The sequence below is a fragment of the Strigops habroptila genome, chromosome 4 (genome assembly GCF_004027225.2).
Source record: "Strigops habroptila isolate Jane chromosome 4, bStrHab1.2.pri, whole genome shotgun sequence".
NCBI classification, from domain to species: Eukaryota; Metazoa; Chordata; class Aves; order Psittaciformes; family Psittacidae; genus Strigops; species Strigops habroptila.
Window position 1 is genome coordinate 47,870,783 of NC_046358.1, and position 205,200 is coordinate 48,075,982.

Genomic DNA, 205,200 nt, shown 5'->3' on the forward strand with positions numbered 1-205,200 from the left:
CCTTGGCCTTTCAGCTCCAGTATGGTGAACTGTTTAATGCATCTGAAGCCTTTATTTAGCCTTTCAGCACGTGGAGAAGTCAGGTGTGTCAGGAAGAAATCTATTCCATGTGTTTTGGGAGGAAACATCCTAAGATGCTCCCAGAGGTGGACGACTTGGGTCAGTACTAAGGAGCAGGGCTGAGAGAGCAACAGGCTCAGCCCTTGGAAGTCATCCGGGATGGCCAAGTCACTTGTGACACAGAAAAGTGAACCCAAGGAGGGGGTTAAGGAAGAGCTATGACTGCACAGAGGTATGCTGCAGGCTCATGAGCTAATGCATTCATGACTGGGCTGTAAGGGAGCTCGTGCTTTGTTTAGGTGATTTAGCAGACACCAGCAGGCTTGCTGTGTAAAAAAAAATCAATTTCCAACTGGTTGGACACACTGAGATTTCCTTGCTGACCTTTTCAGAACGCATTTGCAAAACCTGGTTTTACTGTTCCGATAGCAGTTGTTTAAAGAAAAAAAGTCTGCCTTATTACTGTCTCCAGATAACTAATTAAATCAGTGTCACTTTCTGGTTTCTGTATATAAATGCAATAAACCCCATCCGTTTTGCACATCCTGCCTCACCTCGTCCTCACCCCTCAGTCCTTACCAGGGAACTGCAGATTGAACTTGCTCTCTGTGAAAACCTTTGTTTGCAGAAGAACTTAGAAAACCTTTATTCTCTGATACGCTTTGGAAGCGCAGAGAGGTTTCCTAGAGCAGGCTTCATTTTAAGGCGTATTTTTATACAGGAAATGAGCCTTTTTCCAATCCTTCATCCCCTCCTCCTGCCTTTGCGTGCCAGGACAGAGCAGCCGCTTTCCACACCTCTGCTCAGGGCCCTGTGTGCAGCACTGCTTCCCAACAGGCCCCTGCAGGGGTGTGCAGCTACACGTACCCACCAGAGCGGGCTCTGCTGGTGCTCCGCATATGCTTCCTGTGAGCTCTGCTTCTGCCTCTGTCCTCGTGTGAGCAAGGATGGAGGCGACTGGGTTGTGCTGGAAAATGTTTCCGATTCTCCAATATGCTTCCTTCGAAAAGAAACCAAGTGAAGTTGGCTGTGAAGCAGATGTCCGAGATGCGGTGGGTAGGGTGCTGGTGGTTGCTGATGCAAATGGAAGGGGATATCGGTTGCCTTTGTGCATTAATCTTTTTTCCTGTATGTGTTTTCTTTTTATCTGAATTGCACCACTATGGAATTATTTGCAGAATGGTACTCCATATATATGTGGGATTTAAAAACAAAACCATAATTGATGCTGTGCAGGATGTCACTCAATTGGTTTTATTTTGCTTTATTTTCTATATATTTTCTGGTATCCTGTACATTGCAGTGGGTGTGAAGATAGTATTTTAATATTTGTACAAAGTTTAATTTAATTGTTCTATGTATATAACTGCATTTCTAAATTAAAAAAAAATCTTTTGAAGTGAAGCTGTAATCTCTTGTGTATTTCTTTTAACCACTTTGGCCTTGTAGACTGGAAATGTGGCAGATCATCAGTGAATATGTTGCAGTAGTGCAGTGTCTTCCCTGTGAAGATCGGGATGAAGCTAAGCTGGGGATGCTCACATAGCTTGTGGAATCGCAGAATCACAGAATGGTTTGGATTCGAAGGGACCTTAAAGCTCATCCAGTTCCAACTCCGCCCCTGCTACAGGCAAGGAGCAGGTTGCTCAAAGCCCCGTCCAGCCCGGCCTTGAACACTGCCAGAGATGGGGCAGCCACAGCTTCTCTGGGCAACCTGTGCCAGCGCCTCACCACCCTCACGGTGAAGAACTTCCTAATATCTAATCTAAATCTCCCTTCTCTCAGTTTAAAGCCATTCCCCTTGTCCTATCCCTATACACCCTTGTAAAAAGTCCCTCTCCAGCTTCCCTGTAGGCCCCCTTCAGGTACTGGAAGCTGCTCTCAGGTCTCCCTGGAGCCTTCTCCAGGCTGAACAACCCCGCTCTCTCAGCCTGTCTTCACAGGAGAGGTGCTCCAGCCCTCTGACTATCTTTGTGGCCCTTACCTGGACTTATTTCCACAGCTCCACGTCCCTCTTGTGCTGGGGCCCCAGAGCTGAGTAGAGCACTGCAGGTGAGCTGCAGGGTTGGTGCAGCCTTACAAAAGCATCATCTGTTTCCAAAAATACCCTCTGCTCTCGGAAGCAAAGGTCACCTATGGTGTGCCTGCATAAGGAATTGGGCCAGGCTGGTGCATGGGCCATTCTGGGAGGGCTGTGATCACTCGAGTGCCACTTGGAGCTGCTGCCTTGGCTTGGCAGTTTTTAGTGGATTTTAGCAGTTGTTTTTTGCAGGTGCTTCTCAGCCTGCCTCAGAAGTCTCCTGACCTAACGTGCAGACTTCCTGCATGTAACTGGGCAAGGTGCATGTTTGCCTTTACTCTCTACTATAACACAGCATGCATGCACAGCAATTCACTAATGTGGTGTGGAAAGCCTCCTCTGAGTGTTCTGTCCCTTCGTCTGCTCCCCCAAATAAAACAGTCTGTGCATCGAGTTACGCAAGAGTGAGCAGCAATGATCAGTCAGTGATGGAGAGGAAGGACATGGCAGTTATTGGGCACTCCTATGTCAGAGATGGGAAATGTGTTCCTGTTGGGACTGTACATGAGGAAAGGCAGCAGGGATAAAGCAAAAGGGGCTGAACGTGTTGGGAGACACGGGCTGGATGAAAGCCATGGGTGGCCTCAAAGAGGGAGTGAGGTTGGATCTGGATTTAATGTAAGGAGAGAAGATGCATTTTGGGGACCATTTGAAGCAACTGCTCCCTGGTTTTCTTACAGTCCCCTGGGCTTGGATCCCATGTTGACGGCTGTGGCAGCGATAGCTGATGGCTGCTGCGGTGTCTCCACCCGATGGTGGGGCCCTTGGGAACAGTAAGTCAGGGGAGACTGGCCAAGTCATTAACAATGGGAAAGGGGAGGCGAAAAAGGTTTGAAGACATGGTGTATGGTATGGCACGAGACGACTTTGGAGAGGAAGAAGGGGTGAACATAATAAACATCTAATTTATTGTGGAGACGAGATAAGGAGTACAATATACGTAGGAAGAGGATGATATTTTTAGAGGGAAGACAGCTTTTACTGATGTAATACTAATCCAAAGCGGGCAGCAGGACAGCACAGGAGACACTGGAGAGATCTTTCAAATCCATGGGGGTAGACACCGTGGGTCAGGGTGAAGTGGTGAGGCTCGATGTGGGCTCTGCGCTTCCCTCTTCTGGGTAGTCGAGTTGTGCTGTGCTGGGATGCTGCAGGAACAGAAACTGCCAAGGAGCAGGCACCCGTTGTTCTGTTAGTGCCGTAATCAGCCCTTTTTATTATTGTTATTAGAGTCTGCTTTGCTTCAAAGACCTAAGGTAACATTGCCCTTTGAGGCAAGCGTGCTAATGAGCACTCCTTTCTTTTAAGGAGATCTGTTAGTACTGTAACTGGAAAGGGAAGGAGAGTGGAGATCCTTTCGGCCAACTTGTTCAAAGCAAAGTCCTTAAAGATGTTATGAGATTTTTGTACACTCATACGTATGATTCTCATCCTCTCTGGAGGAAAGGGCAAGTTAAGAGAAAGGAAGGGGTGACATCTACCTTCCTCCTATTCCCATTTATTCCTTGGTTTATTCCCACATAGCAAGCTGATCCTGCTATAGTTTTGTTGCTGCAAAACTGAAGCTCTGTGGTCTGTGCAGACAGTTGGCACGTGAGAAGTCGGTGGATTCCAGGAATTACTTTTATGACTGTTTTTCACGGTAATAATTTACTGCTTTCCTGCCGCAGCAGTTCTGGAGCTGGGAATGTGCCCTTCTTGTTGTTCTGCTGCTCTTGTCTAGTAGATACATTGGAAATTTGTCACCTCTGGTTTGTGCTGGTGGTGAGAAATAAGTGTGGGAGCCAGGCCCGAGGGAAGCCAGCCTGAGGTGGGTGGTCTGGGAAATCCTCCTGAACAGAAGGGCAGAAAGGCCGGGGCAGCAGCAACACCAGAAGAGCAGCTTCGCCACAAAGACAGTGACCCCGCCACAAAGCTGCTTTGAGAAAGGGGATAGATGGGCTCCTGCCCTCACCAGGCATCCTGCCAGCCGGAGCGCTGCACTGCCCGGCTCCTGAACAGGATGTTCTGTACGAGTGGATTTCCCAGCCCTGTTACAACCACGTGCTTTAACTCTTTCACAGGACCCAGCACATCTGGAGCCTTTCCTCACCACCCCTGGCTGCTGCATGCTGCATCGTCACCACTGGAAAGCTTTGTGGTGGGTTTGCATTATCACATCATCCCTTGATCTTGCTGTAGCTTTGCCTCTGCTGGAATCCTGCCCTGCCTCTAACCTGTTTTTAATTAGGGTGTCACCAAATGCAGGTTTCTCCCCCCCGAAAGCAGAAGAATGCTGGCAGGCTACGTGCCAACAAGCCCCATGCTTTGCAAAGCAAGTGTTTGCACAGCCCTCCTCACCTGCCCGGGCCATGCAAAGGGTCCCTTGCGAGTGCTGTCGCTAGGGAGGAGAGCAGGGTCTGGCCAGGCCAGGCCGCCAGCCCCCAGTACTCATCGACTGCAGTACTTGGCAAAGCTCCAGTGGTCTTTCCATGCACCAGCCCGGCATCCTGGCATGCAGGGGAGGGATGGAGAAGCACACACAATGGGCTTTCTGATTCTGTTCTCTTTTGCAGCAGGATGATGTTTAGCAGCAAACTCCTCACCTTAACTCTCAGTGCGACCTCGGCATAAAGTGGTTGTCCTTTGGCAGCTCTACCATCTGGCCTGTGCTGAGCTCATGGTGCGCCTATGGGATGCAGCTCAAGATTTTCGTGCTACATCCATGAAAAAAGCCCAGATTTTGGGGCAAGAGGGCACAGAGTGGTGTCACATGCTGGCGTTCAGGACACTTGTCTCCATGTCTGCTTCTCCATGCATGCCACCTACATCTCCTTGTAGCTGTTTGATGGGGTGGCATTTGAGACCACACTGTGTTTGGCAGCTCTGCCTGGCAAGCAGGGTTTGCCATCGAGGCCCGTGGATCACAAATGAGGCCAGGGGACGCACTTCACAGGGCAGACACGCTCTCCCTGTCCCCAAAACTTACCAGACCACAGCGCCCAGCAGCCTTGGAGCAGCCTGCAGCAGGGGCAATCGGGCACTACAGGGCTGACACTCTCAGGGAAGGAGCCATAGGGTGCTGCAGCATACTCTGCATGGCCAAGAGCAGCAAGGAGGCTCTGGCAGCAGGTAGGTGTCCATCCCTTTGCCACTGCAGCCTGACAAGGTGTGCGGGCTCCTGCCACCTCCCCATGGTTCAGAGGCAGCTGGGGTAGGAGAAGGACAGGTTGGAGAGCTGGCGGTGGCGATGCACATCCCTCCTTACAGGTCAATGGCAGCTGGGGATGCTGCTTGCAAGGCTGGGGCTGGGCTGGGCAGAGCTGCAGCTGGCACACAGCTGGATTTGCTTCTGCACTAGCTGTGCCAAGGGAGGGAGGCCCTCCGTTAAGAAGGGCTAACGCGCTACCCGTATTTACAAAATACAGAATGTTCTTCTTTAAACCCAAGCTTAAACTCTCCTCACGTTGAGGAGACCAGGGGCCAGGTTTGGGAGTAGCAGAATTTTCCTGCAGAGGAAAACTCAGGTGGCAAAAAGCCCTCATGGACAAGCCTCATGGGAGCCAGGAGCAAAAGGGCAACAGTGCTGGGTTTCCCACCTTGTGCTCCCGTCCCTGGGTGCTGCAGGGCAGAATGGGGCTCCCTGCAGCTGAGCCAGGGCAGCAGTCCTGCAGAAATTCCTTTCCATGAGCCGCCTCTGCAGGACGGCAGAGATTTCCCTGTAACTGCTGCTTCCAAGAGATTTATGATCCTGGGTTCAGCTCTGCAGACAAAGTTGTTACCATTCTACAGTCTGTGTTTCCTCTTATACATGTAACCTGGCTCCAATAACTGTTTCCTATGGGAAGCTTTAAACTAGTTGATTTGTTACTGAAACCATTCAGCATTTCTCTGGTGCTTCTCTGGTGCTTTTTTGACAGCCTTACGAATAACTGGGAATTTATCTTTGTGGCATGTCAGTGGGTGGGAAGGCCCACGCTGTCCCTGTTGATGGGGAGGGGAAAAAGCAAAGCACAGAAGATTGAAGTAACCTTCCCCAGGTTATACCAGAGGCTACAAAAACAAGTGCTCTTAATGACATCTTCAGCACATCTTCTCCCAGACCTCTGTTTTAACTGCGAGCTCCTGTTTCTTCTGCATATGGTGATCCTGTCATCACCCAGAGGAACGGCCCCTTTATTCCAGCGCAGGCTGTGCCCAAAGGGAATGAGTGAAATGGTAATTCAGAGATATTGATTCTCAGCATCGTGGAAGTGTAGTGCCAAGGGCAACACCTGCTACCTAATCACTCTCTTCTTGTTCTGCCTTGTGGCTAATGAGTTTGAGATAAATCAGTCAGGGCCATGCCCTGGGGAATCAACCAGAGGCCCTGCTGTTCCCTGTCTAAGACAGATCGGTGGGGACTCTGGAAGAGTCATGCAAGAAGTTTAGCTTTATTCTTTGCTGCATTTCGGCAGCAAAATTAGGGATTTCACAACAAGGTGGTAAAAATGCAACTGAATGGAGGATGGAAGGGGACACGTGCTGCTGAAATGCCTCCAAGGCACTGGACGAAAGTTTTCTTGCTTACTGGTGCAATAGGGAACAAAGTGTGTTGCTGTTCTGGTTGGTTTATCCGTTGTTGGGCTGGTCCTGGTCCCTGTGAGTTGAGAACCAAGCCATTATAGTGATCAAGTTGGAAAGGGGCAGGTAAATGCAACTGCCGGGACACTTAAGCCACAACAGCCTCTCAAGATGACAAAATCTGAGATGGTGGTGGCTTTGCTTTCAGACACCAAGTGCTGCACTGAGGCTGTGCATGGCATGGCAGTAGTGCCATCACCACCCGGGCACCCTGAGGATTCCATGCTCCTCTCCATGGGCTCTAACCTGGCACTTCCATCTGTAGATGGTCACAAGCCATCCTAAACCTGGCTTGGGCCGGAAACTCCTTGGCAGAAGACTAGGTGGTGCAATATGGGTGTTTTTCTTGCTTTGTCAGACAAAAGCCTGCTGATTCCTTCAGTGCGAGGGTGTGGAATTTGTGTGTGGGACCTAATGGCCACCTAATGGGAAACAAATCTCTGTGGCTGCTCAGAGTCATCATCTGCTTCCTGCAGTTAGCAGAGCTCGCTGCTTGCTTTGCCAGAGCAACGGGCAGTCATTTTCTTACATGCAAGGAAACAAATCTTCCAGAGATAGTGTCCTTCTGGGCAGTTGTTGCAGCTTCCGCTGAAATTTCCAAAACCCACAAAATATTTTTTTTTTATATATATTTTTTTTAATGTCCAAAATTTTTTTCTTATTTTATTGGGTTCCATAACTGGGGGAAAAAAAAAAAAAAAAGAAAAAAAAAGAAAAAAGGTTATTTAAAACTTTCATGTGTCTCCTCTTTAGTCTGGTGAGGGAGCAGGGGGATATTAATGCTTGAGGAGGATTCCCTCCCACCGCTGCTTTGCAAAGAAATCTTGCCTTGTTTTAAGAATTTCCTTTCTGCCTGTCTCCATAGAAAATATTAGGGATATGGGCTGGTATTCATTAGAAGCTCCCAACAGAGTAAAATCAATGAAACTTTAACAAAGCAGCTGTGAGCCAGAATGTCATTTAGCTGTTGAAGTTAAAAGCACGTATAACAAAAATGAGCGTAACCATTTTGCGAGGGTCTTTATTCCCCCTTTCAGAAGCTTGCGCGACATTATATTGAGTCTGATGCTTCACAGTCAGCAGGTCTTGCCTTGCATCTATGTAGCTGCCTATCTACTGGAGCATGAAGCCCAGATCATGAAGCATTCGCTATTACATAGCCATGGCTACTTTTACCTTTGCAATCAGGGGCACCTGACAGCTTAACCAGAAAGTCACCCCTTTTTTCCTTGAATGTGAACATAATTAGGTACACCAGAAAAGCTTAAAAATTGTCTTTTCTTTAAATAGGGAGTGAATTTTCAAAAGTCTGGATTTATTTTCTTTTTTTTTCTTCATTTTTTCTGGCTTTGGACAAGAACCCAAACCCAAAATAGGACCAAATGAAGTTGTCAGGTGCAGTTGTGAGGAACGCTTCAAGTTCCTGTGATCAAAGAGTGACCAGCATGTTACACACCAAGTGCAGAGCCCAGCAGTATTTTCCCTGGGTGACTATTCTCCCCCATGAAGCTGCCAGCCAGAGCCAGTGCCTTATGCCCATGCCTCCATCTCAGTCGGACAGCAGAGCTGGGGTCACAGAGAGCTTTTATCACTAGACAGGGGGTCCATTTTCCTTCCTCCCTCAGCAGTGCAGCCCAGAGCAGCAGAGGTTGATCAGCCCAGCCTTGTCACACAAATTCAGGCCTGCCCCCTGGTCTGCCACCAACAGATGGGAAGGAGGGGTGGGAGGCGCCCCAGGGGAGCAGCCACATGTTCAAGCATGATGATATTTCTCATTTTAATCAGCTGTATTGCAGTCAAGTCTAAGGCACAGGAAGACAAAGGAAAGGTCACACAAGAGCGATGAAATGATCAGAGGCTGGAAGGACTTACAAGAAAAGATTAAAAGGTATAAACGTGTATTTCAGGGACAGCTGAGGAAGGTTGGTGTTACCATCCAAAGGGAACAGTCCCCAGGGAGAAAGTCTTCAGCCTACTTCAAGGGCTTGTAACTCAATGTGACAGGAGGAATTTTAAAAGGCAAATATGGGTTAAACAGAAAAAAACCCCGTTGCTCATGATGTCATTTGTTAAAAGTGATTTCCCACAGGGAACAGTGGAAGCCCAGGCTCCCAACCTGCCTTTATGCCGGGAGGGGACGTACTTTCCTGTGCCTTAGGAAAGGCAGGAGGTGGTGGCGAGGAGACAAGGCAAGTACTGAGTGATGGGCTGGCCTGCCAGTATCTTTGTCTTCCAGCTTTCTGCCTGCCCAAAATAGTGGCCTGTGCCTGTTGCTTATCCTACGTGCCATCTGATGCTTAAATTTGGCAATAATAACAAAAGAAAACTCTTCTGCCAGTGTGTGTGCTGTGAATTAGCAGTGGGGATTATTAGAGGGCTGTATAGCAGAATCAGATCCCTGGAAAAGCTGATGCGCCTTTATTTAATGCACTGTGCAGCTCAGGGGCTGCATGAGAGATGCGCTGGCTGTTTCAGAGCTGCAGAAATGCTGCCAAATAGAAGAGATGTGCATAGTCATGTCTTTTGCTGCTGGCAGACACATGGTCAGGACACTGTGGTGGCTAAACGCCTGATTCTAGAGCAATAGGTGCAATATGTGCTTCTGAATGGCCGGGGAGGGGGAAGAACAAATAGAGAATGTGCCAATTTCCTACAGCATTTAATCTTTCTAAAACAATTTAAAATGTGGTTTAAACAGTAGGCTTTCTCGCCATTGTGTTCATGAGCAAAGCCCAAAAACTATCTGAACAAAGAATTTATTTTCACCAAAAGGGACATACTCAGGTCAATGCCGACAAAGCAGCAGAGTCACTCGTCTGAGTGCAGAATTTGGTAAGGCAGCTGCGCTGCTGACATTTCCTTATGGTAGATGGTACCAATTCCTGTGCCAAGCGAGCAGGCGTTTTGGAGCAGGAACTGCAGAAGAAGCAAAGCTAATGCAAACAGATAATGATGCACTGGCAGGAGCCAGACACCGGTGCTCCTGGCCTTATTCTCTGCAGTGTCCTGACAGCCCCAGGGTGCCTGGCTGCACTTGTTTTCTAAGCTGATGCAGGAAAGTTCTGCTCCTCTCTGGCTCTGCAAGGAGAAACCACGCTGCAGCAGGCCCAGCACACAGCGCTGGCAGTGCAGGTGCTGCTGGTGAAAGATCTGGGAATGGAGCTGCAAGGCAGCAGTGGGCAAGTGGGCAAGTGGGCAAGTCAGGCAGCAGCTCTGCCATTGCCTCGTGATGGTCCTTGCGCTCAAACTTCCAGCCAGAGGAACTCTCTGAGGCTGAAAGTTTAATGAAGTTCTGGCATCAGGTAAGCAGGATGGCAGACAATCAACCAAAAGCACCAGACACAGATAGATGAGTGGTCAGGAATCAGGCTGAGATACCAAGCTGCTCCATGGGAACCAAGTGCATGGCTAGAAACTTACTGTCAAATCTAACTTACCATGTTAGAAGACTGCTAAAGGAGGCAAAGGTTTGGTAATGCTGACCAGCTCCATGGGCTGCTTGTGCTTCTCTGGCCCCACCTGGATGACAACCGTCCCCTCGAAGGCCTCCTGAGGTGGCTGAGAAGGGGAGACAATGCTGGAGACATCTGTGACCTTGAGTTACTGCTGCAGCCTTACCTGCACAGCAGCTTACTGATGTCAGGGCTCTGAGGTTAAACTTGGTACGAGCTGACCCTCAACCCCTAGTATAGGACTTTTAAGTCAGCACAGAGTAGCACCATTCAGCCAAAGCTGCATGCTGCATGTCTAAGAGATGCATGGGAAATCTTCCCCTGAGCTTTCCAGCCATTGCAGGCTGGGGACTGTCCCACCTCAACCTCTATATTTGCTGGTGTAAATCACTTAATGCCTCCAGATGAGAGCGCTTTGTGCTGGTGGAGAGCTTCTTGCAGAAAGAGCCCACGTCTGAGGATAGTACGAGCCAAAATCTGCTGAATCTTATCTTTCATTTAAACAACCTTTCCAGCATTTGTGGCAGCAAGGGAAATATTCAGACAATGAAATGTTGTCTTCTTGAGGGCTTGCCTGGCTAGCTAAGGGCTAAGGGAAGGGTGAATTCCAGTGTCCTCCCTAATTATTCTAGCTCTGTGCTGTTACGCCTGTCACATAGATCACCATAGATCACAGGATGGCTTAAAGCTCAAGGACCTGATGTCACATGGTGGCATGGTGCCCAGCAGGGAAAGAGCACTTCAGAGGTAAATTCTCTGGTGTGGATATGGTGAGATGTGGATATCTGACAGCAGAACCCTGTCAAGGAAGAGCAGTGATAGTTTTGGTTAAAAAAACAAAACAGTTGATATTACAGTAGCCCTGAAAGTTGAATTGGTGAGACTGAAGGAGAGAGAATAGCAAGGGAGAGAAGCTGGGAGCGGAAACCTCCTGAATCCAGTCTAACACTGAATTGGCTGTAGCACCAAATCATATATATAGAAAGACTGTGTATTCCCATATCTTTACATGATATGGAAAGAAAGACCTCTGTATTGGTATGAGTACTTTCAAAGAGTTCTAATGCTTAAACATACCTTTTCAAAGAAACTATACCGGCAGAAAAATTCTGTGCAAGTTAGGCATAATTCCTGGATGGTTAAACAGTTGGTGACATTACAGCTTGGTTTCCAGCAGTATTTATCAGCAGATTGGATGTCATACAGATGTCCTATATATATGTAAGCTTCATTCTTTCTACTCTGTGTTTTTACCAGTGTAACATGCCAAATAGTTTAAACAGTCTCTTGTGATTACAGCTTAATGACAGTTCCCTGGGTTGTGCAACTATGTGGTATATTGTTTTAATGTTGTTTTTGCCTAGTATAACAGTTGCCTTAAGATAAGAAATAAACCCACTGGTGATGGGACATGTACAATCCTCCCCAGACTTGAAAAGCATGGGAGAGGTAGGTGATACGAACATGACAAGACACTTACAGCATCGATAACACTCCAGCTTTCCACAAGGGTTTGACCTCTACTTAAGAGATATCACAGATCAATATATACTGCTCTTCATGAGCTGTGTGGCAGCCATATGCCTGTTGGAGTATTATGGTGCTGTAAGGAAACAGAGGTAATTCTTAAATCTTTCTTTACTGTCAATTAAGTACATCATCACTCAGCCCATAAATATCACGCCCTCTGTTGCCACATCCCAGAATAAGTTTCACCTGTTTCTGCAATGCCAGTGTATTTGTTGAGTTATTTTCAGATTGTGATCCACTTTAGCTCAAGTCTTTATAGATGGTGCTACTTCCTGAATAGGCATTTCTGATTTTGTACTGGTGGAGATTTCCTAAGCATAGCCTGCCCTTGTTCTTGCAGAATTGCGTCTTGTTGTTGAATCATTCCTTTGGTTTCTGAGACTCATTCTGATTTTTTATTCTTGCCTTCAGAGTGTTTGAAACTCTTCCCAGGCTGATTCATCTGCATATTTTAACATTGCATGCTCTAATCTGCTTAACAAATTATTAATGCAGATGTTGAATGGTCCTGTACTAAGAAGAGGTCCCTGATTTCCCAGAGGAACTGTCCCCAAGTTTGCCGAGGAGCTAATTTGAATGCAAACTCTGAAAAAGTTGTGCTTACAGCTTACAATGGATTTTACCTTGGCATTTTCCTATTTGCTTAAGAAAAATAGACTAAAATCTTTATTATAGTCAGGTTTAACACATCTCTATTTTCCCCCCTTGCCCACTAGCTTAGTTATTCCAATAAGGAGTATTGGATTCATTTGAAACAGCTTGTTCTTGATTGCCTGCCTTGTTGGCATGAGCAGCTTACCAGTTTACTGAATGAAAGTGCTCATAAATTGATGATTTAATCTTTTGTTCCACTGACTTTCTGACCTTTGAAGTTAAGCCTGCTAATTGAAAAATCACTGCACTGCCAGGATGTTAGGCATTGGGGATGGTGCTAGAGATTCCTCAGGGATGGTTCCTTAGTTACTTCAGGGAGTTTCTTAAGGATTAAAATGCTGGCTGCTTGAGAACACATGAACTTCATCCTATTCTTCCCCTCCTATGACCTATGTTCTTCATGCTCTTTTTAAGATGAATACTAAGTCTCAATTAAGCAAAAGGTGAAGATGACACGACGTGCTCCGTGTCTGCAATCTGCTGTCTGCTGAAAATAAAATCTGTTGCCAATGTTAGTCCCTGGGTCTATGTAAACAAAGAAGATGGATTCTCAAAACAAAGCTGTGGTATCTGAGCTGCTTGGAAATGTAGCGGCAGACCATAGCTGTGAGTGCAGTGTTTGCATTTGGGGGTACATATAATATCGAGGTAAATCAGAAAGGGGCTTGGGATCTCTCAGGAAAGGTCCAGCTGTGGAAGAACACAGATATTCTGCCTCCGAAGGTTAATAAATAACTTTGACCCACTAAAATGTTTTTGTATCGGTCTAGAGCTTGATCTCAGCGTTGTAACATTTCCTCACCAGTTCACATTCAGCATCTACAACTGAATACACTGAGCTGGTGCAAACTTGTTCTGATGATTCAAATATTAACCCAACAAGAAAAAAAAAAAAATCTTTTCCACTTTTTTTCTTTTTTTTCCCCAGGCAGGGCTGAATGTATGTGACAAAGTTATTTCTGAATGTCTGTTACTGTACTATTTCTAGGTAAATTTCCATTTTCTTTCTCCAAATGCTTTGGAGTAAAGCAATTGGTGCTCTAATATTAAATTCTTTGTTTATTTTTTGCCATCTCCTTGAGACTTCTGCAAAGTAGCTCGTGGGCCTTCACTGCTCCTACCTCTAGGAGAGCTACACTTAGTCTAGCAGTAACAGAAACATGTTAGTTCCCAGAGCCTCCGAAAAAAGGGCAGAGAATGCATAGGTAAATAAGTTTACTAGAAAGGTAGAGGAGCTTAACATGGAAAACCACAGTGAAAGTAATAAGTATATTCACCAGCAGCAAGGGAGGATGCTAGCTACATTTCTGTTTCCATTCACAGAACTGCTGCAGAAGTGGGCAAGTGCTGAGCCTTTGGCTATATGGCTTATACAAGCAGCTTACCATGGATCTGATGGGCAATGGTTTTTGCAGAGGGTCTTCAGCAAGAGAGGCAGGTAGAGTCTCTGAATTGGAGCCTCTCTTTATTCCTCTCTCTCGCTCCTCCTTTTTATTCCTGTTCCCTCCTCCTTCCTGGTTTAAAACTGTCCATAGGGCAAACCCATATAAATTTCCTGTATCCACAGCATCCTCCAGCAAGTTATGCCAGAGGTCTACTACCAGTGGGTGAAGTAGCACCTCCTTTTGCACGTTTTGAACTTGGACTTCATTAGTTTCATTTGATGACATCTAATTTTTGTATTTGGAAGAGATAGTGAAGAGTTAATCCCTATCAACTATTTTCCACAAGCAGTACCGAATAGTAATGGTGGCTGGCTGGGAATTTATGCCAGCTTTCATTTAGTCTTCTGCTGCCTCATGCCCTTTTCGCTTCCAAATAGTGGCTGTATTTACCTAGTTACCTTGATGAACTAACTAGAGGAATTTCAGCCTGCTAGTGTGGTTTTCAGCAGCCCAGAGTTATAAGGAAGGTAGGAGTGTGGACACTAGCCAGCAGCAAGAATGTTAGCAAGTCTAGGTGGTCTTCAAACAGCCCTGAGGCAAAGGCAGAAATATTCCTTCCCATTAACATAAAGCTTGGAGAAACTGGGTAGGAAACAGATGTGCCTGCTCATGACCTACCTAAGTGGGAAGCCAATGTGAGTAAAAGAGTGTGTGACCTTTATGTTGGTAACACCCTTGGGTAAGACAGGAACCTTTTAAAGAGAGATTATTGTCTCCTGGACCCCCTCCTGACTTGCTTCTCTTCTCCCAGTGGTCTGAAAATGAGATGCAGGGAGATTACTGCCTTGCAGTAACAAGGTCAAAGCTTTTTATGCTGCAGTTTTGCACTGCTAAAATCATAGAATCATAGAGCACTTTGGGTTGGAAGGGACCTTCTAAGTCCAACCCCCTGCAATGAGCAGGGACACCTTCAGTTATACCAGGTTGCTCAGAACCACATCAGTCCTGGCCCTGAATGTCTCCAGGGATCGCGCATCCACCACCTGGGCAACCTGTGCCAGTGTTTCACCACCCCCACTGTACAGAATTTCTTCCTCACATCCAGTCTGAATCTCTGCTCTTTTAGTTTAGAACATTACAAACAGCTCTTCCTTAGTGAGGCGTTCCTGTCCCTTCCTCTCCTCTTTGTCCAGTGCTAACCCTTGTTTTTATCCCACTACAAGCCGGTTTTCAGGGCTTTAAACTAGTAGAAATCTGCTTGCTACCTTTTCCAGGGCTAGTTTTTGCAGGTTTAGCATTGTGAACCAGCTCACTGCAGTCAGAAGAGTCCCAGTGTTGGCAGAACAGGACCGCCTGTTCCCATGGCACCTGTTAGAGCATTGTAACTCATTATGAAATTAGCAGTGTTAAATGTTAGACAGCACATGAATGCATTTTCCTCGGCAGGTAAAGGTTATGATCCACAGGGATAATCACATGTGTTACCTTTCATTGCTTAGAGTTCTCCCTCTACCGCAGATTCTCCCATGCGTGCATCATCCTTGCTGAATGAAAGCTCGCATCTTTGTGACCCAATAGAAAAGCAGCCGGTTTGCTCTTGCTAAACCTTTAGCTACACTGTAGCGTTTCTCATCATTGCCTGCACATAGCAGAAATAACTCTCCCAGTTCAGGTACTGCCTATACTGCTCCAGTTTGAGGAGTGTGTGTGGGGGCAGCCGTATAAAGCTATGAAGTCAGTGGCATCGTGTGTGGTATTTTTCCAGGGAAAATGTCAGTGACTAAGCATGAAAAAAAGAAATTCATCCCCATGGAGCTGAGTAATAACAGACACTGGAGGTAACAAAAATGGCATTTCACAGCCCTCAAGGGGAATAGGTACGGCTTAGGACTCCAGGCAGCATGGGAATCCAGGAGACAAGTCAGGGAAATGCTACCAAATGGGTAATACTGTCCTCAGGTCAACCTGACGCAGCTATAATTGCCAGCTAACTCTTTGTGTGAAGCCAACTGACCCAGCAGTGCACAAATCCGGCTATGACGGTCACAGAGCCATAACCTCTGTCTGTGTTAGAAAAGCAGTGGGAGGATCTTCAACTTCCAGATGTCCTGTGCATTTCAAATGCCTCTTGGGATAATCTGTTGCCTTTACTGCCAAGCTGTGAAAAGTTCTGCAGTTATTTTAAACAGAAACAAAGCTCAGCTCTCTACCTTGTCATTACACACTTGATTCCAAATGAGGATGCAAATAGATCAGGTGCTCCTTGTGTATTTTTCTTCCCTCATTCTTTGTCCATCATGGCCAAGAGAGACACGCCTGTTCCTGCAAGACCTTGCCCACTCCTGTGCTGGCCTGGCACACAAGTGCGCCACATTTTTTAGACCATTATGTGCTATAAAAATGAAAGAGCCTGAAGGCTGTGTTTAACCTGTCACGTCAGCTTTAATGTGAGCCCTATGCTAAGCCACACTGAAGATCAGGTTGGTTTGTCTTTTCAGTGCCTTCTTAAAATGGTTTCCACATGACAGCCTTCCAGTACCTAAAGGGGGACTACAAGAAAGCTGGAGAGGGACTTTCTTTTTACAAGGGCATAGTGACTGGACAAGGAGGAATGGCCTTATGCTGGGACATTTAAATTAGATATTAGGAAGAAGTTCTTTACCATGGTGAGACACTGGCAGAGGGTGGCCAGAGCAGCTGTGGCTGCCCCATCCCTGGCAGTGTTCAAGGGCAGGTTGGACGGGGCTGGGAGCAACCTGCCCTACTGGAAGGTGTCCCTGCCCGTGGCAGGTGGGATGGAACTGGATCATCCTTAATATCCCTTCCAACCCAAACCATTCCATAAGTGTATGACGTGACACGCTGTGCTTTTCACGCTCCGGACCAGCATTAGCGTCGCTGTTGGCTGTCCTCCCACACACGCAGCTTTAGCGTACCACCGCCGGTTACCTCACCCAGGCCGGGTGGGCTGAAAACCAGGCCACCAGCGGCCTCGGCAAGGCCCGGTTGCGCGGTACGAGCCGCCAGCGACCGCCCCCCGGCCGGTACCCCCTCCCTGACCTAGATTCCCCAGGGACGGGGCGTGGCCGCCGCCTCCGCCAATCGCCGCGCCGCGCCAGCGTCACGTGGGGCGGCGGTGACGCGCGGGGCCGCTTCCATTTTGCCTCGCAGCGGCGGGGCGGTGCGACAGTGAGTAGTTGGACGTCGGGGAGGAAGGACAGAGCTGCCCGCCAGCTGCGCGCCGACCGCCCCGCTCGGCCCGGCCCACACCGAGACCCGCAGCCCAGGTTCGTGACAGCGCGGGCGGGCTCCCCGCGAGGCGCTGCGGCGTCGGGGAGCAGCGTCGGTGGCGCAGGGAGTTCCGGCTGTGCAGGCGGTTTTCTCGTCGCTCTGTTCCAGTGTGGTGCTGTTCGCGGAGCGGGCGCCGTGGCGTTGCCGTTGGGTGCGGCCCGGGCCGCCATTTTGTGGCGGAGCAATGGCGTTCTGTTGTCTTCTGTTGCTCGGTGGGAGGGGGCAGCGCGCATGCGCGGGCGGGGGGCTGCTACCGCGGCGGGCGTCGGTTTGTTGTGGGCGGGGCTGCTGGCGGGACGTCGGGCTCCCATTGGCGCAGGCTAAGGCGGGGTCCACTTGGCTGCTTGCTATTGGTCTGGAGTGGGGGCGAGGCCGGGCCGCTGGCGTGCTGCGGGCTCGGCGGGAGGGCGGCTGCTGAGTCACCGGGCAGGGCCGCGGCGCTGACGGGCGCCGTGTCTCCCGCAGCGAGCTCTGCGCACACAGCCATGAGCGGCTGCCGCGTCTTCATCGGGAGGCTGAACCCGGCTGCCAGGGAGAAAGACGTGGAGAGGTTCTTCAAAGGATACGGCCGCATCCGGGACATCGATCTGAAGAGGGGGTTTGGGTTTGTGGTGAGTGCGCTCCTTTGCGGGGCTCGGCGGTCCCCGTCCGCTGGTCGGCACTCGAATCTCATGCACGCGTGATGTGCACGAAGCTACTTTTAAACATAATGCTATTAAAGTGCTCAGCTAAGTATGCTGTGTGGCAAACATGCATTTCTTAATTTCTTGGAGATGTAATTTTTTTACTTTCGTGGTTTTGCTGTGGTGGTTTTGCAGGAATTTGAGGATCCGAGGGATGCAGATGATGCTGTCTATGAACTGGATGGAAAAGAGCTTTGTAGTGAGAGGTAAGGTACCTTATTTCATGGATATATAAGCATCTAAAATAAGAAGTGGATCAATTTTAACTTGTGTTGTGTTATTAATACTGCTTAACGTAATTTTTTGGGTTTTTTTGTGGGTTTTTTTTCCTAATAACATATTACTAAAGGAGTATGTAAGAAGAAAAATGTAAAAAATTTATGGTTTTTTGTTTCTTTTTTCCCCTCAGGGTTACAATTGAGCATGCAAGAGCACGCTCTAGGGGTAGAGGCAGAGGGAGGTACTCTGACCGTTTTAGTAGCCGCCGTCCACGCAGTGACAGGAGGTATGTATAGCTTTGAACGTGCGTAGTTTAAAAAAGAATACTGTAGGCTCATCTGATCTGAGAAATTGAGCTCGAATGGGATATCAAAAGGTATTTGCCTTCTTAGTCAATCGTTTGGTATGACAGCAGGATAGTGAGGATTACAAAACTTCTCAGATATGCTTGTCATCTTATGCTCCCTCCACAGAGTACTTAATGCTTGTTTTAGATTACTTGGGGCACTGAGAGTTGAGTTGTAGAAATGGTGATATGCTGATGCTGGTTATTGTAATGACTAATAAAAGCCGTAACTGTTTATTTCCAAACAGAAATGCTCCACCTGTAAGAACAGAAAATCGCCTCATAGTAGAAAATTTGTCTTCCCGAGTCAGCTGGCAGGTTTGTTGAAACACGATTAACTATTTTGACTTCATTTAATGGGTATGTAATGTAATAATTTTGTAAAATAATTAATTAAAATTAAATCTAATTGATTAAAACCGTTTATGTAATTAATGTAATTTTAATTAATGCAATTTACATGTTTTGAATTTTAACTAGTTAATTTTAATTTATAATAATAAATGTATATGTTTGAGGATATATATTTATTTTTTCTTGTTTATTTAAATCCATTTTAACCACATATTAAACCCTTTATTTGCCAGCCTATCTGTGTCGTTGGCCTTATGACGAGGAGTGCCTGTGGGTTATCCTAATCGTTCTGTCTTGGTCACTCTTGGTTGGGCCTGGTTGACTTTCCAGTCAGCTCCTACAATGTCACATGGCCACCTCTAGATCTGTGTTTGCCGGTCTAGACGTAATCGATGCACTCCTTAAAGTGCCACATTGCAGCGATCCCAGAGCGTTTACGAGATCTGATTCCTAAGTTGAGAGCTGTTCTTCCTGTAACGCTTCCGAATAAAGAGGTCCTGGTCGAAAAGAGTTGAAAGATACGAAATTAGGTGGTCGTTGGAATCCTGATCGCAGTAAAGTGGTCCTTGGTAACATCAAGCATAGCGAATGTCTGGATCCATCAGTAGTCTCCTAATAAGGGAGGGCAGTGCGATTAATGGCTTCCATCGACTGGGTAGTGTTCGTCAAGTGGGTGGCGAAGAGCCAGTCGGGCATAAATCATGACGGTATCTCCGGTCGCTTAATGCAGTTTGCTGCTTGGCTAGCCTAGGGAATTGTTAATAAAGGTAAAGTAAACTATATTTTTAATGACATATGGGGCACAAAATAATTGGTGTTACATAAATGTAATTCTGTATGCCTATAAGACTTGTAATGTAAATGGAGGCTGAAATAGTTCAAAAATATATGGGTATTTCACACTCAATCCATTAAATATACAAATGTACTTGATTTCTCTCTCTCTCTCTTTCTCTCTCTCTTTCTTATTTAATCTATATAGTCTCTGTAGACTAATGTTTTCCTTAATGTTAAGACAATTTATTAGCATTTTGCTTAAAGCAATATGCTGCTTTCATTTATTTCGTGCCCTGATTGAGATAATTCAATTTTGGTAGAATACAAGTATGGCAATTGCCATGTTTGTAATTTATCTAACATCTTCTCTTCCAGTAGTCATAAGTTTTCTTTTGGGTTTATCTGGTTTTGTATAGATAAGTATTAATGTCACTTCTTTGCATAACGTAACTGGTCTTGTGTTAGGATCTCAAAGACTTCATGAGACAAGCTGGGGAAGTAACCTTTGCAGATGCACACAGACCTAAGTTAAATGAAGGGTAAGACGCTAACATCACCTCTTGGAAGCTGTAGAGTACTGTTTTATCATATTTGGAGAGGGAAGCTGGCTACTTTCAGTGCTCAGCAGCTGTTCATGGCTTAATTTAGCTACCCTTTGAAAATGCATTCTCTTGTATTTTGGGAGGGGAATTCTTCAATTCTTGTTTGAGTTATAACAAGGAATGACTACACTGAGTAGTGAGGGGTTTTTTTGAGTTGTTGTTTATATTTCCCAGAGTATGTTTTGCTCTGTCACCAAAAATACCACTTGTAATAGTGAGCTCTGTGCTTTGTTTTGGCTTTTTTTCCTGTAGGGTGGTTGAATTTGCCTCTTACAGTGATTTAAAGAATGCTATTGAAAAGCTTTCTGGTAAAGAAATTAATGGAAGGAAAATCAAACTAATTGAAGGCAGCAAAAGGCACAGGTACGGATTTCTATCCTCTCAAATAACGCTTAAATATTAATTGAGAAAGCTTTGAAGTCAGTGACTAGGCAACTGAACTGGAGACCAGTGATTTGCCTGGTTATTGTCGTGGTCCGTCATATTTCATTGCTAACACCAGTGCACTTTTGTTTCCTCAGTAGGTCCAGAAGCAGGTCACGGTCTCGTAGCAGAAGCTCATCCAGGTCTCGTAGCCGTTCCCGTTCCCGCAGCCGCAAGTCTTACAGCAGGTCAAGGAGTAGGAGCCGTAGCAAGTCTCGATCAGTTAGTAGATCTCCAGTGCCAGAGAAAAGCCAGAAACGTGGTTCTTCCAGTAGATCTAAATCCCCGTCATCTGAGGATCGGCAGAGGTCTAGATCGAGATCCAGATCTGTTGACAGTGGCAACTGAGCTCATAGTTCAGTTATGGGGGCCCTTTTTTAAACCATACTTGCTAAAAGCTGTGGTAAGTATGTGACTTTCTGCGGGGAAGGGTTTGGATGGGGAGGGGGGAGGAATGGGAGAACTTTGTAGATGTGGACCACGGTGGGAAGGGTTATTGACTAATTGTATTAAATGTTTTTTGATAACCCTTTTCTTGCTCACATTTTTTGTGAATGTCTGAAGTGTATAGTTTGTGTATATTGGCAGAGCTCTTTATAACTAAAGCAGACAACTTAAATTTTTTGTACTCCAAAAAAAGTCATCTGAACATTTAATTCCCAGTATATTCAACTGTGAAGAGCAACTCAGAACATTAGTTTAATATTTCAAATTAAACTAATAGCTTTAGGCATCTAAGAGCTCTACATGTGCTGTACATAAAGCTTTATTTCAGAGAGTATTTTTTTGTGCTTTTGGACCATTGTCTCAGCTATAGATCAGCAGATTGAGTGCTGGTCAGTACTGGTAATAAAACTTTATTTTAAAAGCTTTTCATTTAATATGACTTGCACTACACTTAAGAAAATGCCCATTTCACTGCCCTGTGGTAATAATATTCTATAAAGCACCCTAATTCTTGATACTTAAGAAGTAAATAGCTCAAATAAAATATAAAGAAACACGCCTCTGCTTCTAGTGTGTTCTTAAGTGTTAATAAAGTGTTTGAGACGGTGCCTCATGTTGGACAGTGTTAAAATACTTCTCAAAGATGGGTCTGCAGCGAAGTGATGGCTGACTGAGTGTTTTGGCCATGGGGAAGAGCTAACTTGCTTTTAAATACATTGTGCCATGTCCTTAGACGTGTCTATACTGAAATAAGAACCTTGGGAATAAGGAGAATCCTACTGTCATAGTAGCAAAAAGTGGAATGGACAAGTCATTGAGGTTTTAATGACTTTGGATAATAAGCGTGGAATGTTAAAGACAGGTGTAGTCAGCATACTTCACTGGTGTGTTTGTGCACATGTGTATGAGGGAACAGCGAGGTGGGGGTAAAGCATTTTCATAGGTGTTAGTCCTCGTTCCGGAGGAAGAGGAGGGGTTTTGGAGTTGGTGGGTGGGAGCACTGCAGCAGTGGTATCCTGGAGCTCTGCGGTTTAGTGTTTATGCCTTGCAAGGAGCAGCAACTCTGCAGTCCCTGTGCTTCTTAAGCCCTCACCCAAATGACAAGAAAGAGCTTTAGAATTTAATTTGAAAAAATAGTGTGTTTTCTCATGAAGTGCTTTGCAAAGCTACTCTAGTAATCTATGGAAAGCTTTAAAAAGGTCTTTGGAGCCTAGGCTGGGCTTTGGATTAGGTCCTAGGAAATGCAGGGTGGTTCAGCTCAGAGCGAGGTCTGGCCTTGTGGGATGTTAGTCACTTGGTGTCTGCCTTTTCTCCGCACTGTTGCAGAGTTCTTGTGTTCCAGGCTCATGAGGGCGAAGGAGCTTTGCCTTGTGAATCTGTCAAAGCAGTGCCGTATCAAACTGCCAAACACTCCTGGGGGCAGGCATGGGGAAAGGGGTTGGGCTGACGGATGGTTAATTGGATTGTTAGTAGGCAGCTTTGGGGAGCAGGAGGCTTCATGTCCAACAGTGTGGTGGTTCGGCTGCTGGATCACCTGAAGAGGTGTGGTAGAAGAGGGGTTTAGCCCCTAGGTGCAGAGGCAGTGTTGAGGCTCATCTGGTGGGTGTAAGGGGTAAGGTTAGCTGTGTTGTCTCAAACTCGGTGGATCCTTCCTGCTAACTTGAATGATCATGCGCGTCATGGGACTTGGCTCCAACTGGAACCCAGGGGGCTGAAGGCACCCGATGATTGGAGTGGCGTGGGATTTCAGACACTTTCCTCCCTCTGGCTAAATATGAAGTGCTACCTGCTCTATAAATATTCTGAATTCCATTTTGACCACGCTGCTTGTCTTGTAAGCAGCATGAACAGATGTCTGCACTTCACTTGGGGAGCTGGCTGCTTCAAAACTTCAGTTTAAAACATTAACTTCTGGGCAGAAATCGATTCTGCATTTATTAAGAATAAACAAGCCTGTTTATTCTTAGTCAAGATGGATTACACCAGCTTGCAATGCGTATTTCATAGAATCATAGAATGGTTTGGGTTGGAAGGGACCTTAAAGTTACCATCTAGTTCCAACCCCCTGCCACGGGCAGGGACACTTCACACTAGACCAGGTTGCTCAGAGCCCCGTCCAACCTGGCCTTGAACACTGCCAGGGATGGGGCAGCTGCAGCTTCTCTGGATAGCCTGTGCCAGTGTCTCAGTGTCATACTTGGGACACTGGAAGTGTTAATGCAAGTCTTCCCTCGTATTTGTAGGGTGACAGTAGCTACATGGTATCCTGAACAGCTGGTGTGTTTAGTTCTCTGGAACAAGGCACATTCAAGGTTCATCACAGCTTGCCGGATCCAAACTCAACGTGCCAAGCCGGTTTGCATCGCTGTGTTTGGTTTTTGTGGCTTCTGCTGTGTTACACTGTGCACTGCTCAGGTTTTGGAAAATGCGAGTGACCAGCAGTCCAGGGGCTGCTCAGCTGCATACTGGGTCTTGGCGGCTCACCAAGAGACTTTCACACCTCATTTTGGGTCTTTGTTAGAGAAATTACCTTAATCTTCAGCGATGCCTTCAGGAGCTGCTTCAAACATATGCCAGTGGGATAATTACAGGTAAGGGAAATTAAAACGGGGAACTAATGTGGTCAGGGATTTTCATATGGGCAAAACTGGGGCAGTCACTTGGGAGCGTGGCCCGAAGCTCTCCCAAAGGGTTGTTATGATGACTTGGAAGTCACTGGAAGTCTCCCTCATAGGCAGGCAGAGAGAGGCTTAGTCTGGAGCAAGGTCTTTGGGAACTAACGATGAGGGTGCAGACAGCTCTGTGGCAATCCCTTTGTCCGGCATAAAATGAGCATATAGATAAAAGTCTTACACAGAACTGCTGGAGACCTGTAAGCCAGCTGCAGGAGGTGGAGCTTGCAGGGGTTGTGATAGCAGCTGCTTCAGAGTCCGTCTGTATTGTTTTCCTGGTTTCCCACTGTTTCTGCAGGGTCTTGACACTGGTTTCATTTCTTGAGCACCAACTGCATCCACTCCTGCGCAGAGCAGTTTTGCTGCCTCTGAAGAAAAAAATGTCATGAGAATAGGCAGTTCTGAAACCAGTTATGGAAAGATTGTGACACAGCTGCAGCTGGTGTTGCTGTGTGATCTAAAGCAAAAGGAAGGACCTTGGAAGTCCTGCCAAAACTTTTAAGCTAGTTTGTTTCAGTCCTTTATGTCTCGGAGCCTGGAGAGTCACCCTTTTACAGCAGTCTTGCAAGCACTTGTATGGCGGTTTCCAATACCAGCTGCTTTGCACTGAAGGCATACCTGAGGATCCACACTGAGTGGATTGGTTTTGCTTCTCCATTAACAGTCATCCTTCAGCATGAAGCTGTAAGATCGGGTAAAGAGCTCCTGTAGCAGATGCTCAGCTGTTTCTCTGTCCCAAGGGACTGGAGAAAGCCGGTCTGGAAGCATCAGAGGGCTGACTGGTGGAAGACCTCATGTAGGAATCCAGCCTTCTTCCCAGGCACTTAGCTGGGCTTTGGCATTATGGACCCGCTGAAGCTGGAGAAGTCTACCTCACATCTATACCAATACTGTATTTTAATTAAGCTGGAATCTATTCATATACTTTACTAGCAAAAGATCCAAATGTTTCCTTCCTTCAGCTGCAGTACTTGGCAGTTCTGTCCTCTTCTTTCTCCCCCCACTCCAAAAGTGACACCCTCCAGTGAATCTCTCAAATCCCAGCTTTGCTGCAAGCTGTTGTGGCATTAAAAAGTATCTAATGTTCTCGTGTAGTTTTATTCACACATAAACACCCCAGTTCTTTGCATGTGCTCAGTGCAAGTCATAGCTTTTGAAGGATGTCCATTCTAGTTTAAGCATAGGCCTCAGAAAACCTCCACGCACTGATAGTATATAGCTATATGAAACATACTGATGATGCAAGAAATCATCATTTCTAATGTCTTCAGTTACCTCTGAGTTTTTGACTGTGATTTGTATTTGATGGGTTGAGTATGTAACCCGGAGTTAAAAGGCAACTGGATTCTGCCTCTAAAAAGCAGTGATTTATTGATAGTTAGATTTTAAGTGTATATGGTTTGGATTGGAATGCGTACAAAATACAGGAGCAAAATGTACTTGCCACTTCGTTTCTTTATTCTGTCATAGATCCTAAAGACCAGGATGAGCAGAAGTCCCTCTCCGAGCTGGAACAGCAAGTAGAGTAGTGGGAAGAAGTACAGGGGGCCGATGATTTCTCGGGTGAAGGCAACCTTGAGGATAGTGGAGCAAAGCTGTATGTTCTGGCAGCCAGTTTCCATGCACACTGTCCGCCTGCATCTGAGGCAGGAAAAGTTGAACAGATTACAAATTTCACCCACTTTCAAACAACTTCAAAAGAACCCTGCCCACCTTGCTGTTATAATGCTTTGTGCGTTTGCTTGCGCTGAAAGCTACTTTATCAGCAGCAATACTGGGACCCCTAGAAGGGATTGCCTCATGATCCCTTTGCAACGGGCAGAGGCAGATCACATTATAAATGTGGACTTTGTGCTTAATGGTGTTTGGAGGCCTTAGGTCCTGCTCTGGGCTCTGCAACTTCCCATGGGGAAGGAATCTGCTTCCCAGGTGAAAAGAGGAGTCCAAGGTGTCCAGGTAAAAAATAGTGAGGACTAGGGGGCTTCCTACCCAAATTAGGTAGGATAGAAAAGGGAAGGAGTGGGTTTTATATGCAGGGTTTCCATCCTGAATTCCTGGGGCTGCAGCTGGAAGCACTGACTGGCTTGAGGTAGTTACCGGCTTAGGAATAGTTGTGTTTAAGAAAACTTGAGGTTTGGTCTCTGTTGGTATTTCCCAATTAGTTGATTTTCTGTTTAGTGCTATTAATTCTGATCTTCCCCCAGTTTCATTACCAAGAGCAGAGGCTGGTAATGTGTACTTGGCAGGTCACTAGTGACCTTAAGTCAAAACCACACCTCTGCTTGTTCAGTGAACCCTCCATCCCTTCTGTGGTGGTCAGGCACCCATGTCAAATAAACCTGCTCCAGCTATTCCTCTCCTCTCTGATGAGCCAAGCAGAGGTAGAACTAATTTCTTTCCCCACTCAAGGTTTGGGTGTTATTGACTTGGGACCAGTGTGCAGTGTGTCTGCTTGTACTCCTAGGGCCTGTTTTGGGAGTCTGCAGTGTTTACCCTTCAGAACTACATTTATGTTGAAACCCACGTTTTCACTATTGCTCCATACACCATAGGTGCCATATATCTGTTCCTTCTGGCAACAGGTAGTGAGGGAAGTGGGGACTGGAGGAACATACCGGTCATTAAGCTTGAAGACTGCAGAGAGAACATAGCCCAGCAGGAATCCAATAAAAGGCATCAAGGCAGAAGATCCCAGGAGGGATGGTGAGAAGACAACCATGATATCACTTCCCATATTTGCCACAGACAGAACAATTATTGCAGTAGATGACACTAGCAGCAAAACCATCCCCGCCTGAAATAAAAGCAGTCACGTCATGGACGAGAGAGAAATCCCAAGGAAAACTTCCCTCAGCTACTGGAAACAGCTGTGCCTGGTTCCCTCACATATGTAAGTGTATAGTGAGAGTGCGTAAGTGTCTTTCATGGACATATATGTTACAAGTAATCACCAAGAGACCATTCTGAGGTATTACCTATAGACACCTTAAATAACTAAGTACATTTCTGGTCTATATGCAAAATGACTGGTGCTTGCTCCACCAGCCACTTGTTTCTCAGGCATTGCTATGTGTCTCTATCCATGTCCCTTTGAGTCTAGTCCACTCAAAGCAGGTAGGGAGGAAACCACTTCACTCGCAGATAGAGCCTGCCTACAGCACGTGTGGAAGGTGGCAGCTATATTTTCGTATTGTCTCATTGGTGTCTGGTGATTTGGCAGATGAAGGAGCTGGGGAATTTTGGGAGGCAGAATACACAGCTCTCCTGCATGTAACTCCACTTGGGAGTTCCATTTGGATGGAGTTTCCCAGGTGTTTCTTAAAAGCAAGTCTCTACCCCATTCCTATTTTGTAGAGAAGATAAAGGGAAGGCTGGTGTTGTCAGAAAGGAACATGACCCAGGGGTCAGTTGGGCCAGTGTAGGTCGCCTTGTTATGATGGGCTTTTAAAGCTTCTTTTGAAACAGTCCAGTCATCACTGCCCTGTGCTGGGTAAAGAGACCTTTGAAGAACTCTGGTCCTCCTGCATCTGCTCTAGCCTGCCTCCTGGATTCCCATGCTTCTTAGAGATTAGTGATCCCTAAAGTAATTTTTTCAGGTTTGTTACTAAGTCTTGGCGCTCATTTCTTGCCATACATGGTCCTAGTTTCTCTGAGATGAAACCTTAATGAAAAAAACCTACAAAAGCCAGGTTCACAAAGTTGTTAGCAGCAATCTGGTTACTGCTAGTGGAGCTCTAGAGTTACACAGTGGTGTAGTTGGTTATCTGGATTTCCTGTTTGCTGTTTAAATGCCTGATGTACAAAGGAGGCAGGGAGATGATTCCAGGCATAAGTGGGCGCTTAGCCATCTAGTGGCTTCTGCTGGATAAATGTCTCTGATATAAGCAGCAGCTCTGGGATATCACTTTTGCCCTGTGCTAGACCTCTGAGAACAGCAGGGTGGGGGTTTTGGTTGGTTGGTTTTGGCAGTTTGGTTTTTGGTTTTTTGTTTAATCTGGGGCCTGCTTTGGTTCCAACAGGAGTTGGGGGCAGTGCCTATGTGGTTCATTAGTGCTGCTTGTAGCCAAAGAAAACTGAGTTAAAACTGAAGCCAACAAAGGAGAGCAAGGTAGGAAGTTGCTTGAAAAATATTGTTTGACTGGAAAAGGTGGAGGACTTCTCTTTGGGCAAATATTTTAATGATTAAAGAGGTGAAGTGGATGTCTTGAGTTCTATCCTCAACCCTTTCACTGATTTGTGGCATGCCTTAAAGAAGTTAATATTTCTATGCCTCTATTTTTTAAAACCCCCCTGAGGCCCTTAGTTGAAAGGCAACTAGCACAGGATACTTCTTACCTTGATGACAACGCCAGTGTACTGTGGTTTCTTCTCATTCAAGATTATGCCGATAGCACAGGGGATTAGCATTAGCACCAGGGAAGTGATTATTCCTTTGTAAGGTACCTTGCCCTTCAAATCACCCTCATATAGTCCTCCCGAGTAAAGGTACAGAAGCAGAGGCATTAGTCCAATTGCCAGGAGCGTTGAACATGTGGTCATTACAATGCTGAGGTGAAGAAAGGACTCCTCAGTAGAAGAATGCCACTTTTAAAATTGAACATGCTCATTTTCCTGCTAACCAGGAGGCATGGTTTTAATATAAGGCTTTACCTTGCTCTTTCCCAACCTGCTACTGAGATTTCCCCAACATTACCATCAGGTTGTAGAAGGATGTGATATGAATAAAGGAGAAGATAACTCAAGTTCTACACAAACTCAGAAAGGACCCTTGTTGTGGGTACAGCTCACATTTCAGAAATTCACCAGGGACAGAGAAAGTGATACTTCATATTTTCACCCTGGATCTTGTTTCATCACTAGGGTTTGTTGGAGAATGGTGTTCTGCTAGTTCAGCATTTCTCACTGATGCAGCCTTTTCAGGCAGCGTGTTCAGTTTACACAGAACTATATGCTGCTATATGGATCAATATAACATGTATATACTGTTTGTACTGCTATGTGGAGATGAAAAAGTGTTCCTGCACCCATCTCACCAAGAGCAGCATGCCATATGCCTCAGAGAAAGGTAGAAAATCCCATTTTGTTGTAAAACGGGGACAAATTTACCTATTGAGCAATATGGGTTCTTTAAAAATATTCTAAACTTCATAATTCAGCCTTTGTTCAGCTTCTTGGGGATTGCTAATGTTGATTAAGTTAGTTTCGGAACCAGTCATATGACTACATTGGCCTGGGCAATGAGCATGTACTCAGCTTTCCTTACCTGAGGTTCATGTCCCCTCTCAGTGCCAGACTAAAGATGTTGGAGAGGTTTCCCCCTGGGCAGCAGCCGCAGATGAGGATGGCCAGGGATTCTGTAGCACTCAGCTGGAAGAGCTTGCCCAGCACAAATGCTGTCAAGGGCATGATGCCGTACTGGGCTATTACCGCAATTGCCACTCCTTTGGGTTTCCGGAGGTGAGTTGTGATCTTGGCTATCTCCATTGTACACCCCAGAGACACCATGATGACGAAGAGGGCCACAATAAGGATTGCATTCAGGGCTTTGTCCATGGCCTGCTGGCCGAATGCCAATGGTGGTGCCCCACTGGTCAAGGAGGTGCTCTGTGTGTGACCTGGGCTCCAAAATTCTGGGCTCTCAAAAGCTCCCTTGGTCTTGTTCATCCCGCTGAAGGGTTTAGAGGTCCCTTCTGTAAGTGGCTGGGAAGGTGAGGGAGGGATTGATTCACAAGTCCAAATAACATCCAGTTAATGCAAGCAAAACATGAACTCTCTTTCAGGCCACCGTTCTTATCATTCAGCAGCTGTTGAAACAGAAATCCATGTTTTGAGCAATCAGCTGTGAACCCCATTCACTTCAGTAATATGTTGTGCAGTTTGTGTAGCTTCTGCTCTGGTTCCCCCACCTCTTCCAGCATCCGCCCTCACTGTGAGAACAAGGACATAGCTAGTGAGAGGAACAAGGACACTCATTTAAAACTGGTAAAGACAGGCATTTCATAGAATGAACCAGAAGAACTCTTGTCCACAAGATACTGCTGAGGCCAATGCTTAAAAATATGATGCATCCCTGGTACTTTATTTTCAAAAAGGGTTATAAAACGCTTATGCTTCTAGCCGTAAATCAATCTCTCAATAGGAGGGCTCAGAAGAAACTTCCTCCATAGACAACTAATTTCTCTAGTAAACTCTTAGGCGCCTTCAAGTCTCTTTTCCTGATGCAGTAAGTTTGACACTGTCTAGAAATTTTTTGACTGCATAAAGGAATGAATTCTCCAAGCCTTGCCAACATCCAAACTGTTACTCCCTCCTTAGTGTTGAGGGCAGGTTCTGCCTCACCCAACCTCTGCAGTGCAAAGCTGTACTTTCAGGACCTAAAGTGCTCTGCACCATGATCCAGCCAGGAGTGCAGTCATCACCCAAGCTCTCCAAGCAAAGCCAAATAGGCAGCTTTTACTCACCCCAGACTGGTACCTGCTTTGTGCTTTCAGTACAGGGCTGCACAGCACAACATGCATTCAGTGCTCTGGTGTGCAGGGAAATGGAGCTGGACAGCTGGTGCTGGGACAGGAAGAGAGATCAGAGTGGTGGCTCATGAGGATTGTTCCTGCAGTTGCTCCAGGTGAGCTCTGTGCAACCCCCTTGCTCCCTGTTCCTGGCTGCACAGGGGATGTGCTTCCCTGCATCGGCCATGCTGGGGAATGGCACATTGCCTGCCTTGACCCTAGGTGCCTCAGCCCCTGATCCCTCTGCAGATTTTGCCTTCATTTAAGGCATTTATTGCCTTCAAATTAACCTAAGCCAACCCCTAGGTCTGGTGCAAGACTCTGGAAATATACAGAGCTAAAAACGTTAAACTAGAGCAAAGTGAATGCTGTTACCTTACATGCCTGCGGATGTGGCTGTAGGAGGCTTCGGTGAGATTACTTGCTGCTCCATCCCTTCCTGGCTGAGCTTGGTGACTAATAGCACTCTTCGGTCCTTCTGCTTCAAGAAAGTCTTTCCCCCTTGGCAAAATCTTGTCCTCTGCTTGCAGAATATAAAGCCTGGGTCTAAACCAGCCGTGTAAATAAGAAAGTTGTTATATGATAGTTGTGTTACAGGACTGGGAAGGGGATTTTAACTAGAGAGATTTGCTGCAATCTGGCCGAGCTCTAATCCCTTTGCTGAAGGGCATTATAATGCTGCAGTAATGTGTGCATCACTGCTATTCACCGGGGAGCTCAGCAGGCTCAGCCTCCCCAGCCCCATTGCTCTGGAAACGCTGCTGGCGGCAAGCAGGAATGTTGGAGCCGTTCTCCCTATTCCTCTCCACTTGCTGTTGTTTTGGTTGGGAACCCTGTTTTCCAGGCTGGCAGCCAGGCCGGAAAAGCACCAACAACAGCCCTGGAGCCCAGCATAGACATCCCCCATCAGGCAGGGAGGAGCAGTGCCCGCACAGAGCAGCTCCTGGTGGCTCCGCAAGCCTATGCCCATGGCTTCTCCCACACCCTTGTGAGCACCACACCACCATGCCTGGGGGCAGGACACCTTCCCATAAATCACAGGTGGTGCTTTGAGACCTCTGTGTCCCTGTGGTGCTGCCTGGCCTCATTGCTGGGGCCCTGGCTAAGCGAGTGGGAGGAGGTGGCTGCAGTACTGCATGTGTTTTGTTTTCCCTTTGGCACCTGCAAGATTTCCAGGCACAAGTAAGGGCTGCCCAAGTAGGATATGGGCAAGATCCGTAGGAACTAGGAGAAAACACAGGAGCAAAGCCCTCAGCAATTCCTTCTCTTCCTATCCCTCCCCTTGAGTTTTGTTCCTACAGATCCCCAGCCGTCCTAAGGAAATGCTTGTTTTCACCATGTTTGCCTTTTGGTTGTATGCTGAATTTTGTCAGAAGATGCAAGAAGGGCCAAGTCAGACAATTAAGCTGTTATAAAGCATCACTGTCTCAGCAGCGCCTAGAACCCTCCCCCCCCATAAGCTCAGTGCAGCTCAGGGTTTTAAAACGACGATGTTGTAATGCTCTCACCCTTTGTCTTTGCAGGGCTGTAGAAGAATGTTTCAACTACTCCAATAATTGAAAAAATGCCTGCTAGTTGTCCGCTCTTCAAGCATTCCTGCTGGTTCCCTGTAGTTAACACAGGAAACTCCATGGGAGCCAAGGGAGAGGTTCGTCCAGAGAAGCAGAATAAATTAGGATCATTTTTTCACCCTGATTCATGCTGGGACATCCAGTTGTTTTACATGGGCACTGGAGCTGAGGGTTTGCATTCAGACATGGCCAAAGAGCTGCGTCTCGGCTCTAAAGCTGCTGGTCCCTGTGGTGGGACCTGGCGGTGGGACCACTGAGGAGCAGGGCTGGAGGAAGGAGCAGCCTGCTGGTAGCCCACGGTGGGCTGCTGCTGACCTGATGCCACATTAGCCACCTTGGTTTGGAGGAGGCTTTGGCCTCAGAGACGACGCCCGTTTGCCAAGCGAGCCCCTAGTTTCATCCCTAGGCAAAGTGTGCCTTTTCCTTCCTTTCACCGCTTCCCGGGCTCAGTTCTTAAAAGGTAAATTTTTACATGCCCTTTAAACGGTCTCCTTTTTTCCTCCTCACAGCAAAACTACTCTCAAGCAGGCCTTTGCCTTTGCCTGTGCCCTTGCTCTGGTAAGGAGCTTCCTGAAAGGTCCTACGCGGCTCGTGCCACTTGGGGGCAGTGGTTGCATGCCCAGAGTCTCGTTGCTCTCTGAGGATAAAAGAGCTCATAAAACAACGAAGTCTCGCCGTAGGTGCTACCGCTCAGATGGTTTTTATGAAGTCAGATACTCCCAAATTCAGAGATATGGTCTAATACAACAGGCATCACAGGATGTGTAACAAGCCTGAGGCATTAAAGGAGATATCCAAGTAAAAAATGTATGCAAGTTCACAGACTTCCTGTTTGAGCTCAGAATGGGCTGTGTTGTGGACTTCTTATTTTTTAAAGACACCCAAGCAATCAGTGCTTCATCCTTTCATAATGCAGCTTCATATATTCATACATGAAATGTTTCAAGTGCCCCTTTCAGTGGTGGGCAGCTGAGGTCTATCACCTCTCCTGTGTTAGTACAGAATTTAACATGACTTGAGCTCAGCCTGGTGGTTGCCCAAAGGCTGTACTTCAGCAAATGCGCCCAACAGGAGCAATAGCGAGGAGGCAATTTACCCACCACAGCCCTGCCCACGTGGTGGGCACTGTGCTGGAGTGGCTGTCAGGGTTAAGCAGGAAGGGCTCCTGCACAGACAATCAGGAGTTGTTCCATCTGTGTCTCCCCCATGCCATGGTTTTGGTCCTATCCATGTTTTTTCACTTCTGTCATCACCTGAGGATGCAGGCCACTTCAATAGGATGCTGTCCAATTAAAACCTAGGTCTGGTTTGCCCTGTCATGGAAGAAGTTATGTGTTTGGAGTGGTGGTTAGTTTTGCTTGTGTCTGAACTCCCTGAGGTGGGTCAGAAATGAGAACAAACTGAATGGGCTTGTCTTGAGGTGCAAACCACTCTCCATGTGGAGCAGTCTGCACACAAGCTGCCATGTACCATTGGATAGAGCAGCTGCAGCATGATGCCATGGTGATGGCCACACTCCCCTCTCCTCACCCCCATGCCAGGTGCCATTGCATTGCCATGCCAGCTCTGTGCTGGGCATGGTTACCTGGTGTGTCATGGGGAAGAGCCGCATCTGGAGTGGGACAGTGTGAGGCAGGCTGGAGACGCTCCCCCAGCTCTGCATGGTCCTGCTGGCTCTCTGCAGCAAGGCTGAAAGCCCTGCCATGATACTGCCAGCGTGTCCTGGAGGCCTCCTGCAGCCGCTGGGAAGTACTGGCGATGGGCAGAGGCGCGATCTGCAGTTCACAGCCCAGCTGTTTCTGCTGTGGCATCCCGGCACAGATGGGGGCCCCATCCCAGTGCCCTGCGGCAGCACGGATGGGACCTTGCATCCCTGCCTTCCTCGTGGCAGCCATTCCCCATTCCCCAATGCTGGGCTTCTTGCCCCAGCAGCACTACTCTCCTAGTGGTCCTGAGCAGGCAGGAGTCAAAGTTGGTTTTATTTATTCAAATCCCATTATCACCCATCAGGCTTACAAAATCCCATGACTCTCCTCTTCTACAACTCTGTTTGATAGGAAAATAATTAATTTTGCAATTAAGCTGTGCCCAGAAAAAATGATGTAAGAGCACTCTGTATGGGCTAAATTAGTGCCTGCTGAGACACAGCGCCAGCATCTATCTGGTTTAGTGACACTTATTTTAAACAGCCGGGGGGGACAGGACACAGTGCACCCTCCTGTGATTTTACTGACAGCTTCGTCTCAGCTGGAGACCCGGAGAGGGCTCGACACTGTCAGCTGGATCATGCTCTGGTCGGTCCGCAGTGAAGAACGAGCTTGCTGTGTAAAGGAGGTTAGTTTAAATGTGAGTTTGCTGGCCAGGTGGGCATTGCTTATACCCACAGCAGTGTGGGGAGCTCAGGATGAAGAAAAGCTGCTCCCAAGAGCATGAGGCGCTTCAACCATTGAGACCAACACATCTATGATTTCTATACATTGCCTCTTTCTCCGAATTTCTAGAGCAAGGCTTTCCACCAGCACCATGAAGTGACAAAGGGCCTTGGTGGCAGGAAAAGGTCCTGCCACATCCCTTCGGTGGTGTTGCTACCCTAAGGGATTTTAAGTTACTCCAGATAGAGCTCTGCTGCTGGAGAAGGGTGATTTCTATGGTTGGCAAACACAGGTTGCCATGGATTTATGGCTGCTGTGATAGGTTCTCCATTTCCCTAAGGAGCCCGTAGCAGCCAGTGGAATGTGGTGATACATGGGAGGGGCTTGGTTTTCCCTTAGTGGGGAGCAGTCTGTAGGTGTGGGGCAGAAACCCCCGTGCTGATGGGTTGAAAGCAGCACTGGGGGCACCCCATGTTCTGGCTAGACAGGGTAGTTCTGGTTTTGGTACCTCTGCCCACAGGAGTGGTGTCGGGGTAGTGCTAGAGCAGGTTCACCTTGAGGATGGATGTTTTTGAGGGGAACTCCACAGAAGGAAGTGTGTTTATGTCCATGATGCTTATTTTTTGCTGTGGGAAAAGAGATATTTATTGTTTATTGTCTATTGTAGTCACTTGTTAACTACGTAATTAGTGGGTCTAGTTAATCTTGACTGTTTCATTTCCTTAGGGACCAGATGTCAAAGATGGTTTCATAAAAAATTGCTAAAGTTTCTTTGAAGCTTTGGTAAAATGTTGTCGGCAGGCCAGCAGGACCTTTCTTAAGCCTGTGTACAATCCATATAGCCTCGACTATTGCTGTTACGTTCATGGGAGAAACAAACCTTGTCTGCTGTTGTTCTGACCTTTGCAGGGTGATAACTATTCAGAAAATGCTGTGTTTTCTATGGGTCATGTGAGAAGCCTCTTTGGCACAAGCTTGGGAGGCCTAGTCGGGCAGCAGAGTGTTCCCTAGTCCCTTGCTCAGCTTCTAGCTGTGGATGCCATCTATCTGCAAAGGGCAATTATACCTTGAGCTGAGGCGAGGGTGCTTCATTTGCATCAAAGCTTGTATTTTAAATAATTTCACTGGGTAGGTTGTGCTCAAGTCCTAACTCTGTAGCATTAAACTGCTCCATTAGTGACATAAGCTAGCTCTCCTTCCTACGTGATGAAGATATTCATGATAATGGAGATGGTTAGTGGGAAGTAAGAAATAAGGTGATCAGGAATAGCCAAGGATTAATAAAAGAGCCCAAGACCCTTGTGCAAACCCCAGTGAAGAATGAGAAGGTCTATAAGATGGCAGACTCATACCAGTCTTTCCCCTCCCGTTGCTCCCCAAGCTCCCATCTGAAGGGCAGCCAAATTGCCTTTATGAGGAGAGAAATTCCATGTCAGGAAGGCATGGAAACTGCCACTGGGGTTTAATCTTAGAAACGAGCCCCCAGGTGGCTGTGTGGGAGACTTCTAAGCAGCATGTAAAGGCCAGTCTACATGACGGGGATTTACCCTAAGCAAGGTGCTCTGGCAGGTGCAGAGCAGCAGTGCTGCAGAGCCACCTGACTTGGTGCCTGCATGCCAGCGCCCAGTGGGAGAGCCAGGGGTTTCCTCCCAGCAGAGAGGAGAGCGTCCCATGTTCCTCAGTGTCTCGGCAGGCATTGATAAATGCCAGCAAGGCCTAGGTCCTCACACAGCTCTGGAGACTGCCTGAGCTGCTGAGACACTGCTCCAGCCAGCAACCAAGCAGCTAGAGCCACTTGGAAACCTTAATCCTCACTTGCAAATTAATTCAGGTAAATTATTTGTCTACATGCTGATCCCCATGTCCTCTTGTCCCTCAACTCTGTAGTGAAGCCCTCAGCAACCATCCTCCCCAGCATGATGAGAAAAAATTCTCTGTTTGAAAACAGAAAGAAAAAATAGTTTAATGCAGTACAAATGCAGTACAAAACAGAACTATGCGTACATGACCTTGTAGGACCAAGTGTGTCCTTTGGAGTTACAGGGCTAATAAGGAGGAAAGTGGTGCTGTTAGTGTGGAGCCCATGGCTTCACCTAGTTCTTGCCTACTGCTTCAACATTCTTGCATCACTAACTGCAGTGCCTGGAAATCATCTTTTCTCTCTTCTTTATTACTCTTGTGGTTACTCACAAACGTTGCTGTTTGGGAAGCTGTAGACTGCGGGTATTAGCAAGTCTGCGTGCATCTCTCTCGCAAGTGTGTCAGGAGCTTCAAGAAGAGGACATGTTAGCTTGCTTAGTAGTGAAGAGCTCCCCGAGAGGCAGAAATGGCTGCAGCAGCCACAGTGCACTTATTCATGAGCCTCAGGACCAAGAAAGTAATTGAGGGGATGGCTGGGGTTAGTCTAGATATTGCTCCCTGCCTTGTCACTGTCTCCTGTGTGGGAAAAGCAGTGGGGAAAGCTCCTGAAGCGATCCAAGCTTAACAAGAGGTGAGCATAGCACATTCTTGCAACAGAAGGGTTTTCTTTTCAGCCTGCTTCAATTCTCAGCAGCCACAGAAAGGCCGGTGTGAAAGCCCAACTTCCACAGGCCATTGTGGCACCCCAAGTCTGCCAGCCCAAGAGAGCACCCTGAGCAGGCATTGGGGACAGCAGGGCTTCACAAGGCAGCACTGTGGCTGAGGTGGGGCACCTGAAACTGCATCCCAAGGGATGTTTGAAGCCTGGCCATCCCTGGGTCAGACCTGGACTACTAAGTATGTGGGTGTACAGCAGTACTTGGATATGGTTACCTGTTTGTTTACAGGGCAAGCTCTGTGAGTGCTCAGTGATGTGATTATACCACTACTTTTTAGTTTGGGTTGGGGGGCCTGTTTGCTCTTTTCCGCCCCCTACTTATTTTGTTCCTGCTTTCTTCAACTTGCACCCATTGTGATGGGACCCTAATTCAGCCTGAAGATGCAGGATGCGCAGAAGGTATGGTGCTCGCTTGCAGAGGAAGAGAGATGGACCTATTTCCTTGCTTAACCCTGCTGTAGGACACACGCAATCAAATTTCTGCCTCTCTTCCACCATCCTTCTAAAGTCCTATTGCTTGTTGAAAATCTCTGCTGACTTGCGTACTTTACCCATCCGCCTTCATCTTTTGCAGCTCCTTTGGCCCACATGGGCTGAGCTCTGCTTAGAGCCGTACCTCTGGGTGGCTGGATCCTGGTCCAGGCGCCAAACGTATCCCTTGTCCTCCTGGATGTTTTGCTGAGTTTCTGGGCTGGCGGAAACTTCATGGCATTGAGTTCCACTGATGCATTAGGCACTGTTGTCTTTCAGTTACTGGCGTTCCTGTGGTCAGCCCCTTATCCCAGCTCGGGCTTGTCCCAGCACCCAGGCAATGGCAAGCCAAACCCAGCAGGGCAGTGCTTTTGTCTTGCTTTAATTAGAGTAGGACACAATTATTAGTGGCATGTTTTTATTTCCATTCGTTCACTCTGACAGCAACCAAAGGAAGCCATTACCTCTACAAGAGGATGTTTCAGTGAGTGTTACAGTAAATAAAGCTAACAGGATCAGTGCAAAAGAGTATCATGTTCCCTTAAGGGCACCAATCAATAGCCAGGCTGGTACAAGCCAGATTCTTCCAAGAGGCATGATAGTGAATCCACACTCAGGTCAGCCTTTAATCTTGGAGGATCACTGAGCTCTTTACAAGCTGATATATTTACCACAGTCTGTCTGCCCTGTAACACAGGTATTCCTCTAAAGACATACAACAGTTCTTTCAGTGCCTTTGGACACGAAACAAATTGGATGGCACCCACCTGCCCCTTTTGGGCAATGCATTTCTGTATGGATCAGGCTAAAAATGGAAGGTCAGGTCTGGATTTGATGATGGATAATGCTTCCCAGCCTTCCCTGCTCCATGAACAGAAGCAAGCCTAAGTGCACAGCATGCTCTTGGGAACAGTGTGCTCCTCTGGTCCCTTTAGCCTGAGAGAGCAGCCTCAGTTCTAACTTTTCTGCAGTCTTTGGCTGCAAGCAACATTGTTCTTGGAGGCAAAATGCCACTGAAGACCTGCTCTTCATGCTGGGAAATAAAGCACTTAAGCAATGTGATGTTTGTTAAAACAGCAAAATGTCTTTTAAAAGTTTTTTTTTGCACAACACTGGAGAAAAATGGTGAGACATGTATAGTGCAGGGTGTTTATTCTTGAGATCTCCAGTGTTTCCTATTCTCATTTTAGCATAAATCTTTTGATCTTTGCTGCTTGCCCCTAAGCTGTGGGCATTAGGTGAGCGTCTCATCTTTATTTTATATATTACAAAAATTGAAGATGTTTGTAGCCCTCAGGGATTTGGAGAAAAGTTTGAAAATGTGATCATTAAGTTCAGGAAATCAGAGTGCACTTAGGAAAAGCTCAAACATTTGTAATTTTCTTTAAAAAATAGAACAAAACCCCTTGTGATTTTTAAAGCTGTGATTCTCTGGATGGTAATTTTTGAGTATGTGTGGTTGGCAGTGCTGGAAAGGATGATTTTCTCTGCCCAGATCATGTTTTTCTGCTGGGAATTTTATTTACCAGCTACTTTAACCATTTCTGCACCTCTTCCTTGGCTGGCATCTCCTGCAGCTGAGGAACCCTTGCCATCTCTGGGGCCCTCGGAGGGCAGTGGTGGCTGGGATCACTCCAGTGGCAGAGGCTGGCTGCCCTTCATGGGTGCATCTGGCCACATTCTTCAGACCTGCCAGGCAGCAAAACCTCCCCAAGGTCTTGAAGCCCTCTGTCCCAATGGGGGAAGACCTTGGGGGCTCACCAGGGGCAGCAGCATCCCTTGTTCCCCGCTCGGTTGCAGCCTGGGTGCGCAGCTCCTTCTCCACAAACCAACAGCTTTGCCTGGAGGGTTATCTCCAGCCTGCAGAACTCGCTGGAGGGATGTGATTTTCCCTGCGGGCTCATCAAGGGAAGGGGCTCTTTCCTGTGGGGGCTTGTTTGCATGGCATGGTTGCTCCTGCAAGCAGGGCCCCCAGTGTGACCCTGCTCTTGGCATGGCATGGAAAGGCACGATGTCTTCCCAAAAATCCCACAGGGAAGCAGCGACAATGCCAGTCTCTTCCCCTGCTTCTCCCACCCTGAGCCAGCCTCCCTTGGGTGCAGCTCTTGCATATTTTTAGAAAGCGCAGTTTATGTTTCTCAGCGCTGGCTTTGCACGTCAGCAGCCACCGCACAATGAACTCTCAGGGGCCCATTTATTCTGCAAGCAAGGGTTGTACCCTGTAACAGTGTTTTTCTCCACGTCGTCAAGAGCACCCTGGGTTCTAACTGCTTCAAAATGGCAGCCCATTGTTCGGTGTCCCAAGCCCTGCTTGAAACCAGGTTCCCTCTGGACCTGTTCTAATAGCTCCCCTCTGTGACCTACTTATCCCCTAGTGCTTTCAGGAGGACTGGGGAAGGGCTCGTTCCTGTTTTGCGGACTTGATGCAGCAACATGCTGCAAGCAGCCCTTTCCTCTGCCTCCCCCACAGCTTTTTGGGGTAGCCCTAGTTTAGTCCACTGTAAGTCTCTGCAGAAGTGGAGGATTTGAGGTTGCTTGCTACACCAAGCTGTTTGCATGGGCACAGCCCAGTGCATCTTTTGTGGAATGATGCGTGCAATAGGGAAATTATGCTTTGGCCTGCTTAATCAAAGGTAGTTTTGAATTATAAGAAATAAAATATCAGTCCTCTGCACAGAGGAGGGCAATGATGAGCAGGGCTTTGTTCTGCAGCTCTAGGATGACCATGGAAAGTGGGAGAGCTGTTTATGACCTTTCGTTAGAGATGGCAAGACTGGTAGAAAAGTTCAGAGGCTACAGCCTGGCTGGGCATGCCCAGGATTTTCTCCCTCGCTGGCCGGGCTCAGGGGCTCTGACAACTCTCCTTAGAAATTACTTTGCTCCACCTCCCACTGGCCTCACTGGCACCCATATTAACATTGTGTACCCATCATTTCCCACTAAACCAGCTTAATACAGGGAGCTTGTTTCTCCACCCTCCTACTGTAAGCACCTGTGTGGCCACTATGGAACATCCTCAGCTAACCTGTACCATCTCCAACTACGCTTTCATTGCTTTCAATGTTTTCACATTTTCCTATCTGGGCTCAGCGCCCTTCCAAATTGCCAGCCTGACACCACCCATGCTGATTTATGTTCCCTGAGAAATGCAATTGTAACTATTTCCATTAAGAGAGCCCTCAAAACCGTAAATGGCTCCAAAGTTGTGAAGAATGCCCCAGTCTGGGACTGCAATGCTCCTGGCTCCCTAAAAATTGCCCATTATATTTTCCTGAATTTGGATGTACCCGATGCTTCAGCTAGAATGGTGGTTTTGATTCCAGCATGTGCATGTGTGCAAGACGCGCTATCTGCTTATCTTGACATGGTGTCCACACTTTCAGACTCTACCAGGATTTCTTTCTCTCGCTAAGGTTTCTTCTGAGGTAAGTGCCTCAAACCAAACTCCTGTTTCTTCCTATATTTGCTTATCCACTCACAAGCTCTCCAGAGCCCAGGATACTATTGGTGTTTATTTTGGGCTTGTTCAGGGTTTTGCTAGCAAAGAGAGCAGAATTGGTGCATGGTTCTTAGGACAACACACTTTATTTCAGACACAAGCAAACCCTAGCTCGCACTTAGCATGTGCAAGCCTCTGTGCAGCATTCACCTACGGAGGTATATAAAGGGTAATGATAATGTTGCCCAGAAGGCTAACACATCAAAGGCCAAGGAGCAGTTAAAATGTATTACGAGCTGTTGGCAGTGATTGTGGGGGGTATTCATGTATTGCTGGTTTGGGCGGCCCGAGTAAATGAAAACCCTCTGGATTAATTGGTACACCAAAGAGATCTGGTGGAAAATGGAGGCTGAGGAAAATGCCAAACAAGGGAAAATGCAGATAGCTGGGTGTGCTGACCTGTGGCAGGGCGATGCCTGTGGCTCCCTCCTGTGCCCTGGGAAGCTCAGCAGAGCTGGGGGTGCCCCTCCAGCGGCTTGCCTGGTGCTTTGGTGGGAGCAGGCTGAGCCCCACGGGCAGCATCTGCAGCGCTGCTATTGCAGCACAGCTGAGGGGGTAGTTAGAGGTGAGACTTACCAGGTCTCGTGACACCTGGACACCACGGGACAAGAGTTTAATTATTTTTAACGATGTGGGGGCTGGGGGAGGGAGACGAGGCCGTGTGGTGCCTGGTGTCACAGAGCAACTGAAGCTGGGAACTTCAAAACCCATTTGCACAGAGAACCCTGCCTGAATCAGATGACAAGCAACATGGTGAATATTGAATGATACGATCCCATCTTTTACTAGGATACTCTTATTCCAACTACTACTATGTGTTTTATTACTAATACTTCAATTATGCACAAACAGCATCCAAGCGTTACAGTGACAGCCATACAAACACCAATCACACTGGCTCATTCACATGCTAAATGACCGGCTGGAGCAGAACCACCACCTCTCAACACAGCACGGCCACACCAGGTAAGTCATGCCCTTGCAGACCACCTGACTGGTGATCAGGGGCAGGGTACCTGTGCTGATGGCAGCAAGCAACTGGCCCTGACCTGGAGGTCTTTCACCCATCCACCCTGGGGCTGCAAGGGCAGAGAGTCCATGTCTTCTCTGAGAGCAGCAACTGGGTTCACCAGTGGGTTTCCGAAAGAATTTCCTCAATGTCAACCTGCCACAACTTGTGCTTGTATCAGTGATCTCTCAACTGGACATCACATGGATGATACCATCAGGTACTTCCTCAGTCTTCTTGACATGGTCTTACCTGGTTGTTGCTGACTCTGGTAGATCACTCTGTTAGTCTTGACTGAACATCTTGCAGTTTGGGTGGTTTCCTATTCCGTTACACCAGTTCCGCTGCAGCTCAATCGTTTGCATCATTCTTGTACCCAGCATCTTAACTCCACACTTGACATATTTGGCTCTTGCAGACTTGAAGACTCCTTGTTGCAGGAAGAAAAGCACAGAAGGTGGTGTGCTTCTGGTCACCTCACGTTTTTCAAGATCACTTTCTCCTTGCATTAACTGTTCGGTGCATGGAAGCAGGGAAGTAAGAGGCTGCTCAAACTGGTAGGTTCTCCTGGCCACGTGTCCTTCTCCTGACAGATGTGTGAGTGTGAGGGGCATGGAAGGTAAACCAACATGTAGTGGGGGCAAATTCCAGAGGGGCCTTTCTTTGTTCTTTCCATGAATATACTTAAGAGAATATTATGCGAGTAAAGAGTCAGCAGAAAGACAGAGAAGTGCAATGCTGCATGCAGCGGTACCTCTGCAGGTAGGACCGCTCATCTCAAAAGCTTGACTCTTGCTGACCCAAATCTGAAAGGCCCCTATCTTGTCTCCCAGCTCATTGTCACAAATGATTTAAAGCATGGCTCAGCTCTGCAGCCTCTGTCACTACTCATCCCACTGTCCTTCTGCTGGCAATCTCCTTCCTTCCATGGGTGTCACAGGAAAAGCCTTGTTTTCTGTTTGTGCCAAGGAGCGTTGTAGCAGGGTGGGAGAAGCAGCAATCTTCCACACTTTTTTCATATAGCGAGAGCGTAAGAATGAACATCACCAACTTATTTCTGGCACGTTCCTGAAAAATTCTTGCTTCTCCCATATAGCTGAGATATTTATAAAGATTCTGTTTTCAGTCTTAAAGATAAAGACAAGCATCAATTTAAAAATCTATTTTTAAAGCAAATTGCATTGTAATTTAATCTTAAACTGAAGTTTTTAAAGTGCTCTCATCCTTGAAAAAAAGACACTGTTTCATTTTTGGTGACTAATGATGAAGTGTTTTCTTAGGGTGACTGAACATAGCACAGAGTCCTAAATATATTTATTAGCTCATTAAACATAATTAATTGAATCTGGTTGCTAACATTAGCTATGCCTTTGCAAGTGAAAAGTACTTTTGGTTTGCTAGACAGTTTCTTATCAAAGAACAAAAATGCAACACTAAAACATATGCAGCTTACTGAATAATCACGCTATTTGTCAGACAAGCAGAAGAATCATCACTGAAGTGCTCCCAAAGTGCCAGATTGGGTAATATACATAATTAGGCCCCATTTGATTAGATATGTGCCTATGGTAACAGCCACACTCGTGATCCACACATTAGTACAGCCTTGAAATAGTTTTCAAGGGGGATGATGGCAACAGAGCACATCCAAAGCTTCACTGGGGAGATTTTTGGAACACAACCTATATGCTGATTTCCTCTGTTCCTGTGGTTATTCTTTATTTTATCTTATTATCTTTTATTCTTGAAAAAATGCATGCCTTGGTTCTCAAGGGTGATATACTGCTTCCACGAAATGTCACTACACTTTTATCCCTAAAAGGAAGGTCTCTTTATCATCTGAATCACATTTTAAGGCATAAAACCTTCCTATATTTAGGGATGCATCCTAGCAATTGGCAAGGCTGCTGCAAGCTGTTCCTAGGAGGTGGGAACAATCATCACCTGGAAGCCAGCCCATCTCAGATCCACTCTCCTCCCACAGCCCAGGACAGCCTGGTGATGGATAAGGCCTTCTGGATGTTCTTTTAGGCTTTTGCAGGAGCTTCATGAAACGACTGCAAGGTCTCAGCGGGAAGACTAATTTTGCATCAGATCCAAGCCTCTGAGAGAGCCTGCAAGTGCTGAGCTACTGCCAACCCACAGGGAGTAAGTCCGGAGGGTACTGTTTGGGTAACAGTGGAGCCCAAGAGAGTTTGTTTAGCTGTAGATGCAACATGAATTGTTCCTGTCATTTATTTTTACATCCTTACAGGGTGGATGAGTTTGGAAGAGTTGGAGAGAATCAGAGAATTAGCAGAATGAATTATTATTAGGGGTTATTTATACAAAATGAGAGAAATACATCTCCTGGTGCAACACTCTATGCCCAGGGCTGATGAGAGTTGTTGCTTTTGCAATAATGCCTACTGGAAAATATTTTCAAGAAGCTTTTTCCCCCAATAAGGAAGAGACCAAGACCCAGAAAAGTTCTGCCAGATGAAGGCACCAGTGAAAGACTGGCCTTTAGCAGGGAAACCTAGGCAATAGGTGCTGACAGCCTGGCAGAAGAGAAGTGTGGACCCCCAGTCCTGGCCAGTCTGGTCCAGAGGGCTTTAGTGTACATGGCTAGTCTGGTCATGTCAACTATCCCGCTAGTGCAAGAGAGCCACAGTCACCCTTCTCCGTATTAGCGTGCTCTCAACCATGCTCAGGGACAGGGTCCATAATCCTCAGCAATATAAATTAAGATCACTGGCCAAATTATAATAAAGTTGTGAATTCCCACACCATTCCCTCTTCTTTTCCAGTAAGTGCTGTTTTTAGCATTGATCCTTGAAGCGGGGGATTATTTAAACCAGTTTTTTGCTAGTCACATCGGCACCAAACCTTGAGGTCTGAAAGGAGTCACACCAAACCTTATGTCTGCTCTAGCTGAGAGCAGGGGGACTCTAAAGGGAACTGGGTTCTGTGTGAATCCTGCGGTGATGGTAGTGATGGCTGTGCCAGCCCTAACCACGCTGTTTTTAGGGTACCTTGTGGACGGCCACCGCTTGTGTTTGCAGCACACTTGTACTGGGTATGCCGAGGCATTTGGGACTTCCTGAGACTGAAGGGTGTCCTTGGCTATGGGGCTAGAGGTCTGGCAGCTATATGCATGAAACCAGTCTGGAGAGAGGCCTCGGGATGCCGCTGAAAGACACAGCAGATGTACTGTGTGTGCGAGTGAGAGTGCTCACACACACATGCGTGTACAGGCAACATTGGTCCTTCCTGTGATAAATGGCTCTAAGTAGACCTATGTGAAATTTTGAATTTCTGTTTTCCAGAACAGAACAAACTGAGACAAAAAAATAAGAAAAAATTGTTTCCTGGAATTAAAACAGTCATGTTCAGAAAAGTCTCCGTGTTCTGTTTTGACATTTTTTGGATCAAAGTGAAGCATTTTGACATTTCTGAGGAAGGAATGTTTTGTTTCAATTTGTTGAACTGACATGAAACGTTTCATTTCAAGTCTGCTTAACATTAAAGTAGGCAGTGCCTTTCCTTGGGTTTGGGTCCCATTCTCTCCTCTGGGCTGTGCTCCCTGGGAGTTCTGCCCAGCTCCCATAAAGCTTGGGCAAGGTCCACGTTGTTCCCAGTAAATGCAGCTCAGCCGCAAGCCCCACGCGCAGGAAAGGAGAGAGGCCTTTTCGGGAAAGTTTGTTTCGATGCAGAACTTGGCTAACATGAAAAACTTAGGTGCAGTTGGAGCAAAGCACTCCGTTCCTGTTCACCTCTGACAAAACAGCATTTCTTGTCGGCAGCATCCCCATCTTTCCACAGGCACCTTTTGTGATGCAGAAACACAAAAAAGGAGATCTTCCAGCGAGCACCTGCATAGGTGTTGACGTGATCTACACCAATATGCTCCCCGAGGGCTGCAGTCTGGTCCCCTGGACTTAGCAGTGAAGCTGTCCTTTAGTGTCACTCAAGTGACAAGCTAAAGACCCCCGTTCAGGGGCTGGCTGAAGCCAGGGCAGCCTCTGGCTCTGCTGTCCCCGAGGCAGGTGAGGGGGCTGTGATAGGAACAGGAGTTTCTCCTGGGACAGCAGCAGACTCAGCTCTTTTCTGGAAGTGGCTGTAGTGTCTTCCTGAGATTTCTGATAAATTTTACCTAAAAGTTGATCCAAAAGTTGCTTTGATTCATTCCCAACAGCTCTCAATATGACCAGGCAGGTCCTACTGCTTACTGTGGGGGATAATTGAACCCCTTGCCCTCCCCCTTTCCTGGGCAACAGCTTCAAAAGATCTCTGATTTTGCTCACCAATCAAGCAATCTCATTTGCAAAACAACTGCAAGGGCCCTGCAAAAGCAGGAGGACAGCTCTTTTGTTAAATAGTCCCTTTTGGTGACACAAAGGAACCATAAAGGTGATGGAGCTGCAGCCTGGACAGCCGCATTTCCTGGACTGTGCAGGCTGCCTCCCTCCCCCCTCCCGCCGTAATTTCAGACCTCGAGCCTCAGCATTATGCAGGGCTTGAGCCCAAGGAGAACAAGGTGCATTGCAACTATTCTTAGCTCCAAGAATTATTTCTGGCTTTGCTTTGAAATCTGAACCAGGGTTAATTTCTCTCCCCCTTCCCCCAGTCTGTTTCCTCTCCTCTTTCATGTACCTATTTGCATAGACTGTCATCGTAAGAATCTCCATTAAAATTGAAAGCCTCCTTCCTGCATGTCACCTCTCGCAGCCCCCTTCCGCTTGCCCTGTGTGACTTTTGGAGGGCTGGAGAGCAAAGGTCCCGTGCTAGCATCGCCTCCCTGAGCCCTGCATTCCCCTGCTGTCAGTCCTGCTCCTCTGTTGCTATAGGAACGTCTATCAACTTGGGAGTGCCAGAGAAAAAGAGCAGAGAATTATCTTAATTATTTGATGATTGATTAATACATGTTTGTAGAGCACTTCAAAACCACGCATCCTTCTGTAAATCGTTTATTAACTGGGCAAGTGGTATAATCTGCTGTGAATATCCTCCACTCCCATTGGTTTCAGTGGGAAGAAAGGGTGGTAGGCAGCTTGCAGGTTTTGTGATAATGATATTACTAAGAGTACTAGTAGTTCTGCTTCAGGAAAATAATTTAAATATGAGCCTTTGGTTCAAGTTTTTGTAGGCAGGGCTCCTCCAGCACCTACCACTGAGGTTGCTCAAACACCTATGTTCAACTGTTCTTTGGCAGATTTTACCCACCTGGAAAGAAGGGTCAGGCTTGTTTCTCCTTGAGAAAGTTCTTGCAGCTGGTGGTGCAGCATGGCTGACTGGTATGGGGAGGCTTCCGGCTCAGCTGCTCCTCTCCTGCTGGGTGGTAGTGTTTTTACCAGGAGACCATAGAGGCTGTTGCTAATATTTGTGAGCTCTGTGCATGTAGTACCGTGTTGGAAGGACTGTACAAGCAGGCTGTGTCAGTTGGGCAAGAAAGTATGGAATCAGGAGCATGGTGCTGGTGCTGTGCCTGCTGCTTTGCTTCACGTCCAGTTGAGGATGCCAGCTGCACTCACATCTGCTGCCCATGCTGGTTGTGAATCCTGATCTCTGCCCAGCCAACCCAGGTGACCTGCTGAAGCTGGCCTGCCTCTGTTCTTTCCAGCCCCCAGGACCTTCTTCAGGCACTGTAAACCATGAGCACACAAAATCAGCCAGCACTTGTTGTGCAGCACCCTTTCCCTGGTACTTGGCCTGTCCCCGGCTTCTTCCCTCTCCTGCTAAAAAGCTGAGATGGTCCCCACGTGGGATACAAGGTAAATGCAGACCGACCACACAAAGAGGTCTGCTTCCCAAGCACAGGCGAGCCTGGGACATGCAACATATTGCCTTGCATGTGCCAGAAGTGAGACTTGCAGTCTGAATGGCTTTGGTGTGAGCTGTCGCATGCCTGGGAGACCCACAGGGCTCGTATGACCTTGGTGTCAAGTCTGACTGTCCTTGTAGGTGCAGGCAGGGAGATGGGCTGATGCAATAAGATACAGGCAGCTGCTGAAAGCTGGTGCTCCCTGCCTGACTCAGGCAGGCTCCTTCCCTAAGGCCTGTGGGACTGTCTGCTGTGATGGAGGATGATTGGGAGGGTAATAACTGTAGCTGGTGCTCTTGGAGGGGCTGCTTTCCTCAGGTACTGCTCTGTACAAAGCACTAGAGACCTGTGATGCCATGGGATGGGTGTTGATCAGGTGTGTGACATGTACAGCTCTCTAGTTTTTAAGTGGAAGCACAGAATGAATAAGGAGACTTGCACAACAAAAGAGATTTGCCCTGGATTCATATGGTATTTAGGAGTTATTAAAACCTTACTCATTTTAAGGACTCTCAAGCTTCTTCATCCCCGTGAACCTATCGCTGTGGAGCAGCCATCCCATAAAGATGCCTTTACATGTGGCAGCCACCTTCCTGGTTCGTTTACAGGACTTAATCATGAATTGCCACAGAAAAGTCTATGCTCCATCTGAAGACAGCGGTAGCAGGACTAGGTTGCTATTCTGTAGTAGTTCAGCACTAGAGGGGGATGTAGCACGTGCTTTCCAGCACATTTCTTATGCACGTGCAACAATATTTTACAGCAGTATTTATGAGGAGGCTGGTTTTTTAATTGCCATCATGAAGATATTTTTCTCTTGCAGGGGCAATTTTCTTGCATAGGATAAAAATCAGAGAGGCTGCTATTTTCCAAGCTTTAAAAGACTTTGGCTGTAGCCAATGAATTTTGTTATGTTTAATGTGCGTCTTGGATATTGAGGCCTCAGAACTTAAGGAGATTCTCAGGTCTTTTTTTATGTCTGACATGGGTAAACAGCAAATAGAGGCTGCTTTTTAGCTTGGCCATAGCTCTAGCCCAGGCTGCTGGCTGGAAGAGTCTGAGCTCTGCCCTGAATGTCATGGGGACCCTTCGTGTGCTGTGCCGGAGGGCTGCAGCCTGACTGTGGTAGTGAGTCCTGCAAGTGGCTGAACAAAGGCATAAAGCCAAATTCACCCATCTCCACTTGCTCAGAGTGCTGCATGTTTCTGCTCTCGGCAAAAATAATTCTTTGACTTTGCTTTAGACATCCCAGTGGTAAACCCCAATTGTCCACTTCACGCACGAGCAAAACGTTTTGCAAAAAATGCTGCTGCCTTGGGAAGGTTTTGCAGAAGCTGGTCAAACTCCTGTCCTCTTGTTCTCCTCCTCATCTCCAGTGAGCAGCTCTCATTCCAGGGTTTACTCCACAGTGCAGAAGCATGTCAGTGTGGGAAGGTGACTTGCTAGCCCATCAGCTCAGGGAATTTCTACCTGCATGTTTGGGTATGGTATCTTGGGACAAGAGCAGTCTGACTGGTGTATGCTATCTATATGCACTAACATAGCTGTAGCAGAAGGTGGGAATGCCACTCGCTGAGGAAAACCCATACCCAGGCCAGCGGGTACAGACTCGCTCAAGCCCGAATTTTGCCAGTTTGCTCAGTCTGTGGGAGACCTTCATTGCACAGCCCCATGCCCTCCTCCCCTCCTCATACCCTGGTCGTCACATTGGGCTGTGGTTCCCATCTCGCACTGAGGGCAAAGTTGGCTAGCCAGGAAAGATGTCCCCATTCACATTTCCACACAGAAACTTTTCTTCCCCTACTTTTAGTGCCTGTAATTACCTCTTTACTCCAGTGCCAGCAATCTTCCATCAGGCATCGTTATTAACGGAGAGAAAAGAGAAGGGGAGGGAGGGAGGGAGAGAGAGAGAGCGCCACAAAACTTAATTTAATCGCAGCACCCCATGCTCAATTTAACAGACACAACAGCTCAGAATGGGGTCCCTGTGCAACGGGAGGGCAGGCAGTGGAGCGTCCCTGGAAAGAATTAATTGTGGATGACAATGTGTAAACAGTGCAGATGAATAGGGCATGCAGGTGTGAGGCACCGGGGCCATCCCGGGGACTTTTTCACACGAATTTCAGCTCCTTCACTGCTGACCTGCTCCCGAAAATGTGATTAGTGTCGGCGTTGGGAAACCATTCAGGGTGTCAGGATTTGGCACATATTAACTAGCTGTGGGGGAGAGGGGAGGGAGCACATGGGGGCTATGAAAGGAGGAAGTCTGGCGGACAAGGGGATTGTTAAAGGGCCAGAAAATCCTCATAGCTCTGAGATGCCCTTGCTGCTTGGAGGAAAAAGGGAAGGGAGCCGAAGCAGAACAGAACTCCAAGGCATCCTAGCCCTAACCGAGCTATGTAGAAAACAAGGCATTGCATCGTGGAATTTTTTTCTCTGGGTGTCCATCATAAATATTGACGGTGTTTATATTACTGACTTTTTCTCGGCTGTGGCTTTCATGGCTCTAGACTCTTCAGCTTGAGAGACAAACAGTCAAAACAAGCAGGAAAATTAATGACATAGCAGCAGTGAGAACAGGAAATATCTCCTGAGTAATACATGGATGTTATTCGGTGTGCAAAAATTCCCCTTCATCAATATGTACTCTATATGTAAGGCGATACAGACAGGGGGTTGTATAATGGGCTCAATTTACCGAGCATGAGGCTAGATGCTCTTAAATTATGTCCCCCCATGCCCGCCTGGCCTTTTGCATCCAAATGGAGAATTTAAGTGCAGAGAGCAGACCAGATCACTGATTTTTTTTCCCACTTGGGAAAATGATGTGAGGGGAAAATGATGCGAGGACTTCCATGAATACCAATGCCCCTGCTGGACTCTGTTACACTCTTTGTTCCTTGCTGGGAACCCTTTCGCTGCCTTGCTAGTGGCTTGGGCAGCATGGCAGCAGTGAGGTTTGGGCCTCACGTAGTATAACAATAAAAGTCATTCTAACTGCAAACACACCTGTGGATGCAAAGGTGAGGCTGGATTCTTGCTCAGAAAAAGGGTGTTGCCACCAGTACTGGTTTGGCAGTGCAGACAGCTGTGCGGGACGCAGGCTGCTCCAGCCCCTTGCTAGGCTGTTTTGGCTTGGAGAGATGAAGTAGGTGATGAGGAGGGGCCACGAAATATCAGCACAGAAACCATGAAGGCCAGTATGCCCAGTAGAAGTCTCACCTCACATTCAGAGTTGAACTTAGTTAATCGCTGTTGGAAAATTAGCCAATTATTTTTCTAGTAACCTACACACATGTGACAGACTAGTTCAGCATCCTTTTGAAGAAAGCCTAGTGGTGCCTGTCACTGCCTTCAAGGGCTATTGTGGGGCCGAGGTCTCACAGGGAATTACTGCGCTTGGGCAGAGGAAGTTTTGCCTTTGGTTCTGATTGTGGCAATTGTAGATGATTTCTCTGGTAAATCCCAGCAATGTCTATGTGGGAAAGGTACTCCATAAGTACTATTATGACCTGGCAATGCTTGTATGCTCAGCTAAATCATTGGCAGAAGAGCAAAATTTGTTTGCTGTTAAGCCCAATAACATCTAAATTCATAAGAAGCAAGAAATAATGACCCAGGCTTTATCCAGTGTACACCTGGGGGAGTCCCATCCTGCAGCTCTTGAGACGGGGCCCTCCCTGCCTAACAAGCTTCCCACAGGCTGGATACCCAGCTGAAGCCATTCATCTCAATTCTCTCTGAGACTCCAGAGGGTGCAGCACCTCACTTATCTTCTGTGCCCTCAGGAGGGATGAATGACAGCTATTACATTGCAACCTGCTTCGCTGACTGCTGTTTCCAAAAATGACCATCAGTGCTACCGTAATTTCTTCCCCTGGTCTGCCCCCCCATCAAGATATCTGCTCTCTGGAATGTAGCTACCCTTCAGAAAGGTGATGTTGAAAGGTCTTTCTTCCTATGATGTGCATGGTAGCTCTTTTAAAAACCATTGGAAATAAGTTAATTCTGTAATGGCTGCTCTCACCAAGGTGAATGTGATGTTTTTCAGCAGAGTAAGTTAGCCTTGTTACCCCAGACAAATTCCAAGATACTGGCTCTCTGCAGTTTTTGGGAAAAGGGTGTTGCATTTGCTGCAATATGAGCATCCTGAGTTCCATACAGTGGCACCTGTGTTTGGCAAACTGCTGCTCATGCTTTTAAGGCCCTTTTTGGTTTTTTGTTTGGGTTTTTTGTTTGTTTATTTGGTTTTGATTTCCCCATCATTAGCATGGCATCATTATTTTGAGAGTTTCGCTCATCTTTCCAATTTTGCTTTTCATTGAGAAAGAGTAACGTGCTAGAAATCTCACCAGTTGGGTAATTTACACACTGGGAGAGGGCTGCAGGAGCCAAGGAGAAAATCAGTTCTCCAGACATCTGACCTAGTGACTATTGCAGGCAATGAAGGACTGTCTCCAGGTAGGCTCTGTGTATCCTACAGCATGAGCTAACTGGACCTTAACTGATACACCAGCAATGACTGGTTTCTAAGAAAGGCTGTAATACTTCATCAGCTGGAGGACTGAACAAATGTTCTTCATTTGTACTTACATTTGGATCACTGGATTTTCACTTGCACTATATTTAGCACTCTACCATCTATCCATGGCCCTGCCATAACTCTCTGTGGCAAGGTTTCCTTGGAGCCACCCCATCATGACAGTGCTGAAAGCCCTGAGGCACTCTAGTTCAGAGCTGCCTGGATTACAAAACTGTTCTGGTTTGTTCCTGGGCCTTGGTCCTAGCTGAAGACCTGGTGCCACGCCAGCAGCATCAGCTGTGCTGATGTTTGCCAGCTGAGGACTGAGCTAAAATACTGATCTTTTTCATTACTTCCTACATTTTTTTGCATTACAGCCACTAGCTGCCATAGAACCAAGGAAGGCTATGTTGAGTTGCTCTAGTTCAAGAGTGGAGGAGATGGGGCTAATGGCGGGTCAGTGATTTTCAGGCAGTGAAAATGGGACAGCTGAAGAAAGTGAGGATGTGGCTCCCCAGTCAGCAGTATTAAACAAGACCACAGCTGTAGCTCAGATTTTTACAGAATCCTCACACTACTCTAAACTGGTATTCAATTTACATCAGAATCCTTCATGGTATTTCCTAAATTATCATGCAGTTCATGTGCTCTTCTCACTGCTTTTCCTGACGTTAGCTGCCCTTTTTCAAGCATATCAACTTGCTGACCGAGCCTAGACCCACATACATCCTGAGCCATGTCTTAGATACGTCCCACTGGTTAAGCAGGAGAGGAGCTCTACTCTGGAAGCAGACATGACTGAAAATGAACTTGTCTGCCTGGCACTTGTCTTTTATGTGAGAAGAGAGCTTGAGAGGACAAAAGGAGAAACCTACCCTTCTCCCAAACCAAGGCAACAATATTGAAAAATCTCCATAAGTGGGAAAAAAACCCTGGGTGTGCCAAAAGGGATGTTGCTTACAATTAAATAAAAAGGCAACTGGATAAGTAGTTCAAATTGTGTAGAGTTCTTCATGGTGGTTCCCTTTGCCAACTGTACTAAAGGCCCCCAGCTTTCTCTTGCTTTCTCACAAACACTTCTGCAGTGGATATTGGTTATCATAGCTGATGAATTTGATGATATACTGTGTCCAGCTTTACACATGTTTCTGTTCTGCAAGAGAGCATTCAGCAAAATATTTGGCTTCTTTCAGCCCCCTGCCAGTGTCTTGGCAACACTGGAGTTTTCCAAAGTGCTCTTAGATACAGAATCTGAGTAACTTATTTTCCTTGTAGTGAGGCTGGAGCAAAAGCTGCCTTCGGAAGAATTTGCAGCAGAGGGCAAGGAAACAGGAGCTCTGGAGTGGGAGCAAGCAGTCTACCCTAGGAAAGAAGAGACGAAGCTCTGGGCGCTGAAGGCTACTGGGTTCCCTAGATAAGGTCCAAGCTAGGACAAAGTCTGGACCTGCCAGTGGAGGGAACATGGAGCAAAGGCTGTGAGAGGAAATTCACTGCTCAATATTCAGGCCAAGGAGAGATGTCTCACAGCTTAGTCTCCGGAGGGTCATTCATCACCATAGCTTAGCCAGACTGCTTGCAAGTTGTGCTGGTCTGGGTTCAGCACAGAAATGTAGTGGTATGGCAGAAACCAATATGGATAAATTATGAAAAGCAAAGTCTCTGCTGGTTTATAGGTGATCTGAGGGATGGTAACAGAAATGCTGTCAAAATTAAAGTCAAACTAGATTTCTTTTAAGTTGAAGATGGATTGACTGATTTCAGTAAAATAAGACTGTCTCAAACCTTCAGCCAAAGCTCAGATTAAGTAAATTCTGAGTAACTTGCTTTTCCTGACATGTTTTTTAGTCTGCATTTAGAGCTTCTGCTGGGAGTGCCTGTGAGAAGACAGGCTTGTTGCATATTTTGTATTTCCTAATCAGTGCCTGCAGTACTCAATGTAAATTGTTTTCCTGGAAGATGCTTTTCATGGGTGTAGACCACAAGCGCGAAAGTAGACAAGACACTTTCTTTAGTCACAAGAGTTTATCTGTATTAACTGAACTGAAAGCCAAAAAACACCCAGAAAACCCCTAAATCCTATCTGTTACACTGTGGTGGGCAGCTGCTAATGCTATCTGACCTGGAACAGGCACCAGCGTGGTGATGCTGGTATATTCAATCTGTCCATCCAAGTGTTTATTTGCCAGAAAGTGAAAGCACCTACCATGTACTGCCAACCGCTGTCCTCTGCCTGGCAGGGAAGCAGGTCTGACTCTGCTGGCATGGCCAGAAACACAGGGTTTGGTTTATTGTCTGGCTTCAGCTGCAGCGATCAAGTGCAGGGCTGCTTGACAAGTGCTCCCAGACACTCTCAGCCACATGACTCACATATTATCCATTTCTATGTTTCCAGACCCCTCCTTTTTGCCACCCCTACATTTCCCTTTTCCTCAATCAAGATAACCTGCACTTAACTACTTTTTACTCATTAGTCCTAGTTTTGCCATATCCATACCTGAATTCATTATTTCTGACACTGCTGGCCAGACTATCTCAGCATTATGTGCTATTACGGGTATGGTTCCCAGGCACACTGGCCTGGCAAGGTCCTATTTCCCAGAATGTTCCCAGTGCTCTACTCCAGCTATCTGTGTGATTTGGCTGTTGCTCACAAACATCCCCCTCAACCACCTGAGGTATCCAGCCAGCTCTCACAGCACCATCTGCAGCTTTTGCCAGCTTCTCACAATATTCCCTCTCACATCCAGCTTTCCAGATGTCACATCCACTCTCATGTCCATTGGCTTCCACACCCTTCCCAAGTAGCTCAACCTCAGTCCAGGGCCCAGTGCTATGCCCATCCCCATCCTTCAGGCTGCAGCATTATGATTTGCTTGTAAATGATTTATATGAAGACTATTAATATATTTATTTGACAACATAAATCTAAGTTGTTACTGAAAAGTCTTGCTTTTTTGAGGGTATATGATAAGAAAGTCAAGGCAGAGGTCACCTCTGAGCAGTTGTACATTTAGTAATCCAGCTAATGCCAAAGCCCATGGCTGTTTAATAACAAAGCAGAGTCAAAGAAGGTGGTCGTGAAATGTTTGTGGATGTCATTGCATGTTCTTTGGCAAGTCTATGGTGTCACCCCTAGTACCCAGAGGGTGGTGAAATGATTCAGCTTGGTTGTTTCTTTCACACCTTCAAGAATGTGCGAGGTGTCGTTTTGGATCTGCTAAGCGATGCTGGATGTCTGCCCAAACCAAAACGCTGGCCGTGGGAACAGTTGAAGTCCTTATGAGAGAGACTTGGGGGAGAGGACACGAAAGCAGCCAGCGGTAAAAGGGGAAAGCACTTGTGAGATGCTCCCTGTGCGTCTGCCATTCCCCTGGCATTCATTTTGCATCTCTGCTGAGCCCTGGTGGCACTGGTTCCTCCTGGCCAGCTGAGGGGAGGGGGATGTCTTCTCCACTCAGGGGCACGGGGCAAGATGAAGCCACCTGCAGGCATGCTGCTCGTTCCCCAAAATCTGTAGTAAGGTAAAGAACTTGTGAAGCCACAGGTGTGACAAAGGAGTAGGTAACCCACCCCTGAGGGGAAGGGGTCTAGTTCAGGCTGCTGTCTTCTGCCTTGAGAACTGAGTGAGACTATCCTAGCTATGAGTGTCCACTGGATTTATATCCCTCTACAGGCTACAAATGGATTGCAAGAGCATCACTGGTTAATCTCTGTGTTGCAGACTAAACTTCCGCTGGTTTAGGTGTACAGAATATGAGCTTTTTGGGCACAAATCATCTTCTTGTCCTCTGCATAGCCAGATCTTGGCCTGTGATTATTTACCCAATATGTTTGGTTACTGTGTATCCTGAGTAAGAATAACATAATTTACATCACCTACTTAAAAAAAGCTAGAGAAATGGGCCTTTTTTTTTTTTTTTTTTGAGAAGCAGATTATGTTTAGAGGGGGAGACTGAAATATCTGAAAACGCCCACTAACAGAAATACGCAGAAACCTCTGTCTAACCACACCAAAGAGCCCCATTCTCTCCATATTTTGGGCACCTTTGTCTTTTTTTGCATATATGAAAGGTGAAGTATTTGGCTAGTTCCCAACTGAGATTGCACACCCAGGATTTCACCCAGCTTCTCCGCTCCAGTTGTGCACACGGTTTTACCTGCTTTGCTAGCAAAGGCACTGGTGGGGTGTGCAGCCTTGGCTGGTGCTAATGCTTGGCCTCAAGAATTTGGGTGGTTAGTTGGTGGTGGCCACACAGTGGGATGGCTGCAGAAAGTCTGGCTGAAAATGCTTTCTGAAAAGTGTACGAGGATCAGTCCTCTGATGGCATATATATATGTGCTCTTCTCGTCTGCTCTACCAACTAGCTTAGCTTACTGAAGAATCAACTTTGGTTTTGACGCATGGTGCCTGACAATGGCACCATCTTTAGGTCAGGTTCCATCTTTAGGTCAGGTTCAGGAGGCATTACTACTGTGGACAATTAGAGATGACATTTTACAGTGGGCCTGTTGGTTTACACAGGTATTCAGGAGCCAGACCAAGAGGCCAGCATCTGATTTGGCTGGTACTGCCAGACCAGAGACAGGCCCACAGGTACCCCTACCAGTGATGCCCTATCTGTATTTTGGAGGCCAGAAGGGACTTCTAGGATGATTCAGCCCTCATGGGGTCACCCCCCCCCATTAGTAAAATGGGTTGTCTTCCAATATAAGTGGGGAATGGCTGTCTTTCGCTGCTCAAGGAGGAGGGTAGCAAGGAACCGCTATGCTGGGGAGCTGGCACATGAGCAAACTCTGCAGTTTTTGAAGGTGCAGAAAGGCCTGTGGTTCTAAGACGATGCATGACCAAAAGCTTGTTTTAGCAAATGGAGAGCACTTGGAAAGCTTTGTTGAGGCTTGGAGCAAAAAAATCTTTTGCTTTTGAGAGGACCTGCATGGCCCAGAGGTGATGGAGGATCTTCACAGGAGTGGGGCAGGTCCTGTGCTGCCAGTCAGTCCCTACACTCAGATGGTTGTTGTCAGCATTACCTACTTGCTCTTTCTCCAACAAGCAGCTAAGTGGAAGGAAGGCCTCTGTGACTCTGCTGGAGTGGCATGGGAGTGTATTCCTCCTGCAACCCAGAAGCATTTCTGAGCACCTTCATGGACTGTGTTGGTCAGGAAGGGGCTGTCTAATGAGCACTTTTCAGGAGACCTGAGTGTTCTGAGGAGGCCACAGATATGCCCCCAGGAGGTCTTCTCTTTAAGTCAAGTTGCACATGCTGTGAGGACTCTTGTTCTCTCAGCAGGGGTGGGAGCAGCCTTTGGCAGAGCTGTCATATGCATGGGGCTCTGGCACCCACTTGCAGTGCAGTTAAGGCAGGTCTGCATATCTGGGAGGCGTTTCCACACAAACACAGGAGGGCTGCTTGTACACAAATATATATATGTATATACCTGTATCTTATGTGGCTGTGTTTCTTTGAACTGATCCACTATCCCACTGAAGAGAATAGAAGGTGGGTAAAGCCTACAAGCCTACTCATGGGAGTACTAATTTGCATGAGCATGTCCTCGCTTTTGAAGCAGGCTACTGTTCTCAGCAGACTGCAGCCTTTTTTCGACCTTCTTTTGTATTTTTCAGTATGAAAACATTGCATATTCTTTGCTTCTCTGAAGTCTTCTTTTGCAGTGCAAGGAACACATCTCTCTCTGTGCTCTACATAGCCTCAGCACCCAAGGAAGCAAATGGCGAGCAGTGGGGACTGGTGGTGCTCAGCACTCCACTGGGAAGTCTTCTGGATCAGCCTCAAAAGCTGTGGTCTCCCTTCCTGCTCTCTGCTTCATCCCCAGTGTGTATTACACTTGCCCCAGCTTTGCAGAGATAATTTGCACTCTCCTAGTTCATTAGCTGCTACCCCCTCCCGTCTGTGGGCAAAAAAAAGCCCTTACTGTTCAAAAGAACACATGCAGCAATCATTAATGCTGACCCTAATTGTGCCAATTCAAACCACTCAATAGCTCTAATTAAAACCTCTCTTGTGCAGGGCACTGAACAGTAACAAAACTGTCACCCCGAACAATCAAATCATGGAGCTAAGAATTTTTTTTTTTGCCATGTTGTTTTCAAGTGTTGTTGCTGCTGTTGGAAGGGTCATCTGAAGGGATTAAGTATGGGGCTTTTGTAGGCTGCAAAGGCGGGGGGAATATCTAAACCCAGCCAATGTCTTCTGGTCACAGTTTGAAATCAGAAGACCCCAACTCTTTTCCAGGTCTCCTTTCATCCAGTTTACCCACCCCCATGAAGCAAGCAACACCTGCAAAGTAGACAGGCTCTTGGTTATGAGACACATGGACACCACAATTCAACTTAAACATCTGCAAAGGAGGGGGTGAGGGGGAAACCCAGCCGCTCCTATCCCTACAACCTTGTTTCTCAGGGTCCCTGACTACACTTTCCTGTGCGCCATAAATAACTCTGCAATTACATTAATTGGTTGCATATTTGTTGACACAGGGGTGGACAGGGGTAGGTTACGGTGGGAGGATTTTTACTTTCGGTGCAATTTTATACTACTTTCTTCAGATGTCCCTTAATCCCCACTCTCCCCTCCCCCATTATTTAGGATTCACATGTCTTCCAGAATAACTTTATAAACCTGTGGGTGGGTGGGTGAAGGGGGAGAAAGAGCGTTCAAATTCATTTGATGGCACCCATGCACACACATCTGTTCTGCCATGTTTCCCTAGCAAGGTCTATCAATCAAAAGGAAAAGGTTGATATGTATCACAGTGGGATATTTCAAAAAGCTGGTTGCAGGCAATTGTGTGCTGGAAGGTTTCTTCCTGCAACAAGTTTCTGACAGGGGTCAAAAGAAGGAAGTGGTATGCATGTATGCCTGCATTTTTTGTACATTTGCCATTTTTTAAAGAAGGTAGAGAAATTAATGGAGCAACAGCATTAGCTACCAAAATTCCAGCCTTGGTATATTTTGCTTTGTTGATTGTTGAATGTGTTCTGAAGCCCAAATCTGGGATCAAATGTGAGAGCCTGAAAATGCTGCAAGCACTTTTGTATCTGTGGTTCTAGTTCAGATGAGTACAGTCACACATGCTAGCTACCATATGTGGCTCTGTGTTCAAATCACCATCTCAGAGTATTTGGTATGGGGTACTTGACTGAGCCTTTCCTTCCAGTATCTCCTTGGCTTGCTTTCTTTTGCTAGCAGTAATCAGAGTTGCAGTAAGAAAGTTCACGGCATGTTGTGTTTCATCTTTCCTTCTTTCATCTCTCCTGAGCTGCTGTCCTAGCTGAGGAGTAGGGAGGAGGATGATACCCTTAGAGCCCTGGCAGTCTGCCTCTTCAAACACCCTGAGCACTTTCTGTTAGAAACCACCTTCGTTGTTTCTTGTTCCGACTACTGGGTTGCGCCATGTGCTGTTACAACATTGCCTTGTCTCAGCAGTGAAGCCGTTCCATTTAGTGATGGGTAAAATAGCCCACATTTAGAGTACAGCTTGACTCAGCCTTTAAGTATTTAGCCTTGGTTAGCGACTAAGCACAAAATCTTGGTGTATAAACATATAAACACACATTCTTTATGTATAGAAGCAATGGGACAAAACTTAAGAATGATTTAAAAATACTTTGAGGTGAATAGTCTCCTTTTGTGCAAACTCTCAGCAAACTTAGTCATCTGCATCATCTAAGCAGACATGCTCAGGATAAGGTTGATTTTCACCAGTTTGCCTTGGACCCTGCAAATCCTGGCCTAGGGGTCAGCAGAAGGGTCCCACTCTTTTCTGAAAGTAGGGGTACTGCATTGTAATGTATGATGGTGCTGACCAGCTGCTGTCTTTGTGTCACCACTGAATGGTGTTGCAATGCTCTAGTTCTCAATGGTAACGTACTCTTACAATGGGATGAAGAGGAATAGGTGAAACTACTATATGGCATCAAGCAAGTGCTTTTCAAAGCAAGGTCCCTTCAGCAGCACTGGAGAGAAGAAACTAGAGCTCTTTGACAGTTTTGCTGTCTGTCAGGGGCTGTGGGAGACAGCACGACATTCACGTGAGGCTCTTATACTTTTTGACACTTGCTCAAGAAGGGGAAATGAGACACAGGCAGGCGTTTTGACCGGCTCCAGGTCCTTTTAGCACATCAACAGCCTGCTAAAAGCTGAGAACAAACCCTGGGACCCCTGTATCATCTCTCGCCTCTGGAAAGCATCACCTCCTTTTCTGAGCTTGCCTGTCTTCATGCAGGAAGCTCTGCATCTCTGTTGATCTGTGAGCTGAGGGTAGGGGATTTCTGTAAAATATGCTCCAGTGTAGATTCCCATCACTTTCTGTATGGATCTCCCACGGTCTCTGTCTGCCCTTCTGTCCTCATTCCTTGCCCCCATTTTCTAGGCAGCAGTGCTGAAGCCTATCCTCTTGACTAAGCTGTTGCACTTTAATTTTCAACAGGCCTCTATTGCTCTTGCACCTTGTGTGTGGTCTTTGAACGTTATGTGGCTCGGCAGCTGGGAATAGTGAGTGGGTGGGCAATTTAAAACAGAAAAGACTCTGTATCAGCACAGGGCTGAGGTTTGAACTCTGCTCAGCTTTGGATACGTGTAGCTCGTTCTCAGGGCTGTGATTTAAGTGCAGTTTTGCTGGTGTCAGTGTGAAGCCTAAATCAATGCTAAGAAACTGGTAGGGAAGAAAAAACAAACTCTGCCCGTCCGATAATGAGTGTTACACTTGGCCCTGGTGAAAAATCACAGGATCAAGGCATCTCAAAATTTGTATCCTGCTGTTTTGTCACCATTTTGCCTCCCCAACTTGGAAGATTAAGAGTGTCTAAGATGATGCCAGGGCTTCTTTGCTGGAGTAAGTTTCTGAGCTGCTTTCATGCCACTTAGGGCACAATTCTGGTTCTGAGTTTCCTGAATATAAGGACTGCTGATGGAGGGAGGCAAATGAGGGGAGTGCCAACCTGTGACACAAAACGCTTTATTTCATTCATCTGAGCCTCTCTCTGGCACAAGGTAAAAGTGCTCAAGCGATGAAAAAATAATCCTAATGTCATGACTTGTTGAGCTCACAGGACCTGATCCTCAGCTACTTCCTCCTCCTTTTTGCTGTTGTTTGTGCTGGTGGAGGATCACATGGAAGGGAGGCCAGGCAAGAGACCTTGCCTTCCGTGTGCCCTGGCATGATTCCCTGCACTCACTTCTTTTGCTCTTTCGATGGTGAGTCCACTCCACATGAGTGCCCATGTATGCGAGATTCACCACCTGCTCTCCATCACATTTGCAGCGCAGAGTACCCAGTCCTCAAAATTTCAGTGCAGAGGTATTTCTTTCCCCACCCACTTTCCAGCTATCCCACCCAGGTAGACAGGATGAGCAGAAAGAATCCTTGCCTTGATAAGATTGATAAATGAGTTTGGAACAGAGCTTCTCTCTTCTGGAGTCCATATGGAGTCCAACCCAACTCCAATCTCTTAGCTGACTTGAAAGAAAAAAAAAATTGGCAAGTCCCTAAGTACTGTTAAAGATTGTAAAGGTTAAAGATATTGTGGATTGGCATTCTTTTTAGAGCCTGGAGTGATATTATATTTACTTCACAAAATTAAAAAAGTGCACAAAGAACATTAGAAATCTGTTAGATTATTTGAAGAGTCATTTAATTTTTCAGTGCCACATAAATACCTATCATTGACCACCACTATACCGGACCTCATACCAATTCTCAGCGTTATAGTCTAGAATTTACAAAACGTATACAAGTGTAAAAAGGCAAAAAAGGAAAATATCCTTGTTTTCAAGGAGCTGGCAGATTACTAACATCAGCCAGGTCATTTTAGAGGTTCCATCCCTGAAACTAGGTATGTGCTTCAGCACATGAAAAAACATACCGAAGCTCAAATTGGCTTTACTGCCTCTTTACTGCATCTTGCACTTCACTGCATTCTATTGTTTTGTTTTGTTTTCATAATAATACTGGTGTATGGCCAACAGCCTCTTCCTGTGGTAGAATAACATAAGGGCATGAAGGTATGGCTGGGATCAGATGGACACGCACTAGTGAGAGATGTGGGTTTGGCAGTGATGAGGAACTAACCAGAACTACTAGCAACTCTTTGGGAAACCAAAGAAGTGCAGCCAGGACCCACACAATTCAATATACTTTCTATACAAAAGGCCTGCACAGTATTTCTATATGAAGTATAATGAATGCAGTGGCGGACTCTAGATGGATTTCATGGAAAAGGTTTTGCAATACTGTCATACCTTTAACAAAGCTTTTTGTTCAAGTACAAGAGAACATTCTGCAAAGAGCTTCGAGGATGAAAAGCTCAATAGGACATTTATTATTACTAACAGGGTTTCTGCTTCATTCAGGCGTATATCTTTCATAAGAAGCTGAGACTCCATTTTGCTGATGTAATCCAGCAAGTACACCCCGGGACATGCTAATAGCAGTGTGTCTCCACATCTCAACAAGTGTGAATACTTTGCCACCAGCTGCAACTGACCATGGGATGACACTGTAAAATTGTCATACGCTGTGACGTGAATCCTTTCAAGCCCAATGACTTTTGATTTCTAGCCTCATAAGCACTATGAATCAAACTTATTCCTTCCCGCTACCCCCATATTCAACCTGTGTCTGGGTAGCTGAGGAAAACGTATTCTACCTCACTTTAGGGTGACAGCACAGACTCTCCTGTGGCTGTTATTCCAGCCTGCATGAGTGTGCTCAACTGTGGCTTTTTAGTCTCTATTCTGGGCTGCCCTGAACTCACCTTTGGATGGAGATTTAGGGGTGCCAGCATTGTAGAAAAGTCTCCTCCACTGCTGCAGGTTCTCAGCAACTAAGGCCTGGCAGCAATGGAAAATTCTCTAATTATAATTATCCAAATGATTCAATAGGCAAGATGTTCAAAAAAATAGCTCTAAATTCTGCATCATTGCAACCGATAACAATCAATCCCACAGCAAATTCCTCATATTCTTCTTTACTCCTTTTGTGATAAAAAATTAACTAAATCTAGACCCGCTGTAGTGTATACACTGACTTTAAAAAAGAACCGCTAACATTAATTTGGTCCCTAAATGTAATTAGCTCATATTTGGAGGGATTAGAGTATTCTTTCCTGAAAGTGTGAGTAATCATTTCTGCTAAATGTGTGCAAGAGGGGATACATTCCCTGATGGAGGCTGTGGCATACAGATCCCATGACGGTTCCGTTGTGTGTGCCAATACTGTTCAAAAGAGGACAGCAATTATCTGAAACTTTTGTCTGAGGACAAGACAAGTAGATGCAGAGGCAAATAATCAAAGCAATCAAACAGTTCTCCCTGAACAGTTGTCAAGACCACCAATATATACGTCCTGTGCCATGGATTTTTGGTGGTGAGCATGATATGCATGCACCATAGCAACAAGATATTAATCATCAACACATACGGGCACATGCTGGAGTAAGTCTTTGGAGGTGCAAGTTGTAGACTGCATCTGGTATACATAACATGCCTCAACGGTACCAGTTTCAGTGCTACCTCCAGCAGCACTGCATAGTTGAATTCATTACAGTTGGGCTTACATCTTCCTCAGAAGGATCTGAATGTTAGGCCTGGCATACAAATGCCTGGACATGAAGAACAACTTCTCTTCTAGTTCTGTGCCCCTCTTTCTTTGTAGTTTTCGGTTTAACACCCTGGGCAAGTTCTTTGCTGGTGAGACACCAGTGACTGAAGTGGCACTATGCCAGCGCAGCGTTTGGCACTACATCCTCACAGTGATGGCAGGGATTTTCAGAAGAGCTCAAGAAAGAAGGTTAAGCTCCCAATTCCTCTTATGCTTGGACACTAGCCGCTTGTCAGCAAATCAGGATTTCTGCAATGCCACTGATGACCAAGCCAGGCATTTCCCATTTGCCAGCAACCTGGAGAGAATTAGCAGACAATTTAGTGGCACAAAAGTTTCCGTTTCAGCAGTTTGCTCTATTTACCTAGATTTTTCTTTGAAGATGACATACTAGTAAAGAGCACCTATAGCAACTGGAGTACCAGGTGCAGTATGCCGAAGAGCTAGGCATGCATTTTCAATGGTGAAGGTGGTTCACCACTGGAACAAAGACATGTATTCTCTCTCTTGCTGGTGTCTTTAAATGGGGGCTGGATGTCCTCTATCCACCTGGATGGTGCTTTGTTATGATTTTGGGCTCAGAACAGCTCAGTGATTGTGATACATAGACCAAGCTACGGAATCTCTTCTGGCCTGGTTATTGCACTAAGGCAGTTACTATCTGCAAAGGAAATGTGTGTCCCTATAGAGGAACACCGGGCCATGGAATGTTGGTCAAGTAGTACTGCTAGAAGTACATGCTGCAAGGTTATGAACAACTTTTGACCATAAGGGGCAAAAAGGGTTCAGTCACTGGGAATTTCTCACCCTCTGGAACTTTTACTTGGTCTTTAGACGTTGCTGGTGTCAGGGTTTCATAGGCATTGGAGGATAGGCTTCCAGTGTTCTCTGCTAGGGAATAAGAAAACAATATTTTTTTCATGGTGGTAACGAGCATTTATATAGCAAAGGCATCCTGATACCTGTGGGTTTTTCTGTGGAAAATACACCAAAGACAGTCATGTTTAAAGTGCAAGTGATAAAAAACACATGAAGGCATCACACAAAATAGGTCAGATGAAAAAGAACTCCCTATGAAATTGGAGAGGGGAATGTAGGCAAGTGGGATATTGTTATCTGGGCTGGAATTTAATCAAGACTCAATTATGAGGTGATGTGGTACTTCAGTGGTGGGATCACCGCCCCAACAAAGCTCTGCTAGATTCTGCCTGTCTTTTCACAGATGTCAGGTGTGCACTGGTATAACTTGTCCAACCTCAACAGAGCTGATCCTGATGTACACAAGGACACTCATATTCAGATTCCCCAGCTCTCCCCCTCTTCTTCCCCTCCAGGTCTCTCTGCTCGTGTCATGTGGAATGGCAGAAGTTCAGGTGTGGATCAGAGAGACTTTGAAATGGAAAATCAGAGAACACCGCGGGTCATATTGAAGAAGAGCTGGCAAAGCTTAGGACCAGGATAGCAGAGTGGTGAGAGTTAGGACTAAGGTACATCGGTAGGCTTGTATGCGGTGCTGGGCTTGGAGCTCCAGAGAGGTCTGCAAGCCAAGAATAATGAATACTGGCAGAGCTCCGTGTGAGTAACAAACGCCTTATCCTGCCTAGGCTAATGACAAAATGTTACGTACTGGCATTTTTTAAATAGATACTTTTTTTTTTTTTAAGAAAAGAAAGATTAAAGCAACCGCTATAGCTAAACATGCTGCTTTGCTCTGATAAGATGCCAGAATTGTATGACTTCTACTGTGTAACAAGGTTCTTTGTGTGGGTGTAGCAGCCCCTCCCCATACCTAGCGGATACACTCTAGGGAGTTTTTACAACAGCGAGTATTGCCTCTTGTAAGGTCACTGAGTAAGAAAGTTAACAACGTTCTATGAAGAATAGCATGTCTCGAATGTTTCCATCAGAGCATCACGGAACAGTCTGATGAAAAGGTTATCGTCACTGTTATGTGCACAAAAATGACCTCCCATGCACATTATTTTGTAAAATGTTGGGCCTCTGCCCTGCCATGCCCTCCACCAAAGTCATGCCTGTAACTTAAAAATGAAGGACTTGATGTAAATGCAAGTCAGCCCAGTTCGCAAGACACCTCTGTCTGTCAGTCAGCAGGTAGACAGAGGCTTGGCACTGCCTCCATTGCTCAGGGTCTACATCTTGCTGCTGTTACACTGTCATGGTACTGCTCTCTCTTTAGCTCCTGATCAGACAGACATGTGTGCAAAGGCTGGGCCCTACTGGTGATACGTCTCCATTTTCCTCCTACCCTGTATTTGGAGTCTTCTTGTGCAATGCAACACTTTCTTCCCAAGCCTCTCATTGTCAAGGGTCTGGTTATGCTTGGACATACGGGGACCTACACGCAGCCTAGAAGGGCTTGTTGCCTCAGGAGATGTCAAACTTGATCTTGGGATGGTTTTCCAGGTGCAAGGTATGTATTACCAAAGACCCTAAGCACATTACCAAAGACCCCAAGCACATCACCTCCACAACAAGGTCTCTAGGCTTTACTAGGCGATGTAGAGCAATGGGCTCTGCAGTTGGGAAAGCAGGGGAAGATCTTCAGGGACAGGTAGTCTCTGCTTGTGGGTCAGCCATGCTTTGAGCCCCGGCATGAGGGCGACAAGAGGACCTACACTGCCCCAGGCGCGACTCGTTTCTGCAGCAGCCTTGTCCCAGAGCGCCGAACCAAGGGAAAACGGTACGTGGACCGTGAGGTAATTTCCTGCGCCAAATTTACTTGCTCGCTGGCCCGACCCGACCGCAGGGCTCCGCTGTCAGTGCCACCGCCAGGGCCAGGCCGGGGACGCCCAGCAGGGCAGTGGGGCGGGCGGAGGGGGCGAGCGGTGCGGCCCCGGCGAGTGCCTGCCGCGCTGGCGGGTCGTCTCCCGCAGTCCCTCCGGGGCTGCCTGGCACCCGCGCACCCCGTCAGCCGCTGAGGGACCGGCGCGGCGGCCGCTCCAGGTGCCGCAGCCAGGGAGCAAGCGCCCGCCCCTCGCCGGGCCGCCGGCAGCACCGCGCCGCCCGGGGCCAACCTGGGCCGCCTGCCTTACGCCCGGGAGGGGCGGCAGGGCTGGGCGGGGCGAATGGCCCTGCCTCCCCGCGATTGGCTGCGGCCCGCGGCGGCCGCGCTGCGATAGGTCCGCGCCGCAGTCAGTGGCGTCGGGCCCCGCCCCGCCGCGGCTTTATAACGGGCATCCCCATGGCCGAGGCGGGTAACCTGCCGCGGCGGGAGGGGGCAGAGCCGCCCGAGCCGGCCCGGGGCACCGCGAGCGCCGCCCGCCGACGGACACGCCGCTGCCGGGCCGAGGGGCGGCCGCCCGGGAGAGCCTCCTCCGGTGGGCGCAGAGCCCTGCCGCCGTCCCGCTGCTACCCTGCCGCCGCCCCGAGGGACGATGGTGCCGCGGGCCTGGCGCTGCGCGGGGGCTCGCCCGTTCCTGCTGGCGCTGCTGCTGGTGCATCTGCCTCAGGGTCGCGGCCACCGAGCCACGGGGCCCCGGGTAAGTGAGGGCGGCGGGGCTGCCCCGCCGCGGCAGGTTGTGCTGCGCCCTCCCCGCGCCCTGTCAGCGCCGCAGGTGAAGCCCCGGGTGCGCTCCGGACCGGGTTCCGCGGGCGCGGACCCTCGCAGGGGCCTCCGCGCTCGGTCGGAGCCGAGTGCCGGCGGACTGCGCGAAGGGTCTGCACCGGAGCGAATTGTTGGTGTTTATTGCAGGGGAAAAAAAGGAGGGTGGGGGGTTGGCAGGCTGTGTTTTTATATTGCTGGTCTTGTATTTGATGTAGCCCCTGTTCCCAGCACATAGCTTTAAGACTTTTCTTTTTTTTTTTTTTACGTTCCCAAGTAGGGATTAAATGAATCCCAGCAATAAAGCTAGATGCCTTCAGCCCAGACTTCTCCCCGTAGGAGTCTAGCCCTGCTTTTTTAATCTGACAATGTTTGACTTACTGGGGCTGTTAATTTCACTTACCCAACTATTACATTGCTCTGGGGGAGAACCCAACATCTTTTCTAAATATGGTCCTCCCAGTGAGCTAATGTTACCGCTGCAGCAGCACGACCGAGTAGCACAAGAGCTTTCAATTATAAAGCTGCAAAACAGTAGCTGTTCTTCAGCCAATGCTGCGATAAAAGCACAGCTCTGGGTAAGTGGAAAAACTTGATCTCTCTGCAGGCGTGTTGGATGCATTGACCATGTGCATTCTTGACCCATCAGTCTGAAATGCCATGAAATGTAGTACCTAATTAACTTACACCATGGTTAGGCAAGACCAGGACTCTTTGGAATCCCTGCTCAGCCAAAGTATAAGAATAAGGGACTTCAGTGCAATGTTCTAGTTCTTTAATGCAAGTGCTGTTTGACCATGCTGGTTATTAAATGCTTCTCTGAGCTATGGAAAGTGTACTGGCTGCACTGGTGTCCCTGTGTTCAGCTGTGCTGTGTAGCCTCTTTTATAGCCAGATGTGTAACAGCAACTGTTAGAACGTGGCAGATCAGAACTAGTGTATGCCATAAATTCTTGGAGACCTGTTGTAAAAGATGGGGAAACATAGGGGTGCTTATGCATGCATCTGTATTGCCCGATATCAAACACAAACCTCAAAGCTGGAGTGATGCCAAATAGAGAGGAGCTTTGAGGTGATAACTAAGAGTCTGGCTGTATGACTATGGCCCCTCACCAGCACTGGTATCTAAGTGCTTTAATGAAGAGCAACTGAAACAAAGAAAAAAAATAAAAAAAATCCTGATGGCAGTGCATTAATTGCACAATAAGCCTGTCTATCAAACAGTTTCCATGTATGCCATTTTTATATACTGTACTTTACAAGGCAGTTTAATTGCTCCCTGTGCTGTGTCGTCTTTGGAATGAGAGCTACTTCAGGAGAGTGGAAAACCAAATACAAAGGACTACTGATGTACTTTTTACTTGAAGTAAGTGAACTGACTTTGCTATTTCTCCCTTCATGAGTGGAGGAGAATATCAGCTGTGAGCATCAATGCCTACAGTTATGTAGAAGGATGTGCCTTAAAGTTTTAACTGCTTAAAGTTTTAACTTAAGAGCTCTTAAATGGAAAGCTGTGAACTTCCAGGATGTTTAACTCGTGAAGCCTGTCTTCTCTCCCTTCTAAGTGTCATTCTTAAGTGCATGTGAAGGTGGGGAGTTTGGTTTGCTCATTTGCAACCATGTTGACTGGTATGATAAGCCCCTAACTTTAATCTCTTCTAGTGATTAGACATTGCCAGTAACGTTGTTACTAGTATAAAGGTGCCATACTTTAGATTCCAATGTACACAAGGAAATTCTTTATTATTCATTTTTTACTGATGATTACCAAGTTACGCCAGTGTTTCTCATGCTGACTTGTGATTCAGAATCTGTTCCTGCCAGGAACCCTCCCTGGGTTGGAGGGGAGAGTTGTCGGTGTTGCAGTTCTGGGGTCTGATCCTGTGGGTGTTCAATTGCTAAGTATGGTGTTTACCCTTTCACACTTTTCCTCATGGTAAGCACTAGAACTACAATATCTGCAAGCTGAAATCCTTTTGAAGGTGAACAGCAGTTTTTTATCCTACCCAATGAGTTTAAATGGGCAGCAACAACGCTTAAAGCAACTTCTTGATCTTTCTCCTTGCATTTTCCTCTTACTACTGCTGATCAGCTAGGCAGCCAGCACTGTCACTGAATGCATAGGCAGGGTAGCATGGCTTGCTACTGTTTGCAGAAAATGATGAAAAAATAGGGGTACTGAAGAGAAATAGGTATATCTAGATCTCCTGTGCCAGCAAAGGATAAAACTTTTGGATGAAGTGAGTTAGTTCAAGATTATTTCTTAAATATTGAGGTAAATTACAAGTGCAGTAGTAGCTACTGGCCTGCTGAGGTACTTCTGCCACTCAAAAGATATACAAAGCTTGCTGTTTCCTGTTATAGTAAACCTATGAGCAGTGACATGAATCCCTTAGACTTGGAAGTGTCAATGACCTGTAGGAAACATCTGGCTTTTGTACGTATGCAGTGGCCCTCTGACAGTTAGTAACAGCTGTCCCAAGTAAAGCCCTATAATAAGTCTAATATCGTGGATGTCCTAGAAATAACTTGGAAGCCCAGGGCTGTTTTGTGACTCATTTTCTCACTTGACAGACTCTAGAATAGCTTCTGCTGTGTTATGCAATTGCTTGGTCACTTCTGCTCCTGCAGGTCTAAAGAGCACTGTGGAAGCGATCAACTGACTATACCTGGAAAATGCCTGTCTGAAGGATGTGGCCTTCTGGAAAGAGATAACCAGGCTTTACTTTCTATTCATATTCTATTGTTGTGTGCTTCTGCTGGTATGAGATCTGGAGTTGTGCGACAAGCCAGGTCTTGCCGTTTCCCCTCCTTGACCCCAAAGTGATAGATGGGGAGCTTGACTGGGCTGGCTCTCGCACCTCCTACTGTGTGGTGCATTTGAGCAACACTCTTTCATAGCAGCTTAAATAGATTGTGCCATTAAGCTCTGTTTTCCCTCATCTGAACAATAAATTGTGACCTTTGTCTTTCTAGTTCAGAAAGATAGATCTCTGTAGTGCCCCTGCTTTTTGAGTATAATGCCTGGCCATTATGAACTTGCTCTATTTATGGCAGAGAACTGTTGGTGGCAGTAATGACAAATACTAGTACAGGAAAATGGTGCTTGCAGAAGGAGCAGAACATGACTGCAGTAGTCAAAAGCTGTCCTAGGAACTGGCTTGGATTTTTTTAAGATTTGTAATCTGTACCCCGTAGTGACTTCAGAAGACTAAGAAATGGGAGGGGAAGGCAGTCACTATAACTTTCTTCCTAGTTTCATGCATGGAAACATGCCATATCCCTCCTTGAAAGGCATGCTGGTTGGAGATGTGGGGGACCTTCCAGTTCAGTTGTAAAGGGAAGGTAGCAGATAGTAAACCTATAAAATACCCACAGATTCCAGTGCATAAATTGGAGTGCCACAGAGCAATGGGAATTCCCTGCTACTAGTTAGAACCCCAAATAAGAACTGTGATTAAAAGTGCTGAAAAGGCTCCTGCAGCTTTGCCATTCCCTATGGAAGAGCGAGCAGCATCACAGCTTGTGTCAAGAAACCTGTGTTCTGCTGTATGTTCTCACTGCAGCCCTGCTGAGAGGTTTTCACAAAGCAGGTGTCTATACACATGCTCTGTTAAAATTAGGGAGACTCTGTTCTTCATGGTGGGAAGAAATTGGAAAAAGACTTATGATAAAAATATAAAGCAGAAGGCTTCATATGGAGGAGATCCAGAACAGAAGAGTGAAATTTAGGTTTTCAATGACTCAATTTTGTTTCTTGGTTTGAGCTTAATTATCACTCTGCATTGCAAAAGTCTACACTGCGAAGTAAAAACTGAAGCGCTTTAGTGTTTTAGATTACCTTACTGTTGGAGAGACTCATTTTAATGAAGGAATAAGTACCCAAAGGCAAGTCTTTAGAAAAGCATCCCCTAACAGGACAGATCTCTTACTCTATGGCAAGTAGCTTTTGGTTACAGATACACTGTTTTAGTTCAGTGAGAGATGTTCTTGCTTAAATGGAAGCTCTAATTGTGCATAGAGCTATACTAATTATTTCTCCTTCTCCTTGTTTCTACTTACACCTTTAGACAGCTGCATTCTTTGATATGTACCAAAGAAACTGATCTTTCTTTTTATACATTATGCAACTGTGTTGAGGAAAGGCATTAATTCTTGTGTGGCAAAGTGTTAAAACATTGTTACAATAAATTAGTATTGAAACAGTGGGTCCTGTTCTGAGTGGGAAAAGTACTGTAGGATCCAACTTGCTCTGTGTAGTCTCAGAGTTGGTGTTTTAACTGCCTGAACTTCTGGGTTGGCTATAAGAATATTTCACTCATGTTAATGATATCTGCTGCTAATGAAAGATTTCTGGCCACCAAAAGATCTGTTACAGAAAAGGAAACTACTTGTGTATTTCTTCTGGTGGTGGCAGCAAGCTCGTTAGTTGGCAGAACACCTACAATGATAACCTCTTGGACTAGTTTTCAAGTTTCTAGCACTAGTCATGTGCTAAGGTAATCTTCACTGCCATCAGTGCAGAGCAGATGCTGTCTTGGCATCTTTCATTTCCAGATGGCCTGAAGCAATTGGTAAGATGACTGTAAACTTCATTTCAGTGGTGTAGTAGCTCTGAAATATTAATACTGCTGTTTAAACATCTTAGATGTTCTTATCCTGCCATCTCAAACTAATTGCGACATTACTATGTCAAAAAAACCCCAAACAAACAAAAACCCATTTGTCTCCTGCTTGGCTGCTGAATCCCCAGTTCTTCTGGGGCTGACACATCTGACAGTGCAGTTGAAGTGTTGCATAATAAACTTTATGCTCACATTAGAAGTTAAATGTGGAGGCAATGCAGGTGAAACTGAAGCTAATCCCTGAAGGCTGCTGTGCTGGCTGTTGCACTGCCTCTGTGTGACAGCGTGACTGTTTCCTGCCAGAGCCCCCCAGCAGGTGCCACAAGGTCTCTGGTGCTGGCAACATGAGACTTCATGGCACAGCAGACATTGAGTCAAGCTTGGTGTGCAGTGGTGGTAGTTCACTGCTTGGTCATCAAGTGAAGTTCTGGCAGAGAAGCAGATGTTATAACTTGCAACTTGAACCATGAAACCTACTTTTTGTTGTGTTACAACTTTAACTACTGTCATTGCATTGGTAGGACTTTAGGCTTCCTATGCTTGTTTATGAGAAACTCTTCCATTTGTGAAGTTCTTGCCCCAACACTGAAGGCTGCCATTGCTGTGGGTGCATCACTTCTGAGCTGGAGCTTTTCTGGTGTGAGGTCAGTGTGAGATGATTGCTTACAGGAACTACCAGGATGTGATGAATGTGGTATGTAACTGTCTCCCTCTTCTGACTGGCTCACTTGAGCAACTAGTACTTGTGTTCAGCAGCTAACATGTGAGCCCAGTGAAGCTTTCTCTGTGTGGTGACTTTACTGCCTGTAGGTATGAGAAGGGAGTATTCTGGCACTGAAACCCTCTTGGTAATGACCAAGAATGCAACTCTTCCCCCTGTGTGTGGTTTTTTTGTGTTGGTTTTTTTTTTTCCTGCGGGGATGCATTGTAGCTATAGGTGAGTGACAGCAGGAGAGCATGGCTAGTCATACCGGAGTATAAAGCTTGCACTCAGGGCAGTGAAAACAATGACCTACTATATGAAGGAGCTCTTTGCATGTGACCTCATGTAGGCTTTTGGCAGCTCTTCAGCCTAGGGATGAGACTTTACCTTGAAATCAGGCTCATGACTCCTTGGATGTTTTGGGTTTTTTTTCCCCTCCTTATCGCAGTACCCTCCTGATACAACTCCTATAACATGCTGCAGTAAAACTGGAGATAGTGTTAGTGATATTCATGAGCATTAGAGGAGAATGAATCATCTACTCATTTGGCAAGGAAAATATTGCCTTGTGTAGTGGGCTTGCCCACTCACAAATGCTATTCCTTATGGAATTGAGGAGACAAATATGGCTTTTATGCTTACCTGCAAGACTTGCTCTGAGGGAATGTGCTGAGTAAAAGGCCTTCATGCTGGAAGTGCAGTCCCTGCAGTGTGGGGAGGGGTGATGAAGCAAATGGAGGCTTTGGCTTATAAAGGGATTCATTCTAGTCTGTGTGACCCTTCCAAGGTAGCCTTAACACAGGCCGGGGCCTAATGGGATGATGCTAAACTGCCAGTGGCAGCCTGGAGTAACAGCCTTGGTAGAAGACTGTCCTGCCAGATGTTTCTAGTGCTAGATTCTCTGGGGCAGTTGTACTCTTGTCCTCAGACCAGTGGCCTAGAAGCCCCCATAACCCTCCATAAGCACTGTCAGACTCTTCCCTGGCAGTCTCCCGGCTGTGGCCTGCATGTTGAGTTTGTGCATTTTTTGCCTCGCACTGGCTTGTGGCTGAGCCAGCTGCTTTTGAGGGCCCACTGACAGGTGTTCTCATTTGGAGTGGCACGTAGCTATGCAGTGGGGAAGTGAGTGGTAGGTGTGAAATGAGAGCAAGTTTGAGTGCTTCCCCTCAAGGCCTGTGCCTATAAATGGGAAAATAACGCAGGTTTCTATAGGAACAGAGGCTATATCATTAAAGACTGGCTGAGGGTTTTGTCAAGTAGAGTCTGGCAACAAAGCCTAGTCAAGCTACCCACCAGTGCTGCTGGCAGACTCTTCCATGCAGGTGGAGGAAGCCATACAGAAACTGGTGTGTGTAGGCAGATAACTTGCTCTGCCATGGGCACCCAAACGTCTCTCCTGGGCTGGAGCTGGAGTTCCTGAGGAGACTACTGCCTCTGGATGAAGAACATGAATGAATGTGAGCAGTATAATAATACATGGGTGAGTGTCACAGAGTACCATGCTGCTCAGTACCTGAGTACAGACTCAGACCATGTGCCGTGGCTCTGTAAACTGTGTTGCCTTGCCCCAAACGCTTTGACTTGGAGTGTCTAAGGGGAAAGAAGCAAATGGTCTGCATGTACCATTCTTTCTGTGCAAGGCATAAACTGAGTTTATTGAGACTGGCCCAGTAGACTACATGGTAACCCTTGACAGTCTAGCAGTGGATCAAATTTAATTTTAGAAGAGCATTGGCCTAATAATTTTCCCTGTTCTGAGTCCTATGGCAAAGTGAAAAAATGTAAGTTCACCCTTTTCAGAGTGGAAGAAGCCTGGTGTTCTGCCACTGACACATTTGGTAAAAGCTGGGATTGAGTTGGTGGCAAAGGTGAAGGCTTGCTCATGGGTGAGCTTTTGATGGAAAGAATCACAGGAAGTGCAAGGGAAGGTGCATAGGAATAAGAAAGATGGAGAAGTAGGACAGATGAAATAACTTGCTTTTCTGAGATTTTTTTTGGCCACTGGTCCAGTTAATGATAGTTGGAACTGTATCAGGAGGGAAGTGCCGATCCTCAAATAGGAAGGAGAGGTTCCAAACACTTAGTGGGCAGATTCTGTTTCAGAGTTTCTCTTGGCTACCAGTCCTCTGTTTGTATTAACTGGGTCATAGGCTAGAAGGAATGTGGAAAATTTTGTCCATCCCTGTTCTCTTCCCTGTTCCATGATTAAGATCAATCACTTAAATTGCATGGGGAAGCCATACTCTGCTTTCTGTTGAGAAGAGTCCGCTCACTAGCTTAGCTGCTAGCTGTTGTGATGCATGGAACAGTGCTTGTTCTATACTCTTGTGGAGTTCCAGAATTCTGGGTTAAGAACTTTTTCTTTGGGTATACAGAGAACTTGAAATATGAGATCATTTGATCCTTCAGTTGTAATTCTAATACTTTAGGGTTTGACACTCCAGCAAACTAAAACAATGCAGCCTTAGTGTAAACGTAACTATATTATGTTCTATGGCCACCATGAAACTGAGTGGACTCATGGCTGCTCCTTGGGCTGCAGAAGCAGCAGTGTGGCTACCTCTGATATAGAGGGGGTGTGAACCAGAAATCAATTAGATAAGGAAGAATCCTCAGGTGCTAACCATGGTACAGGTAGTGTTATTCTTTCGTGTACAACAAGGACACATGCCTAGGAAAGATGTCCAGATGTACACTATCTCTAGAACTCGCTCCTGTGTGTACCAGATACATACTAGTCAGAAGCAGATAGAATGATAATCTCTTGTTACAGTATAGACTCCTTTCAGTAGCATGAAGATTAAAGAGCCTACTCTAGCTGGTACATCAAACCACTTCTCTTCCCATTTTTTTGAAACAGATTCACATGCAGTTTACACTTAGGCTTACACAAATACTTGGTGGAATGAGGTGCAAGTTAAGAACTAAAAAGCCAGAAGCTCTTGGGTGTAATTTCCAGGTGGAAGATATTAAATGAGTTGGATTTTTTGGATACTGGCCAGATTAAAGGGGTTTCTGTCTGAGGCAAGTAGCTACTTCTGATTTGGGTCTAGTTACCATGCATAAGGGTGGTAACTCTTGTTGGCTTCTGCCTGGAGTTTTGCATTTGGCTTATTCCTCTGCTCTTAAAAGTGATCAGGCAGGTGTTGCAAAAGTAGATAAGCTGTGTACAAAAGTAGCTTTTAAAAATGTGTATGTATCTGGAACATTAGAGAGTAATCTGCTCCAGACTTGTAAGTGAAAGGTGAGTTTTAATGTGTACATTTCTTGGTCTTAGTGGAAACAAAATACTTCAAAGGTTGAAGTCCATGAGACTGATATGTATAAAATGAACTGGGCTGTTCATGCAATGAACACTGCTTTTTTGCTACACAGTTCTAGAGATTAACTGCTATTGTTTCCTTTTCTGTATCTTAATCTAAAAATATGTGAATCTAGAAGAACTTGTTCCACCCTTTTAACTGAAAACCAATACAAATATCTACATCCAAGGCTTTGGAGTTCTGTCAGGTAAAGGATCTGGTGTAAGGCAGTAATGCAGCACTGCAGCCATATCTTCCTGCTGTTATGGTAAACTGTAGCTAAGTGGATTCTTGGTGTCGCTGCTGGTGGTGTTCTTTGCCCTCAGATGCAATCCATCTGAAATATTCCTGAAAAATATGCTAGATGCAAAAATCTACCCTTTAGAGCTTAACTTATCCCATGGCAACTGCTTTCAGAAGCAGGATGTCTTAAGTGCACTACACATGTACAAGTCCACAGGTTTACTTTTTGAGTGTAAGAGAATGATGCTGTACCTAAAGGCCTCAGGTTGTTCTAGAGATGCTGTCCTGCACTTTATAGGTAAAATCTGAAGTGCTGGCAAAGTGGCTACTGCTTATATGAATAGATATTTACTTCCACCATTCAGTATTATTTCAGTGGTGGCTGTGCTTCCTAATGAGTGGCTGATGCTTTCCATAAGGGGGTAAACATTGAAGGAATTTGCTATGGATTTTTGTTAGGGTTGCTACCATTATTCCTCCTACTTCATCAGAGTCTATGGGCTATCTTTACTTCTGTACTATTACACAGGTACAGCCAGTATTTTTTAGGAAGAGGAATCATACCTTTAAGTGCAGGATTGAAAGTCAGAGCTTTAACTTGATAGGTGTTCTGCAGAGCCAAGTCAGAGCTTTAACCCGATAGGTGCTCTGCAGAGCCAGTGATGCTCTGCTGCGTTGAGGCAGGATATTCTCTCAGTGGCAATAACTGGTCTTGTACTCATTTTGCTCTTCGTAATTTAAGCTTGAACTGTAGAAGGAGTAGTAGCTACAGTTTCTACAGACATTAACAAAATGGACATAAACACACTTTGGTGATAGTGTGTTAATGATGGTTAAACCCATTGTCTGGAAGTATTTCAGCCTAAATTTATTTTTTCAGATGCTCATCTTCAGGAACTTCCAGGGAGGTGAGCATTCTCTTCGCGGTAAACTCAAAGTGCTTTATGCTCCAACTTGGTGGTAGTTTTCCTCTTTAAATGAAGGTCTCTTACACTGGGGCAGGCCAGTTAGGTCCAAAGTAATCTGGTGTCACTGGCTATATCTGTTGAAGACTTAAGTTTTCCAAGGCTGCCAGGTTTTGTCATCTCCTCACTTCTCTTGAAGTAACAAGTGTGTTGGCAGAAAAAAATTGTATTCTGCTGGACTTGGTGTCACCTAAGCTACGGCCCTTAAAACTTGCAAGGTTGTTAAAATCTAACTGTAGGAACTCCCCTCAACTTCACAGCTCGCTTATGTTATACACACCCTGAAAATTAGGATTACATTTAAGGTGGCTAATGGAGCTTGAAATAACTAGTGAAGTTAAACTTTTGGCATGTTGTCACTAGTACAGGTGCCTCTTCAGCGTGATTAGGATGGGGAGTGGGAAGCAATCTGTGTGAAACTAGGGCTACTGATGCTTTGCTTGTCTTTGTCCCCAGTTGTCGATGAGACTATCTGAATTTCAGGATTTTTATTGTGAATGATGGATACTTAAGGGACTTCCAAACCAGCTGGATTTGGAACGGAAAGAAGTTGTGCTTTTCTTTACCACAAAAGAAGTGCTGCTTTACCTGAAGCACTTTGGCAGCAGTGTTGGAACTGAAATTAGCTGTTGCTCATCAACATACTGCAGTGTATGGTTTGCAGATTTCTACTCTGGATGTAAAAGCACCCATAGGACAAAGCACCTTAACTCATCTGCTCTGTTTGTAAAATCTGTTGGTGTATAAGCAGCCTTAATATGTAGCTATGCTAGCTCTTATCTTAAGAGGATGAAGCTATCCTGGTTCATGCCTGTGTGGTTCTTATGTGAAAGTAATTAAAAAATCCCCAAGCAACCACCATCAGTCCCAACTTCCAAACTGAGTTTTGCCTATAGAGTTAAGTTCAGAAAAAACTCAGTAAAAGTCATGTTTTCTAGAACACCAGGGTTTTTTGGTGCTGAAGTTGGAACTGAGTGGGAGGAAAAAACCTGCCATACTTGAGTAAATTTGAGTGTTCTTAAAACCTGCCCTTTAGCATCTCTGGAATTGACCCAGGTGTATGACAAAATATCTTAAGCCCACAGATTTGAGACTTTGATCTAGCTTGAATAGCTGGTGAGTGTCAGAAGTAAATTAATTTTTTAAGTTTCCTTTTGGAACCCTAAGAATTTTCTTAAGTCTCCAAGATTTGCTTCTAGTTCTGCTGGCATGAGGACAAACTAAAACCAAAAAAGCTTCCACAATTGCTTCATCTAGCCCAGGGACTTCCTCCTCTGCCCTGCACAGGAGCCCCAGAATAGATGGGAAGAGTTCAATAGGAAAATCCCATGCAATTTGCAAAGAGAAAGATTTGATTTTAGTTGAAACTTTAAAAACCACAAGCGACTTTAGCTGTCAGCAGGTTTTTCCACTGTAACAAAGAATATTGAGTTCCAAAGGCATATCTCTTTTTCCCTACGTTAAAAAAAGGTAGATACCTTATCACAGTAACTGTTCTTCCTGTTAAATTTGATACCTTCTCAGGTGTCCCATACAACTCTTAGCTCATTACTGCTTTTCTTAAGAAAATGTCCACATTGGACCTGAAGTGGGGAGTCTCCGCTATAATTACTTCCAACTTAACCTGCCCACTGCTAGTGTCACTTTGAGAATAGCTATAGATGAAAAGCTTCTGAGTAGCTTTTTCCTTATGTCCAGACTTTTGTCAGACTCCACTCCACACCCTCAGAGATGTGTACTCTGTGTGTGCCTCGGTTCAGGCAGGGCAGGCAGAGTGGGAGAACAGTTCTGAACTTGGTAGTTCTTGCTGAACCCTGCCTGAAGCCTTCCTCCTGGCAAAGGTGAGTCCAACTTCAGGAATTCATGTTTTTCTTTGCAAATCACTGGGGCAAGTAAATCAAGTTAAACTGCACATATATTTTCCACCTGACATGCTTTCCTTCAGTTTGTTCAGCTTTGATAAACTCCTCTCAGGTGTAGTGATGTAGCCAGCCTTTCAGTGCAGTGATTAAGTGCAGCATGTCAGAGCAAAAGCTAAAGATGACTTTCACTTCTCTTTCCTTGTCTTCACCTTGCATGAAACCATGGAGAATACAAGCACTTATACTCAGGAAGTGCCAGAAGGCTGATGATAGACATGATGAGGTCACCTCAGATTCAGAGGACAAAATAGGGTGTTATCTTTGGCTTGACTCTGGTTAGTATTTATTAGAAAGCAAACCTAGGGATTACTACAAACAACTTAAGCCGAGCATGTAAACTCTTCACTTCATGGCAGACTAATGTTCATGCATATCCATGCATTTCCTAAGGCAACCAATTAGGATCAAGTGAGAAGAGATAATCTTCTTAAATCTCATGCCAGTGTTCAGATGGGTAGAACCATACTTATCTAAAATTGCTTTAGTGGGATTTGCTAGTGGCTTTTGTTTTCCCAGCAGATGCTGATGTAAAAATACAAGACTCTCTTGGCATCTGTTTTGTTGTGAGGTGATTGACACCAGTGCTCGATGTTGTTTACATAAAGCATCTGAATGAAGTCACTACTGGATTCAGCAAGATACAGATGCTGTCTTAAGTTAGTAAATGCTGACATCAACAAAGCTTGCTTAGTTAATGCCTTGTATGAAATTGCAGTAGGGTTTGATTACTCTGAAAGAAGAAACCTCTTAAAATAGACAGGGGACAGGATTTGTGGAAAAATTTATTTCCCAAAGAGTAGGGAGTTCTTTCTTCTTTCTCATTTCCCCCCTTGTTTTTGCTGTGGTTGCGGTATCAACTCTTTAGATGAAACTCTTGTCAAGCTGCTTTCTGGCTTCTTATTAATCTTGAGCACTTGGCTTGGGGCTCCAGATCCCTGATGTGAAGGGAGAAGCACCAGGAAACTTCCCTTTACCTTAGGAAGACATGTGCCTGTGTCCTAGGTTATTTTCTGGGGAGCAAGCTCCTGGTACCTAGTGTCATCTTGTTATCAACTGATGATGGTTAGAATGTACAGCTGGCTCTTGGGAATATTCTAGATGTGTTATGGGGCAACATCTATGTTAAATCTAGTGCTGTATACAGAGGCGGCTAAGCTTGAGCAGTTTTAGTTGGACCTACTGCTTTCAGACAATGAGCTTGACTTTGTAGGAAGCTTCCCTTTAAGTGTGATTTCCCCTTTGGGGGAAGTCTTTGTAGGAACTGAGTAAGATTATAAAGTCATCCCACTTTAAAACTCAAATGGTGGTGATTCAACAAATACTCCAAGCTACTAAAGAGGCAGTTGTGGAGGGCTGCATAAATAACTGGCAAGTGCCTGTCTTAGTAGAGGCTTGGAATCCGCTCTGGTAATTGTAATATAAGCTCTTAGGGTAGAAAAGAAAAACAAAAGGCAGATGTTTCTTTATCAGTCTGAAAGGTCAACAGTTCTCCTGGAAAGATGGGAGAGCTCAGAACCTCTGACTTGCTGTCAGTCAACATGACAAGATTAAACAGAACTGTAATTAATCATTTGCATTCCCTTAATTCCCCATTCCTTCCTTTGGTTGCTTTATTTGTTGTTTTATTTGTTTATGCTAGGGAAAGCTTCCTTTCTAGATTTCAAACACTCCCTCTTTTTCTTAGGTTCTAGCTTATGCTACAGTCACCTCTAACGACAAGCAAGATGGCACTAAGTTATCCACAGGACCAAATGGCATGGGCAGTTCTCAGCTAAAGCATGAGAATGGTGCCTGGAATCTGCGAACTGAAAAGGTTTCTGCTTTTCTTTTTGCTGGTGTGGTTGGTTGACCTTGCCCAGCTGCCAGAGCCTCCTCACTTCTTCCCCTGGTCCAGCATGGGTCTTTCCCATGGGCTGTATCTTCCAGAAAAATCTGCTGCATTGTGGGTTTAAGGTTCCTTCAGGAAATGTCTAACTGCTCTGGTGTGGCATCCAGTCCCTGCTCCACCATGGTCTCTTCCGTGGGCTGCAGGGGAATCTCTGCTTTGGCATCTAGAACCCCTTCTTCTCTGACCTTTTTTTGTACTGTGGCTTCTCACTTCCCCCCTGCCATGTGACATTTTGCCTTTTAAGTATGTTTCCAGAGGCACTGTCAACTTGGCTGATGGGTTTAACTTTGGTTTGCAGTGGATGTATTGTGGAACCAGCACAGGGCAGCCACTGACTTCTCATAAAGGCCACTTCTGTACCATGCTACTACCAAAACCTTTCCACGTAAACCCAACACAGCTGATCGGGCCAGGTTCTACACTATTAGTCTACAGGCTGAAGAAGCAATGCTGCCTTGAAAGTGTCCAGTAGAGTCAGCAATGGATGTGTCTGTGCTTCTGGAAGTACCACCAAGATGGAGTTCACACATCAGTCAAACTGGTTGTGCCCTGAAGTCAACTGCTTCAATTCTTTCCAAGGCAGTGTGGATGTCTTCCAGAAGTTGTGTTTGGTTTTGCTGTGCAAGGTACCAGTGTACCTAAACTCAGAAGATGTAGTCTAACATACTCTCAGTGTTCTTAATTTTTTTAAGATGTAGCATCAGATTGACTGAGCTCTTTCAGGTTCTGTTCCCACATGAACGTAGATTTCGGTATTGATTGTGCTACTCTCTTTTTTTCCATATGAGTGCTGCTGCTTCCAGAGTACTGCAGTTCTGTACTGATTGTGAACAGCTGCTTTGCAGGTATGTGTGTGACTTCCACAGTAAGGGAAGGCCTGATCACCTTACTTGAGAAATTCTTTGGGATTCTACAAACTACTGGTGTTTTAGATCACAAGGTACGGATGCAAGTTCTCTGGCAGTGAGTTGGGTGGGTGATGTGTGCTAAATCCCACAGGAACTCGAGCACCTACATGCTATTAATTTCTGTAGGTGCTGGCTTCTTAAGGAGCCTCTAAAAATCTGGCAAGGCATTGCAATGCTGTCACAGCCAAACCTAGGGACTGGCTTTTAATCTTCCCCTTTTGGAAGGGGAAGAGAGCACACAGTTAATAATGGGAAGAAGTACTATTACTAGTCCTGGCACTAAATAATTCTGAAAGAAGAGTTCCAGATATTGTAACTCCCCACAAACTTCAACCTGGGAAACTTATAGGAGCATCTATGTAGCATCTGGATCTGGTGTTCTGCATCCTTGGATATGGACAAACCTCCATGCTTTGATTCCCTGATGAGTGTATGTGTGGTGGACACCAGATGCCCACCCAAGCTGCTCTATCACTCCCCTCCTCAACTGGACAGAGGAGAGAAGATACCACAAAAGGCTTGTGGGTTGAGATAAGGACAGGAAGAGATCATTCACCAATTGCCATCATGGGAAAAACCAGACTCAACTGGGGGAAATTAGTTTAATTTATTATTAACCAAATGAGAGCAGGATAATGAGAAATAAAACCAAACATTAAGAACACCTCCCCCCCCCCCCCCCTTCTTCCTGGGCTCAACTTTACTCTCAATTTCTCTACCTCCTCCCCCTCAGCAGTGCAGGGGATGGGAATGGGGGTTGCAGTTAATTCATCACATGTTCTCTGCTGCTCCTTCCTCCTCATGGGAGGACTCCTCACACACTTTCCCTGCTCCAGTGTTGGGTCCCTCCCATGGGAGACAGTCCTCCACAAACTTCTCCAATGTGAGTCCTTCCTATGGGCTGCAGTTCATTATGAACTGCTCCAGCGTTTGTCCCTTCATGGGGTACAGTCCTTCAGGAACAGACTGCTCCAGCATGGGTCCCCCTGTGGGGTCACAGGTCCTGCAGCAAACCTGCTCCAGCCTGGGCTCCTCTCTCCACTGGTTCTGTCAGGAGCCTTCTCCAGCACAGGCTTCCCACAGTGTCACAGCCTCCTTCAGACATCCCCCTGCTCCAGTAAGGGGTCCTCCACAGGTGATATCCCCTGCTCCACCGTGGACCTTCATGTGGTGCAGGGACACAGCCTGCCTCACCATAGGCTGCAGGGGAACCTCTCTTCCAGTGCCTGAAGCACCTCCTCTCCCTCCTCCTTCAGTGACCTTCATGTCTGCAGAGCTGTTTCTTTCACATACGCTCACTCTTTCTCTGGCTGCAATTGGTCCTCCACAGTAACATTTTCCCCTTCTTAACCGTGTTATCCCAGAGGTGCTACCACCATCGCTGATGGGCTCAGCCTTGCCCACTGGTGTGTCCATCTGGGAACTGGCTGGCATTGGCTCTATTGGACATGGGGGAAGCTTCTAGTAGCTTCTCATAGAAGCCACCCCAGTAGCCCCCCTGCTACCAAAACCTTACCAAGAAAATCAAATACAGTATGTTTGACGCTTACCAGCAAAAAGCCTAGCTAGTGTTATGTCAGTGCTATCGAGGGACAGATTAATGATAAAAGTTTACATGAATTTTAATTTGTGAGCAATTTTTTCTCTTAGAGTTCAAATTGCAGGTGCTGAAACTTGACATGTAATAGTGCTAGCACTCTGTGCTTGATGGTGGAAGGGAATATGAACTTGAACAGAAGTAGCTTCAGAGAAAAGCTACTGCCCAGATACTTAGGTTGCCTACTTAAATATCCTGTATGTCAAAGACCAAAACTTCTTCTCCTGTCTCTTAAAAAGTTGTTTGGTTTTTGTTGTTTTTTTTTTTTTTTTTTTTTTGGTTTTTTGTGGGTTGTTTGTTTTTTTTACTGTTGCTTGAGGCTAAAAACCTTTCTTTAGTTGTTTTAAATTATGTCTTTATGTCTTTTGCTGGACAGCAAGCAGTAATTTGGTCACAGTCACCATACAGGATAAAAATAAACCTTTTTAAGTTTCCAGAATCTGCCAACTTCTCTAACACTTTAATCTGAGGGTTTAGGTCTCTACCAAATTGTTTCTCAAAGCCTCATGAAGGCTATGCTACTGCAGTAATTCATAAACACTTACTGACCTTGCACTTTAAAGCACTAATAAAACTGTACTTCCTTTCTTGCATTGCTTTTGCTGCCTTTTGGCAGGGTTTTGTGGAAAGTACAAGCTTTAAGTAAAATTAAAGCAATTATGGGGGGGGGGGGAGTCTGTCCTATCTGTAGAAGCACCACTGCTTGAATTAAGATTGTTGGCAAGTAAGGGCAACAGACAACAAGCTTACTTGTGTACTCCCAAGCTGTAACAGCTTCCTGTTATTTCAACCCATAAACAATCATTTATATTGCATCCATACTGTTGGTTGTCTCCAAGCCCATGTTTGAGTGTGTTTTCTGATCTGCTTCTATGCGTTGGACTTGTTGCATTGGCCTGCTGTGAGCTACAGCCAGACAACTCACTCCTATGGCAGGGCTGATACATTTTGCCTGCCGGTTGTATGGCTGGAGCTGGATTCAGTCACTTGCCTTGGTGGTCAAGTCTGGAAGAAGGACAGCTACTGAAGGCAGTCGACAGCTCTAGACTCCTGGCTGAAGCAGTGACATCTCTTCTTGTTTGAGACTACAGGAGCTCTCATGGTACTTCAGTGCCTGATGGCCAGCCTGTGCTGGCTGAGGGGATGGACCATGCAGAAAATGAGATCTTTCTGTTTCTACTGGCTTAGCACTTCTAGTTATAAGGCTAATTCAGCTGTTTGTTTCATGCAACATACTAGTGAATTGAATAAGGTTAACTTTTGGAATAGTCTCTAGAAGCACAGTATTTAATAAAAACTGTGGCTGTTTGCAACTTACCTTCTGGAGACTGGACGCTCAGCTGACATTGACAGTAGGTGTATCTCTCCTGTTTCAGAAGCCCAATGTCTTACCTGCTCTCAAAGACTAGTTTATTAACTCTTCCCATCACCCATAGTTGGACTGTTTGCACATCACTGGATTGGAGATGTTGGTTCAGTAATGGTACCTGATATTAGTCTTAAGCAAGAGGCAATAATGTGACTTAGGAACACCAAGTAGGTACACAATGTGCAGTAAATTCTAGAGCTGTGCTTAAGAGCTCCAGGCAAAGTTTGGAAGTGCTAGTTATGAACTCTAATGCTGTCCCATTATATATTCCCTGTGAAAAAAGGCATTACAGTTCTGAGTCTCTGCTACAAGTTAAACTCTACAGATAAAACACTGCTTTCCTTTCCTGTAGAGAATGCATGGGAGCTATACTTACAGTTATGCTTCCTACTCTTGCCTCCTTAGCAAAAACATGACTTGTACCCACCATGATAGCAGCAAATAGGAACAAATGTTGATATCTACTGAAAAAAATGTAGTAGATCCCTATTCCACCCCAATTTGTGCTAAGAGTTGCAGTGTTCTGGTATGATGTTCCTGCCAAGTGTAAAGGTAGTATTATATGCGTGAGGAGTAACTTTAATTTCAAGGATGTGAAAGACAAGCTATTTCTTTAGCTTTTTAAAGATAGGGTAGGCTAAGGCTCTGCATAAAGCTCATTGAATGGGGAGGATGTATTCCCTCCCCACCTTGAATAGGGTATATGTTTCAAAGCAATAGTAGATTATTTCTTTGCTAATGCGAAATGAGGGAGACCAGTTCAATGTGAGAATAGTTAAGATGTCTGGGCTAACTTCAGCTGAAGGCAAATCTATCTGCTTTTAGAACAGGAGATCTGGGGTATGTCCCAAGCTTAGCATCACAATTAGTTTTATCCTGCCACTTGTCTGGAAGCTTTTCCTCCATACCTGGTATAGTGGTGGTGGGTAGATCCAAATTGTTCACATGTACTTTTTAACTCCTCAAGGATGCCCACTTTTGCCAACAACTGTAGAAGACATACCTATGATCCAATAAGAGTATTGCCTGGACTTTGGAGCTGGGTGGATCTCCTGGAGGTGCTATAAAGTGGCATCCTTTGTCATGTTGTACTCTCACCTACTGAACTGCACAAAGGCAAGATGCAACCCCTGGAATAATGTGATTGTATCACACTGGTTGTGACACTGGTGTGTGATGCACTGGGCAAGCTGATTTCAAGCTGGATCTGAAGCAGCACTTAAGGGAATGTTGTGGCTCAGAATCTGGAAGACTTATGTGCAGTGCAGTGGAAACTGAATTTTCAAGCAGTTTTGGTGGATGGGTTTGGCCCTGTGTATGCTCTGAAAGATATTTGTCTGAACAGGGAAGGAAACTGAGCCCTCAGGTATGAGTGTGATGAACTAGATTTAGCCTAGCTAGGACACACTATTAATCTAGGCTTTTAACATCTACACTCTCTTTGCTACTAAGTTCCATGGCCAACTTGTGCAAGGTTCTTGACAGCTGCTTTTTATTCTCCATTGTCAAATATTTAAGAAGAAGCTTGAAATAGAACAGTGAGATAATTCAGCTGAGTGTGTGGCTTCTCTGCTCATCTGTTGCTTGTTAAATCTGAATGCAGGATTGTCAGTTGCTTTAAGTTCTCCTTGTTTAGGTTTGCAGACTGTGAAAGTGAAAATCTGTCATGGGTGTATGTAAACATGGTATGTTAAAGCATTCACGCTGCAACTGTGAACAAGACGCTTGATGAGGGTAAGGAAAGTAGGTCTGGAACATGTATCAGTGTTAGACTTAACCTAAAAGGGAGGAAGATAGTATTGCTGTCTGCAGATGGGGCAGAGAATGCTCAGAAATCCTTTGTTCTCCAAATTACCAAAAAACTTAAATGAGATGGCAAAAACGTGACCAGCGTACACAGTGGTGTGCCAGGGTGGGAAGATACTTGAAGTGAATTTGACTTAAGCTGAAGGTTCAAATCTTGCATTGAGGCAGTTATGGTAACTGTGGGATGTCTTTGGTGTTCTAGGCATGAGCATCCCAAGTAGTGATGAGATCCCTGTGGGCAGAGGACTTTAATACTGGCCTTCTTCACTCAAAGTCTCTGACTTCCCTACAGAGCACAGGGCAAGGCCTGTCTCTCACACTGAGTCCTATTTTCACAGTAAATGTCAATGCCCTCTAGTGGCTTTAACTGTGCAAGGAATGGCTGGCTTGTTACCTAGAACACCAACCTCGGGTGTTCTGCTCAACAGGAAGAGGTAGTTGGAGGTGTGTGATCTAGGGACACGGTTATGCTCTAACTGTAGGAGGAGGAACAACGGAAAACATCCAGGAAATACTTCCCGACTTGAATTATTTAAATATTACTTCTGCAAGCATTGCAGAAGTGAGATCTGTGGGTACTTTTGACCTTTTAGGCTGAAAATAAGCCTTCTCTGAAATGCCAACTACAGAAGAGTTTCAGCATTCCCTTCTGTAAGAGCCTGGGTTTTAAGAAAAGAATCAGATGCTCTGACACTAAAATAGGAAGCTAACCAACACTGACTTTCAGAACTACACAGTGCAGAACCACATCAGCAGTGCGAGGCTAAAACCTGTTTTACCTCACACCATGTAGGTAAAATGCACACCACTATCTACATTGCAAGAGCCTTGGAAGACTGTACAGGCTTGGGCACTCAGAGCAGTGGGAGGTTTCTGTAAGCAAATCAGCTACAGGTGTGAGCTCCTAACAGTCCCAAATACTGCTGCCTGTGTGCTCTCTAACACTGTTTCTTGTTCTTTTGAAGAGTAAAACCTGAGATGTTCAGTGTTTGTGTGGCTATAGAGGGTAAAAAGGTGTTTTGTGGCAAATAGGCTGTCTGCCTTTGCTTACAACCAAGAAGGAAAACTGGAATATGCCTTAAGGAGTTTTCAAGATCAAAACTGCTTGCAAGACTCTTGCCTTTAAATCTGATCTTTAAATTTACTGTGGCTTCTAATAATGATGTAGTAGTACAACTTTCATTCAGTATGTTGTTGGTGAAAGTTAATTAGATGCTTTAATTCCACTTGAATAGTCTGCCTGACCAATGATATAATTAATTGGCTGTTTGTGCCATTTGGAGGTGTATGCATTGGTGTGCAGCATACTGATAAGGTATCTCATAGATGCTTTCTTGCATGCTTAGTATAAAGTGCTTTGAACTGGAAATTGAGCAATTACATCTGGAAACAACTGATAAAAGCAGTGGAAGTTGTAGTTAGTAGATTGTACTGAATGAACAAAGATTGGGTTATTCATCTGGCTTTTGAAGACTTAGTCTCATCTGAGTTTGCTTGTGGATTGGAGAATCTCTGTTCTGGTAATTTACTCAGGTTGTGTTTTAAGTTAGAGAACTCCTAAATAGCTTCAACATGGTAAAAAAAAAAATGAGCCTAAAATGCAGCAAGACTTGTCTTTTTCTCTTTAGATTGTGTTCTTTGAAGTGGCGCTCCCCCAGTGTGTTAAGGCTTTGTCCCAAGAATTGAGGGATTTAATTTCACTAGGCTTAGGATCTTGAGTAACTCTTCAATGAAGTAAATCACAGGTTTGGAAAGAACTTTGTTTTAAGGATACCTTGTCCTGTACTAATACAGTGGATGTAGAGCTGCTAAAATACTTGCCTGATCCTTTTTTCAGATCAGTGGTTTGTTTACTTCAGTAGGAAGATAATAAAGCTGCTGAACAGACTCTGTAGTCTCTCTGTTCCCCATCATGCCTCCTGCAGCTTCATATTTCCTAGTTCCAAAGTATCTAAAGTTATCTTGCCATGTAGTACTTCTGTGCAGACATGGCTAGATGGCTGAGGAGTTAAGTAGATGCTGACAGCTGCTTTGGTCTGTACAATCTGTATTTGTCCAAATAAGAAAGAGGTAAAGATAGAAACTCCTCAGGCTTCTGCTCAGGTTTAGAAATGGAATCATTATTTAGCAGGTGAGGGAATCCTTTAAGGCTCTCAACCACTGTTTCAGCAGATCTGTACTCCAGTGATTAAGCATTGAATTGGACTCTTCAGCTTCTGGTTTTATCATGGATACTCCATGCTCCTGAGTTTATCCAGTCCTGTTTGATATCGAACTTGGTGGAAATTCCTGTGCTGGATAGGGAGGTCTAATACTGAGATAGCAAAACAGTTGCTAAAGCTGGCATGCAAATTCTGTAGTCTCTTTGAGCAGTTGGCTTGGGTGCATCTGCCAAAGCCTATACCTGTTCGTCTCCCACAAAGGTGCATGCCTTAGATCTGATGTTTTTAACTCTGAGCTTGTCAGCAGCTGAGCAGGTTTCTCTGTGAAAGGGCATGATGTTAACAGCAGTCCTATTTGATCTTCTCCTATCATAAGTATACTAAGTTGGATTGCTAGCAGCGTGTATATTCTGCCACAAATTTGCAGAGTGGGAACAGTCCAAAGGAATTGCCCTGAAATTTTCAAGAAGAATCTATGCAAGATCTAAGTCATCTTGAGAATTAAATGGCACATCAGACTGGCTACTTTTTCTGGCTCCTTTCTTGTCTGCCCCTTGTAAATTGAGAATTTGAAGGGGGTTGCTACCTTTTTGCATATGGGGGTTTGCTTTGAGGGGTGCCTTATCCTTTTCCCTTTCCTAGTTAGGTAGATGAGTGATTATTTTTTAATTTTACAAAGGAGCTGCCATGTGTTTCTGGATTTGCAGTTTAGAGGAAGTGCCAGCACTTGAATAGAAAACAAACTCATTCTTCATTGCTCTCCCAATGTTTTATATCCAGCAGGCCAGTTAGGTGGTGGGAAGGGACAGTGCCTGGACCTCCTGTGTTGTGCTAACATCTGAGGGCACAGGGTACTTCTCTGAGATCCTAAATGGTACTTGGCTCTGCTGTAGTTGGGTTGGTGCCATGTTTACACTTAGCTTGCCCCAAAGGTGGGGAAAGGAAAGGAAGGAATGTCAAGTATCTTCAGCTTGCCACAGGATGTGATTAGGTAACTTAAGAGGATTTTCAAGCCTTTTAAACAATGAGTAAACATGTCAAATGTGATGGAAAGCTCCAGAGTCTTACATGGACAATCTAAGTCTCTCTGTCAAACTTGGAGCATCAGGTTAGTGTTGAATTTCTACTGTGTTTTGACCCCTCTCTTTTGAGGGGGAAGGTACTATCTATTGTGCGAGAAGGAGAAGGCCTTTTTAGGACAATAAAGGAATAACTTGCCCCTTCTCTACTGAGGGTCAGCATCTTATGGTTTTGAGTAAGCTACTAATGAAGTTAGTTATAACTTAATTTTATAAGGAAAACTGTGGCATGTTACTCTTACAACTGCATGGGTCTGAGTCTCAAATTCCACTTAACTCTTGGACTTAGAGATTAATTTATATGTAACTTCTTTAAAAGCCCAGAGAAGCAACTCCAGAAGAAGTATGCCATATATTCACTCAACTGGGCTGACTCTAGCTTTTGTACCACTTTTTGCTTATCTCTACCTAACCTTTCCTTGATAGATGAAACATCTCAGACAATGCATAGTGGTGTTCTGTCTTGTTCCTAGTGAGGGACAACTCATGCAGTGGTATAAAAGAACAGTGATAGGTTCTTGCTTAACTGTTCACTATTGAATGTTGCTCACTGTACTGATTATGTGAAAGCAGTAGCAGTAGCACTGCTTCGTTCACTTCCATCCAATGTATTCACCCATTTCCTATGTTAGATAGCCAAGCTGCATCAGCAAGTGCTTCCTTATAGTTCAAACGCTGCATTTAAGTGAAGCCTGTGTTTCCTTCACAGCTGTAATTGCTCAGAGGTAAGAGGAAAGAGCGCTGAGGTGTAAGGAGTTAACTACATACTGCATCTGACCACAGTGATGCATTACTGTGCTCTTTTCTTGGATGTGCTTTTGGTGGGTAACTACAAACATGACCGGAGCCTGGGGGAGAATAGCTTTCCAGGCCTGGAGAATGGTGGTAGCTTGTGCTCTCTTTTTATCTTTTCTACTGGCTTGTTTTGTGAACTTGAGTTACCATCTCTAAAGCTTTTCACCTACAGTGGGATAATGCCTGCCTTACAGGTATGTGGCGGAGCCTTTGTCCTAGTAAACATGCTGTAGTCCACAGATAAAAGAAGTCTTAGAAGTGCAAAACCTCTGAAGCTACACAGCATGTTTATAATATATTTTCCATTAAACAGCTGTTTGGCAACGTCTAATGCAATTTCCAGTTAATGAGGGATGTTTTCAGGCCCTGCCAAGAGAACAGGTGATGTTTTAAACTGATATTTTTAATAAGTCTTCTTCATTTTGTAAGAGGTAGCCAAGTATGTATCCTGTTGAATTTGATGGGATCCTGACCATTCTTGTTCTTAAACAGGACTTCAAATTATTCTTGTTCATGTGTTGTACAGCACCTAAGAGAATCTCTGCCTTAAAGCTCAAACAAGAACAAAGAACGACTGGGGTCCTTTCGTGTCTGTATCTGTTTTGGACCTACAGAGAAGAAACTTGTCCAATATAATTCCTGCAATCTGGTAAAACTTGGAATAAGATAACACTGGAAGGCTTGGTATGTCCTCACTTACACAGAGTACATTCTTGCTCTTACATTTGGAAAAACTGTTCCACCAAAAAACTTTCCTTGTCACCCATGTGGCAAGTGCTTTTCTCATGCTTTTTAATAAATCTCAAAAAGGGATTGGGGGAGTAGAAGGGTGTCAGACCCGTTTCATTTCGGGTAAAAGGTGAGGTTGGAGTTTAAGGAACCTGATAAAGATGCTGATGTAGGTAAGTGTAGTCCTTTGCCTGTAATTCAGGGAGCAAATAGGATTTTGGACTGGTCAGGATGGAAACGCATGGTGGGGTGAAGGCTGGTGTCAGGGAGAGAACTGGGGGAGTAGTATCTAGTGAAGCCACTGGCAATTAGGAGATGGAGAAGGGCTTGAGGGTGGGGAGAATGAGGAAGGGGGCATATCTAGTGCATAAGGCTCTGACTGCCTGCAGGCAGTCCCACACGGATGCCTTGAGGCTGGTTTGCAGCCTCTGAAATAGCAATGCCTTGGGATGGAAGCACAGGTGGGTCCCTCTCTTTGCTTCTGGGGTACTGAAGCTGTAACTGAGAACACTGTTTCCACTGCATTGATATACAGCAATACTTTCACTCAGAAGTGCTGACTATTCAAGGGACAGGCTAATATGATAGAACTTGCCCTTTCCCTCAACACCATGTCCCTGCACCCTAGAGCCCCAATGCAAAGAGTAAGCTTGATGAGTGGCAAGAGATTACATGGCTGTGTTGGGGGGTGGGTGCAGCCTGTAGGTTACCAGCTGAAGAGTCCTGACAAGTTATCTAAGAATGCCCGAGATGGCAGTAGTCTCTCACTGTTTTCTGTAATCTTCAGTTATTTTGGGCTGCTTATTTATAGGCATTAAGTGTCTGAAGCAGAATTCATGCTAATTGCTGCATTGGTTTGCTGCAGAAGCACATGCTTGCCACGTAAGGGTTCTTATGGAGGGGAAGGGAGGTAAGAGGTAGAAGAGTGATACCATCTGTGACCTGGCCTGGTGCTAGATGTGCTGTCCTCTATGCTTCTAAAACATCTCAGAAGGGAAAAGGCTTATTCTTGGCATTGTTTTCTCTTTATTGTAAAATGCAAGGAGCTAAATCTTACAGAAGATTGTGGACAAGAGACTTGGACTGAAAGACTCAAGCAGATAGAGATCATTCCTGATAAACCATATTTGGGTTCGCTAGAGATGAGAGTAATTAAAACAACCTTTGTGATGAACATTGTTTTGAAAACCTCATACAAACTTAGGAAAGAGCTTCACAGTTAAATATTCTGTGTCTTTTGTACTGGGCTTTCATTTGACCCTTTCTTTTGCTATTCTGCCAGCTCCCCTTCAAAGCTCTGACAGTATCTTTCCTGATGCTCAGTTTGGTTTTGCTGCAAGTTTTCTTTGCAGGTATCATATCTTTTCCTTAAATGCTGAGTTGAAGCTCCTTGCTGATGCTTAGCCTCTGAGACTAGAATACCAAGCTGGTGCCACATATTATCACTATCACCATGTAAGACAGCCAAAAGCTACAGGATTTCTCTGGTGTTCCCAATTTATTACTAATACCACTTCATTAAGGCTAAATAACTTGCCTTTCTCAAGCAACATTGCTCTGCTCTTGACAGAAGAACTTAAGGTTGGTAAGCTGAAGAGGTCAGTGGACTTGAGAATCTCAGTTCACTGCAGTTAGGCTACAGATAGTCTTCCAGCAGTTGAACCCAGTGCAGAGTGTGTAGGGAGGAAGTCTAGAGGTCAGTGAATGGTTCTGCTAATGATGACCATAGAGTAAATCCTCCCTCAAGCAAGATTTTGGAAAAAACTCAAAATAATTCCCTTGTTAAGTTTTGTTGTTGCCATGATTCATGGAAATTGCTTTCCATGCAACTACCTACTGTTTTCTGACTACTGGTTTAATTCTTTGATATCTGGCTCGCCAGAAAATGAAAGTAAGGTCTGTATTTCGATAAACATCCTTTGCATACATGGACATTGCCGAAGGGTAGTACAAATTACCTGGCTCAGTAGTCAGAACGTCTTTGAAGAAATCTATTGTAGGAGCTTATGATCAACTGCTTGTTAGGGGTCTTGAAACAGACCTTTAGTGATACTTCTGCTGTGCAAGTGTGGTATATATTTGTTTCAGGACAGATTGCTTGTGGCTCTTGCATCCCATATTCCAGCTAGTGAAACTAGGCTGTGTGAATGGGAAAAGCAGTGTGTTCAGCTTTGTGGTACTGCTGCTTTTGGTTATCTGGCCCTGATCAAAGGGGTGGAGGAATCTCTTATTCTTGCTTCTTATGAGGAGAAGGAGGACAGGTGTAAGTTTGTAAGTGGAAAACTTTATCAGAAAATACAGTTATGTTGGGGGAATGATTTTAAGTAGAAAATGGAATGAGATGCCTAGGACAAGGTAACAGACAAAAGTCGAGAAGTTAGCTAGAGAGAACCTGTCCGGTAGGCCCCTAGCTATGCATTGCCGGCATTAAACCATCCTGGTATAATTGCCTTTGGGCAGCTGTTGCTATGGATTTTGACTCCCTTTTTTGGGGAATCCTGGCTAACGAGTAATGAGATGAAGATAAGCAGTTCCAGTGTCATCTTAGTTGTGAATCTGTCGTGTGGCAGGAGTAGAGCTACTCCAAACCAGTAACTATCGTCTTCTGCCTGAACTATTTAGTACTATGTGGAAGGAATTTTATCTGAAAGTGATGTTTATAATGGGCTACTTCTGCTGTTAAAGATGACTTCTGCTTAACTAGAAAAATGATAAGGAAAACTAGCATTAACTAGTAAGAGTGACTTGGTGGCTTGTTGATTTTTGGTTTTTTGTTTTTGGTGTGGTTTTTTGGTTTTTTTTTTTTTGTTGTGGGTTTTTTTTTGCTATGTAGTTAATATGTACCTAATGAATTTGGGTTAATTGTTACCTGTTGAACAATATAGTCTAGCCTGCAAAATGTTGCAAAGGCTAGCCACTGATTTATGCATCCTCCTATAAAAGTGATCTCCTGGTTTTTACCTAAAAAAAGTGTCTTTCGGATCCTTTTCCTTGCAGGGTACAGTTTTGGAGAAGGTACACTATTTCTGCCATTTTGAGTTGACATAAGTACTGGACAATATCTTCTTTCTGCATAGAAATGTTGAAATCAGAGCTGCCATCACTTCACAGAATCTTCAGCTCCTTGAATTTCCTTGGGAAGACAACAGTAAGGCAACCATCTTAAAAAAAAGTAAAAAATCTCATCTCTAAATTCACACTATACTGAGTTTCTGTGAGGATGCTGTTGCCTTGGCTTCATCTCTTTCCAGTTCAGGCTGAGCCTTTTTTATAAATACTTAGCCACCTTCAGAGCTTGCCACTTCAGAAAACTGACTTGTTTGGAGCAATTGCCATTAGCACATGGCAACCTATGATTCTGGGAGACTAGGCTCTCTGACTTTGCTTCCTGTTCTTTAGCAATTCATTCAGTAGTGGGTTTTTAAGGACCCATACTTACGGTTTGGCACTTCTGAAGAAACTAATTTCCATACTCAAGGATATGCACAAGTCCTGCTTCAAGGTTTTCTCATCTAAGTTACCACATACTAGTAGTCTGTTTGTTGATTGCAAACCTGGGGCTCACCTGATTTCGAGGACTTTAAGTGACTCCATTTTAAGAACAGTGCTCAGCTGAATATCTCTGCTCCAAGGCAGTCCTCATACTCTGTAGCAGATCCACTTCTGTGTATGAACATGGAGAATGATGAAATAGGCAGGGATATAAATCTGTGTATTGGAGCCAAATACTGCTGTCAACCTCTTTGCTTGCAAACTTCAGACCTTCCCTCCTTTAAACCTTGTTCACAGGTGTTCAAATTCTGGCTCTGGTTTTACCTACTGAAACATTCCCTCCCTTTACCTGGGGATGACTAAATTACCCTGCAAACTTTTCTAAGAAGTTTGTGTTACAAATGAAGAAATTCCAGTGGTGGAGAGAGAGGGAAGAAGGAAGCTCCTTGACAGAGACTTCACAACGAGACTTGGGAACTGCAGTGGTCCTTCTCCTGTGTGAGCCCTAACATATCTGTGCTCTTAGCAGGCTCTCGGTACCCAGGGGGAAGGTAGCTGAATCCAGAGACGGATTCTCTGCAGGACAACTTAGTGTTGTTTTCAGATGGTTTGTATTTTCTTAAGGATAATTTCAATATGCATTATTTTCTTGCCCTTTCCCACTGTGCTTTTATTTTATCGCTCTGTGCGCTGTCTTGATACCCAAGTATAACATAGTGTGGTGCTTCTAAAATATCTTTGTAAGAAACTGAGCTACTGCTTTACTGCCCAATGGCCAGCAACTGTGTGATACCCAGGAGCTTGTTAGCAATAAGAAACCAGGCTATGCTCATCTTGCTCTGTCACTGAAAACTAATAGGAGTAAAATCTGCTTTCAAGATTTAAAACTTGTCTTCTGGTTTGATGGATCAAAACCAGGGCAACATTGAATTGACTGTTTCTCTGTGTCTGGAGTCAAAAATCCTGTGTAAACAAAGGAATGTGCTGGTGCATGAGCTGTAATCAGTGACAGAGGATTGGGAATTGAAGTAGTAGCCAGTGATAGAGCTGGATTAGAGCTGAGTATAATTAACGTTTTTGAGGGTCTGGTTGATAACTTCTTCTTTCTAGTTGAATTATGAATGAGAAGTTGGTTAATGAAGTCATACAGGTCTGTAACTGGTACTGGGAAGAGAGAAAAGACCTAGGAGGCTGGACCAATTGAGAATGGGAGAAGAGGAGCTAGAGCAATGATGAGGGGTGAGAATGAACCAGCAGCCTGGCATGTGACTAAACCTGGGAAGAAGATGCCTGGTGCGTGAGCTGGTAACAATATTTGTGTATATAAGTCAGTAATATAATTGCTAAAGGAAAGAAGTCTTTTAAAGTCAATTATGGGAGTGGTCTTTGTGTGCAAGAGCTGGCAGACTTCAGTTGGAAGGAACAGAGATGGCTGTTCTCGGCTTTCATGTTTTCTCAAAGGTTTCAGTATTTTCCAATTAGGTACTGGAAGAGAGATGATTAAATGTGCAGGACCTCTCTGAATCTTAAGAGGATTGGAATTAAAAAGGAGCAAAGACAGAGAGTGACAAAGTGGGGTTGTCTGGTTACAAGGAGACTTGACTGGAGAAATGTGTGGAGCAAATGGTCATAGCAAAATTGGGATTGAAAAGGATAAGAAAGCTGATTCAGACTGACTTAGGCTGGAATCTTCACTGGTGGCCACATTGTTAATTTTCAAAGGTCCATGAAATCTTACACGTAGTCCGGGTACATGGCCTTTTCTTATGCATCTGCAAAACCAGTTTTAACGTGACTGTCAGCCCAATTTCTTAAATCAAAACAGATATTTCCTCTTGGGTCACAGTTTACCTAAACTGACTAGTATCTGCCTGGAGTCCTATCAAACAACATAAAATCAGATTCCCCCCCCCCCAACTCATCCCTTTCTATTTATACGGCTGAATTTCTCTGGATTTTTTTAAACTTGGTTCCCCCTCCAGTTATCTCTTGTTATATCCAGTTATCCTTGGTATGGACCAAAAAGCTCGTAAGAAGCGGGACGATGTGTGATTCAGCACATCAAGTTGGGGTTTTTCTTTTTTTTTTTTTTTTTGTTTTGTTTTGGTTTGGTTTTTTTTGTGAAACTAGGACTTCTCACTATTTGCTTAGGCAACTAGCGCCTGGGATAACTTCTCAGCTTGAAGAGATAGCTGAGCAAAGGGAATGGGAGAAGGGAAGCATCTGTTGCTTCATAACAGGCTTCTCAGCCAGAAGACCACTGAGAGCTGTTTGCCCTGGATGCTGCTGTCACTAGTTTTCCTAATTTTAGATGGCACTGACCTGCTTTTTTTGGGGTAGATGCCACCACAGTCTAGGCCTTCATTCTTGCTCTCTATCTACCTATTTTTAAACAAACCTCAACTGGGATCAGCAGCACTTTATAGCTATAGAGACTAGAACCCTCCTGAGGCTTACATTTGAGCAGTGTGAGGGAGTGTGATTTGCTATTGTCGTCTTGTTTGGATGAGGAGAAATGCATGCTGTAACTCCTGAATGGGTAGCTGCAGGTGAATGAGAAGTGATTACTGATACTTTATCTCCCTTGTTCCCTGCCAATGCATTAGCTCGCCTGCTATCCCCTCAAGCAGTATAATATCACATAAGCAGCCTACCCTTCAGTTGTGCTATTCAGTGGTAAAGCAAGTCCTGCTTCTTCTGATCCTTCCCACTGGTGCTACTTCTTCCTGGGCTCATCTTACAGGCTGATGGGAGGTGGGCAATATCCTCCAGTGAGAAGAGGAACCTCAATCACTAGGGTCAGAGAAGCAAATTCCTTCAGATGAGGCCAGGCCCAGTAGCCTCTTAGGCTATAGAAGGTATGAAGAAAGAAAACTGCTTAACCCTGTGCAGAAGCTCAGTGTACTCTTCCAGATGTGTACTGGTATGAGTACTACTTACTCTTCATAGTCTGAAGCAGTCACAAAAACCAGCATATGGAAGCTGGTATCACAGCCTGCTCTAAGTCTGTCATCTAAAAATGTCCATTTGGTCTTTTTCCCCTGTGGGAAGTCTGACCAGTGAGCCCAAGTATGTATATGTACTGAGGCCAGGTCTCAGACCAGACGGGAAGAGATCCAGAAAATCTGAGGAATCCAGATAAAGCCACGGCTGTTTTGCCACAGCTTTCTCAATAACATGGCCTGAAAAGGAAGATGAGAGACTGCAATAATCTTGCCAATTATCTGTGTCAAAGATTTATTGTGCAAAGGTCTCATATTTGCTTATATTAACTGATACCCTGCTCCTTTCGGGGAGGCAGGCAGCAAAAATAGACCAATATGTTTGTTAGATTTTAATTTATTTCTTTTGTTTTTTTTTTTAGCTTTCACTAGAGAGACACATACAAATTGCAGCACAAAGCTAGCTGAGCACTTCCAGAACCTCCATGAGTGCGATCGGAGGAAAGTTAACCTGAGGAGTGCTGTGTGAATTTAGACTAGAAGTGGCTACTTGTGTGGAAATCTGGCAGTCCTGGACCAAATGGCTCATGTATAAAGATATCCTGCTGACTTGGATGGCTTTTACCTGCAAAGGTCTTGGTGACAGTGATGGTTAACTTCACTTGTGTTTAAGGTGAAATACTGTAGAATTAGATGTTCTTAAAGTCTTTTCCAGCCCTAACCGTTCTATGATTCTATGTTTCTAACTAGAAATGCTCTAACACTTACTTTCACAGAAAATAGAGAAAGAATGTCTGCTTTTGGCAGCAAGGAATCAGCATGAGTATTCTGAAGCTCCTCACCAAAGTGTGAAAAATAGTTCAGTGTAGCTGGAATCGCCCCTTCTGCAAGTTGAAAGTAGACATACTAAAATAAACAGTTCTATAGCACAAAAAGTTGTGAAAAATCTGTCAACCTGAGAGAGTGAACAGCCTGTATGAAGATCAGTCACTAACATCTTTCTGCTTGGATGTGGGGATTAAGTGTATGTATAATATGGTGGGGGGGAAAGTACATAAAGGGAAGTGCTTTGATGGGAAAGGAATTTTGTATCTTGCTGGGGAAGCTCATACCAACAAGCTGGGGCAGTATCAAGATACCTGTAAATGTTTCTTCTTTTGAAGACACCCCTGTCCTTGCTTCCCCTTCTTTATATTAAAAACTGCAGACTCATAGCAGCAACCCTGACAGCTTGGTGATGTTGCCCTTCACTACAAGACAGACATTGAGGTGCTGGAGTGCGTCCAAAGAATGGCAATGAAGCTGGTGAAGGGTCTGGAGCACAAGTCTTATGAGAAGTGGCTGAGGGAACTGGGGTTGTTTAGCCTGGAGAAAAGGAGGCTCAGAGGAGACCTTAGTGCTCTCTACAACTACCTGAAAGGAGGTTGTAGTGAGGGAGTGTGGTTCTCTTCTCTCAGGTAACAAGTAATAGGACAAGGGGAAATGGCGTCAGGTTGCACCAGGGGAGGTTTACACTGGACATTTGAAAAAAATTCTTCACGAAAGTGTCGTCAAGCATTGGCACAGGCTGTCCAGGGAAGTGGTTGTGTCACCATCCCTGGAGGTGTTTAGAAGATGTGTAGATGTGGTGCTTAGGGACGTGGTTTAGTGTTGGGCTTAGCAGTGCTCAGTTAATGGTTGGACTTGATCTTAAGGGTCTTTTCCAAACTAAATTATTCTATGATTCCTTGTAGATCTCAGTGGGAGGGGTTCTGCTGGGAACATCACACAAACCATGTCTGTCACTTCAGTATATTCCTGACCTATGTAAACAGATTCTGCTAAAACAGATTTTCTGCTAGAGTAATAGTGATGTTGCTGGATAGTTCAGCAGTAGTGGTAAAATGCAACGTCTTACTCCCAAGCTACTGGAAGGCATGTGAACTCTGCTGGAATAGGCTAGAAAACCTTGCACACTAAGAACTTGCTGGTTTGAAGTGGTGTTGCCTAGTTTGACGCTGGAGTAAACAACAGTGCTGTGGTGATGCTTGACCTGTTTGGTTTAATTTTTTTCCTTTCAATTTCAGCCACCAGCAGCTGGGGTTACTACTGCAACTTTGCAGAAAGACTTAAGTAACTACAGTAAAGGAATCCTGTCTGCAGAAATTGGAAAATGGATTTACTCTTCAGTGTATACAGTAACACTTTTCTGAATGTTGTCTGTCACTTGCAGCAGGTGATGGCATTAAAGCTAACCATGGTAGAGCTACCAAGGAGCCGTCATTCTTGCCTCACGCCAGCACTTCTGGTTTCTCAGAACTATTTCTTTGTAGCTCTTCTAACTCTTAAAACAATCAGTACATGCATCTTGTCTCTTATGGAAAGGTTTTATCATATTTAGATAATCCTATTAAGTGATTTTTTTTGAGGTGGGAGCAGGGAGCAAAGAGTTAGTTTCATACCACCAGAACTGAAGTTCATATCCTGAACCTTCTGTGCACAGCAAGTTCTTCCATTTGTGATCCAGAAAAACGTTAGTAGTGGAGAAAGCTTCTCTGCTACTGCCTGACAGTCCGAGGAAGCATTGTCCAACACTTAATTCATACAAACAGCTAAAATCTGTGGGTGGTTACCCCTGCAAAACTGAGGGAAGCATTTGGTTTAATTACAAGTAGAAACATGAGAATTATTGTAAACGCTGTAAAATACAGTGCAAACAGAACTGCACAACAAAGCAATGAAAAAATGACCCTTTCCTGTAGGGAGTTAGGGGGAAAAGTTTACTTTTTCTGACTTTTGACAGCAGTTTTAGTTCTCTTCTGTGCAACTTTTCCCAACTCTTTGCCTCTTGTTCTGAATTCCTGTCTGGCATATCTCTTTTCTTGGCTAGCAGGACATTCTTTCTTTTTTTTTTTTTTTTTTCTTTTTTTTTTGGTTCTGAATTGAAACCTTGCCGTAGAGTTAATGTGTCTGTCTGGGTCACTGAAGAATCCATCAAGGTGGGTTTGGCACTTGAAGCAGCAAGTGTTTAGAAGCCAAGCCTGGGATCCTTATGATAACAAAAGCGCTCTATTGGAGGGCTATTCTGAAGAGTCTCTGCTGGCCTGCTAAACCAAGAGTTTAGATTTTTTTTTTTTTTTTTCCCTTTTTTTTTTTCCAGCTTCACTGTCTCTGACACTTTAGAAGAATAATAGAGTAAATAGAATCATAGAATGGTTTGGGCTGGAAGGGATCTAAAAGATCATCCAGTTTCAACCTCCCTGCCATGGGCAGGGACAGCTTCCACTAGACAAGGTTGCTCCAAGCCCTGTCCAACTTGGCCTTGAACACTCCCAGTGTCTCATTGCTCTCACAGTAAAGAGCTTCTTAATGTCTAATCTAAATCTACCCTCTTTCAACATAAAGCTGTTCCCCCTTGTCCTGTTACTCCATGTCCTTGTAAAAAGTCCCTCCAGGATTCCTGTAGGTCCCCTTTAGGTACTGGAAGGCTGCTCTAACGTCTCCCCTGAGCCTTCTCTTCTCCAGGCTGAACAACCCAAACTCTCTCAGCCTTTCCTCATAGGAAAGGTGCTCCAGCTCCCTGATCATCTTTGTGGCCCTCACCTGGGCTTGGTTGAGCAAGCAACCTCCTTTATTACTCTGTATAGCTGATGAGGCCAGAACCCAACTCTAAACATCTCTTTGGAAATGGCAAGGTAGACCTATTGGAGACATGTCAAGACAGTTATGTCCCCAGACAGAAGTAGTAATATAGTGCATCAGGAACTTTGACACTGAAGTGAAGTACATGTAAAGTCAAATGAAATGGGAAGATGCCCCTGATGCAGCCATCTTCCCTTGAGAGTTATCTTTGGTTAATCATTATCTTTGCATCATGTAGTGGTAAGACTATAGTTAAATGAACCCTTTAATGTTCTCAGTACCTCCTTTTTTTAATATCTCTCCTGTGCAATGGAATTTCAGTCTTGGCATTCAGTTAGTACACCTCTACTGATGGACAGCCAGCCCTTGCTGGGTTTTAAACTAATGAGCTCAGCTATTTCTAATATCTGCTTCTTGGTTCTGCTGTTGGTGGCAGTGACAACAACTATAATGAAGGATGCCAGCTTCAATTTCAATGCCTCTTTCGGTATTTTAGAAGAATTGATTGAAGAAGGACTGAAACTTGTAGAGGTATACATTTTTAATGGGTGGCGTTTTCCATCCTGGAAGATCTACAAGAACAAAACATTTGTGATCTAAGGAGTGTCTTTGTACAGCTGTATTTCCATGTGAGCTCAAATCTAAAGATATGGCTGATAAACTGTGTTTGAAGACTACATTTAATCATCATGTCTCCTCATGTGATGACCTCTTAGCAGAGTGGTTCCAGAAATGGTAGTCCTCTTCATACACCTGCCTTGTTTACAATAATATTGTCTAATACATATGGCTGTGACTGAAATGAGACAGTGGCTGTAGTGTAAGCTAGACAGTGGAGAAAGAGCATATAGCTTGATGTAAACTCAGTTGTACCTGTTTTGCTCTGTGTGCTCACATAATGTGCCTTGTGTACACACTAAAGGGAATTGATGATACCTAGGAGATAGTGTTTAGGGGTTTCAAAGTCATCTTTGGTAAGACTTGATATCCGTTTTTTGCAGTGGGCAGTCTTTGACGTGTACGGAATGGACTTATTGGGGAGAATGAGTAATGGAAGGAGAAAATATGTTTTTTCTCTTGCCAGTTTGGGATGTTTAGAAAGCTTATCATCTGACTTGAACACTCCACTTTAAGTAGGTGCCCTATTCTTCAGCAGTAATAGTGTGGAAGAAAAGGGCAAAGTACTTTGAGTTCATGACAGAAAAGACATGAGAGGGTGCTTAAGAGAAGGGGGTCTGGATGAGTTGATGTCAGGTGATAAAGCCAGATTTTAATGGCTTTGGATTTAAGCTGTAGCCCTTTACAGCTACCAGGCTACTGATTGAAACTCAACAGAGAATTTGTACTTCGTCAAATAGATTATCCATTTAAGAATAATCTTTGCTTCAGCAAAATTTGGTTGTAATCAGACATGCTCGCAATTAATGTTACCCCCACATCATATAGCAAAGACTCATGTGAGAAGTTTATTTGATATCAAGACTCTTCTGCCCTTTAAAACAATGAAGAAATGTTGTGCTGTTCATTACAGCATAGTGAAAGATATTACTGTAACGTTGGCAAACTCTCATTAGTTTGAAATTTTGAGACAAATTCAAGGGAAGGGTCTTACAGCTCAAGAGCTGTTGCTCTTGAGCAGTGATAGGCTCATAAGGGTTCTAGTGGAATTATTGGAAAGGAACTAAATATATGTGGAGAGGAAGATTACTGTGGATTACACATCTGAATCTGTTTAGGTAGACTTCCATCTTCTAACGCTCCAAAAAAAGCTCAGAACTGATAGTCCCACAGCTTGCCCATTCTGTCCACAGTCCTCCAAGCTCTTGTAATTGGGGAAGAAGCTTTCTTAGGCTGAGCGCACAGCAAGTCCTACTAAAGGTAGTACAAGAGGGAAAATAGGCTGAAAAAAGTACTCTTTTGTAGTCACTTTCTGTATGTGGCTAAACTTCCCGTGTGAGTCCATAGAACTCTACAAACCCTGGAACTGACTTGTAGTGGTTTGCACACTGGAGGATAAGAAAGCATGTACTTCAATCTCCTCTATGATTCAAGAGAATCAGGGTCAAGAGGGTTTGCTCCAGATCATGAAATACACATACAATGGTTTAAAGCATTCAACATGGTAGCATTTGTGTAAGGATAGGTATCACTTTTCCCAAAATCTTGCTTGAGATACTGTCCTCTCTCCACCTCTCTCCACTTCAACCCTTCTGCGTTCCTGAGAACTTGTTTTGAAGAAAACATATCCCATTACAATGGAATAGCTGACTTCTCACCTTCTAGTGGCAGCGTAAAGTTGTAATCCTGCTACATTTGCTAGGGGAGAACAACAGCCTCAATTATCATTATGACAAACTAAAGTAGTGGATATGGTTATTCAAAGGAGACTTACTTGGCATTAGTTACACAGAAGAATGTTTAAAGTTTTTCTGAGTTACACTGAATAAGCAGAGGACTCCGTAAACCAGAAAGACTGGATCAGGTTATTAAACAATGCAGTTTACTACAGACAAGATTCCATCTTTTATACCAATGGAAGTTTTGCTGTCACTTTCTTTGGGATAAGAAGTTCCTTGCGTGACTATGCAAACATCTGGATTTTTGGTTCAACATGTATAGTAGCAAAGCTAAAGAGAAGAAGTAGTCCAAGTTAAACATGCCTTTTCTTGTCAATGTATTTGACAAATTAAATTTAATCTCAAGTTTGTTCTAGGCTTGCATGTCATCTTGGCTGAAAGAATAATCTGAGTAGAAGAGTGAGCTTTGACAGAAGCTGAAGTAATGTTATTTCAAAGGAATTAAATCAGCCTCTACCTTAACATTGCCAAACTTACTGGAAAGGTTTAAAGTTGTGTGTTAGAAATGTGAGACTTGAGCTGAAGTTTCTGGTCTGTGTTTTAGAGTTTTGGTTTCTTCCTTTCTTCAGTTGATTGTTATACTGATCTGTGGTACAACTTACGAGAATCTTAAATGAACTTGATGTTAAAATGATCAAAGTAACTTTTTATAAAAGTGATACAGGCATGTGGATAAAAATTCTGTGGAAGAAGGGATTATTTTTAAATCTGAAATTTACTTCTTGTCCTTGATATCCCTGGCGTATTCCTTACGATAAGTCAACTATAGTTAAGCACTGGCATAAATTTGCACCTCAAAAGCAAAACAAGATATAATTTTAAAAGTTCATTCTGTGACTGCAATGACTTTTTTTCTGTTAAACAAAAACACAACAACAGGAAAACCCAGTAGAGCTTCTTCAGGATGAGGTCAGATTCTAAGCTTTTCTCCTGAACCATTTATTGTAGGTGGCTCTTCAAATACGTTGTTAGGCAACTTCTTTGGATCTAGTACCTCACCTTCTAAAAGCAGAGCACAGCTGCTGCATCGTGTTGGGGGATTAGTTTATGAAGAAAACCAAAGTACAATTTCCTAGCTAGAAGTCATCTAGCAGATGAAGTTCAATACTGAAGTGCTCTCCTTCATTGCAGTGGCTTACACAAAGCAAAGATTGAGGCAGGATGGTGGGAGGAAGGGAGAATCACTGTAGAAAAATGAGATTTCTAGCCTGTAAGGGCAGGAAACTGTCTTGAATTCAACTCATACAAATACATCTAGAGTTTGCTTGCTTTGTGGCATGATCCCATATGTTTGCCTAGCCTTCACCAATCTTGAGCATAGGCTGTGTGCTTTGAACCCATTCTTGTTTGCACAGCTGGGGGCCTGGGGTTGAAACATAAGTGGTGCTTTAACTTAGGCTAGACTCTTCATTTTGCAGGTGGGATGACTCAAGGAATAAAAGTACTATAAGATCCTTCTCGTAAGTCCCTTTGCCTGGGGAAAGTGCGCACACAAGGACTGGAACTTGTTAAGATACAGAACTTTGAGAAACTTTGGTTTAAAAACATGTTCTTAAACCATACAAACTTGTGAGCATTTCCAAAAAGGAAATACTAAAATAAATTAATCTCTTTCTCTCCCAAAACATGTGACGAACTTCCCAGTGAGCTCACTTTGGAAGCCTTTTTTTGCTAGGTAGGTTCCGAGGCTGTATTGGCACTTTCAGGGCAGAGGCCAGACACCGTGGTCAGCAGTTGTGGGCTGTGTTGGCCCTGGCTGGCTGATACCTTTCTGCACATGGAAGACTGCAAGCACAGTCCCATTTCTGCCAGAATTTCTAAAGTTTTCAAATTTTCTCTTTGTACTTCTAGAAGCCAAGCATTTTGGGCCTGTGCCTTAGAATAGGATCTTTGACATCTTTGCTAGGCTTCTGGTTCCATGGTGGAAAGCTTGTCTGAAGTCCCAAACCCATGGTTGAAGTCCATGTGCCCTGTAGGCAACCTGCCATGGGGCTGATAGTGTAGCTGTGATTAAAACTGGGGCTCGACTCCAGCTCTGCCCTGAGTATGGCTGGTTGCACCAATTTGGAGCCTGAAACCAAGGCATAAATCTATGAGGTTAAAACTGGGAAATGTGAAATGATGCTTTCAACAGCAACAAAAATGTCCAGAAGTTTATAGCCTTCTCTAATGTATGAAATTGTATGATTTTCCTGGGGAATTCTCCCTGAGAAGGATTGGCTTATTTGTACTTAGCAAGGCCAGTCTGAGTGCTTAGACAAATGAGTGGGTGATCTGTGCCATATGAACCTACGTAGATCAATTGCTTTTTTTCCAAAGATGCACTCTAAGGGTCTTCTAACTTGAAGTCTGCCAAAACAGGAGGAGTAAGGCATTGCACATGCTGTTTTCTCCATCTCTAATCCTCAGTTTTTGTTAGGCAACAGCCTGCATTACTAATCAGAGGCCAAACTACTAAACAGCAGATGCACCTCTGTTTTGATCTGTAGAGGATCCTTGTCATCTTGTTTTGTTTCTTAATAGACTTCCACTTTCTCATGTTCGTGTCACTTGTCCCTTGCTCCCTCTTTCCCCTGAAGCCTTGCTAAATCATATTACTCTGGTATTGCAGTGCCTTGGCCATTTCTTGTTACCTCCGTCACAAAGGCCTGTGCTGTTCTGTTTGTGCTTATAATGTACCCAGATGGTGAATAGAATGAGTGACCACCGAGCTCATTTTCACTTGTGGGGTCAGACCTTTCTCTGCTAAATAACGCAAGTGTTCCCAGCTGCTGTGCAGCTGCAGGGAGTCTGCTTTCCTTCACAGGCATTAAAAACCCTTTAATCAGTGTTTGTTGTTTGTCAGCAGTGGTGTTGAGGTGTGGAGAAAAAGAACAGATATGCTTTGTTGGCAAAGTTAACTTCATTTTGACCTCTTATCTTTCCTTTTTCTTTTCAAGTCTGAAGAAGCAGAAAGTAGTTTGGGAAGTGGTTTCTGCAAGCACCTGTGTAAATGTATTTGCTAAAGGAGGAGGTTTATGTCCTTATACAGATACAACATTTGACATAAAAAGATGCTCTAAGAGCTGCATTGAACTTTTTGAGACAGGAACTCAGACTGACTGGTGTAGGAGATGTGCAGGCTCCCCTGATGTAAGCAAATGCTACAAAACCACAAATAGTCTTATCTAGTTGCTTATGCCTATTTTAGTATTTGAGTCTGCATTCAAGGGATCGCATGTGCAATCTGGTTAGTTTTAACACTGTCCTGGAAAATACATTGTTTCGCTAGTTTTTGTATGGTTTTGGTTTGTTTTGGTGTTTTGTTTTGGTTTTTTTGTGGGATTTTGCATTTGTGGGTTGGGTTTGCGTGTGTGGTTTTTTGATTTTGCTTTTAGTTCTGCTTTTCATAGTTCTTCTCTCAGGGAGGAAAAGGGAGGAGAGAAAAGAACTGATAAGCCAGTGAGTGACACCATCTCCAGTCCCATTTGTCTTGGATGTATTCTGCTCTGAAACAAATGGGAACACAGATATCAAGAAGAGGCTTTGAGAAATCTCAGAGCTAAGATAATTATTTCCCTCTTCTTTCTAGATGATGCTTGGAAACCTGCTGGTGCTGCACATGCTTGTAGGGTTACTTTTTCCAGGAGTGCAAATCTGTTCATGTTGTGTGCATGTGTGTGTACAGTACCAAGCACTGCTCTGTGAATGTTGGTTCTGTTGTTTGCAAAGTCTGTCTGGATGGGTGTCCTGAAGCTGTTAGAGCAGCTGTTAGGCTTTGATTTGGGCTTCAAGGGTCATGACAGGACATTTGGTGTTAAAGGCAGAATATTTTATCTTGCTACTCTTCCCGTGAAAGGACCAGAGAATTGTGCTACTGCCTCGGCTGTGTCTAGGGAGCAGCCAGGCATCAGGGCACTCTGTGCACATTGGTTAGCATCTCCTGCAGTGACCAAGGTGCTCTTTTGGAGCAGGGCTGTGCTCCTTGGAAAAGCAGTGTCTGCTTGCTTGAAGTGGGAATAAGGGACTGGGAACGAGTAACTTAAGAATTGTAGTCCTAGCTGTTAAAATGATAGACTCAAATGCTGCCCTCATGGGCAGACATGTATTTCAGCATTCATGCAGTGGTCTTCACGTGGCTGAGGCTGCTTACAAAGGAGGGCAGTTATCATGCTCTCAGACAAAATGTTAGAAAGAAAACTCCATGCTGGGGTGGGAGGGGATGGACACTCCAACCAGCCAGTATGTTAAACGTCTCTGGATGGTCTGTGTTGATATCACTTCTGTAGTATGAATGTTTACCAGCTAGAAACAGGACAAACCCCCACCATTTTACTACCTGAAAGCTACCGATGTGAGGGCAAGGGCTCTGAGCTAGTGGAGAAGGTGTCCTACTGTAAGGGGAAGTTTTTAAAGCCCTTCAGTAGTATCTCCAGGAGATCTGGCTTTTCTGGCAGTGCTGTCTGATCACATGAGGAGAACCCTGATCAGACAGGCATGATCCTGGATCCTTCTGGAAATTAATGCAGACTTTTTACAATTATAATCTAGCCAAACTAAAACAAGCACCATCTTGTGCAACTACGTAAACCATAAACTTTTTTGGCAAGGCAGGTGTGGCACCTTCAGTGTCTGGAAAGCACCTAACATGCTGTGTGGGCTCCCTACTGTACTCCAAATTACAAATGCTAAAAAGGCTTTGATATTTTTTTCTCACACCCCCCCCCCCCCTTATAACATGTTTCTTGGCTTAATTTGGGTGGGCAAGAACTTCATAGACTGCATTGGGGTGCTCTGCATGTTTCCTCAGGCCCTCGTAATTAATCAATACTGAGCTGTTCCTCTTTGTGAGGAGGCACTGGGGGAAAGCTGTTACATAGCCATAGGTTTAGTTTGTTTGTCAGCCTTGAGAAGGACTTTCTGTTCTTCAGACATGCCCTTTCTGGAAGCAGGCCTGCAAGGCCCCCTCTGTAGTAAGTATTTTGGTACAGGTTGTAGGAGGCTTAGGTGAGATTTCATGATACAAGTAGAGTGTTCAATAAGTTTGTAATGTGGTTTGATGCTGGGAACCAATAGTCTAGCTTTTCTCATCACACCTCTGGGTGACTCCTATCTGTGAAACTCGCTTCTGACACAAGGAATTTGCAAAAGAGTTTCATGCCAGTACCTCAAGCCCTCAAAGCTGTGATAAATGGCAGATGCATGTGTTCCTTTTAAACCAGAATGGCTTCTGTGTTTAACTGAATAGTCAATGGCTGTATGTGCACCATACTGTACTATCAGGCAGCTCTGCTTTTAAAATCTGTTTATACAGACAGCTGAAAAGCCTTGCAAGTCTTTCAGGGTCTCTGACATAACATGCTTGGAGGAAGCTTCAGCATCTTCAGTCTGCTGCTTTTTGCTCTATGTTTAGTGTCACTGGTGATCTTTGCACCTCCGGGGCTACAGAAAGACATTACTTTAGCCAAAGCAATTCCAACCTAGCTTGTGATAGTCCAACCCCTGACAAGAACTGGGCAAAAATCTGGTCCAGCTTTACAGTGTTTTTATAGTCTAGTCTAGGTCTCTATAAACCATTTAAAATTGCCTTCAGGTTTAAATTTTCCAATTTCCCATTTGGAACAGGTGTTGCCAGGTTATAGAAAGTGTTGCAGAAAAGGAACAAAAACGTTTTTAAAACTTTGTGCTGTCACAAATTTTGACAAGTCTCTGACAGATGAGATTTTTTTAAAAAAGATTGCCCCACCGAAAGTAAAACAAATGCAGACCTTGCTTACTTTTCCCAGCTGTCATGTTTAAATAGGGCTTTTGGTAATGCGTGAGTCTTCAAAAGATCCAGCAGTACAGAGCTAATATGTTTTTGTATGAAAATATGCAATTTCTCTATTGTTTTTCATCTTATTTAATTGGGGAGAGGAAAGGGGTGAAGAATCTTTTTTTAAATGTCAAAAAACAAATTTCAGAGGTGCATGTTCTTGGAGTGGTTAAAAACCAACCCAAACCAGGCTTCAGGCAATGTTTTTTCAACAGTTTTAACCTCAAAGCATAGAGCAGACAGCTTTGTAGGCAACTGTAACACCAAGGTGATTATGGCAATGACTCACACTTCCCTGTAAGGCATCCAGCTATCAACACACTTGGAGAGCCGTGGCTTTGTGCATACAGGCACGGTGTCAGTGCCCACTTGCCAGCCAGCTCCAAACTGCTGAGCTCCTAATGGCTTTGACAGCAAGCTGGGATATTGGTGTGTTAGAGAGCAACTCTGGTCCCCCCAGACTTGTGAGAGGCTTAAGAAATGGGAGCTTGGGAGAGGGATTTGCAAGGCAGGCTTAACTTCCCTTTTCTTTGCTTAATCCTCATCGGACTTGTTTCAAGAGTCTCCTGAAATCTTTCTGTGAGCAGGTGGTTGGGTTTGGGTAATAGTTAAAGGTCTGACTGACTACCTGCTATCACTGAGTAGGGTAGCATGGGAAATGAAAAGGGCTGTTACTGTCGTGTTATGCCAAAGCACTATACCCATGGTTATGGAAAGAGGACTAGCAGTCGGGGTCCTCAGGAAGACAGTACAAAATTAGGGAAGAGACCTGGGTGTCCTTAACAGGCTGTAGTTTACTGTTGTAGTAAGGATACAACAGTAAATTACTGCTAGATGCTAGGATTTGCAGGGAACAAGTGGAATGAAAATGCATTCATGTGAATTGTGGGTTTCCCCATCTCCAAAAGATGATGCAGAAGCCAAGCTATCTTCAGAAAATGCAAACAGTGGTCATTGTGGTACAGAGGAAGGCTTCTGGGCAAGGAATTGGAAAACTGGAGTTGTTCACGTTGATAGATTGACAAGGAGAGTGCTACATTTACACGAAATAGGCTGCATCTGAAGTGAATGTTTGGGAAGAAGAGGTATTCAGAAAGATGACAAATTCAAACTTCTGAAAAGAAATAGCTTATCATTTAGTGTAAAATTAGATTGTGGGATGCAATTGCCAGCCAGGCAGGATGTCATTGGGAAGAATAAAACATGGCTTTGGGAGCGTGCAAGGTATGCTGTTGCAGGTGGTATCCACAGATGACGTAAGTAATGCTTTAAAAACAAATAACTAGTAATATAAAGCTGGCCACATTCATGGTTCAACTACCAAGGCCAATCTTGATAGGTTATTTGTGTTCCTTGGTGATAAGTTTCTTGTGCCTCTGACTAAAAGTATCTAGTACCAGATACTGTTTGCGGCAGGGTACTGGGCAAGCTGGGCTGTTGTGACTCAGTATTGCCCTTCCCGTGTGGGTTGTGTTTGGCTTTGCACATCTTATGTTTTCAGAGGTGAGGCAGAGTGAGTAATGTTTCCGTTCCATTAAAGAAAATGGAATGGCAAAGACCCTTATTTTATTTTATTTTTTTTAAAGATGTACGTGTTTCATTTAGAGTTCCCCTCTGGCAAAGTCAGCTTTGGTAGGCAGCTTAAACTGCATTATAGACCATATTGCTATTGTCATAAAAACAAAATACACTGTGCTCTGTTTTAGGAAACCAAACAAAACCAATATTTTTTTTTTTTTTTTTTTTTTTTTTTTTTAATTTTTCCTTTCTCCCTCCTTTTTTCAATTCGTACAGTTTCTAATAAGTGACCGTGACAGAGACCCTCAGTGTAACCTGCATTGCTCCAGGTCCCAGTCCAAACCCCTCTGTGCCTCTGATGGCAGAACATATGAGTCAATGTGCGACTACCAGAGAGCCAAATGCCGGGAGTCAAGTCTGAGTGTGACACATCGTGGCCGATGCAAAGGTAGGTGGATTTCAAGTGCTTTGGAGGGGAAGAATGGGAAGTCCTACCTCATAAGAATCTGGATTCTTAGACCCTTTAGTTTAGTACCATGCTCTGTGAGTAATCTGATTGAAATTGTGCATTCATGTGAGCATGGGTATCTGAATCTGGACTTAGGTGGCAGGAGTAAAAACCAACAAAATTATCGATGAAAAAAGGCAAAAGAGCCAGACATCACTGGAAAAGGGCTGAAATATGTGTCTGCAGAGCAGAAGGAGCTGGCCCATGGAAATGAAAAATCATATCCTGAAAAAAGATCTTCCTTGCTACCTGTGCCAGTGAGGAACTGAGATATCTTTGAGTGATAGGAATATGCACATTAGATGTCTACTCCCTTTTCAGACATATACAGCCTTTCTGTGCTGAGCTAGTTAAGAAGATGGAATACAGGCAAGGTTTTACATGACCTTTTTTTTTTTTTCTCCTGTTTGCTGTTACATATCTACTTTAATGTGAAAATATTGTTTCTCTCTCAATTCAGCTCTTCAGTATAGTCTAAAGATGAAGTTGAAACTTTTTAAAGGAATATTGGTGTCTTGTCACACAAACGGTTTGCTTCTGCAGTGAAGTGAAAAATCAAGTTGAGTGCATTTTCTGAGAGCACAATTGACTCAGAGGGCAGATGGCACAGATGTTTTTAGCAATTGGTTAAAGTGACAGGAGAAACTCATTAAAATCCCTGTGGAAGTATAAGTAGGCATATGTTTAAGCCTGGCTTTTGTTTATGAAGGCTTTTTCACTATTATAAAAATGTATCTTTGACAGAATTACTTGTTCTAGAATGGAAATCCCTTTTCAATGTATTGACAAGCTTTATAGTTTAGATGAATTATGAGCATGACCTCAAATATTGCTCTCTTTTAAACAGTTTCTCATTGGGGGAAAAAAAACCTTACTTGTATGGTTTCTTCTCGGCAACCCCCCCCCCCCCCCCCCCCCGGATGCTTTATGGCAGCTTCTCTCCCTTAGCATAGAAAATGACCTCTGTATCATGCTGCTTTCTGAATATTGGAAACCCAGAAGCTTTCTTTCCAGGGTCCAAGAAGCAGTTGGACTGTTGCAAGTGATATATTTTTGAGTATCATAATAAGAAGTGGTAGGGTGGGAGTACTGCTTTTGCTTTCATCACTTGAGCAGAGTGGCTTAGATAAGCAATTCTACGGCTGATACTGGCATATAAACAGGCACTGTTCAGTCACTTAAAACATGGGATCTGAAATGTGGTACATCCATATGCAAAAGTGTCTGTTTCTGGAAGTGGAGAAAATGTTGATTGCTGAACTACACAGCCTACTGTATATCATGATTACAAAGAGTCCCAGAGAAGTAACTAAAGAATTTCTTGTCTTAAGCATACGTAAAGTATACTTTCATTTCCTCTCTCCCAGGCACAACTGAAATGCTTAGCTGAAAATACTTGCATTCTCCTTTCTTCTTTTCCTCTTAACCATGTGGTACTATAGAGTACCTAATAATGTGGCAGTGTTTGACAACTTCAAGTCTTGCTTTTAACACACTAACACTCCCATGAATCCCTGGGAAGTAAGATTATTCTATCACATTCAAATTTAATCTTGCTGGTCATTTCTGTGTGTGCTGCTATTGAAAGTATTAGGAACATGACCTCTAATCGTGCATAAGATGACTGTTCTTGGCAAAAACAGACAGTTACAAGACAGGTGTGCCTAACTACAGGCAGTTGGCCAGGTCTGTATTTTGTACTCACACAAAGGAAAGTGTCACCAGCAGCATTTGAGCACCTTCCACTGCTGCAGTAAGGCACCAGGTTTACCCTGAACGGCCTTCATTCCTTCTACATGACAAAGATGCTCTGCAGGGGAACGCCTATAGAAATGAAAGGGATCCCATGCGCCATTGAGCCCAGCCACATGCAATTGTGATGGATACTGTACCCAAGAACTTATCCTTATGAAATGAGAAATTTTAAATTGCGCTTCCTTTTCAGGGTGGGTGGGAACAGGTAACTAAAATAAGGGAGAGAGGAAGTATATTGTGTACAGCCAGGCACTCCATATTACTATAGGTTTCCAATTTCATATGCTGATAACTTGAACTGTACTTGTGCCAAGGCAAGCAGAATGGTTTCCATAGTGAGAACAGAACCTTTTTGATTCAACTTAGCTCTCTGCTCTCTCTCAAGAAGCTAAGGACCTTTAAAGATGAAATCTTGCTAGCCCTCTGGGAACTATAACTCTTACACAGCTCTTGCTCCTTACTAGCTTCCTCATGTGCTTTTCAATGAAATTCCTTCAATGCCAAATTACCTGAACTCTCTTCGAACCCTCGCTCACCCATCACGAAGGGTTGGAAGTCAGGAGTAGCTTAAAATTATCGAACTACGGCATCCATGACAAATGGAGCCTCATTGATGAGATTTCAGAGAATAGTTCCAGATGGCGTAGCTGTGCATTAAACAACACAGCCAAGCACTCCTACCTGGATCTCTTGTCAGCAGGCATCTTAAGATCTGATGTCAAATAAGAGTTCTGCCTCAAAACTTTGCAGGGATGAAGGACAAATATTTGTTAAATTAGTACTAGCAAGTTGTTAAGATTATGCAGTGATTGTTAGGGTATATGTGATATCTGTGGTTTAAAACACACTTAAGTTCTATGTTAACTGGTTGTTTTCTAGGGATTTGTTTGGCCTATTTAATTAAAAAAGGGAGCATGAGTGTTGTGAAATCTTCCCTTTAGATTTATAATGCTGGTTTTGAAGGTTTGCTGGTATAGAGCTCGTTCTTAGATCACAAGTCATTATGTAGAATGAACCTAAACGTAAATTACTGGTGGGAATTGTAACAGGGTTCTTCAGCCTTCAGCCCATCATCAAGGGCACCTGGATCAACACAACTTTTGGTTAATGTGCTGGAAAGGAGTGTCTCCTTCTGACTAGTGATGGAGTGTTGGAAGGTAATCTTTCTCCTGTACCTACTGTTCTCATTGGACAGGAGATGATATTTTGAAATCACTTTCTTTTTAGTTCACTTGGTAGATCCCTGTGTTTTGTCTTTAACTTTCTTATTCCTAGTCAACGGAGAATGAAGTGGGTCCCTCCTTGGCGGTAGTTAGTCACCAAAGTCTGAAATGTCAATTTCAATCACTTTGCAAATTTAGGCAAATTTTTAGGTATGCTCTAAATAAGGTAGGGAACTCTGCAGTAGAAATAGTATGTGGGTGTCAAAGGAGGAGAAAAGCATGTCGACATAGAAGAAAAGAAGTTGGAGACTCCAGGCACAGGACTTGTCAGAAATAAAGCGGAAAACCATGGGAGAGTGGAGAATGACACCCTGTGGGACAGATAGGCATGTTTTTGTAGTTTGCTCAGGTTCCATTTTTGTCTCTTTTTTTGTAAAGACAGATCACTGGCAGGAGTAAATGGGTGTGAATCTGCTGACTTCAGTGTAGCTGGACTGCTTCGTGCCTGGTGGGGACTTGGCGTGTATGTGAGACTGCTACCTAATAGAACTAGAAAAAGTTCAAAAGCTGCTTGGATCAATTCTTGCCCTTTCAGCTTTTGATAAAGACAGAGTGGAATTAAAATTAAATAGCTAAATTTTTGTGCTTGCATCATATAGATTTGCTGCTAGTGTTATGTGGATACCTGGAGATGTTTTACTTGTTCTACTTCGTATTATTAAGATAGGTTGAGTCTTTACGCCATGGTGTGCTGTGTCAAAACTGCCTCTTCCTGTTGAAGAGAGGATGCTGGAATTCTTGGGGCCTATTCAGGAGTGTGCTGCGTGTATTATGAAGGACATGGTGGTCTCCATTTGAATAAACTGTTCATGGATAAGATCAGCCATGGTAACTAGCCAACTTCATTGCAAAATCCAAAATTACCTGCACCTGCATTCTGCAGATTAGGCCAGAGATGTCAAAAACATCACTTGTAGTTCACAATCTCCTAGTTCCCAGCTACCAACCCGTGAATGATTTGTCTTTAAAAAGCAGCTTTCTGAGCTGCAGTAAATCTGTCCTAAGTTTGAAGATATTAGAAGTCAAATTATTAAACAGCTCTGCTTTGGAAAAAAACCTCATTCTGTTTTGGTTTTTCACCTTGTGTAAGGGAGGGAAGAAAGTCCTATTTAGTCTGTCTGGACTGTGAAACTACATTGCATTAATGCCATTCTGTTTTATAAGCTTGGGGTTAGGTACTCCAGAGAACACTTTTAAGAGGTAAAAAAAAGTGCTGAAACACTCAGATAAAGAATCAAAATGCAGAATAGGGTATGTGAATCTACATCATAACATCAGGTTTCAGTAAAATTTGTAATGCATCTTATTTGGGGTGACCTATTTGGCAGCTATTTTTCAATACTTGGCACTTACGTAATATTTTACATTTTCTAATTAACATACCAAAAATAGCAAGGTGAAGTCATCCCACTGAAATCACATGTTGATGCAAACATTATAAAAATACCAGCCTGTGGAGTGAGGACAAGACGGATTGACAGTCCTTTTAAAAACAAACTGGTGAATGTTGATATTACAGGCACTGTTTTTACTGGAACTGAACTGTGAAACGACAGGCAAAAAAGATAGCAGTATGCACACACCTCCCCAGCCAGGTGGTTTTCCAAGTCAAGGCTGTAAAAGGACTGGCATGACCTTTGGAAATCAATGACAGAGGATGGGAGAAGTAATCGGGGCTGAGTGTTCATGAGCAGGAGAAAAATTGTCTGTCTTCTCTGCGCTTCAGCAACAATTTGTGAAGAGACATGACTTGAGTGAAGGGTTGAATTGCAAAAGAGGATGCTGCAACAATAATGAGCTTTTAAATGCTGTGTTGTGGTGGTGTGCTACCAGTGTGGTCTACTGGGTGCTAGTAGGGAGTTCAATTTATAAAGGCCAGTTAGAATTTCCAGGAGTGACATAGCAGTAACATGTTTATATTATCATTTTCTTATACTAAGGGCTTGATTGTATGCATGTTTGTCTGCTCCTTAGACAAACTGGACAATAATCAGAGTTGGTCTCCCTTCTGCCTGGGCTCCTAATGTATTTGTGCTACAGAGGATACCACAAAATGATTGTTCCTACCAGCTATGTGGTGAAACATCCATTTTCAGTCATGTAGTTGAGTGTGCCAGCACGAAAGTAGATGCAATGTGGAAATGCTTTATGCTTCTGTTTTATGTTCAGGAGAGGAACCAGATATACCTGTCTGCAGTCCTGTATCCTCGAATGGAGAGACCAGAAAACACACTTTCATTTGTGAACCTGTTCTTTGACTGTCATGTGAGAAATTTGCAACTCTTTCCCCACCCCCCTTTCTATGTGCAGATCTGCATAATCTAATGCTAAAATGCTGATTTTTTGCTACTTAGTTTTCTCCTGTGAAGCAGAACTTGAAGGTGTTTTTAGCCAGACAGCTAGCTATAAAACAGAAGGTGCATCTGCACCATCTGGTTTTGTAATAATGTCCTATGTCATGCCAAGCAAGATTAGACTCCTAAGCTTGAACAGGAGATCTGCAGGTGGATTGATGTCCCCATTAACACCATTGCCGGTGCTTCCTCTTCAGCTGAAAGAAAAAGCATGCATTGGAAGGGTCAGTACTGCTGGCAGGACCATTCTCCAGCGGAGGTGTGCAAACAATGTCTGATCATCTGGTCACTTTGGCAAGTGGGGGGAAAAAAGGAAATTCCAGCTTAGAGGTTATATTATGGTTAATCAGAAAAACAAGTACTGCTTCTCTAAATTCAGTGGAATTTTATTCAAGAAAGTCTTTTCATTCTGTGAGTAACAATCTTGCTCTTTACACAAGCTCATAATAGGTCCACCTGAGATCAAAGCTCCATGTGCTAAGGGTATTGTGCAAGCACCCCACAAACAAATTACAGCCTAAAGATGAGTGACATAGGATCAGAAGGGACACCCAGCTATAGGGAGGTGAGGTGATCGATTTACAGTCACTCAGTGGGTCAGCGTCAGAGTTAGTTGATATTGGCACTCTTGCTTTGTAAGCCAGTGACTAAGCTACAGGCATTTGTGCTGAACACTATTACTGTGAATGACTTTTTCCAAAGAGGAGAGTTTAATTTCCATAATTTCAGAAGACTTGTGAAATCCTTTTTGGGGAGTAATGTGGTGTGTTTAAAATGAAGCTGTGTTGGCAAAGCGAAAAGTTATTCTCTTGAATCATCAGTTATGTAAATAAAGTTCTCAGCTTGAAAGCTTTGGTCATTGTCTTTATCAAAACTATTTACAGCATTGTCATTGATTTCTGCATCTAGATATGCTTAAATGGAGATCACTTCTGTTGCCATGCAATATGAATTCAGTTGATCTGAAAACCCAGACTGGCTTTCTAATTCTAGTACTTTCTAATCGCTGGTACTAGCAATTCAGTTGTTAAAATCTATGTAAAGCAGAATATAGGCTCTTCAGGGATCCAGTGGAACTTTTTTTGATAACCAATGTGGTTTCTGTGCCTGGTAGAAGGGGGATTTAACCTTGATCACTTCCTGTAGTGCTGCTGAAAGATTCTGATGATCAGAGTTTGCAGTTTCTGCACTGAATCTTTCAGTCACTGGATTCATAGGAAAAGGAAGAAGCTGCTGGTCCAAGAGAGTTAGACTCTCTTGGAAACAGATGTTTGCTGTTTTTCTTCTCTTTCTAGACTGAACAGCAATACTGTGAGACATCATGTTTTTAAATGTAAACACTGAGTCAATCTGTACCTCTGAAGGGCAGAACTGTCCTCTTTGACCCATCAATCATCAGTGTTAGGCTTATCTGGGATTATGCTCTGTAACAGTGAGCTGGACCTGGAAGGGGTTAAGGTCATGCTACCTGCTGCCATCATCTGAAATAAGTGCAGAGCTGAGATCTTAACTCTTTCAAGCTCTGCTTGCAGAGCAATGTTTTTTTTCTTGGCAGCAAAGTGAGTAACTGATATGAGAAAGTGTAATGCATACCTGGCTGTGAGCACTGGGACTAGAGGTAGAAGCTGGGCTTCAAGAATGCACGGGCAATGATATATCTACCTTATCTGAAGCACACAAAGGTGGAAGTTCAGATGGGTGGCTGGTTATTTTAGCATCTTACTGGGACAGTTGCTCAGAGAAGAAGCTTTGCTGGGGACATCCCTTCTTCCACATCGCTCACTTCTGGGCTTGAATTACTTGGTTTATACTCAGCCATCCAGTTTCAGGCTGATAATATTAACATAAACACAACTACCTCCAGGAAGGCCTTTCTCTGTGTGGACACTCTGCTCCAGCACTTTTTGGAAGAAGCTTCCAGATCCCTTGCATGACCATAAAAACTATTAACTAGGAAATTAGGCAGCTCTTTAATAAATGGCTCATAGTTTGATTGTCTAGGTTCATATTTGTCTTTGGGATCATGAGTGCTAACTCCTCATTAGTGTGCAGGTAATGGTCTTTGATGCCTTATATTTGTTGTTTTGGTTTTTCTTTCCATTAGCAGCTGTGTGGTGCATCTGGTAGCTTTTGAAGAGGCCAAATAGTGTTTGCAATCTAAGCGAGCTTTGCTTTTCTTTTTGTAGATGCTGGCCAAAGCAAGTGTCGATTAGAGAGAGCTCAAGCACTGGAACAGGCAAAGAAGCCCCAGGAAGCAGTCTTCATCCCAGAATGCAATGAAGATGGATCATTCACGCAGGTAAAATTCCTATTGGCTTCCTTCAGCCAGACACCCAGTGGCTGCAGGAGATTGACTGTTAAAGCATGAGCCAAGTGATGACAGCATCATGGGTCCACACTGTCGGACTTAGTTACTCAGGTGAAAGTGTTGAAAGCTGGGGACTTGTTTAACCAACTGGAAACTTTGATTCAGCCATCATATCTTAAACCGTTTCGTAAAAGACACATACATATGTAGTGGTATCCACCTCCAGTGTAGCACAGAAACAAAACCAAGTTGCCTGGGAGGTCAATTTTTCTCTGAAGATGAGCTGCAAAGAGAGCTGTGGCTCTCACAGAGCAGGGTGGACCAAGCTGCTTCTTCTGATACCTGTGTTTCATCTGTCCAATCAAAAAAAGAGTGGTCTATTCAGCCTCTTACCTCTGCAGGGTACTTGTTAGTGACAGACTCTTTTTTCCTGTTCTATGCCCCATTGTGGTTTGAGGGTCTGGCAGAGAGGTGATGAGACTGCTTTGTTTGTGTTTTTGATGCTTCACTGTTCACTTGCTGGAACTAAATGATGTCCTAACGTTGTAGACTGATTCATAATGCTGCTTCTCTTGAGAAGCAATTATCTCAGGCAGGGCTAGCAGAAGATGCTTATGGTTTGTTGACCTTTAAGAATCTGTGAAAAACAGTCAGTCAGTCCTGGTCACTGATCATCTGTCAGAAATAGTTGAACTGGGAGAGGTTTTACAGAATTCCAGAGAAGCTGAAGTAGTTATGGCAAAAAGAAAGCCCTCATGACGCAAATTTTGAGAGGAAGGGTAGGTTTTGCCGAGGCAGGGTAGAAATGAAGAGTGATGCTTCGTTCTGTTACCACTAGCATATTGAGTAGTGTCCTAGTGCTAACTGAACTGGGTGTGAAAAATAGCTTATATGCAGTTCCCTAATAGGTAGGAGGGGTATGCTGTCTGCTCAGTTTGGCATGCATCTCAAAAGCCAAAATCCTACAACCCTGATGACCTCTATTTTGTGAACTTGGGTAAATCACACAACTTTTTTTTGCCTTAGCCTTCCTGTATCTAAGACTTCTCTAGAGACCTGGTGCCTCAGACAAATTTTAGGATTCATTAGTTATTGCTTGCAAAGCCCTAAAAGTAAAAAAAAAAAAAAAAAAAAAAAAAAAATCAATAGTCACTTAAAAAAGATGAGAAAGACAAAAAGCTTTGGGATTGGTTCAAACACTTTGTGATGCCTGGGGGAAGAGGAGAGGAAAGATTATGTTTTTGTGATAACCCACTAAAAATTTTTATTCCCCCCCCCCCAGCCTTACCTTTCCATTATCTGGTGTGTGGGAGGGGTTTTGTTTTGTTTTTTAATGGTGAAGTGGAAAAAGTTGTATCCATCCTGCCAATTTTACATACTTTTTTGGAGCAGCATCATATTTGTGTATAGTGTGGACCACCTTGGGAAGGTGGGGAGAAGAAAGAAGGTGGCTGCAGTTTCTTGAGTCTAACTACACTTTCAGTTGTTGAAATTTGATTTTTGTGTAGAGCTGCTCAGGTTATGTTGGCACTGGAGGGAATACTTATAAAACCTAGCACAGTGGGCCAACAAAGTGTTCCATGTTAAACTTTATAGTTCAAGAAAAAAGGGAGAAGGAAAGCTGACTTTCCAATGTCTCTGTCATATGTCCATCAACCTCTTGGAGAGTAAAGTAGTAGGTGCAGGTCACACTTTTAACCTAACAAGCTGGACTGAGAGTGCGGTTGATAAAGCTTTGTTTTAGGTTTATTTGGAAGGTTGGTACCTGTGTCTGGATTATGGAGCAGTTGCTGGGCCTCTTTTCTGCAAGTTCCCAGGCCAGTGTGGCTTGCCAGTGGAGGGGCAGCATGAAACTGCTTACAAAAATTGTGTGTTTTCAGCTGGCAGCCAAGCGATATTTCACATTCTTCCTTCATCCAGTCCTATCTGTGAACACTAAAATGCTTTTGTTTTGCCTGGCATGATGAAGGAAGCCTCTGATCTCTTTGTAGCTGCAGTTAACTGAAATTCATATCATTCCTTGGATCGTAAAAATACCCTGTGTTCCACATACCTCAGGAACCAGCTTCATCATTTATATTGTAGCAGTTTAAGGTCATCGTCCCTGCGTAAGATGTGAATGAAAAACAGCTTCTGAAGAAGGTAACTGATTTCAACCTGCATTTGAGACAAATATTTCCTTTAGCTTCTGGTCCAAATTAATTAAACTTTGATTTTTAAAAGGATGTATAAAAATTATAATTTTCGTGAACAGTCTAAACAGTTTTTGCTTCCAGCAACTCATGAATAGAACTCATCTGGTGAAGGTGGTCTGGATACTGCATCTCTTGTGCAGAGAATTGGCACTCCTGGGTTCTACTTTGCAGGGAAGCTGTGTAGGCCAGTTCTTGAAGTCCTCAAGGTCTTGCTGAAGCCAGCTCTGAACTGTTATTAGTTTATTCTGGTTCAGTATCCAGAGAGTTGCTCCATCCAAACTCCAAAATCTCAGTTGGGAAATCCAGAACAGAGCAGCATCTCTCAATAAAATTTCTAGGAGAAAAACCCACCATGCTCTTCAACCTTGAATCGCCATCCCAACAAGAACCTAAGCAGATCCATATGCTTCAGAGTATGCCTTGTATGTAGAGTTGGCTAGGGGCATTTTTTCAACAACTTTCCCCCTTCTATGTTACTGCTATTGGAGGAATATTTTGGGTAGAAGAAAAATCCTGATCATATGGGAAATGAAGATGCCTGCCTATATTTAGAATACCAAATGTCTTAATAGTTACAGCACTCACTCAAGATGTGGATGACTTGCTGTCAGCTCTTGAACTAAACTTTTTTGTAGATGTGGGTTTGGAAGCCGCATTTGTTAGCAGTAACTATATGTTCACAGAACCTGCTTGGTCTTAACCAGATTGAACTGTTGCTTTTGTGGTTTATCATCATCCTCTTGATTAGAAACTGAATTGCAATCGCTAGGAGTTAACACTGAAAGCAGCCCAAGTTGCCCTTTCCAGTTCCTGGAATTGCATGCAGTACAAAACTATGTGAATACGGGGCCAGATCCACTGCAAATTGGATGGGGGTGTTGGGTGGTGAATATAGCTCTTCTGCTGTTCTGTGACCAGCAGCATGTACTGCATGGGGCACTACGCTCACCTTATCTCCTCCTCTGCTTCTCTGGAGGGCAACTGGCTCTGACACCCAACAGTTGGATGTGGTAACAAGGTGAAAGGGAGGAGGCCCTGAAGGCAAAGACCTTGGTCTGTCTAGCATTAAACCCTGCATTAGAGAGAAATAATGTGTCTTAAACAATTGTGTAATCTCTTTTTCATTGTCTATAAAGTCTAGACTAAAAAGAAGTGTGGCCACCAATTCTATGCCTTGGATGGCTAGTTTTCCTAGGCACAGCTAGTTATAATGGGTTTTGTGTGCTGTGTAAAGAGGAACAGGCACCTGTTGATTCACCGGTTTTCATAACTTTCTGTGCACCACGTGTGCTGCTTCCATTATTCTTGTGTATTGCAAAGATCTTATCAAATCCCTTTTTAGCACTGCTGACACACCTGAAAATGTGGCATGGATCTGCAGCATGGAAGAGGTGGTGGCATTGCAGGCATGATGGGATGACTGTAAATGGGGGCAGACGGTGAGGAATTGCTCTGGAATTGCTAATTCTTTATGTTTCAGTCTGTTAGGGGAATATTACTTCCTACAACAAAAGGTATCTGCAATTAGTCCATGGTAATATAAGGATGCAGATGAAATTTGAGTTGTTCACAACATAAGAATGTTTGTTTCATATGAGTAATTTCATTAATTGTATAAAACTGAGGTCATTAATTGTATAAAACTAATTTATACAATTAATTTCATTACTTGTATAAAATTGACATGACTGAAACCAGTTTCTGTTTCTAAGACTTGGTCTCTCCTTTTTGCTGTTATGCTGTATTTTGCATAAATGCCATTCCCTTTCCATGCTGCACTTAACCTGCTGTGATCTGTTCTTCATAAACAACAGGCTCTATTGGGTAATCTGCACACTTTCTTTTGCTGCCTAGTGCCGTTGGGCTTGTTGCCATGGGCTGAGAGAGACTTGCATTCTTCATAGTTTTCCCCCAAGCAGTTTTTTAGAAAAGGTTGCTGAGGTTTTAAACAGGATCCGTTTCAGACGGATTAATATGAACATGAATAATATTAACTCTGCTTTGGGGGTGTAGTCTTGTGGGGTTTTTTGTGGCGTGTCTTGCTGTGGTTTCTTTTCCTTGCAAGTCTGCATACAAGTGGCTGAGAGCAAGTCCTCAGTTTCTTAGAGTTTCTTTAAGTCTAAGACTCAAAACTGCAGCTGCTGGTGCAGTTAGGATGCAGTGCTGAGATTTCTCTTAAAGCAAGTACATCGGTCACACCCATCATCTTTTGACAGGATCAGTGAGAGGGCTGACTTTGTCAGAGCAATTTTTTGTTATCAGATAGCTTCCAGAGCACTCCCACATCTGGTAATAAAAGTCTGCTTGGAAAGAGTGATCTGTATTACGTTCCATAGCAATAGTTTCATTCTGTACTATGCTAATGCATGTACAAAGTACTGTTTTCTCTTAAGCTCCACAAACAGACCCTTTCTAGTCTCAGCCTTCAGTGTGACTTCATGATCCAAGTCTGTTCCTCTGCATTGGCTAGTGTAGTGTGATGCTGAGCAGAATTACAAACTCATTTCTTAGTGCAGCATGGTGCTGCAGGGTACTGTGTAGACATGTCCTGCATTCCCTGGATGCTGTCTATTATTCCATTATTCAGTGCTCATACTCTAGCAATACTAAGCTCTCAAGGACTTAACCTCACAGACTGAAAGAACACAGTCTGTCTTGATAGATTAAAGAAACTCTTTCTTCATAAAGAAACTGGGCTTTAATTAGTAGGTGCTTCTGGCTTTTTTTTTTTTTTTTTTTTAATAAAAGATATCTCTTCTGTTAAAAACAGTAGCTGGAGCTCTCTGCAGATATTGCTCTGCAGATTTGTCTGCTACATACGCACTTGGCTTTCTTCCTGCAGCTCTTATTGTGTTTCTTGTTTGTATATTGAGCTAAAGATAACCCATGGATGGGTAAGAGCGTAGCAATGTTGGTTATATGCAGCATTTCTTCAAAGTACCACCAGTCGAGAGCAAAGGAACAGCTTCTTAAAGCAGGAGTGGACATTTGTAAGCGCAGTGACAATGTAAGGTCATTCTTAACTTTAAAGGGTCACATTCTGTGTCGGAAGCAAAAACCCTCTCTCGCGGATCCCTCTCCTGAGCTAAAAATGGTATCTGTGCCAGAGTGTGTGTTGGGAATGCCCTTGACCATGGATAAGATTCCTTTGCCACAAATCACTTCTTTCCCTGGTTGTATGAATAGTGAGGTTCCTGTAGAGCAAGCATTTCTTGAATGGTGCATAGGCCTGAGGGAATTGGCTGCTGCATAAAGTCCTGTTGGGAATATGTGTCTGCACAACATCATTTAGGAAGAATTCAATGTGATCGGGGAACAGAAAGAAGTGACAAAAATGATTTAAGCATCCCAAAGCAGCTCGAACTTCAGATGTAGACTGATTTGTAGCTCCCTAAAATTTTGTTAAAGGCAAGGCAGGCTTCTGACAAGAGTCAGCTGACTCCCAGTCTAGCAGAAAGTATGCCAAGATCCAGGGTCCAAGCAGTACAGCAGGACATTTAAGCGTGAACGGAGGCATCTCCACTTAGGATAAATAGCCATCAGGCCAGTGTGTCAATTGTGTGGCACTAACTTAGGTTCAGAGGACTTTCTAGATGAGCGTCAGTGGCTCAAACAAAGGAAAGGCTTGTTTGCCCAGAGAAGCTGTGGCTGCCCCATCCCTGGCAGTGTTCAAGGCCAGGTTGGGCAGACTTTGAGCAACCTGGTCTAGTGGAAGGTGTGCCTGCCTCATGGCAGGGGATTTGGAACTGGATGATCTTTAAGGTCCTTTCCGACTCTAACCAGCCTATGATTAAAGAATTGCTGTGTGACACTGAGGTTTCTGGGTCAGACCAGATGGTCTACTGGCTTGGAACAATTTGTTTAGCTGGTTTTTACAGTGTATACAAGGAACACCTGGGTGCAGCCAGGGTTTGGAGCCTTGCCTCGTGCTGTGAGTGTGGGCAGTAGCTCTGCTGTCTGCCCTCACCCTCAGAAGTGCCATTCAAAAACTGGATGTGTCTTTAATTCTCTCACAGAAGGAATGTTTTTCTGCCCTCCATTATGGAAGGAGCCAGGAAATGTTTGACCTATCTGCGATGGGATAGGAATCGGTTACCAAACTCTTCATCTGAACAGCAGTGGAAATGTAATCTGTTCCTGTACTGGACCCAGTGCTTGTCCGAGGTGCTCTCAAGCCTCTGTTGTCTCCCTCATACATGTGCAAGCAATTTCTCTCCCATTTCTAGTTTCTTTTGGAAGGAAACCTCTTGATCCTCTGTCAAATGGCTGTAAAGGAATGCTGCTGTTTGCTTGTTGAGAAGTTTGGACTGCTTGGGAAGCTGATTCTGACATTGCCAGTGAGATGCTGAGGAAACCAAACAGCGGCTTCATCTTCTCTCAGGAAATTAAGAGGCAGAGTTGTCTGTCAGTAGCTACACTTTTAATGTTTTCATATTGTAATGAACTGGTGTTCATCACACAACTGGATGAGAGTAGGTATTTATTCATGTGGCCAGTGGTTAGTACGTTAGCTGCTGTTTGATTTCACACATCCTAATGGCGAGGGGATAGAAGAGCTGGTCCTACACTTTTAATTTGGGCAATAGTGGTAGAGCAGTTTTATTTGGGTTTGTCCCTCATACTTTTCATCCTTTGGTTGAAGCACAATTAATGATGACATATGTCTCCTCCCTGAAAAATAGGAATGGTGTTCTGCGTGATCAGTTTGGGTTTTTTGAAAGTGCAGATGTTAATGGGGAATCTGTTGGGAGACCTGAAAGGATTTGTAGGTTTTATTTCTCTGGGTTCCTATTATGTAGCTTAAAATGTTCTGCTGTTGGACAGGCATATGTTGATTTGAGATGTCACAATCCTGTCTGTCATGTGCCTTTCCAGAAGTAAGGAACATCCTGTAGCTGGTTAGCAATTGAGTTTATTTTGTATATAGAATTGATAATGTATTTTTTCTGACACAATACTTGGCTTTAGAAGGCTGAGAGCCAAAATATGTCAAATACACTTTTTCTAATATGTGTTTTGGTAGAGCCAAAATTAACTGAGTAACTGAAGATTAGATCTGTGCAGTAAACAGGTGTCACTTTTACACAATTACTCTTCTGATTATAACAGCATTTAAAAATCTTGCTACTATGTGAGTAGGATTAGAATGAGGTTGAATTTCAGGTAGGAGATTTAAATGAGATTTAGAAACAGAAACTCAAACCTAAGATCATTGGGGAAAAAAAAAACCCAAAAACGTGAATTCTCGAGATTTCTCTACTGTAAGTGCTTTGGAATAGTTGACACTTCAGAGTTTGTATTTACACATGGTGTTTAGTAATGGTACTGGACAACTATTGCCTTTACGTTTTTTCAATGCTATACCAGTGCTATGTAACTCATGAAGAGCATACCATTTTCCCTTTTTTTCACCAGGCTTTAAGCTGCAATCTCTAGCTGTAGGCCACTGTCATGACACCTTGTCATAGTTTAAATATGCTGAGATCTAGTCAGGTGTTGTGAAAGGTAGCCCTCTCAATATGAAGATATTCAGGAAAGCTAACTGCAGTTATTTTTGAGTTTTCTGAAGTGTTAGTTCTTCATGGGTAGTTGTCTGACTGTTAGCATAAGGGCTGAGATTTAATTGCTGCTACTCTCTGTAGCAGGGAAGTCCTCTAGTGCTTTGGTAGAACATTGGGTTGTTGTGAAAATGCTGCCAATATGAGATGTAGAGGGAGTCATGGGATAGCAGTCCAAGGAAGACCAGCATTCCTTAGCTTAGTTATTTACAAAATTACTGTGCTTTTATGGATGTAATGTGCTTGGCTTGCATAAATGAGTGTATGAAATCGGTAGATGAGATGCAACTCATTGAGATGAGTTGCATAAGATGCTCTTAGTTGATGCATCTATCCTAAATTTACGTCAATACATTTTTTTGGACTCCTTTGCCATGTACTTTGTTGTTTTCTACAGGCTTGGCTGAAGAACTACCAAGACACTAACACTTGAATTTTTTAAATGCTGGGTACACTAGATTTTTTTTTCTATAATGTAACATGGAATGGTCTTGCCCTATGAATTCCAGACTTTATCCTGGAATTTGGCTTCATCTCTAGGCAAGATTTTTACAACTAATGCTCAGATAGGAATTGCATTCCCAATAGCTCCTTGTGCTGTTGGGAGTGCAATAATGTGTGTGTGATCAGCAAAGATAAACACTGATCACAGAAACCCAAGCTGTTCCATAACACTTGCTTTGAATGTACAATTGATCAAATTGAGCAATAAGAAATATTTTGCAACTTGATTATTGCTAATTATATTCATAGTGCTTTTGAGTAATTTGCAATCAGTTTTGTGATGTGCTGAGAGAATAAAAATGAAAGTATGCAGATAGCAGTGACAGTGACTTCAGTAACATGTCTACATGAGATTGTTGTTGATTTTGGCTGCTAAAAGTCAATTTGCTTGAGGCAAAATGATTGATTTACACTTTAGTAAAACTCAAGATAAACACATGGTACTGTGTTATAATTGCGCTTAGATCATGTTTTATGTGATACTCAAAGCCTTTTATAAAGACTGTTGTTAAGTCTCTGAACAAACTCTGCTACCTTAGGGAATCGAAGCCAGCTGTCAGCAAGGGGGAATGACTGGTTAGCTCTGAAGGATCCCTAATGAAGGGAACGGTACAAACGCCCCGTCACTCTTCTGTGTGGGGAGGACTGGAATGGGAAATCAGCTGCAATGAACTTGTTTGGAAAAAGAGAAAATGGATAGAATTAAATTTATGAGTAAAATGAAAAGGCAGTTTCTAAAGGGATTTCATCTCATTTCATGGCTTTGTTTCAGAAATGTATTGAAGGGGGCCATCTCTAGCTTATAGTAATGCAGACATTTCTATACCAGTTCAAGGTGCTGGAAGTAATGATGTGCACACTCAGCCACAACAAGGTGTGTTTGCTAGAAAGGATTTTGAAACCTGTTAGTATTTACATAAATGCCTGTATGATTACTTTTGTCTCAAGGGAACTCAAAGGCGTTGTGAATTTCATCCAAATGCTGAACACTCTGTGAAAGCTGAGGCAAAGGCTGAAACTAGTTTGTTGAGCTGGGTGAAACTATAGTGCCATTGAAGTAATATCTGCATAGATGTTACTCAGACCAGTCTGCTAGATTGGGATTTGCCTGTTTTCACTTTAGAGGTCCACATCTGAACTAGTCATTCTGGTGTCCTTTCATGGTGAAGGAAGGAACTGGACAGTTCTAGATGTTCAATTTAGAAGCAGAGCTTCAAAGTTAAGCAAGATGAATCTTATGCTGTTTACCTTTTGGATCATTAGAGCTTTCATCAAATGTTTTTAAATCCTTGTCAATACATGAAAAGCAAGCATGTTGGATTTTGCTTCTACTGCTTATGTTGACATAGTAACAGAAGAGAGCTTAAATCTATCTGGAGAAGGTTTGTTAACAAGTCAGTGTTGCGTTTTTCCAGTCATGTTTACTGAACAAAATGCTCTTGAAATGCCCACAAATGCTCTTCTCAAGCAGAAGCTGTGGAATTGGGCCAGGGTGGACTTTCCGCATCCCAGATGGGATGTAGTGGGACTACTATTTAAGGGTAAATAGTAAATAGAGTTTAGCAGAAGGTGGCATGAGCTGAGATACAGCTGCTGCATCACAAAACTGAAGTGTTCTCAGTTGACTACTTGTAACTTCTTTTGCCTACTGAATTGCAGCTAAAGGAGTTGGAGTAGGAGAAATAACCTTTCTTTGGGGAGGGGGGTGAGGAGAGAAAGAAAAGATAACGATATCAAAGATGCTCTTCTCTGGGACCTCCTCACTCTGAAGCATGTATTTGTGATGCACCTGGGTTGGGGCTTCCGCTAAGATGTTGGAATATAATAAAAGTGATGGGTGACAAAGTGAGAAATGAAATGCCTGCTCTTTGTTTTATTAAACAGGTGCAGTGCCATACCTACACTGGATACTGCTGGTGCGTGACACCTGATGGCAAGCCTATTAGCGGCTCTTCTGTACAGAACAAAACTCCTGTATGTTCAGGTACTGTGGGAGTGGCTTCAATAAAGGCTAATTTGATAACAAAAGGGTTGGAGAGAATGTATCCTGTTGAGAGTACTTAATCTTTCCAGGTGACTTGGTCAGTTTACCCAATTTAACACTGCAGTTGTGCTTTTATCTCCTTGTGTGCTTGCTGGCATTTGGAAGCTGCAAGGGAGCTTGGACTATGGCAGGTCCACCCTGCAGTTAGGGTACAGATACTCCTGCAAGGCACTAAGGAAATAGGCAAGGAAAGAGTCGCAGTGTTGTTGTATACACCAAAACCAGCGATTCTTGTAACAGAAGGAATAATTTTTTTGCGTGAGCTGTATTTAAGGAAGTGGTTCTCGGACTGTATTTTCTAGTGGGCCATGAAGTCGTTTTGCTTTCAGAATGATTTCACTCAGAAGTTTGATAAGGCAGTTCTTGAGAAACTGGTGGTTGTTGACTACTAGCCACCAAATCTGAGGTCCTGCTGTTACAATGGATTTGGGTCTTCTGATCATGTCACTCAATTCCAGTTCTTAGTTCCTAGATTTTCACGTGTCCCTGAGCACTAGTGTACAGTTTTGCTTTGTGAGCTGTGGTCAACAGAGCTGCTGTGGCAGCAGCATGCTAGGCATAGGGAGGACTGCAAAGCTGCTCTGTGCTGTCTGCGAGAATTCAGGGACAATACTAGACTTTGTGCTTTTCCCCTCATTCCCCCTTCACAAAAAAGAAGAATGTATTTGTCCTCTCACACCTTACAGTGTTTGCCCTTTAGACAGGAGCATGACAGCCATCAAATCTTTGGGTTTGTGGGAGTTTTTCTTCTACTTTTTTTTTTTTGGTGGGTTTTTTTTTTTTTGTTTGTTTTTTTTTTTTTTTTGGGGGCTTTTTTGTTTTGTTTTGTTTTTTTAAATCCTCCTCATTTTATTCAGTGTCCTCTTGGCTGTAGGATGTTTTGTGGTAATAAGCAAACATAGTGACTTTCATAAGGGTTTGAGCTGAGTGGGAGAACTGTCTGGGATCCAGTGAGTCAGTGTAGCTTGAGGGGATGCTTGGTGTTTCACAGGTACATGGAAAGAAAATTAATATCCTGTTTTAGTGTAAGGTAAAATGCTACAGTAATTTGACTTAAATGTTAAAATATGACTTTCTTCCACCATTCCTGTGTATGGTTTTGGTAGGGCACATTTTAGTCTTGCTTATCTGTCCATTTAGTCTTGAGCTGTTTATAAATTTGTGTTACCAGAAAAGTAAAGTCATAGTGTACTGTAGGAGACACAGATGTTGGACTCATGATGACTGATACTGGGTATGTGCTTCCTACTTGTAATTCAGCAGTAGATCTGTGATGAACTGATTTGCAAATGAAAGTGCCTGGGTAATAGAGTTTACATTAGAGTTTGTCTTGACCAGTCTCTCGGGCTTGTCAGAGCTGCCTCCTTTGGACATGACTTTTGATCCATGTTTCTGGAAGGATTAGTAATTACTGGAACCGTTTAGTAATAGTGCATGGAAGAATCAGTTTCTTGGAAATAAAGCTATTCCAAAAAAAGGGGGGGGGGGGGACTTGTAATAAATTCTTATACTTTGGTAATGGATTTGTTCAAAAAGCTTTTATTATTAGTTCAAGTTTTAGTGGAAAACCGTGTTCTGAAGCACTAAAGCAAACTGCAGAAAAGTGTAGAGTCATATGTATTACGTAAAGATCTAAGTTATATTAAAAACCCCAGGATGTGTTCTATTCAAGTGCATGCTGGATCTTATTCAGTGTCCCTTTTCAAATAGCTGGGGATGTTGAAATCCATTTTCTGCGAATTGTCCCACTTAATCCCTTTCCTTTAGAATACTGGCCTTGCATTCCCTGCACACTCTCCCCACCTGTTTTTGATTTGTTCTTCCTGACATTTGCAAATGAAAGAAGTGACTCTTACTGATCTTTCCTACTTGCTCTTGGATTTATTCCAGCTTTCTTACTAGCACACCGCTCTGTTGAGCTCTTTCAATTCACTGGATCCAGCTATCAAAGATTTCTTGTTTACCCTCATCCTGATCTAATATCTTGACACACAAAACTTCCTTATGCTGTCCTAGTTGGTTGAAGCAACAGGCTCTCTGAATCCCAAATTGAGCTGTTGGCAAGTAAAACAGATGCTCTGTGGGTTGAGATGCTGATTGTATTAACGTGACATTACACATTCTGTGTGATCATGCAGCATCTAAATGTCTTTCTTTCTTTCTTTTTCCTCCCCTTTAGGTTCTGTAACTGATAAACCATCAAGCCAGGGTAATTCTGGAAGGAAAGGTGAGTGAAGTCCTGTGCTTCAGCAACTCGTTTTGTAATAGCAGCTGCCCTGCCAAGTCCCTTGGGATAACTCAGAACCTGGGTTCCTAACTAGCTCGGTGTGTGGGAGGCTTTCATGCCTGTAGACCTCCACCTTCAGCAGGAGGCATAAGATGACAGTCTGTTGGTGCACCACCGTATGGAGTAGAAAATGGTGTGCTCTGCTCTGTGCTCATCAGCTGAGATGTAGTGCATGAAAACAGAGCTTCCGAAAGAAGCGTCTGGCACAGAATAACCTCTTGTTCACCTTGAAGTTAACTACTGAGCATTTCTTGAGTAAAATTCCTGGAGATTAGGAAGGTTATTAATATGACTAGTACACTGGGAGTCAGGAGTGTCAATGTCATGGCTGTGGCTTTATATGCATTGAAAGTGTTGGGATGTTTTGGTTTTTTTTCACAGAGCATCAAACCCTCTGGCTAGATGTGCTGGATTAAACCCTAGCTATGCTTGGAAACCTCACTCTTTTGTGCATTAGACATCAGTCCTCTACAGCCCTTGCGTTTCCTGAGCGAGGCATTTAGATGTGTCATTGTTCTTCTCCTGTGTGTATTCGAAGCCCTTCTCTGTATCTCTGTGCATTCATTGAAATAGTCTTGGGAGGGAAGCGTACGTTGAGGGGCAGTCAAATTTGTCTATAGGCCTTCTCCACACCCTGATTTTAAAACCATTCTTCCCTCTATCCCCACAATCCAGAGTCAACTTTTGAGTTTGTCTCTTTACTACAGGAAGACAGTGCTGAATGCATCCTCACTCCTGCTGGTGAGGCTGAAAGCTGTTTCCTGGGAGAAGTTCCTGTTTTAATATTTGGAGCGGAATTTTTAGTGCTAACTCTTTAAACCAATCATTCCTGACAGTTCAAAACACAGGAAAATGCCTACCTCGATGCCAGTGCTTTAATTTGAAGAACATTTTCCATACTGGGAATGTCAATACAGTCCTGCGAACACTTAACAGGGGTTGTAGATTGCTATGTTCAGAGCAGTGAACATGTTCAGAGAGCATTTTGAGAATACTTGTTCTCCAGTCTATTGCTTGTGTATTGCAGCTTAGGAAAAAGTAGGGAGGAAAAAGATGCAAAGAGAACTACTTGGTTAATACTGAATGCTGAAGCCTGCTTCTTATTTTAGATAAGGATATGTCTCTGTAAACCTGTAATTACATGTTAATGTATAATTTGCACCTGAATGCATTGTTATCATTCTGTTAATGCTAGTCTAGCCTGAAGTACAAGCAAATCAAGTAGCTCTTGAAATCTGCATTATTTTTGGCTGGAGTTGTTTGTAGGCTTCCTACCTGAGTAGTCCTGGTCTGTTCTTCTAGAATTGGATTTCAAAGGAAGCAGGAGCAAACGGGGAAAACATCTGAACTTATTTTTTCCACTTCACTCCCTTTATTAACTCAGAAGTTGGAACATGAAAAAAAGAAAGAGAACTGTAAATGGAACAAATTAATCTAAGATTTGTAATATGAATTGATTCTCCTTGGTGCTGCCTGTGGCATCCTGTTTCAAGAATGGTACGCTTAGTCAGGTGATTGCAAAAACATCCTATGCAGTAGCTGTCAAGAAAACGAAAATGTTTCTCTTTGGGCCAGCATGCTTCAAGCAATCATGTACATTTTCTATTCCCTCCAACTCTGAATCTGTTCATATCTGTTGGAAACCACTTTGGCCTTTCTCCATCATGTTAGAAAAATACTTGTGAACAATCATTAAATAGGTCTTTTAAAATCAAGCGGGTTTTTGGGAGCTGAAATAATTTGGTTTAAAACTTGATGGTCCTAACATTACTTTTTGGGCTAGTGAAGAATACCTAATTAAAAATTAATCTGTCTGTCTTGTCAGTGTGTTTTCTTGACTTAAGTTACCTTGATTCAAAATTCCAGTATCAGGTCCTACTGTAAGGAAGTTGGAACCAAGAACAGCCTGGCTTCCTTGAAGCAAGGTGCTTGCTGGAGGTCTGGCTTCTCTGAAGACCTGTAGCTAGCTGGTGTGCATATAACCATCCATTACAACTGAGTGTTCAGACTCTTTCTGTAAAGATTGCCCTTTGCAAGATGACAGGGCAGGGTGAGGAGGGGTCCAGCAGGAACTGGATCGGTGATGACATTTCTGTTGCAGAGACACATCCTGGAAATTTCTGACATCGCTTTGGGCAACTGCTACCTGAATCAGGAGTTTTTGGACTTTTCCCACTGCACCGCACACTCCTCTCTCCATCCCTGGATGAGGGTCTGTGAGTCAAAGAGCATTGTCTGGCACACAGTAGGCCCTCTCAGGAGGAAAGAATAGCTGAGGCTCTCAAAAGTGATTTCTTTTGTCCCATTCATACAGGAATGTAAAATATGGAGCTAATAAACTTTGTGTGGTGCTGGTTACTTTTAAGTCTTCAGGGCAAAATAGTCTTTTTGGATAGAGGCTGCTCTGCCTTAGAAACTGCAGATGAGTAGGCTTAAGCTGTTGGATAATAAATGAAGACTTTATTAACATGAGCTCTTTTTTAGAAGAGACAAAATAATATTGGAAGGAGAAAAAGGCTGGTTATTGGTAATAACCCTTTCTCCAAATGTTTTGGCCTCTCTTCTGTCTTGTTTAGCCCTAATTTCTGGAAGTCAGTAGCTGTGATGGAGTCGCCAGAAGATGTGATTCCACTCACAGGCTCTCTCACTACTGGTGAAAAGAAGATAAAATGGCTTTATGGTCATGTGGCTTGGCTTGTAGTTCCAGAAGTGGTTCTGTGGAGCTTTCTGCAGAGAACAGACAAGAGTGCTGGCAAGAAATCCTTTTTATTTTTAAATCCCGTGCTCTGGTTGCCCATGTTTACATTGCTGCTATTGCTGTATGATGCAATGCCAGTTATTCATACAATTTGCCCTGTAAGGTAATTTAAATCAAATTAACTTGGCACCAAATTTAAAACTTTTAAATAGTATGTATTGATTTGTTCTGTGGCTGAGAAGTGCTCTGTTGCTGGCAGGCAGAGACCTGAGCCCACAGAAATGGAAGAAAGTTTGTATGAGGCGGAATGGAAACCCAGGCTATCCAGGACAAGCTTGGTGTGTGGACTTTGCAGCTCAGAAAATTACCATTGTTCTTTCTATGCTGAATTCAGCCTGCAAGTGAAGAACACGTTTCCATGACCTTTGTCAGGGAGTGCAGTTATTCTTGGGTGGGATTAGGATACCCAGAACCTGCAGATTTCTGTTGCTGTCTATTCCTTATTCCAGCTCGTTCCTTGTACAGTCTTTTCTAGTAATGAGCTTCTTGCTCTAATTTACTCCAGTTGCTGGTTCGTTTAGAAGGCCTCAGACACTTGGAAGATGCACACTGTCCCCTAGGGGCGTGTATCTCCCCCCTCTCTTCCACTGGGAGGTTCTTAATGTTTTAAGAAGCAGCAAAAGGCGTGCTTGGAGCCAACGGCACTGGATTTCTTCCCTGCCTAAAGAATGCAGAATGTTCCTTTCCAGCAAAGGGAAATTGTGCCACGTGTTTGAAACAAAACAAGCAAACACGAAACAAAACAAAACTTTCTTAATCTGAGGAATGCTGGGGCTTTAGGAGCATAAAGCTACAGATTTGGCATACTGCAGCCATGAGTAGTGACTTTCACAGTCACCAAGCAGGTTTTAATAATGAGGCTGGTCAGAACACAGAGGGATGTAAAAAGCAACCATCTCATTGCTTATCTCCAATAAGCTTAAAGTCACTTGATCGTCTTTCTTAAAACTGGAGTGAAGTAAAAGTAAAGAAATTGGCTATGAGTGAGGAGGAAAAAAGAAATCCAAGTTGTGATACTGATTTGTTAGTGGTTGTTAACTGTTCTGGATGCTGTGCAAGATGTTGATACTATTTCAAAATCAGCTGAATGAAGCAAATGCAAAAGGAGGCTTGGTTTCATAATCTGGGATTAAAAGATGATGCAAGTACAAGGTAAATATGGGCCCAATAAACTGTCAGTGTCAGTCATGAGTCGTCTTGAATGGTATGACTCCCTTTTTTTTTCATGAAGTCTTTTGCAATGCATAAAGTTCCAGGCCTGTGTTGACTTGCTTTTCTTCCCTTACAAAAGCTGGCAGTAGCATCTGCAATTCCATGAGCCTGGGGCAGGTACAGTGATGCTGGTGAAATGTAAGCTCTGATGGCCTCACCGAAGGCAAAGCCTGGGTTGAGCTGGTTTTATGCTTACTATCTTACATGTAGACAAGACTCCTTTATGGAGCTGCAAAAAGCTTTGTCCGATGAGTTTGCAGCCTATAAGAAAACACTGAAGCAGCTTGAGTAACTTAAGATGAACAACTTAAAATTCCTGCCAATTAAACATCTAGAATTGGGCTCCTCTTTGTGGCTTTAACAGCGAGAAATGGGCTTAAAGGCAGGCTTCATTTCAGGGAAATTCTCCGCTGCAATTGTGGGCAGGTTGGCAAGAGAACCATTTGGTGGCTCTCTTTTTGCTGGTTTCCAAGAGTCTTACCTCCAGAAAATGTTAATGGCCTAGTTGTACAGCCAGTAGACTGAGCAATTTGAATCCATAATGAGCCATTAGTCTGAGTCAGTAATTAGACTGAGCAGTAAAGAGTGAATGCTCTCCTCAGGCAAACCCAAGTGGAGGACGGCTTGTGCTGATGTAAATAAATGGAATTGTTTGTGCATGGAGACCTGGAAGCTTTGTCTGCTGGTGGTAAGAAGTCAGGTGCAGCTGGCGCTAATTCACCTGCTGTCATCTTGCAAGGAGGTTGGTACGTCTCAGAAGACAGATAATATCTTGGCAAAAACGTCACATTGATATATGACCAAAACCTGAGACTGGGACTTTGGTCTTTACCTTCTCCAGTTCTTTCTGGATTCAACCAGGTACTGACCAAATCTGAAACAGAGCTGTGCTATTACACAAACTGAGCTTTAAGAGCCAAATTATTCCTGCCTCTCCAACCTCATAAATACTAAGAAAATGTTCTGTGATGGCTTTAGAAGCTTGTGGAGGATACAGGAAAGATAGAGAAATATTTTATGGCCTCATCAGTAAGGTGGAAGAAATACAAGTTTACTGGGGCAGTATGAAGTCAAATGATGGTTCTCGCTGGTGAACACCATCTTATGATGAATTTCTTGCAGAAGATTAACAGATATTAAGTCTGCAGTGTGAGCAAAACAATTCCTCTGGATCCCTTATGTTACATATTTATTTCTAAATAATATACTAGTTTATAAGTCTGGATCAAGGAGAATAGAATCATAGAATAGTTAGAGTCAGAAAGGACCTTAAGATCATCTAGTTCCAACCCCCCTGCCTTGGACAGGGACACGTCTCACTAAACCATGTTGCCCAAGGCTCTGTCCAACCTGGCCTTGAACACTGCCAGGGATAGAGCATTCACAACTTCCTTGGGCAACCCATTCCAGTGCCTCACCACCCTCACAGTAAAGAACTTCTTCCTTATATCTAATCTAAACTTCCCCTGTTTAAGTTTGAGCCCGTTACCCCTTGTCCTACCACTACAGTCGCTAATGAAGAGTCCCTCCCCAGCATCCTTATAGGCCCCCTTCAGATACTGGAAGGCTGCTATGAGGTCTCCATGCAGCCTTCTCTTCTCCAAGCTGAACAGCCACAGCTTTCTCAGCCTGTCTTCATATGGGAGGTGCTCCGGCCCCCTGATCATCCTCATGGCCCTCCTCTGGACTTGCTCCAACAGCTCCATGTCCTTTTTATGTTGAGGACACCAGAACTGTTCACAATACTTCAAGTGAGGTGCCACAAGAGCAGAGTAGAGGGGCAGGATCACCTCCTTTGACCTGCTGGTCACACTTCTTTTGATGCAGCCCAGGATACGGTTGGCTTTCTGGGCTCAAGCGCACACTGAAGCTGGCTCATGTTAAGTTTCTCATCAACCAACACCCCCAAGTCCTTCTCTGCAGGGCTGCTCTGAATTGCTTTCTGAAGGAATACTCCTAGACCAGAGCTGATATGTTTCTGATCCGTCTTTTCTAGGTAATATATACACATGTACATAAAGTCTGTGCATACAGTTTCATGCTTCTGGACAGAGCTGCATGTATAGTGTAGCTGTGTGGAAACTGTCATATGCATGTATAATGTCTGCTTCCAGAAAGCAGCAGATTTTCTGTGTGTGTGTGTGCTATGTGAATGCTCCAAGTCCTCTTGATGTGCAAAAGCTCAATTTATCTTTCCGTGCACTGATGGTGACCGTTCCTCAGTCTTCCCTGATCAAATCTAGCAGGGGGCAGGAAATAATCTCTGGGAGAAGCATGAATGTGTGCTGCTTCTCATGAAACTGGGATAAAAACTCATGTGACTGCAAAGATTAGTGCAACAAAACCACTGTCCTGCAAAGGCCTGAGTGGGCTGTGAACAAAAAGCACTATAGATGGAATTTGTAACGCCCAACATTTTGGTTAGCACATCTTTGTATTTCCAAGAAAACTTAATGGTGGAATTAAAGTTTGCTTCTCCATTATAAAAATAGTTCTGTAAAAAATACCATTACTTTAATTAGTAGGTTTGCCAGTTGATAGATATTCAGAATTCTGCCCGGTTCCTATCACTATCCCTGTACTGTACATAATCTACAAAATTGTTTATTAAATTCCACTGAACTGTAATTTTTCGAAAGCAAGTAGATATAGGTATGGCATAGGTATGGCAGATTGAAGTTTGCCAATATTGCAGATTTTATAAAACAGAGAGAACCCGGCTTTTAGGTGGGAGTTGTGATCAATTTTTTGTGAGAAGAGAGAAATACAATTTTACAATACTGTACATACTGGATCACTTTTTTTTGGAGCAGCGTTCTAAGAAACACTTAGATGTATCTCATAAATACAGGTTTATCTCATAAATATAGATGTATCTCATAACAGATTTTTTGAAATATTAAGGTCTAGATGAAAAACTCAACCTCAAATTTGCTACATAAACAGTAGAATTAAAAACAATCCTTTTGGGTCCCCACATCATTGACTTGTCTGAAATTGTCTAGTTTTCATCAAGACTTTTTTTTTTTTGTGGGCCTCAGAACATATGTATCAAATTTGAGGCTGAAGAAAGTTTCATTGGTAAGTTTAAGCAGAAAGCAAATTCTGGTTTAAAGTGTATTTTGTTTGATATAATACAAGAATTCTGCTTTCATCTATAAAGCAACAGTTCTAATCGGTAGGTTAGTCTATATAATATGACTTAATAAAATTGTAGTTTACAAGTGTTATTATAGCAATCTACAGACTACTCATGTCTGTAATGTCTTAAGGACAGCTGTAAAGGCTTTTAAATAATTAAGTCATAGTATTGAGCAGCCTGGTGAGTAGATCTAATAAGCAGACTAACAATTGATTAAGCCACATCTGTTAAGGTATTAACTGTTTATGTGCTATACACAGATTTCTGGTGTCTGACCAATTATGGCTTGCAGAGAAATGGAATACTTCTGGGGTCTGTGGGTTGTTTTTGTCATTTAAATACTTCATAGCTCTGTGGCCTCAACACCTTTTCTTTTTTTAAAGAGTTGTTAAAAAAATTCTTCCCATGTTCTTTTAGTGTCTGGATCAGCGTGCCAAGATGTTATCCTACTATGCTATGTATTTGTCTAGATCCTTTAAAACAGCATCATTGTAACTTTGAAATTAATAGTCCTAGACTTCCTGTTTTCTGTAGCTGTTTCTTAAAAATAAACCTGAGGATAAATTGGAGAAATTGCAGGGTTTGTAGGTAAACGAAGCTAGAAGTTGTTTGCTTCTATCAGCCTAACATGAACCTATTTTGTTTGAGTATTCGCATCCCGTAGAAGAATCTAGACATCTGAACCTTAGTATTGTATTCTTTTCAATCAATGTAATGTACAAAGAAATGTATTTTGTTGTGGGTGCAGGGGTTCGGCTGAGGGACTGCAAGTACTTTCCTTTCAACTCCTTTGCCCCATAAGCAATATCAATGTTTCTCTGTAAGAGAGAGAAACTAGGAAACTGTGATGGGAAAGCTTGAATGAATGCAGAGCATGTGTGCTTGTAAACAAAGTAGGGGGAAGCTGGAGAGGCAACCACAATGTTTGTTCAAGTTTCTGAGGTGGCATCTATGGGAATTAAAGCTTCTTTAGAACAGATCTTGCTGGAATAATAGCTTCCCTTCATGCATTCATCTGGGGTTTTGTTCTATGTTGGTAGCAAGAGAGATGTATTGCAAAATGCTTTGATAAAGTCTAGGAGTGGAAGAAGTCTTACCAACAGACTGAATTTCTCTGCGCTGTGTCCATGTCTTTTATTATGTGTCACTGTGCTCAGCTTGGAGCTTAGATTCTGATGGAACGTTTAGGTGCCGCAGCAAAGCAATTCTCAAGTGTAAGGACTTGACAGATTTTATCTCGACTGTCCAGCTGCTCACAAATACGCCTTTAAATGATGATGGTTCTGAAGGTCTTGGGCTCATTTTGAACAGTCAATCTGTAGATGTCTGGCAGTCTGTAACTGAGGGAGGAATGACCTTCCTCCTCATACATTTTTTTTTTTTTTTTTTTTTTTTTTTAGTTTTGAGAATGTGGTGTCACTTGTACCCCATGTACATTTCTGAGATGTGCTTTGTTCCATACATACAGATTTCCTTCTGAAGCACATTAAATCCTTTGGACATCCTTTCAGCGCTACTTGGTTACCCTGCCTATCTGCCTCTAGCCATTCTTCTCCATTCTTTCCCTCATACAGAAAAGCTATTCCTTCAGTTTCATAATCAGACAAAAAAGCTCCTTTAGACTAAATTCAGATCCTGGGGTGGAGTAGCTGAGACAATGTAGTTAGAGAGCAGAGTTGTGCTCACTCACCAAAGCTCTGAACCTCTACTCTTACTGATTCTGGGGGAGAAAAAAACCTGTAGAATCAAGAAGTGAATAAAAAGTATATGTAGGTTTTTTCCCCTTTCCATCATTTGCACATGTGCAATACAGGCGTTGCACCAAGGTATCCATTCTCTTTGCCTCTGAGGAAATGAAAAGGTGCATTGTAAGCCTAAAACTAGTCTGGTTGTCAGCCAGGAATTAGTCCTCTAAAGGAGAAAGGGAGAGGGGCTGGTGAGAGAAGAGTCTGGGAAGGGAGAGCTGGAAGGGAGAAAGCACACTTTGAGATAGGTTCAGTGCACATGTCTAAAGATGGAAGGGGTCTTGTGCTTCCTCAGCATGCAGGTGTCGGGAGAAAGGAAGGGAGCTTGTGTTCTTATACACAGGCATGTGTCTGGGGGAGCAGGGTCAAAAATTTAGAGTATTTACTTAATCCCTTGGAACAGCTTTTTTCTCTTCTGTTTTCTTTTTGTGTTTAACAGACTGCTTTACAGGGGACACGTGTGGTAATTAACACATGCAGCTGTAGGGCTTCAGCCATATGTCTGAATTTCAAATGGCCATTGATCTGGGAAATTTGCTGCCGTCTCCACCCCCCGCTTATAGGCCGTATTCCTTGAAGATGTGAGGGAATTTATAGAGTCTTTACCTTGAAGAGGCCAGAGCTGGAAGGAGAGGAGTGAAAGGGAATGTGTGTGATGTTGGGGAGAGAGGGAAGAGAGAATGAGATTCCAATCACACCCTGCATGCCCCTTGCCCCAGGCCACCATATTTCAGGTAGCTTCTAAAATGTTCCCAAAGCTTGGGATCTGATTGTTACTTATATGAAGCTTGTATAACAATTGTTAATTTTTTAACTCGTTCAGCAAAGTAGCCTATGATCAGAATCACAGTGTCCTTGTGGGCTTTTCAGATTGTGCTCCCCTTTCCGCAGCTGCAGGTATCTGGCCTCTTACGCAGCCTGTAAGTGGCAAGGTGGAGTTGGTTGTGGACTCTGAGCAGCCTTTCAGGAGAGGTAGTTAAGGAGGGTGTGTGTGTGTTGAGGGGAAAAGAGAATACTTCACATCAAAGCAGGGGCACCTGAAAGAAGATGTGATATACTGTAGGTAAAATCAAACCAGAGAGGCTAAACTAAACAATCATACAGTATTTGTTGCTTTTGCCAGCAGTGAACAGGCAGCTGTTGACAGCATTATAGAGCTTTCTATAGACTTCTCTCAAAGTCTGGGGCAATGTCAAGAGCTAAAATCTTGCTGTGAGATATCATGTCTTAAGTGAAATATTTCTTTGTGCGGAAACTTTTTTGTTCTTTTTTTTATTTCAGATGTCACTCAAGGCAGTGAACCAAACGGAATAAGTTCAAAATTAAGATACTGAGGTCTAGAATCCTGCAGTATCTATCATACTTCTAGTGCTTACAGGGTGAGATAGAAATGTATTCTTCTAGTCTAGGAAGCCATGAAAAAGTAAGCCTCTCTTTCAATCTGTTTTTAAACTTTCTTAGTGCTGGCTATTGCCAACTCCTTGATCTCATCACTCACTCCACAGTGTTAAGTAATGCTGACACTTTGGTGGTGTTTCTGCTCTGGAAAAAAAAAAGAGAAAACCAACAAACAACAAACTAACAAGCATTCTTAAATAGTGTGTACTCCAGCTGTTGCTGAAGGGGGACTGTGATTTACCCAGCCCTTATTACTGCTATGTTTTTGTGTGTTCTGCCTGTTTTCTCCACTTTGCCTGTGAAGTATAGTGCCAGGACTGTCTGGAGCAGCCATGTACCGTGCTGCCTCTTCTGACACACCTCCCTTTTCTCCCTTTATTACTATGGATAGTGTCCCATTCTTAGGACGAGATGGCCTAACATCCCTTCTGTGGATTAGCATGACCTTTTCCCAATAATGTGGTTGTAGCCTATATTGATATGCACTTGGATACAACTTCTATTACGCAGATGCAGCGTCTAATTCTTTTTTATTACAGCTGTTTTCCTTTCAACTGTTTATGTCCCTGAAGAATAAGGTTATTCCCATTCTTCCTTTCCTCTTCATTACCTTGGAACTTTCCTTTAGAGAAAAAGTGCTGGATTTATAGCCATATAATTTGCCACAGCAAGGGTTTTCTACACCAGTTGACCCATGAAGGTGTCTGCTGGTCAAAATGGGCCTTGGAGACTCAGTTTTGAAACTGAATGCCATCCCCACAGCCATCTGCCTTTGTCTGTTAGGAAATACATCACAATTCTTCAGCATGCTTCAGATAGACATGATTTTTGCTAACAGGTAGTGTTTGTTGCTAAGTGTTATGACTGGTCCCAAAAACCATTCAGTTCTTTTAGCTATCCCTTCATTTCTTCTTGGGTGTGTGTATCAGCAGGGGAATAACAGTAGACTTTTGAAGGACAGGTAAGTATGTAGCTGCATGAAAAATTCACTACTTCTATAGGGAGCCTCTTTCTGCAGCCTATATGAGTTCTTTAGGTTTGAAGGTAGGCTGATAACCTTCCAATGTGTCGTTGTAGCTGATCTTTTCATGACACTGAAATTGCTGCTGGTATGTAAGGAAAATAGCCGTGCTCAGTGATGGTTGCAGATTCATGTCGTTAGCTGCATGGAAGATTGCTAGAAGCTGTGAAACATCTGTCTGCTGTGCCAGGCAGGCTGCAATCCTATCTGAAAACCTAACAGATGACCAAAGCAGAGCCTGGTCAAACCTCTGAGCTTTGCTCCACTTCCCACTCCTCAACAAGCAGTTGAACTAGTGTTTTTTACCTCTGAGCTTGCATGGCTGGTGAGGATGGGCTCGCAGCTTGCGCTACAAAATGCTATGTTCTGAAATTATCTGCTGTGCAGTAAACAGGTTTACATGTAAATGTCATGCATTTACATATAGCATTTCTAGGCAAGCTGTACAGTGGGAACAATGGACTCTAGGTCAAAGAGGGATTTTAGTCCTTGCTGCTGCCTAGCTGATTTCATGAGGTATATGAACAATACAAAGGAGGATGAGTTCTGACACCATGGGATTGGGAATATGCCTGTTTTTCAAGATAAAAGTATTGCATTATTTATACAGTCATTAAGAAATGGCTTTTTTGATTATTATCTCAGTAGGATGGCAGGAACAGCAGCAGGATAGAAAAGACGCAGCAATACCAGGAAAACACTGCCTTCTTCCAAAGAATTATGAAACTTTGCCTAGGAGGGAAGGGAGGAACTGACCTCAGAGAGAAATGGTCAAATCTGGTACAATGGAAATGGTAGATTAACAAAAGTATATATGATTTGCATGTTAGCAGCTCCCTCAAGAGTCTTTGAATAGATGATAAGCAGGTTCTATTTTTTGTTTTTTGTCTTCTGGCGATTTGAGCCACTCTGGGAGCGAATTGAAGGTTTTGACTTAAGACAATTAAACCCATTGCCAAGCTAGCTGCCATTCTCTTTGGGTTAGGGACACAGCCAAAGGAGCTAAGGCTTGGTTCTGGTTGATGATAACTGTGTATTTCTAAGTAATATGATGCCATATGATTTTGGTCTAGCTTCACAAATGAAACTGCTTCAGGAGGTGTTGAGGGAGGGTGGGAATAACAAGTCTTTGAAGATGGCAGGGGGACAATGTCTTCATATCTTGAGAGAGATTCCATATTGGTCAAAATAAAGCTTTTTGTGCAATTCTAAACTGGAGATGGTCTCAAACTAACCTGACCTTTATTACCTACTTCTCCTTTTCAGCAGATAAGGTTCAAATATGGCCTTTGGTGTTTATTTTCCCATTACTTCCAAATCTTTGAAGAGACCTGTTTTTGCCTTTTGAGTAGGAATTTGGCTGTGAGTCTGAAAATTGTAAAACTGCAAAAGGTAAACCTATGCAGAATGACGAGTCTTCTCCATCCAGGCTTCATTGTATTTGACTTTAGCAGTGCTCTATTAACCAGTCTGAAATCTGATCATCTGCTTCTCTGCTCATCTCCTATGGACAAATTGCTTTGATAGAAAAGAAGATCTGTGCATTGTACTTTGGCCCCAAAATGAACTGAAAATTCTAGTTAAATTCAAAACAGCAGGACTGTGTGCAGGTTCCTTGTTCTGAATTAGTTCTCTATTCAGGCTGCTTGAGAGATACTGCTGCTTCTTGTCCAAGTCTACAAAATTGGTTGACTGCTGTTTTCTGTTCACAATTTAGAGAGAAACTGGCTGAAAACCAAGAAATCTTATTTCACAGGTCTCATGGTTTTGAACCCCTCATTATTCACTAGAACACAAGAGATCACGTAAACTCGTGGCTCCCTGCTGTCCTCCCAAATTAGTTGACAGCACTATAGTTGGGATCTTAGCTTCAGAAAGGGGAGAGCAACAGGCAAGTCTCAAGTTTGAGTTAGGTGAGTGCTCTAAGTGCTGACTTTAATTATTTTAAGGTTCTTGCTTTGTCTTCTGCTTGGAAGCACGCCTGTATACCTGAGGAAAAATATTATTTGGAATGCTATATTTCTATGAGTGGGTTAAAGCAACAACTTTTCGCAAGTACTGAAGCAAAGTTGCATCACTAGAAAGTTCACAACCAGTCCAGCTTAATTCTCTGAGCCTTCATGGCTGAATCTGCTTGTTCCTAGAATAACATGAATGTCTGTCTGCATTGGCACCAAAATCCGTAAGAGTTGTGCCATCAAAGTGGTAAAATATAATGGCTTAGTTTTCAGCTGCATTATCCTCCATGCAGCAGAACTAGGAAGAATTATTTTGTTCTCCCCAGAAAGGTTTGCATAACTTATAGAAGTGAGTCAGATATTTAAGTGGTAATTACCATAGGGCTTGGTTCAACCTGCAAAGTTCAAATCTGAATCTGGATCTGAACTTTCCCAGAGGCAGGGGGTGTGTTTCGACATTGTGTTGGTTTGATCTATTATAGTGCAAGCTCTGAAATGCAGGTCCAGATGTGGAATGGGATTCTGTATCTTCCCAAGTATATTCAGAGCCACTTTTTTGTTAAACTGACTCCTTTAAAATGGTACATAATTGAAATAATATAAAACTGGATCTCATTTTGAGGAAGAGCTTTGTGTCTGAAGGGTAATATCTTGCTGTGCCTCAATTTTTCAAAAGGAGCTATCTGAAAGCTACAAAGAATGAGAAGTTAGAGGGCAGATTTGTTTTGGCTGATTGCTGTAGAAGTATCTTGAGAACTTAAGCAGTAAATGAGGACTTTGGATTTTAGAGAGAGCCTATTTGAATCTTAGGATTCAATAGTTTTAAAAACAAGGAATCCCAGAGACTAGAGCATTGCTATTAATACAGAGTACTGCTTGAGAGCCCTTTTGACACATTTGCTTTTGAAGGACCAGGCCCAGGAAGAGGGAGCTCTTTGTTTGCAGTCAGAATAAACTCATTGTACACCCAGACAATTAACTCTTCAATCGACTTGCCAGCCTCTGTAAAGCACTCCATCCCCTCTCTGTCTATCTCCAGTTTTATTCAGACACTTAAGCACACCAATGTTTTTTGTTTATTATTCTGAAAAAGTCCTTCACAAGAATAGTCAGAGCAGATCAACATTGTCCTCCCAGCAGCATTTATCTCCGCCTGGTAGTGAATGTGTCAATCAGGAATCAAAAAGCCAAACAGAGCAGGCTTTGAATTGTGTCACGGGGGTCAGAGTTACTTCCAGCTGTCTGTGCGTGGGATAGGCTTTCTTACAGGGCGAAGAATTGAGCTGCCATACAAATGCACTGACTACATTGGACCACAAAGTCCTTGGGGCTTGAGTGGCTTTTTTCATGTTGATGCACCTGCGAGGGAGATGTGAGAAGAAAGGGGGGGAACTAATGCCTTCCTGAAGGAGAAGAGGAAGGCTCCTCATCCTATCTGGATGATGCCTGGAATGCAGTGTTGAAATAAACACTGCCTGCATCTGTATGGCATACAGAATAATTGATGTAGGAAGGGAAGAATCACTGCAGTAACAGTCCACACAGACCCCTTTCACGTTCAGCACTCAGGCATTTTTTCACCTTTTTAAGCAAAACTTTTCTGTATTTTGATCCGTGTCCAAGTGTTTGTGGGCTGTTATATCCAAAGGGAGCACATTGTTGCTGTTTCTTAATACGAAGGCAATAAAGACTGAAAACTCGCTTTTGCTGATTTAGTTTAAAAAGTTGGGGTTTTTCTTAACAGCTGTGGGATCTCCATGCATAGAAGTGGTTGGACTTGATGGTCTTAAAGGTCTTTTCCAACCTAAAAGATTCTATGGTTCTATGGAAAGGGGTATGAAAATCTGGCAGGGAAGTCTATCTGCACTGGTGCATTTCAATTTCAGCTGCTTGGCAAGAAATTATCTTGATTTGGCTGGATTGTAAGAATTTCAATTTTTTTTTTGCATGAATGCTAACTTTCTCCATTTATGTTGGCAATATATGTCTCTGCATAAAAGTTGCTGGAATGAACATGTATTTTTGTGTAAGACCCCATGTAGTGCAGCACAGGTTTTGTTGTTTTTTGGTTTTCAGTTTTCTTTTTTGATACTTAAAACAATACCCCCAAGCCTGGAGATAATACACAGGAATGTCAAAGTTGTAAAACTGTATCTGAACTGCACAGATACAGGGAGCTTGAGCTGACCCGACAGGTCTTTGTTGCATCTGAGTGGTTACTAAAGCCACAAAAAGGTGTAAATATGACTTAAGTCCCTAAGGAGTGCTCAAGCCTAGGAAAACTATTCTCCCTTCTTGTTGGTTTGAGAAACCCACTAAAGGTGGGCTGTGCTGCATCAAATAGGACAAGTTAAGAATTCACTCATTGTCCTGGCTATCTGTGCTCTAAATTGCCTATTTAGCTTGAGCTATGCTCAGTAGTGGCTCACCCCAAACCAGATGATGGTAAGTGAAGGACCCACTTGACACTGGAAAAAGGCTGCCTCCTCCCAGGGCAGCACTATGCACTTAGAATTGTCATCCTCTTATTCTATCAGGCTGACTCAAAGTCTGGGAACCATTGGCATTCAAGCTGTAGATTTACAAAAAAGATAGATTTTGCACAAGGCCTGGATGGTTGACTCCATAAGCATTAGCACACTTTAAAATGGTAGAAATATTTACAGGATGTCTCATGGATTCCAGTGAAAGCACAAAAGTGATGTACAGAAGGTTGAGGTTGCTTAGAAAAACTATAGATCTTGGCCTGTTAACATGGTGATACAAATATATAGATGACTTTTGCAGTGGATATATTTTCTTGGGTGTATGTGATATGGGAGGTTATTTCTATCATGTAACTTATCCCCTTTCTCCAGCTTCCTTTAGGTGGCTTGAGGCAAGAACAGTGATTCAGAGTAGCAGGCAGTTACTTCATATTTTTTTCCATAGTAATTTATGCTTTTGCAATGTCAGGGAGTTTACTTTTCTCCTGACATAACTCAAGTTGCTCATGGCCTCGGTGCCTGTTGTTCAAGTAAAAAATCACTTTAACAGTTGTCTTCCACATGAACTGAATCTCCTTGTCTGTCAACCCCAGCGTGCGCTATAGTCACTCCAGATGTGGAAGCTTGCTAGATATTCTGTAAGGCTATGGGAGGGGAGTCCTAGTGGGATAATACAGAGTTCTTGCCCAAACTAGCAGTTGATCTGAGTCTGTTCTGAGTTATTGTCATGCTAATGCTACAAAAACCGTTGCCTCTGACACCATTAGTGCAAGTGGGCTTCTGATTTATAGCCATGGTATCTTAATGTGAAAATGGCTTAGGAAGCGTTGTTTGGACCTGCCTGTTTCACTCTTATCAGTGATAAGATAAAAATGCAATTTTTCAGTTAGTGCTAGTTGAGATGGAAAAATCGGTTCAAGTTTTGCAAGTGTGCCCTGGGAAAAGGAGAATTACTGGAGAGGAGTTTTTTGGCTTTAAAATGATGTCCTGTCGGGAGGTATTCTGTTGGGTGATGCTGTCTGCATTCAGTGGCTGTCTTGGAAAAAGAAAGTGGATATTCATGCTGGGTTGTAAAACATGGTAGAGGAGCATGCCAATGCACTCTTCATCAAGGCTCTGTGAATATTCTGCCACCAAGGATATTATATTTGATGGTTCTGCAATGATCTGAAAGCATTGCCATCTAGAGGGATTAAGCAGCACTTACTTGACTTCTTTGATCCCTCTGTGACATGCTCTGCATGAAGAATTATTGCAGTTACATGCCTTTTTTGAAAATGTGGGACTTAATAGTTTTTTGAAGAAAAGAATAGATTGTACCTGATGAACATACTTCATTACCTTTGGCTCCAAAGTAACAATATCCTGTATATCTCCTATAATATCACAGGTGACCCTAGGTCTCTGAAGTAGCTTGGCTTTCTGTTCTATGTTAAAATGCTTCTTTAAGGAAAACAAAATACTTGTTCAAAACTTTCAGGTATGTAAAATAGAACTTATTCCTTGTTTACTAGGAGCAAACAGACCAGTGGAACAAATGTTCAAATGTTCGGTGTGATGAACGGTGTATTGAGTGAGAGGAAGAATCAAATGAGGGTAGACAAGTATTAGGGTTGTTCTTCTGCCCAAAGGGAATGTCAGTGAAACTTTTGCCATAAGCTAATTTGAAACACTGAGACCTACTGAGAATCCTCCCATTTAAGAAATAGATTTGGTAGTTTCAGAATAAGAAGCTGGCAGCTGGGAAGTGAGCATGGTGTTTTTAATAAAGTGCAATTTTTGTCTTTTATGTGACTATTTCATGACCTTTAAAAAAATAATCAGAAATATCCCTGGCTTTTGATTTTTGAAATATGGTGAATGTAATTACAGGGCTCTTGCCTATTGCATTTTTTCTTGTATGTGTGATGAAAGAATTGTACTAACTTGAACAACAGGGGAGTAATTATACTTCCCTCTATTTGCAAAACCCTTAATACTGTACTGGGTGCTGCTATAGTGTGGACTTAGTGACAATTTGGCCTTAGTAACCCAGTGAGGAAATGAATGTGTAGTTCACAGAGCCATTTTATCGAGATTATCTTAAACAACCCCCTCAGTTCAAAGGTTAGTTTGGTATTTTTGTCTATTTGCTGCATTTATTCAGTCACTGTTTAATACTCTTCAGTAGCTTAATGGCTAACTTTGTACAAAAACTGCTGTAAGATTCTCTTCAAGAAGAATGTACTTCCCAAATTTTAATTGCTTACTGCCTCTGTTCTTCACACAAACACACACACACACACACACACACACGCCTAAAAGAAACCCCCTGAACCTGAAGCATCCCGAGTTCTGCCAGATTTCACATAATGGTTTGGATAGTGCTGTGGCTCAGATCCACTTCTAATTTTTCTCCATTGTTGGCTTCTGGGTTGCTGCTTTAAATCTGAAAAGCAATTCTGTAATTACTTGGTGCAGAAGCATTCATGAGAACAATAGGAATAAACTTTTTATCATACTGGTAATTTTTATGCTAGATCTCTTCCTTTTTTATGTAACTTCAGAATTATTCACCTTTCCAGTTGTTCTGTAAGTATCTTTTGCAGTTTTGGATTGGTTTCTCAATCTGTAAAGCCAACCATGTTGATTACATGCTGCTCACTGCTTCATTACAGTGTGAAGTGTCATCCTAAACAAATAACAAGCCTTAGCTGTGGTTTCTGGGATCTTGCAGAAGCAGAGCAGCCTATTCTGACAAAAAAAAAACCCAAAACCAAATGCAAACAAAAAACCAACAACTTTTATTCAAAGATTACTTTAAAGGGCAAAATCTTCATTCTTGTAAATTAAGCAGGATTTGGGGATTTTTTTTACTTTTTTTTTTTCTTCCCCTGAGAAATTAGTTGTTCAAACTTTGAAAGAAAACCACTGCTTATCCCTATTACTGGTAATACCCAATAACAGGAAAACTCTGAACACAAGTTGACTGAAAAATGGTAAGTATTTTTTCTTCCAAATTTTTTTTGTTGTGCTTGCAGTTAAGCATAAACCCGAATACAATGAGGAAGAGGGAAAATGACAATAGGGTGTGTCTTGCTTGTTTCTGTCAACCTCCTTTACTTCAGTGGATCTCTGAGGTTGAAATTGAATTACCAGTACACTTTTTTGCTTTCTGTGAATTACATTACTTTCTGTGGAAATGCATAAAGTTAGTGATCTGTGGAAGAGGTGTTTAGGCTTTTGCTCACTTTATAAAACTGCAAATACAGGTATGTGTGGAAAAACAGCCTACAAGCCTCTGTTTTCCATCTCTGCCTTGTCTTCCCCCTTGTAATGGTCTCGTACTTTTGTAATAGGAACTAACGCAAGGGAAGGCTGAGGGCAGTTATTGCTACCTCTAGGAGGGGCTGTTCCATGCACCTTTCCTCCGAATGTTGTCTGCCCTGTGCATCTGGTAGTCATGGAGACGGTGGCAAGCTTGGCTTTTCTGGCATGGACTCCTCCCTCCAACTGATTTTTGCTGTGTAACTTTACATTTTAGGTTACTGCCCACTTTGCTGATGTCTAGTGTCATCTTTGTCCATAACATATGCAAAAACCAGTTGTAACAAACTGTAAGTTTTAAAAGTCACTGTACTCAAACAAGGGAGAAAAAAGGCATTTCTAGGCTAATCTCATCTTAGTTTACATCCCACCAATATTTTATTTTCTAATCTTGCAGTGTAACAAAGACTTTCCTTTGCAGTTTGTTCCAACTTAGCTTGTCCCCAGTCAAAAGTTTTGCCTCACTTAATGCTATGCCACTGTTATAGTGCTGTGTAAAGATGTGTCCAAGTTCTGGATTGAAATCCAGATCCCTCTGAGTGCTAAGGAAATTAGACTCAATCTGAATCCAAGCTGGAGCAGTAGATAATACAATGGACAGGCGAACAAAGCCAAACAGAGTGTAAACTGAACACTTTTCCCTGTGGTCCATGTCTAAATATTGAGATTTATAGTTCCTATGGAATCTCTTCTGGTTTAAACTTTTAATTATGAAAGACTTGTGGTCAGAAAACATGGCGTGCTCTTGCACATGAAAAAATGAATGAGGGAAAAGTTCTTTTTCCACAATTTTGCAATTAGAAGACATTGCCACAGCATTGCAATTAGTGAACGCCTTGATGCAGACATTGTAAGAAAAAAGATTTGCTATTGACCATCCCTTTCTAACAGCTCTGCAGTGAATGCTGGTGCCAGGTTCTGCACAGGTAAGTTTCAGAAGAAGAGGTTTTCTTTTGAACAAAAAGAATAAGGAGAAAGACACAGTGGGGCAGCAATCTCCAGACTTCCGCTATCTCAGGAAATGACCTGTGTGGGATGTATGACCTGAAACTAAAAAGGTGATTGCCTGATCAGTGCAACAAGGGGAAAGTACCAGGTGATGAACACCAATGGTTTGGGGAGGGAGAGGGGAGGAAGGGTGGGAGGCTTCTTCTAAGTCTAAGGATACTGCTTGATGCATGCTTGCTATGTAAAGTGTTATTGCTGTTAGTATAAACTGTATTCGTTCTGTCTGTCTTCTCTCCCTTCTGGACTTGGCCGGGCCATGTACAAATCCCAATCATTCAACAGTACTGGAGAGTAGATAGTATTTACCTCAATAATGGTAGTTTCTTTTCGATTCTTTTTAACCCTCAATTCAGATGATGGTTCGAAGCCAACACCTACCATGGAAACCCAGCCGATTTTTGATGGAGAAGGTAAGAACATCCCTTAAAATAACAATAACAAAAAAAGCCACTTCCCTCTCCCTTTTCCCAAGGATTTATGACTCAAATGCTTTCTTTATCCTGCAAAGCAGAAAAGCCAGTGAATCTCATAAGTTATCCAAATTTCACAGTGCCCTCGGGACCTCAGGCATTTTCCCTAATCCTTTTACATCCTCCTCTCTTCCTTGGAATCCAACAATAACACCAGTTGATGAGATTCCTGAGGTAACCTTGGAGGAAAAGGTGTCACAGCAAAAAAAAATGTGCATCAAGTCAGACATGGCAACTTCCCTAGACTGTCCATATTCTCTTGTTCTCTCCATCCTCATGATGCCAGTGCTGGGAGTTTCATAATCTCTGCAGTGTATTACAGCTTCACAAAAGGGAGGGCAATGCTAAACCGCAGCTTGTGAATACTGAGTTGGAAGAAAATTGCTGGGAGGTTTCTTTTTTTAACAATTACTTTTATTGATGCACATACTATTTAAGCAAATGAAGTCAGTGTCTTGGGCCCACTTAATTCATGGCCCACCAAGGCAGTTTCCTTCTCAAATGGGCTAATCTTGTGATTGTATTACTTTGGAAAGGGACTATTAGACCTTAGTCCATTAGAAGCCCTGAAACAAGGATAAAAAGGCTGTCATCACAGAGGGCTCAAGCCTTTTGCACATACAAAAATAAATACCAGTGGGGATAGTGGTCCTTGGGTAGTGAATGGGCTGCTTATATCTTGCATATTACTTAGAAGTAGTGCAAGGTTTCTACAGCTTTAAATCTGCAACCGTTACAGTCAAGCTATGGGCTGAAGCCTGAACCACTCTGTGACCCACCTGAATCTGTGGATCATAAGGCAGTGAGGGAAAACCTATGCTTTTTCATACCTGACTGTTGTATTTGAAACAGTTTTTAAACTGGAGCAAAATCAGAAATGGAGACTATTGAGCAAGAGTAGGTGGTGCTGCCGCCTACTCTTGCCTTCTTGTAAAAACAGGTGATGGGATGGGGGTTTTCGTTGCTAAAATAAGCTTATTTAATGGCAAGATGCTGTAGTCCTTTCACTTCCATTTAGTGATTGTAGGTTTGTAAGAATCTTCTTGGGAGCTTTGAGAAACAAAGCAAAGCCCTCAGAGCAAAAAGCATTTTAAAATAAACAAAGGAGGCTGAAGCTATGCTATCTCTTGTTTATATCAAAAGACAGTTCCTCCTGGCAGCAAGCTGATGTTGTATTAAATTGCTGTTTGTAATCACAAACTTCTGGCCTTTAAGTTTTCCCCTGAGAGGCTGCCCATAGATATTCAAAGGAAAGAATGCACCAGTAAAACGCAGGAGTGAGCTCATCTGGTTAATACAGCCTGTTCGCAAACTTCCTCTTAGGAGAGACTCAACATTTTGGTCATTCACATGAATGACCTGGGCAAAGTTCTTGAGAAATGGTGCAGTGAATAGATCTTTTCTGGTCCTTCTGGTGACAGGTAGAGTCAAAAAAAAAGTCATCTTATCTTCTATGAAAACATTTTCGATCAAAAACCTTTGCATTGTTTTGCAACTGAAATCAAGTCTCATAAATGGACTTGGACTGTATGATGAAAGATTGCATCTCACAAATCTTGCAATATATTATGCAAGGCCTTATCTCCTAGACTTCTAGAGAGAATGACTAATGCGATGGCTTCCCGTTGTTTTAGCAGTGTCCCTCATGACTTGGGAGAAGAGAAAATGGCAGGCAGATTAAGCTACGCATCAGTGAATAACCTCTGTTAAGTTTGTCACTCTGTATTTTTGTCATCCCTGTTAGTTAAATAGAACTAACTCGTTTTCAGTGTTGGTTGTAGCAGTAAGCACAAGAAACTCCATTCTGGGTCTGAACAAAAGTTTGTGTAATCTTCTACTTTTAAGCATACTGTCCTCAATAATGGCTTAAAGTGGGTACATCAGGAAAAGTGTGAGTATATAGAATCATGGAATCATAGAATAGTTAGGGTCAGAAAGGACCTTAAGATCATCTAGTTCCAACCCCCCTGCCTTGAGCAGGGACATGTCTCACTAAACCATGTTGCCCAAGGCTCTGTCCAACCTGGCCTTGAACACTGCCAGGAATGGCGCATCCAACTTCCTTGAGCAACCCATTCCAGTGCCTCACCACCCTCACAGTAAAGAACTTCTTCCTTATATCTAATCTAGACTTCCGCTGTTTAAATTTGAACCCTTTACCCCTTGTCCTACCACTACAGTCCGTAATGAAGAGTCCCTCCCCAGCATCCTTATAGGCCCCCTTCAGATACTGGAAGGCTGCTATGAGGTCTCCACGCAGCCTTCTCTTCTCCAGGCTGAACAGCCACAGCTTTCTCAGCCTATCTTCATATGGGAGGTGCTCCGGCCCCCTGATCATCCTCGTGGCCCTCCTCTGGGCTTGCTCCAACAGCTCCATGTCCTTTTTATGTTGAGGACACCAGAACTGTTCACAATACTCCAAATGAAGTGTCACGAGAGCAGAGTAGAGGGGCAGGATCACCTCCTTTGACCTGCTGGTCACACTTCTTTTGATGCAGCCCAGGATACGGTTGGCTTTCTGGGCTCAAGCGCACACTGAAGCTGGCTCATGTTAAGTTTCTCATCAACCAACACCTCCAAGTCCTTCTCTTCAGAGCTGTTCTGAATCTCTTCTCCGCCCAACCTGTAGCTGTGCCGAGAGAAGACTTAAAGGTGGCCTAATAGCAGCCTTCCAATACCTAGAGAAGTTTATTAAGAAGATGGGGCCAGGCTCTTCACAGTAATGCATGATGCGAGACAACAGTCATAAATTGAAACAAAATGGTTGGACTGGATATAAGGAAAAACTTAGTCACCATGAGGACAAGGAGGCAGTGGAACAGATTGCCCAAAGAGGTGATACTCTGTCCTTCCTTTCCATGCCAGTTAAAGGCATGAGCAACTTGGTCTGTTCTTATAGCTGACCCTGTCTGGAGCAGAAGGTTGGACTGGATGCCTCAGGGTGTCATCCTGTAAGAATCCCTTAATTCTATCTGAGCAAACATGTCATGATACTTCAGAAGAATACTCTCTCAGTGTCTTGGGTAGGTCTTCCTGAAAAATGGCTTGTTCTTGGTGTCTGACACATGTCAGATGACAGAAAAGGGTACAACAGTTGTCCATTCACATGTCAGGTGTATAGATGTTCAAAGGAGTTAAAGACTGAATCCCATTTAATTTCAGTGGGTTTGAGACCTGCTGGGCTTCTGAAAACCTGTGCATTCAAAGTCAGGCAACCAGGATGGAGCTGATAGGAACATGAATGGACAATAAAAGTGTGGAATTTCTTTTCATGCTTTGTTTTTGGATGCTTACTTTCAATTCACAAGGGGCTGATTTTTTTCAAAGAGCATTAAATACGTTCAGCTGCCCCTGAAATATGTGGTACCTCTTGGATGTCAGCATCTCGAAGGTGAAGGTTCACCTTTCTCATGTTTTCACCTACATTAGAGGATAATGAAAATTCACATTTCAGGTATAATAAGTTCCCTTCCCACTCCCTACCATCCTCCCTGAGGGCATAACAGAGCAGTGCCAGAGATAATGTAGATCAGATAATTTAAACTCTCCTGTCCAAGGCTTGAATCATAAAGCCTTTATGATCTCTTTAAAAATTATTTCACTTCATTACAATGCAGATCTTGGTGATGTTTGTAGTGAATCTCCTCTTAAGACAAGATTTTTCTTTGCAGTATTTTATTAATGGTCCTTGCTATAGTTTTAAATTAAAAAAGCTTCATTCCCTCCTGCACTTCTAGGCTCTGTTTTCTTTTCATCCACCCTCTATTTAGTTTCAATCTGCAAGTTGTTTTCATTTCCTATAGAACAACTTCAAATATCTTCTTTTTTCTAAACTTCACCTTTTAACTCAGTGGGAATCTACTCCTTCCACAGATCTGTTGCTCAGAGGAGTCTATGTTGCTTACCTGTGTTCCAAAAATTCTTTGGCATCTTTGACTTTGATTGTCCCTCCTTTTTCAACTGTAGACATAACTAGTCCATATAGTAGAGTCAGAGCTAAATTTCATCCCAGATTTAAGAGTTTTAATCTAGCACTTTTGGTTTACGGACTTTTTCTACTTCTGTGCTTCTCCCCTTCCTACCTCTCAACCAATGTTTAATTTGATGTAGTTCTCCCCTAAAAAGGCCCAAGTATATAGGTGTATATATATTTATAGGAGCACATCATGACTAAGTGATGATAAAATAGTGTAGTGAAACCTGCAGATAAGGCAGTCTTTGTTAAGCAAGCTTTTACTATTGCTGGAATATCAATGTTAAACCTATATTTCCATATGAAAAAATGCCCTGAACATGATTTCAATAATGCCTACAATCAATGTAGCTGAAAATGTTTAGGAAGGAAAAATTCTCTTTCATTTTCCTTCATGCTTTTGTAATGTATAATCAGTTTCTCTTGTAGTCAGCTAGCTTTTCCCTGGCAGATCAGATCCATGTAAATGTCAACAAAGGATAAGGAAAACCCTTGTAAAAACTTCTTAGAGGGACTTAAAACAAACTCCAGGATCTAGTATTTAAGGCATGCTCTTGCAGAAACTGAAAATTTTTCAGAAGATACGAGTTCTGCAAATGCCTTTCTTTAGGAAAGGTTTTCCTTTAGGAACTCTAGCCCATGGTATTGAGTACTGCTTTGCTCAGTTCTAATCAAATGCTGATTTCATGTCATTTCTGTGGCTTAGGGCAGGTTCTGTGTTTTGAAGTTGGTTGTAACGCTTCAGAGGAGGTGCTCTAAGCACTTTTTTTCCACAAATGTATATTTGGATATCTTGGTTGTAGTGCATCAGATATGCTTTTCTAACCAGAACTTGTTTCTTTAACAGACTTCCTTTCATGTATTTCCAGAAATATCTTCATTTCTTGCCTATTTACTTCAGATTTTGTTCTTGCTTGTTTTAGGGAACTGACTGTGGTCAGCTCTTCTTGAGCTTTTAAGGTGATATTTAAGGTCTCAATTGACTTGTTTTTAATCAGGTTTTCGTACATACTATAGTGGAAACCAATATATACTATAGCACACAATATAACCTTTGAGATCTCTAAGACTTAAGGAGAAAGGCTTTAGACTTGAGAACTTAAGAGGTGGGGGGTGGAGGGGAGGTACTATCTGGAATGGGAAGATAATGAGATAACCTTATGGAAGATTAACAAATGGTGGTTCATAAGAGGTGGAAGACCTCACTAGGGAATGAGCCAATCTCTATGAAGATGATGGATCAGTTAAGGCATGATTGTAGCAAAGATCTTGTTTTCTTTGAAGAGAGGCTGAGAGAGTTTGGGTTGTTCAGCCTTGAGAAGAGAAGGCTCCAGGGAGACCACAGAGCAGCCTTCCAGTACCTAAAGGGGGCCTATAGGAAAGATAAGGAGCGACTTTTTACAAGGGCAGGTAGTGACAGGACAAGGGGGAATGGCTTTAAATTGACAGAGGGTAGATTTAGATTAGATATAAAGAAGAAATCCTTCACTGTGAAGGTGGTGAGACACTGGCACAGGTTGCCCAGAGAAGTTGTGGATGCCTCATCCCTGGCAGTGTTCAAGGCCAAGTTGGACAGGGCTTTGAGCAACCTGGTCTAGTGGAAGGTGTCTCTGCCCATGGCAGGGGGCTGGAACTAGATGAGCTTTAAGGTCTCTTCCAACCCAAACCATTCTATGAGTAACAAGTCTGTGTATTCACTAGCTGCTGTAGTTTCTTTAAGGCAGTTATTTTTTCTCTTTCAGAAATCACAGCACCCACCCTTTGGATTAAGCACTTGGTCATCAAAGACTCCAAGTTGAACAGCTCCAATATAAGGAATTCAGGTAATGTTCTAATAAAAAAAAAAGTTTCTTTCAACCAGGCTGCAGTCCCTCACGGTCTGGTCTTGTGTCATTCTTTTTTCATTGTATCTGTCCTACTTTTCAGTGTTGCAGGGTTTGAAGTGCAGGCTGTAAGAGAATTTCAGATAGTGTCCTTTTCTGTGTCCAGAAGGCCACAGTCAGTGTGTGATGAGGGATGGTTCTGTTTTCCTAAACCCTAGTTGGGGAACCTCTAATTTCTTCATCTGTTAATTCATCCCAGCCAGCTGTCATCTTTATTCTGTTTGCTATTCAGAAGTCTTTCATGGATGTATAAACTGATGCATTTGGCTCTCAGATTTGGGCTGTGGTTTTGGTCTAAGCAGTTGAGAAATTACACAGAGGGGCTTCTTTTCTAGCAACTTCAAGATTCTTCTCTGTAGGGGATATTTTTTGATAGAGAAAAAATTGGATTATATCACAACTGCAAGTAGGTTACTTATGTCTGGACCTAAGTAAATGCCGAGATTATTTTTGTGGGTAGTAGGGTGCGTGAGGGAAGACTCAAGCATAAAAAACAGCAAAAAAAGGATCATGAACATGTGTGGGAAAAGGGACAGCAGGAAGAGATGTGAAGGTAAGATGTAAAACTTGAGATTGGAGATGGGGGTGAAACTGTGCGGAGTCACTGAAATCACTAGAAACTGGAATAACCTGAAGAGGGAAGTTAGGGATTCCTGATGAGGATGGTTTTAATCTGATATATTTTAACTGAAGTGGGGGAAAGAAAAAAGGTAGATGGAATATCAAAAGAAGAAAATTGCCTTAAGCCACAGGTTTACTTCTAAAGTTTAAATAGGAGCTGCTACTATTGCATATATTTTATGAAACAATATATGCCTAGAACAGCTGTTGGGAATAACTCCAGTCCCCAGAACAGATAAATTGGGATAGCTTGAAGTTCCTTGTCACCTGATATGTCTGGATTAGCCAGAGAGCATTCATGGCACTCAGCAGTGCCCTTAACCTTCCCAACTGCAGAGTGAAATCAGTGCTAGGTTAGGTGAGATTATTTTGCTGCAGAGTGTAGAATTGCTCTTCACAGAAGCACATCCATCATTGCCCAGACCCCCGTTTTAGCAAGAGTCTTCTGTTGCCTCACCTCCAGACTGTTTTTGTAGCAGGGTGGTCTGTGTAGGAGTTGCCAGTGGGGATCATCCAGAAGCTTCAGATGATGTAGGCGTATCAGCATTCTTCTTTAAGGATGTCTTTCATGGGAGAGCAAATGCAGCTTGTTTTTTATGATCTGCTGGAACAACAGTGCAATTGAAGGTGACAGTTTAATATTAAAATCCTATGTAATGGGTCCTACCTATCTTGAAGGCCATTCTTTCTAATGCAGCAAACCTGGTAGCTGCGATGGAAAGAAGAGTTCCTAGATTTGGGTTCTAGGAAGCTGTAAAGGGACTTGGGAGCAGGAGGCTCTTTTACTTGAGAGCCTGCCTCTCACCCTTTCTTGGCATGACAGTGCCAAAGCAGCCTGGCTTTCACGTTGTAAAGGCAGTCATTTTTTTCAAGTGTTTAGTCAGGAAGCTGCCTAATGTAAATCGATACTTTGTTTATCGAAGAGTTCCTTTTCCGAGTTTGCTTTTGTCCACTATTTTTTTTTCCAATTGGTTCTGATGTCATTTCTGTTATTCCAACAAGATTGTTATGGGTGCATGCTACAAATTGAAAAGAAATGATGTTCTGGAAGATTCAAGAGTTCCGTAAGAGGTGGTTTCTACAGTAATCTCAAAGGAGATGTGTGGCCTTACTGTCTGCCCTGACAGACACTCATTTGCTGTAGGATCTCATTAAGAGACTGGGTTGCAAATTTTTAGCCCCGAATTTCCACATTAGGCTGTACAAATAAACAGCCATCTCTGTTTCTTGCACCGAATTACTGATATCAAGAAATGCTGTCTAGGGCTGTGGTTTATCTGATATTAGGTATGGACTACTTTAGTCTGTTTCTTTCAACCAGTGAAGCCTAGTACCCTCGTTTGGTATTTTGTTCCTTTTATCCCTTGTCTTATATGTAGGGCAGGTGGGATTGAACAACGAAGAGCTGGGGAGGATGATTATAATTTAGAATCAGGTTCTTCGAGTGTCTTCAAGTCTGTCTTGGCTGAAGATCATGAAAGAGCTGTCATGAAATGGGCATGCGAAATTAGGGGATGTTTTTAATTGCTTTTGGCTGTTAGCTTGAAATATTAATGTTCAGCACATTTCTGATTTTTCATTTATTTTTAAAGTGTTAACGTAAGTTTTACAAGCGCAAGATTGGATTTTTGGTTTTGATATTCACTCAGCTACATTGTCACTCTGAGCTTGCACTTACTGTCTTGGGCCAGATACAGCCTGGTATCTTCTAGCAACAATTTAGTGGGATCACTGTAATTAGAGATGAGAAAAGACCTAGTAGATCGTCTAATCTACTGCCTTGGGGCTAGTGAATGTTTGTGCTGTGTGAAGAGCAGCATTTTCTAGTGTAGCATAAATGCCTTAGGCAATAAAGATTTCACCTCTTCCCATGGGAAGCTTCTCTGCTGTCTGAACTTGATCTCAGGATTTTTCTTTTTGCAGTATCCATCCTAACTTTTCTTTTATTTCTGTTCTTTTTCATTAGTCTTGAGTTCTTGAAAGCCTGCCCTATTCCTTGGAGTTTGTAAACTGTAACACGTAACCCTGATCTCTCTCCTCCCTGCAGTGGTTAAAAAGCTCTGTCCTTTGCAGTGAAGACAAGCCCAGTAGATAGTGCTGTCAGAGGACATGTCCTGCTCTCTAATCAGCATAGACACTGGACATCTTGGAAAGCTAGCACCATCACTATATCAATCATGAGGAGAATTTAAGAATTTCTATATGAAGACAAATAGGCTCTGTAGTTTGCTGTCATTGTCTCTAGTCAATATTAGTCAGGTAGCTGAGCATTTCAGAGCTGGTGATACTCCATGTTGCATATGCAGCCTGTATCTCGGAGCTGCATTTGAAATCTAAGTGTTCCACCTTTCACGTAGTGTTAACAAACAGAACAGGTTCTCCTGAAACAGTCCTCACTTTTCAAGCATGTATGTTTTGCTTGGCATGTGTAAATGCTAATTAAGCCTGGGGATCAGGAAAAGCAGAATGACTCTAGCCTGGTGATTAGAGCATTTGACTGAGAATCTATATGTCTCCAGGCATCCTGCCAGTGAATTTTTCTATGCTAAGTAAACCAGCATTGCTGGGAGGGATTGCTAGTGCTGTTACACCAGCCCACCTTAAAAAATGAAATGACAGCTAGATCCCTTTCTCAGTAGGGTGAGATGCAGGTTCAAATCTTCTCAGCCAGAGGCAGGAACCAAAATATGAACATGCTCTGACATCTGGACTGTTGAGTAGCTGAGAAGTGATTGTTTTTCTACACTTACAAACTAAGTCGTCTGCCTTTAGCCCCAAAGTCAGTTTTTCTTTATGGGGCAAGTGAAAGATCTAGATCAACACAGTATTTTGTGACAGAAGCGTTTTTTTTTTTTTTGTTTTGAATTGATTGTCACCTTCTCCATGCACACCCGTGTGTGCACACACATGGATACCCCAAACTAAGCTAAATAAACTGTTATTTAGCACTGCCCTCTGTAATGTGTTATTTATTTTTAACACTGCCAGAGCAGGAGGTGGTACAGATGGGACCTTTGCAATGGCCATTCTCTAATCAGCATGGCTGGGAACTGTCTTCTTATTCTACTTTTACTGTTTCAGCCTCTTACTTTCCTACCTCCTCCCCCCAGCCTATTCCAGCCTGCAGCAGACCAAATGATTACTCTTTTACAGCTCTAAATCTAGGGAAATACTTGATAAAGTATCCCCCTTCAAATAAAATAAATCTAAAGGTTTGGGAGCATCCCCTCTCCACTGAGGAATCCGTAGTTGTTCCTCATTTCCAGAGTTGGGTTATCTCCAAATCCATTTGTGCTACTTAGTGATTTGGTTTTAGTTAGCAAGAGATTCCAGCCTGTATCCAGCTTACCCTGACAACCTTTAAGAAAACCACAGTGATGTAATGAGCTTATGCATGGAAAAATAAACAGCTCTAGAGAAACCAGCAGTAGCAGCCTCAAGTAAATATTCTGCAGTCACTGGAGTTTTGAACATGATGTTATTTGAAAGGAAAAATGAGTAATATATTAACATTAGCAGTTGAAGACAGGTTTGTGTGTACTTAGTTTAAAAAAAAAAAAAAAGAAAAAAAAAGAATGAAAGAAAAATCCCATAGCTGTTTATTTCAAAATCTTGCTTGTTGAATGGGAGCCAACTCCATGTGGCCTATTCTCTTCAGCTCTGACACCCAAGCGTCATGCATGCATCTCATGATAGTTTTTCAGTGATAGAGCTTGCTGCAGTCGGGAGCTCTTAGTGAACAGAGTATAACTGTACATGAGCTTGGAGAACAAGAATGGTGGTCAATTCATATTTCTTTTTGTTAATTTAATTCATTTGGTGCCCAAACGCTAAGGATTGTCAAAGGGAGAAAGAGCTTGAAAGCTGCATGTCTGTATATACTTTTGCAAGAAGCAGAAGCACACCCTGCCATCCACCCCAGCGGAAGTCTGCATGCTCTTGGGTGCAGTTTGTCTCCAGAGATCTGCACAGTGAGGTCGGATGTGGTTATATCAAGAGTACTACTAGGACCTGGGTTCTCTGGTTTCTCTGTGTTCTTTCCATAAGTTTTAAGGCAAGAAAACCCTCAGTTCCTCCTGAGTCAAATTGTCAGGTGAGACCAACCAACATACAACAGGGCATGGGCTGCTGATTTGCTCTTAAAAAGGAATATGGCAATTTTGGTGTGACAACACCAGAAATAGCCAAGGTTAGACAAAAGTTTGATTTGTTATTAGGACTTTTCCTTTTCATTAGTGAGGACTAACCCACAAGGAGCTTGAATACCTATATTGTTCTCCGGTGTCAGGAGACAGTGCACCCATTTGTGTTGAATGTATAGTTATTTGGAGTTGGAACAAATTTCATTGTGCCTTGGAAACGTGGAACTGCAGAGACCATGGAGCCACAGGTAGATTCAGATGAGGCTCTTGAAAAGCAAAACACTGTTTTGAATGGGGGCAGTTTCTCACCTGTCTTTACCCTGTCTTCTCAGCCTTATTCCTTAGCTGTCTTGTCCTACCGTTGGTGCACAGCATTCCCCAACTTGTTTAAAGACATGTGAGACCATGGGCTTCTGCTTCTCCTGCTACTTTTTTTCCTACTTTCTGTTACTACTAAAGTAACTGTGCTAGTTCCAAACTGACTGACTGTCTCTCCATGCCAGTTGTGTTAATGTTACCATCCAAGTGTCTATTGTTTGCTCTTCCCCAAAATCTGGGGCTGATTAGTGTTAGGACACCAAGTGGAAGAGATGGGTGGAAGCAAAAGTTGATCTTGCTTTAGCAGGAAAGCAGGTTGAGAAGGGGAGGCAGCCAGGCACAACTGTGCTTTGTGGCATCTGAATAAGGTTTTACAGTAGCATTGGAATTGTAGAATTTTGGTGCCTGGAAATGGCATCCTAATGCTGACTGCAGTCCTCCTTGGTGAACATTTTGGTGCTTCAGTATCCTCTGGGCATAAGACCTGGGAGTAGTGGCTTTTGAACTTCCCCATAGCTGAAGAGGGAAAAAAGATGCATCAGTGGTGATGTCAAGAACAAGAGTTTGTGGGAGGGCACCAATGAGTCAGAAAACTTTTGCCTTTTCTACTTTTCTACTATCCTGTATTAGTGTGTCCTTCTTGGCTTTTATCCTGCATCTTGAGTCAGTGCATCCCAATACAGTGCTCCTCTGACCTATCAAAACTGTTGGGCTAAAATCTGTCGATTTACTGTCCCACCTGCCATAACTATTCATCTTGAGACCCTTGTATTAGTTCTCCCACCCATTCTTTTACTGAGAGTTTGTTTGGTTTGGTTTTGAATTCATTTTAATTTAGGTTCTGGCTTGATCTCAAATGAAGCAATCTCAGGAGAAGCCCCTTTGAGTATGATATGAAAACTTACTAATTCCATTACATTTTCACAGCAAATCTTTATGCTTTTCTCTGCTGAATTCCTGCTTCCTTGCAAGCCAAAATGTGATGTTTCTCCCTTGCTTTCTATCTCTCCTTTCCCTCCGGCTCCATCTGTGTTTCAATCACCCCTTCCTGTCTTGCCTGCTGCTTGGGAGGCCTCAATCTCTTCCTCCTTCCTTGAAGTTCTGAGAAGGTATGATATATGTGCTGACCAACTGTGATTCTCCCACAGTTTCAGTGTGACAGGTGTGGTGAAGAAGGGAGAGCAGAAGCAGGGAGAATGGAATGATCTAGCACTAGGACCCTTCCTAGACAGCCAGCAAACAAAGTCATAAATAACATGCCACTGAGGACCAGTTAATCTGCTCTATGAAAAGGTGCAAAGTATACAAGTGGGAAAAATAACATTGTATAATAATCGGCATGCAACCATAGGTGTTAAACCATATGCAGCTAGGCAAATAAATGAAGCTGCCCCTGAGTGCTGTGTGATAAATCATTCCCAAAGAATTCAGTCACTCCCCCCTCCTTATTCTCCAAAGAAAGAAAACAAATTACTCTAGACATGGAGTCATAACTGCTGCTCTACAGCTGCCAGTTAAGGCAAGTGGACAGGGAGCAGTAGCAGATGGGCAAAGGCAGGGATAAAGAAGAAGCTGGGATAAAAAGGGGGAAAAAATAACACTGCATTCAAAACCAGCAAGGATTTGGAGGGGAATGGAAAGGAAATAAGCTCTAGCACCAGACATTACCTGGACATACAGGTACAAATGAGAGTGGAGAGTTCGACTTTGAGTTTGTTTGCTTTTTAGAAGAAGCTGGTTCATATTGGAGGGGTTGCATTGATTTGCTGAAGTAACTCCTCATCTGCAAAGTGCTCCTTGCTGCATGTAATAGCAGCATTCAGCACAGGCTTGTGTGTGGATCTGCAGTTCAGTCATCCATTTGAACATATATTGATGCATGCAGCTGGACTACACGTATTGACTCACCTTCCTGCCTCTCTTGAAGTGTTCCTGTCAACTGCACAAGAAAGATTATAACATTTCTAAGTGCCACAAATATAAGGAGGAGATGATCTGCGCTCCTAGATTCCCTCTGGAAAAAGTTTAGACCTAGGCTTCTCCTGAAAAGCCATGGTGGGACTTGCAAGTGATTTGCAGGGGGATGACTGAAGGAAAAAATGGTTTAGTGGTACACAGATCACTGTATCTCTAAGAGTGGGTGCTGCCCCCATGTTGTCCAAGGAGACCATGGATATTGCCCAGTAGAGCACAAGGCTGTGAGGGAGCAGAGCTGCATTCCAGAACAGCTGGAAAACCCTCCCCCTCCCATGAAGGCTTCCTTCTTCTGGTACCAGGATTACAGTTAAGAGGTTCTCCGCTTTTGTGGGTCTTGGAGATGGAGTATATAGATGATAAGGAGGGCAATGTGCGAGACCCTGGAGGAATATCAGTAGGGCTTTTGGAGCAGCAGCATGGGACATATAAGGAAAATGTCATAGAATCATTTAGCTTGGAAAAGACCCTTAAGATCATCGAGTACAAACATTAACCTAATGCTGCCAAATCCACCACTAAACCAAGTCCCTAAGCACCATATCTACATATCTTTTAAATACCTCCAGGGATGGTGACACAACCGCTTCCCTGGACAGCCTGTTCCAATGCTTGACAACCCTTTCAGTGAAGAAATTCTTCCTAATACCCAGTCTAAACCTGCCCTGGTGCAACTTGAGGCCATTTCCCTTTGTCCTATTACTTGTTACCTGGGAGAAGAGACCAAAACCTGCCTCGCTACAACCTCCTTTCAGGTAGTTGTAGAGAGCACTAAGGTCTCTGAGACCAGGCTAAACAACCTAGGGACATTCCTCTCATCCTACCACTTCTTACTTGGGAAAAGAGACCAGCACCTGCCTCGCTACAACCTCCTTGTATGCTGACTGTGTTCTCTTCACTTTAAAACTGATGTCAACAGACCCTTGATCCGTGTTGTAAGAGTCTTATGTATATTTGGGGGGAGCATGGGTAAAAGCTTCCACCCTTATTTTCCATTTCTCTTCATGGTCATCTCATTTTTGCATTTTGCCAGACTACCAAAATAAGAAAGTGGTCAATGGGAACCAGTGAGTTGGATGGCTTAACTGCATGCTTTTCAGGCTGTTGAAAATGTGTGTAAGCAGGTAGAAAGACCTCTTGGTAGAAGGTCCCAAGGGTTGCCTCTGAAGAGCCAGGAAAGAAGGCTGGGCAGAGAACTCATCTTCAGAGCCAGGCAAAGAGATGGGAGTATGTTTTAAAAACAAGGAAGCATTCAGTCACTTGAGAGAGGAACACCTGAGGGAGGAAGATGTGTTAAGCTGGCTGCCCTCACTCTGGGTGAATGGTATGTCTCTGGTTTCACTAGTTATATTAATGCAGGGAGGTCTGTGACCCTGCTGGTCTCATCAGTCTCCCACCTCATCTTAAGCTCATTGAACAGGCTCTGATAGCACAAAGCTGCAGCTTCTCTTGTGGAGCTGGGCCCCCCAGAATGCATGGGGTCCCACAGCTGGAAGGACTGTTGCCTGTGTAAGCCTGCAATTCGGAAAATCCTATTGGGAAGAACATTAATCTCTGCTAGTATCACTGTTGTCCTTCCCTTGCATGGAAGAGGGCTAACCTCTGTCTCATAACACTGATGAAGTGGGAGCAGTTTCTCTGTCCCATGGCCGATGTCTGAATCCCATATGTTACGTCGCTGAACTTCCAAAGCCAAAGAACGTTTTGCCCTGAGACAGCTGGCTCAAGCTAGATGTCCAAGAGTGAGTGCTAGAACTGTCGGAGGCAGTTCCCTCTACCTCCTCATAAAGTGCTAAATACTACAGGAAAAAGCTGATCTGTCATTACACAAAAAGACTCGTCACACTATAAACCTGTCTCTCTTTCCCCCTTTTGCTCACCAGCAGTAGCATGAAAAAAGAATATTACTGGACTTAGGAAGACCAGTCTGAAATACTTTTTACCTGCCTGTCACAGTTTTCAAAAGCTTTCTATTTAGTGCCCTGTAATTATGCACTTACAATACTGTAAAAATAGTGTGCTCGTATACACCAGCCAGCAGAAGTAGGCAAGTTCTCCAACAATTGCTATGTTGGTCGTTCCAAGCTCTATTAAAAACAGGTGTAGAAGTGAAAATAGTTTCCCAATAATGTTAAGGCTCCAGTGGAAATACCTATGGCTTCTCATTTGATTGAATAGCATTCCGCTGTGTGGAAAGCGTGCAGTGGGAAAGGAGTATAGGGAAAAATGAATGAACACATTCAAAGACAGGTGGCTTATCTCAAAGCTAGGTATGCTACAAGCTAACAGTGCTTAGAAACGATGTGAAATGGAAAAGAGGAGTTAGAGAAGAAAAAATGCGGAATGTGGGTATATTCCTCTCAAAATCACAAGGCCAGTGTCTAAGGAACTGTCTTGATGTAAAGAAATGAAAAGGGCTGCATTTTGGTGCCAAACTTTCTCTGCTCAGGCTGCAGAAACTGTTGTGAAGGTACTGCACAGCTACAGCTGTCTTACAGACTATGGAAGCCAGGTGCATTAGGAAGGTCAGTCCTTAAAATCTGGATACTTAAACTAGATCAGATATCTTCAAGATTTTAGGCTGTGTTTGCAAAGAAGTTGCCTCAATCACCTGCTGATCTGCTGGAGCTTCTCAGTCTTGTGAGGAGAGTGGAAAAGACCTGAAGAGGTCGCATATGTTTTTTTTCCCTCCCTATTTTAACTCAGGGTCATGTCTGTGTAACCTGTTCCTAATGTAGTGACAGGGATCCCACTGCCTCTTCCAATGAGTGAAGAGTTAATCACCAGGGGTTTGTTATATCAAACCTAAATCTCTTTTCTGCAAGTAAGCTGACTGCTACTTGAACTACCCATGGGGAGGAAAAGAAATGATCTATGACCATCTTTTTTTATATAACAGCTTTTATGTCTCAGAAGACTGAATGTCATCCCTAGACTAAACAAATGGAATTCTTTCAGCCTTTTCTCATAGATCATGTTTCTTAGACCTCTGCCTGTTCCCTTTGCTCTCTCCTGCACTCTTGCCAAATGGTCCACCTCTCCCTCAAAGTGCAGTGCCCAGAGCTAGACACAGGTCTGATTTAAAGACACACAGGTCTGATTTAAAGACTCACCAGTCCTTAGTGCCTGTTTCTTATGTGAGGCCCCTGTCGCTACATCCCACAGCTAGTTTTACCTGGTTTGACTTTTTTTGTTGTTGTTTGCAATGTCAGGAAGTTGCAGACTGGTTTGTGGTCTACCTAAGCTCCTTCCTTTTTTTTTTTTCCCAAGTCTTGCTGTCTTACCATTTATTTCCAGTCTATGCGCTGGATTTCTCCTTGCTGGTTGTTATGGTTTGTACTTGTAAGTTGTGATCACACTGTTTTAAAACCATAAACCAAGATGACTTTTAATTCCTTCCTGAATTCTGGGCTGTAAATTGGATGCTATGTTCCACTAGTCAAATCGGTCATTTAATTTGATACAAGACAAGTATTATAATAGCTTTCAATACTGAAGAACTGTTTCACAGTGAGCTTTTGAGATCTCTCCACTTGGAGCATGTTTTTCTTAACCTGCAGTGCTGGGCAACTATCTCATAGTAATCGTATGTAGTCTACATTTTGCTCCTTCGAGAATGACACAACTTAAAATATAATCTAATGAACCAGAATTTAATGGGATCTCCATCTAATTCATTGTGGATGAACATGTAAATATTTGCACTTTTTTGTCAGGATGATGTAGCTATAAAAAAAGTATTGTTCTCTGCCATCCTTCAGCTAGTCTGGCTACAGCTCTAAGAGGGCTAGGACTGTGTGACTGACTGGTTGAGAGATGGGGTGGTAGAAAGAGCCCAAGCCCTGCCTGAAAGCCAGTTAGTTAGATGATATCTCAGGGACAGATAGCTTTCAACTCACAAGTTCCAAGACGTGCAGGTGTGGAGCTTTATTCCTGTGTGGTTTGGAAACCCTGTGGAGCAGAGTTCTTTCCTAGCTGGGTAGCACCCAATGCAGGTTCTGCAAAGTGAGCACAAGTTGTGCATCAAAAAGCCCCTCAGCAAGTTCACTCTAATCCCTGTGACAGTGCTTTCTTCAGCCCGTCCACCTTCTTGAGCTAGAGGGTAGATACTGAATAGGCTTCTCATCATGTAACACAGGTGGGAGTGCAGTGCAGCTTCATCACATTGAGCAAAAGGAAAATGGCAGGGGAAGGATGTGTTCCTGGATAGCTTTAATGAGTTTAATGAGCCACTCGGAACAATGCATTTTTAAAACTGATAAGCTACCTGTTAAGCCTTTGCATTGTACTTGTTCAGTGCTGGAACGTGTAGTAGCCTCTGCTTCTTTCGTAGCCTATGCCTTGAGAAATGAAAGTGAGTACCAAGGTAAAGAAAGGAAAGCTCAACTGGTACAGTGCGGGAGCACCTGCAAAGTTTGTTTTTCTCTTTACCTTTACATTAGCCAGAATACTCTAGAAAAATCACAGTCCCAGACAGAACAGGGTGGAGCAGGTAGCAGTACTGATGACTAACAGAGGTGCAGAGAGATTTATGCTATCCCCATGAGCCGTATTTGTTCAGCTGTTGTTGTGCTCCTAGTAAACACAGGAGGAGTTGTTTCTTTCCCTCCATCCACAGCTCTGCTCGGGGGACAGGCAGCTAGTTCCTATTCACTGCTTGCTTTGCTAGTCCTGCCAGCCCTTGTACATGTGCATACCCAAGACTTTTCAAATTCTCTTTCCTCTCAGAGGTGAAAGGGATGCAGATTTGGGCTGCTGATATAACCCATTTCTCTGTGGAATGAGGCTGCACTTTCTGACTGCACCTTTTGTAAGCACCGTTACTGGGATCATCATAGAATCCTAGAATGGCTTGGATTGCAGGAGACATTAAAACTCATCTCATTCCAACCTCCCCTGCCATGGGCAGAGACACCTTCCACTCAACTAGGTTGCTCAAAGCCCTGTCCAACCTGGCCTTGAACACTGCCAGGGCTGGGGCATCCACAACTTCTCTGCACAACCTGTTCCACCCTCAGTAAAGAATTTCTTCCTACTATCTCATCTAAATCTCCCCTCTTTCAGTTTTAAAGCTATTCCCCCTTGTCCTATCACTACATGCCCTTGTAAAAAGTCCCTCTCCAGATTTCTTGTAGGCCTCCTTCAGATACTGGAAGGTTCCTATAAGGTCTCCCTGAAGCCTGCTCTTCTCCAGGCTGAATAATCCCAACTTTTTCAGCCTATCTTCACAGTAGATGTGCTCCAGATGTGCTCTCTGATCATCTTCGTGGCTCTCCTCTGTACTTGCTCAAGGAGGACCACATCCCTCTTGTGCTGGGGGCCCCAGAGCTGCATTGCAGGTGGGGTCTCACAAGAGCAGACTAGAGAGGAGAATCGCCTCCCTCAACCTGCTGATCACGCTCCTTTTGATGCAGCCCAGTATATGGTTGGCTTTCTGGGCTGCAAGTGCACACTGAAGCTGGCTCATGTTGAGCTTCTTGTCCACCAACACCCCCAAGTCCTTCTCTTCAGGGCTGCTCTGAATCACGTCTGCCCTTGATGTCCTGTTCTTCTGGAGTGGACCTGGATCCTGTTCACATTAGAGCTCCCTTATGCAACGTAAAAGCACCTTTAAGCTGGTGTACATGCTGTGATAAAATAACCAGACCAGGACTCCTCTTCTCTGCCAGAGCAGCATAAAGACAGGCTAAATAAAAATGAGAAATCAACCCTGTTTGAATTAAGCTTCCCTGGGAGACAGGCAAGCACTTTCACTGAGAGGAAAACTGAGGCACAAAGACACTTAGTCCTCACTTTTGGGTTGGCACAGGATGTCAATAGGAACTTCGCACTAGATACCCATATTGCTGCCTTTTGTGCTGTACTAGTACCTCACAGAGGGGAAAGCTGGAAGTTGAACAAAAAAAAATTGGGAGAGGCATGTGTTTAAATTTTTTTTTTTAAATGGTATTTTGAAGTCAGGTCCCTGTCACAGTACTAACAATGGGGATTGGTCAAGAATCCTTCAGTAAGAGACCTTTTCCTCTGCTTCTGATGAATGCTTTTTCATTAAAACTGAAGCTTTTTGTGGGAACTCCATGGGAAAAGTTTTCCTGGTCCAGACAGAATTTCTGGTCAAAAGAAATGAGAAAGGGAAAGAGAAGAAAATCTGCCCTGCTTGGCATAGCCTGTAGTTCTGTCGTTAGGCTATTCACGTAGGTGCATTGGAGCTGAGCAGAAGCACAGGGGGAAGTTAGACTCTCTTTTTTGCCTGGTTTGGAAGAGGGACTCCTGTCTCTCAAGAGTGTAGGAATCTCTCCAGGGTGATTGGTTTTGGTGTCACAGTCTCCCTCTTCTTTTCATAAGAAAACAATTGGGTGCAAAAGAGCAATATTAAAAAATAATCTGCTGTGGTGTGATGGCAGTTCTTCCTTATGTCCCACCCTGATCATCCACAGGCTCCTTGTAACCCCGGTGACTGATGCTTGGTCCTTTGGCTCTGATAGCAATGAGAATTGTTATGTGTTAGGAGAGCAGCTGGAGGAGACTGCCTCATCCCCAGAGCAGCACATTGGCTGCATCTGGCCCTGAAAGCTGAGCATGAGGACTATGAAGCACAAGCCTTTGGTTAGATGCTGTTAGACGCCCTCTCTTCTCAGCTCTGTAAGGTAAACAAACACCCCATTTCTTTAATAACCATCTAGTTTATTAGACAGTCAGATGAGTCCCTTACCTCATCCATCATTTTTATTTTTATTGTGCAGGCACTAGATGTATGTTTGAATGTGTGTACTTAAGGGACCAGGAATGAGAGACCTTTTTATGAATCTCAACATGTATTTCTCAGAAGGCCATTACTAGGGGAAAATTGTTGCGTAAATAATGTACAACTGCCCATGTCTAAGCCCTGTTTTTCTGCAATAGCTCATGGCTTCAGAGACACTACTTTTAAAAGTGTTTTAAAGAGTGTTAGAAGCAGTCAAGAGTAAAGAGGAAAAACCAGCATTTTAGAGCTAAGCAGTTAAGGTAAAATGGATATTTCTGCCAGTGATTCTCTCCTTTATGTGTGCATGCATTCCCTATCTTTTTGGGTTTTGTTTTGTTTTTTTTTTGCTGTCATTGGATATGTTGTGATTTAGATTTGCTGTCTCCTGAAGGTTTTGCTCCTCAGCAAATTGGCAAGTGTTACTCAGCTTCTTTGCTGATGGTTGTCTAAAGTCAAAGCAGAGATGACAGAAAACAGGGGAATGTGACAGTGATATTTGTTCTTTCGTTTTTGGGGGTTTTTTTTGGTTTTTTTTGGTTTTTAAAAAAGGTGTAATATTATTGTTGGTCCTGGGAAGGCTGTTTGTGTCTCACTGATTTTGCTGTCTTAAATGTTCTCTCTCTAAATGCTTAACCTAGGGAAAAAAGGAAAACCTTTTTTCTTTATCTTTCCGTGCCTGTAACCCCCATTAACTCAAACAGGGAATATGCTTTTAAGTACCCTGCATATATAACAAATATATGCTTCTTTCTTAGATGACAGCTTAATTTCATAGCTGGCATTAAACCTTCTCACTTGGCTATAGGCTTTCACTATCCTCCATAAACCTGGCCTTGGCAACAACAGCAAAGTTTCCAGTAAGAAGTCTGACTAGAACAGGCTGGCTTCAGTGTCCTGGAGCTGGGATAGCATTTGACGGTCCCTTCATTACCCGCGAGACCATCTTTCAGGGTGACAGTGTATGGAGTTCACGCCAAGTCCATGCTAGAGAAGCTGAGAGTATGAATTTCCCAGGTGATTTTTCTGGCTGATGAAGTACACTCCAACTGTTAATGTTCATGTTTATTTTTTAAGGGAATTAAGTGCTGTTAGAATGGTAGCCTGGAGGAAAGAGCCTCTCTGAAGGCTAGTGCTAGTAATACGTTCTTATGCTTAGTAGACAGATGTCACTGAAGAACTTTCCACAAGGCTGTTGTCAGAGCCTCCACTTAGTGTCAACGTGTTTGCTATTCTCATCTCCTCTAGCTGAGGGAAGGTATGGTGGATCTGGAAGGGGTTCAGAGAATGAACTGGTCAGCTGGGACTCTTCAGCATGTAAAAGAGGTGAAGCAGGAGTCTGTAAAGCAGTGAGAGACAAGGAGGGAGACTGTTCACTGTTTCATCCTCCAGAAGAACTAGGTTCAGCAAATAAAACTAGTTGGAGCCAGGTTTAGATCAAACCAAAGGATGTGCTGTGTTCCACATATAACATGTATTCAAGCCACAGAACTAAATGTAGGATGTCATGGTCAATATAAGTTTATGAGGGGAGACATGGCAAACTGATAGAAGGGAAAAAACATTGCTACTGGCTAAATACAAACTCCATGTCTGCCTCTGCGAGTTTCTGATCCACAACTGATTGAGACATGAAATACATAGGGGAAGCAAGTATATGCTTGTCCTGTTCCTCTGTCCTCTTCTAAACTTCTCCTTTTGGCCATGGCTGGAGGTGAAACAGACCAGTTGGACCTTTGATTTGCCACAGTATGTTGGTTTTATGTTCTTCAGAATGTAATGGAATAGATGAGACTTTCACAGTGGCTACTTCTAAACATATGCTAGAAATGAGAAAAATCTGATCTCCCTGCTATCATTGCAAATGACAGGCCATGAAGGCTGGTGATGATGGTGGATTTTGCATCATTAAATATATTTGATATCAACTGCACAAAACCTGTAAGGTTTGTTTCACTCAGCCTCTAACCAGCCTTCAAACAGGAGTGACTACCAATTAGTTGTGTGTTCTGGTGGTAGATGCCGTGACTATTCAATTCCCACAAATTTCTGTTTAATACGTGCAAAGATATTTTGCCATTTTTTATGGCATAGTACAAATGTAAGTATGTACGTTTATCTTGTGTAATTTGCATACCTAACTGCAAATGTATGTAAAATAAGATACTATCTCATTAAATGACATTTGTTCTCTGGGGTTTTATTTCAATAAAAGTGTCACATTTTTTTGTTCTGACATACAAAACCCCTCTGCTTTATTTTTTTCAGTCATTTTTAGTGCTAGTTTTGCAAGACTCGAAGGACTTGAGAGATCTTGGTTTGACTTTGTGCACTCAGGAAGCTTTGGGGATTTAGATAGAAAAATTCCTGGAATGTAGTTCTCTTCAGCAGAATTTTTTTTCCTTTTACTCCTTACATGAAATGATGATAAGGAATTCTGCCCATGTTCTTGCCTTCCCCAAGCTGCATGAATGATCCTCCTCACCTGAGGGTCAAGGTGTGAATTGCTGCTGGCAGACCGCACGTAAGCGGGGGCCCCTTATGATGTAAGTGGTTTGTTAAGGAGTCTGCAGACCTCTTGCTCAATGACTTCTCTGTCCACGTACAGCTTGGGAACGGTCACGGGGCCTTTTTTTTCAGATGTGAAATCTGTCAGCAAAGTGAAGTCAGCTTAAATATCAGCTGAGGCCTGAGCTTGCTCTCAGTTTTTGTTGACTTTATCCCCTCCTGCTCCTTCCTGATAAAGTTTCTCTCTGCTGGAGTCAGACTTGCCAGCACTTAGAAGTTTTTAGTCTGTGTTTCGGTTGTGTGGATTTGTGTGTAGCTAAGTTCAGGTGCCCTTCGCATTCCCAGCCTCAACAGCGATCTGAAATGCTGAAGAGAGGGAGACCATTAGGGGTCTTTGAGACTCTTTAGCTAGTACAGTTCAATTAGAAACCAGTAAAAGTGCCTCTGGTACCCAAAGCATGGGTTGAAACTTAAACAGGGGAGATTAAGGTTAGATATAAGGAAGACGTTCTTTACTGTGAGGGTGGAGAGGCACTGGCACAGGTTGCCCAAGGAAGTTGTGGCTGCCCCATCCCTGGCAGTGTTCAAGGCCAGGTTGGACGAGGCCTTGAGCAGCCTGGTCTAGTGGAAGGTGTCCCTGCCCATGGCAGCAGGTTGGAACTAGGTGATCTTAAGGTCCTTTCCAATTCTGACTATTCTATGATTCTACAATGCTGTGCAGATCTGCTAGAGATTTTTGTGATGTACCTGCTGCTACCAAGCAGAGAATTCTAGTTGCTAATCAGCAACTCTTCTGTTACCCAGCTATGGAACAACAGTTGCTGTCTGCACCAGGATTTTTCACCAAAATATAAGACACAATTGATGAGGTACAGACAGGCAGGCAAAATGCATGGAAACAGTGAGTGTGTGAGAGCTGTGTGCTGAGCAAGTCCCAGGGTCAGGGTGCTGAAGTCATGCCATGTCTGCTGGCTGACTGTGCAAACATCTGCAGGTTTGGGATGAACCTGTGGTGCCATTGCCTGTCAGTGTTGAACCATTTTATGTACTGAAAGCTCGAGGGGATTCTTGGCTGTGGCAAGGAATTTCAGATGATGTGGCTTATTTATAAAAAGAAAATAAAAAAGACAGTAAACTGCGAGAGAGAGGAAGGCTAGGCAAGGAGAGAACTACTTCTGTTTTCTGTCACTCTCCTAAGGATAAAAGCTAGGAGTTATATTGCCATTTTTTTACCTTAGACTTAGACATGTTTTACATCCTGTGATCAGCTGCCTTGACTGCTTTCTGTCCTATGTGCATGCTTTTTTTTTCTTTCTGTGATACCTTCAGTGGTTTCCAAAGTTGAAATAATTTTACTACTCTCAAAGGGTCAGAATGTTTGAAGACTTGTGATTGAGAACAACTGGCTGTTGAACCAAATAGGTCTTAACTTCCCGCAGGTATCTGTGCAGTGATTCCCCCTTTAATGGCTGGTCCACATAAGAGGCAGCAGCCTGGCACCTTTCCATGCATCAGTCACATCTCTGCAGGCAGTGGTTGAAGAGGTAGCGTTCGGGCTGAAGGTGCCAGGTTGGCTGCAGAAGCCACTTGTGGGCTTCTTTCTGTTCTTTGGTGCGTGCCACCTGTGTACTCTGTTCTCTGGTTGATGATGTCTTTGGAAATAACCTTTTCTCTGTCATAAGCTATTAAGGGACAGGGTCCTACCTACCCTCTGGTAGGAAGCATTGTTGGGTGCCCTCTGTTTTTGAGGTGAGGACCAAGGGGGAGTGTGCTAGAGAGGTGATGGCAGTGCAGGTAGAATGAGATATCCCTTTCTGTTCCTTGACGAGGTGTGTGCAGGTGCTCTCTGCACCGGATAAGGCAATGTTAAAACATAACCTTTTCCGCTCTTGAAATCACGTTGGAGAGTTGGTATGGAGAGGGAAGAGTGTGTTGCTGTCTGGAAAAGATACAGTGGAGCAGGGAGGGGTGTTTGTCTCCTTCGTTTAACTGGAAAATACAAGTCACAATTTAGGATCTCTCAAGTATGTGAAAATACAATCTGGGAAATGCTTACCCCATGGCTGCAGTAATAGCAAATTCTCATTATCTGATAGGCCTGTTCCAAAACCTAGGTGAACAGGAACAATTTTTCCTGCTGTTCCTGGGTTGCTGGGCACGTGGCAGTCAGTGTCTGTAATCCATAATCTTGTGCCACAGCTGAATGTAGGAGGAAGCTCTTGATCCAGAAGTCCATGAGTCCCTAGGGATGTAGATATACTGATGTTTGCTGAGAAGGAAACAGACACAAAGCTCTCCTCATGTGGAGGATACCCATATCCTGCTGAACTGAGGAAAGTGATGCTGACTTGGCTATTTTTCTTCACCCCCTACAACCTCCCTCCCGTCTTTCAGAGAAAGTTCACTCCTGCGACCAGGAAAGGCAGAGCGCCCTGGAGGAGGCCAGGCAGAACCCCCGCGAGGGTATCGTCATCCCTGAGTGCGCACCCGGAGGACTCTACAAACCAGTCCAATGCCACCAGTCGACTGGGTACTGCTGGTGTGTCCTGGTGGACACGGGACGTCCCCTGCCTGGTACTTCCACTCGGTAAGAGCTGTAGACCTGGTGAGATGCTTGGCCTGGAGAAGATGAGATATAAAACAATACTGTTGCTATATCAGATAAGTTTCTACTTCTCTAATACCTTCCTTAGAGCTAGCAGTGCCATATGTCACATTCCCTACTGAATGTTACTGTGCAGCTCCCTGTCTGTATGAGCTGGTGAATAGTAACTGCTGCACTTACTTTCCTCTGTGTTAAATATTCATGCAAAGCAGCCTTTTTTTTTTTTTTCCCTGGCTTGAAGCTTTTGCGTGGTAGCAGGAACCAGGACTTTTCTCTAGAGCGCAGATCAGGGGCATGAGCAATGAAAAGATAAGTGGCTTTGTTGAATTATCCTCAGCTTTATCCTTCCATGCTGCAGCCACTTGGATCCTGACCAGCAGAGATTTAGAAGGCTGCTTGGTTGTGCATTGATAGATTTTAAGCCAGTGATAGATTTTTCTTTAAGTTACTCTGTATGTTAAAACTACCTGGGGAATCTTTTCTCACTTGGGTTTGGAAACAAACTGTGGGTCTGGCACGTTATGAAAAGAGGCCAGTAGGAGTTGGGACCTAAACTCTGCTAGATACAGTGATTCTGCAGAGCATGGGCAGCTTTGGAAAAAGCTCAGTCAGTGCCCACAGGAGTTGGAAGAGGGTCTAGTGTGCTGTTTGTGGGTTTGGGTTGGTAACTGGTACTGAACTTCAGAGTATGCTCTTCCTTCTCTCTCCACTTCTGTTGCTGACTGTCCGTAAGCAGACAGATGCTTGGGAATAATATTTCTTCTGCAGGTTTATTAGTTTCCCTTGCAGTAAGCAGATAAGACACGATCCCTTAGCAACCATCTGACAACACTAAAGCTATATCACATAGTTTAGCATCTGCTGTTCTCCTTTTTCAGCTATGAGACCCCAGTGTGTGAAAGCGATGCCAGATCGAAGAGCACAGAGATTGATGATCCATTCAAGGACAGAGAACTTCCAGGTCAGAGAGAAACAAGATCCTGTCTCTGCGTTCTTCTCTCGTCTCACCTTGGGACTCTTTAAGAGGCCAAGAATATTGTTGAGGAGATTGGGGATTTCCTTCACCGTGCATGTTTCACCATGGGTTTTATTCTGTGTTATTTTATATCACCTTCAGTTTCAGCAGTGAACTGGGAAAAGCTGGGAGTGTCCTTGGGGCCAGTTCATTGCCTGTCTGCCCTTTGAAAACATATCTGGGATCATAATTTTCAGGAAAAAAACCTGGATGCCTGGAGGTGTCCTGGGGAAGAACGGGCTCAGCATTGAAACTTCTTCTTCAAAGCCTGGCTGGGACAGGTTCTTTTTCATTTAGCACAGCTTTTCAGCAGCTCAATGCCCCCTAAGCAATGAAAGAGGACACAGCTGGCAATTGTCAGTGAACCAACTGGCTCCCTGACACCACAGGACCGTTTCTGGTGTACTAAGGTCCCTTAACTGGCTCCTCACTTAGCTGGACTTTATCCCTAATTTTCTGCCTGTGACCTGCTTTATCTCCCATTGCTGCTTGTTTCATATTATGCTTTTCCCTCTTGACAGAGTGACAAGCCATAATTTACTGTTTGCCTATCCTGTTTCTGGTAGGAAATGTGCTGGGCATAGGTGCCTGTGCAGCTCTCAAAAATGTTATCCTACCTGCCTATGCTCTGTTTTTTCCCTTCTGTTGCCTTTCTAAGGAGCAGAGTGAGTGGCCCTCACTGACAGGTCAGCCATTGCCCTCCTGAGTGGGAGCTGACTGCTTGGAAACAGAAGCTATAGTGGGACCCTCTCCACTGTTAGGGAGTGGTAGAGACCAAGAACTCTGCAGAAAGAGCTGACAGCTCTGGATACACTTCATTTTCTCCTGGTACTTTCTAGGGCTAGCATAAAGTGAGTTAACAAAAAGCAGGTTAACAAAGGAAATGAGATTTGTTCCAGGTTTGCCTTGTGTCTCCTAGTTCTCCTCCTGCCGGCTCCTGACCTCAGGCCCTGTAGCTTTCTGCTTAGCAACTCTGCCCTCAGCAGGGTTCTCTTCTATGCAGCTTCTCGTTTTCACCAGTCATGTAGAAATGTCCTATCTGCCTCCCTCTCACGTTCAAATGAAACTGGCCAATTGGTTCAAGTATTACTTCGGGGGTAGGGAGAGGGAAATCAGCTAAATGATTGCATTAAGCCTAATTTCCTTAGGAAATCATGCTAAAATAGAATAACTTTACTTCCTTTCTTCAATATCCCTTCTCCCCTTGCTTTACTGCCTCTCCCTGCACTTCCCCCTGCCTCTCCAGAACTCCATTGTGAAAATCCTTTGCTCTTGGGCTTTTTCTCTGAGACTTTCTTTCTGATCTCAGGAAAACAGAATGGTCTCGTTTCCCTCCTCCCTCCCTTTCTGCACTGCAGCTTGACAAGGGGACAGGAACTGCTTGTTGCAGAAGAGGACACATGATGCTCTGTAGCCTAGTGGTCTGATCCCAGCATCAGACTCCAGGAGCATTCCTCTCCCAGCTCAAGCCGCTTTTCTGTGTCTGAGTAAACTTTCAGCTCCGTGCTTGGCTGCATTGGCTGGCATGATGGTTCCTATCACTAAAAGTACCTTTGTCTGTGGAGAGATTAGGAGATGGAGGATCTGGTCCTGGTGTGTCTGCCTGAGAGGTGCTGTGCTGCATGATCTTTTGATGCAGACTTGGTTTTTTTGATTAGCTGCTCTTGTATGCAGAAGTTCCCTGGTGAGACAGAACTGCAGGGGATGAGAGACAATGCTTCTTTTTATTATTTTCTACCACTCTTACTTCTTAGCAAAACTGAATTTTAAGAAAAAAAACCAACCTGCTTTAATTTGAGGCTGATCATTCCATTAGCACTCAGTTCTGTAAGGGGACCCCTACCTTACTCCCACTTCTAGAGGTTTGCCCATTCTTCAAACTCTCAGTGCTGCAGGCAGTGTGCTGCTTGGCCTGCATGAAGAGACCCTGCAGAGGCCAAGGTGGGGGAGCCTAAGTCCAGATCCTCAAACACCTACACATACCCTCTTCACAACTGTGTCACGGCTGTGGCCAGAAGAAAGAAAGAAACAAGAAAGTGTTGCTTGCACATAGCAAATGGCAAGCTGCTAATTCCTGCAGACGGTGAGATGCTGAGGCCCCAGGGAGATGACTTCTAGCAAATGGCTTTTCAACCTTCTCATTACTGCAACAAAAACCTCCTTTAAGTGAGTGGTCTACTCTGGCTGCCATAGCAGCTTACCCATTACAATGCTGACATTTTCTGGACCATGTGCCAAGCGAGTGCTGAGGGGTGTGCGTGTGCGTAATGCACATAATATGGAGACAGGCGAGAGACTGTTGGTTAGCTATTGCAGAGAACGGAGCCTGTAATGCTGCAAAGGAGGGAGTTTTGTCAGATCAATTTGCAAGATGCTTTCAGCTGTCAAGGGATTACAGTAAGTTTCTGGTGTTCTGTTTGGGATACACGTGCTTCTCTGCTTGCCCACAAAAAGCAGAAGTGTTGATGTTGCTATATGTTGCTGGGGGAGGCTGTTTTCTGACCTCTGCTGTCTTAATCAGCTGACTAATGTAGTGCATGGTGGTTTGAGGATAGAGAAGAGGTGAGGGATGTGGTGATGGCCTCTGTGTCACATCAAGAGAAGACAATAGGATGGGAGGTGATGGGGTTTGGAAAATAGCTTTGGAGGTGGTGGGTTGAAGTTAAGTATGCTCCTTCCTTGGTAGGCTAGAGCAACTGCCACAGTATTACTATGGTAGTAAATGAAGCATGCTTTTGCTCCTTTAAGACGCAAGGAAACAGCATAGATTTCCTTATAAAGGTGAGGAGATGGAGAATTTAATCTCAGCTATGTCATAACAGGCTGGCACTGTTAAGGGTAGGAAGCTCTGTCAGTCTGCGGTTATGATGATGGGGAACTAGACAGCCTCAGCAATAAGTAATGGAAATGGTTACCAAGCTCGCTTTCAGCTCACTTTGTCCTGCTTAAGCCAGCAGTGACTGGGGGCGATTACCATGTGTTGATTTAGACTGACGTATTTCCCGTGCAGTGTGATCATGCAAAGAACTGAATTATTGTGGTAGCTGCTGGCAGGCAATGCTGCCTGTGCCTGGAGAGGAGAGTGCAAGCAGCAGCCCTCACTTTGGCCTGTGCTTTGGGAAGCATTAAGCTGTCAGTTAGGACCTCAGAACAGCCATGTTTGCAGAGAAAGATTACCCAGGAGGTAATGAGTTGTTTTGTAAACTTCTCTGCAGGTGTCACCGTGGGAGCTCCCATTTGCCAGGCACTTGCAGCACATCCCTGGGGTTACGCTGGTAGAGAACTGGGAGAGACCATAAAGCTAACTAGATGGTCTTCCTGCCAGATAGTATTGGTGACCCTGTGTGTGCCTGGACAAAAGCTGCAGGACAAATTGCCACACAGAGAAAGCCAGGGATTCTTCTGCCTTTCCTTAGGGACTGTGATGATGGCTGCCATGTTACAAAGGCAGTTCTGGCTGAACTGGGGTAAGAGACCAACCCTGTGCGTTCTTGCATTAAATGTCCTCTTTTCTTTCTGCAGGCTGCCCAGAAGGGAAGAAAGTTGAATTTATTACCAGCTTACTTGATGCTCTGACTACGGACATGGTACAGGCTATTAACTCGGCAGCACCTACTGGGGGTGGGAGGTGAGTCCAGAAAGTGCTCAGGCTGAATGCCACCAAGGTGCCTGCAGATCCCTGGGTGCCCCTGAGGTGGGGGCAGGAGGGAAGGGTGTTGCTCTGCTCTGATTCAGGTTCCTCTGGGTTGCTGGGAGAGGAGCTGAGGCTCCATCTTCAGACACTGTTCTGTCCTATCATCCTAGCCCTGTCTGCCTCCTCCTGCCCCCCCTCCCTGGCAGCTGCTCCACCATAAAGGTTACTATAGCCCATTCGAAGTGTGAAATGAGAGCTCAGTGGGAGGAAGTGGCTTGTTCTTTTGTCCCCTGGTGCATGAAAAGGCCTAATAAAATGCAAATGGATTGAAGGAGACCATGTGGCCTAGTGGCTGCCACAGGGAGTGAAGAATGTGAACCAAATTCTTGGCAGTACCAGCACTGTGGTTTTGCTGTGGGGCTGGAGCCAGCCAGCCGATGAGGAGAGGAGCTGTTTTTCATGGCCCTCCCCTCTGACCAGCTGCCTGTCCATCCCTCTTGGTAGGAGCCAGCAGGTCAGGCCCATTGCAAGAGGTGGGCAGAAGTCTGCATTGCTGGAGAACTGGGGAAAAGTTGAGGTCTTGTCTCCCCCTTCTGCTTGATAACAGCAAATCCCCTTAGTGCAGCAGCTGCAATGCTGCAGCAGGACAGGCCATTTAGAACAGGCTGTGTTGAACTTAGAAGTGCTATGTTGCCTCAGCTAGGCTAGGCTGCTGCGGTTCTGGATTCCCCCACTTATAAGAGGAGTCAGTTGTAGTTTAGCACGCAGGGATGCCACGATGACTGATGTGCTTATGTTCATAGGGGTGTAGAGATGAAGGAAGTGCCTCTGTGCATGTGTTGCTTTCGTGGGTATTGCTCCAACGTATTGAGAGCAACATTGATCCCCTCTTTTCCTCTTTGAAAACGTCGAGGGAAGCAGTACCATCTTTTGCTATTCAAGACAAAAACTTCATGGGTGGTACTTCTATGCCCCTTGGTTTCAGTGTGGATTGTTTGTAAACCCATATGGTTTTAACTTTGCATTTGGACCTTACAAATAGGGTCAGTGGCTGGGTGCCTGCATGCTGAATATTCTGTAACCCATTGAATTAGCAGTATACTCCTAGCATGTCTGTATTCATATAAACAGGATGAAAAATGCCCCAAGGATGGGAAATACGTCGTTCTCTCCCAGCCATAAGCATTCCAATGTCAATTCTGTCTAATTTGCATGGTTCAAATACAGTGGGTATGGGTGGCAGGAAGCCCTGGGGAGTATTTGATATTTATTTGGCATCCTTGGCACTGGGACTGAAACCCAGCCAATGTAATCATCACTCTTAAAGTAAAGCTTAGTATAATCCAATATTGTAGAGACCAGAGATGCATGCCCCCACTGCACTTCTATAAACCAGCAGGCTTGCTTCCTAATGTTCCCCAAGCTTTGTGTATTTCTCAGCTTTCAATAGAGGCCTTTCTGGTAGAATTTTTCACTGCCCAGCTCTTCACGCAGTTGTCATGTTGATTTATTTTCAGCTCTAGTGTCGGCAGCCCAGTTGCAAGAGGAAAAAGAAATCTTTTAGCAGGCTGTCTTTTGTAAGGCGAAAGACTGCTACCACCCAAATACTCTGCCTGCCACAGCCACGATGAAATTCAGGAAACTGCTCTGGCATAAAAAAGCATTTCAAGGAATTTTTGGTAATGACGAAAATTTAATCAGTACAGCTTTCATTTCATATGAGTTTGCAGAGTTAGAAGGCTGTCTCTGTGCAGTGGGTGCTGCTTTCCAAGTTTCCAAAAGGGAGGAACATCATGAGTCCTCTCTTCAGGAATATCTGAAATTGTCTGGGTGACCTAACTTGACTTTGGTACTGGAAATGAAAGCTCTTTTCCAAGATGAAGGGATATTTTACCTATAGGGTTAATCATAGGGCTAATTAACTTCAAACCTTAACAACTAACAAAATGCTGCATTTATGACAGTGCTTATCCTGTATCTCCCCGGCCCAGGTTTGCTGAGAAGGTCATGTTGAAAAGAAAAACTAGGGATCTGGATATCTGATTTTTCTTAATGTCAGTCATGTCAGTTTTAACATCTTAATGTCAGTTTTCTTATTTGTGAGGCAAACTTCACTTATTGCAGGCTCCTCTCCATCTTTGCTATAGTGATGGCAAAACAGGTTCTGTATTTAAACACATGCGGTTTCCCTCTGTAGCCTCCTCCTTTCTGTTCCTTTACAGTGTTCAGCATTTCAACCTCCTGGGCTTTTTTTAGAGTTTGAACAAATGCATCCAATGATCCAAGGTAAATTTTTAATGTATCACCAGCAAAGCTTATGCCTGTTGCAGGGGGCAGGCCTGGCAAACAGCAAAGCCATACCTCCATGTCAGTTGACCCCATATGTTGTCCTATGTATTTTACTCAATCAGAGAAGCAGCAAGAAGCAAACTAGGAGTTTTAGGGAAGGGAAGGGAATATTTCTGCTTCTCTGTGGCAGCAGAGAGATGATACTGGCACACAATATGTGTCTTTTGTCAACATTAAAATACAGGACCAAATGTAGAGAAGAGCCTTTCCAAAAGTGTCAAGGACTGAAAAAGCCTAACTCAGCCTTCCTTAGAGTATTAAAAGAAAGGGAAAAAAAGGTTGAAAGATGATTTTGTACAATCTGAGTATCTCCACAGGGACAAACGCTCTGCAAGCTCTTTAGTCTAGCAGGAAAGAACATGATTAGCTGAGTATAAACAAACTTGTGATCAGAATTTCTTTAAAGTGAGGGCAATTCTAAGGAAGAATAAAGTCATGAGGGAGGTGACAGATTCCCTCTCTCTAAGGCTTTCATCTAAGGCCTGATGCCTTTCAGAAAGACTTGCTTTGGTCAAACCCAAGCTATGGTGCAAAGAGTAATTTGATTTACATTGTGAGAGCATGATATACAGGAAATCAGATTAGATTACCCTGCTGCCTTCAGTCTGAATTTGGATATGTGAGGCAAAACGTCTTGCATTTGCCTGGTGTCTTCAAGACTTTACTTATTTATGCTGAAAAGCTGTCTGTGGCTTTGCAATTAACATCCATATTAGCTTTTTGGGAGGAGGGAGGGAGGAGCATGGGGAGAAATGAGAGAGATCTGCATTTAAAATACTACACAGAGCTGTGCTAAATTGCACACTTTATACTTGGCACACACAACAACAATCTAGTAGCACCAAAGTGAGGTTGTACAACTTGGATTGCTTCAGGCCATGTAAGTAAAACCTGATAAGACATTTTTTTTATTGGGCATGCTTAAAACAACCTTGTAATCCCTTATAGGTCTTGTCTCGTTTAAGCAAGTTCAAAGCTATTGACTTTAATTGAGTTACTCTTGCTTTACAATAATGTAAATGAGATGAGAACTTCCCTTCCTCATGGTCCTGGTTTATATTACAGCAAAACAGCCAAGTAGACTTCATTTAGACTTTTGAAACAGAAAATCTCTGGTAAAATTCATTCTTAATTTTAAGTTTATGTAATAACTCCAAGGCACATCTTGTTACTGTATGTTTTCAAAGTAATTAAGGGAGCAGTTGTAGGAAATGGGTTTATTAACCAGCGTTTGGTATCCTTTTTGAAAAAATACATAGCTGAAATTGTTCAAATATAAATCTTATATAATAAGAGCTGCATTTTTTAAAATTTAGACTTTGCTTTGGTACATTTTAGTCAGTTTTCTAATTCAGACATATTCATATGGGGCCTAAACTACCAAAGACCAAAGGGCATCCCAGCCTGGGTTTCCCTGGTCTAAGGAACTCTATTTGGCCTCTGCCAATTCAGAAATGAATTTTAGTTGCCAAAATGTGTGCACTATGGCTTGCTACACTAAAATATTACTGCCTTATGGAATTTAGGGTTAAAAGGGCAGCTTACAACACCCACCCTAATCATGTAACACAGCAGCTGCATCCCTTCATTTTAAGTTGCCAATTATTTCCCATGTAATAGCCCTAAAAAGTACTTCAGAAAATTGCCCCCGAGGTTCTCTTTCATGCTCTAGTTGAGAAGTTTGAAGCAGGCAAGCACAGCTCAGCACATCTCCAGGGTGTTCTGAACCTGAGCCATATTTTAATAAAGATTGACACTTTCAAACAGTGCAGGAAAGTTAATGCCCAACTCCTATTGCATTTCAGTTGAAGTTGGGTATCAACTTTTCTTTGTGCTCCTATGGAAATTCTAGCCTAATTAAAGACACGGGAGAGTTCATGTAAAAGGAGGATCTTTGAACAGTCAATGAGGAGTGAAGGAAGGTGATTTTTAAACCTCCTAAATGATTTATCCCACAATCTTCAGAGAAGTTGTGTTCAGAATAATGTTTCAGACACAACTTAGCCAGAGGAGAGGAAGAAACTGCATCTGTAATAGGAAGATAACTTAAGTTTTAACCGTAGAGGAATTATGCATTCTCCATAATGAATTTGGACTGTGTAGTACTCTTTTGTTTAGTCTGAAGACAGCTTAATTTTTGTTGGCTTCTTGATTCTTTGCCTACAGGAAAGAAAGAATAATAAAACAAATACAGGATCCTTTTGCAGTTCCATTAGAGTAATCCTCTTTGATTCAAGCCATGCTCCACTCTTACAGCCTTTAACTTCAGAATAGACAACCACAAAGAACAAGGAAGGGAGTGTAAGAAGTGGAAGCAGAGCAAGAACAATTCTGAATTTTGCCTCATGTTTTTAAACTCATCATTTTCCACCACTCCCTGCAGGCACCTTGGCGAACATCATCAGTGCCGTCATGGGCATTGACCGGCAGAGTCAGTCCTGTCATTTCTTTAGCTTTGCTCTCATGCATTCTTCATTCAGCAACAGCACCAAGCAAGGTATACATCCTTGCAAAATATTTTCAAGTTGTAGAAACTTACTTAACTCCTGTACACATCCTGAGCACAAACATACCTTGTGTGCCAGCAGTGGAAGCTGGGCTTACATTTTCTTTCTACTCTGTTGCTTCTGCTAGCAGCTTCTTGTCCATCAGTGTTCTTTCATCCTGGAATAGCTCCCTCTGGTTTATAGTCTCAGCAGTCCAGTTAGGCAATGTTAGGCTGGTCTTTCCTCCTTCTGCCTCCACTGCTATTGCTGCTACATAAAGTCTGTATTACAAAAGAATAGGTTTTCTAAAGATCTTCAAACAGCTGATCATCAGCTGGGTACTTCAGAAATTGCAACCTTGCTTTCTGTCAAAGCAGTATTTTTTATTAGGATTTTCTGTCACTGCACAGTACTCTGGGTCCCTGCAGCCTGTGCAGTGGGATGCAGTGGGGCTGCAAGTGTTCATAGAGCAAAGGATCAGCTTTGATAGGAATGGACTTCAGTTTGCTTAGTAAAATTTAATGGGACATATTATACTTTGACAGCACAATTCAATGGAGGATAATATGATTACACTCTGTACACGGTTCTATATGTGACTGTTGTCTGACATTTGCTGCTCTTGTATACTTTACCCTATATACCTCCTCTTCTTCCCTGCTCCTTCCCACCAAGTTAACTCCTCCTTTCTTGCAAAGGGCCTCAGGGGCTGGAAAGCATTACAGACTGCATGCAAAGTGCATATTCAAACTGTCTATTTGATATTTTGGCATATTCTTCTCTCTCTGCTCTGGAATTCAGTGCAGCTGCAAAAGTGCATGTCCATGTTTTTTCATAGTCCCTTTGCTTTCTGCCTGTACCTTAGTTACACCAGATGATATGAAAGTGTTCTGTGGAAGTATGGAAAACTTTTCTACTAGAAAATAGTATTGTTAAAAATAACAGTATTTTAACCCATATATGTCCAAGCAAGCCACCTAAGAAATAAGTATTCTCCTGCTATGAGGGAGTTGATAGCATATTATACTGGAGGAGGAGCCAAAGCTTACTTAGAGAAGACTACATACTTGATGCCAGAAAACTTAAGAAAGCTGAGAGAGTAGCTTCCCTGTCCTAGATTGTTAATGACAGCTCATGCTTCTCTTCATTGTTGGACTGTGGGTGGGTTTGTGCTGCGTAATAGAGCTAAATTTGCTGGCTTATGTATAGAAGCAATCCAGCAATAGCAGGTTAGATTTGGAAAATCAGCTTGCACAGTTTTTCACTTCCCCAGCACTCATTCTTTAGGATTGATTGTTTTGCCATAGGGTGCTAAAGGGGAACTATTAGGGAGAAAAGTAAGTACAGCTGTAATGTCATCAACACAAGAAGACTGAGGTGGCTATCTGCATTTTGGTGATGTCTGTCTTTACTTGGTCTTACGAAGCTGCTACAGCACTGGAGTGAGAGATTGGAATTCGGTGGATTTTTGCGTAACTGGTGTTAGAGAAAGAGATGATGTTTTGCTGGGAGTTGAGAATGTACAGCTTTGTTCTGTCTTGGTTTTTCTGATTTCTTTATGATCTGAATGAGTAGAGAGGCAGCCCAACAAATGAGGTTTGCATCTGAGGGCTGATTTATTTCTCTTGCAACAGCAATGGAAAGGTAATAGAGGGGAATTCTCCTGGGAATACTCCTGCAAAGTCTGTGCTTGCAGGACAATTAGAGCCCCTAGATCTATTTCAGCTGACCCAGCAGGTATGGTTGTTGTCATGGCACATCATCAAAGCTAGGTGGCTTAGCAGTACTGTGACATTGCATCAGTTCATGTTTCATGTATGGTGCAAAAGCATCTTGCGTGGGCAGCCATCAAAGTCAAGATAGTTAGATATGGTGTTGTAACTTCAGCTGCCTTTATTGTGTCATGTAATTTCACGAGCCAGGGGGATATGGCTGCACTGAGATGATGTGGATCTTTCCTGTGCTGGGATTCTGGATGATCATCAGAAAGGGCAGGCGACCAACTCAGGAACTGCAGTCCTGCTAAGGCAGCCAAAGGAAGTGGTAAAAACACAGAAATGGCTGTATCTTCCTTCCTCCTACAATCACAGCAGTTAAACTAATTCCCTTTAGCTCATTAGCATGCTGCAGTTTTCAGCATGAGCTCTCAGCATGTTTGTAATGGCAAAGATTGACGTATCATCACCTCATGAATCAATATATTTGTATTAGCCTGTGGATTTCCCTGATTTTCTTCATGGAAGTGCTGAAGAGAGCTATACCTCCTCTCTTGGTATCTCATAAGAGCTCTTCCTTGGTGTGTATGTGAAAAACAGGCACTTCGAAGTCCTGCTTCTGAGTGTCTCTTCAGCAAGTATTAAGAAGCTTGTGTTCCTGTGTGTTGTCTTTCTGCTGTTGATTCTAAGATGCTCTGCTATATTCTCCATTTCTGCCTCTCCAGTTCCTGTTGGCCTTCAGGAAACAAAGGGCAGACCAAGGTGTGGATGAGGTGAATCTTGCATGCAAAAGCTCAAGTTTTATTCCTCTATCTCAGCAAAAGCAGAATATTGTCCCTTGCAATACAGAACTTCCCTGTGGCTGTTGGAAGCATGCTAGTCTTCAAATGATAGCCAGCTCATTTCCAAAAGGGAGAGAAGCCAGTGGCTGTGTTCATAAATGTCATAAAAACAAGCCACAGGATGTGTTTTTATTCTCTCCTGTCATCCTGGTCTTTGCATACAGTTTCAAGGATCTGAAGATTCCAGGCACTCCCTTAGCTTCCTAAGGAGAGTTTTGCAATTTCTGCTTGTCCATAGGTGGCTCCAGGGCCTTGCCTTGCATTTTGGCTCCCAAAACTAAGCCAGACTTATTCCTAACCTCTTCTTCCTCCCTCACAGTATTTATCCCACTGTGCATTGACCAGATGCTGTGACTGAACGCCAGGCTGCTTCTCAGCTAAGAATTAAATGATGGAGATAGTTTCAAGTAAAAAATTGGGGAAAATGTTGCACAGTTTATTTCCCTCTCCCTCCTGTGTGTGTTTACTTGTTGTGAAGACCCAGATGTCTCTGGATAGGGGCTACCTTTCTAAATTGTATCCTCATTTGTAAAAGCTATCAGAGAAGGTTAATGGGAATCGCTATTCTCCACCTAAGCTCCAGTGCTTGCTTGCTTTCTTGCTTTTTCATGTTGCAGACTCCCCTTCACTAGTGATTTAGATTACCATGATGGTAAGGGGGCACTTTTGTTTTCAGGCTCTGTAGCGACATTTTAGAGGCAAAACTAGTCATACTGGAAGGTCAACAAGAATTTTCTCCCCTCTAGTTCTGAACAAAGAAATTTTCAGTGGCCATTTAAATATCTATCCTACCAGTTTCTGAAACAAGGTCAGTGACAGTCTTAAAGTGCATTTTTTAAGGTACTTGGGTTCATATTTCCCCATCAGCTAGAATGCCCCCAACTCACACCAGAATCTGGCTGCCTGCAGCATGCAACTGTCCTTCTCACCTTGCTGGGGAAGGAATTTAGGCAGCATCTGGAGATGTCTTCTGGAATAAGTCAGAGCAACCAGTGCCAGTGTAGCATGTCTGACTGACTAATTTCAATGCACTGAAATGCTTTATTCTTGGGAGGAGAAAGGCTCAAGTCTCAGCTTCATTTCAGCATCATTTCAGCTATCTTTATTGGTACGCTTGTCACATGGACAAAAGACATACCAGGTTAGTGTAATTTTTAAAAAATTCATCTTTAGAAAGAGTTTCTTCTCTGCTTCTTGGTACCACTGAGGGATAACCCCTTTCCCACTGCTGCTGCAGAGCACCAGACACCACTTAAATGATATGACATAACAGCGTCTGTTCAGTGATGACTTGACATTGAATGGGAGCATTCTCTATCCGTGCATCTTCAGCTGTGGCTTTTCCCCCTTCTCCTCCTCTTCTCCTCTCTGATACTGTCTATTGTTGTCCAGAGTAAGAAAATGGGAGCCAAATATGTCAAATTTGTAATATCATGATGAGTAAGAAATTAAGAAAACTGAAGTTGCCAGTTCCATAGTATTGCTTTTAATGGATTTGCGGTGCTTGTCTGCTGTGAAATTCTTGTGTATAAATCAACCATGTGAAAAGCATTAAATATTCTGAAAATACAGCACAGGAGTTCAGATCATATAAATAGATACAGCAAGAATGTTGCATCTTGCCAAGGACATTTTCAAATAATGAATGTGTCTTGCATTAAATAAATTTGCTCCCTTTCTGAAGTTTAGAAAGGGAAGTTTCTGTGTTGCTATCACAGAAACTACCATGACAGCAGACACTCACGGCTGTTCTGCTGGTATCTTGAATGGGAGCCCAAGGGTCAGAAGGATCATGGAGATTGTCTCTTGTCCTCTAAAGGGGATCCTTCTGGGATTAGGCAGAGTTTCAGCAACTGGCGTGAGGAGAACCAGAGCTACTGAGGGTATCCGTCTCCAGGAATCTCTTGGCTCCAATTGTTAATGCTGAAGGACATTTTTAGAATAAGTTAATCTCAAAAGAGCCTAGCTAAAAGGTGAAGATTGTAGGACCTGCATATTTTGCCTGCTTTAAATATGGCATAGTGTGTGTCTGACTCTGCGAGCAGCTCTGGCTCCTGAGCATGTGCTTGACAGTGCTGGTGAGAGCACCCACTTGTCGGGGGCCTGTGCTCCCTCTGTTCCAGGTTCTCCGAGCCAGACCCCAGCCACACGCTGGAGGAGCGAGTGGTACACTGGTACTTCAGCCAGCTGGACAACAACAGCAGCAATGACATCAACAAGCGGGAGTTGAAGCCTTTCAAGCGTTATGTGAAGAAGAAAGCGAAGCCCAAGAAATGTGCCCGACGTTTCACTGACTACTGTGACCTCAACAAGGACAAGTCAATCTCGCTTCAGGAACTGAAAGGGTGCTTAGGAGTCAGCAAGGAAGGAGGTGAGTGCCTTTCCTTTGTCATTGCATAAGAATAAAAAGACTGACCTGGAGTTTACAGCAAGCTCAGGAATTGTTTTTCTCCCAGGTGATTCAAAAGTGCTACAGTTTGTGTGAGAAAATAAGTGGAATTAATACCCTTCCATGTACATGTAGTTCGTTATTTGTGTTATGGCTCTGTCTTACATCCCTTACCACAGACCTTTGTGTTAACCACTATACAGAAACAGGGTAAAAAGATGAGCCTTGCCCAGAACCCTACTTGTACTGTAAGAAGTCCTTGGAAACTGTAGTTCAGATCAGGTCCCTTCTGAGTAACACACTGGTAACAATATTCTGTTGTCTCAAAACATATAGGTTGAATGATGTATAAGCCAGCACAGACCCAGTCCTTCTCCAGAGACCCTGTTGACTAGCAGAAATAATATTCATTTTCGTTGCTAAATTCAGCACGCAGGAAGGTGGATGGTGCAGAGGGAACAACTCAGAAAGCAAGCACAGGGCTGTACTGTTGCCTTTTTTCACACTTAAATTACACTTCAAAATTGGGGTATAAATAGGGCATATGAATAACATATTTTCCCTTCTTTTTAGTGCCCGAGCGACCAACCCACCCTCCTTCTTCTTCTTCCTCTTTAATCTTCACCTCATCTTCTGTTGGGACCTGGACCAAATTGATATTTTTAGAAATTTTATGAATTGAAACTCTTCAACCCAAATTCAATAAGTATCAGTCATTCTTGACTGTGGACAGACTTGCTTGGCAGCAGACGGCAAACAGGGAGATTCCAAAGGGCTAATATCCTGTGCAGGTGTTTTGGCTGGGTGGACAGCTCTTGTTATAACTGTTGTGCCAGTTGGGAAGGGTGAGTAGCTTTCTTTCTCCAGGCTTAACCTTTCCTTAGTTCTTTCTTCAGGTTTAACACAAGAGGGAAGGGAATCAGTGCATTTAGGTGTTGGGAAGTTGCCTTTTATAGGTGCTTTCTAAGCACCTTAGTTATAATATGCCTGTTGCATTACTTGTCAGCTGTGAGCAGCATTCAGCTTCCCTAGCTCAGTGGAAGTTTTTTTCTTCGTCATTGGTACCTTGCTGAGGAATGACATTACCAAAATAGCAACCCTGTTCCTTAATTTTATTACCTTCCCAATAAGATGAATATGCCAAATGAGTTTTATTGCTATTTGGCCTGGAATAAGGCTTTCTGGAATCTGCTGCCTTGGCCAACCAAGTGTTCAAAATATAGTTTATGGAAGGTAAAAAAAAAAAAAGGGCGAGAAGGCAGAAAATGTGAATCTTTGAGCCTGTGCAAAGGGAAAGGAAAGCAGTGAGACAATGTGAGTGCCTGATTGCCCAACTATTTGTCAAGAACACAGCTTTGACCTTCCATGGTTTCTTCTGTTGCATGAGGGGACAGGTTTGTGCTCAAAAAGGAGCTCTGACCTTGTTTTATCATACAGCTCCACATGCCTACTGAAGGCCTGAGGGGCCTTGAGGATCAAAGATAAATGGACAAATTATGTGAAAGAAGGACTGAGGGGTGCTAAAGGATATTGAGGTCTAAAAAGCAGTGGAGGGGGCAGTGCAGGGAGCAGGTACTAAGATGTAGGAAAGAACTGAGGGAGGGTACTCTTAGAAATGCAGTAAGCAAGTTTGTAGATGGATCTTTTTTAAGAAGGCATGAATTTGTGAGGTGGTAGATAACATGTTGGCTCTGCTTTTTATTCACAAGAAATCTAGAAATAACCAGCAGCTTACCCTTTCTCCAGCTTTCCCTTATCCTGATCATTGGTGTATGCAGTCAGTAAACTAGTCCGTGCATTTGCTCTCTGTTTCTTTCTCTGTGTCATGGCCTCCAAACATCTGCTGAGGCTGAGGTCACTGTGGGTCCAAGCCAAGAGCTAGTTGGGAACCTTTCTGATGACACACTTTCACTTGTAAACTGCCAGTCAGATGAAACCAAAACTTTTCATGGAAATGTTTCTGTTTCAACAAAAGCTTTGTTGAACAGTTTTTTCTGGTCTGGATTGGATGAGGAAGGGTTGGAGGGAGACAAGGAAAATCATCATTTCCCCTTGATATACTTCATTTCAAATGAACTTGCCTCAGATGTTCCAAATCCTGGTTGGGTATCCAGCAGCATAAGGACTAAAATGAAGTGGGTCATCATTCCAGGTGAATGTGCCTCCTGCCAGGTAAACTGAACACTTGTAGTGATTTTGAAAAGAATAAAAATTTTACAGGGTTTGGGATGCTGAGGAAAATAAACGTTAAGGCTTCTGCCTTTGTGTTTTGGTTTTGGGTTTTGTTGTTATTGTCATTGGGGTTTTTTGGTTTGGTGGGGGGATTTTTTTATTTTTATTTTGTTTGGGTTTTGTTGTTTTTTTTTCTGTGGCCAGCTCCATCCAAACACGCAAATAGTGTTGCATGAAGGAAGCACAGGGCATAGATAAATCAGCATTGTCATGTGCCTCTTGGGCAATAGATAGTCTAAATAAGCAAGATTTATGTGGAAGGATTCAGCTGGGATATTCATAAGGACCGACCTGAATCTGAACTCCTTCCAGCTTAGGATCAAACCTGAGATGTGTAGTTCTGTCTGTCTTCCCCTCCTCAGCATGTTCTTGATGCCTGTGGTAACCTAACACGTGATGCTGCCAGCCAGTGGTTCTTCAGTGAGGAAAAATAGCTATCCAGTCTGCCAGCAACCCTTCCTCTTTGCCATCCTTATGATGACCCAGAAAGTTGCTGTGAAATCTGCTAGATCTGGTGGCCACTTTGCACAGCTCTTGCCCATCCGCTTAAACCAGATGTGTTTCTACCAGAGGTAACTCGTATGGAAAAATGCCATTCCTGGATCTCAGAATGGAGTAGCCACATAAAGCCAGCCTTTGAGTACTTGCAGAAGCCTGCAAATGGTTTCTTAAACTGTGGCAGAACAGGAATGGGAGCTTGTAGCACACCTGAAATGGTCTGTGCCATCATTTGATCTAGGATCATCTGTTTGAGGAATTGTGGAAGGAAAACAGACTGATTTACAGCCTGTTAAAAGTTAGTATTCATCAGTGCAGTCTGCACAGCCTGAGTTAAGGGGGGAACCATCTGTGATCTAAGAGCAAATTTAGCTCTCTGCATTAGTCAAAAGGCAGGGTCCTTGAGAAGAGATAGACATGCATTTTGAAGCTTGCTGGAACATTACTGGACCCAAGATTAGTTGGAGCCCAGTGATCGCGGAGAGGAGGACGGCAGATCAGAGCAAGGCTTATACTAGTTGTGCTGGCTGCAAAATGCTGGAGCTGAGTTTTGCCTCTATATTCTTCCAAATTCAGAAGACAAAGTCAGCATTTTGTGCCTGCCCAAAGAGGAGCTAAGGGATTAAACAGTGAAGAAATGTCCCTCCACCAGCTGACGGAAAGTTTCCTTCTGCCAGTTCAGATCCTGTGATTGCTTTGCCATCCAAGAGCTTGTCAGATGGTAGGTGTTGGGCGCGCTTCACAGGCCTTGAGGACTTCTGGAACCCAGACACATTCTGTGCCAACAGCCAGCTACCAAGAGCACAGTCCAGAAACAGGATCAAAATGTCTTAATTAAAAAGAGAGAGAGTGTGTGTATGTGTAATTAAACAGCATGTTACTTTCTACTGGAGCTGAGCAAATACTACAGAAAGAAGGAAAAATAATGGACAATCTAACCAGCAGATTTAATTCAGTGATGTTTGGGTCCCTTCTTACTGGTATCTGAAGAAGTAACTGATTCTCTGCATGCTTGGGAGGCTTCTGGGAATGAGGATGCTCTACATCACTGATGTGTGAGCAGCTGTGTGGGAGCGGGTAGCAAGGAGTAGTCACCTGGGAAAGGCCTCTGGACTGATGATGGTACAAAGCAGGTAATAACTAAGTTAATACAAAGGAAATTCAGAGGGCATCTAGTATCTGTGTGTGTGTATATATATATAAAAAAAATATATCTAATCTAATAGATTAGAATGTAAATGAGCTCCACTGGTTCAGTGCTTGGTTTTGTTTGCTTTGTTCAGATATTCCCCTTTGGAGCTCAGTAGAAGGGCTATAGTTTGTCACCTTTGATCTTGAGGAAAGTTACTGACGGTTATTATGAATCAGGACATCCTTATTGTGTTGGCTTGTGGTAACGTGTTCCTTCCCCATCAAAGGTGAAAGCTTTACTTGGTAAATCTGATCATTTCTACCTGGAAGAAGCTGCCAGGGTTTCCTTGGGGGTCCTCCTTTTGAAAGAAACCTGGCCTAATCCAGCATGGCTAGAATTGTTACCCGAAATAGCATACTTGTGAGGCTGAGCAAATACTCTGCATTATAAAACATTCTGAATGATGGGATGTTACTCTGTAATACCCAAGGGCTTCCCAGGTATATGTTAATAACCCACTGTCACCATCTGCCATGTTCCTTCCTGTCTTTCATGTCAACTTTATGCTCAGTGCAGTGTTGTTTTGGAGGGATTTTGTCTTCTGTAAGCATACATGCGTGGCCTGGGTTTTATTGAAGGCAGCTGGCTGAAGGTAATACTCTGCCTTTGGAGTGAGAGGTGATGAGCTTCAGGGTAGTTTCCCAGCATGGATGTGTGGTGCCACAGAAAGCACAGAGCCCTGTGAAGCTGCCCATCCTGGGACATCCCTGCCATTTTGGGAATGCTCCCTACCTTTTGCATCAACTTACCTGGAGCTCCCCACCTCTTTCTGAAGACAAATAGGTCTCATTCATAGCAAAACACTGTAGGCTTAGGTGCACTGAGTGCAAAATGTGGGGTTTTTTGAAATCTTCTTGCATACCTGGCTGTGCGCGGCCCTGGCCCTTGGGGCAGCCTGGCCAGAGGGTACCATGGCTCATAAAGGTCTGGAGTTTTATTGCCAGCTCCCCGGGAGAGTGCCAATTAGCTCCAGAGGAATCTGCCTCTTGGCAACAGAGCTCTGCTTTTTATACACGGGTACAGAAATAAGTGAACAACGGTTCCTCTGATCTCACCAGGGCAGATGGCCGATCTGAGGTTGGCATTTGGGGACTTTGAAATAACTCGCCATGTTTCTTCCTTTCTTCTTCTTCTTCCTCCTTCCACAGTTTAGGTTAACCTTGTAATTGTTGCTTCTTGCCCACACCAATAAAAGAAATACAGTTTCTTTTATTAACAATCTCTAAAGCCAACAGGTTGTGCTTTGCAATCCACTTCAAACTCAGCCACTGCCACCTTTCTTTCCTCCCTTCTTTTCCTTCCCAGCGATTCTGTTTCTGTCCTGCACTCCAGTCTCCCATCCCCCGAGGCTTCCCCAGTCCCATCCCTGCTCTCTGAGCTTCTGCTCATCTTGCTTTTGCACAGAGCAAAGCGTATTCTTGCTGCAGCATGCAAAGTACTTAATGTGCAAAGAAAGCTGTGCAATCAGGTTAGATGCACGTACAAATCAAAGATAGGCTGGGTTGGAGTTGAGAGTGGCAGCAGGCTTACTGCTTCTGGCGGGGAGCAAGAGCTCCCATTTCTGGCTAATCCCTCATCTGAAATCAGACCAAGCAGCTAGCAGGAAATGTGACATGCTTTCTAGACCTTCTGTAATCCCTGAGCTGTCTATACCTAGTGCATGGTAGGAACAGGTTTACTGTTGAGGTAAGAGCCCTTGTTGTGAGCTCCATCTGGCGTCTCATGACGCAGTCACAGCTCTGCACTGCCCCTGCCCTTCTGCCAGGTATGAGTTCAGGTCTTTGATTTTAGGCACTTCTTTGATTTTTTTGGTCCAAGGTAAAGATTTAGTAAATTTGGACTACCTGTATTGCCTGCACCTTCACTCTCTTCTGGCTTCCCCCTTTCTACGTGACATTATTTTGCTTGCTGTTAGGAGAAACTTCATGGCACTACTTGCACTCTTCCTTTCTTCTTCTTCCTCCTTATACAGTTTAGATTAACCTTGTAATTGTTGCTTCTTGCCCACACCAAACCTCTGGATTTCGTGATGGTCAGCTACTACAACACCAGGTATTTAACATCTCTCATCTCAAGCACATTAGTCTGACACTTGCATGTAAATCTTAAGCAGTGCTTGTAGGACTTGCTGTGTGCATGCTCAGAGGAGCTCCTTTGAACCTGCCCCCCGGCAGCAGACAGTGGGGAGGCTCCTTTGTCATGCCATGGCATTTATTGCCTTTAACGTGGTTCTTGGATTTTACAGGTAGCCTGAGCAGTTTCCCCAGTGGAAAAAGACAAGGCCTTAACCCTTTCAGTGAGTATCTTGTCAAAATGTTTCCTTTTTTTCTGTGGTAACCATGTGTCCCAGAATTCATTCTCCTCTGCTCTCCTATGTTCACGAAGAGCAATATAGAAACAGCTGGAAGCCAAAGTTTTTCGTAAGAGGTGTGAATATAATAACACGCAGCTGCTACATCATCTCAAAGTCCAGCACTGTGTCTTTAGCCAGGGTACTTTGCTAAGGAATCAGAATAGGATATGGCAGCTATTGGATGAACGCTCTCTTTCCCTATTCTCCCTGCTTCTAGCAAGCAATGATATAGGTAATTTTTTTGTTTATACTACTCCATGGACAAGTTCCCATGAAGACTCTTCTCTGTCCCTGTGAAGGTGTCTCCTCTGTATTTTGTGGCAGTGAATCGCACCCTTTTATCAGGCATGAAGAACAACTTTTATTTGTTTTGCTTTTAGACCTGCTGCCTCATGGTTTCACTGGGTGCTTCTCATTTTGGACTGCGAGAAACATCAAGCTGTTCTCCCCTGCCTATCTTTCTCCTGCCACTTTTTGTTCTATAGCCTCCAACATATGTCTAGTTAGACTCCTTTCCATGTTGAAGTCTTCCCATACCTCTTGCTATCCTCCTTACCTTTCTGGATACCTTATCTGATGAGGTGGGCTGAACTGAGAACTGAACATAAAGATCAGCTAAGCCTTATACATTAATGTAGTGGTGCTTCCTGGTGTGTTCTTGGTTCTGAGCATGTATTTCATTTTTGCCTGCTGCTAAAAGCTGAGCAGAGGCATTCAAATATTGCATAGGACAAGAAGTAACAGCCCCAAGCTGCAGCAGGGGAGGTTTAGACTGAACACTAGGAAAAATTTCTTCACCAAAAGGGTAGTCAGGCATTGGAACAGGCTTCCCAGGGAAGTGATGGAGTCACCATCCCTGGAAGTGTTCAGAAACTGTATAGATGAGGCCCTCAGTGATATGCTTTAGTGGTGGTCTTGCAGTCCTGGGGTAATGGTTGGACTTCATGATCTTAAAGGTCTTTTCCAACCTGGTTGATTCTATGATTCCATGATTCTATACTGTGGCTTCAACCTATTTCCTAGTCACTCAGTCTAGGACAGGTCATCCTTACTCCCCACTCATGTACCAACTTGCATGTATAGACATTGAAGTCAATTTGCTGGTTTTATGAGCTGGTTATTGAGCACTGTGAGTGCCTTTTGCAGAGCTGTGCAGTCAATTTCAAATCTGGAATAATTTTGCAGTTGACAACATTGATCTCCTCTGGCAGGGCATGTCAATTAACACTGATCCCAGTGAGGCCTGTCTTTCTCCTTCCAAAAACCAAATCCATACTTCTGCCTTCTCCTCTGCATGTTTTCACCTGTAATTAATCTACAGAGCTCTCACTCTGATCCTGTAAGAGCTTTGACTCTTTAAGAACCTTTGATGAAGAGCTTAACAAAAGCTTCCCGAAGAAACAAGTGCGGGGGTGTGCATATCTGTCTGAAATGCCAAGCAGCATCCTTGCACCATCCACTGGGACACTAATAGCTCAGCAGGTTGCTGGGACCCTCAGCTCCAGGCATGCTGTATCTCCACCACAGATGCAGTAGCTTGGTAGGCTTCAGAGTGCCTGGTGCAGGCAGGTATCTGAGAACCATCGAGCAGGGAGAGCACTGCATTGTGCTGTTGCAGAGGTGGGGAGAGGTGGCTTGCCCTTGTCCTGCTTGCCTGCTAGGGGAGCAGGCATCTGACTGCAGCTCATGGAGGAGATGGCGGCCGGGCAGCCTGGCAAGTGGAAGAGCAGAGGGAGAGACGTCGGTCCAGTTGTTTTCCCAGACTGCATGCCCATGTCCAAGGAGGGGGAGGGAGAGGAAAGGGGTGGCTTATGTTTAAAAATAAGTCTGTCCCTAGGTATCCATGTGACTCATTCAACACTTTTTTCAGCAAGGCTGTCTCATTAGCCCCTGGCTGTTTTCAGCCTCACAGCTTACTCTGGGATCTCAGCCTTCTGGGGTCATGGCTGCAGCAGAGGCTGTACTGTATCTTTATCAGTCAGGTGCCCCTTTGGTTTTAATTTGTCTTTTTCTCCTCACTTTCCCTGCTTCTGTTTTGTTCTTTTTTCCCCCCTTGCCCACCCCACTCTCTCAGTAGGTCGCCTGGTGTAGCAGCAGAAGACGGGAAGGGAAGGCAGGAGCCAACCCAAAGGAAAGATCCAGCAACAGACAGACAGACACCTTGCTGCTTGCGAGCAAGCACGCAGCATCAGCAATATCCAACGTAGCAGAAGTGGCACCCAGAACGTTTGCACTTTTTAATAATTGGTTTGGGTTTGGGTTTGGGTTTGTTTTTAATTGCTTTTCAATGCCATTATCTAATACTTTGGAGAGTGGGGGGAAGCAGGATCATGTCTTTTTAAAATTGGAACAGCTACTGATGCCGTAAAATTGAGTTCACTGGGACTCAAAGAAAGAGAATTTTATATACTGTATATAAATATATATGTAAATTGTACAGTTGTCTTGTACAGGGGTTGGAGTCACTGTTCCGTTCCTCCCTTTGCTTTTGAAGGCTGTTAGGGTTAAAGGGGCACTTTGCATGTAATGGATTACAGTAATGCATTCATTTCTGCCACCACACCATCATTCAGTTGCAAAGCTTAACACCCACATGCAAAAAGGAGCAAGCATGTCAGCATGGCATGTGCTTGCAGATGTGCATGCAGTGCCCCAGATACTAAGTGCTTCTTGGGTGCAGCTGAACCCTTCTTTTCTTACTGCAAAGCCCTGTGCAAGCCACAGGAAATTGGGCTTTTGAGAGAGCACGGATTTCACCTAGGTATTGGTGTACTACAAGCTGCTTAACGTAGGGATAGGAAAGGGTTGTATTAAGGACGTACAAAAGTAGTTTCTGCATCTGCTGCAAGTTGGGCAGAAGTGAATTGCTAATGCATTACTATCCAGGCTCAGAAGACATGCTTATCAAAGATGTGCCATGCCTTGGGAATCTAACACCGTAGGAGGAAGTGGGAGCCATAGGCCTAGTAGAGTCAGTGGAGTGAAGTCTTTCATCTTCCTCTCTGGCAAAGTGTTCATCTATATCTCGTACAACAATAAAAATATTGAGAGGCCTGCTAAAAGCAGCATAGCCTGCCTGTTGCTTTGCTGACAGTGCAGAAAGACGCAATCATGCAGCTGGTCCCCAAGAGTCTGGTTTGCTTATGTTTCAATACTATAGCTTGGGCTATGCTCACTAGTGAAAGTGTGTCTGCAATGCCTATCCTTGTGTTTGGTGGTTATGAATCCCAAGCTCCTCTCCTGCATAGTGGTGTGCCTGCCTAGCTTAGAATATCCTCTTCACCCCGTGCACTGTCACCAGTACCTCCTGAGTTACCACACTCCTGTGTCACAATAACAGTGAAGGCTTGGATTGAGGAGCCTGGTGTTCTTAGAGGCTACAGGGCTATTTCAACTACCAGCAGTTTTTCCAGAGTAAAGTAGTTTCTTACTTAATCTCAGATACAATTGTAAAGTCAGCAGTAGGGCAGGGACACCCATATTGGCAATCCTAGGTTTGGGCAGAGTATGATGGGACACAGTGTTTTGTTTTGTGCATTTCCAACCACTGGCAGCTCTTGCCTGTTCATAGGAAATGCTCTGAGCAACCTCCCACTTCAGGCCTAGTGATCCTTGTGCCATTCATCTCTGTAGTCAGAGATGATGACATGCCACACTAATATGAGATCATACCAACAATTGCTTGTAATAGCATTGCATTACTGTAGAGACTGGGCTTGTCCCTTGAGGCTTTGTTGCTTTGGTAAAAGATGTTGCACCACAGCATCTTCGCTCTGGCATGATACCATGATGATAACATGAGATAAATGCATCACAGCAGGAGTGTCCTGATGCAGTAAGTTAATGCCTTGTTGACAAAATAGGAAGTTTAAAAACCAGAAAAACTAAACAAAAAAATCTTTCTATAAACAACTACTTAGTGATAACTCTTCTTTTGGGAATTATATTGGAGCTAATTAAAGCATTTGGCATGGTTGAAAACACCTCTGGTAATCTCTGAAGTATACATCACGACACCAGGCTATAAAGAAGTCATCTTTTTAGCAAGAGCAGGTCCTGCTGCTGGATCTTCGTGGTTTCTCACATACAATGTATGTGCTCTTTTGGCCTGTAAGATCCCATCTTCTTGATTGCATCTTCTCTTTTTAAATGTGCAGGTTACATCTTTTGTTTGTTGAAATGATTTGGTTTAGTGTATAGTTAGAAATATCCCTGTCACTCATTAATCCTATTGTAGGAGTAAAAGGATGAATCCAGCTGTAAAAAAAACCAAAAAACAAAACCCTCTCCTTTTTTAATATGCTAGTTTTAGGAATTAAAAGCTGTGGCTGCTGGGTTGGTGTTTGGTCTTTGGTGGGTTGTTTTGTTTTGTTTTTTCTTTATGTATAGTTGCATCCATCAAAAGCAGCCAACTGGATGCCCATAGGAGTTCTGTCAGCCAGCCACTGGGGCAGGGCAATGCTCCACAAGAGTGCCAAGGGAGTGCAGAGCTGCTAAAAGTCACCACGTCTTTTCTTCTGGAAATGTCAGTAAACCAGCCAGCCAACAGCCAACTCTCCTGCCTGTTGCATAAATCTTTCTGCAGACCTCCTTTACCTCACCCTTGTGTCCTTCCCCTCCAAAAGGCCTGCATTCACATGTAGTTTGCAATTAAAATTGGGTCAGTTCTTCAAGGAAGCCAAACAAGGTATGGCTGTTGATGCCAGCTTTGGTATTGACGTGGATTCATGTTTCTATGCTCAACATTATGGATGGATTGAGGTCCAAGCATTGTAATGCTTTCCCCTTCACTTTCACCAAACAAGTCAAAGTCTCTGCATCCTGTGTTGCTGGGTTTGCACTGCCCTCTGAGCAGCTTCTGCTAACACTTGTATATTGACAGGCAAGACCCAACCAGCATGATTGTGTAATAGAGGTCAGGTTATGTGGTCTGGGTTTGTGTGTTGGAAGATCATGCAAACAGTACTGGCCCTGATTCGTACAGCCTACCATGTGAGCTTTCCAAAGTCTGTACTCATCGGAAGAGAGCAGTGCATCCACTTCCCTTGTTACTTTTATTGCCAGATGTTTGGCTGCCAAGCTAAACATGTCCTTATCTGGCTGTGGTAAGCATTCTTCTCTGCCTTGCATCAGTAGCATCCTACTGAAGCTGGGGCATGGGGAGTGTCAGCATTGTGCCTGGAAGCAGACCCTGGGCATGTCTCTCCTCATCCTTGAAGTCTTCCTGGGCCTCTCCAGCTCTACTTTGAATGACAGCTGAAAACAGCTGGAACAGAGAAGAGAACCAGGGCTCCATAGTGCAAGTTATCTGTTCTTCTTGCCAGAAGCAAAAATGTTTCCTTTTTTGCTGATCCTCCAAGGACGTAGTGTGTTGGAGGGAACTGCATTATGGTGGGATTCATCCATGTGAAGGCACTGCTTTCCGTGGCCTGAGTTTATATTGAACTTATGCAGCAGCACATTTCTGCCTATGGCATTGTTTGTTAGACTGAAAGGCACCTGTTTGATTTTGGTTTTGTAATAAAATAGATAACTTTTGCTCCAGTGTTTTGTGGTGGTTTCTTGTCGAATCCGGATTTCCAGAACTTCTCTATTCCACATAATATTGTGACCTACACAGTGCCAAAGGAGAGGGAAGGGGACTTTCCTGCTTGCAGTCAGTCATGTGTCAGGCTTTGGTTGGGATCCGAGTTCACTGGATGTTTCTCTCCTGTGTATAAGTCTCCAGGATAAATTAAAACATGCCCCATAGTACTGCTGTGTGGTGAAGCTCCCTGAATCTGCCCAGGGTGCTTAGAAAGGCTATGAAGTTTCAGCAGGAGAATAGAGTTGACCACAGAAGGTAGGATCCACAGCCAAGTGGGATCTCGCAGCACAGTCTCCCTAAACCAGGGACAGAAGACAGGCACTGCACCTCACATCTTCTCATCCCCTTTCACAGGGGAGCCTTCATACTTTTGCAGGTCAGGTCTCACTGTATGGGAGCCTGAAATGCTATCTTCTAGCTGTTGTCCAAAACTTAATCCTCAGAGATGACAAGTAACAAACTATGCTGGGAAGCTGCTGCTGTTGTAAAACAAGCTTTTTTTTCTAGGCTATGGGGAGGTAGCATTCATCAGAGGCTGAAGCACCTGGTCCACAATGGAAGAGGCCACAAACTGTTCCCATCAAGCAAATATGACCAGTTTTCTCATCACTGTCTATGTCATTTCACTTGATCATGTGTAAATCTCTTGCAGCTAATAAGGAGCCAACTCATTTATTGCACATCAAAGGGAAGACAATTGCAGTCCCAAAGGGAGGTTTTCTGCTTTTGTAGTAGTCACAGGCTGGGTTGTTTGTAGATGGGTAGAAAGGGGCCTTAATTGACTGTTGTCTTTAGATGCAAGTTCAGTGATGAAAGCAGAAAATGCAGGGATGAGCGACAGCCAATGTGGATTTGTCAAGAATAAACTGTCAAACTGAGCTCATTTCCTTGTATTGCCAAGGCAACAAGTTTTGGGGCTAAGGGAGAAGCAGTAGTTGCCACCACTGGAGTTCTGCAAGACTTTTAATTAAAAATAGGAAAAGAATATTAAAAAAAAAACAAAAAACAAACCAAAACTAAAAGAGAGACATTCTTTGACTGTGCTTCCTGTTCCTGGAGTCAACATAAGGAATTCTGAGAGGTCTTCACCCTTCCCTGATGGTGCAGTCATTCTGTAAGCAAGTCAAAAGAACTACAAAGAGCTTGCTTCTGCTTCTGCTTCCAACAGTGATATTGCCAGAAGACTTTTCCTCTTCCCCCACTTCCTTCCCCTCATCTTTGACATAACTAGCGAAATCCACATGCAGAATGACGAGCTTCTGACTTCTCAGCAGCCAGCCCTTACAAGCCTTTTCAGGCAAAATAACTTGGCAATCCTCCAAAAGCTGATATTATACTGGACAACGGGATCTGCAAAAGAGGTGTTCTTTAGTTTGGAAAATGCCTTGAAAATAAAGTGGGTTATAAAACCACTACCTCTGGAACTAGGAGTGTAACAGCAAGTATTTTGTGTGGAGTGTTTGCCAGAAAACCTGAGGCTGGTTGCTTTGGGAAGCAATGATGCTTTCTGCCATTCTGCATCTGAGGGCCTGCTTACTGATTTTAATGGGTTTTGTTTTTCAAAGGTGCCTTGCCTGTGCACACCAGGAAGTGTTTAGTGTTCATTCGTAAAACACCACCAGCTCTATGCTGTGTTGTAGTGCAAACCTATATCCCCACCTCATGCAAAAGTATAAATGAACATTTATTCCACATTATGTTTTATTCTTTCGGCACATTGGGGCTGGGCTGAGGGTCTGAAGACCAGGACCTGTACGCTGTGGGGCTCCTGCAGAGGCTGAGGTTTCCACACCTTGCCTCCTCTCTGGTGCCAGCAGGAATAGCAGGCCCAGGTCTCCTGCAGGCAGCTCAAAACTAAGTGGCCCTAGTTTGATGCTCAGAGTAGCTCCTCAGTGCAAGATCTGGTTGTCGAGTAGAGGTGAATTCACCTTCCTAAATTAAACAAATTCGGTCCCAGTACAAAACAGATCCTTAACTCACTGCTTTTTGTTACGAG

The 205,200-nt window shown here is 43.8% G+C and overlaps 3 protein-coding genes and 2 long non-coding RNA genes across 15 annotated transcripts; 4 read left to right on the plus strand and 1 right to left on the minus strand.

Annotated features, from left to right (window-relative positions):
• The first annotated feature begins 16,896 nt into the window (after positions 1–16,896).
• SRSF5 (serine and arginine rich splicing factor 5) lies at positions 16,897–21,695 on the plus strand. Of its 3 annotated transcripts, none has more exons than XM_030481704.1 (8): positions 16,897–17,050; positions 17,520–17,665; positions 17,873–17,943; positions 18,147–18,242; positions 18,551–18,620; positions 19,899–19,972; positions 20,288–20,398; positions 20,560–21,695. In XM_030481704.1, the coding sequence occupies exons 2-8, from the start codon at positions 17,540–17,542 to the stop codon at positions 20,804–20,806; spliced, it is 795 nt and encodes a 264-aa protein (XP_030337564.1). In that variant the 5' UTR covers positions 16,897–17,050; positions 17,520–17,539; the 3' UTR covers positions 20,807–21,695. The 3 variants fall into 3 exon arrangements, with proteins under 3 accessions (XP_030337564.1, XP_030337562.1, XP_030337563.1); XM_030481702.1 differs by having other exon boundaries at positions 16,901–17,050; positions 20,557–21,695; XM_030481703.1 differs by lacking the exon at positions 16,897–17,050 and adding an exon at positions 17,073–17,184 and having other exon boundaries at positions 20,557–21,695.
• Positions 21,696–23,891: 2,196 nt separating this feature from the next.
• Positions 23,892–29,541, minus strand: SLC10A1 (solute carrier family 10 member 1). Its single transcript, XM_030482233.1, has 5 exons — positions 28,841–29,541; positions 27,913–28,123; positions 26,193–26,371; positions 24,996–25,218; positions 23,892–23,945 (listed from the first exon to the last, which is right to left on the minus strand). Exons 1-5 carry the CDS (start codon positions 29,239–29,241, stop codon positions 23,892–23,894), a joined length of 1,068 nt encoding a protein of 355 aa, XP_030338093.1. The 5' UTR covers positions 29,242–29,541.
• A 10,373-nt stretch (positions 29,542–39,914) lies between these two features.
• LOC115607478 lies at positions 39,915–44,078 on the plus strand. The gene is made up of 2 exons (XR_003991244.1): positions 39,915–41,803; positions 42,002–44,078. It is a non-coding gene; the product is annotated as an uncharacterized LOC115607478 (long non-coding RNA).
• A 22,656-nt stretch (positions 44,079–66,734) lies between these two features.
• SMOC1 (SPARC related modular calcium binding 1) lies at positions 66,735–203,161 on the plus strand. Of its 9 annotated transcripts, none has more exons than XM_030485200.1 (13): positions 66,736–67,027; positions 111,183–111,354; positions 118,933–119,045; positions 129,196–129,295; positions 131,535–131,582; positions 151,997–152,086; positions 157,862–157,942; positions 176,702–176,894; positions 177,791–177,873; positions 181,450–181,555; positions 191,077–191,324; positions 197,510–197,560; positions 199,692–203,161. In XM_030485200.1, exons 1-13 carry the CDS (start codon positions 66,923–66,925, stop codon positions 199,706–199,708), a joined length of 1,407 nt encoding a protein of 468 aa, XP_030341060.1. In that variant the 5' UTR covers positions 66,736–66,922; the 3' UTR covers positions 199,709–203,161. The 9 variants fall into 9 exon arrangements, with proteins under 9 accessions (XP_030341058.1, XP_030341060.1, XP_030341062.1 ...); XM_030485202.1 differs by having other exon boundaries at positions 199,695–203,161; XM_030485203.1 differs by having other exon boundaries at positions 66,737–67,027; positions 152,030–152,086.
• On the plus strand, positions 177,880–180,812 carry LOC115607658. The gene is made up of 2 exons (XR_003991310.1): positions 177,880–179,537; positions 179,727–180,812. It is a non-coding gene; the product is annotated as an uncharacterized LOC115607658 (long non-coding RNA).
• Positions 203,162–205,200: the final 2,039 nt, after the last annotated feature.

Excerpts from the sequence above, each read along its gene's own strand:
- SRSF5 (XM_030481702.1), top strand. The coding sequence starts at position 17,540 with ATGAGCGGCTGCCGCGTCTTCATCGGGAGGCTGAACCCGGCTGCCAGG. Across the intron at positions 18,621-19,898 it reads CTTCCCGAGTCAGCTGGCAG|GATCTCAAAGACTTCATGAG; the intron begins GTTTGTTGAAAC and ends GTCTTGTGTTAG. Across the intron at positions 20,399-20,556 it reads GAAGGCAGCAAAAGGCACAG|TAGGTCCAGAAGCAGGTCAC; the intron begins GTACGGATTTCT and ends TTGTTTCCTCAG.
- SLC10A1 (XM_030482233.1), bottom strand. The coding sequence starts at position 29,241 with ATGAACAAGACCAAGGGAGCTTTTGAGAGCCCAGAATTTTGGAGCCCA. Across the intron at positions 28,124-28,840 it reads AGAGGGGACATGAACCTCAG|CATTGTAATGACCACATGTT; the intron begins GTAAGGAAAGCT and ends TCTTCACCTCAG. Across the intron at positions 23,946-24,995 it reads ACATTTTGCTCCTGTATTTT|AGGCAGCAAAACTGCTCTGC; the intron begins GTACGCATTCCA and ends TTTTTTCTTCAG.
- SMOC1 (XM_030485198.1), top strand. The coding sequence starts at position 66,923 with ATGGTGCCGCGGGCCTGGCGCTGCGCGGGGGCTCGCCCGTTCCTGCTG. Across the intron at positions 111,355-118,932 it reads ACATCGTGGCCGATGCAAAG|ATGCTGGCCAAAGCAAGTGT; the intron begins GTAGGTGGATTT and ends TTCTTTTTGTAG. Across the intron at positions 119,046-129,195 it reads AAGATGGATCATTCACGCAG|GTGCAGTGCCATACCTACAC; the intron begins GTAAAATTCCTA and ends TTTATTAAACAG.